This window comes from Scleropages formosus, chromosome 19 (assembly GCF_900964775.1).
Source record: "Scleropages formosus chromosome 19, fSclFor1.1, whole genome shotgun sequence".
NCBI classification, from domain to species: Eukaryota; Metazoa; Chordata; class Actinopteri; order Osteoglossiformes; family Osteoglossidae; genus Scleropages; species Scleropages formosus.
In genome coordinates this window covers 24,240,595-24,497,739 of record NC_041824.1, presented here as the reverse complement: position 1 = coordinate 24,497,739, position 257,145 = coordinate 24,240,595, and the positions used below count along the sequence as shown (strand labels likewise).

Here is a 257,145-nt window from a genome sequence, read left to right as displayed (position 1 = left end):
CATTCTTAAATGCTCCTCATATTGAAGCTTTTGACCCCTGATGGGTCTCATGTGACGTGATGTTCTGAGACGCACTCATGTTGGCCTTCGGTCAAAGTCCGATACGGTGCCGGTGATCCGTTCATTCCTTCACACTTCCTTCTCAGATGCGGACGAGGAGGGGAAGAGCACTCGGGCTGCGAGCCCATGGGAGTTGCGGCAGGGGGAGCTCTCCCGAACCGAGCAGTGCAGGTGGAGGCTCGAGCACCTGCTCGGGAGCGCGGACGCAGGGTTCGAGAGTGGCCTGCAGCACGGGACGGACAGCATACGCACCGAGGACTTTGCTTCCCGGTTCAGGGAGGAGATGGTGGCTCCTCTGAGCCACGCTGCAGGAAGTGAAGGGGATCCGGGGGCTGCAACTCCCGCTGAAGAAGAGCTGACGGAGCAGGAGGAAAGAGCCTATTCCATTTGTCCACCACTAGGGGGGGCAGCGTCACAGAGCACGTTTTCGGGTTTGTTCTACTGTGCCCTTAGTCACCCATCCGGACCAGAGCGTTTCCAGCAAGCTGAATTTGCCCAGGAATCACGCTCCAATACATCGGGGAGGGGCACGAGAGTAGCGCCACTTCCCAGAGAAGAGGGGGCGGAGCGCCCCGCAGGTCACGCGCGCCATCTCGTCACGGGCTCACGAGAGGATGTTGGAATACTGATGTGCCGCGACCAGGAGGTCCCACCAAAGCCAAGCACCTTGTCAGCGCTGGGTACAGAAAGGCCTGGGGTCACCAGTGGGGCCGTGAGTTCAGACACGGACGTGACCTTTGACCCCTCACACGCCCCTGGTCATCCGTCCAGTTCTCCTCCAAGCGAAGCAGAGTCCCATGTGAGCACCTCTCCTGGGGGAGCCAGTACAGGTAGGGGGGACCTCTTTCCTCTAGGGATTCACTGCCGCAGTTTGGCCCCCCGGTCTGCAGTGACGGGGCGCCCCCTCCAGGTGAGCTCTGCACACGTAGACGGCAGCTGTCACGTGAAAGAAACACCCAGGGGTACTTAGCACGTTGCCGATGGATTGCCCCCTGCGTACCGCTGCACATTGAGCACCTGTTCTTCCCCGAGGTTCTGCTGTTGGACCTCGCGACGGCTCTGGTCCGGATGTGGTGACCGTGTTCCGGTCCGGGGTGAGCGCCAGCGGAGCCCAGAACGACCGGAGCCGGTCTCAGCCGCAGTCCGGAGCAAGACACCTGGCAGGTGTGGCTCTACCCATTGCACTCGTGTTTATATGTCGAACAGCAGAAAGAGTGTAAATACAGAGCAGTTTTTCTTGACCAAACAGATGCTTCCTACAGTCGACTTTGTTGTTTGTGCCGCGTAACGCGGTACTGCAGGAGTTCCGCTGCGGAGCTTCGACTCAGTGAACATAGACAGCGACCTGGACTCCGTGCGCACTGCCTGGGTCCGGGAGCACATCCGCGAGAGTCTCAGACACAATGCAGGTGCGTGACATGGTCACGTGTTTGTGCTTCCGACATTTTTAACCCCGCATTTTACCACGCTCGCGTCCCCCTCCACAGCAGCCTGCTCAGCCAGGTGCCTGCAGGCCAGTGACCTGAACTCTGAGCACACCTGACTTTCTAGTGCCTTCACTACGTGGAAATGCTCAGCAGGTTTAGTGTAGTTACATCAGTACCGTGCAGAATTACCGCGGTGTGCAGAGAGGCGCATCCCTAGGATTAAATGCTAATATTGCTTTGTGTGATTCGCTGTTGGTCGTATTAAACCAGTAACCGACGTGTTATGTCAGTTGGACTTGATCGTAGGTGCAACATGCTAGCGTTGAGTAATCGTGGTAATATTAATAATTACCAATACTAATATTGATGTTATTTACTCTTTTTTGTACCCCGATGCCTGACGAGTTAGTACACCACTGACTGATACAATGGAAAGGATTGTATTTATATTCATAAATTCTAAAGCTGGACAGTCTGGAGGCTCCAGTGGTGTGTGCTGAGGAACGGGGGGGTCACATCAGGGGGCCACGGTGTGTTCATGTGTTCAGTGTTACCCGTGTCTCTGTTTCTCCCGCAGGAGGCGATCACGCTTCCAGTACCGCGGTTCCAAGTGGAAAGCAGTCCATCCGAAGGTCTCGCCACCGCAGGAAAGCTTCTCGCAGGTCGAACTGTCAGTCGCGGCGTCACCGTGTCGTAACGTCTCTCGCTCAGGTCTCGGTCAGCTCACGTTCAGATGTTCAGAGAGCATCAACGCATCGTCACTGTACATTGAGTGAATCATAATATCATAACATAATGACATCGTAAATATAGGAAAATTTTACTACAAACTGTCATTTTTATCATCGGAAGTAATCATTGCTATGTTACTGCTTTCCTGCTCCATGCGTCTTGTTGCCCTTTCATCCCCAGAATTCTTTCTTTCTCTTCATTATAATTTTCCCCGTTTCTCATTTTAGGGTCAAAGCTGTGCGTCCTGCGGACGAGGAAGACGGCGATCAAGTCGAGGAGGAGGACGCCCGGTCCGGTTGCCATTTCCCTTCGGACCGGGACTCGAGGGCATTTGGGCAGCGGAGCGTGAGTCCCCTGCGGAGAGCCGTCCCAACAGGGGCTGCTTAGTGCGCTTTTCAGCACGAGTCTGGGGTGTCTACACACACTTCTGGACCCTGTTCAGTTGACTGTTTGATCGACTGATCGGTCGGTTGGTTGATTGGCTGATTGATTAGTTTGGTTCCTTGTTAACAGCAGCAGGACTTTTCAAGGATCGTTGACTGCAGTTGATCTCTCCCACGTCCAGTAAAACACACCGCTGTCCAATTGCTCAAAGCAGCAGATAAGAGAGAAGTTCAGACCCTGAGGAATGACTTTGCGTCTCCTTGGCAGCTGAGGAATGGACGGCCAGAGGGGACAGGTGCGGATGGGCTGCGGAGGAAGCAGGAGGAGGCGGCGCTGTCTTGCTTTAGAAGGGTGAGTCGCTTGTGGTCCCTTGGTGGTCTGGATTTGCATGCTCCAGCGGGGGGCGCCCTCGCGCCTCTAGTAAAACAGATTGTCGCCTTGCGCCCCAGGACTGCAGGCAGGCGGAGGAGCGGTTAAGGCACAGGACGGCCCAGCTGTGCGAGATGGAGCTTTGCCTCGCTGCACTCCTGAAGCAGAAGACGGTACGGTGCTGCATACAGGTCTGTGGGACCTGCTCTTCTCCTGGCCGCCCACCGCTTCCTCCCTGTAGTCACAAACACCAGCAATCGGAGACAGCCAACAAGTCCGCCACGGTTTCGTGGCGCTGCTTTATACCATGATTTACCTTTTGCACTTAGATTAATGTCCAGGTTGCGAGCGGTGCCCTTCGTTGATGGAAATTCCCGAAACTGTCCTAGTATCGATCCTTTTGTACTGCGGCGCCACTATTTCAGCAGTTCAGGTGAAGCAGCTAACATACGTACCGTATACCGTGGTAAGGTTTCCGGTGCACTGTCTCCCAGCATGCCGTGCAGGAGTTCGAGTGTCTGCGGGCAGCAGGTGAGGGGGGGGACCTGGAGGCCGAGCGCAGAGGCTGCGCGGCTCAGGCGGACGGCGCCAGGTACCCGTGGGCTCGCGGCGGACACCGTCACACTCGCGGGTCACGGTGCGACTTGTTTCATGGCGGACGCACACGGCCGCTCGCGTGTCTGCAGGTCGCAGTTCCGTCCGCCGCGGTGCCAGGGAGACGCCTACATGCACGGGGCCACAGCGGCTCACGTGGAGAAGGTCGGCGAGAGCGGAGGAGCCGCAACGCCCGATCGCAGCTGTCGTGTGTCGCTCCTGGAGAGGGAGGAGCTCGAACGCCAGCTGTTCCGGGCCAAAGCGCAGCTGTTTGCCCAGCAGCGCTGGGCCCGACACCAGCTGGACTCCCTGCAGGAGGTGAGGGGCGCCTGTCGCCTGTCTTGTGTCAGTAGCACCGCGGTACGGTGTATTTACTGTAGTACGCTGCTCCGTGTTTCCGTTCCATCACAGGGACTGGAGGAGACACAGCAGGAGCTCGAGCGGCGCGCTGAAGCTGAGAGAGTCCTTAAGGAGAGGTGCACTGAGCTGGAGGAGCAGCTCAGGGAGGAGCAGGTACCCAGCGCTACAGTGGGTCCCGACTTGTGAACGCAACTGGGACCCAGAGCTGGTTCCTTAGGCGAAAAAGTTCGTAGGTTGGGTGGGGGATGGGGGGGTCGAGGCGGGCTCCTGATGAACCGTACGCGCTGCGACTCGCGTGACGAGCACCAGCAGACCAAGAGTGCACCTCCGCTTGGTCTCTGTGTGTGTGTTGGTGACGCCCCTGTTTACTGCGAGTTGCACACGTAAATGTAAATGTTAATGTCCACAACAACATATCCGTTGTAATTATTGTCGTGATTATTTAATTCCAAGAGCTGTAATAACAGTGAAATTTAATAATCAAGACAGTCAGAAGGCAGGAAAGAGAAGGAAGCAATAACTGGATAACATGAAGCTCAGGGGTTCAGACGCAAAAGGGCTCATGAGCGACGCCGAGGTGCCGGACTCTCCGTCCAAACGTTTAATTCTTTCCTTATTATTTTTGTAAACGCGACTTGTGAGCTGCTGTGTAACGATCCCACGTCACTCAGCGCTGTGTCCCGTGTCGCTAATGGTGAGCAAGTGTTCACATGCTCATCGTTACGTGACCGCGCAGCTCACAGCAGGGGGTGGAAGCTAGAAGAGCCCCGCAGACCCTCCCGCCACGCTCTATGGATTCAATGACTTGTTCAGCTGATCTCAAGTCCCTGTGATTCTGCAGCGCAGACATGAGGAGCTGAGGAAACTGAAGGTGACGCTGGAGCAGCAGGCCAAGGAGCTGCAGGCAGACACCCAGGAGATGGTATCTCCACCGTCGCTCTTCCTGACCCCAGCAGGATGGCGTGCCCTTCTTTATCCCCCCAAGAGCATGGCACTCGTGTCCTTTGCTGCCCCTAGGTGAACAAGGTCAAAAAGAAAGAGCAGAGGAGGTGGGAGGCAGAGGTGCAAGAGGCGCACAGGAAGCGTGTGATGCTGGAGGAGCAGAGCCGCCAGGCGGTGGAGGGGGCCAGAGAGGAGGCGCAGCGAGAGAGGACCGTTGCCCGGGGGCTCCGGGTCCGAGTGGTGGAGCTGCAGAACGTGAGTGTGTGCGTTCGCTGAAACAAGACCACGGTAAACAGTGGCACAGCGAGTAACACTGCTGTCTCATAGCGCCTGAGTGGTGTGAGAGAACATGGGTTCGATCCCCGCTTAGTCTGCGTGGGTTTCCCCTCTGGGTGCTCTGGTTTCCTCCCACAATCCAAAGACATGCTCCTCAGGTTTCCCCCCCTAATGTGTGAGTGACAGAGAGTGTGTGTGTGTGTTCCACTGATGTATGGATGAGTGACCCAGTGTAAGTCACCATGGTGAATAAGGTGTGGGCTGGTAACACTACGTAGAGTTCATTGGAAGTTGCTTTGGAGAAAAGTGTCTGCTAAGTGAGTAAATGTAAAAAGCAGTGAAGCCCAACATGCAGGAAAAATTATTTCATAAACTGAGCAGTGCTTCTTTCTGCCTATCCCTCAGCATGGAGGTACTGAGTTATTATCATAGTCCTTTACCATAATAAAATATGTCACCATTGACATTACTTTTAACTTGTTTAGCTGAATCTTCTTTTTCCAAAACTGCTTATAATGTTTAACTCCTTACACTCATTTACCCATTTTCATAGATGGGTGGTTTTTTTTTTTTTTTTTTTACTGGACCAATTGAGGGTAAGTATGTTGGTACTACAGCTAGAGGTGGGATTCGAACCTGTGACCTCTGAGTTCAAAGGCAGCACATGTAATCTGCACTACCTGCACCAGATGTGTTTTTTAAATTTGTATTATTGTGGAGGAAAGCTCAATGGACTCGTTTCTGCCTCTTTCTGGGTGGCTGTGTGTGTGTGCGCACGTGTGTACGTCAGTGTGTGCAGGGCCTGGAAAGGGAGCTCCTGCAGCGGCAACGTGAGCAGGACTCTGCGCTGTCTGCACTTCGCATGACTCTAAGCGAGGAGCATCAGGCTGAGCTTCAACAGCTACACCAACACACTGATCAGGTAGGGCAGAGATGGGAATAATCAATCATCAATAGTAAATCATGATATCATAACAGTACTAGTAACGACAAAAAAAGAGAAAAGTCCAGCACCAGTCTGGGACTTGATGCAATTAATGATCTTTATCAGAAGCTTGCTTTGCTGCCACCACTCTTGTGTGTGTGTGTCCAGGAGAGGCGGAAGGAGGTGTCCCAACTCCAAGGGGCCCTTGAGCAGGCTGAGGGCCGCATGCGCACCATGGAGGAGGCCACAGCGAGGGCTGAGCAGCAGCACAGAGAAATGGCCCTGGAGGTGGGGGCAGAGTGTCAGCATCTGCAGGAACTGCTGGAGGAGGGAGGAGACGTTGCAGGGGACACCGCTCACCTCCAGCTCAGGTATTGCAACCCATGGCCTGCTGCTGCTGCTGCCTTCCGTTTCCAGCTACAGGGCTGTGATCATGGACTGTGTGTGCGCGCGCACAGTAGTGCTGCTCTGACACAGCCTGCGATCAGTTCCACAGCGGCGCAGACATTGCGGGGGCTGGGAAGACGCCTCCATATCCTTGTCACCCATCTCCGGCAGGATCTGGACGCACAGAGACGCATCAACCAGAAGGTGACTGAGGACAAGGTAAGTCCCACATCAGCACTACCGCTGAATGTAAACTGTGCTGCTGCACTACTCGTGTGTGTTTTTGCCCAGGAGCAGGCGCTGTGCACTCAAAGAGAGCAGCTGACTGCACAGAAGGAGGCAGCTCTCGAGTCGCTGAAGGACCATCTCATTCAGGTACAGTACGACTGCCTCCCTGGAACCCAAGCACACCAGCCGCAGGGCCACTTCTGCCCTGTACGGACTTACGGCTAAATGATGCTTTACTATGATAAAACCAAGTGATGTTTTTACTGTAGAATTTCAGGCCTGTCGCCTTTCATTCTGCTGCTGTGGGAAGGGAAGAGGAGGTTGTTTCCATGGTAACGTCCGGTCCCTCCCACTGTGTCCCTGTCAAGGAGCACATTCAGGAGATTAGCAGCCTGCGGCGGACTCGCCTGGACGACAGCGCCGCTGAGGCGGGGGGGCTAGTGGCAACGCTGCGGCGACGGCTGCAGGACAAGGACATGGAGCTGCAGGAAGTCCAGAGGAACATGAGCCGTTGGAAAGAACAGACAGCGGCCCGACTGGCACGAAAAGTCGAGGAGGAGCTGACGGCCGAACTGGAGAGGTGCCGCTCGACTCACGCAGGGAGCAGCATACACCTCTCCTGTACTTTCTCTGTGCTGTACAGTACTAAGCTCACACCCACTACTATAGTAACTAAGGGAAGGATTTGATTTGGGAACACATTGCAGAAAAGTGTCACTTCAGTGTCCCCCATACACATTTATAGCTATTAATTCAGCTCCACACCGTTAAGCTACTTCCTATCACTTGCCCGTTTTTACTGGAATAGTTCAGTGCGAGGAGGTGCCACTCAGACCCAGGCTCTTTGACCGCGAGGCAGGAGCTCTAACTACGACAGCACCTGCTGCCCTTTCCACTGCAGTCTTTAATTCCATTCTTCCCAGTGCGACACGTGGTTTTAGCCAAATAAAGATACAAGTCGGTGCGAGAAGAGAAAGGGTGGCGCAAACACTCTGTGAACCATCTTCCTGTAGGGTGGCTGTAGGAAAGGGCCGCACAGGCTTGACAGCTCACAGGTAGCGTTGGAACCACCTTAGTGCGATCACTGGACACGATGCGACAGTTTCAGGAGAGGAGGCGGCTCTAGCAGAGCAGAGAACCTGGAGACAGTGATGGGAGAGGAGTGGAGTCCCACCACCCCGATCCAGAGAGCTCTGATAACACGTAGAAAGAGCTGCCGCATTTCACGAGTGTGAAAATGATGATCTGCAGGCAGGTTCGCACTCTTGTGGAGCTGTTCATGTTCCTGATCTCTTCAAAAACCTCAGAATACTGTTCATAGTCCTACTCCCAGCAAGGTTATAGAATATACTCATTTCATGTTATTTTCAAACCTTTAAAAAAATGATGTTGCTACATACATCTCAAATAAAGTGCATATTGATATGTATACATAGCGACACATGTACATTGTTTCACATTTAGTTTCTGCTTCCCATAGATGCAAAGCAGAATTGCTAAAGGAGAGGTAATGAGTCTCACCAATGGAATTCTTTTCTGTATTCTACTGTAGTGTACTTTACTGTAGTGCAGTATACTGTTCTACTATAGTGTACCCTACAGTAGTGTACTTTACTGTAGTGCAGTGTACTGTACTCTACTGTAGTGTACCCTACTGTAGTGCAATGTAGTGTACCCTATTGTAGTGCACCTTACTATAGTGTAGTGTACTGTTGATAGTGTGTGATGGTATAGAGGTTGTAGAATTTAACTTACTGCGGTTCACTCAGTCAAGTTCGTTTGCAGCTTAAACAATATAAAACCCACTGGCACCACAGTCGACCGGGTCCATGTCCCCGAGAGCATTCTGTGGCAGAGCTGTCAAACACGTTGTCTGCTGGGCTCTTGATGCTTCCGTTGGTTGTAGGAGAGCCCTGAGGACAAGTGCAGAGCACCAAAGGAAGTTGCCGCACTTGGCGAAGGAGGCGATGCGCTATGCGTCTTCCCCCTCCCTCGTCTCTGCAGAGCCTTGCTCTTCTTCCTCGACCCCCGACCTAGCAATGCTCAAGCTACTGCGCCACCTGCAGAGTCATATCAGGCAGCTGTGCAACCACAGCTGGGCACACACCTGCTGCAGCCCTGCACACCTGGGCCCTCACACACCTGTGCCCCGGCCCACCTGCTCCCGGACACACCTGGCCACAGCAGGGGACTTGGCAGGATCCTACCTGGAAACAGTGAGTTATCTGCTCATTCCTGCATGGCCTCCACTGCCACCGACTCAGAGCCATTGCTGCAGGTGCCTCGGTTATTTGGCAACACCTCTGTTATATATTCATGCGGTTCTGTTATACTTTGGACTTTGTCTCTTTGGAACTGCAACATCATGATGTTCTTTTGCCACAGCAGGCCCTCCATATAACCAAAGCACATTTTGTCTCAAACAGATGGCCTCGCGTCTGCAGAGAGTCCAGGTGAGCAGGGGGGATACCCCCCTGGACAGTTCACCGCTAACGTCACCTGCTACCCTTACTTTCGTTGCACAGCTGCCTTGTCAACCTCAGGGAAGGTAAAACACCAGCCCCGGTGTCTCTACTTGTGCTCAGCAAAATCACATGGATTTGTTATTTTCTTATTTCACACAATTACTGAAACACTGTAATCCTTACCTGACTGCAGCAGTTCTGAAACTGGACACATATCTTCAGTGGTCACTTTGCATGGACTGACACCTAGAGGAAAATCCTCAAGCTCAACTTCTCACCATTATTGTTCTATGAGTGTTAAAGAGGTGTGGAATAACACCTATTTGTAGTAATTCTCAGGATCATTACTATCTGTGCACCAAGAATAAACTTTGCTTTAAACTTTAGTAGACTACAGCCTATTGTTGGGGGGAAAAAAATAGGAAACACTACCAACAGCCCAACATTATTCAATGAGATTTCAGTAAATTACCAGTTAAAGCCAGGTTTAATTTAGCACTTTGTTTTCCTTATTAAATGTTGACACCCATTATGCCATTGAACTTTTATTAGAAAAAGTAACCAATGCACAAAATACAGACCTCAAAATGTCATCAGACAAACAAAACTGATGACCAACTTTCCACTCATCTCAGGTGCTGCAATATGCTTTTCAAACTTAGGACCACAACTCAAGAAGGAATTCACATTTACTTGTGAGGACAGAGCAATCTGATCCCCAGGAGCCACTTCCTCCCAGAACTCTTCAGTGATCTATTCTCTCAACTCTGAGAGGCACACATGTAGACTCGCAGATTCTGTACACGTGCAATTTAGGGACACACTGAAGTGATAAAATTGAAGTCAACAGGATTTGTTAAAACTTTTTTCTAACCCAGAAAACCAAACTCACCCACAGTCATCTTTTGGGTGCTGTACTGGAGTACTGGCTGAATTGAAACCTCTAAAATCTTGCCTGGGTCATTTCCCACAATGCTCTCCGCACCAGTCACATACAGGCGCACCATCAGGGACAGAATACAGTGGCATCCCAAGAGACAAAATGCCCAAACCAGCTTAAATGACGAGAACAAACTTGGCTTTAAGATGCTGCAGAACACCAACTGCAGATGCTGAATTTACTCAAAGGCAGTAAACTAGCTTTCATGCTGCAAAATACTTTTCAATCGTAGACTGAAGCTCTGAACTGGTTCACTTGCAAGCATATGCAAATTTACAAAAGTCATGTACATTTACAAAAGTTGGAGAATTAATGTGGATGTTACAAAGATTGCTCTGTGAAACAAAAACACACTGCACAGGGTTCAGGGAGCGGGGTCCCTTAGGAACTGGGACTGAAACCCTGATATTTCATTCTAATGCGATGCCCAGGTTTCAGCTCCACAATTCTAACGCCAGGTCTCTCGCGACAGGTAACCAGCATGGTTACCACCATGGCAACAGTCCATTTGGCCCAACACAGTGCACATAAAGGAGCCCCAGGTCAGTTGAGAACTCGGCTGGCACCGGTTCTCTGGTGCTGATGGCCTACAGCTCCATTTCCTCCTCAGCCTGGACCTGGGTGCCAGGGCTACAGTAGACTGCTGCAGGCGCCTCGCTCTCCGCACTTTTGCCAGCTACAGCGGGAGCAGAAGGTGGCTGCCGGCCGCCCATCTGCTTCCGTTGCCTCTGCAGGGAGTCCTTGAGCTTCCGTGGCAGCGCATCCTCTGGTGGCCGCCACAACACCAGCTCCATGCACGAGCGACTCCTGGGAGACATGAGACAAATTGTTGCAATGTATAAATACATATATAGTAACTAACAGTATATGTATAAAACTCAACTGTAGTAAAATTTCAATTTTCACCAAATTTCAAACTTGCAGATGAATGACAGTTTTTGGAGATTCAATACGTTAGCACTTAAATATGCATGAGGCATGAACTCACACTGACTGTGCCACAGCCTGGGGGAGGATGTCCCCAAGACCTTGTTGTAACCCCTCCCTCAAACTGTCTGAAAGCACCAGCACACGCCTATTCTGTGCGGGCTCCACATCCAGGTCCTCTTCCTCATCATCATCTTCTAGTGTTATCCTGCAGTCACCACAAACATTTATGCAACATTTAGGTTTATTATATATCCTTCCACAAACAGCTGATTACTTTTACGCTTTTGTATTTATAAGCTGGTCGAGTCCCTTATCCAAGGAAACACAAGCAGGGCCCCTGTCGGGAAACCAAACTACCATTTATTCCCAAGTCCAGTTCTTTAACCATGTTTCTGCAGCTGACATAATGAGCCAACAGCACAGTGATGAACAAGGATCTGAGTCACAGATGACATTAAAAATTCAAACGTTGAGCCTATCATCCAGCCCTCTAACCTCCTTGCTGCCTCACCTGTCTTCGATCTCCTGAAGCCGTCTCTGAGCTGCCTCCATCTCCAAGCAAGAGGCCACAGGTACTGGGCAAGGTGGGGAAGGGAATACTGGCTGGGGTATGGGGCTGACGGGCAGGGGGCTGGAGCTTGATTGTGTGGCTTGTAACGAGTCCATCCTGGGATCTCCCCATGGCATATAAAGCCCATCGCCCATCAACCTACTCCTCTTGGCCTCGCAACTTCTAGAATTAAAAGGATGGAAATGAGGGTAAGTGTAAATGAATGAGTGCAAAGGCTTCTCATATGCTGGGTGAACACTTTCCCCCAAAGTCTACATGAACAACAACTGCTTCAACCATGTGGATTATCTCTTGACAAACAGTGAATCCTTCCCATAAATCCTTTAAAATATTTCTGGTAAAAGAAGAGAACCTAAAAAGGACATTAAAGTTATTCTGCCGGTCCACTCACTCATCATCAAGTCGTCTCTTGCGTTTCCTTAAATATCTTCTCTCCCAACCCCTGAATGCTCAACAGAGAAAGAGGGGGAAGAAAAAGTGACAAAAATATCCACCAAGTATCTTGAGAACAGTGTTCAATGAAGGAATAAGGGCATTCCAAACATTTTACACTACTGCGATTTGAGATTTAACTACGATTGGGGTGTGTAAACAACACCCAAACCCCGAGATATCGACACTCACGGGTTCTGGACTGTTGCTTCAGCGAAGGGCCCCGAATCCGCAGCCCCCTTGGACATGCCCACATCCATGGTGTGGCTGAGCCCTGGGATGGGATACAGCGATGGCAGGAAGCCCAGTTCACTGCTTACTGGACCAGGCCTGTGCATCGCACCACCAAGCGTGGAGGGAGGGCAGCCGAGTTCCGGGAACAGCGTGCTGGGAGACGTCGGAAACTAGGAGTGGAATAGGTCACCATCCTATCAGTCCAAAAGACACCTTATAATTCTATTGACACATCTACATAAGTCCAGGGAGCACCGCTAACAACCAACTTCACTTGTACTTCTGAAGAAGATTATAGCCCAGTTTCTTTACTACGGTCTCATCTCATGTAGTCCTCAGGGAATTTGAGGACTAGTTACAACACACACCAGTTGTGTTAAACAAGAGTAAATGGACAGTTTGTGTTGTACAGTACACAATGCTGCTTTTTGTAAAGCTGAACATTCACATTGTGGAAAAGGCCAAACAGGAGTGACAGACTGAGTAGGGAAAACGACACCGACACCCAGTGGGTGAATTAAGACATTCCAGCAGTCAACAGGTAATTTCATTTAATTCCAGCTCCAAAATCCGAACGACACCTGAAACACTGCCTGATAAAATTCTGCTCACAAAGATAAGTTTTCGTGAATGGGCGACACAGTGAGTATAAAGTTAAAGGTGGTACACGACGAAGCACTGCGGATGGGGGAGGGAGTGATACACCACAGGAACACGGAGAAACACACACACACGAGGCGGTTCTCATCCGCCTCACACACGAACGTATGAATTAGTGAGCGGAGCGGCCGGACCCCGTGTCACCGACACACTTCTCGAAGCGCGAAAACTAAAAAGCGTTCACGTAAACGTCACTCAGGACGCTCGCGCTGCTCGCCGCAGCGATGCGGTCCAACGCCTGTGGGCGCGCGCACGTGCTGCAGCGAGGCCGCCAAAATAAAGACGGAGCCCGCGCGCTCTCAGAAGACGTGACAACAACCGACTGCAGTCGGAACATCTGAATCAACGGTCGCAAAACCTTCAGCGTTGCAGCGAACGCGGCATTTAGTAGCCAGTTGTTGGGTCGAAAATATCCGGCAGACGCCAGATGATCGTTTAACATCTTCTTGTTAGAGACAACGGAACAGCCCACATGCTAAGCTTTATTTCATTTGTTATTTTTATCCAGACGTTTGGTTTGCAGAACCTTGGGCTTGTTCGCCTTCAGGATTCATTACACGATAACTAAAATTAGACACACGTGACGTGCCATTCTTATAACTATATTATGCCAACTAACAACCACCAGTGTTGCTAACTTACAAGCTGACATAAAACTGCCATGCATACATATGATATTTGAACGCATGCTCGATAATTCTTGCCAGCCCAGAGTACGAAACGAAGGCTAAGTTAGGATCCACCCACACCTACAAACCAGAACGTTGAAAACCTACCAGTTTACTACAGCTGTAGTACAGCTACAGTTTCCCGTTTCCTCGTCTACAAAACTATTCAAGACAAGGCAGCAATTCTGTTCCCTCGTATCTGTTTGTTCAGTTAGTTAAACCCCCTCGGACACAGGCTCGAATACCCCTATACTATAGGCCCGAACGTAGGAACACCCATCACTTCTGGAAAAGTCATGCGCAAAGCTTTGTGGGAAATGTAGTCGTGTTATCGTTGTGTTCAATAGGTTCGTTTCGCAGTCACAGTGCTGCTGCGGTCAAACTTGGTTATGTGAAAATAAAGGGAGCTCCAAATTAGTAAGCAAAGAAAATAATCAAAACTCATTTTATGTTAAATGTTTTAATTGTATATGTTCATTCTTTTTTACAGTTAAAAGCTCTTCTTTTCTGTTATTTTAAACTGCTGCAATATTCTAAATTTGCTGGAATTCAGTCTTAATACACAGGTATATAGATTCTTCTCAGTCCCTAGGAATTGTTTAGTACTATTCTGTGGGATCAGCAGCATAGTTACCATTTAACTTTTGCCTCACCACCTTGCTATTCTGTCAGCACCTTTTTTTTATGTCAGGCTGTTCTTGAGGTCACCACCTCTTCATTCCTGACTATGTTCCATGTTTCCAAGATTTTGGGTTCAAGGTGTCATTAGGTTCTCCTAGGATGCACCACATTTTTTGCTCAGTGTTGCAGAGACACTGCAGTCATGTGAAAACCCATTTTCTCAATGTTTCAAGAACAATTCCAGTGAAAATATAGTTGGCGACTGACAGATTCTCTAAAGGGTGTAACGTTGCTGTTTGTTAAAGCTTTGCCATTGTCTGTCTTTGCTTCTTGTTTTTGGACATCTTTCTTCCTTCCTTCCTTTCTCAGTTTTCTACCTCATTGTGTCACATGTTCTAGTTGCCTGACAAAGAACAACAGAATGTACTTCTTAGGTAACTATCCTGAAATAACACTTAGGATGTTAATATATTTATAGGTTGAAGGTTTTTAATATGCTGAAATATACTAAATGTTTTTATTTTCATTTAAATTTTTTGTTGATTGTTTTTAATAACAGTACTATTTTTTAGTTGTCATTGATACTCATATTTCTCTTTATTTAAGGAGGATGATAGATTTCCTTCTGTCTGATGACATTTGATCTGAATAAGAACTTGTGGGTTCATACTTTTTTAGGACAATGACTTGGAAAATGCCAGTTGATCACTTCTGAGAAACATGGTTATTTGCTCTCCTTGATTTATGCTTGCAGTTACAGTTCCAGTGTTACTCTGCACTGTTATCATATTCTGTATGTCACTGTGACCCAGGGTTGCTGCTGTTGCAAAAAAAAAAAGAATCATTCCAGAGAGGATGTTATGCAATATATGGGTTTGGGTCACATTTCTTTTATGTTCCAGTGGTTTATTTTAAATGAAACAAGATAAAATGTATACATTATGGTAAATAATTAATTATGAAGTATAGACTTGCTTAACAGACACTGTATATTAAAAAAAAAAACTCATACAGTATACAACTTCACACTTCACTCATTTATACAGCCCAAAATGTACAGTAAAGCAATTCTGAGTACTTTCTCAGTCACCTACAGCAGTGGTCTCCCAGGTTTTTAAATCTGAAAATGACTTGTTGAAAATTGTTACTCAACAAATTCTTCACATGAGGTAAACGTTAACTGTTTAATGTAGAAAAGATTGCTGTTTTGTGTGGGAATGGGAGCTGAATGTCTCTGGCAGTGGGGGGGGGGCTGAGAGTTCCCAGAGTGGCTTACACCGACTCGCTCTGACCCACAAGAACCTTCCAGCATTTTTCTTTTTTTTTCTTTTCCTGTTTTCTCCAGCTGCTTCCAGTGCTGGATTGTGGTGGCTAGGGGGGTTGTGGGGGTCCAGGGCCTATTCTGGAAACAGGGTGCACTGCCGGTAGCCTACTCCCTGGATGAGGTGCCAGTCCATTGTCTGCTTACAGCCGTTACAAGCAATTTTCAGCTGAAATGTGTGTCTTTGGACTGTGGGAGGAAACCAGAGCATCTGGGAAAACCCATGAAAACACAGTAAAAAGTAAAAAAAAAACTTCTGTAACTATACCCTACACTCATAGTGTACAGACAGAAGGAGTGTCAGCGATACTTGATCATGCATTTGTTTCAAATCTTCTTCTGCTGAAAGCTGTGTGTTATTAACCCACCGACACAACGGACTACAGGCCAGCAGGGTAAACAGAAGCGCGACCACCCCCACGTTTACCCCATCTTTGCCGAGTCACGTGTTACGTGTCACGTGTCACGTGACTCGGCAAAGACGGAGTGAATAGCGCAGCGGACCGACACGGTAAGTTTTAAAGCGCTCGCTGGCAGAGAAAAGGCGAAGTGTCGTGATAGTATAAGGACTGTTAAACTGTGTGACACTGTAAAGGACTGTATAAACTGTGTGTGTTTAGGTAAGGAGAAGTGCGCGAAGCAGTCGGACAGTCGGTGCTGCGCTGCAGGAGGAGCAGGTAACGCTCGGCTCATTTATTATGCCGCTATATCAATCATGTCGAGAAAAACTGCAGCAGCGGGTGAAGCAAATAATGAGGATGTAGACTTTTTTTTTTTTTTGTGTGCGAAGTGCGGTTGGATGTGCTCGAGTGCCGAGTTCTAGACTCTCTTCTCCAGCAGGTTCTTTCGACATCATGGCCTGCTTGATCAAGAAGTTGATGATCTTCCTGCTCTTGTCTGGAGTTCTGTCCCTGGTCTCCAGCAAACCGTGTGGTAATTCCCGTCTACTTTCTCAACTCTTTCTGTTTATCTCCTTCCTCGGCTTTGAGTCCACATTACTTAGGAATCATCATGGAATGTACTTCAGTTTCTCTCCGTCGTGTTTTCAGTCCTTCTCTCATTGTGAAAGCATGACCAATTTTACATTTACATTTATTCATTTAGCAGACACTTCTCTCCAAAGCGACGTACATCTCAGAGAAAATACAGTTTGTCCATTAGGAGAAAGAGAGACATAGAGTTGCAGGCATGTGATTTTTTAGTAAAGTTTGTCTCTTTACACTTTTATGCACCGGAGATGTTCATCACACCAGTAGGTGGATAAAATTCAGGATAAATGAATCCTGATCACCTTTCTACAAAATTTTTTTGTAATAATAAGTTACGCAAACATACAGTACCGGAGTAGCGGCTGTGTAAAGGTTTATCTGGGCATTTACAGTTGCATGTATTCATTTAGCAAGATGCTTTTGTCCAAAGCAATGTACATTACAGCAAAAGTGCAATTTATGCATTACAATAAGAGAAAGAAACATAGCTGCAGACATGTGACTCAAGTAAACCTAGTTTGTCGCCTACCACTTGCTGCACCGAGGTTCATCATTCAAGTAGGTGCATAAAACACAGCATAGTCAGACAAATCCTGATACCCCCACCAATTTTTTTTTTCTTTAAATATTCTAAGATACACAAATAAGCAAGTACAATGCCGGAATAGTGGCTGAATAGGTTATATCGGGGATACTCATGAAATTACGATGCATGAACATTTACACCATACATGAGCTGGAGAGATCATGGGCAAAGTGAGTTCGGATAATGTGAGTTTTCAGACCCTTCTTGAATGTAGACAAGAGTTTCTGCAATTCAGAGTGAGAGGGGGAGGTCATTCCACCACAATACACTATACTTTGTGTATTTTTCACTCAAAACTACAGCTCTGGGTGTGGTAATGTACGGAGTCGAAACGAAACACTTCCCTTTCTTAAAGATGTTATGTAATGTAAAGTTTAGGAGAGAACATTTCCCATGATTTTTACTTATGTGACAGAGTGCTGAAGATGGTTTATGCATTTGGGGTTTCTCAGAGTTTGTAGGTATACAGTATAACATTTGTAAGGCTGTAACTGGGTCTAAATGAGGGTCTAACTTTGAGTTTAACTGCTGTACACAAGGCTCTGTTTTGAGCACTAAACACAAACAGCTTTAGCTTTATTCTGCACTATTGGACTTATGGGTTAAAATGGTTTCAGTCAACAGGCCCTTACTTGCACTTGAAAAAACATTTATAGTACAGTACATCCTACCCAAAGATAATGTGTGGCAGGTTTTCTGCCTGCTAAATTCGAGGCGTGTGCTCCTGTAAGACGCGCTGGACTCGATGAGCACCGTCGTCGCTGCCCTTTGCTCATCCTTCTCCTGACACAGTGCTTTTGTTTGCTCAACTTGCCGATCTCTCCTCCTGAATGTGCACACACAGTCGAGAGAGTAACTCGTAGTTGCAGGAACACTTTGCCCAAACAGGGACTTTCTAGAATGGAACACTGCACTGCATCTTGCAGGACAAATTTGATGTTTAATTCCTCTTTTTTTCCCCTCTTCTTTTAAGTTGTACTCTAAAACTTTTAGACTTTACTCTTTGCACTGAAATCATTCAAACCCTCTCTCGTTGGTCAGTCATTCATTTTATTTTACGCTCCTCAAATCTGGTACAGCCCAATCTTTCCGACTCTCATTCATGATGTGTCCCGGCCTGTATAAATTTCTTAGTTTGCCTCTTGTCTCTCTCGTGTACCATGATCTAATCCTATTCTCTGTCTGTGTGTAGATCCTTCTACACCTGAGCATGGGGCACTTACCCTCTCCTTCACAAAGAAGCTTCTTCTACACTCCCAGGAAGACCCCAACAAACTCCCCAATCCCAGCATCCACCTGGCTCTCCGCATGGCCCCCTACCATAACCAAGGCATTGAGAATGATTATTTGGGTCGCCTTAAAACACAGCTGCACAATGACCTTCAGAAGTAAGTCCAGTTTGTGAAATACTCCTGCATTTGCATCACACGTGGTTGGAAACGGACTGCTTTATTTATTGTTCTCAAAATGATTATGTATTCGTAATCTTTATATTGCAACAATACTTTTGTGGCTTTTGAGAGTGCATTTTGTCAAAGGTTGATGAGTTCAGAATGTGTGTGCAGCAAATTTTGCCAGAACCTGAGAGGATCACAGATCCACATTAAATGCTTGTGGATAGAGCATGTATGGGAAATCCTCTTCATATGACCTTTCTGTCACATTAATTAGTTTTATCAGAGTTGAGCTTCATTAATGGACTGTTTCTCAACCCATCCTGTGCACTTGTGCCCATTGGCATGGTCCCTTGACGGAGAGGTGCAGGGATTCTGTTTAAGATATTCTCTTGCTACTCCTTTGATTAAACACAAAATTAAGACTCATTTGTGTAATTTTCATTAAGTGAGTCTTAATCTTCCTGTTCTCTATAATGGTCCACTGACAATGGCTCCTCTTTACAGCTCTCTTTCCAAAGGGCGGCCTGTAACTGGCCTTGTGGCCCTCTATATCCTGGCCCTGAAGGCGTCCTGCTACGACATCAGCACTGTCACTTTCAATGAGGACCATCTGATCCACCACCTTAAGAAACAAATGGAGCAGGAGAAAGAGCACATAGCTGGTGATTGTCCTAGAGATCTTGGTCTTCCTCTCTGCTTCTGTTCTCTGCACCTGTTTGATCCCTCAATGTTTTTACATGGTGATCCTAATCGATGAGTTAAAAGTAATTGACAGTAACAAAGTGTGGGAACACATAAAGCACATGGAACTGGATATGTTTATCAATTCACTTAAATGTTCTCCTTCTGGGACTTCAATATTCTGTGTTTGCAGCCACAAAGCGACCGTTGACCAACTACTATCAGTACTCCCTTGGGATTCTAGCACAGTGTGTGAGCGGCGTGCGGGTCAGTCTGCATGTGAGGAACAAGCTGATCCATGCCATTGATCAAGGAGACCTAAAACATGGGAACATGGAGGAATCTGTAGGTGAGTCTAAAGGGTGCTTCTGCTGGTGTAATTTTTTTTTTTTTCTTTTTGGTCTCTTAGGCTCCATTCAAATACTGCTAGAACTGACACAATGACCTGGCCAAATCTTTTAATTCTGAGAGAGTCCCGAAGCAGCATAGAGATATGAACCTTTCAGAAGGTCGCAAGCCTGTGAGCAGAAGAACATGCATGTTAAACTTCTATATTACCTGAATGATCCACCTTAGCTGACTTATTCTCAATGGAGGAATAGCAGCTGTGATCATAAATGGGTAATATCCATACATTATTTGTACCTTAATATGTTATTTTTGGAAATCAGTATAGTAAGAATTCAGGTTTTTCCCTTTTAGGACATGACTACGTAGAGCTGGAGAAAGTGCCTAACTGCATTGTTTATCCAGTATTTTTGGTAGTATCTTAGAGCACAAGACTCTGAGTCATGGGTTTGACCCTGGTGTTGGGTGACTGTATTCAATGGGATGCTTTTATTTCCCTTTGTGTACAATAGGGTTGCTTTATTATTGCAGCCCAACTCTGCTTATTTCAGTTAGGGTATTTTGCTCAGTGCATGTGATGCTTGGAAGAAAACATGCTGATAGTTTAGCTTAGTGTTTGAATAAATATTCACTTGTGCCCCAAAGGATGATGTTTGAATCACATCCCCACCTCCTGCTGTAGTACCCTTTATCAAAACACTTGCTCCTCCCTTCTGCAAACAATCCATAACCTCCCACAAATTTTCCCTCCTTTCAAAGCCCTGGTGCAAAAAAATTGATTAGCAATTTGATTGACTTAGAGCTGAAATTTCTTTAAACCCCCTCTCAGTAAATTAATTATATTTTTTCAAGGGACACCTGCACCCTGGTCCACAAGTTTTCATGGGAGGGATGTCTGGAATTGATCAGTACAAGAGTTTAAAAAAAATTAAGCCCTGTTTAAATGAGTGATTCCATGAACAAAAAGATTGTGCGTGTACTGGACGACTAGTGTCCTGCCTCTCGGACATCTCTTATGGATGTATGATCACCACCTCCAACTCAACCTCTCCAAAATAGAGATTCTTTACCTCCCAGCTGGCCTGTCCTCCTGTCACGACCTGTCGATCAAACCGGACAACTCACTCATTTCGCCTAGCTCCTTCGCTAAGAGTCTGGGAGTAACGATTGATGCGAGTCTGTTATTCGCAGGATCCATCCCTACCTCGCTACTGACTCCGCCCAACTACTTGTCCAGGCCATGGTGACTTTCCGTCTGGACTACTGCAACTCTCTCCTGTGTGGCCTTCCTGCTAATGCCATCAAACCTCTGCAGCTTCTACAGAATGCTGCTGCACGAGTTGTTTGATTTGCCAAAGCGCTCCCATGTATCTCTTCTACTCATCTCTCTGCACTGGCTTCCTATAGCTGCCCGAATCAAATTCAAAACCCCGGTAACTGTGTACAAATACATCAATAGAACTGCTCCCGCCGGACTTGATCAACCGGTACACCCCAGCCAGGCCCCTTCGCTCGTCTACTTCTGCTCGCTTGGTGGTCCCGCACATGAAAGGCAAAGCTTGGAGGTTCTCTGTTCTGGGTCTGTTGTGGTGGAATGACCTTCCCCTGTCACTCAGAACTGCGGAAACTCTGTCTACTTTCAAGAAGGGTCATTTATGGTGTAACTGTTCACGCATCGTAATTCCATAAGCATCCCCAGATACAACCTTTATTCAGCCACTAATCTGGCATTGTATTTGCTTATTTGTATGTCTTATAATATTTTTTTAAAAAAAAAATGGTGGGAGGGTATTGGGATTTGTCTATCCTGTGTTTTATGAACCTCGGTGCAGCAAGCGGTAGGTAATGAATTAGATTTGCATGAGACTTTCATGTCTGCAGCTATGTCTCCTCTTAATGTAATGCATAAGTTGTACTTTTGCTGAGATGTAAATCGCTTTGGACAAAAGTGTCTGCTAAATGAATAAATGTAAATGTAATGTTTCAGAAACTCTGGACCTTAGGATCATTTAAACATGACAGTAGATTTGTAAGAAAAAAAGCTGATATAGTGTTAAAGGTATATTACTGTTATTTTGCTGTAATGAGTTTAAGACAAAACTGCCACATCTCTTTACAGTTTTACTTGTTTCAGTATTAGTCTGGGTGCTGTTTTGCTGAATATATTGTTACCAGATGTGGGGTGGGTGCAGCACGATCAGATTCAGCAATCAACAGGTTTGTCCATCAAAACAGGCTTTATTTTAAAGAAGCAAAAGAACCCAAGATGGTACCCAAGCCCCTTTCAGGGAGACGATGAACAAAAACCAAACCAGATCCCCCAAGCAGTCCCCTCATGGAGTCCTCATGCCAGCTGCTATAAAGCCCTACATGATTTCCTTCCATTGACATCAGCTGGTTGTCATTGTTCTACTAGGTCCTGGCAGGGAGGAGTGCTGCAGAGCTGTCCATCACAATAAATCTGCCCCCTGTCTTTGTAATGTCTCAGAAAATAACTTCCTAGTTTTGGGGTACTCTAAATAAGGAGGGCTGCTGTGGTGTAAGATTAATGATGATTCTATATCCCTCTTTCCATAGACACACTGGCCATGGCAGGAATGGCCCTGCAGTGTGTGAAAGAATCCAACATGGAACACGTTGATGCTCAACTGCAGCAGGCACTGACCACAGTCAAAGGCAAACTACTGGCCTCACAGAGACCTGATGGCCACATGGGCAATGAGTTTAGCACTGGCCTAGCAGTGCAGGTAGAGAAACCTTGAGTCTTTCTGAACCACAGCAGAATGTGGGGACTGGACAATGGAATAGGTTGCCTAAACCTCACTCTGCATGTTATGCGTCCAGTATCTACATATTATGTCTTTGTTTTTTTCCTGGTAAATTACGTATTGTGCGAAGTGATAACTGTAAAACTGAGATATGAGAATTTTTACTGTTGAGCAAAACAGTAAGTGCCAGTCAAGGGACATAAGTAGTGAAACTGAGTGAAGAATAAAGTGTGACTGGTATTATATTATTAACACTTGCATGATATAATACAAGGGTAAGTGGAAAAAGTATATGCAATAATGTACTTAATTTAAATGTCACTGAGGATACTTTTTGACTTGCCTTCATTTTATAGCTGTGGAGCTCCTGAGGTATAACTATGTAAATTATAATTGTACTTATTTATAATACGTCATTCCTGAGAGCCCTTGTTTGCCCATTTGTGCCTTTTTGCCATTTTCACTAATTTCCTGCTCCACTGTAGGCCCTCCTCGCGATGGGCAGTGAGGTGTCAGAGTGTTCGCAAGCCATGGAGGCCATGAGGACAAGTGCCAGAAATGGCATTTATCACAACCCCATGGCAATCTCACAAGTTCTGCCTGCTCTTCATCAAAGGTCTTACCTGCAGCTGAAAGCCCACCACTGTACCAATGAGGATGGTAAGGGCCTCCAGCATTGACACTTGATGTTAAGAAAGTATGCACCAATAAACAAAGTGTCTGTGTTCTTATAGTACATTTACACCTGCTTGGTGTCTTTCTCATAGACAGTGTGATTCTGGAGCCCAAGGAACCCACTGTGGAAGTCAGTGATGGAAAGGTTTCCCTGCAGGTGGAGGTGGAAGTGGTTAACCCAGAAGGCCACTCTTCACAGTACTTCTTGGATGTTCCGAAGGGCTCTTCTATACTTGAGGCTTTGGAACTCCTGCAGCAGATGAAAAGGAAATTTGTGTAAGTGACAAAGTCTGAAAGTCTGTTTCAGTCATGTGGTTGTGTGTGTAAAGAACAGCTGCATACATGTTTTTTGAAAGACATGAATGAAGAAAATCTTTCTTATGAAACATAAGAGATGAACACATGGTCTTTGGCCAGGTGAACAAATGTATTTTTGTTAGTGCTCAGCTGTATTGCCGTCACTCAATGGTATATTACCAACACACAGTTCAATAATAAGGACTTATAGGGTCCCTTGGACCTCATTTCAGTTCTGTTCTATTAGTTTGTTAGGAAATTCATGCAGGAAGCAAGGTGACTCTATGTAAATCATTCACAACACTTCATCTCTGGTTGCAGATTTGAAACGGAGCCCAGTTTGTGGGGATCCTTCCTAAGTGTGGTGAATGGGGTGCGGGCCAGACAGTCAGACCGCAGCTACTGGCACATTTCCTCAGATGGTACCTCTATCAATGAAGGTAAGAGCAGCAGTAAGAAAGCTCCACTTGCTCAAACACATGTCCTCATATACCCCATGAGCTCCATCAGCTCAGTGTATCATGAAGGACCAAGCTGGTGTTGAAGGTGTAATAAGTAAAACCTACTTACTAAAGTTCAAGTATAACAACCTGGAATTATGGCAGATGTTACTGATGTACTTTTTTTTCCCCCCCGCTTTCTTTTAGGTATCAGTGATTTTAAAATTCTGCATCCACAAAAGATCACCATCAAAAAGACCAGATATTAAAAAATTTGTATATTCAAGAGAAGAATCAGATTTTTGACTAAAGATGAATTGCACTCCAGTTCATACATATTTTTTTTACACTTTTTATAATTGATTTGTCTTTGTGAATAAAAAATATCAGTCATGACTGTCAGATATGAAGACAGAATTCGACAACTGTATCAAAGGGATGGCTCACCATATGAATTATTCAGTCACATTTTAAAATTGGTCTTATTGTATAACTAAACATACATTTTGGGTATCAGTTAATATTTTTGCTTGAGTGAATTTTAAAAATTCTTTCAGAAGTGTGTTCCGTCAATATTGGAGAAACATTAATCCCAAGTTTTATATAAGAAAGACTTTACTAACATGAACAATCAAGGTAATGCTCTACCAGCAATGAGAAATTGTAAGAAGATCAACACTTAAGTAGTTTGAATAAAGAAATCTTGTTGATATCTGGAATGGATTAATAAGGAATAGATTGTGTGTATTTATGCTTTGTCTCCCCCCCCCCCCCCCCTTGTGAATGCAAGAGTAAATATGGATCAGCAGATCCATATTTACTATATTACATTTTACCTGAAGAAACTGATGTTCTTGCACACTTGAAGCACAACACAAACTTTCACCCCTAGGAAGGTTGCTTGTTATGTTTACAAATTGCACACAATGTTGGGGTTTGAAAAGAAATTTCAGAGTCGTATTACCAAACCCCTGGCCACACCCCTCTGTCAAAGGTATGTAAACGGCCATTAACTTTCAGAAATGTGTGCTGTTTTCCACAAACCCGCAGCATTGCCTCCACTTCTTTCTTTGTAGAATGGGTCCTGGGGGGGGTTCAGCAACCTTGCTGGGCAGCAGGTACAAGCCTGCCAGTGGCCTTTAAGACCATGGGGAAAGTGCACCAAGCATCTGCTATAATGCGCAAGCAATCTAATACGTGAAATTTTTTTCGGGGCAAAATAACCCTGTTGGAACAGCAGGAATGGGAGCGGTGGAGGGGAGACAACCTGACTGCAGTAAACCACTCTGTACTACCACCCTCAAGGTGGGTGTGACACTCAGGCCATTAGCTTCTGGTGGCCAACTGTGTAACGATGTGATTAGTTTTACTTTGACTCACAGCACCTAACTTAAAATGATACTTGAATATACAGTATATGGTGCTATTTTAAAGTTACATAGTTTAAACTTGCGTAAAACCTGAATCTGCTGTGGAATGCTGATGAAAATGCAATTAAAAATAAATTGGCAAATATTTAGATCTTTGGAAATTTGTAACTTGGATGTCTTTTTAACACAGAATACCAGGGTGCTTTACTCCTTGACTGCTTTCAAGAGCAACATACTGAAGTCATCTCAATATTCTAAAGACAACATTTCTACCAGATGAAAACTATGCTTTTAATTGTTATGTGGGCTCATCACAATCTGCAGTCATTATTTATTTTCATTTTTGAGTTTTACAGGGGATGAAGTAAGGTGGCTCATAAAAAGAAAATACAACATCTAAGGTCATCCAGCCAGCCAGCCAGCCATATGCAAAGCCTACACTGCTTATTGGTCATAATGGGCTGGTACATGTAAAAATGGGACCATGTGAAGAGTTTATAAGGATGTAATGCTTTTATATATTTTTTACTAGAAACATATTGAGTAGCAGGTACTGGTTTTATTGTTTTATGATCTTGATTGTAACTGTATTGTTGGGCTGGTGTGGATTAATGTAAATAATTGGTATTTCTGTGTATAGTCCTGTGTTCCTTTTTGATTGGCTCTCACATTACTGTCACTGGGGAATTCTGGGGGGGTTCGAAGGGTGACCCCCTGACCATTGCGAGCAGTGGGGGGGCACTGGGGGGTCTCGTACTGTCTGTGGCATCTTTGCCAAGACTGCTTTTAAAAGACATGTTTGCGCTCAGTGAAGAGCACCTTTCCAGAACCCAGTCTCCTGTAGCTCCACGGGGGTTACGCTGCACAGTTTTAAACCGAGCATTCAGTGTTTCACAGCTTTTAACTCGTAATGGTTATATCTTCCGAAATCTACAGCACGAACCTGGAGGCCCCTGGACACAAATGCCAGGAGGAGGAAAATGATCGGATGCTGACTTGAGCAGTAAATTAGTAATACAATCTTTATGATTCGTTCTCAACAACACGGTAAGCACATTGAGTAGTTTAAACCATAAAATGTATCTTTAACTACACAAGGCCTTTCTAAAGGGACTGCAGAATTATGAGGCTCAGCGCTCCAGCGGTTAACGATGGACATGTTGCCTTTTCCCCGCACTCCTCCACCCCTCGATACTGTCCATGCTGCGGTGCCGCCTCACGGACGGGTGGACGGGTGGGCGGGACCTTCGCCGCTTCTTCGTCTTTTTCCGCCCAATCCAATTGAGTTATTAGGGCGACTGCGGTTTCACCCAATCGTCTCCGTCCAATCCGCGTCGCGCTGTGGGAGGGGCCAAGTAGGGACAAGTGTTGTTTTGCGTTTTTACGTCATCCGTCTAAAAGAATCGAATGTCAAGCAGGAACCGGGAGAGGGCCATGATGGAGAGGGAAAAATAGCTCTCGCGTCCAGGTTACGGCGGACATTCCAACCCAGAGCAGCCGAACACCCGCAGCTGCTGACGACAAAGTAGGAAACGTCGCAACAATGAATCGGCTCTCTGTCGTGTCTGTCTGAACGTCCGCCTCGTGGTCGCTCTCTAAGTTTCTGTATTTAGACTAGTGCGGAGAATCGCAGCCCGTTTCCGCTGTTGATAGAAAATCAGAAGTGAAACCGAAACGCAAACGGCTGTTGAAATATGTAGCGAACTGATACCCAGGCCAGGCGCTCTCTTGTGTGTGAGCCTGGTACCGGGTCCGGGATACAGTTCGGCTGCAGCAGAGTCGGACCGGCGATCGACCCGGCGGCTGTGTGTGCTCTTCCTCGCTCTGTTACTGTGCTCTTACTGTGTTCTACTGTGCTGACACGGGCCACAGCCCCGGCGGAGGGCAGGAGTCGAGTGTAAACCCGCCGCTGAGCTGTAACTGAACCCCCCGAAAGGAACGGAACCGAACCCGTGATCTCGTGTAGCTCGCGCAAGTTGATCGGTAAATTATTTATACAGCTGCCTGGGTTGCGTTACAAGTTTGTCAACTTTACGACGATGAGGTATTTTCACCTGGAATGGTGCTCCAGCTGCTGCTCCAGCTGCTGCCCCGGTCCCTGAGGGAGCTGTCACTGTCATTGTCACTGTGCGCTACCCTGGTGGAGGTCCCTTACCCTGAAGTGCTCCTGTAAGAGAGACTCGTCACCGAGGCCTGCGATGACTTTTGAGCGGAGGCCGGTCAGCCCATCGGTGCGGGAAGATGAGGCTATGCCGAGCACTGCGCATGGAACGGGGGCTGATGGCCGGTCATCTGATGGCTCACGTCCACGTTCTCCACTTGCCCCATTGTTGTACTTCTGACCGTCACTTTGCACTAACTGAGAAATCTCTCTTTCTATTTTGTGTGTTTAGACCATGGCGGAGGAAAGCACCCAGTTCTGTGGCAACTGGTAAGAGGGGATTGCGGGATCAATCATCTACTAGTATCTAGCAACTAGTTTGACCAGTTTGTTACGCGTGGACGTTAAATGACAGGCTTTCAGCATGAATGGCACTTAAACTATCGTTCTGATTGGAGAAATTAATCCTACGTGTTTGCGTTCAAGGATAGCTACAAATTCTGAAAACAATTTTACCCCCTCCCCCTTTTTTTAAATGAAATAAATTTAACAGACATCCCATCTTTGAAAAATTAATTTCAGGGAGGGGGGTGGTATGCCTAAAAAGGGACCAGGAGGAGACAACATGTGATGTCTGTGTGGTCCCCTGGAATTGTTGCGCCATCCACCGCACTAGAAGCAGCTCTACTTCTGCCAGTTTTATTTTCTGTGGGCCTCTGGACTGGGGCAGTCCTTTACTGGTATAAAATTGTGTGTGAGATTCCTCTCTTCCCTTCACAGCAAGCGAGACATTCCAGATGCCAACTTTACCACGCATGAGATACACTGCCGTCGCAACATTGCGCTGTGTGAGCTGTGCGAGGAACCTGTGCCCCGCGGATCTCTGCAACAGCACAAGGAGCAGGAGCACGCAGAGGTCAGAGGGCATGGGGGTGGGGCTTTGCTGGTAAAATCAGTAGGTATAATAGAGTAGGAGGCAATACTGCGGGCAGACCACTGCGGTGTGCCTTCCCATGTGTGTCGAGTACAACAGATAAATTTAAAATACACACACACACACACACACACACACACTTTCTGAACCGCTTGTCCCATATGGGGTCACGGGGAACCGGAGCCTAACCCGGCAACTCAGGGTGCAAGGCTGGAGGGGACACACCCAGGACGGGACGCCAGTCCATCGCAAGGCACCCCAAGTGGGACTTGAACCGCAGACCCACCGGAGAGCAGGACCCGGTCCAACCCACTGTGCCACCGCGCCCCCCTAAATTTAAAATAAATATCAGCATTTAAAAAAATTACAACCATAGAAGAACAGGGGTCGTGGTGGTCTGGAGCCTAATAGAAAAAGGAGCACAGCACACAAATGTTTTTAAGCCTGTGTTTACAGGTGTTCAAATAGCTGTGATCTTCTGAATTTGTTTCACATTTTTTCAGTGTTTAAAAGGTGTGGCAGAAATTTTTTATGTTTGGTGAAAACACTGGTGAAACTTTTGTGACCCAGGAATGCATTAATTTTTCCGATTTAGATGAGTGGTTATTACGAGTTTATCTGACAAGAAATTGCCTTATGATTAGATGTTCTGAAAGATATCTTTGCTTAAGTGAGAAAAGCCTGTATTCTTGGTGGAATTCTGGAAAGATTTATTTTTTATTCTCAATATTCTGCTTTCAGGTTCTGTGCAAATGTGGCTTAAAGATTGAGAAAAACCTGATGGAGACTCACCAGGTAATGATGCTGCACATTCGACTGTATACACTGCTACATGAACATTGGCACATGTACAGTGCCTTGCAAAATTATTCGAACCCAGTTCTTGTTTTACCACATTACACATGGTAATTTTCTGTGATATGTTATTTAAAAAGACCGAAACTCAATAGTCCGTGCTTTGAATACTTTTGCAGAGCTCTGTATCTGTGTGTCTATAATTTAATCTTTGTAAGTATGTGTGGATGGAGGCAGCAGGTAGTTCAGTTTTGTTTCCCTTCAAGACCATGCGGAGGGTCTGTATAAATGGATAAACTCCAAGTTCCTTCAGATGAAAGACAGCCAAGTAATGTGATGGTAGCGTGTAGTGTATATACGGTATTTATTACATACGAGCATCACATTTATTATGTTCTAACAAAATCAAGTGTCCTCTATGGGTCTGCAGCAGTCGGAGTGCAGCCAGCGCTTGGTGCCCTGCCAGTACTGTGAGCTGGAGCTGGTCTTCAGCCAGGCCAAGGACCATGAGGAGTACTGTGGAACACGCACAGAGCCCTGCCCTATCTGCAAATGCAATGTTATGCTGAGGGAGAGGGAGGTCCACCCAGCTCTTTGTGGAGTCTCGCCCCCACCCCAAGAGAAGAATAATGCCAGGCCCATGGGCAGCGCTAGAGGGCAAGTGGATCCGGTGGCATGGTTTGAAGCCTATTCGATCAGGAATCTGCTAAGACCCCAGCAGGTGGCTCAGGGCGGCAGCTCTTTGGATTCCAGGGCCTTGACCAGTCCGCTGGAGGGCAGGGTGCACAACAGCACCCGGGCTTTTGGTCAAGGGGGCAGGAGAAGTGCCCCCAGGAACACAGACGTCAGGAACACTGCCCCCAGGAACACAAGTGGCAGACACTGTAAGTCACGTAAGGCTGTGTTCCTCACAAGTGCACACACTTTTTTCTTTATGCTGTACCCTCTGTCAGCGACACACAGACACTTGTTCTGTTGCTAACGTTATTGTGCTTACGGATTACGTCGTCAGCAGTGGATCAAGACGCAGAGCTGTACCACAACAACAACAGCGTGAGAGGCCAGCCTTCTACCGAGGATCCTTCTAGCTTGGACTATCTGCTGGCTCTCAGTCTGCAGAACGATGGGGACCCAAGCGACCACCAACACTCCACTGTGCACGACCCCCTGGGCAACTTAGGAGAGCTGTGGCCTTCTGGATGGGACTCTGACCTTGAGAGAATCCCGCACGCCAGTCTTCTGCCTTCGCTGTTGTCTCAGCTCTCAAACCCAAATAACAACTACCGCAGTTCCACCTCAGGCAGCGATGCACCTCCTACCGGTACCCAGACAGGTACGATGTGCCCTCTTGCTACTTCGTGTGTTCTCCCTCGATTGTTTCAATCAAAAAATGAAATAACCTGATCACGAGAATTTAGGAGTCGCTGACCATTGTATTCTCAAAACTCTCCTCTGTAGACACCATGTTGCCGTGTGAGTTTTGTGAGGAGCTCTTTCCCATGGATGATCTCATTCTACACCAGGTGAGAACCTGTGTCCAGTTCAGGGTACAAAATAAGTATTTTTTTATTTTTGCAAAAAAGGCCATTTTGTATTGCTAGCACTCGTTGATTCTTTTTATTATGCTGCAGCTAAGTTACAATATTTCAGATGAAAACACTTAGATAAACTATAAATGTTTAGAAACTCAGCTGACTGACAATTAACTAGTTGATGGCAGACATAAGTGCGACTACTGTTGTAGTTTGTAAATTCATGTTATACTTATATCTTAAACACCATGTTTACTTTGTTGAGGGTAAGGAGGCTACATTTAGCAAGACCTTACCTGCTTCGCACCCACCTTTTACCGGTTTTTTTTAATTGAACTTTATGTCATACTTTATAATAAAATATTACCCAGCATGCATGCGAACATGCGAATGTACACGTCTGTCCCTGTGCTGCCTTACAGACTGGCTGCAGCCCTGCCTCTGCCATTGCGTCCTTCAGCAAACGAGCCCCCTCTCCGCCCTCCAAGGACGTGATTCCCCAGAGGCCCAGGCAGGCTGTGTACAGCCCACCTCGAACCCCGAGCCCTAATTTCTACCATCATCAGGTGTCCCCACAGTCCTGCCTATCCTCCAGTCCACCAGGGGGCAGTGTGATTATCCCCTGCGAGTTCTGTGGAGTTGCCCTAGAGGAAAGCGTCATATTTCACCATCAGGTATCTAATGGTGCTACTGGAGCTGTTTATGGTACAATACTTGCTCTCCCAGAATGTTTTTATACAACCTCTCTGCTCTGTGTGTAAGCTTGAGCTGTGTATGAATGGAAAATTTACAATAGTTCTAAATTCTTTTTTGTTTTTTTTGTTTAATTTTTAGGACAAGTGTAACCTCCGGCCCCATACCGCTTACTTTGATGATGAACACTCAAAGCAGCAGTGCTTGTCTACTGTGGAAGGTAACAGTGAAAGGGTTTCTCCAGAGCCACAAAGAAGAATGAGACATCAGGGTGAGACACATAACACCTAGATCTCTGTGTATAACCGTCCCAGTATATGTGGCTGAATATGTCCACTATGTACCCATGTGACTGCAGTGGACCCAGGAGAGGATGTCCTGGACCAGTTCAAGGGTGCACCGGTGGCGCGCGTGAGGACAGGCTTGAGTGCAGGCCCTCGGAAACTCCACTCCCAGCCGAACGCGGCCTCGCCCCAAAACGCGGCTGGTTCTACGTGCCAGGTGATAGTGGGGCCAAAGCGTGGGAGGGAGTCGGGTGGCAGTCGGGGCCGAGGCCCCAACACAACCGCGATGGCAGGGTAAGCACACAGCAGTCAGCAGGGGCTCCCTCGCCGCTCTGAGTTCACAAAAGTAGAGGTAGTTTGGTTTGCAATATTCATAAGGGGATTGTGTGTTGAGCTGAAAAGTTGACTAATACAGATTGATATAATCAATTCAGTCTTTGATTGTATCGCACAAAAGCCATGTGGTAGTCCTTAATATGTCAGATCTTCATCTCCATCCCTGCAGAGGAAGATCAGAAGGTCACAGAGACACAAAGAAATATGGAAATCCCAAGGTATATTTTTCTTGGCTTCCACACTTGCTGCTGCCTGTTTAATTATCACTTGTCTACAGGCATGCATTAAACACTTTTTTTTGTGTAAATTCAGGTTCATAAAGTGCAAAATCTGGAGAAAGAGGAAGAGTGACTGGGTGCAGACCACCTACGGAAACTCACTTGTCTGGCTTGGCTTCCAACCTGTCAGTGTGTGAGGTTTATCTGTCCTGTCTCCTTAGAGTTCACTACTGTTTTTATTTTCTCTTAAAACTTTTTTTTTTTCCTACGTGTGATTGTAATGGGCTAAATATATTCATTTACTATTGTCATTTTCCACTGGTACCAGCAATTTACAAAAAAGAGCTGCCAGTGAGAACTGCTTTCTTACACACTCAGTCCTCATTTAACGGGATCCCATAGAATAAAAACCACTACAGTGGCTTTTGAAAATATATCCTTAGCCTGCCTTATGAAGTTATAGTATTCTGGAAAAACCCTTATTAAGTTTATGAATTCTCATAATCCAAAGACATAATTACCGTTGCTTTCAATTCTAAACATTTTATGTGTTCCTGAGACCCAGAACTGATACATATTTATATTTGGACTTTTTAACATAAATGTAAAAATTAGTGTTTGTCATAATGCAGACTAGATTATAGCATAAGGCATCAAGAGAGTACAGTCAGGGAGGTAAAATGTAGGAGCCTCATTCACTCAGCAGAGCTCGAAACACAGGTGTGCTGCTCACTGTAATACTGGTACATGTGGTACTGTGTACCTTTGACAAAACCCCAACTAGCTAAAACTAAACATGCAACGTCAAACTCTTCTGCCATGAAAGTTCATGTACTAACTAGTGTACTCCCCACAAACCAAACAAACGTTTGGTTTCCGTAAACAAGGATTTATATACACGCATAGAAATTTTAAAGCCCTGCTCTTGCATAAAATGTATAAACAGATAAAAAACATTACACATTCTGACACCAAAAATGGGTAGGAGGTAGGAGTGTTCTGTATGCCTTAAATGATGTGTGTTACTCACCCAGGACAGAGAAGTTGTCACAGATGTTCAGGGGTTACGAGCCACAAGGAAGGAAAATATAATTTTAAATGTTAAAAATAATGTGTGTTACAAATATTATAAAATCTTTATCATTTTCATGCATAGAACTGTCTTTTATTTTGATATTTTTAATTTTAGGTGATGCATTTTTTGACCAGGAACCATTCTCTTATAGAAGTAGCATGACCCCCCCCCCCCTTATACAACAGGAGTTTGTCTGATAGTGATTTCACAGAATGGATGAACTGTTATATGAGGAATGAGTGTACTCTTCACACCAACATGTAAAATATTAAATAACTGATGGAAGATATCATTTGTACTTTTGATTATACACAACTGTTGGGAATTAAACATTTTAATATACAAGTCCTTGTTCTGTTTTACATTCTTAAATCTAGCCGGTAATTTGCTTTCAACTACATACAATTTTAAATGTATAGTTAGTTATTCCAATATATGTGAGAATGTTAAACTGGAAGCATATGGAGTGGAGAGTCTGAGAAGAGGTTATGCAGTTGTAGCTTCTAACAGAAATCTGAATTGTTTCATTAAAAAATTCAACTGCAGAGATGAGTTGAATGTGAAACTAAGCACTAAAGTACTTACGGTAAAATAAACCTTCAGGTCTCAGCATGGCTTGGCTCCTCACTACCACCATTGTGTTTTTGTCATTGCCATAATCTCCTTTGTATCTCTGCCGTCCTTTTCGCTGTGCCTGCTCTCCCCTGATTTACTTCGGTTCTCTTTATTTTTTCCAGGGTGCCCTTCTCACCAGAGTGACAGAGCGCTGTACAACATTGAATTTCTATTGAAATGATGAATTTCTAAAACACTAAGACAAATGTGGCTAACAGTAGACTGAGCCATCTGGCCAGGGAGGAGAGGAAACAAAAACGTCTCCGAACCACAGAGAACTGGAGGGGAAAAAACCTCTGAGGTCCAAGTACCAGTGGCTGCCCCCCTCTTCTGGGCATTATACTTTATTGTCATTGTATGCAATACAATGAAATTTTATGTGGCAGCCCTTGGAATAACAACAGCAGAAAGAACACTTGAAATAAATAAATAAGAATTGGACTGAAACTTGGGAGTCCTCAGTCCTTAGCAGCCTTTAGAGGGGTGGTGGATGTGGGGGAGTAATGGAAGCCGTAACTGGCTTTTGTGTTCGGTTTTCTTTGGTCGAGCAGGGAGCATGTGATGGAGGCCACAGCTCTGCGAAAGAAGCTGTTCCTCAGTCTGTTGGTGTCGGGATTTTATTGTCCTGAACTGTTTGTCAGACAGCAGCGGTTCTAACCGGGACTGACCGGGGTACGTGGTGTCCTTGATTCAGTTCAATTTAATTTAAATCAATTTATTTTTATAGTCTCTTGTCACGCAGTGACACAGAGTGCTTTAACACAGGCATAAGGCAAAATGCATTGATGATACTGCCAGTCTGCTTCCTCGGGCGGCTAGCATAGGTACTGTCCAAGTTGGGGAGCTCCTTCCCGACAATGTGCTGGGCCGCCTTCACCATGCAATCCAGATCATTTTGCTTGGCGACTACAGTTAGTCAGAATCCTCTCAATGGTGGCCCTGTAAATATTTAAGTTTCAAGTTTATTGTCATAGGTACAAGTACCATGTACAAGTATCATGAAATTCTTCTTGAATGCTTCTCCACAGTCTATGAACAAAAATAATAGATAATACTGCACAAAACAAAAGTAATGCTAATAACAATAAATAATGGTAACAATAAATAACAGTAGTTAGCCAGAGAACTCAGAACATGAGAATGCTTAAAGTGACAGCGTAATGTGCCAGTGTGCTTGGAAGGAGCAGCACAACTCTAGTTAAAAAAGGTGGTATGTTGGTGAATGTTGTATACTCTTACAGCAATGGGGTAAAAGCTGTTCCTGTACCTAGCAGTGCGGGTTCGAATAGACCTGAGCCGCTTTCCAGACGGCAAAAAAGAGAAAAGTGCCTGTGCGGGGTGACTATGATCTTTCATGATGCGCATCATCTTTCTGAGGCAGCGTTTGGTGTAGGTATCCTGGACTGCTGGTAGCTGTGTGCCGATGATTTCCTGAGCTGCTTTGACCACCCTCTGTAGGGCTTTCTTGTCCTGTATCCAGCAGCTGCCGCCTCAGGATGCAATACACCCTGTGAGGACGGACTCCACAGCACACCTGTAGAAAGTGGTGAGGGCTATAGTGGACATCCTGGCTTTCTTCAGACGCCTGAGGAAGTGGAGGCGTTGATGGGCCTTTTTGATGGTTGATGCTGTGTGCTCAGTCCATGTGAGTTTGGCAGTGAGGGTGATCCCTAGGAATTTGAAGCTGTTGACACACACAACGTCCCCTCCTATGTAGATGGGCGCATGAACCGTATCCTGTTTCCTGAAGTCAATCTCCAGCTCCTTAGTTTTACTGACATTGAGAGACAGGTTGTTGTCCTGGCACCACTCTGCCAGGAGCCTCACCTCCTCTCTGTAGTCCATCTCATCGTTGTTGGTGATCAGACCCACAATGGTGGTATCGTCAGCAAACTTTATGATGGTGCTGGAGCTGTGACTGGCCACACAGTCATGTGTGAACAAGGAGTACAGCACTGGGCTCAGGACGCTTCCCTGTGGAGTGCCAGTGTTGAGGATCAGTGGGAAGGAGGTATTTCTGCCAATCTGCAGGAATTTCTGTGGGAGCTGGGGCTGTTTCAGCTTCCTGAGGAAGAAGAGTCTCTGTTGGACCTTTTTGACCAGGTGTGAGGTGTTGCAGGGCCATGTCAGCTGCTTTGACACATAGACTCCAAGAAACTTTAGGCTTTCCATGCTTTCCACTGCTTCTCCATGCATGTGGAGGTGGAGGTGATCTACCTCCTTTGTTCTTCTGAAGTCCAGAACCATCTCCTTTGTCTTAGAGGTGTTAAGGACCAAGTTGTCCTTGCACCACTCAGTCAGATGTTCCACCTCAAGCCTGTAGGGCATCTCCTCGTTGTCTGAAATCAGCCCAACTATCATAGTGTCATCTGCAAATTTAATTATGAAGTTGGAGGTGTGGAGAGGGGTGCAGTCGTGGGTGAAGAGTGTGAAGATCATGAAGAAGACAAGACAAGAGAGGCTTTATTGTAATTTCAGCTATACAGGTGGCCCCCGATTTATGATGGGGTTACGTTCAGCGCAACCCATTGAACGCTGAAAATATTGTAAGTCGAAAATGCACCTAATACACACCTTTGTGTGGCACAGTGGGAGATGTGGATCGCTGCTGCTGCCAGGCATCGCGAAAGATTATCACACTCCATATCGCTTGCCTGGGAAAAAATCAAAATTCAAAATTCTAAGTACAGTTTCTACTGAATGTCTATAGCCAGCTTACCATCGTATAGTCGAAAAATTGTAAGTCGAACCATCGCAAATTGCTGGTACAGTACACAGGGAAACGAAACAACGTTCCTCTAGGACCATGGTGCTACACAAAACAATACAGTTGCCTACACAGACTACATAAAGTGCACATGTGCAACAATTGTGCAAACAGCAGTAGACATTATACACACACACACACACATTTTCAGAACCGCTTGTCCCATACGGGGTCACGGGGAACCGGAGCCAACCCGGTAACACAGGGCGTAAGGCCGGAGGGGGAGGGGACACACCCAGGACGGGACGCCAGTCCGTCGCAAGGCACCCCAAGCGGAACTCGAACCCCAGACCCACCGGAGAGCAGGACTGTGGTCCAACCCACTGCGCCACCGCACCCCCGTAGACATTATAATAATTACTAAACATTTCAACAATACAAAACATTCCAACAACTTACCAAAATGGGACATTAGACACAATAACGGACAGTTTAGCACCGACCAGTGCACAAGTTTCACTGTCAGTCCAGTCCCTGAATACTGAGGAGTCTATGGCTTAGGGGAAGAAACTGTTACACAGTCTGGGCATGAGGTCCAAATGCTTCGGTACCTTTTGCCAGATGGCAGGAGGGTGAAGAGTTTGTGTGAGGGGTGCATGGGGTCATCCACAATGCTGGTGGCTTTATGGATGCAGCATGTGGTGTAAATGTCCATGATGGAGGGAAGAGAGACCCCGATGATCTTCTCAGCTGTCCTCATAATCCACCGCAGGGTCTTGTGAGCTGACACGGTGCAATTTCCAAACCAGGCAGTAATGTAGCTGCACAGGATGCTCTCCATAGTCCCCTTGTAGAATGTGGTGAGGATGGGGTGTAGGAGAGAGGCTTTCCTCAATCTTTGCATAAAGTAGAGATGCTGCTGGGCTTTCTTGGCCATGGAGCTGGTGTTGAAGGGCCAGGTGAGGTTCTCTGCCAGGTGAACACCAAGGAATTTGGTGCTCTTGACGATCCCTATGGAGGAGCCATTGATGTTCAGCGGAGAGTGGTCTCCTGAAGTCAACAACTATCTCTTTTGTTTTGTCCACATTCAGGGACAGATTGTTGCCTCTGCACCAGTCCATTAGCCACTGCACCTCCTCTCTGTATGCTGACTTGTTGTTCTTGCTGATGAGACCCATCACGGTCATGTTGAACTTGATGATGTGATTCGAACTGTGCATTGCTGCACAGTCGTGAGTCAGCAGAGTAAACAGCAGTGAACTGAGCACACAGCCCTGGGGGGGCCCAGTACTCAGTGTGGTGGTGTTGGAGAGGCTGCTACTGATTCGGACTGACTGAGGTCTCCCAGTCAGGAACTCTAAGATCCAGTTGCAGATGGATGTTTCCAGGCCTAGCAGACTCAGCGTTCCAATCAGGTGCTGAAGAATGATTCTATTGAATGCTGAACTGAAGTCTATAAACAGCATTCAAACGTATGTCCTTTTTGTCCAGGTGGGTAATATGCCAGATGGAGGGTGGTGGTGATGGCGTCATCTGTTGTGCGCTTGGGACAATACGCTAATTGCAAGGGGTCCAGTGAGGGGGGGCAGCAGGGTCTTGATGTGCCTCGTGATGAGCCTCTCGAAGCATTACATGATGGTGGGTGAATGCGACGGGATGGTAGTCGTTGAGGCAGGACACTGAAGACTACTTCGGCAGTGGTACGATGGTAGTGGGCTTGAACAATGTCGCTGCTCAGGGAGATGTTGAAGATGTCAGTGAGAACATCTGCCAGCTGGTCCGCACATCCTCTGAGCAGTCTGCCAGGAATGTTGTCTGGTCCAGCAGCCTTCCGTGGGTTGATTCTGCGTAGAATTTTTGTCATACAAGCTATGGTAAGACACAGCACCTGGTCATTGGGAGGAGGAGTGGTCTTCCTCGCTGTCATGTCATTCTGCACCTCAAACTGAGCGTAGAAGTTGTTCAGCGCATCTGGAAGGGAGGCATCACTGTCATAGGCAGGTGATGTTGTCTTGTAGTTAGTGATGGCCTGGATGCCCTTCCACATGCGCCGCATGTCACCGCTGTTCTTATAGTGGCTGTAGATTCTCTGGGTGTGTCTGTGCTTTGCCCCTCTGTTGGCCCAAGACAGTTTGGCCATCATTGTTCTTAGGGCCACCTTGTCACCTGCTTTGAAGGCTCAGCATGCAGCCCTGTGGGGTTCCTGTGTTTAGGATGAGGGTGGAGGAGGTGTGGTTGCCAATTCTGACTTACTGTGATCAGTCTGTTAGGAATTCCATGACCCACGAACACAGAGAAGAACCTAGGCCCAGGTTGTCCAGTTTGCTGACCAGTTTGAGAGGGCTGACAGTGTTAATTGCTGAGCTGAAGTCCACAAATAGCAGCCTCACATAACTACAGTACTTGGTTCGTCTAAGTGTGTCAGAGTGATGTGGAGAGCTATTGTGATGGTATCCTCTGCGGCAAACTGGTGCTTATCCAGATCAAGTGGGATGGTGGTTCTGATGTGTGAAAGCACGAGTTTCTCAAAGCACTTCATGGAGGATTTAAGGCATGTTGGAACAGCAGCTTGCTATAATGAGAGGCTGAATAATGTAGTAAACACCTCTGTATGTTGGTCGGCACATGGTTTCAGTACCTCGCCTGGCACTCCATCTGGGCCTCAAAGTCTAGTCCAATAAAAATCCAATACTACTATCAAAACTATGCTATCAACAGTGGAGGTTGAGAAATTCGTTCTCCAGGCCTGAGGTCGCTGATCCTGTCAGTCACATCCCCATGTGCAGGAAAGAATCATTTTCACAGCGAGCTCCCAGTCTGTGGATTGAGCTTCCATTCATCTTTCTTTGCTGCCAGTCTTGAGACCTTCAGTATCCTTAAAAATCCAATTTTCTTCACTCACTGTCTCTTCTACTACTCTCAGTTGTTTGTTTTCAACTGAATTGAAATTAATGAATTTCCTTTGCTAAATTATTGTGTCAAGCCTTATGTTAATCTTTATTATTAGAGCTCCAATAGGGTATTTCATTCTGAATTGTCATCTTCTGTGTTGAGCTCCTTAGAATTATTTACCAATTTGTACAACAGGGTGATTTCACTGTAAGCCCCTTCATCAAGGATACTGCAGCAGGAGGTGGGAGGTGAACCTGGGTCCTTGGAGTGCAATGCAACAGCTGTAACCACTGTGCCACCTGCTGGCTGTGGTGACAAGGTTTTGTGACCTTGTGAGCACTTTCTCCTTTGTACAAAACCAACACTGTAAATCAGCTTACATTAAAGTGTTACCTGAAAATAATAATAATAATAAACAGTTGAACTCGGTCAGTAGTAATACCTACAGTACTTATGTTCAACACTTGTTGGCGCCGAAGTGTTTCGGAGAAGGTTTTCTTGAGGTGTACCATAATTACTGTAACTGTCATAGTAATGCTTGACTCAACATTATGAGATATTAGTGAGTAAAGAGGTTTAAACATCGTTATTCTGACAAGAAAATAAAATTGAAACATTGCCATTGCTACAAATTTGACGTTTTCTTGTTTTGCAGTGGAATTTCATTAATTGTTTCAAAAGATAACTAAGTATAAATATAAGTTCTGAAAACAGTGTTAAGGTGTTTAAAACGAGTTTTTTTATACCACAAACTTAAATAGTTAAAAAAAAAAAAAAAAAATCACCTGCTTTTGTCAGGTTCGAACGCCATTCTACCGCTTATCCCCGGTCGTTTGGTTTGACCAATCAGCGCTCGTATTTCCCTGAGAGGGTAGTGCCAGTTTGAAAATTCTGGCCTTCCATTGGCCCATTGGTTGGATTGGGGCGTGTGCTTCGGCCGGGGCTAATTGAGCGGGGAGATAGGATTCGAAGGTTACGCTTTGTCTCCGGCTGTGGGTTTAGCTGAAGCGCGAGCGGTACTCACAGTTTGTGACACTCAGTGTTGATGACCGTAGTGTCACCGGTAAAATTTAACGGTTCTTTTTTTTTATTTTATTTTATAAAATCCTCTAGTAAAAAAAATGGATACGCGACGCATCCATCAGATGCATGCTTAATGCGAAACGCAGGTGGAACGCAACGCGGGTATATTTTTTTGAAGAAGGACTAATTTTTCATAACATTGACTTGAGATACAATGAATGAAAACTTCATAACACTTTAATTTTTAAAACTGTGTTGTGAAATTTTTAGTGAATCTGTACGTGAAAATATGCTAAGGAGTATGAGAAGACTTTGCTGGCTTCATTTCAGTAGGTCGCTGTGTTGAATTCACCTGCGCTCGTCTCGCTCGCGCTGTTCTTGCGCGCGCGCCACGAAGTGCCGCGACGAGAGGGAAGCATCCTGGTCTCCAGAGGCCGGTCACTCGCCACACACTCCGGAGGAGTGCAAATACCGCACGTCCATTCACGTACTCGACTTGAGCGCAGGGCTAGTGTTCTGCCGCTCGGACCCGTTACCATCCATCATGTCTTCTGGAAAGTACACGGCTCTGGACGAACCGACCCTGCGTACCATGGTGAGCCGAAGGCGCGCGCGAGCACGTGCCGCCTGTGTGTGTGTGTGTTCGTGTTCGTGTTCGCAGGGGGAAGCAAGAGCTCCACATTTCTCTAAGTTTCAGCGAATGAGTTAGTTGTGGTGCTGGATCAGGTGGTTATTTGATCTTTTTCTTTAAAAAATTTTTTTAAACACGACTTTTTTTTCACATTTGTTTACTGAGCTCAAGCTTTAATCCAAAGAAACCACTTGCTGTTAAACTACTTGCACTGATTCTCATATATATAATATATGTGTGTGTGTGTGTGTGTGTGTGTGTGTGTGTGTGTGTATATATATATATATATATATATATATATATATATATATATATATATATATAAAAATTTATATATACATATACTATACATGTGTATAGAGCTGGGTCATTTTTACTATACCCATTACAAGTAAGCACTGACTTTCCTCATGGGTACTACAGCAGGAGGTGAGACTCGAGGTCCTGTGTGTGACCTCTTAGTCCAGAGACAGAACTCTAACCACTACGCCACCTGCTGTTCCAAATTTACATAATGAGCTTTAATAGGATTTACCTGTTTATATAGCAGGGTACGTTCCTGTACCAGTCCAAGGTAAGTGTCTCAATCGCTGGTGGGATTCGAACCAGCAACACCAAACAGGACACTGACTTTTCGCTTCTGATTGACACACACACTAGAGGGTGTGTTTGTGTTCCATGAAAAAACGTGACGGGATTGTGTCACACACATTAATGGGTCAGGAAGAGTTAATTTGCCTGCAGAGGGTTTCAGAGCAAACATTTGCATGAGAATCTCATACATTTTGTGTGTGTTAGTGTACAGACAAATGTACATAGAGCAACCCCTGTATAGCATGTTAAACTGGGAGCTTTTCTTTTAAAGCCAAAATCATGCAAATTGCTTTGCGGTTTTGTGTGATTTGAAAGGTCGACCAAAGCTGATATCTGTGGAATAATGCACTTAATGTGATTTATTGCTGGTGCTCTAATGTCCATCTCCGTAATGTGGACCACACACTTGTCGGATTCCTTCTGAAATTTTCCAAGCAGCTGTGGAGGGAGTTGAGAGTCAGGGTGCGTCTGTCCACGGAACTGGTGGCCAGACGGAGAGGATGCTGCACATTTGCTTCCTCTTCGGACCTTGAGTGGAGAGGGAGAAGGTGGGTTTGGCCTGGACTCGCCCGGCCGTAGTGTTTACTGTGGTAGCTGTGTTTGTAATCCAAGCCGGTGTGTTGCGTGCTGGAGGGAGTGTCTCGAGGGAGACCAGTGTGCTGGAATTCCATAGCTAAACATTTTACTGTTTATAGACCACAGGGCAACAGGAAATGGGAGCTGACTTTACAGTGATGGTCCTCACATTTCTCCTCTCCCCATTTGTTATATATTTAAATCTTGAACGAAAAACTAGTTAAAGGTATACATGCAAATCACAGGCATGTTTGAACATTCAGATCTTTTCGTTCTTTGAGAAAAATGGCACCCCAAGCCATGTCACATGATCGGTCTCTCGAGGCACCTGACATTGTAATTCCAAACTTGTTTTAGATGCTTGAGGAGTCAGGCAGTGCCTCGCAGTTTCCTGGCAGGATGTTTCTCAAGGTGCCTCTACACTTCTGTCTTCCAGTGTATGGGCTGTATGGTGCAGAGGGCAGCTCTCATGCCTCTTGCCAGCTGACTTGTGTGATCGAACATGGGTGAGAATCTTGGTCAGTCGGTGCGGAGTTTGCATGTTCTTCTCGTGTTTTTGTGGGTTTCCTACAGGTGCTTCAGTTTTCTCCCTCTGCCTAAAGATGCGTTTCAGGTGAACTGGTAACTCCGAATTGCCCACTGTGTGTGTGTGTGTGTGTGTGTGTGTGTGTGTGTGTGTGTGTGTGTGTGTGTGTTTGCTCTACTGTATAGATGGGTGAAAAACTACATAGTCAAGTGTAGTTCATCTTGTACTGTAAGTCACCTTGGATGAAGGGGTATACTAAATACCAATTAATGATGTGTCTCAGCTCCAGGATCTACTCGTGCACATTTATGCAATGTATGCTAATTATGTTTTGACTGTGTGCGTGAGTACATGTTTCTCTTGGCTCAGGCTCTTCCAACGCTCAAAATACCTGAGAACCAGAAGGAGCACATTGCGGTCTGCAGACTGAGAGACGTCACGCCCATGAATGGGGTTACTGTCACTCGTGCTCGACAGCTGCAGTCATCGGAGCTGTCAGATGAGGCGTATGCACTCGATCCTAATTACATTTCCGCGAGGTTGCGGAGGACAGCCGACGACGGCATCTGTCATGCGTAACGGTACCGCCTATGACGAGTGCATGAAGTGCGGCACTGAGTGGCTGCGCCTGTCTTTGCTCATGCGGGGGGGGAAGTGTGTCTCTTGTCAGCATCTGCAGGCAATTTCATCAGCATCACATACGCTGCACCTGACTTAGCAAAAGGACTTAAAGGCCTTATGGGAAGATTGGCAGTGTAATCGCTGTTAGTTCTTGTACCTGTCATTCAAAGCCTGGAAATAATGCTCAGACTGCAGGGAGATGCCTGTGTTTCTTCCATTGTCACTGCAGAGCTCATCGAGGACACCCTTACATCAGGGCCTCCTTTCTTCTTTCTTCTAATTGAAGAAAAAAGGGAATTCTGGCTCTCATTCTCCTGTGAGCTATGCCCAGGTGTGGTCAGAAGCCTGATTGGGGGGAGGGCATCCCTCTGAAAATAAGAATTACTTGAAGTTTGAGAAGAAAACTCTCTTGGTTGGGGAATGCCATCTGCTGGGCAGAGAGGACTGCAAAATGCAAATTGTTTGCTCATCTCCAAATGAGCACTTTTCACAGATTTTAATGTGTAATAATTTCCACCCCAGGCTCATTCCCAGCGGTGCCAGGATAGGCGCCGGACTGCCATGGCACTGACCAAGCAGTCAGGAAAAGTGAGCTAGTGAGTAATTTGCACCCAGCTGCCATTGGTGGTTGAATGGAGATTATAGACATGCCACCAAATATTGTATACAATCAGAATTTGACAGTAACAAACAGCTTACGTGGTAACTAGATTAGTTTGTGTGAGAGTGTGTGTGTGTTTGTTTGAGGGAGGCTACGATATTGGGCCTTTGTGAAACATTTCCATTTTGGAATATTTGTTTCCATACTTCCTAGTGTCAGCTCTCTGGGGTGGGAGAACACCCAGTTTTATGTCATTAGTTTGGTATCTGTGCTCATCTCTGCACAACGCCTTTTTGCCTGTTCCTAGTTGTCTTCTGTGGTGTAGCCGTACCTTGTTTTAATATGTGGTTGGTAATGTGACTTTGGTTCTTGAATGTAAAGGTACAGTAGGGTTATGAGACTGAACTGTGCCATTGTGTGTTTCATTGTGGTTTGTGTGTGTGTGTTTCACCCTCACAGAGTCACTGATTTTTTTTTATTATTATTTTTTTTTGTGTGTGCTTTGTCTTTGTTACTCAAGGAGTCAGAAAGACATGTAAATCATATCTGAAGAGATATGAAGAGACTTTTCTGTTTTCCTTTTGACATTCATTTCAACTTAAGGATATTGGCCCCAGAACTGTTTTTTCCCTAAATTGGAACAGCGAACAATATGGTTTTAGATGATATGGTGTGCGCAGAGATGATTATGAGTAGCTGTCTCTATGTACAATAATAGCTTGTAAATATGACCGTGTTTGCTGGAGCCTGGGAATGGATTTCTGTAAACTTTGCTTTTTTTGAAACTTTGGAAAAGCCTGTGAGAGGGTCATTTGTTGCTCTGGGAAAGTCTTGAGATTGAGGTTGGGGGGAGGGTTCGTTCATTAACTCTAATATACCACACTCACCACATGGTGAAACATTTACTCATGGTTCAGAGGCTGTTGCGTTGCTCCTTGCTAATAATCGTTTAGTCAGCATTCAGCAGGTTGTTGCCGATTTCTTTTCTGCCATCTGTTAGCCAAGAGCCCGTTTGCTCTGTGAAATACACTGTGTTGGTGGCAGCCTGGTGCAAACATGCTTTGGGATCCAACCAGTTTGTCTGATAGATTGTTCCCTGCAAACAAAAAGAGCGGGCCTGGTCTCTCCAGTGGTGCTCACCTAAAGCACTGTGCCACTTTAAGACAGCAGGTGGCGTAGTGGTTAGAGCTTCCACCCTTGCACTCCTTTGGAGAGCTCAGGTTTGAATTTCATTTCTAGCTGTAGTCCCCTTCATCAAGGTACTTACCCTGAACTGATACTGGAAAACTTAACCAGCTGTATGAATGGGTTAAATAATTGTAAGTGGCTATGGAGAAAAGTGTCAGCTAAATGAATAAATGGAAATGTCTCATCCAGTCACAGCCATCTGTGGCACTCTGTAATGATCAAGGCAGCTGCCGTCTACCTGTGGTTCCTGGGACTTTAAAGTGATCTCAGTTTCTCTTTGTCCCTGGTTCCACCAGACCTTTTTTCTACATCTGTTCAGATGGGTGGGAGGCACCTGTTTGTCCAGGCATGTGATGAGTATCTGCTGCCCTGTGCAGGTGATGTTTGATGCATGCTGGAGCACAGCTGGTTTCACAGCTGGTCGCTCCTTCCGACAGTGTTATTGTAGAAAATGGCTTGTTTTCCGCGGCCTTCAGGGCAAGATTACCTATCCGGCACAAGCACTCAAACGTACAGGGGCACCTTGGTTTTTCTCTGTGTGCGTGCGTGCATGCATGATGTGCGTTGGTTGTTTGCAGGCTTACAATCTTTTCAGTCTTTTCTTCTCGCCAACATTGCGGCAATGGCTTGGAATTATCCAGTGGCTTTTTGTGGGCCTTCTGACCCTTTACTTCTCAGTGGGACAATTTCACATGTTAAAAATAGAGTCCTTGTCCTGCCAAGGTTACGCTAAGTGACACGCGAGGCCCCAGGGTTAGCTCTGTTGACTGGCTGCTGTGTGTTGACAAGGGTGAAAGGCCACGTAGGAATTGGGTTTATTTTGAAGTCTTTGTACTCTGTTCTGTTTCCTTACTTATCATCCCCATGGATTTCACATTTAAATGTCAGGCCTGTCAGGAAAGAGAGAAAACAACTTGAACTGATTTTACACAGCTCTGGATTTATTTTTAGGGCCATGGGCACCGAAATTCCCTTTCTCATTTTAAAATTTCTACATTACTGTTAATGAAAAGCTGCTTCCCCACAGGTTTCTATAACTGCACATGAACACCAGAGTGCACATTTCTGCATGAGCAGTGTTCGGCCTGACCTGCTGCCCTGGATGAGCTTAGGGACTAACTTTTCCTTGGAGTTTTGCAGTTTAAATTTCAGGTTGGTGTTCAAGCTCCGCCTTTCCCAAAAGCCATCCTCGGCCCCCGTCTGGGTGCTTTAGATAGGTTTCGGTTGTGACGTAGTACAACCCATGCTGGCACATTCCAGGAGTGTGTTGTGAGCAAGCTGCAGCAGGCTGCTGTGCAGATACCTGAAAGGATCCAGAACTGGAGAGCACCTGACAAAAAGCAATCAAGGGCTTAAAGAAAGTATCATGATGCAGACAGCCATCTGGAAAATAGTATTATGATCCATTGGATACGGGCTGTGTCTGATGGGAGGATTTGCCCTACAGAGAATGTCTCTAAAGCACTGGTGCTCAGCTTCATTAAACATCATTCAGACTCTATGTCTAGTAATGTAAAAACTTTCTGTAGTCTTCATTATCATTCATTATAAGAGGAAAATGTAGTGCGTTCCTGAGATTCAATAGGCTAACCCATTTTTTCACTAAATATCTAAAATTCCTACATTATATTGTAAACATAGAGAAAATGTAACTCAAAACTATGTTCAGATTGCCAGAACTGATCTGGGGACCAGATTTAAAACCCACATATTCAGACTTACTTATACATTGGTGTGCGCCTTTTTTCTACGCCCTTTCCGTAATCTTCCAATTATTTTCTTTTTTAGTTTGCGTTATTCTCTTGTTCTTGCGCGGTACAGCAGATGCTGTGTATATGTGGGTTTGAGTCATTCTCAGCTTAAATTGTTTGTATGTTCTTCCCATTTTCACGTGGCTTTCTTTTGGGTTCTCCAGTTTATTCCCATAGTTGAAACATGTTTCAGGTGAATTAGTGGCTCTGAGTTGCCTGTAGCGTGTGTGTGAGTGAGTGAGTGAGAGTGACAGCTGGTAGTGTAGTGGTTACAGTTTCTGCCTTTGGACCTAAAGGTTGCAGGTTTGAATCTTACCTCCAGCTATTGTACCCTTGAGCAAGGTACTTACCCTAAATTGCTCCAGTACAATTATCTAGCTGTATAAATTGGTAAATAATTGAAAATAGGTTAAACATTGTAAGTTGCTTTGGAGAAAAGCATTAGCTAAATGAGTAAATGTGTCTGAGAGAGATTGTGATGGACTGGCACCCTGTCCTGCATGTAACCTCTCTAACAACTTCTATTTCTGGGCTAGATGCTGGACCACTGTAAGCCTGCACTGCACAAGAGATTGTAAATAACGGATGGGTTGTGTTATTTGGTTGTTGTAATTTTCAAATGCTTTTATTTATTGTAAATGTCTTTGCTTTAGAGTTTCAACTCTTTTTATAAAGTGCTTTGAGGAGCTGCTTTTGAGAACACTATTTAAAATATGGGTAACTACAGGTGGGTGCTGTTAAGTTGGATTCAGTAATAATGATCAGAAAACGTGCTTTAAAAGGCTTATTATTAAGAGAGGTGATAAAGATGTACAAGATTTCTGCGTAGTTTGCAAGCAGGCACATGACCGAGACAACTAAGAAGCACAGGAGAAGCCGCACCCCCCCTGGGATGGGGGGGGGGGGACTGTTTGCCTTGTAGTGCTTGATGCCACCAAGGTTTGTTTTCTGAATTTTAATTTCTGTTCTGTTGTGCTTCTGGTCCTCCAAAGCTCATAGCTCCTCATGCAGATTTTACTGTGCATGTTGTATTTGCTCGTAAATATGATTTCTTCTTAAAGGAACATTTGTTCTACGAGGGAACCCTGTGCGTAAATAGTGAAAACTGCCTTTACAGTAACACGCACAGCACATCTTATATGATTGTTATGCTGTTTGCCTTCTTGAGCTCCTCCCTCCAACTTGCAGAAAGAAATTGCTCTGATAAGTCACACATTTTAGTGCAAAGGTCAGTTCTCGACATCTTTACATGGGTGACCAGGGTAAGCAGAGACATTGCATCACTGAACGCGTGGCGTTCCAGAATTCCGTTCTGCTCTACATACCCCCTCATAAAAGGCCAGTCACATTTCAATATCTCATCATATCTCAACTTGACAGCAAATATTTTGTCATTTTCTTTGTGCTCTGAAATATTTGTATCAAGCTTTCAAGACTTTACATGTTTTTTTTGTTTTTTTGTTTTTTTTTCCTCCCTCCCACCCCAGAGAGGAATTCTGAGGTGTTAGCATTTAGCTCCAGCACTAGCAAAAGAATTTTGAGAAGTCATGCTTGGTTAAAACATTCCTGCATTCCACGATTAAGGGATAAAATGAGTAGTTCTCTCATTATTTGGTCCCGTACAAACAAATCAGATTTCCAGTGATCCAAACAAATAATCTTAAATGTAGCAGCTTTTCCACCAGCAGATGAAAATTGGGCAGGATATCTCAACTCAGTCCACATGCGAACTGCGTCTGAGTTCATTTCCAAAGTTGGAGATGTTTGTTTCACCTTGATGAATGTTACGGAATAATATGTTGGTTTGTGAAGGCGAGTCAAACCAGACACAGGATGTGGTTTGGAAGTGGCCAGTTTCAAAATGGGACAGGTCTCCGATTTCGGAATACAGTGTAAAACATGATCGAAAAAGGGAGTTTGTCGTTGCACAATTAAACACACTTATGTGTCTGACCTGAGTGTGTTGCACTAAACTTGTCAGTGGTGTTTTCCACAAGTGAGAGGGGCTTCATGTTCAGTGTTGGAAAAGAGCCAGAATACCCCTCTCGGCTCCCTTTAAATTTTGGGTGTGATGTGCTCCCCCTCTCCCTTGTACTGGTCTTTTCACCTTCCGTTGGACCTGTTCCTGGACATCTGCAGGGCTCATCTGGGCATGGTCTGTACTGCGTGGTTCTGCTGGACCGCCCTTGTGAAGTCTCATCTGGCTCTGTTCATTGGGGCTGAATACAGTGAGATAAGACTGAGCTCTGAGTTTGTGGAGGGCAGGAAATGAAAACACAAACAATAACTAAAAATGGCCATCCAGTAGGCAAAAAAAAGCAGTGCCGTAATTTATAAATACTACGTATCTATTTTTAATGTCTGCTTACGTTAGCAAGAAAATGTCTGAATAAATATGACCTATTTTGCAGAAATATTTGGCTGTAGTGTTTTGCTTTGAATTAGTCAAATATGGTCTCTCCAGAATAATTCACTCAGCTGAATACATTCCTGAAAATGTTGTGTAGAACAGTGCTCTCGAGTACAAGATTGACATGTATGTAAGAATGTATGTTTTGTGTCTGACCTGAGTGTGTTGCACTAAACTTGTCAGTGGTGTTTTCCACAAGTGAGAGGAATAGTAGTTCATATTAGTAGTTCAAAAGTAGTTCATATGTTCCCTCATAGTACCAGAGGCTTTGAAATGTTTCAAGCCTGATAATATTGTATGTCGATTATACAAGCAAGTGGAAAATATTCCAAGAAGGGATTGGTTAGTTGCTGGAAACCTTAATACAAATCTCACAGTTTACACACTGGCTACTGTTATTTCAGTTAAGACTGTTTAATAGAAACACAAGGTATCTGTGGGTGTGGTTGTTTTTCTTTTACCTCAAGGCTTCCACACATCTGGATTTTCCTTCTCTGTTTGCTTTTTTGTACAGTAAAGTCTCAGGTGCTGTGTGTAGCATGTCAAACAGTCTTTCCTTGGTGAGAAGGGCTACGTTCCACCACACAGTGAGTGTATCCACTTGTGCCAGGATAGCATTTAGGTAGTCCCATTGTTTACCATAAAGCTCCTAAAGAGCTCATATGACTGGAAAGGTTGAGCGTGTGTGTGTGTGTGTGTGTGTGTGTGTGTGTGTGTGTGTGTGTGTGGATTGGTTATATCGGGTTCTCTCGAGAACCAAATAAGCAGTAACATTAGAGTGTGTTTCAGCTTGTCTGGAATTAGTAGGAAAACACATTCTCCACCAGTTCCAAAAAGAAAATGCTCTTTGGTTTGGGCAGCAGATTTAGGCTGTGACCTCCAGAATAACCTCAAATATTGCCAGTTATGGCACAATAATACACTTGTTTTATCTGCTGTGGGGAAAATGTCACAACACATGCGTTGTCCCAGTAGGGGCATTTCGATAAGGTTTTATTCTCACTTGTCAACCTTTATTCTCATGAATCCTCCCTCTAAACAGGCCGTGTCAGTGTTGGGTTACAGGGTGTGTGTGTGTGTGTGTGTGTGTGTGTGTGTGTGTGTGTGTGTGTGTGTATATATCTTTTAATTATGAACAATATAATATTACTATTATGCTTGCTAGCTAGGTGTTCTTTTTGAAAAATAAATACCGTGCACATTGGTAAAACTGAAGTGAAGATATGTCAATATTGTGGACTTCAGTGTTTAAAGAAATGGAAGAACTATTTTCATATTGCCTTTATTAAAAGCAGCTTGAAATGTTACTGATTGTATATTGAACCTGAACCACTAATAATGAACTATATTTATAAGAGCATAGTAGTGTTAACCTCAGTTCCAGGTAAGTACCTTGGTCAAGCATACTTAAGCTGGAGTGAGATACAAAGTGGCTGATTGCAGTCGTAACCACTGTGCTACTTGGTGGTGCCAGGGAGGGGTCTAAATACGATGTAGAAAATGTAAGTAAGGTGTTGAACAGAAGCTGTGTCAAAGAGCGGAGAGGGATCTTAAACCCATCTTGTCTGATAAGGGCACACCAAGTAGTTTAATGGTAAAGGGCATAGACATGTAACCTGAAGGCTGTTGGTTTGAATCCCGGTTCCTGCTGTAGTATCATTGATGAAGGTGCTTATGCTGAATTGCTCCGTTTGAAAATACCTTGCTTTGGAAGTGGGTTAAATTCTGTGAGAATGTAGTTAATATTAAGGGAATGAGAGAGTGAGTGTGTCCTTGGCATGGTGTCTTCGTTAGATTATTGTTCACTTGTGTTCTTCCTCCCTCCTCAATGTTTATCTCCACTCTCATAGCATTAGTCCCTTTCTTCTCCACCCATCCTTCACTTGCACCATCTATTCCCTACACGCAGCTGGCCTCCTGTCCTGCACAGGCTCTGCTGAAAGCATCCTGTAGGAGGAACAAACACGAATACTTGAGCGAACTTGCGTAGCTCTGGGATGGGTTGAGACAGGAAGGGCAATTGCGTATACACTTCTACATGCCTCTCTCCAAGAATAAACAAATTATAACATTGTGTAATTTTCTGTTCCTACAGTGTGGCGTGTTTGACACCATATTCTCTTGACAAAGATTCTGTATCCCTTCATAAAGCTCAGAGCTAATAAGGAAAAACAGGCATTTTAAAGTATGTCACAGAATATCTATAATAGGAGTAGAGGTGTGGAGGTTGCGTGGGATATTGGAGGACTTGCAAAGAGGAGCATTTCCTCGTATTGTTTCAGCTGGCTTCTTACTCGATGTGTCAATGGTTTGTTTTCACTTTTATCTTCTCTGCTGCCATTTGATGTTTTGCCATGTGCGGCCGAGTAATTTTTCTGTTAATTTAATTACGTTCTGGATTGCTTTTATGAGAGCTCTTATTAGCAGTGTCCAGTTGGTGTCCAGTGTAGTGGCGAGAGCTTCTAGCTTTGGAGCCAAAGGTTACTGGTTCGAATCCCACCTCCAGCTGTAGTACTCTTGAGCAAGGTACTTACTTGAAATTGCTCCAGTAAATTTACCCCACTGTATAAATGGGTGAATTATAGTAATTAGCGTAACATAGTAAGTTGCTTTGGAGAAAAGTGTCAGCTAACTGAATAAACATAGACTATGTGGTGTTGTCAATGTTATGAAGAAAGGAAGACATTGATCCTTGAGGATATGAGTTTTTGTAGCTCTGGGTTGGTCATCTTGCAGAATGCAGAAATTTTCCTATGGCCTGTCAGTTCTTGTCAAAGGAAGCTTTTACTTTTCTAGGTTGTGATGATCTTTGTTCTTCAAGAACTTTAAAATAGCTGAATAAGACAAAGTATATTATTTGTGTCTGTGCCAATGTAATGTGAAATACAGTAGCTATTCCTGTATCAGAATACTTTTGTATCATGCAATTTTCAAGCTATTGCTCTTAGGAACAGTATCTGATTTCAAGCAAAAAAAAAGTATAAATTAGTGTGCGTTTTGCTGACTGCGTACAAAAGCACAGTAAGTCGGAAAACTATAATGATCATAAAATTAAAGATAATTAATGTGGATTGGACTTGGTTAATTTTAAGAATAGTAAAGAAATCATGTTCAGGAGGTAATGTTTCATTTCTGATCCAATGGTGTGTAAGACCGGTGTTAAGCCTGGGGCTGTGTTTCCCGATGACAGCGCTGGAATCAATGTCTGGGGCTGGAACTTCCTGTCATAGTATCATACTGTACTTGTTCTGAATTTGCTGTAGGCATAAAATTTTCTGAATGGTCACAGGTCATGACACCAGTTGACCGCTTGACTTCCTGCATTTGAAAGAAGCTATCAGGACTACCCCAGACACTGCTGTTTTAACTGCAAGTGGAGCAGCGTCATAAAGGAGATGAGCAGATCAGGGTCTGGAGGAAGAGGAGGAAGTTTGTGGGATGTGTATGTACACACACAAAGATTGCATCATGAATGTTATGTTCCAGCATGTCAAGAGCTGTTTCGCAAAAATGATCACATCGCATTCTAAATCATAAGGACATACCCATAACACAAGTCCCAGATGCCTTGAACAGTTTTTTCGGCTACAGATGAACTTTAACAAAGAACCCAGAGCCCACACATTAATTTTAGTTAAGTGCTGTGACAAACCATATATCTCAGCCCAGCTGCTTTTTGTTCCAGTAATATAAAGTGACAAAAATTACTTTAAGCTGTAAAACTTCACACACATACACACACAGTCTGAAACCGCTTGTCCCAAGCAGGGTCGCGGCGAGCCGGAGCCTAAACCAGCAACACACAGTGTGTGTAAAACTTCATGAACCTAAATTCACTCGTATCTGTCTTGCCTTGAAGCCGATCAGGTCTGACTTGACTGAGGAGCTGATAGAAAATGAAATAAATCTGATTGGCTGAGGGTAGGGGCTGCTGCGTGCTGATTGGCTGGATGGAGTCCCGGCAGTCTGGGCTCCTTCAGCCCAGGTGGCAGGACGCTAAGATGACCATGTTAACCAAATTAATCACTAACTACAGAGGGCAAGATGTTAGCTGAAAGGACCTTAACCAGTGCGGTTGTTAACCAGGGATCCACTGTACCAGGTTATGCTACAGTGCTCAAGCATATTTTATCACTTTGTATGAATCTTTAGCTCAGCTACATTAATTGAAATTCAGCTTGTCACACTGAACACATCACCCAATAAAAACGTTTGCCATAAACTTTTAGTCCGCTACTCTCTGGATTTTTCTGTTTTTTTTGAAAAAATGGTGTGTATGAAGAATTTATAATTCCGCCACATCTAATTTAACCTATTTACATATACATTTATTTATTTTTTTTGTTTTTTTTGGCCATGTCACTCAAAGGTGCTATTCATAGCCTTTTATTTATTAGCAGTATCTATCGGTTCTTCTCCTTTCAGTTGACCCAGTTTGCTTTTGGAATGAAATATTGTGGAATTGTGCCAAAGTGATTAAGTGTCATATAACAACAATGGCATTGCGATGACATGACTTCCTGTGTCTTCGTCTGTCTTTCTCTTATCGTTCCATACATTGTTTCCCACCCCACTTGCCTGTGTCCTGTACTTTCGCTCAGTGTCCCCCCTTCACCTTGTTCTTCGATTCAGACTTTCTCTCTGTTGACTGTATTTCTGTACTTGAACAGCTCACTGCTCCTCTCCTAATAAGGGCAAATGTGGTTTTCGGGCTGACGGATGACCTCTGAGTCATTTATGAGGTCCTTCTGGGAGCTTTGGAGCCACACCCCTTCCCTTGTTCCCACTGACGCTCGAGTTAGGCTGTCACCGTGGATTGTACCCCTCCCTGTTCCTGAAGCCAACTGTCCTTGCTCTCCTAATCAGTCCTCGTACCGCTGTCCGTTTATGTGTTTGACACATGCCAAATGTGGGATTCTTCTCCTTAGCAAATGTCATTCTTTTCCTTAACACCTAATACAAAATTGTTCTCCTCAGTGGTACATCACAGGAGTTTTTGGGGTGACAGGCAATCCTTCCAGTTTCCTTTGGGAGTGCTTGTTTCCCGGACAATTCAAAGATGTATTTCATCCAAACTTGAAAGTTTGAATTGCCTGTACTTTTTTGTGTGTGTGTGTGTGTGTGTGTGTGTGTTACAGTGCTCTGCTATGTAGATGGGTGAACGATTTTAGGGAGTTAAGTGTAAGACAGACACTGAATTCCCCCTGGGGATCAATAAAGTGTCTGTCTATTGTATATAGCAATGAGTCCCTCGAATAAAGATGTCACCTAAATACTACATAATAATCATTATATGTCACTTTGGAGAAAAGTGTTTGCTAAATGAATACATGCAAATTTAAATGTCAGCGCAGCTGTCAACTTGTTGTTGCCAAGAAGCTCAGAGCACTGACGTGCGGCTTCCTTGGTGTTTCTTTATTAAAGCGTAGATCGAGCCGCAGCAAGGCCTAGCAGTTGTTGGGCCTTGATTGGTAGGACATTCAGTGGGTTATTCCTGTTTGACACTTACAGCAGGCTGTCTTCTGGTGGAGCTTGCAGCTTATTGGTTTCCAGCACGGTTTGGTTTGCTAACAATCTACACTCTCCCATCTCTGTACACCTGGTAGTCCCTCTTATCAAAAGTCCATGGGTTCTTGATTTTGTCCTACGTGTGATGAAATGAGCTGCTACTTTCCCTCAGGACTGCGGACTCCTTTCCAGCATTCAAGATGTGTCTCAAAGTCCATCCGTTTCCCCTTGGGCTCCCAAAACCTTCATAAATCAGTTCTTCAACCACTCACTATTTCTTATCTACCTGTTTTTTTTTTTTCCACACTTGTATGGGCAGCTACTAGAATGTGTGTGGGTGTGTGCACTATGAAAACAACCATATGGAATAAACAAGGAGTGATTCAGTGATTGTGTGTGTGTGTGTGTGTGTGTGTGTGTGTGTGTGTGTGTGTGTGTGTATAAGCCCCTCTGATGTTGTTAGAATCACTTTTGTTTACTCTGAGTTGGGGAACATCATCAGATCAATAAATGTAAAGGTAGAGCAGCTGGGAAAAGCTATGAAAAAGCAAGAGATGGGTAACAGGGCAGTTTCTTTCAGGATCAGTAAAGTTTTCTCTATATGTCCATCCATCCATTCTGTAGGAAACCTGTCCTGGTGTTCAGTTCTTTTCTATGCTTTGAGGCTAAATCTGAAAGCACCTGCTACTTGTTGATCTCACAGAGCTTGCTGTGGTCATGGTGGGAGAGTGAGATCCTGAGCAAGTGAACTGCATCTCTTCTCAGTTTGGGAGTCAACAGGACCAAGCTCTTGCCTGAGGACTCAAGTGCTGTGAGGTGACTGAACCTGACGGCCTTCGATAACTTGCACTGTGGTTGTCGGAAACATACCAGGCTGTGCAGGATAAGCCCAGTTGGACCCACATGTCTCCATTTGGTAGCTATCAGACTACCGTCTGCCACAGAATTCAGAGATGTGAGTGAAGATGCAGTGCAGTCAAACAGTCTTGTTTCTTGCTTTTACTGTGCTTCTGGACTGAAATGCTGCACCACATCTTCTTGGAGTCATGGGCTTGGGCTCATTTCTCCAGGTTTGGTTTTCAGGGGAATGTGATGGGAAGGACGCTTGGGATGGGTTGACACTGAACTGTGGGCAGAGATTGCATGTCATTAAGTCGAAATATGGCTGTGAAAATGTTGGGTTAAAATTTTGGTTCTTCCCAGCTTTCACCATATTTTTTTACCATATAAAGTTTGAGCATAATTTATGAGTGTTTTTGATGACACAGCAGTCAGAAATATTTTTGGAACCAGAAAAACTGTTAGTTTGGCACACACGGTTCTAGGGAGCATGCTTCCTGTGGTGCCAATGTTATTTTATCTGTTGTATCAAGAGTGTGGCTGTAGAGAAAGATTTCACTTGTGTGATGTGACATATTAGTTGCCTGCTGCATGTTGCTCTTATGCTGCCCTGTGTAGGACTCCAAACTGATCAGGAAATTTTAGGGCCAGTGTTGATTTGAGGGCTGCAGCAACGTGAGAGAGGGGGTGGTTTCACGATCAACACCTTGGTCTCATTAGACATGTTTCACATTTTGATTTCCTTCCACTCAGTGAACATAGTTTTTCTGTTGGCTGATTTGGGGGGGGTGGATTGATAGAAAAGTGGGGGAGGCAGCAGTGTTCAGTGACGCTACTAGGTTCAAATTCCATGTTGTGTGGTTGTGTGCTTGAGCAAGGTCCTTACTCTGATTTGCTCCAGTAAAATTGCCCAGTTGTGTAAATGGATGAATAATTGTAGCCTCACACTGAGTTTTTTTTGGAAGAAAAAAATGGCTGAATGAATAATAATGGTGGTAGTAGTATGGAGTGTGCTATTTCAGGTGTGGTGTTACGCTTACCTTAATTGATGGTTGAGGTTGGTTGAGACTGTCAATGTGATAGGAAGTACATAGTTGCTTTTGAAAGGAAAACAAATGCCAGTTACATATTTATATATATAAATTGCAGTTTATTAATTCTAAAGAAAAGTAAGTGCACAAAGGCAGAGCAGTACACTGATAACACAGGGACACAAGACACTGGAATAACTGGAAGTAAATAAAATCACTCTTAGGAATGTGACTGCAGTAATCTACATATGCGTGTAAATGTGGGTAAAGTTGTTACTCTGGTTGTCTACAATATACATTTCATGGTGACTCTCATAGTAAGCATAGGCCTTAGCCAACGGCTCGAAAAAAAAGCCCCTCGGGAGCCAATGGTAGCGTGGGATTCTCATGCTGGTGGAACCTGTTCTTTGGACTGTGGGCTCAGATGGCCTCCTGCTCCATGCAGTTTTATTGCCCTGTTGCCCTAACAGTAGGTTCCTTGTTTTACCCCGGTGGCAGTTATGAACTGTTATTAGGCAGAGGGTGAATTATGTGTTTGTCCCTTGGTGCGACGCAGTGAGCCCATGTGCTGTGGCCCTTTCCGTGTCTTTTCGCCAGGCCCACTAACGGTTTTCGGCACCATTTATGTTGGCCGAACTCCAGGAAAAGGCGTCGTTTATTTACACTGTCATCCTTTATTGCCTTCCTGTGCCAGCTGTGGCCGTTGGCATCTTGCATTGCTGTTATTTAAATGTATTTCATTTTCCCGACATGCTCAGGTTGCATTCGATTGGCAGTCTCTTTTGAACCTGGTAACATCTCTCGATCCTGACCTTCTGAAAGGAGCTCCATGGTGAATCGGCCTGTTTGGTCCTCTTTGGAAACTCCTTGGTGATGAATGCTTGCTTTCAGCTAGGTTGGGTGTGGGTGCCCTGAAGTTGTTAGAGGGGCAATTAATTATTGGCTAATATTATTTTGTAATTAATAGTTCTTACGGATTGTCCCTCCTTTTGTTCTGCTCCTGGTTAAAGTGAAAAGGTGAATCCCTATGGTATTTGCCCAAGTGTAATCAGACTTGCTAATCAGTTACTACACTCTGGTAAGAGTATTATCTAGGCCTGTTTGTGTACCTGGGGGGTACATCTTCCCCTCTCTCTCATATATAAACAAGAGAGCTGCAGGCATTTGAATATCAGCTCAGGAGGCACATGACTGAATGCAGAAGTGATTCTAGTGTGTCAGTACGCTGCATTCAGTTTGTGGACATTCTCCAGGAACACATGTAGTGACACACTCAAAGTATCACACACCGAACAGTGAGCAGGTGTAGCGGTAGCAGCACTGCTGCCTCACAGAGCCTGTGCTGTTGTGGTGTAGGTTTGAATCCGGTTCAGACTGTGTGGAGTTTCCATGATCTCTCCATGTCTGCATGGGTTTCCTCCAGGTGCTCTGGTTTCCTCCCACAATCCAAAGACATGCAGCTGAGGTGAAGTGGGCACTCTGGGTGCTCCAGATTGCCACAATCCTGACCAGGAAACCAGGACACGTAAAATCGAGTGAGAGCAAGTGAATAGTGAGCCACAAGTATGTTGCATCGATCGTTAACAAGAATTCTGTTGTATCTTCCTTCTCAACAGCTACCCCATGTTGTCGGGGTTACCTTCGAATTTCCAGTCAGTTGTGATGTGCGCCAGTTTTACTGGACACAATGGCTGTGCTTCAACAGCCATGTGTCTGAATCTAAAGCACCTTGTGGTGAAATGCACTTTGTTTACTCGGAGTTGTACGCCACTTTGGAGGAAAGAGTCTTCTAAATAAATCAGTCAATGTAATTTAATCTGGTCACAAGGGTATAACAGATTGAGATTTGCACAAAATGACACTGATTCAGTTGGGAAAAGGAGGGCAGTGAGAAAGCTTAAGGCTGATGTAATTTATAATTTACTTGATGCATTAATCAGTACGGATAATCCTCTTGAGTAAAAGTGAATCGCACAAAATTACGTGCTCTTTTCAACAAGCTCGGGATTAACGGATAACGGACTCCAGCATTGCGACATTTTTGCTGAAGTATGCTTTTGACTCGCTTGCTAAGAATTGTGTGTATGCAAAGTGCACCCTGGTGCCATTTTCCTCCCACCCTTTGTGCTGGTTACTAACAACCTTTTTTGGGGTGGGGGAAGGAAAGATAAACTTGATCTTTGGTCGTCGGAAGAGGAAGTAACAAACTTTAAATTTCTTCACTGTCTTGTTTGCCGTGTGTGTGAAAATTTGGCCTTGGCTGGAAAATCTCGTCTTCGCGTTCACATTGAATTCTGAGTTGTGTGTCAGGTGAGTCTCGGTGGAGATCGTCACATTGGAGTGCCTCGATGTTAGACTCCCTTAAAGCCTAGTTGATGTCACTGCTGAACCATCAAGGGGTGCAGTGGTGAGAGCTGCCACCTTTCACTCAGAAGACCCAGGTTAATTCCACCTCCTGTTGTAGTATCCTTGATCAAGGTACTTACCCCAAATTGGTACAGTATGTGTTACCTTGATGTATATTGGTAAATCAGCATAAGAATCTTAACACTGTATATTGCTTTGCAGAAACATAGCAGCTGGATCAGTGAGTAATTAAATGCTAAACTCCTGCGTTGTGTTTCTCTCTACTGGCAAACCCAGTAGCTTTTTCAACAGTCAGCTCTCAACATCTGCTATTTTTTTCTCTCTCTCTTTTTCTCATCACTGCCTTCATGCCCTTGTCTGTCCCGTGCTGTCACGGTTGCACATATACCGAGTGTCGCCACCCAAACCGATCCTTTCCAGCCCAGTTCTACCGTCTTCCCCGTGCTCTGGCATGTCACTTGTGAGTCAGCCGGAATGTGTGTCCTGGATGCTGTTCTTGACCTGTTCCCCTGCTCCTCCACCATCCTGCCCCTTTTACACTCATGGCCAGTGCCTGTTGGCCTGTCCTCATGGAGCTGCTACTCATTTTCTGCTGTTCCCGAAGGAGTACATCCCCCCTCGCCCCAGTGCTCTCGCATCTGGGCACAAATTTTATAACTAAATGGCTTAATAAGCTTATTCATTTTCCTGACGCTTTTCTCTTAAAGCAACGTAGAATGTTAAGTTTACAATTATCTACTCATTTATACAGCTGGGTAATTTTTGCTGGAGCAGATTAGGGTTAGTACCTTGCTCAAGGTTACTACAGCCTGAAATGGGGATTGAACCTGTGACCTTTGGATCCAAAGGCAGCAGGTCTAACCACTGCGCTACCAGCTGGTCAATTTTATATCAGTTAAATAGGTTAATAAATTTACCTGTTTATACAGCTGGCTATTTAAACTGTATCACTTCAGGAAAAATAACTACGGCACTACAGTACCTGAGTACTACAGCGGGAGATGGGATTTGAACCCGAGTCCTCTGAGTGCAATATAGCAGCACTAACCACTATGCCACCTGCTGTTTTTTAAACTACAGTGAATATGTCTCGTAGCCTGGGAGTTCAAGTTGTTCACTGCAGCACAGTTAAGAGTCAAAAGGGATGTGGAAACAGGAGTGTGTTCTGTGTTACACCACCGGACCCTTCACAAACCCTGGGTGTACAAAAACACCATTGTGTTTGTGCATGTGTGCTGAATGTTGTAAGTGGCTTTTGAGAAAAGCTGGGGTTGAGTGAAAAAAGTGATGTATATCCTACTCATGCAGTGTGAAGTTGAACACACACTGCACTTTGCCAACTGCCTGCCTCAATCTAAAGCTCTCTGTGTGGGTAAATACACTTCTGTTCACTATTAAAATGGTTTTTCATTGGTGTTAAGAGTTTTCTAAATTATAACCCATTGCTCTATCTGAAAATGTTTGTGTTTCCTAACGTGTGATTCTTATACTGCTATGTCTCTCTCTTGCTCTCAGCTGGAGGGAACGATGAATCTGGACGAGCGACGGCTCATCAGGTCGGCTATCCGGGAGCTGCGGCAGCGGGAGATCGAGGAGATGCAGGCGGCGCTGGCCAGCAAGCGCTTCAGGGCCACTTCGCTGCACCTGCTTGAAGATAAGGAGAATCGGCGCAGGTCAGCAACACACACACACACACACAGCTGATAAGGATAACATCTGGGTGGAGTAGCAGTATTTCCATTCCTGTGTCCTGATGTATAAGGGCTGCCTGTAAGTGTTTTTGTGCTGCTGCCACCACGCGCTGTTGCCAACTCTTTTCTTCCATTTTCAACACACAGAAAAAGTGACAATGGCTCTCCGTCTGTGCGTTGCTCTTGCCAGCACCCCTTCCTTCTTGCAGCTGTCTGAAATGCACCTGACAACAATGGGCCTGCCTCTCTGAGAAAGAGCCTTGGTCTTTATTTCACTTATCAGTCTTATGTTCTTATTGCCTCCAATAGAAATAATTTTGCTGTTGCTGCCATCCAGGCTGAGCCTCGTGGGAGTCGCTAGCATAACATGCTCTGAGCCATCCTGCTCCACTCTTTAATTCCCCTCTTGATGGACAGCCTGTTGCTGCTAATGCTACAGTTCTGCTGTGGGGAGATCACGCAGTCCTCTGCTGTGTGTGTGTGTGTGTGTGTGTGTGTGTGTGTGTGTGTGTGTGTGTGAGGTCTCCCTCTAATGGTTAACATTCTCCAAAGGTTCACAGGGCAGTGTGATGTAACACTGTATACACACACTTTTCTATTAGTCATCCCACACAATCCAGCTTCCGGTTGGAATGTGAAATTTCCCCTCAGTTTTGATGCCGCATCACTGGGTCGGGTGGCCCAGGGTTCAGTCATGGAAAAGAGGGCCGGCGTAGGAGGAGTTGGGGAAGGATGTGTTGGATACGTGCTTTCTGGAGAAAAATATGTACTTTTTTGGAGAAAATGATGGAAAAAAAAATGTTGGTCTGCCAGGGAGTGCAGCGCTCCCCTTCACGTGCCCTAAAGGGGTCACATTTTCCACCACGGCTTTTGGAATTCTTTTCTCAGAAGCTACTGTTTTTTCCCAGCCAAGAAAAACTGTCTGGCATCTTGGGTTTCTCAACCAACACCCCCCCCTTCATGCTCTCGCTCTCTCTGTCTCTCTCACGCACGTCTGCCTGTCACACACATGGTGGCGTGTTGAGGCTGAAGAAACAGCTCTATAAACCCTGAACTCCACCTGAGAGTTGTGCCTGGGTGTGATGCTCCAACTCCATTGATCCTGTACACCAACCTCTACATATACCCTGGGTCCTCATGTCATAAATGTTCCAGTTACAAACTTGTGAAGACATTCTTCCTTTTCTTTATTTTTAATTGCATTTTCTTCATCTATGTGTGTTTTAAAGTAAAATTGTTTGTGACCGAGCAAAGATGACCTGGTCCCCAACAAATCAGTTTTGGAGAACAATTTTATTATTATTCTAGCCTTGCTCCCTGTGTTGCCAGGATAGGCTCCAGTCTGCTGTGACCCCTCTTGGGACAAGTGGCTTCAGCTGGTGTGCGTGCGTGCGTGCGTGCGTGCGTGCGCGTGCTGTTTTCATTAAAATTATTATTTTCAGTCTTTTTAAATTATTTTAGGTGAAAGTTAATAATGGTAATGTTGTCATCAGTCTTAAAACATGTTTTATTTATTGTAGCTGTGTCCAACAGTTCTGCAGAAACCCCTTGGTAAATAACATGAGGTATAACTCCATTACTACACTTTTGGCTTTATTATCGATACAATCTATAAGTGTCCATATGCTGACAAATTTTGCACATATCGAGCAAAAACATTTTCAGTTGCAGTTGTGCTTTTAAGTTGAGCACCCATTGTGTATAGAAAAATGTTTATTGGTCCTTATTCTACAGCAGAATACCCACAACAAAGCAGGTAGAAGACATGGGAATAAATCTCACATTGTGACAAGTGTCTAGATACAATAAGTGGGGTAAGCGATGCTTCTGTGCAATCGATTACACAGAAGTGAAAGCGGAGAACCACTCGCCCTAAAGGGAATACACTTACAGCTGTGTGTGTGTGTGTGTGTGTGTGTGTGTGTGTGTGTGTGTGTTCGTTCCCATGTGGGCAGGTCTGATTCCAGCGACTCTCTGGACTTGCTGTCTGGGAAGCTGCAGGCCATCCAGGACATTGAGGAGCTTACTGGACTGGTGAGAACCATAAGCACTGGTCTCACATAAACACACTTATGTCACAGTTACAGTTTGACATGCAAGGTGTCAATGTCAGTTAGACTACGTAAGTGCTGATAATCATCAGACACACAAAATTAAGGATCACAAGCACTATTCATCTACCAGATCTCTTGCGTAATATTGGCTCATAACACAGTACATAACAGCCCTGACTTGTTTGTACCCCAGTTTGACCTTCAGCCAAGGCATGAAAGGTACATACTGGTGCCGAGTTTCAGCGAGACATGCATGTGTGTCCAGTACCCTTTGTGGGCCTGATAGGATACACATACCACACATTTTTCCCCAGCACACATCCAGTGACTGCCACAGATTGTTTATCGTTGTGCAGCCTTTTGTTACACATTACAGTGCAACATGTAATAAGCACCAGTGCGTGCATTCCTACAGCATTCTGTCACACTGCTTGACTTTGTCTAAACTGCAGCTGTGTGTGTGTCTGTCATGCCTTGAGTCACATTGCATATTCTCCTTTCAGTCTCACCTTCTCTGCTTGATGGTATGTCTGAGTGTGTGTTCTCCAATTATTGTTATACTACATCTTTTCTCCCAAGTGATTTACATTGTCTAGCTGCTTACAATTATTTGCCCATTTCTGCAGGGTAATTTTTACTGTACTAGTTCATAGTGAGTACGTTGTGTTCTTGATCAGTAGTACTACTGCAGGAGGTGGGTCACAAACTTGGGTCATTTGAGTGCAAGGCAGTGGCTCTAACTGCTGCAACCCCTTTCTTCCTCTGTGGTCCTATGTGTGATGCTGCTGACCTGCTTGTCGTCTTTGTTTGATGTCACACTGTGTGTGTGTGTGTGTGTGTGTCCCTCCAGCTGAGAGGTACCAGTGAGTACGAGGAGAGGAAGCTGATTCGAGCTGCAATTCGCCAGCTACGGGACAAGGAACTGCAGAGTGAGTCTGTCACACCAACAAAGAAAGGGCTACTCGACCAAATCCATCTCCCACAAGGAATACCACTGTTTTACTTCCCATATATGCTTTGATGGGCTGGATTTTTCTGAAATAAAATGTGGAGGAGCTGTACACACTCATGGGCAGCATGGTGGCAAACTTGGTGGGGCTCACAGCGCCTGTGTTGTGCTTTTGGATGTAGCTTCGATCTCTGCTCAGTCTCTCTGCACGTTCTCCCCATGTTTATGTCTGCTTCCTCTGAGTGCTCTGATTTCCCCCCACAGTCCAAAGACATGTTTCAGACAGACTTGGGATTCTGAACTGTCAGTACTGCTTGAATTTTAGTGTTTTGAGGAAGTGTGTGCGTGTTTGTGCGCGTGTGATTGCCATGCAATAGATTGGCTTCCAGTTCAGGGTGTACCCTGCCTAGCCTCAAGCCTTATTCTTCTGGGACAGGCTCTGGACCACCAGGACCCTGCTTTAGGGTCAGCACTTGTAGACTGTGAGTGTGTTTTGGACATGGTCATTTGACAAAACAAATAATGACTTTTCAGCCCTCGTGTGATGAAGGAACTGTCGGCACCTCGATGCACCTGTCAGTGTCCTTACTCTGCGGTGACTAACAGTAAGGAACCTACAGGGCAAGCCTGCGTGAGCATGTTGAAGCCATCACAGGACTGTCTCAGTCACTCCCTGTCTGTGTGGCTCGTCTCTGTTGTGTGACCAACAGTTAGTCAGCTGTTTTTTTTTTTTTTTTTTTTTTGGTGAAATAATCTTATACTTGGGGTCCTCAAGTTACATAAACAATTGGGACTGATAAAAGCGCAGTAACACAGACATTCCTCTACTTATTACCAGGTTAGTTGTAGTGAAAAATACTCTAAGGTTTCCTTCCTCCCTTATCAATAAGTGCGTGTTCAGTGCTGGGCTGCTGTGGTTTGCTGTGTCCCGGAAATGGCGCTTGACACGGCACATGTGTGAGGATGCTCCAGGAAGGTGTCAGTTTGTTCAGATGGAGGGAATGCATTACCACTGAGGGAGTGTGTTCAATGGAATTCTTTTACTTTCGCTCTCTGCCTGTTTGTGTCTGCTTTCCTCCGTCCTGCTGACTCATGGGCTAGGAGCTCGTAAATACCATGACTCGTCTGGGGCTTCTGTGCTATGAGAGGGAGGTTAGTCATCCTCCTTCCGTGTCGGGTGTCCTGATGATTGCAGCTGTGACGTTGACATCAGTACAAATGCGCGCACACACAGAGGCACTTATTAATCCCATGACTCTGTGTGTCTCCCCTCCAGGTGCGGTAGAGAAAGCGAGAGCCCTCAGCAGGAGGGACCGGACCAGCGAGCGCCATAGCAGCCTGACCTCTGTGGTGAGCACAGGGTGGGGGGGTGACAGTACCAACAGGACCCTTTAGGTGGCACGCACACTGAGACTGTTGATACCAGCAAGAAGACACATTAATCCCTGGGTTGGGCCCAGCTGCAGTAACCTGCATATATAAATCCATATTTCGCAGGACCATAAAAACACTGTAAACTGTTAAGCAATTACATGCCACCTGGTTTTAGATACTATTCAGGTGAACAAGATTGTATGTAAGAGTGGAAAAACAAAGTTTTGGATATTCATATGGATGGTTAGGATAAAGTGCAATCAGTCTCTTTAGACCTCTGGAGATACAGGTGTGAACACTAACAAAATTATTAATTTTTGGTCAAACAAAAGAAGAAAATAAAGAGCACCTAGTAAATATCAGCTGCTGATGCTGTTAGCCCGAGAGAAATTTCCATTCAGCCTATTTTCCGGGGGGGGGGGCTACAAAAACGTGCAACTCGGTGCGGCTGCTGCTCCCTCGCCTTCTTGGGAACACATTAGATGGTTTATGGGCCACGCGGCATCGCCAGCCGCACACGTAAGCCTTGGAGGACACTCCACCACTGCAAGGGGAGAATACTTGGCATTGGGTCTGGGCCACAGCCAGGTCAGCCCTGGAAAAGACACACAGACACATATCTGGCGCAGATATGGAAGTTTGTTTAGCTGGAGCCCACGGGTGAGATTCAAACGTACCCTGTTCTGGCGGGTGCGGTCATCCAATGCAAGGCGCTGCACCTCCAGTGCACGGACTCCTCGCTTCTCTCTAGTGTTGAGAAGCGGAATAGCAACAAAGCCACGCAGAGCTTCGGCTTCACGACCGAGCATTTGCGTGAGTTCAAAGCAAGCCAGAATAAAAGTGTGTGATCCATATCTCAAAGTGTATGCATGTGACACAGATAATGTGATTGTTTTTTTTTGTCTGTGGCCCCTGCAGTGAAGACTCTTACTGCGCTTTACACAAAGAAAGGCGTAATCTAATGGCAGGTTGTTCTTTTTCACTTGGAGCTTGACTGAGGAATGCTGCCTGATAAGAGTGTTTGTCTCAAGCCTTGAGAAAATCACAGTCCTTGTGATGCTGTCCAGCTTTTTAATTGCCTTTAAATTTAAAGTTCATTTGCCTAGGTCTGCAGGGGGGCCTCACAGCTCAGACAATCTGTGTACGTGTCTGCGTGTGTGTGTGCGCGCGCACTAGTCAGATGGGTCACGTGAGCATTTCCTGTGAGCCAGCATCTGCGTGTCCAGGGGCCAAACACAACTGATGAAAGGGAGTGTTGATCACCCGCTTTTAATAAACAGAGTAAACAAAGCGGCCTGCAGCAGACAGCCGGTGGCGGCACATCCGCAGCCCAACAATGCAGCCGTGTGTGTTTGCGGAGCAAGGACAGACTGGCCTATCTGCAGCATGTCCTCCCAGATGAGCTTGTCCCCAGGTAGGGGAATGGGGAAGGGTGTGGGGCTTACTTGTGTGTGTGTCTGGGAGCTGTCTAGTGGGATAGGGTGGTGGCAGCTGAGCAGCAGAGACAAGGACCTTTGAGCAACTGCTGAATTTTGACCAGTGCCAAGAACAACAGGGGAAGACGCCGCTGGGCTCTATTAAAAGAGATGCAAGGGTTTTTTTCTGGGCTTCATGCGGTGCTGCATAGCCACCTGGGGTTTGAGGTGAGGAGCTGCACAGGGTCCGAGTCGGTTTGTCCGTCCAGAGACCATCTTTTTCATCCACCTCCTGGCCTTTGTGCTGAGTTGTGCTTAACACTTTTTTTTTTTTGTCTCTTCTTTCATATGTTACATATAAATATACGTATGCTATGTGTACATTACTGTAGATGTTATTGTTCATTCAGGCTTATTAATGGTGGTCATAAGGAAACTTTCTCTCTCAGCAACATTTTTATACATAATAGGCAGCTTCTTACATACTCAGTTTGAAGCTGTAATTTTTAGTATGGCTGATCTGGAAAATACTCCCATAGTCCTATTTTGGAAACAAAAATTACATTTTTCTCCTTTCTTTTCAGTGGAACTGGAGAATACATGTATGTTGCTTTTTCTTTGTTAAACTTCACACACAGACAGCGCTGTGAACCACTCAGTAGGTGGAGCGACTGGTAGCCGTCTCAGGAAAAAGTGTGTGCGGTAAAAGTTAATAAGTTAGCCAGAAGCATGTGGTGGAGCGAGGGAGGAAGGGAGACAGACGTGGGAGGGGAGGGGAGGGGAGGGGAGGGTTGGGGGAGTGGCTTGCCTGTCTGTGTGAGGGACAGAGTAAGAAAGGGAAAGCACCGGCAGTGTGAAACGTGCCGGCAGCGCCGGGCAACAGCTGAATTGGAATGGACATGCCAGCTGTGTGAGGCTACGAGGTAAGATCCGCTGTGTCACGATGCCTCCCATGTTCACCAAGTGGAGACGCTCCTCTGGGATTAGTGTCTCTCCGTAAAGTTTTGTGGCAGCAGAAAAAGGGTCTGGGAGTCAGGTAAGTGGATGGGCGCTGGGTAAGAATGGACCAGGATCTCAGTTGTTCCGGTTGTGATGATCATGAGTGCTGCAACAGTAAAACAGCGGTAGGGAAGCATGACTGTGGACCAGGTGACTTTAGATGTGTGGTTGGTGAGGGCTTGGTGAGTCTGTGGGTGACGTGTGGTATTGCCTCTCTCACATTCCCTGCGCTGGACTGTGGAATGTCTCCATTGTCAGTGTGTTCCTGATCTGGAAGTGATATGACGGCCACGGTTCTTCACCTCCTTGGAGCTGCAGAAGTGCAGCATTGCGAAACAACACGCGGCAGCTGCTGCCGCTGCTTTTGGCGTTGCCTGAAATGTGTCCTTTTTTGAGAAAGTCATTCACTTGTTTTATTTTGAAATGGTGGCACATTTCATTCTTTTCATAGATGCTGTGGTTCGATGCCTCCCTTGTTTGCTCTGCTTTTGAAATCTTCTCACTTCTCACAAAACCTCAGTGTCGGATTTTTGGGGTTTTGAAACGGAGCTGCTGAAAGGCTCCAAAGGAGCTACGCCTAGCTGTGGTCTGGGCCGAGGACACTGGCCATTTTGTGTTTAGTGAAGCCCTTGGTCTGCTGAGAGAGATGGGGGTAGGACTCGGTGTTGGACAGTAAAAGTGTGGGATGTCTGCTGGGGGTCCAGTGAGGCTCACTGGGTGCAACAATGGGCCATTTCCAGGGCCACAAGATGTCCCCACCCTGCTGTCCTCCCAGTCAGAGGATGGGAGGCAGATCTGTTAAAAACTTCTCCCGCCAAGGGCACCACTGGTCCTGGCACCGGTACTGGGGCTTTGGAACGGCGCGATGCTCTCAAACCCGGTGTTTTGTACAAACGAGCACTCGCAGTGAGGCTCCACCACTTGGCAGGAGCTCATTGAAAATGACTGCTGCGAGGTGGTTGCTGTCAGGTGATGACTCATGATGCGTGGCAAACACCCCGGGGTTCTCCACGACAGTCTGCACCTGTTTGCCGTGTCTGCTGCAGGCGAGGAGCGTGACAAAGGCTTCTGATCGGTCATGGTGGATGGTGATTGCTTCAGTGTCTAATCCCTCACTGTGGGTGTGAAGCACCCATTGAGCAACTCGCACCTCCCTGTCTCTCAGGTGTGTGAACTGCGGCACCCAGTCCAACCAGCACCTTTGATCACAACTTAATTGAAACGGTGCTCCGCATTTTCTGCAAACTTGTCTGTGCCCCAAATTTTGAGTTAACATGTTGGCAAAGTGCTGAGCTGCCCTGGGTGGGATAAAGTAATTCTCCCTATTTGTCAGTCAGGGAAGGAAGAACAAGCTTCCAATCTAGAATTGGGCTTTGTCAGCAAAATCTGTTAGGGATTCACACCTTTAAGTAGCATAAACATGATCTGTCCTTTGAAATGGGCTTGTTGGTTTGGAAGTCATGGAAGTTTGGAGATAAATGATGTTGCAGTGTGTAAGAGCAAAAGCTTTGCTGGGGAAGGAAATGATGCAAGCTGCTTGAAGGTGATGGTTGACCAGCAGCACCTGAAGAAACACAGCAGGCATACAGGACCAGGTTTTCCTTGGGTTCCCTCTCCTGCCCTTTTCAGGCCTGCGTTTCCACGGTCCACCCCCTTACTGAAAGACCATATGGCATGTAGATATAGTGACTGTGGATGGAGGTGGTTGTTCTGCGCTCAGTCAGCAGGAGTACGAAGGAAACGTAGTGTCACAATATGCCAGGTTGAGATCCTAGATGAAAGACAGGGGGAGGGGGTGTATCAAGTGTGAGGCTCTCTTTGTTTCTTTCACACCCAGGGACTGGTTCCTGTTGGGGTGGAAGCCTGATAGGAGCTCCCCAGGAACAGGAAGGTAGTCCTCAACCATTTCTCACCTGTTTTGTTCACTTTCTATCTTGTAATTCTTGTATTTCTGCAGCTTCGGTGTCCCCTGCTGGGATCTGGACTGTAGTAACAAGTCCAGCGCTGTTTACTGCTGGTGGTGTAAGCGTTGACTCTGTGGCAGTGATGTGAACTGTCATCTCCATCTCCTTTGGGTTCTAGTGCTGTTTCGTTCTGGTGCCTCACAGATTCACTCTCAGCTCAGGCACTGGCTTGTGGTTTGCAGAGTTTGCATGTTCTCATGTTCTTGGTCCAAAGGCATGCATGCAAGAAGATCATGGTGAACCATTTTGTACCCTCCTTTACCAGAGTGGGTACAAAGTGGTGGAAGGGTGGAATACAAAACTCACCCGTCCCTTCTGGCCTCCCCACTGACCAGGAACACAAGGCCCCATGGGACAGAGAGCAGCGACTGGAATTTGGAGCCACTGAGTTGTCGCGGTGGCCAGGGTGCTGCAGTATACTTGGCACGGTGTTTGTGTCTGTGTTCAAATGAGCCTGATGGCTGTCAACATGAAGCTTTCTGGCTCTTGCTGTTTCAGGACCCTGACGCAGAGAGCTTGGGGGAGCGCGAGCAAATTCGATCTCAGATCCGGGAACTGCGCAGCCAGCAGTCACAGAGCAGAGAGCTCCATCAAACAGGTGAGTTGCTCTTCACATTCGTCACCGTCTTTGGAAAGTGGCAGGAGACTTTTGCTGGTAATGCTGAACTTTGTGCGTCAGAGTTAGGACACATCCCGCAGAACCTGGAAAGTCATGGAAAATAAACATGGCAAAGCCCAGCACTGAAATATCCTTGAAAACAAATAGTTTTATTTGAAAACAAATAAAATCGAAAAACGTCCTTTTAAAGTCTTATATTTTGAATTTCTATGAACCTTTTATTCTCTAAAACACAACCTCTGAAAGTAATTAGACTTTTTTTTTTTTTTTTTTTTTTAATATTTCACGTGACCTCGTGCATTTATTTCACATGATCCCACATTGTGTTCTGTGCTGGAACATGTAAATTGCATTACTGACTAAGTCTGTGTGCGGCATCATTCAAATCTAGCGAGCACTAAATAGTGGTTAGTCTAATAGTCCGATGGATTAAATCTATTAAATGTAAAACGGTAAATCAAAAAGCAGTGTGTTTATAAATATGAATACAATGGATTCTGGATATTTTGACTAACCCTTGTATGTCAGGCACAGTCAGTTTGAATTGCCTAGCAATCAGATGACGACTGCAAATATTGGCTTCAGCAGGACACAGTGGAAAAGCGTATGATGGGATGTCATTACTGCATGAAGAAGTCTGACGTGACAGATATGAGTGAGTCTGCGTTGTTTCACACGGCTTTTCAAGGTAAACGTGGTGAACTGAAGAAGAGCAAGGAAGCCAGTAGTTCAGTTAAGTCCTTCCTCAGACTGCTTACAGGGTCACCACAGCTGAGAGCCAGAGCAGCGAGCCGTTGAGGTGCCGGGGCCAGATGCGGCTGTATGACCTCCCAAGTGGAGAGGGGACCTTTCATTTATGTAGGACCTGGGAGTCACACAAATAGCAGCTCCCCACAGTGCACTACTCCCAGCCATGTGTGTGAAACTGTGGCAAAACTCTTCCCTTTTACTGCGTGTGTTGTATTTAGCTTGGCCCAGAACATCTCCATGCTTAGTGGGACACCTGAATACACACTGTACCTCGAGCTCCACCCCGTCCACCTCCATTTCCTGTACCCATACACAAATAGAAGCCCGCTTGGCATAGCCATGTAGGTCGTGAGGAGGTGAGGCGTGGTTGGAGGTGCTACAGTCACTCTTAACCCCCCTTACCTTATTTGCACTCTCTAATAAAGGAGTCGTGCTTAAATTTGCGTGTTCTTTGGTGAATTTTGATTCTTGGTTGCTTGGCTTGGCATCACACACCTCCGGAAGAAAGTCCGAAATAACCCCTGGCTGAGGCCTTCAGGAGTGGTGAGATCACTGTGTATTTGGCTACTGAGGTCCCAGTTTGTGTGTGTGTGTGTTTGTGTGTGGGTCTCGAAAGCAGGGGGGGAAATGTGGGGAAAAAAAAAACAAATGTACATGCAAAGCATTACGAGGCCTGCTACAGTCCCATCAGCCATCGTCAAACATTTCGGATTTGATTTTCAAAGTCGGGCCATAGTCACTGTGACAATGGACTTTTGTCCATTCCTCACCTTGGGGATGTAGTCTGGTGCCGCGTCGCAACATTTTTACTTCAAAGGAGACCCCATGCTTCAAACACAGTGTCCTGCCCCAAATTAGGCCTGGGAAGCAGGGAACGCTTTCAGCCTGACCCAAAATACATGAGTGCCTTGCCTGCCCTCCTTTGCCCAGCAATTAAGGCTTTTCAGCAGCAGGGGCTGTGAAGGGACACGGAGTGGCAGGAAAGCGCCATTTGCTGGGACAGCAGGACATGCAGCCGCAGGAAGTCGGTTACCGGGACGAGATTGGGGCGCCTCTGGAAGGGCTGGTTCAGGAGAGCTGAATTTGGAATGACAGAGACAGAAGGAAAGCAGGCAGAAGATGAAGATCAAATAGGGCTCTGGGGTGGTGGGTTTGCGGGACCCATCTCGCCAGCAAACCACAGCTGAGGTGGGGAATGCTGGGATTTGGGAAGTGACCCGTTTGACGTCGGTCAGAGGGAATGTGCCATGTCGGTGGGATTCCTCAGGGAGTTTAAAGTCAAATGCAAACAACAAGCCACATTTTCGCTCTCTTATTTGTAGCAAAGGCCCAAGGAGTAGGGAGGGTGGGACCGAGGGGAATCACGCACAGTGTATTTATGTGGACACGGGCCGTCATTCCAACTATTGTTTTCTTTGCAGCCTTTTATTACTGAGGGTTCCTTGCGACCGCGAGCTGCACACACACCACACACACCACAGCTGTGCCGGTTTGTGTCGGCCCGAGTCCCGGTTGCCAAGTGGCCGATCGGCTGGGGCTGAGCACAGGGGCGAGCGGCCACGTTCTCTCGGCCGGATCGGTCCCCGCCGTTCAGGGGCCCCGTGCCTTTGCAGCTGATTATATGGTTTCACACGGCTGGAATGCTGCAGCACCGCACAATTGCATTCCGCCCTGACATCCGCCGCTATAGGCGCTTTGAAAAAAGCGCTCAGGAAGATGGAAGAGTAGCACCCGTGTTTTCACGCTGGGCCTGCGTGGGTGTGTGAGGTCTTGTTGGACAGTCTGTGAAGTAGTCCCACTCAGACGCCTGCTCTTTCCTTGGTGCGCCTCTAGTGTGGGGAGCGTGGGGCTCCTGTGTGGTGCGTGCGTGCGTGCATGTGGCTTCTTAGGAGGGGGAGGAAGTGGGGTTTATTGTTTGGAGTGCAGTTTCCTGTGGGAAGAGGCAGGAATGGATGAGGTGGCCTTCAGCTGAGTCGCCATGGCTGTCCCACCCCTTCGTTTCCTGTGCATGCTTGCTTCTTCCTCTCCTAGAAAAGCTCACTGTGTCTTGCATGTGGCCCCAGAGTGGCTGGATTGCAGTGAAGTAATTGCAATTACCTTCCAGTCAAAGGACCCACGTTTACCACCTCCCTCCTGCTGCAGTATCCTTGAGCAAGGTACTGGTCCTGAGTTGCTGCAGTAAAAATTACCCAGCTGTATAAATGGGTAAATCATTGTAACTTGGTGTCCAAACCTAACACTTTTCAGCACAGACAGAAAAGTGTGGTAAACAACTGGAAATCAGGGGACAACAGCACATCAGTCTAATGGTACAGCAGAAACCAGGCAGGTTTTTCTAAGTTACCATAGTGTATACATATTCTTGCAGTTTAAAAGCTTCTGTTTCCTTCAGCTTTTGCAGAAGAGGGTGTGTTTTGATCAAGCATTTATTTGGCACATATATTGTAGCAAAGTTTCCCTTCTAGATCAAGGATTTGAAGGTGGTTTTCGTGACTGTTGCTCTGCTGTGAGAAAGTTACTGTGTTTTATGTGCTGGTTTATGGCCAAGTTACATCCCAGTGGGCTCAACAGTTGTGACCTGGTACTAAAAGTGGTCTCCCTCTTCCAAAGGTTCCACAGGAAGTTCCACCACAGGCATGACGCTGGTTCTGGACACCTTAGGGAAGGAGGAGTCCTCGGGCTCCATGGGGACTCATGACTGCTTGGGCTCCGGCACCACCGACTCTGATAGAGCAGTAACCCAGCACCAGAGAGAGACCTTGGGTGATTCAGACCCTAGCCTGGGGTCTGCTCTCTCCAGGCCTGGTCTAGACTCTGAGGCATCGGAGAATAGTTTTGGGTTCAGCACTAGAGCTACCCTTGGTTTTGAGGCTCCTGGATGCAGCGTAAGCGCTGTCTCAAGGGCCTGTCTAGACTTGGGAGTATCTGAGCACAGTGTAAACTCTGCCACCAGGGCCCGCCTGGATTCGGGGGCATCAGAGAGCAGTGCAGGCTCACAATCCTGCCTGCTGTATACATTAGACTGTGGGACATGTGACACAGACCCTTTGCCACAACTACAGCAGCCACTGGACTCCGGTGAGCCTGAAGGGGGTTCGGATTTGCGCACCTCGGCCCTCAGCCAGGAAATGCCCTCACTGCAGCTGGCACCTGTGGAAGAGCCAGCAGTCACGGAGAGCAGCTCCTCCTCCAGCTCTGACTCTGAGTCAGAGAATCATAGTCATGTGTCAAGTGGGCCTGCTGCGGGGCCCAGCGATGACAGCTCAACCACTGACACGGACCGCGAGCAGCCAGATGGGGCGGTCTTCTCCAGGAAGGTGCCGGGCGCCCACAATGGCCTGCTTAATGGCAGTCTGAAGGCGAGGAACAACGGACAGGACCAGGTACCTCGCAGGGGCTACTGTTTCTATAATTCTGTCTCTCAGTGGTTTTTTCAAACTTTATTTTATGAAACTCTCTGGATCACAGCAACACAGACGGAAACAGTACACTGAGAAACTGCAAATACATCCACAGACACAAAACAAGGGCAAGATGCCAAAGAGTTGCAGTATTTCACAGGTATGGTCATGCAGCAGTAAAAACAAAAAAATTACAGAAGGATGTCCGGACATTCCAGATCTCCTTAGAATTGTCATGCGCATCAAATGTTAACTTTTCTACTAGAGGAAAGTAGAAATCCTTTGTCTGCAGATTTACGGCGGGAGTTTAAAGTGTGGTCCATAACACAAAATACATTTCCTTGTGAGCCAACGTTCGTAACTTCCTCTGCGGTGGTTTGAAACTCAGTCCTCTGAATCTCTTCAAAATGAATAGTAGCGCAAAAACTGTTCATGCAAAAAGGTACCAGTAATATGCTAATATGAGAAACATACAGTTGTTTAAACATTTTAAATGTAAACACAGCAGGAACCTGCTCCTTTCAGTCTCACTATGGAGATCGAAATGAAGTCCATTTGCACACATCTTGCATTCTATACTGTTAACATCAGAGGGCGATGTTGTGCTGTGATGTAAACTCTCTCCCCCCAGCCCCTTCCCACACATACACACACACACACACACACACACACACACACACACACACTCACTCACACTCACACTCACTCACTTTCACAGCATTGTTTGTCACTGCTCTGTGGGAAAAAAAGAGCAATCAGAGGCCTGTCATCTAGAAGCCCTGTTTGACCGGTTACCCAGCTACACAAATAAACTGTCTGCATCAGCAGCAGTAGCAATGAGGTTCTCGTGATCTTCAGCTTGTTGGCTCCAGATTAGTGTCAGCATCTTCAGGCCCCCACGCTTTTTTTTTTTTTTTTTTTTTTTTTTTTTCCCCCCTCCTTTCTTTCTTTTTTAAAACACAGCATTGCCTTCTAGAGGTCTGGCTTGCATCAGCAAGGAGCACAGTGTGGAGCTACTGAAACAATGTAAAGGATAGGTTCTCGCTCCCTCCCTTCTCCCCTGTATATATACACACACACACACACACACACACACACATATATATATATTAGTGATATGGATACGCTGTAGTTGTATGTACAAGACATCACTGGGTTGAGTCACAGTTTGAGGGTACCTGCATACCCAGCTCTGTTTATCAAGAGAGCTCTTTACAGGCCCTTGTGGACATTTCTTCAGCCAGTGATGTGTTTACATTATGTGCCGCCAACCACATGGCCCCATAATCCCTAGCAGGCAGGAAAGACACTCTGAGCAGAGAAGCCGCTGTTGACATAAGCAGGACCGCTTGTTTTGAACAGCTGCTGTACTGGTAGCACACCCCTGCGAAGAGCTATGTACTGTCGGTGTACCTGAGCGCCCTTGCAGCCTGAACCTGCTTGGTGACCGTAGTGTGGTTGCAGGAACCACCTCCACACCGCACTGGGTTTTCCATGCTGCAGTCCCATAACAATGTGGGATCAAATCCCTTTTCAGTTTTCCAAGGCTGATAATTAATTACTATTTTCAACTGGGTGGCTGGAAACACAGAATTAGTTCCCTTTTGTATCACTAGGGAAGCAGCTGGTGTGATGCTTAGAGCTACTGCCTTGCACTAGAAGGATCCAGGTTTGACTCTTGCCTTTAAGCAAGGTACTATCGCTGCGGTAAAAACCACCCCTATGTATAAATGGGTCAATTATTGTGACCATCTTAATACTGTAAGTCATTTTTCAGAAATGTGTCAACTGAATGAATATGCTGTATATGACTAAATATTTGGGTGTTTCAGATTCCCACAAGTCACTCTGCTGTTGTACTCTTGAGTGGATCAGTTGCTTCTACAAGTGACCGCTATGTAAACCAGTGACGATTAGTTGCTTTGGACAGAAGCCCTGGCTAAGATGCAACATTTTAAAAAATTAATTTTCTTTCAGAAAATTTGGAGCAAAGACACACCTCTTCGCAAGAACAAGGACCCAGGTGAGCTGAAATGCACACAGATGGAAGCAAACACTGGTGAACACACTCATGTGAAGGTCATGTGGAGTTGTGCTGGAGCTTTGGTGCCAAAATCAGCCTGTGTGACCACAAGAGATTCCCTCAGCTTTCATGATTCTTAATCCCAGCATTGCTGCTTGTTATCAGAGTGTCCTGCCCCATCCCCAGGACCGCTTGCATGCTCCCCATTATGCCTTAGGCTAACATGACCGTATAGGGACAGGAGCAGTGAATCACATCCCCATGTGGCGCCTTCCTTGGGATGTTGGAGCCGGGACGTCCCGGCCAGGGGTCGCAGCCCTCCCTACACAGCATGTGCTCCTGTCTTCCTTCTCCGTGCCGCCTCACCGGCCCGGCCCTGCTCATGGCTCCGTCTGGTGTAAACACAGGCTGGTTGCCTAGCGACACTTCTGCATTTTTTGCCTGAATAAGGTAGAAAGGTCTGGTTGCACCTTCCTCCTGCATGTTTTGTAATTCCTCTCTCTCCTTTCATCTCCTGCTGTTCCATTGCCTGTCTTCCAGCCACTGTTAAAAGCAGCTGCTTGTAAATCTTTGTTCTCTAAACCTGGCTTAGTTAAACAGATGACATCATACCATTTTTTTGCAAAAGTTTTGTAGCTCAGCCCATTACAAAACTAATGCATAACATGAAGTGGTGTGGCATGATGGTGCAGTGGGGAGTGACTCTCAGTGCCTGGACAATGTGATCAGATATAAGTTCAGTTCCCACTCAGTCTGTGTGGAGTTCTTCTAGTGGTTGCATGGGTTTTCTCTGGGTGCTCTGGTTTCCTCCCATAGTCCAAACCCTAGTTTCAGATGTACTGAGAGATCTAAATTCCCAAGTGTGATTTCCCCCCCCCCCCCCCCCCCCCCCCTGTGAGTGACTTGTGTGTGTGGCTACCCTCCAGTCACACACTGGGATTCTATCCAGGGTGTACCCAGTCCCACACCCTCTGTAGTCCACCACAACGCTGAGTCAGTGAATGATGTCTGAAGAACCTTTTGTGTCCTTTTTCCATTCTGCAGTATTGTTCTCTGACAGCTGTAGTGCACTAAAACACTATAATAATGACAAAACAGTGAGCCAAAATGATTAATCATAGCACATTGTGATGTTTTAGATGCTGGAGGTGGTGCTGCTGGTACTCAGGGGTTGTGGTGTTGGCTGTAGGGCAGCTGGTTGCTCATGTAGAATGATTTTATATATTCAGCTTAGAAATATAACGAACTGCTGCTTTTCCACCACTGTACCAATGTTCTGGATCTTCTAAAGTGACTGACTGCTCTGATCATGTCTCCTTACCCCTGAGCTCTCGAGGAGTCTTTGGGTTCTCATACAGTATTGTATGAGTACAGGTATGTAGAGAAGCTTGGTTGTATATTGGATGGAGGATCTAAGTGCTGTTGGAATCAAGTCAAGGGGCTGGGAGTCGTGGTCAAGAAGTTGTTTTAAAAAAAAAAAAAAAACTGAAAACACTTTTTTTTTTCTTTACACATTTTTGAACTGCAGTGGCATGGAGATGTAAAGCATGTATTGTATTATAAGGGTAGTAGATCTAAAGTCCCCACCAAGATGGGAAAACAAGAATCAAAGTGTGTGTATGTGTGTGTGCATGTGTCCTCACACTACTTGGAACTTTTCTTTCTTGCAGCAGTTGATAAGAAGGATCCAGTTGTGTCCTCCTTCAGCCGGGCCAGCTCCATTCGGGATCGGATGCGCAAGTTTACAGAGCCCGCCCCGAGCATGGCGGCTCCAACGAGGGCCTCCCTAAAGAACGGGGTCCTCCTAAGCACCCGCGGCCAGTCACCCGTGTCCAAGGTCACCCAAAGGTTCGAGGAGACTGCTCTGAGCAAACCGCAGCAGGACAGGGGACCTGAAGCAGGTGCACCCCAGCAGAAGGAAAGGGAGCATTTTGTGTCCTGCAGGACCTCTTCAGCCACCTCCTCCTCCTCTTTGTCAGAGAGTGCCGGGGTCCCGCTTCAGCGCAGGATGGGTGTGAAGAAAGGACCATCCTCAAGGCCCCTGGTTGCCTTCCCCCAGCATCCCACTAGCAGCCAATCACAGAGCCCTGGGGGTGGGACTTTGGAAGAGCCTGAAAGGCAGAGGCCCGCCCTGGCCACCCCAGATGAGAACGGGAGCGTATTGGCCAGCGAAGCAGTTGGTGACAGTGTATCTCAGAGCAAGGGAGAGGGAGATCCTGACATGAAGACTTTCCTCACCATCGAGATCAAGGATGGGCGCAACACCCCCGCAGACAGCATGGCTCCCCGCATCACCTCGAGTGCTGCAGCTAACCGGGCAGGTAGGTGTAGAGCCCTGGATCCAGCCTCCATCATCATCCCTGCATTGTATTGACAGGTAGAAGAGACTGAACTGCAAATTGGTGAGGTGTAAAACTATCAGCTATGGGGTGAAGTTTGCTCTCAGTAAAAGCATCTGTGATCCAACTCAATAGATGGACAGATAGATGGATAGACACACTTTATTAACCCGAAAAGGAAAATGCTTGAGGCTACAGCAGCAGACATACAGTGCCATGGTGACGGATAACACTGGAGTAAACATCTATGTACACAAATGGATAAGTAGCAAATAAAGCAGTGCAGGCAGCTCAGTACCACTGGGACCAAAAGAAGGCACTACCTCCAAAATTATTGTTATAGTAGTTATTAGTTTTCATAATTGATGCTTTGAAGTGACATCATTTAGCGGAAGCGTTCTGCTCTGTACTGAGTGTGAGGGGTTTTCCTGGTATACAGTGTGTTTTTATGGAACTGACTGTGGCCTTGAACAGGTATTATTTGGCAGGAGTCATTAAAGTCAATCATTTTTCAAGTTTGTCCAGGATGCGTAGGCCAGGTGCTTTCCACAAAGCAAATGGTGGTGGTGTTTGAACCCATCACACCTTTGTGTGGAGCCTCCAGTATGCCAGGTCTGTGGCCAAGGAGGTCGAGTCTCATGGCTTTGCTCATTGGCTAGCAGCGCTATGACAGTAAACCTGGATTGCTCCAAAGCAGTGTACTTTCTAGGTGACCCTGTTCAACCATGAGCTATATACATTTGTTCATTTAGATGATACTTCCTTCCAAAGCCACTTATTTTATTCAGCCATTTGTAGAGCAGAATAATTTTTACTGGAGAAATTCAGAGTAAATCAAGGGTGTTACAGCAGGAGGTGGCATTCAAACATGCATCCTTTGTGTATAAGGCAGCACCTTTAACTGGTTCCCACCTGCTGGCCACCTGCTTTGACACCACAGCAGTGACACAGAAAGACTGCCACCAACTCGACTGCAAATAAACCGTAGATCCCAGTAAAATCACGTTGCAGTTCCTCTCAAGACTTGGTGCCTGCACAGCCCTGTTGTACACAGAGACCACGTAAATATTTGTACCATGGCGCTGAGCCGCCAGCATGTAAATCGCTGTCGCTGTAAACAGAGATGTGTGGGATGGAGACACTCTGTGAGGGGCTTCTCAGGAGGTCTGCTGCATGGCAAAGTGAACAGGCTGATATGGGTAGAGGAGATGGAGACACGACAATGGAGGAAAGTGAGTCTCCAAGTGTGAGAACACTTCATTTTGCTCACACTACCGCTTGACACATACTGCCTTGCTCCTGTACAAGCACTTGTGTATTCCCTGTGTGTGCTGCTGGGACTGGGCCGAATAACCCTGAATGAATGCCTCCCAAACCATGTTCTGCCAAGGAATGAAAGATGCTGTGTTACTCCAACATGTGATGGTTGTGGTTTTCCTCCCACCAAATCATCTGGAGTAACAAGCTCTGTGGGACCTGCTGAACCGTGATGGCAAGGTTCATTTGAAGCTAATTTTCAAGGCTGATTGATAGACAATGATGTTAGTGTTTCGTCTCAGTGCGCGTACACTCTTCGATTGTGTGTGAAAACAGAACAATTTGAGTATTTGTGCTTATTTCTTTCTGCCTCAACATTTATGAATTATGGATGAGGCCAAACCGAATAACACAAGTGAAAAGCATTCTTTTCGTGTGAGCAAGTGTTTGCGAGACAGTGTCCCTGTGTGTGCGTGCATGTGTACTGGAGCAAAGGAGCCAAAACGTTTAGTTTCAGTGGTGTTGCTCTAAGTGATATTAAATGTGATCTCACAGTTTATCCCTGTGAGTTTATCCCTTGCTGTTGATGTCATTATTGGCAAGACCTGCTATTGTAACACATGGAAGATAATGTGCAGAACTCATTTTACTACAAATCATCTGTTTATGTCATTTAAGTGATAAGTCATCGTAAAAAAGCTTGTATTTGTATTATTTTAAATCATAGTGTGATTCAACTGTTAACTCTATATAAACTTAATGCTTCTCTCTTCTTTTCTGTGCCACCCTTCCAGAGCTCACCCTTGGCTTGAGACCAACCCCCTTCAAGATCTCCTCATCTGGTGTGTCGTCCAGTATGGCCTTCAAGGTACCCCATAACACACAGATACCATCTGCAAAGAGTTGATGATGATGATCATGATGATGATCAGACTGTGGCATGCTCATGTGCTGTGTTAGGAGAAGAACCTGGCTGGCTTCAGTGATGGGTGAACTTGTCTTTTTATTTTTCTTCTCCGTTGTCCGGAAGTAAAGCCAGAATAAATATAACAATAACGACAAAATAAAGCCAACAACTCAGCTAAATGAAACTGAGAAAGATGACAGGAATGTAACCAAAATAACACAGGACAAACTGAGTATTTCCACTACAAACTGTCAGATCAGAACCCTCCTATCCATCTTGGTCCAGACTTCATTTCAGAACCGCTTGTCCCATACGGGGTAACGGGGAACCGGAGCCTACCCGGTAACACAGGGCGTAAGGCTGGAGGGGGAGGGGACACACCCAGGACGGGATGCCAGTCCGTCACAAGGCACCCCAAGCAGGACTCGAACCCCAGACCCACCGGAGAGCAGGACTGCTGTCCAACCCACTGCGCCACCGCACCCCTGGTCCAGACTTGAATTATGTAAATAACTGACAGCTCCTGGGACTCGTTACTCCATTACTACGGTGCTCCCAGGTGCTGCCGCCAGTCCTGTGGTGGGTCATGGCCTGACTTTAGCCTGCCACTCAGGTGTGATGGATTAGGGGACAGGTATGTCTGATACTTCAACAGTATAAGCAGGTGGGCACTGTGGAGCCTGATGTGTGAACACCTTTCCGAAATGTTCTCAGGGCCACTCAAGGGCAGCACTCTGAATATGATAGACCAGAACACCTTGTGTGTCTCAGTAGAATGATGGCAGAGCAGAGAGATGTTTCCCACAGATGTGGGAGGTGCGTCAAGGACAGTACGGGACAGTGCTGTGTTTCTGCCAGGTTTCAGAGCCACAGTGTGTGTGTGTGTGTGTGTGTGTGTGTGTGTGTGTGTGTGTGTGTGTGTGTGTGTCCATGATCGAGAACAGGCAGTGGAGGGGTGTTTATCAAACAGAGTGGACAGCTGGCCCAGTCTATCCTTACAGGGTAGTAAAGGAAGAGATGGGGCAGGACCCCATCCTACCCCACCATGCTCCAGAGAACAAACCATGACATGGAGGTGTTATTCCCCTTGATGCCGTTTAATGGCAACAACAGGCTTGGAAGGTTTCACGGTAAGCGTGGCAGGTTGATGTGTTCTGGCCAGCACAACCCCCTCCCCCATCTTTTTTCCACCCCGTCTTCTGTCTTTGCTGGAGAATATCCATGTGGGGCTTTGTTGCTGCCAATAAGAGAAACAGACAGACCGAAAGGTCTCCCTCTGTGTTCAACTCGTGACCTGGACCTGTGGCATAGTGCAGGGCAACCGCTGGTGGTCTTACTGACGGCTACAAACTCCCCCCCCCCCCCCCCCCCATCTCTGATCTGCAGCTTTTTCTTTCATTTTGTTCATGTAGCAGTTGCTTGTCTTCACAGCGACCGTGCAACTCAGCATAAAAAAACATAACTCCTTGTTGTAAAATGCAGATACAGGCACATGATTTTCAAAGCACAGTCCAGTTTGTCCAGTACCACTGTTTTAGCTGGTACACATTACTTAAGTAGCTGCATATGGAATTGATAGGAAATAGATGTGATTGTGACTGATGGTTACACAAAGTTATGGATGTGTTAGATCAGGAGAAAAGTGGGTCTCAAAGCAATGGGTTTTGAGGCATTTGTTGAATGTGGGACAGGCCTCAGCAGTTCTGAAGGAGATGGGCAGATCATTCTTAAACATCTGAGATAAAACAGAGGACCTCTGGACTTCCAGTTCTGCACCCCTTGTAAGTAGGACCTCCAATCAGACGGAAGTGAAGGTTACCAGTGCTTTTTTTGTGCAAGGACTGATCTGGCCCAAAAAGTTTGAGTTGTGGTATTTTTTTTTCCCTCTTTCAAGTACAGATTTTCCTGTACTTGTATGTCTGTTGTGTTTGCTACTGTGACAGGTGGTTGTGTTGTGTGGACAAAGTTTCAGGAAACTTAATGAGGATGATCCTTTACTTGAGTAAGATGGCTAGTGGGATTAGAAACTGCGGACATGGCAGCCCCCTCATTGCAGGGGCTCTTAGCATCCTGATTGTGTTGGACTACCCCGGGGCTCAAAGAACACAGGAAACTCTGTGTTTGCATTTGTTCCTCTGCCTCCATGTGGGACTTCTGTAATCTCATTAAGGGATCACATCTTCCTGCTTAAGGAAGTGATTTTACCCTGAAGTGCCAGTGCGTTTGGGATCGTGTGTGAGCGGCTGAGAGAGAGAGAGCAGGGATCCTTGAGAGGCGAGAGCGGCACGCTCACATGGCAAGGGAATGCCAGTGAATGACTGAGTGAAGCCATGCTGGAACACGGAACTGAGGTTTGTTGGCACTCGTGTGCGTGTGTGTGCATCTGTGTGCGGCTGGGTAGGTGGGTGCACTTTTCGTCGTCATGTTGGCAGCTACAGGTCACTCAGATTTGCAGCACGTCTTTATAATGTACACTAGCTGTTTCTCAGCTCTCATTCCTTCAGGCAGCAGCGTTTACATACTGTGTCCTCAGTAAATATTACTCTTGCAGTTTCGCTACAAACATAGTATTCAGGTACCAAAAGTAACAAGATTTTTTTTTTTTGACTCACTCACTATCGTTAACCATTTGTCCAAGTCAGGGTGGCTGCAGTCCAGAACCTATCCCAGAAGCACAGCGTGCAAGGCTAGTTAGGGTACTCACTGGATGGGACACCAGTTCATTGCGGTAAACTGATGTATTTCTTACCTAGAAACACACCACAAATTTTTCCGTTAAATGAGCTCAAGTTTTGTGTGTCGGCTGATGCTTGCTGCACAACAGCTACGCACAGTAGGTGTCATAGCTGAGAGTGGCATCTGAATCTGTCCAGGCACCACCTGAGTGGGTCATGATACTACGGTGAGGTGTCAAAATCCTGTCCCTGAGGGCGGGGGTCACAGTGGTTCACTGGGTGTCTGGCTGAGACTGTGACTTCATACCAACATTTGAATGACCAGCAGAGTTGAGGTTTTCAGAAGTGCAGTGAGAAGGACATCGTAGCGAAGCACTAGGTCAGTTCAGCAGTTTGTTTGAATGTTTTTGGCATCCGTGGCATTTAAGGTTGTTGGCTTTACTACCAGGTGTGACCCTTTTTATCGGGGTTACTCTGTTTCTACCATCTTTTTGGCTGCGCAGAGCAACTGTAATGCTGATCGCTGATCTACATGTACAGAAGACTGGAGCAGTGCCACTGCTCCACAATGGGAAATACGACTTGAGGGGAAAGGTTAAAATTGACATGTACAACCATAACTGCCATATTTCCACATTGTAATAGCCTCAGCACATTTTTTTTTGTATGGTTGATTGCCCACAGGACAGAACATTTTGCATTTAGTTGTCCCATCAAGTGAACCAATCAGAGAAAGGAAGTGTACTTTGAAAAATTCTCCATCAGAAGTTGGCCAAAGTAGTGAGGTATTGGGACTTCTTTGCTTTATTTTTGACGAATTTCTAGCAAGAAAGCGTTTTCAAAATGAAAATCAAGCTGACGCAGTTAGTGATGGCTTCTCTTGGTCAACAGTGAAAGCCATGTGTTTGGGTAGCGTGAGTGCACACCTACAGGACCTCCACAGAGGGCACTGAGTGCCCTGTGGATATAAAACACACACTGAGGCAATAGCAGTCGACATGTGCCCTGTTTCAAAGCCTCTGTTCGTTGTGGGGCTACTGAGGGCCACTGGCAAAGGTCTTGTCCACACGGACAAGTGCTGTGTGTGTGTGTGTGTGTGTGTGTGTGTGTGTGTGTGTGTGTGTGTGTGTGTGTCGTACCTGACGCAGGGCCGCGTGCACCGATACCGAATATCGGTTTCTGTAAGGAAGGACTATACTGCAGATTCCCGAGGGCCAGCCAGCAATCAGGGTTCTGTCTGCCTATGCTTGAGGCCCCAGGTGCTCGGGTCATTAGGGAAGCGTTAAAATAGCTCCGCTAAAGGGATTGCACTGACGCCTGTTTCATGGGGAGTTAACGTCAAACTCGACAAGGCTGTCTGCCCCCAGATTAGGCTGCGGCTCTGGCTTATTATTTGACTCTGCTGCAGGCCACCATACACATTGTAGAAGGGTTCATGCTGTGGTGCACATATTGGTCTCTTAGCATTGTACCTATCTGTGAGTCTGAATCTCTTCGAGATGCCCAGCCTCAACCAATTTCAATGACAGTTTGTCCTGAGTGGGGTCACAGTGAGCCAGAGCCCATCCTGGAAACATTGGATGCAAGGCTGAAGGGGTGGGGGAGGTACACTCTGGATGGGATGCCAGTCCATCGCAGGGTCACAAGTGTGTACCCGGTGACACAGCTGGGTTGTATTACTGGTGCAATCTGTAGGGCAAGTACCTTGCTAAAGGGTACAACACTCAGAGACGGGGATTGAACCTGCAACCTTTGCAGCCAAGGGCAGCCGCTCCAACCACTACACCATCAGCTGTCCCCCATGCCCAGCCCCATTATTATTAGTTACTTAAAAAAAAATTTCTTTTGGCAACCTACAGCCTTAAGCTTCTTACACTGATTTACCCATTTACACAGCAGGGTAATTTTTACTGGAGTATTTCAGGGTAAGTATCTTAATCAAGGGCACTACAGCAGGAGACAACAGCTCTAACCACTGTGCCACCTGCTGTCAACGTTGTTCACTTTCTTCGGTTTCTCCCTCTGTGCTTGTCGAGGTTAGTGATCATTTGATAAACTGATGTTACCTTACATTCCATGGGACCGTGAGCCCCTTTCTCTTTTGTACATCCATACTTTTTCCTGCTTTACTGGTCAGGATACTCATGGCCTTCCCAGCATGCCTTGGATTGTCAAACTCGGGTGTACCGTGCGCCGTGCCGATGGAACGGGAACCAGATTGCCAAGCCTGACCTGCAAAGGTCATACGGAGGATGATTAGCTCCAGTTTTGGGGATTAAGGAGGTTTAGTGGAAGTTGGCATGAGACCCCACCATGTTTGGCTCTATAGCTGTGAATAATAATAAAAGTGCATGGAGTTTATGGGTGTGTTCCTCTCAGCTGCTGTCCCAAGGGTGTATGATTTGTGTGTGATTTGTGACCCAGCAGCTGGCAGGCTCTGAGCAAGCAGCGCCACACCCCTCTGTCGACAGGCTTAGTTATTAATTCATTCAATCGACACTTTTCTCCAAAGTGCCTTAAAATGTTAAGCTACTTACACTGATTTACACATTTACAGAGCTGGGCATTTTTTACTGTATCAATTCAGGGCTTTTACCTTGATCAGTAGTACTACAGCAGGTGGTGGGATTCAAACCAGGGTCCTTTGAGTGCAGGGTGGTAGATGTAACACAATGCATTTCAAACTCTACACTAAACAGCATCTGTGTGAAAGATGAGCCTCTTATTCGTGTTTCTTCTCCAGGCCTCTCAGAGCAGCCGTCCTGCAGCGCTGCTCTAAATAACTTGTGGGAAGCTGTCAAAGCTTATCACAGCCTTGTTCTCAGCAGGAGACCTCGTCACACACAGTACTGCCACACAAACAGCAACACACACACACTCACTCACTCACTCATGACATTTAACACCTCTGTGACCAGACCCCTGCGTTCTGTGGGCCACGTAGCCCTGACCTCTGTTGCATCGCCATGTCGGCTGTTCCAGGAAATCCCTTTGGTTCGTTTCGAAATACCTCGAAATATCGGACAGCAGCCCGAGGTGCCCAGACCTCATCGCACGCTGTCTGCTTCACATGGTAACACCTGAAGTGGTAAAAACTGCTTAAAATTCCCTAGTACCGTATTGCTGAATGGACAGCCCTGAAGTACTGCACTCATCCCTCAAATACCACTGTTCTGTACAACAAAACATTGCTAGGATGGCTTATGATAAGATTTACCGTTTGTCTTGCGGCAACCTTACTGTTAGCAGTCATTTTGCTTCCATAATCAGCAGTTTGTTCTGTTCAACATCTCAAATGAGATGTCAGATGTTTCGGGACAGATAGTCTCAGACCCTAGAGGTTTTTCTCTTTAGTGAAGTCAGTGTTTTTATTTTCTGTCTAAATCTAGTGTGTGTGAACCTCTACATTTCCATGCAAATGAGGAGTTCTGTTGTATGGAAAGGCTAAATTCAGTCGTTAATTGAAGGTCATTCAACGTAAAACATAAGTGACTTGCACAGCGCCTCTAAACACACACTGTGTCCTGTAAAGTGAAAGATGTGGACAGTGATCTTGTGAAATTAATTTCTTTACATCATACTGATCCATGAGCCAAATAATCATGGTGCCTTGAAATGTAGTAAAGAAAATGCAAAGCGCAGTAGGGAGGGCTGCAAAGGCAGAGAAAGGTAAAGTAGAAAAAGGAAAAATACAACAGGATGGAGGCAATTTCATCTCCTCCCATCAGGAACTGGCCAGAGAAGGTGACTTCCTGGAACAAATTAACCCCCTCTCGGAGGGGACAGGTGTGTTTTTGTATTTAAACACAGAAGGCAAACTTACTCTCGGTTACTGGGAGCTTAAGGGCCTGTTCTCCTGTATTTTCCAGTGTAGGGTGGGGCAAAGGAGACACACACAAGCTGCAAAAGTGAGAAGTGACACTGGTAGCACTTACGTTGAATTGCTGCGTTGTCACAGAAGGCACCAGAGACAGGTGTCCTCATTTCCACACACTTCCAGGGAGTTTGGTGCCGCTCCCAAATTCCCTCCTGTCCCACAATGCACTGGGACCCTGGCACAGTGCCGGTTGCCGTGACCTGGGGTGGCAGGCACAAGCAGATGTTGTTTGGCATCAATAGTTGTCTTTTGACAAGAACAATGGTGGTGGAGGAGGGCCACCCCACGCTCACATTCCACAAAGGACAGGGGCTCTAAATATAAGGCAGGGATCCAGTCCAGTTTAGCCCCCTGCTGCTACCCTCTGGACCGGCTCACTGAAGGGGGCTCGCCGATAGGTGTGTTTGTGGGCAGCTCCTCGGGGGTCCTGATGGCTCCAGAAACGGGTTCTGGCATGCAGTGATTGGTCAGGCAGGTCTCAGATGTGCAGAGCCACAGATATGTGAAGCTATAAAGAACAGGAGCTGTTTTTGGAGCCCTCCAAACTGCACTGGAGGGGCAACTGAGTATCAGCTGTGTGTCTTTGTGGAGAGGCAGTCATGCCGAGCGTGGATCTAGACTTCCTGTCTACCTGCGGGGCCCTTACAGTGCCGGGCGGCCCCGATAGCTTCTGTGCCGAGTCCGGCCTGGAGGCTGTGATCGGGGACCTGTTGGTGCAGGAGGAAGCAGAGGAGGCAGCAGTGGCAGCAGTAGGGGCGGATGATGCCGTACATGCCATGGAGCTGACCCTGCGCAGCGCTGTGGGGGAGATGCATGCCGACCTGAAGGCCTTCAAGAAACATGTGGAGGCACGCGTGGAGGGGGTGGCGGGATGCATGGCTCCCCTGGAGGACACTGTGCGCAGCCTACAAGAGGACAATCTGTGGCTGCGTGCTCAGGTTGAGAAGTTGGCGCGGCAGGTGGATGCTCTCTGCCGGAACCTTGGGCTCCCTGAGCTGCCTTCCCCAACCTGTGCGTCATCCGCTGAGATCCAGCACCCTGCTCCCAAGCCCCACCCCCCAGCCTTCGCCACCCGGCGCTCTGCTTCTGCTCCGTCGCTGGCAGCCTTCTTGCGCAGCAGCAGTGTGGTATGTCACCCTCTAGCACCCATTAGCCTGGCCCTCGCTGGACCCCATTCTCTGAGTTGCTGTGCTACTCCAACTCCCCATTCCTGCCTGTGCTGACACTCCCTCATCTGGCAGGGAACTTGATTCCTCAGTTTTCCTAACCATCATGACCATCATGGTTTTTCTCTGATTTTTAGCTGAGTAAAAGAACCCGGAATCTGATTTACATTATTTTAATTGAAATTTTTCTTTAAGTTCACTGGATAGTCTTCGCTCAAATCCATCAGCCACCACCTTTCGGACTTGAAGGACCCGGGTTCAAATCCCACTCCTTGCTGTAGTACCCATGATCAAGGTACTTGAATTGACGCAGTAAAAATGACTATGCTGTAAAAATGGTTAAATAATTATAAACAGGTTAGTTTGGAGAAAAGCATCAGATAAACATGTTTTATGTTCTCCAGGACTGTTGGTGACATTTTTGTAATTGTGCATTAGCTATATAAAAAACACTGCACTCCTTTTGACAAAGTACTTTGTAGCCTTTCACCCCATCTTCTGGGTATTGAGTAAAGTGAAGCTCTTCTCCTGACCATTCTCTTCAGTTTTTGAACCCCTGCCACACGACAACCCCCCTGCTGAGTGTTTGTTCAGACAAGGTGTTTCAATCCCTTAATCCCTGTCAGTGGAAGTGCTCTGATGATGCTGAGTGCTTGTGGCATCTGCTCAGGGAAGCTTGTCACGACACCACAGACTCCCGGGAAAGGGCAAAGCTTCTGAACCTGTTCCAGATCTGACCCCCATGATCTCCCAGATGGACAAGCCCACTAACTCCCTAAGGCCCCCCCACTGACTGATGAACATGAATGTTTCACTGGAGGGACGTAGAAGGTCACACGGGGAATTTTGCTCTCATTGTGATCTCATTGTACGGGTTTTGTTTTATTGGGCTGGTATGAAAATGCCTCCCCCCGTCTCTTCTTGAGCCTCATTAGCTTTGCTGAAACCTCCTGCATAGTTAGTTACTCAGTTGGCTGATGCTTTTCTCCAAAACTGCTTGCAATGGTTTGTCCATTTGTACAGCAGGGTCAGTTTTACTGCAAATAATTCACGGTAAGTACTTTACTCAAGGGTACTGCTGTAGGAAGTGGGATTTGAACCTGGATTCTTTGAGAGGGAGAGGAAAGTAACAGCTCTAAGCACTATGCCACCTGCTGCCCCTTATGAGTACAGGTGTGACAAGCAAGTCCCAGTGTAATTATGCGTGTGCTTAATTGAATAACAAGATTGCATGTTTTCTCTAATGGCTCAGAACAGGATTTGGGCCAGATTAGGGAAAGATTAGGTCTGACATTTCTAGAAACTGAAGACAGACTAATCATTCCACTCATGTCCAGTCTACAGATGGGAATGAAAAGTTAGTCCTTTTTTTAAGGTGAAAATGTGGTACATTCTGGCTCCTTTTTTTTAGCCACACATTTTGGTGCTGTTGGGGGCACAAAACAGAAGCATCTTTTACCAGCAGCTCCATTTGTGCATTTAACACAGACTACATCAGGGATCTAACTGGCCTGCTGTTCTTCTCCTTACCTCCCATCAGTGTCATTAGTCACCACTGATGGTCATTTGTGTTCATCTTTTTCTTCATATATATATATATAGTAAAGCACCATCCCCTTTCAAACAGCATGTCAGCTGTGTTCATTCAGAACAGTGTTGCAGTGGTTAGTGCTGGTGCCTCACAGCACCTGGACTGTGCAGTCAGGCAACTCTTTATTCCCCCCACACTTGTACTACACCAGGTGGTGGGATTTGAACCTGGTCCTTCGACTCCAAAGATGGACCACTGTGTTATGCTTTTGCATCTTGTATACGTTGCACTGGATCCAGGGTCCTGACCGGCTGCCATTAGGATGACCACGTGTTCAGTGAACCCGGTCAACCTTGGAGATCTTGGAGAGACACATCCTCTCTCACACACATTTCAGAAGCAACTAGATGTCTTTCTGTCTATGTTCAGGACTCAAAACTCAACGTTTCACACCCCCGTGAATGCAAACATGTGCGTGCCCATCCTGGTTCAGGCCTTTGCCTCTGAGTACTAGTGCAGCAGCTCTATGCTGTAGCATTCCAGTGTGGTCGAGGAGCCGTCACTGAATCCCAGGGGCAGTACCACACTAGGCCTGGGAACTGGCCTGTAACATTGATCCCACTGGGATGGGAAAGGTCTCCAGCTCTGTACTAATTCAGTCCACAGACTTGGTGTGAATGCTGGCATTTCCAGAGTTCAGCTGGCAGACTTGAGACATATATGTTTGTTACAAACTTATCTCTGGACATAAGTTTCAAGTTTACTGTCATACTGTAGGTACAAGTAATTCTTCTTGAATGTAGTGCTCGTACAATGAAAATGGTTCCAAAATGGATATTCACCCGGCATCTCCTGACATCCTCCCATGCCGTTCACTGCAGCAAACTGTTCCAAACTGATCTGTCAGCCTCCAGCGCTGTAAACTTTGCACAGCGGCATGTCTGATAGTGTTGTTCCCATGTTTGGCTGTTTTTATGAATAAAGAGTGATCTGAAGAGTGACCTCCATACCTTCCTTTTTATATCATTTTCCAACAGAAAGATATTTTTATATTTTGGATTTGAAAGCTGTGGAGGGCACGGTGGTGCAGTGGGCTTGGCTGGGTCCTGCTTTCTGGTGGGTCTGGGGTTTGAGTCCCGTTTGGGGAGCCTTGCACTGGGCTGGCGTCTCGTCTTGGGTGTGTCCCCTCCCCCTCCAACCTTGCACCCTGTGTTGCCAGGTTAGGCTCCGGTTTGCCACGACCCTGCTGGGGATGAGCACTTTTCAGACAGTGGATTTGAAACCTTAGTCAACAATACATTTATATTTACTCACTTAGCTGATGCTTTTCTCTAAGTGACTTACAGTGTTAAGCTACTTACACTGATTTACCCATTTATACAACTGGGTAATGTTTACTGTTTTAAGGTACGTTCTTTGCTCTAGGGTCCTATAGCCAGAGGAGGGATTCAAACTTGTGTCCTTTGAATCCAAAAAGTGGAAAATCTGTCCACCGGGCCACTTGCACACTGCAACAACAATAGCTACAGCACAGTGACTGCAGGGTTATGAACCTACAACCTTCCACTTACAGCTTCAGTTTCTCAGCGTCTCCCCTGTGAATTGTTTTTGCTAGGGCAATTCAGGGTGAATGCCTTGCTCTAGGTCACAAGTCCAAGTTCAAAACAGCATCTGCTGTCAGTGTCATGTGCAAACACCAGACTCATACTCACAGGTATCTCTCTCACGCACGCACGCACGTACGCACAGAGGTCTCCACTTTTGAGGGTGAAGCACAGGTTGGATAGCTGCCACCCTGTTGTTGTCTTAAGATGTCCCTGGACCTGATAGCCTCATGACTCTCGAAATGTCAACGGGGTCCCATGTCCTTTCCGTAAACACAGCTGTATTGTCTTGCGTGCCAAACCCCTTTGTCCAACCCACTCAGTGACTGAAGCCATGCTTTCTTGCCACATGGGGAGCCATGATATGCCACATGAGCCTTCTGCTAGGCTGCGCTGGCCCTTTGGATGACTGGATCCCGATGACGGCAATGTTGATTTTGTATCCTAGTTGGTTCTGGTGACAATGGATCATCACTTCAGTAACATTTTCGCTGCATTTCATCGATTTCCTTTTGGTGGGACTCCACTTATAATTCATCATCCCTCCTCATGATCCCTTTTGTGTCTTTTCAGGTGGACGGTGAGCCGACAGTTGCCACGGAGCCAGCATTTGTGACTGCGCCATCGGCGCGAGCTGCCAGTGAGGCGCCCACCGTGTCCAATGGGTCTTCAGAGGTGAAGACTGAGGAGCGCACAGGGAAGCTCACAGCTGAGCAGCTGGCTGCCATTGAGGACGAGGAGGTCCTGGATAGGATGGTATGGTTGTTACTCCTCTGGATGTTCAGCAGGGACAGTAAACCAAAGTGTTCCTCCACATTTCATATCTTATGAGAAAGTGCTTTTTATTTAATTTTTCTTATTTTTAACATTTCATTTAGACCCTGATTTTACCGTTACATTTATGACACTTTTCTCCAAAATGACTTAATAATGTTCAGTTTCTGATAGTGATTTACAGATTTATACAGCTCATTCATTTTTACTGGAGCAGTTTTTTAGGGTTGGTACCTTGATCAAGGGAATCACAGCAGAAATGGAATTCAAACCTGTTCCTTTGAATCAAAAGGCAGCAGCTCTAACCACCACACCACCTGATAATGAAATGTATTGCTAAAATGAAAGATGGACAACTTGCACAGATGGATGAATAAACAACAATAATGACTTTATTGCTGTGCAGCCACTTTGTGTTCAGCTGCACAGCGGCGACCCTCACTTTTCTGTAGTACAGACTCAGTGCTTTTTCATGCCTCTGTTGTCTTACTGTAGCTTGTTTGTGTTGGGGGAGTGTGTGCCCAATGCTCAAATTTTGTTGCATCTTCCCCATGGTCTCCCGACAGCTAGATGAGTCTAAGGATTTTGACGAGAGGAAGATGATCCGTGCGGCCATGAGGGAGCTGCGCAAGAGGAAGCGAGGTGAGGCAGGTTGGACGCCAGGAGAGAGCACTTTTCGCTGATTCCTTTTGTTTCTCAGTCTCGTTTTTCTTATAAGAGGTTACTTTGTCTCTTCCTGGCTTTTATTGCTCATCATTTATTTCTCGTCACTCTTTTAACTGCACCTGTTTTATTCGATGGTGCCCCCTGTTGTGATGCTGCTCTCCGTCATTCTCCAGTTGTATCACTTCCTCCTTTTCTCTCTCTTCTCTGCTCTCAGAGGCCCTGTTGGGCTTCACTCAAGAGGAAATAGGTATGGCGCATTTGTGTGTGTGTGTGTGTGTGTGTGTGAGTCCGTCTGTCCCTTCGCCTTACTGTCAGTTGTGCTCACTACTTCCAAATTTACTGTTAGATGCCGGTCTTACAGATGTATGTGCCTCATGTGGCAGCCATATGGGCAGGAAAAAGGCAGAGGACAGCAGGTTTTCCCAGCAGAATGAGGATTATGGCTGCTTTAAGTCACAACAGAAAAAGCCACAAACAACTCCTACTAAAAACCGACCAAAGAAATTGGTCCTCACAAAACTACCGATCTTTCTGCTCTCCTTGCTGACCCCATGTCTCTCAGACCAGCTGCTGATTATTTATTTGGGCTGGGAGTGGAGAGCCTGTCCATCATGGTCTGCCCTGCCTGTGAAGCACCAGCCACCAGCTCACATGTGGTCCACATTTTGTTATGGTCCGCTTAGGTTTCTGGGTTGGTGATCAACCAGAGTGAACAAGGGTGAATTTGCAGTTTTTGAACACACTGGTTTTATCTCACGTGTGTGTGTGTGTGTGTGTGTGTGTGTGTGTGTTGCTTTTGTGTGGTCTGCAAAGTTGTTTTTGCAGAGCAGTGGTCAGTGGGTTCTGACCGTGTTGTCTGTTTCAAAAAGAAGGAATATGCTTGTGTCAGCTGAGGTACTTCCTCTGTCCCCACATTGGTGTGGAATGTGACGTATTTGTGTGCATGCGTTGGGACCTGGCATGGTGTGTTGCATACTGCTTGTTTAGTTGGATGTGATCAGAAAGGTGTGACCAGAGTTTGACTACAGATCAATGGGTGGACGTGGAGTTGACAATCAGTCCCATTTTCTGCTGACGGCACACTGGGATGTTGTGGTGTTAATACATAGGTTACTAGCCTCCTATCGATGTAAAACCATTGGATTTCTCTCCCCCCCCCCACCACAGACCAGCGGGAGCGAGAGAGGGAGTCCCGCCTTCAGGACCTGCGGCAGCAGCGAGAGGAGAGGTTCCAGAAGGGCCGGCCAGGAGGGGGCGCTGGTGAGGTGGTGGTGAAAAAGGTGGAGAAGTCGGCCGATGGGTCCACCCTGAGCCAGGTCACCAAGACTGACCGCTTTGCCCAGTCCAGTAAGAACTGTCCTATTCTGCTTACTTAGAGCCATTTTATTTATTTGCGGGATTTAAAAGATTGGCATCTGAAAAAGTTTGGGTGCCCTGTCTGTCAGTATTAACAACACCCACTTCAGCAGAAATCACAACCTCCAACAATTTTGTGTTGCCAGCTAACAGTCATTCTCTTCTTACCTTTGGAATTTTTTTCCCCCACTTTTCCTTCCTTCCTTCTAGTGCAGAAATATTCTTAGACCATGTTGCATACACTGCAGGTTTGAGATCTACCCATAGATTATCAGTAATATTAAAGTGTAGGGACTGTGAAGGCTGTTCCAAAACTTTAAGCCTTCATTTCTTGAAGTAGTTCGTGGTTGATTTTGAGGTATGTTTTGGGTCCTTGTCTTATACTATCCAGCATCTTTTCAGCTTAGGATTCTTCACTGACTGTGGAACATTAGCTCCAAGGATTTCTTGATATTAGACGAATCCAGCCTTTGTTCCACTCACACACTATTTCCTGTGCCACTAGCTGCCACACCACCCCAAAGCAAGTGGTGTGTTGAACACTTGAGATGTTGATTTTTGTGATGAGATCACAGGGAAGGTTTCATTCTGATGACTCTTCCATGCTTGAGAATTGTCTTCACCTTACTTGTGTTCAGTCCTAACAAGTGAATTGAGCTCTGAGAGGTTTCGGAATTAACACTACTGTATCAGTTGGAAGGGTGTCCAGACTTTTGCATATGCCACATTTTATGTTTTATTTTATCCAATCTGTGAAATTTAGTAAAGAAATTATGTACAAACATGAGTAACAAAGATTGTCATATTTGTATATTCCCTGCAGGGGTTGTGTGAACTTTTTTACACTTATAAAGAAAACATGTCACTTGACCAGGGATGCCCCAACTTTCACACACAACTGTATAATTCATCAGCACATGACTGGGCCTTGCGTGACCAGATACTGGAATGACTTGACAGTCCAGTGCATCACAGTATTATTTTTTGTAATACATGGAGCACAAATAGTCTTAAAACAAAACATTATTTCAGTATGTGAAGTGTTTTATGCATGAGAGTTTAAAAATGCTAATAACATAACTATTTTATTATAATACAGATTTGGTGAGGAAATATTGTAAACACTGTGCCATCTTCCAACGGTGGGCCATGATCATTAGTAATTTTTCTCTTGACTGGTTGGTTAACTTGTGGAATTATTAAATTTTTAAAATTTAAATTAAAAGGGATAATTTAAATATTTATAGTGATTTTTCAAGTACAGAGAAAGACCGCTATAATGTCACAACGATTAAAAATATTCACATGTATGGTGCACTGACACAACCAGTCAGTCCCATGATGAGTAATGTCATGCAGGAAGAACAGTCATGATAATATTGACTTGTCACTCATTTTCTAACAACTTGAGATCAGAATCATTGCAGTCAGGACTTTGAACACATGTTGATGGTATCCAGTGAGTTGCAGCAGCGCTGTGTTCGCATGGCCAGGTCTGATGACGGCACATACGAGGCTATACTGTGCACAGTAAGGAGCTCCATCCTCGGTATCCTGCACCCCATTGCCAGTCCTACTTCCTGTATTCCTGTGCTCCTCTAGGTGATGGCAGCCGGTCGTCCCGCAGCACCATCCTGGAGACGAGTTATGTGCAAAAGTTTGACAGTGAGTCCTAACGCATATCTTACCTGTTCAGTTGGTCAGAATTGGCAAAACTTTACAAACTAGTTTGTTAGCAGCTTTTGAGTTTTTTTGAAAATTCAAGCATTTACAGTTTTATTTTTAATTGTTTCATATGTTGTTCTTTAAAATTGTCTACTAATGAGAGCAAAAGCAAAGGGGTTGAGCAGAAGTGTTAGTGTTTTATTTATTACAACATTGTGAGAGGATTTTATAGAACTTAAACAGTGGACAAGTGTAGGGACATCTGTTTGACACTTTTACTGATGGTGACTTAATGATAAATGTGACTTTGTACATACAAACAAAAGAGATGTTGGCTCCTCATCTTCAACTGGCTAAACAGAAATAACAAATAACTATAACCTTGCATTAGGTGTGTGTCCACATTTGCAATCTTTGGTATATTGTTCGTGTCTCTGTGTTGCTGTGACATAGTGCTGTTCTGTTAATCAATCAATCAATAATTAACAAATAAACTTGGGTATCAGGAACAGAAATAGTGAAAAACAAAATACCTTTTATATGATGCTGTCTTTCTCGCTCTCTCTACGTTTCCGTGTCAGAGGGGACAGTTCAGACCAAGTCCTACAGTTACACTTCCTCTTCTTCCAGCTCCACCACAAAGAAGGTGGGCAGGTAAGAAGTCAGTGGGGCTATGTTTTGGTGGATTGTGGGGAGTAATGGGTGACCCTGTCACCAAACTGCCATGTTTACCCTGTGTTCATTGCTCTCTCCCTCACTTTGCGCAGTGTGTTCGACCGCGAAGACGACTCTGCCCACAGCAGCCAGGCGGCTCTGGAGCGGCGGCAGGCCGAGAAGCGCAAGGAGCTGATGAGGGCACAGACGCTGCCAAAGACTTCAGCTATGCAGTCGCGCCGCGCCATGATCGAGAAGCTGGAGAAAGAGAGTGGCGGGTAGGCCTAGGGGGAGCTCTGGTGTGGGGCACACTCAGTACTGACTGCATTGCTAACAGTTTTTGCTCACTTACCTGAATGCAGTCAGGGGCAGAAGTCTCTAAGTGTATATTTGTCATTTTTGGTCAATATTTTAATCATTTTAGTTGGTGTTTTAGTCATTTTAGCTGCAGTGTGTATATGTGTATCTTAATGTGTTGTACAAAACTCTTTCCCGTGATATTTCAGGCCAGCCAACCCCGCTGTGGCACGGGTGAACAAGGTGCAGCGCTCCACCAGCTTTGGAGTTCCCAATGCCAACTCCATCAAACAGATGCTGCTGGACTGGTGCCGGGCAAAGACTCGGTCCTATGAGGTGAGTGCAGGTTGAGCAGCATCTCTGTCACCATGTGATAGGTGAGCAGTGCCACACCCACTCGGGGGGAGCAAAGGTAGCTGAGTGATTAGAGCCATTGCCTAGTAATTGAATGACCCAGGTTTGAATCCCACCTCCTGCTGTAGTGGCCTTGATCTCAAGGTACTTATCCTAAATTAATACAACTTTTAAGAATGATCCAGTTGTAAAATCTTAGTAAACCAAAAGCTGTTTTGGACAAATGTGTCAACTAAGTGAATAAATAGCAGTGTCTTTTGTTATTGCTGTACCAAAACATTTGACAGACTTTGGGCACATTCCTGATTCACTCAGTTATAGTGGCCTTGTGTAATACTTCAGCAAAAAATGTGTAATACATACTGTGGGTATGAGTAAAATGTGGTATGTCTCTTCATCTGGTTCATTCTTTGACTCCATCTCCCTGTAGAATGTGGACATCCAGAATTTCTCCTCCAGCTGGAGTGATGGGATGGCCTTCTGTGCCCTGGTACATAACTTCTTTCCAGAAGCCTTTGACTACTCTGCTCTCAGCCCCAGCAACCGCAGACAGAACTTTGAGATGGCCTTCAAAACCGCAGAGTGAGTACTGGGGTCTGTACGGGTGTCGGCAGTTATCAGTTCATTCATGTTGAACGGGTACTCTACCTAAGTGGTATAGTAACATAGAATAAAACTGTCTGGCACACTCATTTACACTGACACACACATACACACACTTAGTTCTTAAATGCAAAACTTCTTCTCTAGTACTTTTTGAATCCTGATAATCAAGTGTTGCTTAAATCGTGGAAGGAATACATACATCTACAATCCACCTGCTTCAGCCTGTCAGCATGTGTCATTTGCAGTAACCAGTCAGTATTGATACATGATAGAAAGAGCCCATGTCCTGCTTGCTGTCTATGGAGAAGGTCTGAAGATTGAAGGCCTCTGATGATACAACAAATACAACAACTATACTTGCTACCAGAGTCAAGTGTCAGAAGAAGCAAAGGAATGTTGCCCTGTCCTTTCTTTTCTCTGAGTCCCAAATCTGCATAGGTTTCTCCTTGTGGACCCATTATTTCCTCAGTCTCACTGAAGATATTTTGGTGACAATGTGGAAGTTCTGCCAGTCTTGACTGTGTCTGTTCAACAGTGCTGGGAGCTTTTCTGTTTACAGGTTTTCTATAAAACTCCAAGCTACTATCAACCATGGAAGATTTTGTTTTGACCATTTAAGTTCTCACCATAATGAGACAATAGTGGCCAGGGTATAAAGAACAAAACTAGGGCATCCTCTTTCTGTAACCGAGGGGAAACCAAATGATGTAGGTCAAGAAACAGTCTTAATGGGGTTTTAGAAGGTGTGTAGTGTGTCTCTGTTGATCAGACCTGTAGGGCAGGACTACATGGTTGTTCAGTGACTTCAGTTAAATCTGTTCAGTTTGGCAGTAATTAAACTGGATAGGTTTTAAGAACTGGAGGTAACAATTGAGGGGTTCCTCTTGTTGTCCTGTTTCAGAAGTACCTTTTACCTGTATGGAGGTAAGAAAGACATCTGATTCCAGGAAAAGTCTCTTTTGAAGTAATCAGGTCCTGAGAGAGGCTGAAATTGAATCTGCTCCAACAAGACCTAGTCCTGGACTTGCTCAGTCTGTGAACCAGTAAGATAAGTTCCGCCTGAAGAAGGAGCAGCCCCCTTATCCAAGTACCTCTGTCAGTACCTCAGACTGCAGCCAGCACCCCTTCTCTAGCTCCCACTTTAGCCCAAGCTTCTTCTTCTCCAGAGAGGCTCTCCTTGTGTCCATACCTTCAGCCAAAGTACTTGGCCTTCGTTCTGAACAGCTGTTCCTTCCTGTTTGACTGAAAAGTCACTGAAGGGAGCTGTACTCCTCTTCATCCTTTTGCATCTTTCTTTCTCTTCCCCTCACCAGTGTGTGGGGTCCTCCTCCTGTCTTTGGCCTTTGAGCTCTGCACTTTGACCCACCATGAGAGCTGTTACGTGCACCTGCTCTTCAGTGAATGCAATGAGGATGATGACCTTGATGACACCAATCACCTGCATGCACCCACTTCCATGTCTTTGTAAAGCTGTCTTCTGTGAATCAGGCAGCTGAGAGAGCTCTAGTAACTCCACAGAAGATAGACTGGTAGGTAGATAGATGCATAGGCAGCTAGGGTAATATGTTGGTGATAGGTATGTAATAGATGTTATGACAGGCTGATACATAGGTTAATACATTGGTTGATAATTTGATAGGTTAAAATACGGTGGGTTGGTTGATAGATCAGGCTAAATTAGTTGATACTTTATGGAGCTCTCATGACATGTAGGACTACAAAGGCAGCTCAGAGCAAAGCACCTTCAGATTTGAATATACTTGCAATACTTGACTGACTGTTTCATAATCCAGCATCCACCAAGAGTATTCATGTATCTTGCTAAGACTCAGTAGAAGAACAGGATGAGGTCCTTCAGTGTGTTTTTAACAATCAGTCTGTCCACTGTTGCTACTTTTGTTTATAATTTTCTATATGCATCAATTTTATGTAAATTTTATGCAAACCAGCAGCAGGATTTCTTTTTCTTGTTTCTGCTCACCCCCACCTCACACTGTATTTTCTCTGAGCACCCCCACATGCTGGCCTCAGTGCACAGAACATTAGAATCACTCACATATACACACACTCATACCCACACTCTGCCTGTATCCCCTCATGGCTTTGTTCAGCAGTTCAGTGTGTGTTTGCCTACCTGGTGACTTGTGGTGCCATTTTTGTCACCATGCACCTCTGTTTTGTGTGGGACAAAACAAAGCGAAGGTGCGTTGTCTTGTGTCGAAGTCTTATGTCTCAATGCACCCTTGAAAGAAACAAAACAGAACAAAACGAAAATGGACGCAGTGTGTTCCATTTGACATTTTGTTGTGCCTCTGTGTGTATGTTTGCGTGCACTTAGCTGTGGCTCGTTCATGACGCATGTCAGCTCATGGATGAGTCTGTGAATGCAGAGAATGTAATGTTTTTGTTTATTTTTTGTGTTCTCTCCCCCTCCATCACTCCTGTTCTTCACGTTTGGCTGCTCACTGCCACCCCCTCCCCCTCCTTGACCTCCTCCATTTATGCCTGCTCCTCCATACGGCTCGGTGTCCTTCCCATTTCTCCTCGACCTTCTCCCTCTCCTTCTTTTTTTTTTTTTTTGCTCTTCCGTGACTGTATTTATACTCTTCTTTTTTCGGTTCTTCTGCACTTTCTGTCTCCTCCCTTTCTCCTCCCTTTCTCCGTGGCCCCTGGGTGGGAGCAGGAATCTGGCAGACTGCCCCCAGCTGCTGGACGTGGAGGACATGGTGCGTCTGCGTGAGCCGGATTGGAAGTGCGTGTATACGTACCTCCAGGAGTTCTACAGGGCCCTGGCGCAGAAAGGCCTGGTCAAAACCAAAAACTCCTAAGGGTGCTGCCCTTTGCCAAATGGTGAGAGTGGGGGAGGTGGGTGGCTCATCGAGGGGGTTGCCTGGGTGTGCGTGGGTGGGAGCACTGGGGTAAAACTGAGTGAAATTAAACATGACATTCATCTTGTAACATGTTCAGAAGGCTACACAGCAGTTTTACTACTTACTGAGTGTTTTAGTGTCCTGCAGCCAAAGTGCCATTGTCCTTAACTCTGTTTATCCATTTCATTGTTTGATAAATACAACATCAAGATGAATGTGTGTGGGACACCTTTTTCAACAGCAGAAATAATTGTGGTATGTAAATAATTGCTAGAAGGAATACTTTTTTAAATCTGCTTAGCAACAAAACAAAACTGGGTCGCAACAATGTAGGGACAGTGTGAAGATAGCGAGAAAATGCAATTACACAACAGAGGTACTTCTAAGTCAAAGGGTTCTAATAATTACCAGGTGTGGCTCTAAAGCTCTGTGTAAGAATATCCAAAAATGTGACCTAACTTTCCAGAGTTCATTCACGTTATCCCACAGATCGAGCATTAGCTTTTATTTTGACTACTGAGTCAACCACCTCTTTACCAGGGTAGCTTATAGTGTGGACCTTGGAAATAAATGAAGATTTGTATTCAAGATGAGGTAGAGTCCACATTCATTCACCTATCATATTCCCAGAATAAAAGTATCAAAGTACTGGATTTCATATTTGAAACATAGCTAAGAAGTTTGCAGAAATACCCCGTTGAGATATACTGGAGTAAGGTAGATTCTGCGGATGACCTTGGAATACAAAGGATATTCCTATTAATGAAAGTGGCAGTACATGTACTGTTAAAGCCTCAAGCTTTTCTAGTAAGTGGCATTAGAGCAGAAGGTAGCCTTGTGATTAAGGAACTGGCGAGGTGACCAAAACCTTAACATTGAATTTGTGCTGCTAAGCCCATGACTTAACCTGAATTTCTAAAGTTGAAATAACCGTTGATGTAAATAGCTAAAAATAGCAGGGTGCCCTCTCACCTGGGATTTTAACAAGGGTGTGTTATGTAACCAGGGAGAACAGATGTTAGATGCTGAGAATGTGAATATGGGGCCTGCTGTTGTCCCTGGATCTAGACACCCAAAAAAGGGCTTACAGAGGCTTTGGCACCAGGCCAAGGAGCCAGGAACGCCTTAAAAAGGAGTTGTTCTGTCCTGTTTGAGCTTCGTGGGGAAAAATCCTCTGTTGCCTGCCAGCTTCCTGTTGAAACAGGATGCACTGCAGCTTGTATTGATCTCAATTGTCTCCGTTTGTTTGCTTTGAAATATTATCAAGGCTTTTTGTGTTTGTGTTCTGGAAGAACAGCTGGACGGGTAGATAGCAGTATTCCAGGGAGATTACAAAGAGATTTATTTTCTAAACTTAAGTGAGTAACCTTCAAAGCAAAAATGCACCATTTAGCATTTTACTTGCAGAGGGCATGGACAGGTGAGTCTCCCTACAGCAGTTTGCTGCCATCATAACCGGAATCACACCTGTTTCCTTTGTTTTTCCTCGGGCTTCCTGCCTCTTGCCAAGTTGGCATATCCATTAAAACTGCAGACATAGTAGCGCTTTGGCTACCACCAGGCGCCTTGCTAGAGAGCAAAATGGTGGCTGTTTTTCCACTCATGTAAAGCCTGACCCCTAGAGGCCATTTAAAACATTGCTTCCATCACAGGTGATGAAGGTGGAGCCAGTGGTGGTGGTCCTGATGATGGTGCAGATGAGTTTTGAAGAATGTGGGAAACTGTTTAGTTTGTCCCTTCAGTGAATATTAATTTGAGTCTGTATTCTTGACCCATTTGTTCAAAAAACAGTCAGAAAATCTTGAGGCTAGTAATTGGTGCCCAAAAGCCCCTTACGGAGTATACCTGTGGGTTTTTTCTATATACTTACACTGTCCTGTATTTGTCCCCCTGCTCTTCCCTTCAGGGCCTTTGCTAACTGCATGCCCCTTCTGGAGGTTGAAGATATGATGATAATGGGCAAGAAGCCAGACCCCAAGTGCGTCTTTACCTACGTGCAGTCACTGGTCAATCATCTGCGCAGGTACGAGATGACCTGCCGACCCTTCTCAGACCTCTGACCTTCCCTCTGCGTCCTCTGCCTCTTCCGGACTGGGATAGAAGCAAACTTCTCCACTGCCCTTACTCCCCCACCGCTGACACACCAAGACTGATAGCTGCCTGTTCCCCCCTGGACCATATAATGCTGCCTGACTCCATCTGACTCTGTTCAAAGCAGGCAAGCCCAAGAGTGTGTGTCTCCATGTTTGTCTTTCATTTCCTTTGACAATAGAATGGTGGTCAACAAGGTTTGTTCTACAGACTTATTTCTGGATTCCATCCCTAGGTCTGGTCCACATAGTCCTGTTGTACACCTTTTTTGGATTGACACTATTGCAGATGTACCCAGTGGTAGGAGAGGCTTCTCTCTCACTCTCACATACACAGCATGCTATCCATGTAGCTGACTGACATAGAACACGACGCACCGTCCATTGCATTAACTTCACAATTAAAAATTAAAATAAAAAAAAAAAAAAAAACTTACACCCACATTATATGAAATAATAGCTGTGTTGTGTATCAGGTCTCTGGGGAGATTATGTGGCCACAGGAATATTTGTGCAAAATAATACTCCAGATGGCGTATGTAGGAAAGTTTAAAATTTAAAAAAAATATTTAATTCTTTATTTTCATTGGCCCCATTTTTTGAAGAAACGGGGCACTTTTTATTATAAAATACTTTTTAAGATGCTGTTGGATTAAAGTTTGAACATGATGATCTGATAGTTTGTATATGGCTTAAGTCTACACCCTGGTACTGTTTCTCTCATAACTTATCAAATTTGCATGCTTTTTAAAATGCACCTTTACTTGAATTTTTTGTAAGTTATTACTACTATTTTTATTCAAGTCATGCATAAGCACTGGTATGGAGAGATTTTACCCATATTTTCATCATGATGTGTAATTTTTTTGACACCAGTAGATACTGGCTTTAACCTGAGCTCACCAGAGGATGACGACTGAACATGACCAGTTCTTGTCTTCCAGCAGCTGAGACCACAGAATTGCAGACACTGCTGTTCTTGGGTGCAGATCCATGTTAAATTTTGTTTTTTGTTTCTGTTCTCTCCATTTCCAGATGAATCAAATAATACTTGTAACACCTTGATGTTCTGTTGTTTTTAATTATTGTTGTACATTTTGACAATATTGTGTATATTTTTTTTTTTCTTTTCTTTTATGGTTTCTCAAATGGCACTAGTTGTGAATGCGAATGCTGTTCAAATGCAATTTGAATTGTAGCGTCCAGGGTTTTAGTATTTTGAACCGAGATGAATGGATGGTAATTATCCCCAGGTCTTAAGAACTTCTACGTGTTACATGCCCTCACACCTACTGGTTTAGCTCCCAAAGCCCAGATACTGGGCTGTTTCCTTCAGTCCTGGCTTCCCATTTTTGCCCAGACCCCTCACCCCCACCATTCCAGCCAGAGTGGCCCCTATTGGCAGGTCCCATAAATCCATCCCTTCTCTGCCGTCAGCTTCCCATACATGCGGCTGCCTGTTCCTACTCGGTTTGCCTGGTCTTGCTTGGGTTGTCCTCTGTATGTTTTGTTTTTGCTAGTGTGTATTTTTTTTTTTTTTTTTTAAAAAAAAGAAAAAAAATCAGTTCAGACCAATAGCTATTGCCTGATTGTTTTAGGGTATTATTTTAAATTGTATCAGTTTTTGTTCACTTACGTGAGTCAAAAGTTTCTTTACGTTCTCACTACAGCCCCAGCTTCACAGGAGATTGGGATTCATTGTAGCGTTTAAGGTCAGTATGGAGAATAGAGATTTATATTAATAAAAAAAAAATCTCTCAGGGAACAATTATTTTATAGATATGCATTATTTATTTTTGACTGCCGACCCATCCTAGCTGAACATTACCTGTAACTTTATTGGTATCTGGAATCAGATCAAATTTTTCTTGCTTGAGTGAAAGATACATCAGTGTTAAGTTTTGGATAAAATTGGCTTTAACATAATTACTTTTGAAATACTTTCCGTTTTGGATTGGATGCTGCTGTTGCGCAGCAAACAAAGGACCCACCTTGTGGATAAGGCTGTAGAGGGGTAAAGAAAGGCATATTCCATGTTTTCTGCTCTGATTTTCCTTGGCACCTCTATCAGTCTTTTTTGTATGTGGCATTTAAAGTGAAATAATAACAGAGGAGTGTTGCCAATTATGGCCTAAGAGGACAGCTCAGGAAGAATTCCCTGGGCCTCTTCACAGCTGTGAATCATTTCCAGATAGGGGTGCAGTCAGTCGGTCTGTACCTGAGGATGTGGCAGCCAAAGGGCTTCTGTCAACTAGTGTGACCTGTACATACCAGCTTCAACACATTTCTACAATATAAAGACAGTCACCACATTTATGTGACTTAACAATTAAAGTTATTTTAAGAAAAAAAGCTGATGCTTGGATCTTGGTTACATGGTTCTTCAGTGCAGTTAAATTTTTTTGTAATCCCTCAGCCTTATTGGACTAACAACAACTCTGAGTACGGTCTGAAATATTTAAGCCAATGTGTGAAATGCTTGTGCAAGACGCATACAAAAAATCTGTGGTAGGTAGGTGATTTTATTTGAGAGACTTTCTCTGCGTGTATCACTCAGGTGAATCTGGCCCCACCTACCAAAACATGCATTATCGGTCCCTGGCCAATCAGTTGATTTGCAGCTCAGGGCGTCATTTGGTTACTTGGCAGGTAGAGGGCAGCAGAAGCACAAGAGCAACAAATGCAGAGAGACCATTTTTCAGATAATTAATTAAATTTGAACACGAAATAAAACAGGAGGGTTGCTGGCTTGCAGACCTCTCATTATGGCTCTGAGTTAGAGGTCTGTGTGCTCCGACTCCAGTGTGTCAGAAGTGGGTGGTGTCTCTGGAGTTGGACTGGGAGAAGACTGGGTCTGGGGCTCCCGCTTTTCTTCCCAGGGGCTGTCTTTAGCTGGCGAGAACTGGAACTCCTCAGGAACTGGGTCGTCCTGGTTGGCCTTCTTGTAGAAACCAAGCGACTTCAGCAGCTCGTTGATCTCAGCGCGACTCATGTCTGACAGGGGGATGCGCTTTGAAGAGGGGAACACAAAGATGAGGCACCCAATTCTAACCTGACTACATTACCCACCCTTTCATTATGAATTTCATAAATTGTATCTGCATCTTCTCAAGGAGTATTTCCTACTTTGCACAAAGTAAAAATACAGCTATTGGTGTTCACTGGAAATACAGGAAGGTTAGACTGTAAATCATGACTTAAATGAGTAAACAAAGAGGTGGAGTGGTATCTTTTCTTCACACCATGCTAGATAGTTAAGTTCAGTAGCGCTGGTGAACTGAAACGGAACGAGTCTGTACTCACATCCAGCTCTTCGTAGTAGTGACTGAGGAGGACGAGTTCGGGGTCAGCCCCTGGAATGTGCTTCATCACCAGGTTGTGGCTAGGTGACAGGTCAAAGAAAATTGTGTAAAACCCCTCTTTACCACGCAGGTCAATCTGTGGCTGAACAAAGTCAGGATCTTCCACATCAGTTCTATAGTTTTACTATGTTAAACCTCTGTAGGGCTCCTCATTGCTCTTAAGTTCACATGGCCCATGTTGATTGTTTAGATATGAGAAGATACACAAACATACTGTCCTAAACCGCTTGTCCCATGTGGTGTCGCGGCAAACTGAAGCAACACAGGGTGCAAAGCTGGAGGGGGAGGTGGGACACTCAGGACAGGAGGCCAGTCCCCCGCAAGGCACCCCAAGCAGGACTCAAACTACAGACCCAGCAGAGAGCAGGACCTGACCAAACCCACTGCGCTACTTCGTGCCCCCCCCCCCCCCCCCCTTATGAGAAGATACAGTGCCTGATAATATAGATCTCTTCTTTTATCTAATCTACACCCTGTGTTCCCAGCTCCCCCCCCCACTCAGAGTGGACAAGCAGGAAGTGGTTAAGAACACAGTAAACAATAAACCTGAATCAGTTAGTCAGTTTAGCAAACAAACTGAGTCAGTTTAAGTTGCTCTAGAAGCTTTTCTGTAGGAGGTATAAGAATTTGCCCTGAATCTGTCCAATAAAATATCATGCTGTATAAATAAGAAAAACTATAGGTTACTTTCCTTTAAAGTATCGTGTAAGTAGGGTGTGTGGTCAAATGTCAGGTACACAGTTTTTCTAAATAGAAATTTAATTTTTAACAAATCTGGGAAACTGGATTAAGCTGTGACGACCATGAGCATGTTCTCCAGGCACACGCTCAGAATGTTGACTGCTCCGTGTTCATGCACCTGGTCCTGTAGCCTGCAGAGAAACGTGCTTCACGTGGAGGAGCTTCACCTGTCACCCTGTTGTCACTTTGGAATTGAATTTCCAAGCATGAAGCTACTGGGACAGCAGATGGTGCACTGGCTGGAGCTGCTGCCTTTCCATTCAGAAGACCTTCATTTGTTCATTCAAAACAAAACTTTCACTAATGTCCCTTAATGTGGATATTATTGTACTGCCTGGGAAGTCCAAAGTAATTAATTTTATACACATGTCGGTAATTTAATGGAGTAATTCAGAATAAGTATTTGTGTAGGAACAGCAGGAGGATCTCAAACTGGCAAGCCAGGTCCTTAACTACTATGTTATTTGCTGCCTTTGCTGGAGCTCTGAATGACCTCTCGTTCTGTATGAGCTACCTTCGTTTTTTACGGGCTCCTTCCAACACGTTGCCAGCCTACAAAAAATGAGGTGACGACATACATGTGCATTGCGGAAGGAACTACTAGGGCCTCGTTACGGCGCACTCTGTCTATTGTATGCACCGTGGCGCTAACAGGAAGGATACTACAGAGGGATGTCTTGGGTCACAAAGGCCTTGACCTGTATGACAAGGAAAGGGTCAGATTAATACCCACAATGCATTTCAAAGTTGTAACCTCATTTAAATGGCAACGTGAAAAAATACAGCAGTACCTAAAGTGTTCTGTCTGGGGAAAAAATAGGTATTTCTGTCTATGCAATGTGTTTTATGGCCACAGGATTAACATATTGAGAAGTGCAGTTACTTATGTAGGCAGAAGTACAAAATATTCACAAAAAATATATCAGTTTTATAGCACAAAAAAATTTCATGCAAAACATAAAAAAGGACAGCAGTGTATTACCTCCCTCAGCCGGTTGAGCTGTCACCCCCCGCAGCTCTAAAGCACAAAGGAAAAAGAGCTTTGTAACAGGGGATAACTGATGTTATAATAAATATATGAATAAATAGGGCGCATCGTCATTTCTGCCACCTAAGGCACCTTTCTCCACTCTGATGCTCATGAGAGAGCAGAAGTCAGACTCCAGGGAACATTCCAGATCTCTTGCAGGAAACATGCCTGGCTCAACAGCCCTGAATATTCAAAAGCATTTACATCATTTACTAAATATTTGCCTGTTCAGACACATTTGGAAGACACACACATTTTCTGAACCCCTTGCCCCATATGGGGTTGCAGGGAACCGGAGCCTACCCAGCAACACAGGGCGTAAGGCCGGAGGGGGAGGGGACACACCCAGGACAGGACACCGGTCCATCACAAGGCACCCCAAGCAGGACTCGAACCCCAGACCCACTGGAGAGCAGGACCCGGTCCAACCCACTGCACCACTGCACCCCCCTATTTGGGAGACAATCTTTGGCAATGAAAAGACCTTCATGACTATTTTGCTACACTGAAATGCTACGTGTTAATGACACAAACAGCTGGAAGTGCAGTTTACCATCTGTATATTTATTATCCAAATAAAATGTTGCTACATGTGATGTGAGTGGGAAAGTGGTTGTGCTCCTCACACATCCTGAACATGCATTTCCCTTACAGATTATTTCCATATGGAAATGGAATTGCACTGGGATGTGGTTTGTGTTGGTGAAATCCTGCTGAGGATTCCAGGGTGGCATGGTGGCACAGTGAGTAGTGCTGCTGTCTTGCAGTGCCTGGGTGGTGTGAGAGAATGTGGGTTTGATCCCCACTCAGTCTGTGTGGAGTTTGCATGTTCTCCCCATGTCTGTATGGGTTTCCTCTGGGTGCTCTGGTTTCCTCCCACAGTCCAAAGACAGGTTCCTCATAGTGTGTGTGTTCCACTGATGTATGTATGGATGAGTGACCCACTGTAAGTAGTGTATCTAGCAGTGTAAATCACTGCAGTAAATAAGGTGTGGGGGCTCATAACACTACAACTCATTGGTAGTCACTTTGGAGGAAAGCATCTGCTGAATAAATAAATGTAAAAGCCAGCAACTGGAGGACAGGAAATACTGTGGTTTCTTTACCCCTGTCTCTGGACCACTTTCCTTGTGTCCCCAGTGTGGACAATCACAGCCCCCTCTGGGGTGTAAGTCATCACCTTGTCTCTGACTCCACTTTCACTCTCCTGTGCATGTGTCTCACATGTCTGTCACTGTGTGGTGAGACATCAGGAAACAAGCATTTCATAATAGTTCTAAACTCCTAAGAGTTCCTTGCTGCCAGGGACCTGTTTTCAGGATGTAAATATTAAAAACAAACAAAGGCAAGACCGTTCCTTCATGCAAATAATGTTAGTTCTGTGTGATGACAGAAAGGCCAGTTTTGGGCCCTAATCATTTCTATAATGATCAGCAGTTAGTTACCAACCCAAATTAATTAACTATAATTAACACTATCCATGTTTTTTCCTATCTATATGAGGTTATTGATGCAATAACCTGAACAAGTCAGATCTTTGTTTGCAAAGATACGTCTTGCACTTGAAGATCTTGTCTTCACAGCTGTTCTTTGAAGGGTAATTTCTTGTTGGATTTCTTGACCGTTTGTCCTTCCATTATTGATTATTGATACAAGATATCTAGGAGTCCTGTTTATTCTCCATCAAGAATGAAATTATTTATTTTACCAGCTGTCAGTTGTCTTGCTCTTCTTCACATTAAGGTGCAGACCCACTTTGGGGTGATATTCTTTGATGGTGATTTTTCAGATCATATTCGCTTTCAGCCAGTAACGTGGTTCTGTCAGCGTGGTGAAGCTTGTTGAGTCTGACACCAATTTTCCCACCTGTTTCCTTCATGTAGTCCTGCCTCTCCGATGGTTTTGTTCTCAACAGGTGTAGGGGAAGTACGCTCATGGACAAGACTGGTAGACAGAGGGATAGGTGGACCCAGTGGCGGGAACTTTTAATGAAGAACACCAAAAAGGCAAAGCAGAATTGTAGTCGTGGGGCAGGCAAGGGTCAGTCGAGGGGCGAACGTTGCTCCAGGGACAAAACAGCAGCCAAGGTTTCATTCAATTCTCATTCCAGGTATGGCTTTAGTCTCCACTGAGTGATCTTGAGTCCAGTCTCGCTGGTGTGTGCGATCAGAGTGAAATTAATGAATAAGAAGACAGCACATTTATTTCTTTACAAGATGCTTTTCTCCAAAGTACTTGCATTTTTGCTGAGATGTACATCGCTTTGGAGAAAAGCATCTGCTAAATGAATAAAGGTAAATTAACTCTATGTAGTGTTCTGAGCCCACACACCTTATTCACCAAGGTGACTTACACTGGGTCACTCATCCATACATTAGTGGAACACACTCTCTTTGTCACTCACACGCTATGGGTGAACCTGAACGGCACGTCTTTGGAGTGTGGAAGGAAACCGGAGCACCCGGAGGAAACCCACGCAGACACGGGGAGAATATGCAAACTCCACACAGACTGGGGATCGGAAGAATCGAACCCACATCCTCTCGCACCACCCAGTGCTACTCGCTGTGTGTGTGTCCCTGGCCCGGTGGCACAGGGAGGAGAGCTGCTGTCTGTTAACTGATCCCCGTGGGGGAAACTCGGGCTGCCACCTCCACCCAGATGCTGTACAAACACATATGGACTAAAAGGACTTATTTCCGTGATCGTGTTCAATCTGTCCCACCCAGCAGGGCACCGCAAGGCGGTAACGCCAATTCCTCGCAGCTCCGACTCTCTGCCACCGATCCTCCGCTATTATTTTTCTTATTTACGTGCCGCTTCGACACTTATCGGACCCCTACACGGATGATCGCACTCGTTTCGGTCCCAGCTTTTGACATGATGTAAAAAAGAGCGCGTTAACTTAATCATCATCATCATCGTCGTCGTCGTCGTCATCATCACCACATCCCGCTAACGGGGAGTGTCACGAGCCATCTGAGCTCCAGTGACATGAGGGTCCGGACCTTCGGTTCCGGGATGTCCTACCTCCACCTTGGCTTTGGCCAGAGCCTCCAGCTTCTTGGGGTCAAGCTCGTAGCCCGAGACCGAGTGCAAGACTCCGCACAGCAGCAGCAGGAGCCACATGGTCGCTCCCGGGTCCGCGTGAACGTCCGCCGTGCGACTCCGATCGCGCGCCACGAACACCGGCGTCTCTTCGGGTCCAGCAGGACGGACACGAGGATGCAGAACCGCGGCCGGGACTCGGGGATGATGGTGCCGATGAGCCGCTTTGTGTCACGTCCGGGATGGCTGCCACGTCAAACAGCCCCAGCCCTCACATTGTGGTGCGGGGAGGAGAGTGAAATATGAGCAGGTTCGAGAGCGCGCGCAAACAGCGTCGAGCGATGATCAGGAGCCGCACGAGGCGGGGTGTCTGTTACACTGCTCTAACATCAGTAACATTCATTCAAATGTCGCCTTTGTTTGTCCCAGGCGACCTAAAGTATAGGATAAACAACTTTACCATGATTTTCCCATTCATACTAGAGCAAGGTTTTCGGGTAGATGCCTTGATCAGGGGTACTGCAGCAGGGCGGGGGATTCGAACCTAAAACCTTCACATTGCAACCGATCAGTTGTAACCAGGACACTACTTGTTACCGCGCAGTCAATACACACTTTTAAAAAACAATAAAACACCCATAGGCAAGGCCATTGAAAAGCAAGACATAATATTAATACATTAATACATGCACACATGGAAATGTGCATACGGAAATATTTATAAAGCTCAACTTTTTTGTGCTGTACACGTGAAAAAACAAACGGTAATTTGTTGCCACGTAGTAGAACTAAAGGGTTTAATTTCAAAAGTAATAAGTTGTAAGAAATTCACCTTGAATGTAATCTTTGTCCTTTTTTCAGAGTGAGTTATTCTGATTTTGTTTAGTCATTTCTAAACCATAATTATGGTAAATCGATGACTAGAGCAGTGCTGTAGGTCTGTGTGCAGAATGAAAAAATGATGTCCAATCCACCTATAACCCCTGTTACACTGGGTGGTCTGTCGGTGCCAGTGTGGTGGGATGAACACTGAAGAGTGTCAGAAAAATCTCTTTCACACCCAGCTCTCTCCTGTTCTCCTGTCTGCTCCAGAAACATTCAGTACATTATGATTATGCCTTTAAAAAAATCCTGCTTTTCAGTTCTATATTCAGCTAACTGTGTAATGTATGCTGGCAAAAAGGATGGTACTGGACTAAGTTAGTGCACCTTGCGTGTCTGCAACTGACTTTCTGTGGGTGTAATACACTTTTATTTACCACGAGTTGTACGTCGTTTCGGAGAAAACCGTCTGTTGAATGAATAAATATAGGAATAACTAATAATTACATTTACTCATTCATTAGCAGACGCTATTCTCCAAAGCGACATACATCATAGAAAATACACACACACACACACACACACACATTTTCAGAACCGCTTGTCCCATACGGGGTCACGGAGCCTAACCCGGCAACACAGGGCGCAAGGCTGGAGGGGGAGGGGACACACCCAGGACGGGACGCCAGTCCATCGCAAGGCACCCCAAGCGGGACTCGAACCCCCGACCCACCGGAGAGCAGGACTGTGGTCCAACCCACTGCGCCACCGCGCTACCGCACCCCCCCTCACACACACACACATTTTCTGAAAATACAATTTGTGCAATTATTAACCTTTATGCAGCTTCCTTACTTATTTATTCATTTATTTATGCATGTATGCATGCATACATGTATGTATGTAGGTATGGGACAAGCAATTGAAGATTATCTGTAGGATGATTTTCAAATTTATACAAGTGGGTTTTTCCACCGTATCGACTTAGGGTAAATACGGTATCGTTCGCTGCTCGAAGGCGCTGCTCCCCTAGCGGTAGGAGCCGGTAGTGCACTGTCAGTACTGTTTGCAGTGGAGTCTCGGTACTGACATGGGGGTAGTGGAGAGGGGGGAGGTTGCGGAGTTTGAATGTTTCGTCCGTGTTTTCACCCGTTGCGCCCCCCCCCCCCCCCCCGACCCCCCACAGGTGCACGGAAGAAAGCACGGGAAAATTCATTTCTTGCCTCGGGGACTATGCAAGTGCTCATGGTTCGTCCCGGACTCAAAATGGCACTTCCATCTACACATAGTCAGTGTAGGATTTTACACGAGCAGGTGCGCCGTAGTAAAGCGGACTGTGTGATACGAAGTAAAGAGCAGTATGAGAAGTGTTGAGTAAGAACCTGCTCTCTGTGTTTCCCCAAATCGTGAGAGACCACTGCTTTTTGCTCTTACATAACAAACCCCCCGCAGCAACGAAAAAGTGGAGTATTTATAGCACGGCGGACATGTCTGAAGCGCAGGTCCGCGCCTTTCCAGCGCCTTGACAGCTCCGGGGTTCTTTATTTCTCGAGAACAGCACACGCAGCGCAGACCGAAAGCCTGTCACAGCTTTATGTGACTGACGTGAAAAGGGCGGCCGAATCGTACTTGATGATCTCGTGTGCGCTCACGCGCTAGGACCGGTTTCCCGCAGTAATTGTCATAAACTGTAACAGAAGCTATTTATCCGCGCATTTCAAACGAACACCTGTATTTCTATCTGAGCACAAAGCGGGGGTGAGCTCAGGATTTTTGCCGTTTCAACGACACTGTAGCGGCGTTCCAGTTCCTGCCTCTCGCACCTCCTCGTCATTGAATAACCTTCGTTGGCGTCGACGCGCGCGCTTACGGCTCCGCGAGGGGAGGGACGACCGGAGCGCGCGGCGCCCGGCGCGCTCCATCAAAGACCGCCCTCTGCCGTGGGAGCTGCAGATCCGTAGCCAGACCGGGTCACGGACGGGGAAACGGAGGAAACGAGAGTGTCGCCGAGGATCGATCCCTGTACGTCGGCTGTGTTCGTTCATCACTCACTGTGACTGTCCCTGCTGCGGTAGAGGAGCGCATGCATGGTGAGGGTCGCACGGGCACGAAGACGGCGGGTGCAGTGACGAAGTATGATGTTGTGACGATGTGATGTCATCGACGGTCCTGTCGATGCCACGCGTGTGCGGCCGGTGCGCGGAGCTGTGTCGCGCGGTCCTTCCTACCTGCAGCCCACCTGTGTGCCGCTGAACGGCAGCGGGCCCGTTCGCCTTGCTCGCGCGCGACCGCGCACGTTACCTGGGCGGCGCAGAGAGGAACGGGCTCATCATCGAGCGCAGCTGGACATCCTCGTCTGTGGTGGCATCTGGAGCCCGAACCAGGGCTGGGTTCGTCTCGTCCACTGGAGCCAGGGGAGCAAAAAGGTAACAAAGTGATCGCATCATTATTATAATATTATTACTACTTTGTCGGTAAGAAGAAAAGGTGATTTCAGTCGCCCGCTTGCGCTTCGTACTGGAATGTTCATATTATCGGCGCGCAAATCATCGTGATGTCGTTTACTTTCATCGTGACGCGTTTTGTTTTGCAGCACGTTTGATGTAACTCCGCGTTACAGTATCGATACTATCGTTCACTGTACTTGTATTTGTACTCTTATTCTGCGTTATTCCGCACACTGTTACACAACTCCACTTTACTGACATCCTCCTACTTCAATAAGTGTGGAATTGTCGTTTTCTTCCACGCTGACTGTGCTGCGGTTCCGCTTCTGATCCTCCGACTGTTTGCAGGAATCGGAATGATGAAGAGGGTTTTATGCCGGTGTTCACTTTATAATAATTGTTTCATAACTAACTCCTTTTGCAGAGAGAAGAATGACAAGAGCTGGGGCGGACAGTTAAGGGTTAACGGGCTGTCCGGGGTTCGGCTTTACAGTGAAATGTACGGTGTTCTTCTGTACGGACAGTGAGCTGTGTTTGGGACACCTCCACCTCCAGACCGGGAGAGGTTTCACTGATTATTAATTTTCATAACGCATGTTTCCATACCTGGGAGATGATTTTGTCCAAACATGGACCCAACAGTAGCAGCTGCTGACCTGTGGTAAAGGAAGTACCTTTTTCACCCATTTCTATATTAACATTATTAACAGTATCATTTTTTATTATTATCTATTATATTATCAACAATAACAATAGGGGCAGCTGGTAGCGAAGGAGTTTGAACTGCTTCATTTGGACCCGGAGGTAGCAGGTTCGAATCCCACCTACAGTTTAGGTACTTACCCTAAATTGCTCATGTAAAATTAGTAAATAGTTGTAACTTAACGTTCTAAGTTACTTTAGAGAAAAGTGTCAGCTAACTGAACAAATATAATAAAGTATAAATCTGTGCCCGTGCTGGTAGAATGATTGTTGGTTTTCAGCACAAAAAAGGGACATAGATTTAACCCATATTAAGGTAAAACATAAATATGTAAGAAGAATGAAAAATGCAAACATCACATTAGTGAAAATGAATAAAATGAGAATATATTTTCAGACCATATTTTTAGAATATTTTAATGGAAAATTCCTGGGGCAGAAAAGACACAATGCTACAAACCCTTCTTAAATCATATTACGTGATGCTCTGCAGATGACTTAACATTATTAAATGCGCCATCTGTGTTTACGTGAAATCTAAGTGTAATGTATAAATGTGTTTATTCACCAGTGTCACTAATGGTAGTGATGACTCCATATGCTTATGAACAAGTGTCAGTGTTCACTTTTGGAGATGAGCGATGTGGCATTTCTTGCCTCATTGGCTGACTGAACAAATAACAACAACTCACTTTAACATCTACAGTTGGTAGAAAGAAATTCGCCACACTTGTTTGCTTCAAATGTGTGGAAAATTCCACAAAAAATGTCTCTATCAGTATATTGGCAGCAGGTGGCACATTGGCTAGGCAGTCGCACTGAATTCTTAAGGTCGCTGCTTGGAATCCCCATCCTGCTGTGGTATCCTTGATCGAGAATACCGTGCTGCATGAATGGGTAAATCGCTGTAAAGCTGCTTTGGATGAATGTGTCGTCTGAGTGAAGAATAAGAATAATTGTGACTGTCGGCACCAGAATTTCAGAAACATGGTGAGAGTGGAGAGGTTTGAAGATGGAACCACAAAAACTACCCTGTATTATGGCGTCCTTGATGGCCAAGTGGAGTTGGCCACCTTTTAATTGTTCTGCTGTCGGGGGAATTGATGCAGAACTGCTGAATGAGCTCAGAATTCACTGCAAACCACTCAAGATCTTTATTTTGAGCTTCTTACCCATTTAACCACATCTCTCCCTCGTGCATGAGGTACTTCAGCCTATTATGCGTGAAGTAACCTGACTAGAGCTCAAGTTCAGCTGTTTTTTCTTTTTCTCTGCTTACAGCAAACAGGCATGTTTGACTTTATGTTAAGATCTTTGTTTTATATTGATATTTCTGTTCTCTGATTATTGCCTACACAGGATGTTTTGCGCGACTCTGGTTTCATCAGTCCACCCCCCCACTCTGCTGATTGCTCAATTTTCTGTAAAACGTTGCTATAGAGCAGTCTCGCGTATATGACTGCACTAGGCATAATGAAATTACACTGGAATGTTTGTGACTGATGTCTTTGCCTTTATCACAACTCTGCAGCTGTGCAAAAGTCAGGTGCAGAGAGACATGGTACAGAGCAAGTGTACAGAAGGTCACGCTCACGACTGTCGGTCCATTTTTGGCGATTGGTTAGTGACGCTTCCTGTTTCTCAAGTTTCATGGCACTGCTGTGTTGTATTGGCGTGCATACGGATCGGTCATGCTGGCAGGAGCTTCCTCCAGAGCCCTGACTGCTCTGAGGTGGGTGCTGGATGGTGGTGCTAGGAGGGGGTCATCCGATCCCACGTGACTCGTGCTCTTTACAGTGTCTCACTGAACCGCTTGTCCCACACGGGGTCGCGGGGAGCCAGAGCCTAACCTGGCAACACAGGGCATAAGGGACACACCCAGGACGGGACGCCAGTCCGTCGCAAGGCACCTCAAGCGGGACTTGAACCCTAGACCCACCGGAGAGCAGGACCCGGTCCAACCCACTGTGCCCCCATTGACATTGTAACGTGTTTTGGAAATCAAGTCCGATGAAATAAAGTCTGCCGCTCATGCATTTATACAGCATGGACCCTCAACAGTTTCCTAACACAACACAATGGCTGAAACTGCTTCTCCCGAGCAGGGTCGTGGGGAGCCGGAGCCTAAGCCGGCAACTCAGGGCATAAGGTTGGAGGGGGAGGGGACGCACCCAGGACGGGACGCCAGTCCATCGCAAAGCACCCCAAGTGGGACTCGAACCTTAGACCCACCAGAGAGCAGGATCTGGCCAAACCCGCTGTGCCACCGTGCCCTCTTTCACTTGCCTAAAGAATGCAGAAATTTCAGCATGCAACTGATATTAAAGTGATAAATGTCATGTTTTGTAAACATTGTCATTGTCACCTCGTGGATTTCTCACATCTGCTGTGCAACAAGGTGCTGGAGGTGTAGCAGTGGATTTATTTGATCGTGTACCATGAACTTGTTTGGCCTCATTCGGCATGTCCAGGTTGGGTCTGACCAACACACATCAGAGGAATGTGAAGAACGGCTCCCAGACGGACACGTGCGAGTAACGATCAGTGCTGGAACGGCTCTCGCAGGGACGAGTGCGGCGATGATTCAGCTCGGCAGATTTACTGACACTCGAAATAATGGCACAGGGAACGGCGAGAGCCACGAAATTCAAGGATGTAGAAACGATGTGCTTAGCAAGTCTTTGTATCACTGCACGGTCTGAAACAAAACCACGGTTCATGGGAAAGAGACAGGTGGTCCCAGAGGGGAGAGGATGTCATGAAAAATCGGTTTTACACAAGGCCGATACAGCTGGTCCCCAACTTCCGACATATATGACTAAAGACGACCTGGACTTAACTACAGTCATTTCATTAACCTTTTTATATGATTTTTGACGTCTGGTCATAATGTCTAACAACGGCTGTTCCATCTAATGCACAGTAACAGCAGTTAGTGTACAGTAAGTGCCAGCTGGCACCCTATCTGTCATTGCTTGGGTCTCAGTCGCTGTTTGGGTGTCTAGTAGCGATAGCATTTTGTTTACAACACTCTTCGTTTGAGTTTCCCTTCACATTACTCTTTATTTGGAATGTTGAGCAAGGGACAAAATGAGCACTCTGCTGGTGCTGAAAAGAAAAAAGCAAAAGATGTGGAAACGAAAGAGAATAATTGTGCAGCGTGAAAAGTGAATTGTAGTACTGCACTGTTTGGTTTTATGAGTATTAGTACTCTATATCAGCGTTACTGTAACATAAGTAATGTGTGAAATTAGTGGAAAAACTATAACAAAGTCCTTTTATGCAACAAAGCATTCATGCATGTTAATTGTTTGTAATGTGTATCCTTTGGTTTGTATAATACAGTATCGGGGGATTTGCAGCTCGTGATGCAGTCGACTTGGAATGGGACCCGTCATAAGTAGAGTTCTGGAATATAAGCAATACCTTCAGGGCTCCCCATAACGGAGTCCTGTGCACCTAAAAATCACCACAGTACTGTACTCCTTTTTTCATACAGTAGGGTTATTTATTAATCAGCACACTTGTATTTTCCATTTGCTTTTATTATTACTTTTATTATTTTCTTATAGCAGACTGTTATTATTTCATTTCTCGCACTTTCCTCTAGGGTGACATAAAACGTTAAGCTCCTTACAATGATTTTCCCATTTATACAGCTGGGTAATTTGTACTGAAGCAAATCAGGGTGAGTACCTTGCTCAAGGATACTACAGCAGTGGCAGCGGTGAAACGTTTGTTGTCGTGCTGCAGCGTCAACGTGTGTGCAGAGTCAAACACTCACTCCCTCACTCTGCTTGTCCTCGTCAGGGTCATGGCCGTCCGGAGCCTATCCTGGAATCACTGGGCACAAGCCTGGGACTTCTGTGAACGCAGAAAGGTTCAGCTGCTAGAGAAGCTGATGCAAACACGATCAGTGACTCAGCTGTAAGGATGATGACCATCAAGGGTCGTGTGTCAAACAGCTGCCATTGCTGCCTTTCCGCACAGTCAAGCTGTCATCCAGAATGGCAGCAGTAAAGCACCTAAAGGTGTGGACTTGTTTCGGCAACAATGAAGAGTCAGAACACAGAGACACGCTGTCTTGACAAAGTTTGTGTTTTTAGTTTAAAGTGCTTTTGGCTTTAATAATGAGAGAAATTTGCGTAGGTCCGAGGGACTTTGATTTTTACTGGTTCTTAACTGGAGAGTATACCGGCATCAGCGGACCAGACACCAAACCTTCTGTGTAAAAAAAAAAAATTCATGTGCTATGATGGAAGGAAACTGAACACATCTGGTATCTCAGGAGCATTCCTTAAAATTTAAAACACAGTTTTACTATTTAAATTTATTGCACTTTAATTGGGGGGTGCAGTGGCGCAGTGGGTTGGACCACAGTCCTGCTGTCCGGTGGGTCTGCCTGCCAGGGTGAGATGGAGAGCAGCTATAGGCCTGTTGCCTAGCAACAAGAGCTTAGAGTGGTGCCAAAGGGTCATATGAAGTGGAAAGGTTTGTACGGAGTTCTTGAGAGGTCACGCCATGTGTCAGGGATGGTGAACCAGGGCAGGTTACCATGGTATACCTGAAAAAGGCCCCGTCACACATCCAAGCCAGGAAGAGAAGGTGAAACGGACTGTGTCTGTAGCAGAGAACGGAGGATTTGTGTTGAGATTATTGTTTTTTTATATTGTTTCTGTAAATGAAGTTTTCCCTGAACAGCCTGACATTTGGTGAGGCCTTTAGTTGCACCCGCTTGATATTTCTCAGTTGGATGATCACAGCATCACAGAAGAAGAAATTTTATCTTTTAATTGAGTTGCTGGAAAGGTCACTGCCTGGCAGTACTTCTTCAGATATTTGTGTTTTCTACACATGAGCTCAGTTCCAGAACGTTCTGAAATGTGTTCGATGTGACTTTTTTTTTTTTTTGCCATCCACCTTTCAGTGAGCTCAGTGGGATTTGGTTTGTACAGGTTGCAGAGTCTTTCCCCTCAGCCAAGTGTGTATGAACTGAACAAGCAGTGGGTCACAATTTAAAGGCTTCCTGGGTAAAGCCTGGGCTCAGCCTGTTTCAGGAAACTTTTGTACGTTTCTGAGTGCGGCCAACAGCAGAACGACATGGAGGGGAAACTGGTCTGATGAGAGGGCAGTGGCAGAAACAGGAAGTTTGTGGTTGGGCTGATGCACTCATCTTGGAGGTTGAGGGAGCTTTGGGTTTCTCCAAAGACCTGAGTTGGTGCACAGAGGTGTACCCTCTCACCTGCGCAGAAGGTGCTCTTGCACTTCCAGCAGAAGTGCTTCCCAGCCTCGGAGAATTCTTACATGTACATTCATTGATATAGCAGACACTTTCCCCCAAAAAGAAGAACAACTCACTAAAAAAAAGTGAATTGCACGATCAGATGGAGAGATACAGGTGCAGACACGTGATTCTCAAAGTACAGGTTGCCCGATGCCACCGTTTAAACCAGCATAAACATGGGTGGCTGTATACAGAATTGGTAGAGAATACGATTCTTTTAAGTAGAACAAATTAACGTATAGCATTCATTGAAATATGAATGTAATTCTGACAGATGATGTCAGGCAAATTTATGGAGTAGATGGGAGATCCAGAGAGAAGTGAGTCCGAAAGAGATGCGCTTCGAAACACTTCTTGAGTGTTGAGAGGGATTCAGCAGCTCTGAGTGACAGAGGGAGGTCATTCCACCAAACTGAGAACCTTCATGCTTTTGATTTTGGACCCATTGCACATGCGACCACCAAGCAGCCAGAGATGCAAGAGCGCCTAGTGTAGTATATCGAACATCATAATTTGTCTTGGGCAAAGGCCTCCGCTCGATACCAATTAAAAACAGTAATAATTACTCACCAGTGTCACTGAAATCCTTTGTCATGTGTGAAGGAACAAACGAACTTTCTCTGCTTGCAACCTTCTAGGGATATGTCAGCGCCTGTTCCGCATGCCGACGGGTTTACCTTGTTTACCATGAACACAGACGACTACTTCTATGTACTTCATGGCTGAATTAATCAAGAGCCTTGACATTTCCACTAATCTATTTCTGCATAATGTATGAGGCAGGTCTGTACTATTCCTTCATCCTGAATTTAATCTACATTAATTGATGTAAAATTTAATGCTGTTCTCTACAAAAGATCCATTTCAGTCTTGCACAACGTTGAGCATCGTGTATTTCCTGTAGTCAAACATACCATTAGGTGACTGTTTACTGCAATATTTTGTGTTACTACACTGAACTCATTAGTTGACTCTGTTTACTGCAGTATTTTCTCAGTTACTACATTAGACGACTCTGTTTACTGTACTGAATCAACTTGCCGTGACAATATATGCTTTCTCTTGTCCCTCGGCTCTCTGATGCTGGATGTATTTAATTTTTCTTCAATGTGTACTCATTGTTTGTCTCTTTCTGCCATCACCCATCCTGCCCCCACTCAGACCCCCATCCCACAGTTTCTTCACTCACCGGGGTTACTTGTCAAAGATCTCTCCTTGTAGACCTCTGTGGCTGCGCCTCCTGGTTGCCCCCGGGATGCCGGCACACAGATGTCACTGACAGGAGTGTTTGGGGTGCTGGGGAAGGCATCAGCTGGTGGCACAAGTGGGTGGGTGGGGGGAGAGGACTGGAGTGTCACCTCAAAGGCATGGGGACAGGCACCGCAGATAGAGACATGCTTGTTTTGCAGCCTTCCACTTGCACACAGTTGGATGTGCAGCCCATTTATGCCCTTTCAGTTCCTCTGGTCCTAATTGTCAAGCATGCCATGTGACTCTTGCAGTAATTACCACATGTGTACAGCCCTGGCATCACTGCGCTGCTGATAATTAGAGCCCTTCTTGCTCATCCCTCCATCCATGAGGCCAAGCCCCACTCTGCCATGTCTGAGCTCCCTCTTCAGGGAGACCTAACACCTTCTCTTCTCAGTGCAGAAGTGTCCCAGTGACCTTGCTATGACATTTATTTGCTTAGCTGATGCTTTTCTCCAAAGCAACTTACAATGGATACTATGTAGTGTTACCAGCCCACACACCTTAGTCACCATGGTGACTTACACTGCTAGATACATTACTTACACTGGCTCACTGATCCATACATCAGTGAAACACACTCTCTCTGTCACTCACACACTACAGGTGAACCTGAACAGCATGTCTTTGGACTGTGGGAGGAAACCCACACAGACACAGGGAGAACATGCAAACTCCACACAGACTGAGTGGGGAGTGAACCCACATTCTCTCACAGCACCCAGGCACTGTGAGACAGCAGCACTACTCGCTGTGCGACGATGCCACCACTATGAACAGCATGCACTTTGTTTCTCACAAAAAAGAGCATTTTAATCATATGAAGACATCCTCTGCGACTGTCAGTTCCCTTTAAAGGGCAACTTCCCATGTATCCAAAATGTGCCCTTCTGTGTTACACACACATTCTGACCTCTCGTGTCAAACTGCCTGGAGAGAAACTCATTTCAAAAACCCTTTCTCTGTGAACCTTTAAATGTTAAAGAATTTCCAGTTGACATGGTGGTTCTAGAACTTGTCTACTGTGCAAGATATCTTAAAATACTTTCCCATGGTGCTTCTGTTTGCTAAAAATAACACACAATCTAAAGCACTTGTATGTACTGCAGTTATCTGGACTATATATACAGCCAAAGAAGAAGTATTACTAAATAACACTGTAATAATATTACCGAATATTGGGCTAAATGGGGAGCACTAATATGACTAAATGGGTGGCACAGCAAGCAGTGCTGCTGTCTCACAGGGCCTGGGTGGTACGAGAGGATGTTGGTTCAGTCCCCCCTCAGTCTGTGTGGAGTTTTCATGTTTTCCTTGTGTCTGCGTGGGTATGGATGAGTGATCCAGTGTAAGTGGTGTATCTAGCAGTGTAAGTCACCTTGGTGAATAAGGTGTGTGGGCTCGTAACACTACACAGTATCTGTCGGAAGTCACTTTGGAGAAAAGTGTCTGCTAAATAAATAAATGTAAATAAGTCAATTAATGGAACTGCCTACAATTACAGAAGGATGAAAAGCCAGTTTTGCATAATTAGAAAAACTGCATTTACCATTTAATTTTTAACACAAATTATTATTTTGTTTTTCATTTTTTATTAAATGATTACTACCTTGCTAAATTTATGTATAGTACCTTTTCTGTAACCTGGTCAGCTTCACATCTGCACAGACATGTCATCTCATCCCCCCTTCTCATGTGCATTGGTTCAGAACCTCACGCATTTTTGTGGAGCTTGAGAAGATCAGACGCACATTGCAAGGTTCCTCTGTGGTATTTTTTCAGTAGTTGGTAATATCTCTCCTTATACATTGAAAACACATCTTTACCTAAACCTGGAGATGCTGCAATGTAAGTTTTCTACTAGTATAACCTGGAATTTGGTTCTACCTTGGAATGTTTTTGTTCGGTTTGTCTTTCTTTATGTACTGTGTGTGTGTATATAATATATATATATATATATATATATATATATATGTATACTTCTTTTTCCCCACTCGCCCCCCCTTTTTTGCGGGCAGTCTTACTCCTTCAAGCTCGGGTCCTCTACCAGAGGCCTGGGAGCTTGAGGGTTCTGCGCAGTATCTTAGCTGTTCCTAGGACCGCGCTCTTCTGGACAGAGATCTCGGATGTTGTTCCCGGGATCTGCTGGAGCCACTCTCCCAGCTTAGGGGTCACAGCCCCAAGTGTTCCGATTACCACGGGGACCACTGTCGCCTTCACCTTCCACATCTTTTCTAGCTCCTCTCTCAGTCCTTGGTATTTCTCTTGCCATCGCTTGGGATGGCGACATCTATCCCTACGGCTTTCTTCCTCTGTTTGTCCACAACTACTATGTCCGGTTGGTTAGCCATTACCAGTTTGTCAGTCTGGATCTGGAAGTCCCACAGGATCTTAGCTTGGTCATTCTCGACCACCCTTGGGACTTCCAGCCCATACTCGGCACTAAGTATCTCATCAGTCGGGGCCATCTTCCTGATGTAGTCAAGGATCTTTGTTGTTTCATCCTGGATAGTGGCTCTGACACTCACTAGTCCTCGGCCTCCTTCTTTCCGCTTAGTGTACAGCCTCAGGGTGCTGGATTTGGGGTGAAACCCTCCATGCATTGTCAGGAGCTTCCTTGTCTTGATGTCAGTGGCTTCTGTCTCCTCTTTTGGCCAGCTTATTATGCCAGCGGGGTATCTGATGACCGGCAGGGCGTAGGTGTTGATAGCCCAGACCTTGTTCTTCCCATTCAGCTGACTTCTCAGGACTTGCCTTACTCTCTGCAGGTATTTGGCGGTTGCTGCTTTCCTTGCGGCCTCTTCATGATTCCATGCAGCTGCGGGATTCCAAGGTACTTGTAGCTGTCCTCAACATCTGCTATGTTGCAATCCCCTCAGTTCTGACTACCTTCCCTTTCTTTGTTACCATCCGGCTACACTTATCCAGTCCGAATGACATTCCGATGTCATTGCTGTAGATCCTGGTGGTATGGCTCAGGGAATCGATGTCTCGTTCACTCTTGGCATACAGCTTGATGTCATCCATGTAGAGGAGGTGACTGATGTTTACTCCATTCCGTAGTCGGTATCCGTAGCCAGTCTTGGTGATGATCTGGCTAAGGGGGTTCAGGCCTATGCAGAGCAGCAGTGGGGACAATGCATCTCCTTGGTAGATGCCGCACTTGATGGTGACTTGCGCAATTTGCTTGGAGTTGGCCTCTAGGGTTGTTTTCCACTGCCCCATTGACTTCCTGATGAAGGCTCTTAGTGTCCTGTTGATCTTGTATAGTTCTAATCATTCCAGGATCCATGAGTGAGGCATTGAGTCATAGGCTTTCTTGTAGTCAATCCAGGTGGTGCACAGGTTGGTGTGTCTGGTCTTGCAGTCTCAAGTGACTGTAGCTACCAGTAGCTGGTGTTTTGCTCCTCTGGTGTTTCTACCGCTATGATACCTGAGAGCAGCTTCCATGTTGTGCAGAGGCAGGTTATCAGGCGATAGTTAGATGGGACTGCTCCTTTCCTATTGCTCAGTCTCCAACCTTGGTGGGTTCACTCTCATGTTATTGCCTTCTTGCTGCCTTGATCTTGGCCATGGAGGATACTGCTTCTTATGCTTGGTATTCATCTTGTATCCAAGCATTTAGCAGACGCTTTTCTCCAAAGGCGACGTAAATCTCAGCAAAAATACAAATTTGTGCATTTCATTAAGAGAAAGAGACATAGTTGCAGACATGTGACTCTTAAGCAAACCTAGTTTGTTGCTTTACACTTGATGCACCACTGTTCATCAATCGAGTAGGTGCATAAAACACAGGACAGATGACTCTTGATCACCTTACACTGAAATATTTAGTTTTCGCAAGTATTCAAACCCCCATTAATACTTGGTAGAGCCCCTTCTCTGCAAAAACATCTTTGAGTCTTTTTTGGGTAAAGATGTCCTTTGTATATTGTGTGATTAATTTGCTCCATGTTGTTCAGGTTGCTTGGATGACCCTTGTAAACTACAATTCTAAAAAATTGTCACAGATTCTCACTGGGACTGAGGTCAGGACCTCTGTACAACAGTCACCTTTTTGTTTCTGGGTCACTCCAATGTTGCTTTGGCTTTTTGCTTAGGATCACTGTCCTGCTGAAAGGTGAGCAAGTTCCTAAGGTTTTTTCCTTTTTTTAACCAGACTGAAGCAAGTTCTCTTATAATATTTTCCTGTTGTTTGCTCCTTCCTTGCTTCATGTGATTTTAAGAAGATCCCGATTCTCTGGTAACGAAAAGCAGCCCTCAGCATGATGCTGCCACCACCATACTTCACTGCATTTTGTTTTCATGCAGCATGTGCAGTTTTAGGTCTGTGCCACACAGTGCTTTTGGCTTAAAATTCCTGAGACACTTCCCTTATTCTTCTCACAGGATGATGCTTGGAGTCCAGTTTCAGGAGCTCACTAGTAAGCTTTACTGACATGAGCACAGAACTGAGTGAGTGAGAAGTAGGAGAGAAAATGGCAAAATACAGAGATAGGCAGTAGAGATGCTCTAATTCTGGTCTTTGGTCCTTCTCTCCTCTTCAGTCAGCCCTTTTCACTGTAAACAGATGGCATATTCTTTAAGTCAGGCATGGTTTTGGCACAAAACACGTGAAATTCTATTACAGCCATCCTCATTTGCACTGCAGGCTAGTTTAAAAAGTGCAAAATACACTTCTGCTACTTGTGTCTTCTGTACATACCTTTCTTTTCCTATATTTGTGCTCCATATGGGTAAGAAAAAACCTGAGGAGATGCGCTAAGCTAGCTGAAGCTAACAGTCCTGTTGCCTGTGTTTTGCTGTGTTCTCTCAGGGACATGGACCCGGTGCAGAAATCCCACCGAGATGCTGATCAAACTGAACAGCACCGTACTGGATCAGGCTCTGTGCCCCCAGGAACGGACTCCCCAGCAACTGCCCCGGTACCCAAAGCCCCAGCTAGGGCCCGCCGCCTGGAGCGTGCCCCTGTAGTGCAAGCCTCCTCTCTCTCTTTGGAGCCTAAGCCTGAAGAAACAGTGGAGTCAGAGCAAGATGTGACCGCAGCACCGTCCAGCACCAGCCAGCCCAGACCGTTGCCGCCGGATGGCCAACCAGCACCTGCCAAACATTCTGGGGTGGTCGAGTCTGCACTCAAGGTCCCGGGGACAGGTGGCAATGTGGGCCCTCCTCACCACCTGTCTGGAGCTCGCAGCCCCATCTCAGTGAGAGCTGCCTCGGTGCCGCAGCCACCGCCCTCTAGGCATGTTGAGACCCACCTCAGTGCCCAACCACAAAGGGCACTCTCTGTCGCTGGCACTGCAGACACCCAGCCTCAGGTGGTGGAGGACTTCAGGTGAGGAGCCCCTCATTGTCCATGTCTAGCACTCTTGATGACTGAGAACAAGGACCGCTTGCTGATGTGTGCAGTAAAGCAGCGCCGTTTGGATAGGGGCCAGAAAGCTATCACTGCAGCCCTTCCTCGGACAGTCTCTGAGACGTAAGGCAGTGTCACCATTAGCACTAGAAGTCAATGGTTCTATGTAGTGAAATGAGTATGACCATTATTAAAGAAGGAAAGAAGTATTTGATACTTTAAGGAAATTTTTGAAGGACCTTTTAATGATAGTTTGCTCCTTTTAAACTTGTCATTATATGGGGTACCAGGTGGCACAGTGATTAACACTTCCAGCTTCCACTTGAACAATCCAGCTTTGAATCGCACCTCCTGCTATAGTACCCTTGAGCAAGGTACTAACCCTCAATTGTCCCCGTAGAAATTGCTGTGCTGTATAAAGCAATAAGTAGCTTTATGTTGCTCAAGACAGAAGCACCAGCTCAGTCAATAAATATGCATATGTTGTATCTTGAAGATGATCAGAAAAGCATTTTGTTAATGTTAGACTATTAACCCAGTTGAACGTGTGATACTTTTTCATCTGCTGTATTCATTTTTATCTGTCACATATTCTTATTGGCACAATATGAAAGGTTGTTATTGACTGTCTAATCTGGTAATCAGTGTTGCTGTAGGTGGAACTCCATTTAACAGTCTCCCCTTCCCTGATAGGGTGCACATAATCACATGGAACGTGGGGTCTGCAGTGCCACCGGATGATATTACTTCCCTTTTGGGCCTGAATGTGAGCGATGGGAATACTGACATGTACATCGTTGGGTGAGTGTTGCATTTCTTTTGGGTTTCTTGCGCAGCTCTAACTGTTACGAATCCCAAAGGTCTTTCGCTGCTCTTGAATGACCTTTGTTATTATATCAAGGGAAAAAGTCAACAGAATCAATGACTGCCATTGTAGTCTTGCTTTCTGCTGTAAGTCTCTCTGCAGAGAAGTGAGCTCTTGAGTGTCTCATCCGGTACAAAAAGTGGCACACGCCTGCGTTCTGACCCGTGTCCTTAGCCGAATATGTCTGTCTCTGCAAATCTTAACTAGCACTAGTCTTTCAGGAGCGGGAGGGCATGCGTCAAGTCTAGTCTGGAGCCGTGGCGCTCATCCAGACACGGTAACTGCCTCACATCGTGTTGCTCAGTGTGACAAATAGCCACAGGGAGACAGAGAAGAATGATGGAGAACACGCACACTCCGCTCTCAGTGCATCTTGGGATGTACGGGGAGGCATCGCAGACTGCGTAAGCATAATTAAAAGTGATCTGGAAAAACAAGACACTGTTCCTTTGTAGCGATGAAGCCTTGAAGTGGCACAAGCATGAGCTGGATTTTCATGATTACGAAGCGATAAGGAGACTCAATTTGCCGAATATCTGCGAAGGCTGGAGAAGGTTGCTCTAATAATCTATTTTGGTTCCATGGAAAGATTTATATCTCATGTTGTACTGTTGTGCCACATCCTCCCTGCACCCGTTCCTAGGTTTTCATTTCACATCTGCCCATCTGCCCATCTCCTCCCCCCCTCCTCACTCTCTCCTTTATCTCTTTGCTCTCTCTCCACTTTCCTCTCCTGCTTTCCTCCCTTGGGCCTCCGTCATAATTGTCTGCTTTCATACTCTTTTCTCATTGCTACAGTTTCATACCTCTTTCCCTCATTTCCTTTTTCTGCACCCCATGCTATCCCACCACATCTGCCCCGGTCCATGTAATTACCCTCAGGTCTCACAGTCATCATCTTCAGGGTCCCTGTACTAATCCTCGGCCTCTTTCCTCTCTCCCTCCTACTTTCAGGCTGCAGGAAGTGAACTCCATGATCAACAAGCGTTTGAAGGATGCCTTCTTCACAGACCAGTGGAGCGAGGTTTTCATGGATACACTCAGTCCCTTTGGATATGTGTTGGTCAGTGAGTCTCAGGACCCTGATGCTGCTGCTGCTCTCCGGCCCTGGAGAGCATAGTAAAGAGCGTGTTATTTGGCACAGCCGCCCACTGGTGGACATAGATCAGGATAGGCTGTACCTATTCTATTCGAATGGAGTATCATAGCTCAGATGGAGTATCGCTGTTGAAAAATGATGGTTATGTATTGTTGACAGAATCCTAATTCTGCACTCTGTTCTATAGAAAAACACTTATTGGTAACAGCATAAGGAAAGACACTCTTGATAGCATAGCACCCATAGGACACCGGAAGACATTGGCAGTAGGATAAGTGTGTTCTGTGCTCATCGTCTATATATGAATTATAAAACTGCTACGCTGGTAAGCACAGAATAAAATGCGTGTAAATAACCCCTTTGAATGCTCAGCCTCAGTCTGAGGGTCTATTCTGCCCAAGCTGTGTTAGTGCAGCTGTTTTTCTTTCCAATGCACATCACCTTAAAAAGAGGGTGATAAAAATAGAGGCAACGGAAAATGTTTAGTTATTCGTGTGCCGCTTCTAGGCTTGATTGCACTCGGGCGTTGAGGAGACTGCTGACCTAAGGATGATGGCTTATTGACAGCGAGTGTGAGCGCACCCCCTAGCATGCTGTGGCTAATGTGCAGTGTGCTGGCACAGCTGCTTCAAGGTTGTAGGAACAATGTGAGAATGTTCTTGTTAAATGGGGATGAGAAGGAGACTGTACGCCCATTTCTTGGTTTACGAATCTAATTCATTCCTGGATATCATTTATTAGGCAAAAATTTGTAAAAGGAAATTAAGAATAGCATTATTTCTTATGGGAGAATTCTAACATGATCCAAACAAGGCCAACTGTGTACACTCAAAAATCACCCAAACACCAAAACACAGTAAAAATATTATTCCTGCTATTGTTAACCTATTATTGTGAGACAAAAAGACAGTGAACGTCCATTTCGCTCATGCTACGAGGGAAGGGCCCTGTGTGAGATCTAGTCTCCACCCCGTTGGCCGCTCACCAAACGTTACTTTCCACTGTGGGACTGTAACCTGGCTTCCAGCCTGGAGGCAAAGCGCACACAAGCAGGGGACTGGCCGGGATTGATCGGCCCCCCAGAAAGTCGATAGACGTTCTCTCTGCGTCCCCCCCCAGGCACTGGACTGCTTTCCCTCTGTGATCACTAGTGCTTGTGTTTCAATCTCGTGTGCCTGCTCCTTCTTCCCAGCCAGCCTTACTTCCTCCCCCCTTCACTGGACTATTAAGATTCACATTGGCCCCTTCAGAGAATGTCAGCAAACCCCTACAAATGAAACCGTCGAATTCAGCTCTAGTCAACAAACAAAATGCTGCAGCTACATTCCTCGGAACCTGTCCGGCCCATCAGGTTCAAGACAAAGCAGTTCCATTTAGGTCTCTTGATGGACTTCAACAGAGAGCTCAACATACCCCCATATGCTGGTATCCAAATATAATTCCTTATTAAAAATCTCACTGTGAGGCGAATGCCCAAATATCAACAAATCCATTCTCATTATTTCTTATGGGACAAATTGTAGCGCGTTCCCCGCTCGAGACAGATTCACTCAAAAACGACTCATGTCATAAGGAATATAGGTGTGTTGTGGTGCAGCCAGATGATGTTGTCATACACCACGTGGATGAGTCGTCTTTAGACGCTATGAACAACAGGACTCAAAAAAAAAAGTTAATGGGGTGATTGTCGTAAATCTGGCCTGTTGTAAATCACATATGTCGGAAGTGGAGGATCAGCTGTATTTGTTCTAAAGCAGCTCAAGCCAATCCAGTAATACACCACTTAGTGACAGCAATGGGCCAAAGAGCCCCTTGGTGAAGTACGTTTCCAGCATCGCAGGCACATGTTGGCCAGTAGATGGGCCTTAGCCCTCACTTGGCTGCCCCTGTAGAATCGCAAGTAATTGCATAGCCAGGAGGGCAGCTAAAATCTCACACGGACAAGCACACACTGGGGACACACGCACGTACAAATGATGTGTGTCTCCCTCCCACCCCTCGCCAAACAACCACTTCTATCAAAAAGCAGGTCCTTGAAGTCCTGGACAACTTCCCTCCTTGCGAAACGTGGTTCAGTAGTGCCCTCCATGGCGCTCTGAGTCAGAACAAGTGTTTTTCCTCCCTGCCGTCCAGTTTATGCTTCAGTACAAGGAATTACGCAACCAAGTAATTCTAATAGCAGCCTCCAATGAGAGTAGGCTCTCTAGCGCTGTGCGGCGAGGCCCATCGCTTCCCATCCAGCAACACGGCACAAGAGGGGAGCAGCAGACTTGCAGAGCAATGGTCTGGGAGGGTGAGTCTGGGCGCTTCATGACCGGAGAGAAGAGCTCCTCCAGCTCCTGTACAAAGTACCCATGTGGCCTTCAAAACAGATTACGTCACTTGATCTGTGTGTGTGTTGCCCGTTCTCAGTTCACATTTGTTTCTCCTGCTGGGGTGACGTCATACATGCTCTTTGCCTACATATATTTAGGCTCAGATAGACTAAAGTTGGGGCAGTTAGAGCTCCTGCTTTCCACCCAGGTTCGAATATCACCTCCTTGTCTACTGCCACTCATTAAGGTACTTATACTGAACTGACACAGTAAAACTTACACAGCTGTATAATTGTGTCACTCAGCAGAAAAGAGTGAGCTAGATAAATAAATGTGAAATATAAAATAAATGTAGATTTAAACAGGTTCTGTTTGAATTGGAATCCCTTTGTGTTTTCCAGTAGAATGGCTAGTCCTTTATGGCACCTCACCCGAGACGCACAGAGAGGTTACTCCTTTGCATTTCTCACCGGCATCAGCTTTCGTTCTTTCATTGCACTTTTGGAAAAGTCGGATCAAATTCAAATAAAGAGGAAAATGAAAGGGTGATAAATGATATTTGAATATGGTTTGAATGACTCCATTCACAGGGAAACAATGAACCTGTGCTGCCGGAGCTTTGCTATTATGCCGTTGGAAAAGAGCTGCACCCACCATATGCTGATGTCCCTTAAAGTAAAATGCAAATCCAAGTGCAGAGTGAAATGAACAGTGAGAGTGTAGTGACCATCACTGCAAAGAGAACAGCTGACTTGTTTAACATCATCAAAAACATGCATAGTAACTCTACAAATTGCTTATGGTAACATACATAGCATAAGTGTATGGTGTAAGCGGGGCGACGTGGTGACTCGGCAAGTAGTCCTGCCACTTCACAGTGCCTGGTTGGTCCAAAAGAACGTGGTTTTCATCCCCACTCTGTGTACGGTGTTTGCATGTTCTCCATGTGTCTGTGTGTGTTTCCTCCGGGTGCTCTCGTTTCCTCCCACAGTCCAAAGACATGCGGTTCAGGTGAATTGGTGGCATTAAAGTCAAAGTCAACTTTATTGTCATTCCCACGGTATGCTTAGAACAAACATAGGAGTGAAATGGCGTTTTCTCCTGGACCGCGGTGTGGCATGGAGGACAACGTACTGTTACTACTACAACAATTTACAGTAACCAACTACCAAATTGAAAACATCGTGGGATAAAGTCCGGGGGTGTGTTCAGTTTTAATAAATAGAAACGCAAACAGATTTAAAGTGGTAGTGCAAAAAAGTGAGGTTTTTTTGTGTAATTATTGTGGAAATGAGGGGTAGTGTGACCTAATGTAGGTCGATATGGAACGTACTAGAGAAATACAGCAGCTATACTTGGGGTGGTCAGTGACATGAGAAGACAATCTCTGCAGACTGTCTTAAAGTGGCTGGTGTCATTCTGGATGGGGGGGGTGTGGATGCAGAGGTCAGAGTTCAGAAGTCAGGTATGTTAAGGGTGGTAGAGGGAGTTCAGGATCCTTACAGCTTGCAGGAGAAAGCTGTTGCACGGTCTGGTGGAGTCGGCTCGTATGCTCCTGTATCTTTTCCCAGATGGCAGGAGGCTGAAGAGGCTGTGGGAGGGGTGTGTGGGGTCACCCACAATTTTGGAGGCTTTGCGGCCACAGCGGGCATGATAGATGTCCTCTAGGGAGGAGGTGGGGTACCAATGATCTTCCCAGCTGTAGTCACTGTATGTGGTTCTGCGGTCAGAGACATCCCGTACCATGCGGTGACACAGCTGGTCAGGATGCTGTCAGTAGTACCCCTGTAGAAGGTGCGCATGATGTGTGGTGGCACTCTCGTCCTCCTCAGCCTCGGCAGGAAGTATAGGAGCTGCTGGGCTTTCTTGGCCAGTGAAGCAGTGTTGGTGGTCCAGGAGAGGTCATCGGTGATGTGCACCCCCAGGAATTTCTTGCTGCTCGCTCTCTCTATGGCAGAACTGTCGATGGTCAGTGGGGATGATGTGTACAAGCTCTCCTGAAGTCAATGACAATTTCCTTCGTTTTTCCCGCATAGGGATTGGAGATAGGCATAGGAGATTGTTGTTCCTGCACCACACAGCCAGTTGGTTGACCTCCTCTCTGTATGATGTTTCATCATGGTTGCTGATGGAACCCACCACAGTTGTGTCATCAGCAAGCTTAATGATATGGTTGGAGCTGGATCTTGCGGTACAATCATGAGTCAGTAGGGTGAAGAGCAGGGGGCTCAGTGTGGTGGTGCTTGAAGTTCTGCTGCCAATCTGAACTGACTGAGGTCTCCCGGTGAGGAAGTCCAAGATCCAGTTACAGAGGGAGGTGTTCAAGACCAGCCGGTGCAGTTTGCCCGCTTGTTGCTTAGGGATAAGGGTATTGAATGCTGAGCGAAGTCAATGAGCAGCATTCTGACATAGATTAATTAAATTGCCCATATTACACATCACACAAATACATACTCTACACATCTGCACTAATTGATCCCATGAACTGGTGCACCATTCCTCATCGTACCTGATCACAGAATTTAGGAAGACAACACATGCGCTGTGAATGCTGTTAGCAGCACTTGGACTGAAGGCAGTCCTTCACTTCCTGTTTACATTTTGTCTGAGTGCATTTTGCTGCCAACTAATGGCAGCCGATGGAAACGCAGGTCATTATTGCCCTTAGATTTTTTTAACAGAACACTACACACACACACACACACACACACACACATTGTCTGAAACTGCTTGTCCCAAGTGGGGTCGCAGCAAGCCAGAGCCTAACCTGGCAACACAGGACGCAAGGCTGGAGGGGGAGGGGACACACCCAGCATGGGGCACCAGTCCATCACAAGGCACCCCAAGCAGTACTCAAACCGCAGACCCACTACAGAGTGGGACCTGGCCAAACCCGCTGCACCACCACACCCCCCTTAACAGAACAGTAAGGAAAATGAAATTACAAAATAAAGAGGGGAATGTTTGTTTCTGTGAACACTCGTAACTACTAATGTTTGTAACACAGGTACCAGTTTAATATTGTGCAGTTCCTTAAACTCTGTCCCTGTTCTTTGTACACAACCACACTTTCCCTCATACACCACTTTCTTTCTTTTTACATTTACATTTATTTATTTAGCAGACGCTTTTCTCCAAAGTGACTTCCAATGAACTCTATGTAGTGTTACCAGCCCACACACCTTATTCACCGTGGTGACTTACACTTCTAGATACATTACTTACACTGGGTCACTCATCCATACATCAGTGGAACACACTCTCTCTGTCCGTCACTCACACACGCACTGGCCTATTTATGTGTACACAGGTGGTTTCATGTATTACTGACATTACACAAAATTTTTGTCTTGTTTTCCTCCCCTTTTCTGTGTATAAAACCTGCTATTAGATGATCAGTCCCCCCCCCCTTCAGCCTTGCGCCCTGTGTTGCCGGGTTAGGCTCCAGCTTGCCATGACCCCGCGTGGGACAAGCGGTTGTAGACATTGTGTGTGTATATAAGATGATCAAAGATCTTTCTTGATTTCTTACTGTCTTACCGTCCTGCAGGTGACATCTGAGCGAATGCAGGGGATCCTGCTGCTGGTGTTTGCCAAGTATTACCACCTGCCCTTCCTGCGCGGAGTTCAAACTGAGACCACCCGCACTGGCCTGGGGGGCTACTGGGTGAGTGAAACAATGACACGTGCTCGGGGTTCGGGGGTGAGGCCCGTGTGTTTCGGTACCTCAGTATTTCCTCCAGAAAAGGTATGGCATAAATGCATCCATTACTTTTGTGTGCATGGTAATATCTCTCAGCAGTTATACAGCATGTACAGCAATATGCTGTATTAGGTTATTTTTAATGCACTGGCCTATTTATGAGGACCTTGACATCTATTCTAGGAGTCTGTGGAGTAGAATTGCATATGCGCCAGATAACCACACTCATTTGTTACTATTCAGTTCAGCCTGTTTCCCGTCTCACCTGCATTTGTCACCCTCCCCAACCCCGGCCCTTTCTCAGGGGAACAAGGGAGGCGTGAGTGCCCGCATGACCATATTCGGCCACTCGGTCTGCTTCCTGAACTGCCACCTGCCTGCGCACATGGAGAATTCGGAACAGCGCATGGACGACTTTGAGAGCATCCTGCAGCAGCAGCAGTTCCAGGGCCAGACCGCCACCAACGTGTTGCACCATGAGTGAGACCCTTTTCCCCCTCCCTCTCGTATATAAATTCTCCTGAAATATTTTTCTGTGCCTGCTATTCCTTTTCCCAAAGTGGCATTTATTCCATGCGGTATACTGTATTAGACCTGACAGGGAGCCTTTTGCCTTGTTCCTCTCGTGCAGCGTGGTATTCTGGTTTGGGGATCTGAATTTCCGCATCGAGGACTACGACATTCCATTTGTGAAGAATGCTATCGACAACAACAAGTTCCCTCAGCTATGGGAGAAGGACCAGGTGAGGGACAAGATTTCTGTACTTTTCTAAGAAAGAAGACTGTCGCTGCTGTCACTGCTGCTGATGTTGACTTCGAGGAGTAGTAGAAAGCCTTTGAATAAGGGGCACCCAGCGCTGTCGCATTTACACCACTTGTCTTTGGTTTTACATTCACTGGCGGGAATGATGATACTTGTTTTCCTACATAGCTGAACATGGCTAAGGAGAGCGAGCAGCTGTTGGAAGGGTTCCTAGAAGGACCTCTCAAATTCCCTCCAACCTACAAATTTGACGTGGGCACCAACACATACGACACCAGGTGCGAACTCCGTTACACTTTGCGGGAGCCCGCTTGTTCTCACTAGAACACATAAGGGTTCAGTATCAGGGCTTACGATACACACGTTTCTGATTCAAGTCCTGGTGGGGTGTACTGTTAAACCCTCCCCAAAAGTACTGCTCTGCGGTTGTTAAAAATACCAGTAAAAATTCTATCCGGATCTACGAATGGGGCAGAATAAAAACTGTCATTGCATTAACACAACTATACAAGCAGTGAAGCATTAAAAAGATTAACTGAGCCACGCGGACAGTTCCGTGTGCGGTTTGTCGTTGTGCATCAGTTATTATTCGTGATGCATAGAAACATGTAATTAATATATACATGTGCTTCCTCCCTCCCAGCGGTAAGAAGCGAAAGCCTGCCTGGACAGACCGCATCCTTTGGCGTCTGCGCCCGGCATCCCAGATCCCCCCCATGAAGAGAGGCCTGGCGTCAGGCCTCACCAGTGGCACCAGGGTGGCGCAGCACTTCTACCGCAGCCACATGGAGTACACCATCAGTGACCACAAGCCTGTGTCCTCCATCTTCACCTTGCAGGTGGATGTCAGCCCTGCGGTCCCTGGCCCTTCATTAGCCACCATTACATTAACTCTTAACCGTTAAAAGCCTGAACTGGTGGATTATCAAAAACCATACTCGGATAAAAGCATTATTACGTTAAAAATATTACTCAGGTAAGCTTATAAAAGTTTCCTTGAGTAGAAGCAGAAAAGTATCAGGTCGAAAAAAGTGACATTTTACTTTAAATTCGAATTAGGCTTCTAATGTGCTGAACCACTGATGTTTTAACACAGAGAAAAACTATCTGTGTATCTTTTCAATGAAATAAATTACATTTATATGTACATTTATTTATTCAGCAGACACTTTTCTCCAAAGGGACTTCCAGTTAACTCTATGTAGTGTTATGAGCCCACACACCTCATTCACCGTGGTGACTTACATTGCTAGATACAGTACTTGCACTGGGTCACTCATCCATACATCAGTGGAACACACTCTCTCTGTGACACTCACTATGCTGTGCCAGAAAAAAAATTGATTTTGTTAGTTAGACTGCCCATTTCTACAGATGTATAATTTTTACTGAAGCAATTACTCAAGGGTGTTAACAGCTGGAGTGGAGATATAAATATATAAATTCCTGTGCTTTGATTGCAAAGGCAGAGCTCAAACCAGTACTCGACCCACTGACACAAACATTAGAACATTATCATAGTGAACATTTGTCATAAGACCGCACCACACTGGTTGCACCGTTTTCTCTGCAGAGGGAAATAGATAATTCCCCAAAATTCAGCAAAATGAAGTTAGCCAAAAATACAACATCTGTGCTCTGCCATTGCTGATCGTCACACACTCTAGTTCACGCAGCACATGTATTTATCATATAAATCGGCTTGTCACTTAACATAATGAACTGATATTTTCCAGTTTTCCAATAAAAGTTTGGATGTTCGCTTGCTGCTCTGCAAGTAACAGTTATAAGCAAACTGAAATACTTCAGCAGCACTCCAAAAATATGTCAGTCATACTTTATTTCAATAAAATGAGCCCTTGTTTTAAGCTGAATGAATTTTTTTTGTTCCTATTGAAGATTTAACTTTCTCTTCACTGTTAACATAGTCCATACGTTTAAATTAATAAAACAGGCGCAGCTCACTAAATAACTGAATTAAAAAACACTTAAGAACTGTGTGGTATGTTTTAATATATTTTTTTATATAACACTTTTGTGTTTAATAAAATTCGACCTCACAATGTGAAAAAACTTACTCTTGTGAAACATATTTAAGTTTTTTCTCTGAGTTCCTTCCCACTGCAGTATAGCTGTACAAGATTGAATTGAATTGAATTGAATTGAATTGAATTGAATTCGATTGGATTGGATTGAAATTGATTTGAATTGAATTGAATACTTTGTCATTGTAATGTTGTGCAAAACAACAAAATTATAATGGTATTCCCTGAGTTCTTCAGACAGCAACATAAAACAACAATATAAAACGCAACCACTTAAGTATAAAAATAGAAAATTAAACAATTTAAGCAAAATAATAGAGTAAAACAGTTTGATGGATGAACGATGACAAATGAAATCAGCATTAAGTGTGCACCATAAGTGTTAGTATTTCGGGATACATTGTGCCCAGTTGGATTAAATCGACTTGGTAACTGAGAACCCCTCCTCTGTACAGTTCCCCTACAAGGTGGACGTCCCCTGGGTGACGCTCATGGTGGAGGACGAGTGGACCAGCGTTTCCGACGCTACAGCCCGCTTCAAGGTGGTTCCAAACTTCTCCCGTAGTTCGTGGGATTGGATCGGCCTGTACAAGGTATCAGGGTGCTAGTTGTGTAGCCCTGCACAGTGGTGTTTCGACTCAATATTTAAGTATGAGTGACATCGCCTGTTGAGCGGAGCTGCTGTTGTTCCGTTGGAGAACATGATTTACAAGAGAATTTAACCCCAAAAAATTAATTTGTGTTCCTGATCACAGGATTCCCCACGTTTGCGGTACATGAGCCTTGTAGAAACACTGACCCGTTGGCGGTCAAACAACGTCGCATCATTTCGGATGCTGCGCTTGATGTCTCCATTGATGTCTCGGTTGTTCACGTACCGGATCTTGTGCGTGTAACACAGAGCTGTCGGCTCACTGGACCCCGAAACACTAGGGCACAAACTGTGCTCCTGAGATGCCCCTAGAGCCCTAATGCTGTTTCGCGTAAGAGTCGTTGGGGTTTTCTCCAGTCGTTGCTGTTTCTTTCTCCAGGTTGGATTCAAATACCATAAGGACTACGTAGCATATGTTTGGGCCAAGCAGGAAGAATCCGAATTTCTGACACAGGAGTACCAGGTAGAGAAAAACCTAAGGCAAACATGAAATCCACATGTACCTCGTACACTGTACCCACACATAAATGTACCTGTCTTGAACTGCAAATGTGTATGTGTGGTAAAACAAGTTGTCGCTTTCATTTTCTATCATCTCTTGTTCCCTCCTCCTTTCTTCGCAGGTGACCTTTGCAGAAGAGGATTTGCCCAAGGGTTCAGGAGACTACATCTTGGGTTACTATAGCAACAACATGAGCACCATTGTGGGCGTGACTGAGCCCTTCCAGGTCATGACCTTGTTCCTTGTTCTTCTCGAGCTTCTTGTTTTTACCATCTGCAGGCTTGTTGTCGTATAGCTTAGCTCTGAATAAATGAAACTTGACTGAGCTCATGCTTTGGCCATTGTTTCTAAATGCATAGATTGGAAAGATATTTCCAAAAAAGGGTGAAAGAAGGATATACAAAGCCATTAACAAAAATATGTTTTTGTCTTTTTTGGCTTGTTCATGTACCCTGATGTTAAATGGCAAACTGAAGTGAGAATTTAATTGAATTGCTTAAATATTTCCCTCTAAATAATTAACGGTGGAAAGTGATCACTTGGTTACTGGATGCTCATTTCTAGAGTTTCAGAAGGAAGCCAAATTAGGAGCAAACTGGCACGGAGCTGCACATTCCGAAATGTTACCGCCTTAAAGCCTACACCAGCACTTCATAAGAGCCCAGCCAAACCTCAGTGATCAATAATTCATCTGGCATGAAAAGCCACATACGGCGGTACCATGGCTGCGAAGCGCGGTGTCATAAAGCAGTTCCAATTGGTTGAATTGCAGCTGTTTGTCCATAACACCCACACACACACTTTCTCGCCTACAGATCCAGCTCCCCAGCTCCAGTCCGGCCGTCAGCCCCTCGGACAGCTCTGACTTCAGCTCCGAGGACGACAGCACTATGGGCCTTCTGCACCCCAAGTCCCGCAGCCCCAGCCCCGGGTGCGCCAAAGGGAAGCAGCGCAGCAGGCGTAGCCGCAGCCGCAGCCCCGCCCTGCCCCGGCTGCAGGGCCTAAACCTTGCTCGGCGCAGCCCCTCCCCCCATACCCTGGCTTCTGCCAAAAAGGAGCGTCTGGTCTGTGAGTCTGATGGCTCCCCCGACCTCCTCTCTCCCTCCTCTAACCCGAGCGGCACCTCGAGCCCAGGCCACGCAGGGGTTAGTGCACCGGAGGCCCTGATCGCCTCCCTCAGCGGGGAGCAGGCTAAGGCTTCCAAAGAGGCTGCCGACCCTGCTGACGTGCAGTTGTGATGTTCTTTGCGCTTGTGCACTGAACACAGTTGAGCTCCGACGCCACTTTCACAAGAACCGTACGCCTCGTGTCATGCGAAGCATCTGCACGAATTGCAGCCTCGTTGCGTACAGCCCCATTCCTGGTTACTGCACCTCTGCTGACATGTTCCCCATCCTTTATTTACTTTCCTGTCACATGGCATTTTATTAGCGTTTCTTCCTCATCACCTGGAGCCGCTCGTTTGAATAAAAGACATTCAGTACACGCCGGAGAGACGCGCAGAGCCCTCAGCCAAATTCAGCCGTTCTCAGGTTTTTCCGATCAGAACGAGACCGACGGATTGTTCATACAAGGTAGCTAACCCACGTCATTTGTGCAGGGATCAGTCTCGTGGCACACATTTTCAGAGCAGGTCTTGGGCGTTTTCGTCTACATGCTTTTCAAGGCCAGGACATTTAGCTAACAACATTTCTGCTGTTGTAGATGTGCAAGTAGTAGGTCCATAGATTGGTTAGTTGGTCTGGTACCATGTAGGTCATCTACTTTAGACATGATACTTTTTAAGCTGAATAGGAAAAATGCTGCAATGCAGTTGCAAAATGCAGTTTGCCGCGGGCACAGTGTTTCCTGTCGGATGTAATACTTCCTTTTATAAATGGACACTGGTTTTGGCTCCTTGGTAAAACTATGAATCATTTGGCGTTCAGGTGGAGAACATTTGTAATCGGGACCAAATTTCTTGGGCTGACTTCCAGGGATACAGCACCCCCCGACAAGGTTGATCCTCATTGCACTTGGAAAAGCCATGCTGAGAATAAACGGTGGCTTTGTCTTAATTAACTTAATCAACATGGCTGTATAAGTGGAAACAACTAATCTCTAAAACTGTTCCTGTCCCATCATGTCCACCCAGTGCCTTCCTCCTAGTGGCTCCTTGTAATTCCAGTGGGTCCCAGTATTGGTCAGTGATGGTGTGGTTCATAACCTGTGGAAACCCCATCCCCCCAGATGCCATGTCCCTTCAGACTGTGGTTTCAAGCTGTTAGTGTAGAACCAGGACACGCTGTCCGGATATGTGTCCCCAGCATGTTAGAGAAAACCTTAACTCTGTGTGTATGTGTGTGTTTTCCTGTGGCTGTGTACGACTTGGTACTGTGTTTTGTGCCGTGCTGTTGCGGACGCTCATTTGTGAAAAATTAAAGATTCTAAGGATTAGAGTTTTAAAAAAAGGTACACATCATTGTTTAAATAGAGAGGAGACTAAAATGTTATGAGAATGGAACTACAGAGGGTGTAACTGCTATAGAAAGAGACAAGCTGGAATTTTTTGCATTTCTTGTTTTTACACCCTATACGCTGTATACATTTGTACCTCTTGTTACAAACATTTGAGTTACAAATTTTCCAAGATACAAACATTTCCTGTTTATTTTTTCATTTTTGTTTGTATTTTCTTCCCTGTTTTGTTTTGTAAAATATCTCAGTTGCAGAGTGAAAATACTTAGATAAGACTGAAAATAGAGGGCACAGCGTCTCAGATGTCTGGAGGTACGATTTCAGTCAGTTTATTTTGTAATTTTATAATTGATGTGTCCGAGACTTTTACAGAAACTACCCGGCGAATACATAAAGTTACCTGTCATTATGTTTTTGATTGGAAGCTGTAAATGAGCAGATACTGACCAACATGTTCGTGAAATGCATCGATGGCTTCCTTGTGGTCACTTTTGTGGAAGTTTACCCTGAGACGCATTGTGTCCTTATAAGGGGAAACACTTCAATTTATTCTCCGTTACAGTGCAAATCACCCTACTTTGATTCCTTCTCCTGAGCCACCTGGCTCAAATGTATCAACATGAGGTTGAGCAGCTCATATGTTTTTTTTTTTTTTTAATATTAAATTTTATTTAAATCACAAAGACTCCAGATCCCAGTATTCGTAAGATGAGGTACAGGTATAATGTATTTCTTATATTCAATACGTTATAATCTATGTATCATTATATCACATAATTTATACACATATATTTTATGAGGATGAAATTATAACTAAATAATTAAAATATGTAATATATCTGATATATTTAAATTACGTAACTGTACGTATAAATATGAAGTGCAGGACTGGTAAATAGACCCGTATGAGTTTGTACAGCTAGTCCTACATATTCTTTATTTATTATGGAATGGCAGGGGCTAACTGGAAGATGTGCTGTTAGAAATGTGATCTGTCAGTACGAGGCCTCTGGGGAAAGGATGTCAGCTGGGGGCCTTGGTCTCAGACATTATGCTGCGCCGACTCATGTCCGTGCTCACTGGCAACGTCTAAAAACCAGGTGTCGCCTTCTTCTCCTGCTCTTCTGCCCCTTTGCTCTCTTTTTCCCGAAATGGCCTTCAACGTACAGCATGCAGGATTCCAAGCGAGAAGAACCCATAGCCGTTTCCACGCGTGCCAGTGACTGTGACGTGGCTCATATGCACAGCAAGAAGGATACCGAATGAAATATGTTGTAGTTTTGTAATTTAGTAATGATGTATTTGTGTATACTTTGAAGTTATTGTAGATAACTATATTGTATATGATGGATCTATTTAAATGTCAAATATTGCTAGCGATTTAGGAGACAATCAATGCCAAAAATTTGACTGTATGTTCAGTTAATGTATTTATTTTAATATATGTTAATGTTGAAAAAAATCTGCTGGCCAGTATGATGACTTTACCTTCAGATCTAAAGGGCAAACGGTAAAATATATTGGAATTCATGCACATTTTTCATTTGATGTAATTTGTGATATTTTGCGGTTGTTCATGATTTTGTACACATTGACACAGATGCCGAATTATGGAGAACGGGAAGAACAGACTCGTGCTTCTTGCCGTTTAGAATTCATTTTAAAAACATGTACGTAATGTTATTTCCAGTGTGCTGTATTGACTCCTTGCCAGGCTGACACTCCCCCTCTATGACACCCTCAGGGTCACTTTTAAACTGAGCATCCTGGCAACATCAGCGCAAATGCTGTAAGGACTTTATTAGCTGTTTGTGGACTTGTAGGGTCTCGTGGTGACATGCGGACATGGTGCTGTACTGTGTGAAGTTCCAGCTGGGTGCAGTGGGGGGGACATTTGACCCCCTCCTACGGTCCCAGTTCCTTTGTCACCTCCCATTGGTCATGTAATAAAACGCCTCTTTGAGCTTTGTGCTGGTTTCCTCTGTCTCCCCTTTGGGTTTTGATTATAATAATAGTATTAATGTTAACCATTAAGTGAGCTGTGCAACGGGGGGGCGGTGGCACAGTGGGTTTGACCGGGTCCTGCTCTCCGGTGGGTCTGGGGTTCAAGTATCGCTTGGGGTGCGTTGCGATGGACTGGTGTCCCATCCTGGGTGTATCCCCTCCACCTCCAGCCTTGCACCCTGTGTTGCCGGGTTAGGCTCCAACTCCCCGCACCCCTGCATGGGCCAAGCGGTTTCAGACTCCGTGTGTGTGTGAGTGTGTGTGAGAGAGAGCGGTGCAATTTCTCACTGCCCGAAGTCAGTGTTTTATTTATATTCATGAAACATTAACATTGTCATAGAAAATAGGAGGCAAATCCATTTTGACATTATTTACAGGGCCTTTTAAATGATTTACACTGTCCAGTGTACTGCCTAAAAAACTATCCATAATGTATTCAACGGACAGCTCCCTGATCTACGCAATGTTTTCTGCACTTCAAACACAGAACAACTGCAAACTTTTATTTTTTTTAAATTCCGTTTTATTCAGATAAGGAAGCTTCAGTAAACCAATATCGGCAGAATGCTTGGTGATAAGGGGTGCGGTGGCGCAGTGGGTTGGACTGCAGTCCTGCTCTCCGGTGGGTCTGGGGTTCGAGTCCCGCTTGGGGTGCCTTGCGACGGACTGGCGTCCCGTCCTGGGTGTGTCCCCTCCCCCTCCGGCCTTACGCCCTGTGTTGCCGGGTAGGCTCCGGTTCCCCGTGACCCCGTGAGGGACAAGCGGTTCTGGAAGTGTGCGTGCGTGCGTGCGTGCGTGCGTGCTTGGTGATAAAAGTTCCAACTTTAAAAAAAAGTTGGGAGGACAAAAAAAAGTATGAGTGTAAAGAGAACATCATAATAAACACACACACACACATTGTCTGAACCGCTTGTCCCATACGGGGTCACGGGGAGCCGGAGCCTAACCTGGCAACACAGGGCATAAGGCTGGAGGGGGAGGGGACACACCCAGGACGGGACGCCAGTCCGTCGCAAGGCACCCCAAGGGGGACTCGAACCCCAGACCCACCGGAGAGTAGGACTGCGGCCCAACCCACTGTGCCACAGCACCCCCTCTTATACTAAACAATGAAGTACAAAAATATTAAGTGGGTGTGGGGAGATAGATTAGTCCTGAAGCCACTCCTCTCTTAGTGTTCTACTTCTTATGTCTTTGCTTACATGCTTTACAGATTTTCACTCACCATCTCATCTACAGGGTGTAATGTAATCGCTCCATTTGAACAACAGCATTCCATGCATAACAAGAGGACGATTTAAGTGCAAAACTTGTCAGGAGCTCACCAGCCAAGAGAAATATGTCCATCGGCATTTTCCCTTTGTGTTTCCTAAAGCCTACGAGAGTATTTCCCAGACAGATAACCTGAGACTTGTCATAGATATCATTCTCAAATATTGTTCCTTACTTGTATGTACTTTCTGCAGAATGGCACAAGGACAGGCCCGTCCTAAATAAGGGCAAATAGTTTTGTTTGTGTCACATGATCTCCAGTTTACTCCACTTGCTTGGAGTCTTTTGTGTAAAGGATAGATCACATAATTTTTTCAACAAAGCCCCCTCCTTTTAGAGACGTTTTGAATTTGCAATAGAGCAGTTGGCCGCCAGGGGGCAGCGTCCGCTCTCATTTTCCATCTTGTCCTTTAAACCAGCTGTTAAAACAAAGGAGGAGGTTCTTTCATGACAACACACACGGAGTCTGAAACCGCTTGCCCCAAGTGGGGTTGCGGGGAGCCGGCAACACAGGGCATAAGGCTGGAGGGGGAGGGGACACACCCAGGACGGGACGCCAGTCCATCACAAGGTACCCCAAGCGGGACTCAAACTCCAGACCCACTGGAGAGCAGGACCCGGTCAAACTCACTGCACCACCGCACCCCCAAACAGATATGTTTGACATTCATCTATCTGGAGATCATTCAGAATTACAAGACCACTAAACAAGGAAGAGGAACTAGACAATGGGGGTGAAAAAGAAGCCATTGTAACATTTTTTTGGAAAGGAAAAGTATGTTTGAGGGAGCTTCTAGGTGCACGCCCATGCAAAATAAAAACAAGAAATACTGGCGTAGATCAGAAAATAATCCAAAGCAGTAAAAACTTATTGATACAATGTTTGAAATGTGACTGATAATTACCAATTTTTTTGCTATTTTTTCCCAGTTTTAGTTTAAGTACGAACTTTCCATGTGATGTTGCCATCAATAAGCACATCAAGAAATTTAACCGATGACACTCTAGTCAAGGTGAATATGGTCTTTAGATAAGTAGACATGCACTTCAAATTCATTAATGTGCTTATTTCTCAGTTGAAAATGTGTGAAAACTCTTTATGGTGTTGAGGGACAGCCTGTTGGCTTTAAACCATGTGTCTGTGTATTCCAGCTCACTGTACTATCATTTAATCTTTCATAGTTTGAATCAGAAAGATTGGTATTGGTGTCATCTGCAAACCTTAAAACAATTTTGGACGTACTGTATAAATGATTGACATGAGGAAAACCAAGGGGACAAGGACTGAACTTCAGGGTACACCACAAAAAGGATTCAGAATATTTTGAATTTAAGAATACTGTATGCAAAGTGCCCTGTGATGGACTGGCATCTCATGCAGGATGTCCCCCACATCACCTCCCCTCAGGACCACCTTTGCTTTGGACAAGTGTTTATTGGTAATGAATGATTGTATGGGAATGAATCTGCTGCAGAGAAAAGTACTGCAACAAAAACAAAACATACCAATTAGATCCTTCAGCCAGGTATTATAATAATCCATTATTATTGTCATGTTGAATAATACATTTTGAAATATATGTACATTCTAAAAGGGGGGCGCAGTGGGTTGGACCGGGTCCTGCTCTCCAGTGGGTCTGGGGTTCGAGTCCCGCTTGGGGTGCCTTGCGACGGACTGGCGTCCTGTCCTGGGTGTGTCCCCTCCCCCTCTGGCCTTGCGCCCTGTGTTACCGGGTAGGCTCCGGTTCCCCGTGACCCCGTATGGGACAAGCGGTTCTGAAAATGTGTGTGTACATTCTAACACTGGGTCACTAAGACCTCTTTGCTCAGTATTTCAACTTCACAAACTCTATTAGTTAACAACACTCAATCAGTCACCGTGGGGCCTTTCAAGTTCTTATTTTTAAGCAAGTATTTCTTCAGCTGTTGCAGTTGTTCTTTAGCTAAGCATTAATGCAGCGTGTGCCCCATATCAACCCACCCGACTGGCACGAATCAGACTCCACTGGTTTGTTCAACTTCCTGAACTCAATATCTAATTTATTAAAATAAACTGGGAGCGTCAACAGGCAACCATTGTCATTTCAAAGTGAAGGTACTTGTAATATAGCAACAATGTGCCCCCACCCATTGCAAAAAAATATCTACACCACTTTCAACAAGTCAGAAGAGACAGCAGCTGACTGTGTGTTTATGTGTGAAAGAACATGACAGAGGGCAGTTTAAATGAACAAACTCTTAAACAAGTGGAAATTCATTCATGACATGCCCAGAGTGGCCAAGGGGATCTATGAAAAGAGTATTTGGCATAAAAGAGGAGGCCCTGCAAAGCAATGGCCTGATTGCACAGCGAGTTGGGAAACAGTAACGGATGCCACAGGGACAGGTCCAATGGACCAGTTTAACGCTCATGCTGTACGCACAGGTACAGTGGTGTCCACTGCAGTAGGAACAGAACTTTCTACCCTTCTATGGTCACTGAAACTATCACGGCTCTCCACACATGAAAAACTTCACGAACGATGGAATACATCAGTATTTGTACAAAAATGTGAAGAAGCATAGGGCAAGAGAAAGGATGCGATCCAGACAGGGCGCCAGTCTATGACTGGAACACGAAAGAACAAGCAAAAACTTTGCTCCACATTTTTGATACGGCTGTGGAATGCTATATGTATTCTTGTTTGCATTGTTTTCTGTGTTAGTCATTTGTTTTAAAAAAACAATGCAAACACCGTGCCACCCCCACCGCATTCTGACAAAATTTTTTTTTCCTGTATTTGAAATTTCGATTGTGCTGCACTCTTTTCATTTTAACAGTGGGATCTATTTATGCATCAAATTTTTAAATTCAGATCGAGATTCATAATTATTATATGCTATATTAAATAACACAATTTGATTTAAATGTTGATGTCCACCTTCCTCTTCAGCATCACCACCTCATCAGAGGACATAGTTAACTGGTGTTCAGTGACCATCAGCGGACCGGTGCTGTTAGATTACATATGCAGCACACACACATATTCTCACAAGTGGCAGTTAGTCAAAGCTGTTGGAGCTGTTGCAATAGAGCCGTGGAATTCAGGTTTTGCAATCCTCAGAAGGACTAGAGGTGGGGGTGAGAATCTCAAGAGTAACCGCTGCATGGTCCCTCAAAGAGGCACATGTCATATTGCTTGAAACAGCTTCTGTGGAACATCATATGTGGAGTAGTTGTAGTAATATGCAGTTAAAAAGGTAGTTTTGAGTGTGCTAAAGTACACTTGTATCATTTATACATCGTATAACATCGTGTGTGTGTGTATATATATATAAAAAACCCTCCTGCTGACCTGTAACTCTGGGCTGGTCTGAGGAACTCTGATTGAGCCAAAGCATGAATCAGTAACCATCTGCTAGTGTAATGCTTGTACATCCCCTGGAAAAAGTGCACCTTGTACTTGTTCCAGATTCCACGTCAAACCGCTGCGCTGTCCTTTGTCCACCACAGGTGATCCAGCCTCACCAGAACAAATCCAAGATCACCTAGTTCAGCTGTGTCTTATTCCATGTGCCTCGTGCAGGAGCACAAGCTGTATGAGTCTTTTGATAGAAACATAGACCTCAGGTTGGAAATTGTATGATTCTAAAGGATCAAACGTACAACACAGTGACAAAGCAGTCACAAAGCATCAAAGTAGTGGCCAAAAAAGGGAGTGGAATAAACAAAAGTCTCACACGTAACATTGGGACTAGTGTGAAATTGTACATTCATCCATCCATCGTCAATAACCGGTTGTCCCGAGTGGGGGTCGCAGCGAACCGGAGCCTTACCCCGCAACACAGGGCACAGGGCCAAAGGGGGAGGGGACACACCCAGGACGGGATGCCAGTCTGTCACAAGGCACCCCAAGCAAGATTCGAAACCCAAACTCAGCACACAGCAGGCACCGGGTGAACCCCCCACACCCCCCAAAATTGTACGTACGAAAGAGAATGAGTAAGGACAGCTCAGAAGTGCTTGGACAATAAGAGGTCAGTACCACCATCGCAGTACCACTCTGAGGACTCAGGGTAATAGAGTGGCTGCAGGTGTTAATGACCTCAAGCGGCTCCTTGGAACAGCATAACTGGACCAGTGTGTGGCAGAGGGCGAAACTCGTTGTCCATGACAGAGAAGTTTGTTCAGTCCTCTGTACCACTTCCTCTGGAAGGGAAAACAAAAACTTGCCTCAACTAAAGTCCTTAGTCAGTTAAGGCATCTTCTACATCTTTGTATTAAATCAATGCAGTTCATAAACCTCAGTTTGTACAGGAGTTCTCTGTCATGAACTTAAAGTTTAATTTGTCAAATGAAGGTGGACTTAATCCCAGACATCCCCACTCACTTCGAAGTGGGACTAGATCACGATTAATGGAGTATTACATTTCGAACCAATGAAACACGTCATCGGCTTTAAAATCTCCGACCAAATCCAAATACCTAATGCCTAACTCCGTTCTTCATCACACTTAAGGTTTTACGCTGTACACCTGCTTGACCTACACTCTGGTGTGCGATCCAGGCTGGGGTAATTATTTTTTTCCTCAAACAATTTTCATGAAATTCACAGCTTTGTAAGCAGTTATTCATAAATTCATCAAGGACAAAAGCAGTGCAAATGAACCTGCGATGAAACAAGCACTAGATCAGTACCCACCTTCCCAGCATCACACACTGCTGACACAAGGGATGGTACAGACAGTGGTATGACTGTGCATTTGGAGCAAGTCCCATGTTTGGCTTCTGTCAACAGGGCTGTGTGCGTGGAGACTGCCAAGTCACCATTCCCTGATGCAACACCAGGCAGGTGTTGGGAGGATGGAATCAGTGGTTTCCATTGTTCCTGGACCAAAAACAAAGTGCTGTGTCACCACCCAGGGAGGTGCGCTTGGCAGGGTGGTCTGACGGGGGATGGCATTAGTTGAGTTTTGGAAATAAGGGTGGTGTGCTTTGCTTGACTGATTGTTCCTGATTAATTCAATTCAGTGATGTCGATGTCATGGTGACACTGCAAAATTTTTAGTCTTTGCCCAAGTGTTCTGTACAAATGCTGGGATAACATGCTTAATGTACAATGCTTTTAACTTTGGAGGCAATACCATGGCAAGATACAAAAAACAGACTGTACCAATTTAAATAAACCTGTGCCCCATCAATCAATTATCAGATCTTCTGCCACTGGCGTAAAAAGCTCTGGTCAATAACATGTGCTCACGGCAAGTACCAGATCCAGATAATATACACAAGAGCCAGATGTTAAATTAGATACTGCAATGTTCCACACTGAATCTCTCTCACACACACACACACACACACACACACACACAGAGTTTGAAACCGCTTATCCCGAGCAGGGTTGCGGCGACCTGGAGCCTACCTGGCAACACAGGGCACAAGGCCGAAGGGGGAGGGGACACACCCCGGACGGGATGCCAGTCCGCCGCAAGGCACCCCAGAGAGACGTAAACAAAGAACTAGGTTCAAACATATTGAGAAACCTGCTTTTCTCTGGAAAAAACAGAGCATTAATGAACGTGGTGGGGGAGATCAGCTAATCTGCATTGGGATAGGATAGCTGGGTGGTGGGACAGGGCAAAGCCAGCAGAGGTCAGGGGGTAGTGAGAGCTGGTCCTGTTTGCCTTCCTATGAGTAGGGCCACAAAAACTTATGGGGGCACTTTCCACAAACACTTCTTGAAAGGCACCTCACAACGGTAATCTCAAGCACAACTGTAAGCTTCATTGTTCAAATTAAAGATGGTTCACTGCGAGTCCTTCGGTACAGGACTTTGGTTATAAAGGCCCCTGGTGTATAAAGTGCAGATTAAAGAAAAGATCTGAATTTTCACAGTCAAATTTAGACTAAAAATACAGACATGTATGCAATGAATAAAAAAAAAAAAAAAAAAAAAATCATAGCTCATGCTGTATGCAGGCCACTGGACTCTGCCCACCCTTCACATAAGATCATTAAGGCCTTACTGTACATACCCCTAACCCCCACCAGCAGGCTGTAATCCCTACTCTGACTGAGTAGCTTTAAAGGGACAGTGAATCACACAGTTTATGGGGGGAGCACGGGATGTCAGATTCATCCTGAAAGCTGGTTGGCTTAGTGCCACCATTTGTTTCTACTGCTTCTTCTTCCTCTAGTCCCGTTCGTCCTTCATCTCCCTCTGACATCAGATACTCATCTTTTGGAGTTTATTGTATTTAAAAACGTAACATGGTAACAAGGTAAAAGGTATGTTTCAAAAGTAATTTTGATTTATCATATGCCTCTTTGGAATGTTAAAATTCTAATTGCAGCTTGCTGTGTACTTACATAAAGCAATGATACAAAATGTATCATCACAAATAACTTTTCCAGTTTACACTAACACTGTGGTGGATTTCTGATCATGCCCTGGAATCACCCGTACAATATAATACCTTCAATGTCCTTCTATGGCTGAGCTCAGCGCCATTATTAATTCCATCACCAGAACAGCTTCTTGCCTTCAGGCTTTTAAATCCTATAGTTCTCCTTAGTACCAAAAAAAATGGACACCGTAACTGTTTTGTGGTTCCTCCTCTGTCGCTCAATATTAGGGCCCTGCAATGATGTAATATTTGCTCATTTTCTTGATGTTTTTTGTTTGGAAAGGGCAACCTAACATTCCGTGCAATTGTTGCCAGTGAAATGGTGGGGGGGATCAGTCAGCCCGCTCCCCTCAAATCAGTGCAGACAACATCATGTGCTGGTACAAAGGTCAAACAGTGAAAAACATGATTTACTTTTCTTTAAGTTTACTGACTCCTGTGAGCATAATAACAATAAGATGTCTGTTAACTTCAGACAAGATTTTGCACTTTAATACGTACCGGAACGAGTCTAATAGAGTCTGAGATACTAGATGCTTTTATGTGCATATTATACACATTAAGCTTTGTCTCTAATTTACATGCTTGCCAGAAGCATCTGTGAAAATTCAGGGAAGATAATCTATCTAAAATAAGGAAAAACTGCACCTTACTAAAACCAAAAGAACTTTAAAGCAAACATTTGACTTGAAATGATACGCTACCTGCCAAATAATTCGAAATAAGGACAGATAAGCGATGGAAAATAGTGACAAAGTCTGTACAGCTTTCCTCTTGGCTAACCAAATTTCTGCTTTTACCCTTCCTCTGAGGCGTGATCACTGCAGTCAGCTTCTGTAACATAATAAAAACAGCGACTTTGAATATGATGCACCTTTTCAAGGCGTATCTCTAATAAAGCTCAGTAACAGCACAGATAAGCAGTATGGAAAAAGGGTTCAGAGGTCAGAGAAGGATTTTATTTCCAAAGCACGAAAGTGTGGGGTCAAGAGACAGGAAACTAAAGCCTTACTAATCCATACAAAGTAAATAAGAAAAAAGATGATCTTAGAGCTCAAAGAAGGTCATTTGAGTGTGCCAACAGTCAAGCAGTGATTAATCAGTCTTGTTGGATGTACTTTGCTCATATAAAGAAAAAAACAGGACATTGTTCCCAGCTGAGATGTCACTGGGCTACCTGACATGAACACTCAGTCACTCACTGCTGTTATGACCCTTACACTCATTTTACACCATTACTATCCAGTATGTGCTTCAATCAATGTGAGAGAACAGTAAAAACGCAGTGAAAACGGTCGTTGACGTGTTTTTAATTCTGAGCTCAGTAACATCTGATAAAGTCAAATTGTACATTAATTGCACCGTCATCATGAATCCGTTAATTCACGAAACTACAGGTCTAAGAGAGATTTACTTTTTGCAAGGTACTTTAAGACTACTGTTTGCGAAAAACAAGGGCGCCATCAGAACAGGCGTCGTGGACAATACTGAGATGTGACACTTTATGCCGACACTTCCGTCAGTCCGAAAAGGCACGGACCACGAGGCTGACGCAAAATGTACAGTACAGTAGCCTACTTATATTATTGTGGCACGTTTCGGTATTATTCCGTTTTCTACAACTTTACTCTTACTTCCGTGAAAAGTCTGCAGTAGAATAGTAACATTTTTTAAAAATAATTACCGTTAAACCTGGACGTCACCAAAAACGACAGTGGAAAGCACGGAGACACTGACTATTAATAATAACACAGAATATGTATTTTAGCATATACAACTAAACCATTATAACGTTTAAACTTTAAACTGCTTTGTTTTTTTTTTTTTTGCTTATTACAATTCAATTACATATTAAATTTATTATGTTGAAATAGCGTTCAGTTTTTTGGATGACTAGCTAGCTGGTAGAGATGATTAACTGCATTTGACATTGCTGAAAGAATGCGGTTTAATGTTCTAACTGGTTGCAAACCTCCAGAAATTAAACTATTCTGACATTTTGTATTAACGCCTTCCGAACGGCTCCTGGACAGCAGCACTGTGACTGTAAGGCCACAATTGAACGCAGCGAAGCCGAAAAAAAAAATGACACCCAGCCGCGCTCTCCCGCCTCTGTCTACACCCCTAACTGCTAATATGGTTCGGTCCGTCGCTGAGGCGAGCGCGAGACAAAAGGCGAGTCCGCTGACGTCACGCTCTCCCGCCACTATTCCCATAAATAGCGGCGCGTCGGGACTCGCGGTGTTTCCAGACGGCGTACAGTAATAAGGTGGTGTGTCCAGACCAGATACAAAAATTCTTCCACAATAGGGGGAAAAAAATTAACGAAGTAAGACCAGTTAAATCCGTTTAAGAGTATCGGAAAAAGCTTCAACTGAGAATTTTAATTTAAATATGATGAACGGCCAGATTAACGGGTTCCACAACTCCCTCATCGAGGAGGACTCCTTTCTTTTCACCTCGGAGTCTGTTGGAGAAGGACACCCCGGTAAGCTAACACAAAAACATTATATAACATGTTCTTAACTATCCGCTAAGCGCCGGTTTGACTGACGGGCTGGGGGGCTAACAACCGGCGCGGCACCGCGCTTTACACACGCACAAGGACCAAGGTCACGCAATGGCTGCCGGTTTGCCCGTAAAAATGTTACTAGAAAGTAAAATATTATGTAAGCACAGCTGACTTCTAGATGGACAGTAAAAATAGCCGAAGAAAACGTGACAAAGGCGGTGTTTTTGGCCTAGTTTTCATACTAGTATTGTGTAAACGCCCTCATACCACGCGCTCCGGCGTACTAACGCCGCATTGACTTTTTTTAAAATATGAACTTATCAGGTCGTCTGACGCATAATTACGTTACATAGAATTAGATGGCACTTGCAGACATTTTGTCCGCCCATTCCGGTGTTCATCGAACAATGTGGTCTTAATTTAATCGGGCAACTTTTTTTTTTCCCTCTGCCTGGCAACCTTGAAGATGGACGCTCTGCGCAGAGCGTGCGCTGAGCACGAGGAGGTCTGGAAATTCACTGTACGTTCGCACCGGCTCGAGAGCGCAACTGCGCAGCTTACCCCCAAGCCGCTCGGCGGCGACGGCCGTCACCAGGACGTCTGTTACACCTTCGAGTGTAACGCGAAACCACGTTTATTTAAAGACGCCAGGGTAGAAATGGAGGGAGGCGCGCGGCCCGCAGCGCTGTTCTCCGACATGGCGGAACGCGCCTCTGCTGCTCATCAGTGTGCGGCGGAGTACACGCGGTTTTTGCTGTCCGTTTTTAAATAAAAGGGAGAACACACTTGTAGTGTGAACTGCCGCGTTCCACACTTTTACAAACGCCGCAGCAGCGTGCCAAAGACATTGGTGACATTTTGAGCCTTTCCTGCAGCAAGACATAATGGGGCGCTCGCTCTGCCACGTGATGTCAGAAGCATTTCTTGCATCATCCGCTCGGGTAATGCGGCAGCTGGCTCCTCTTCCTCTTATAGCAAGGGGGCGGGGCCTGGGAAGACACGTGAGCACCGACTGAAACCAAGCAGTCGGTGTTCATACCTGTCCTGTGAAACGCAGCACTGCTACAGATGGGTTCATTTTCATAAGTTGCTTTTTCAACAGCTTTACATTTACTTGAGGGGAAAACTAGAAATGGTTGTGGTACACAATGGGAGTTTTACACATTGATGCTTCACTACATTCCCTAGCTAAACTTGAAATTCCATATGATTGGAATAGCTGTATTCCATGTTCTAGTTGTGGTCCCTTGAGGACTGCATAAGGAATTCAGTGAAACTCCTAAAACTTGTAGGTATTGAGACCTGCCAATGTGCATTCTGTCTAGTGTGCTTTTGCATTTTACAGATAAAATCTGTGACCAAATTAGTGATGCTGTGCTTGATGCTCATCTGAAACAGGACCCTGATGCTAAAGTTGCCTGTGGTAAGTTTTGTGCCTTTGATTGTCCATGTGTCACTTGTCATTTTAAATAAGTGCAGTGTTAATACGCTTGTTCAGAGAAGTGTGGTATTCCGTCACATGGGTTACATTTTTCCTTTGGGCTCTCTGGTGCTCCAGAAACTGTTGCCAAGACTGGGATGATCCTGCTGGCAGGAGAAGTGACATCTCGAGCATCTGTGGACTACCAGAAGGTGGTTCGTGAGACAATCAAACATATTGGTTATGATGACTCTTCCAAAGGTATAGACCATCCTTCCTACTGTTATCCCCTCTATTTATTTCCTTTAAATTGTGATGGATGTCGGGCTTGTTCTGTGACATTAACTCATTGCAAAACTGTCTTGTCCTGTTTTCAGGCTTTGATTACAAAACCTGCAATGTGCTGGTAGCTCTGGAGCAGCAGTCACCTGATATTGCCCAGGGTGTGCACCTGGACCGCAGTGAGGAGGATGTGGGTGCAGGGGACCAGGTGTGTTTTGAGGGTGCAAAGGCTCAGGAGCTGTATGCTTGAGAGGAATGTAGTGTTTTATCAAGTTTGTTACACAGAAAATTCTGACTTGCCCTTGTACCTTTTTTATAGGGTCTGATGTTTGGATATGCCACTGATGAGACCGAGGAGTGCATGCCCCTTACAATTGTCCTTGCACATAAGCTCAATGCCAAGATGGCTGAACTGCGCCGGAATGGGACCCTGCCATGGTTGAGGCCTGACTCTAAGACACAGGTAGAATTCTTATTTGAAATGTTTTGTGCCTTTTGGAAGCACTAAACATGTACCAGCATACTTAGTCACAAAGGCTTGTAACCAAATCAGTAGTCTTTAATCTATCGTCTTACTGTTAAGTAATGTTTTCAGTGCTCCAAGATCTTGGTAGCAGGAGAAACTTGTTTCTCAAATCTTAATTATGTTGCAAAACCTAGAATAGATTATATCTGTAGAAAGGACTTAGCAGCACTGGGTTTAATTGCATTAAACTCTTTGAATGAATTTGCCCTTTGCTCAGCCTAAGCTTTTTGATCCCCCCCGGTGTTCATTTGATAAGATTGAAATCAGCCTTTAGTATTTTGTAATGGAACAACCTGTATGTTCTGGGTTTAATATCATAACGGAGTGTGCTTGTCTCTTGTTCCTCCTAGGTGACTGTGCAGTACAGGCAAGACCGTGGTGCTGTGCTGCCTGTACGTGTGCACACTATTGTCATCTCTGTACAGCATGATGAGGATGTCTGCCTGGATGAGATGCGGGATGCATTGAAGGACAAAGTCATTAAAGCTGTGGTACCCAGTGTCTATTTGGATGATGACACCATCTATCATCTGCAGCCCAGTGGTCGCTTTGTCATTGGGGGCCCCCAGGTAAGCAGGAGAGAGTAGCCCTACATGTTTGGTTCTGTGGTTACCTGTGTTTAGTTAATATGGGGGCTTGGCAGTCCAGTGATCTCAAATGTTTTGGGATCTTGAGGGGGAAGTACTTAATCTGCCAAACAAGTGGTTAAACTAGTCTGCTTCTCAACAGAAGTTGACCGATGTAAATTTGAATACTTTCCATAAAGACAGCTTAATTTTCTTCAGGGTGATGCTGGCCTAACAGGCCGCAAGATCATTGTGGACACTTATGGGGGCTGGGGAGCCCATGGAGGTGGGGCCTTCTCTGGCAAGGACTACACCAAGGTGGACCGATCTGCTGCCTATGCTGCTCGCTGGGTTGCAAAGTCACTTGTAAAAGCAGGCCTGTGCAAACGTGTTTTAGTCCAGGTGAGTAGACGAGTGCCTGTTGACAAACTTCACATGACTATTGTCTTGCCGAATGAGTTCTTATATCAAATTTTGGTATTAGGTGTCCTATGCTATTGGAGTGTCCCACCCTCTGTCCATTTCCATCTTCCACTATGGGACATCTCAAAAGAGTGAGAAGGAGCTGCTGGAGATTGTGAAAAAGAACTTTGACCTCCGACCTGGTGTCATTGTCAGGTAAAGTATTCTTCCAGAAAGGCTGCAGTTTTGTTATGCCCAGCCAATAAGTACAATCTTCAAAACCACTTGCTTGGTCTGAGCTGCCCTGAGATCCTTCAGTCTAAAACATTGTAGTGATCTAAACTGCGTAAAAGAGAACTGGAAAGGGGCTAGCTGCTTGTTGCTGTTTCTTTGCTTTTGCTTCCGCAATACTGCTCAATGGGCTGGACCCTGAGTGACATCCAAATTGGTAGCGTTGCACCAAGTGGCAGTCAAGATTTTGAGCCAAGAGTCAGGTTAAATGTTCAGCCAGTTAATATTTTAATGTTCAGTACTTTGGTGTTCAGGATAGCCCTGTGTGGCTGTGCTTCAGTGATTAGTGCTATTGCAGAGTTTAGCAGGATTAGTACCCCCACCTCACTATACCACATGGGATTTCTCACTGTCCAGGAATGAGTGGCATGGTAAGTTCTGTCCCTTTTGTTGATCCTTGAAAGATTATTCCTGTCAAGACATTCTCCACACACAAAACTTGCCGCTTTAACAACTGTTAAATACTTCTTGGTGTATTGCTGAGACCAGACACTGTTTAGGATGTCAGCTCTGGGGGTTTGACTGGTGATAGCTGCTAAATTAATCAATTGTGTATTCCAGGGATCTGGAGCTGAAGAAGCCCATTTATCAGAGGACCGCTGCATACGGCCACTTTGGTCGTGATTCCTTTCCTTGGGAGGTGCCCAAAAAGCTGAAATACTAAACATGTCAAGCTTTTTTCCCCCCAGGCCTGTTGGTGTATACTACAGAGAAGCCTGCAAGGTCTTGGTGGGGGAAGGCCATCGTGAAAACACACACACACTCGCACGCAGTGCAACCGCTAATGGCAAAATAACCCCTCACCCAGATCCCAGAATCCTCTCATTCTTCCTGATCCTTAACTCCTTTCTTGAGCAGTTGGATTTTTTTTTTGGCTTTGTTCTTGGCCAGTGTGCTTTTGCTTGAGCAGGTTTGTCTAAAGCAAGTGTGGGACCATGGAGAGTTTTCCTGAACACCGTGGGGTTGTGGCTCCCATGTAGGTATCATGGTCCAAGGGCTTATTCCCTCCCTCCATGAAACTCTCAAGCTTCATGCAGACACCCTATCATCATAATGCCAACTCAACTTGATATCTTCTCTTGTGGTACGGTCTTATATGGCTTGAAAACTGCACAAATAATCGTACTGGCCTGGTGAAACTGACACATGCTACAGGAGGTGTAGTGCAGAAACTGTATTTACCCCCAATACAATCTAGAATGTGCACCAGCAAGTTGATTCAAGTCTACATGGCTAGATTCCACACCAGAATTGGAGTGCTGTACATGTTCTGTAGTGTAGTTGCTGGCCACCCCACTTACTTCACCTTATTCCTTACTCTTCTGTCCAACTGGAGGATGTAACGTTGGCACAATTGGATACAAAGGGTTTTGTTTTCTCAATTGCTATGCATCGCAGGCTGAAAGCACTAGCCAAACACTGTTTTTCTGGGGTAGGTGACTACAGTCCATGCAGACTGGCCGTTTTCTGACGTACTACAGAAAAGTCAGAAGCTGCTATGACCCGGCTCCATTTGCATTAGGTCTGTAAGTGCTACGTGTTTTCTGTAAGGAATTGACATGCCACTCAAATTCTTTCAGAATGCTTTTTTCCTTTTTAAATCAATTTTAATATGGTTAATGACAAAGGCACTCCTCCCACCTCTTGTGGTATTGAAGACAGGTGTAGCTACAGAGAAACCTCCTTCAATTACCCTGAGGAAGGGCAGTCTTAACCTCCACTGAAGCTCTTTATACTTGAACCTGAAAATGGAAACAGATCTTATTTATTGTGCTCTGAAACTTGGTGTGGATACAGAGAAGCTACAGTTTCAGAAGGCAGCTTTTAGTAAACATGTTTTTATATTTTTCCCTTTTATTCAAGTTGTATCTCACAAGTTCTGTTTCCAGTGTTCCCTTGTGGCCCAAAGTGTCCTACAGAAAAGCTTTGGGATGCACCCACATGGGCCTGCTGCAACGAATGACGTGAGCTTGATGAAATTGCTCTGAACATGCACCCATTTGCGCAAGCTCACCTGCAATGAGGTGCGACATCTGGCTGGTGTTGTACAGAGAAGCCAGCTGTGTTTACAGGCCCTCTTTCTGGTTGGTGCTTGCTTTATTTTTGCTGTTTGGAGGTTGGCCTGTCTGCTGGTAGCTCTAAGTGTAAAAGTGCCTTTTGTTTTCTTCCTCCAACCCCTACGCACCATTCACTCCTCTCCTTCTGGCCAAACTTCAAAAACTGAAGAAAGGTAATGTGCGTCTGTCCCTCCATAGGTCCAAAATCACCAGACTCTTGAGTACTGACCCTCCATGTGAAAGTTCTAAATAAAGTGCTTAATCATTCCAGAAGTTTTCTCTTGAAGTTCCATGTATTTTTGGTGTGTGTGTGTGTGTGTGTGTGTGTGTGTGTGTGTGTGTGTGTGTGTGTGTGTGTGTGTGTGTGTGTGTGTGCCCTCTTTTTTTTTTTTTTTTTTTCCCCCCCCCCTTGCACCTGCGATTAAGTGGGGACCCCCCCCTTGCTGACCTCTTTGACCTAGGAAGCCAACACATGGGCTGCTTTACCTGTTGAGATGTTTTGTAGCACCATGAGAAGATGGAAATTTTTCAATCTTTGTGCTTTTTGGGGTGTAAATAATTTTGATAGGTGCTGAATTCCAGATGGTAGTGCTAAACCTCATGGTCTTTTCTGAAGTCAAGAAAGACAATATCTAGTAATGAAAGTAGCCAGTGTTTTACTGACAAACATATCCAAAGTTGAACAATCTGGCTTGTAGGTTTGACTAGCAAAGAAGGTTGCTCAAGTCTTTTCCTTGAGGGACAGCTTGGAGTTTTAAGGAGATGCAGAGCAGGGTCTGGGGGGGGTGGGTGTTAGTGTTTAAGATGGAATCCACAACCTCCACCCAAAAAGCATATCCTGCTGGTAGTGTCACATGTAGGCAGTATGAGAAGGACATAGACCCATTACCTGTTTGACCATGAGTGTCAGGTCAGCTCCATAACAGACTTATGCATAAATGGCTGGGTGATTATAATGAAGTGGGGCTCCGGAAACATCCCAAACTGTTTTCTAGCCTACCTCTATTCCCCTGTGCCTTAGCATGTCCTGTTCTTTTTGACCAGTAGTGCTAACAGATGTATGGTATAAATTTAGCATACCTAATTAGACTTGGGGGAGCATAACTATAGGGTGAGCTTCTAGATTTGTGGCCTATACAATATAGTGTTCTAGGTGCCAACCTGAGTCTAAAGGAATAAAAGGTTTAGCAGCTGTGCCTTAGCATGGTAATTCTTCAATACTAAGTACAGTAGTGTTACCATTTGTTTTCCAGAACCTCTTACCTGTCACTTATATTACAGCCTTAAATGTTTGTAGCAAATGTCTCATTACTGGACATAACTTATTGCACTTTTTTTAACGGATAAGCTTGCGAGCACAATCTTCTAGTGGGAGTTATACTGTTTGAGATTTTGAATCAAACTGGTGCTTGAAGGCATGCAACAAAAAGGCCAATAAAATCTGGTATTTGGGCAGGCCAAATCGCCTTTAATTTTGCTGTATTCTGTAATGTCTTATAGAATTCCATGGGAAAGCCGTCGACTGCATAGTATCCTGGACTTTCTCAGATCTAAGTTGTGCATTTAGAAAAGAATGGTCTTCTGACACTGGGCAATGATAGACCTTCTAAATATAATTCAGTACAAATATTTTTTTTTTTTTTTTTTGTAGGAGGCTTTGGAAATGGTGAGCCCGCAGAGTGTAGCGTTAGCTCCATCTGTAACAGCTGAAAGCTATTTTGAAAATACAGGTACATATATATCTTCTTGAATAACCCTGCCAAATAGTTAATTATCCGAAAGAGTGTGTATTCAATCTCCATTGTTTAGTGTTAGGAGACATCGCTCCTTCAACTTCTAAATGTATTGTACCATGGTCTGAGAGAACTGTTGGGTGAGTCTGGAAAGATCTAACTATGAATAAGGGTATCGGTGGTGGTGATGATGATGATGATGATGATGATGATATAGTCCAGTCCAAAGTAAGATTTAAGGGGGTTAGAATAAAATGTCTAATCCTTGATGTCAAGTCAAGCTTTATTGTCATTCCACTACATGTGTGGACATACAGTGGGACGAAATGTCGTGTCTCGCAGGACCACGGTGCTGTGTAAAATAAGCATAAATATAAACATGCAACACTAGACCTAAGGACAGCGTTTAGACCTACATAACTAATTTACTAAGTCGATAATCTGAAATTAGTGCAAATATACATATACTATAAACAGTTAACTATACAAGTACTTACATAATAACTGTGCAGTAGAGGTACTTAAGAAGGAATAGTGCAATATGATTTGTAGTGCATTCACAGGGTGCCACATGTCAGGGTGCAATTCTCTCCAGATATCAGTCAGGCCTGGACTAGAACCCATCTTCTAGTCAGGACAAAGATGGTCTATGTAGAGTACTATCTCATGTAGCCTACAAGGCAAAACACACTCTAGTTGAGGTGCCAGCCTAATACTGTTTGAGGAAACCAGAGGTGCAACTGAACTTGATTTGAACCTATAACCCAGGTCCTATGTGGTACCAGCACTACCTTCTGCTCCAGCACTCCACATACCTCTAGCTCTATTCTAGTTCACTGATACATGTACATTTAGTCATTTGGCAAATGCTTTTTTCCAAAGAGCCATAGATCTGAGAACTATACAAAAAGTGCATAACACGAGCAGGAGAGATTAGGGTAGAGATGCATGATTCTAGTGTACAGTCAATCTGTCACATACCATGGTATGAACTAGTGTATATTACATGAGTACCTGCATGTACTTTTTTTAAACTGTTAACATAGTACATGTTTATGAGCGCACAGGAGAGCAGTGGAAAAGTGAATCTGGAAGAAGTGAGTTTTGAGACCCTTCTTGAATATAGAGAGAGATTCAGCAGTTCTGAGTGGGAGAGGGAGCTCATTTCACCACGTTTAAAGAGTAGTTATAGGTAAAAAGCTACCTTTTCTCTGGTGATCTAGCATACATATGGCTCTTTAACAATTAATTATGTATCCAAAACGAGGGCATAACGTGACCTCTAGACTGAACTGAGTGAACAAGCAGCACCACTGTATCCAAGGTGTCACTGTTTTTGTTTCACACTCTACTGACTGTAACTACAACATGACTGATAACACCTGCATTGTCATGGCACCAGGTAAGGAAGGCTGGTGTTAGGCACATATTCTTAGTTTACTACAGCGATACTACTGATTTCAATACAATTTGGCTTGAATGGTGAGCTACGTGCAGAACTATGAGACCATAAAACACAACTACAGCGATTGCTGGGGGTCACCAGCAGCACTGCAAAGCAATAAAGAAGCCAGTGACGTCTAGAACGAGGTGAACTCGTGATCAGAGCACGTCTTCAGAGGACAACTGCTGCTCGTACCTCAGCAACTGAGAGTTGAAGGAACCGATCAAAACAAGACAAGCCAGTTGTCGACGTTGACATGTAACAACATGCACAGGAAGTACCCCAGCAGCAGCTGCCAGGTGGAGAAGAGGATTCAGATGCAACAGCAGGTCACCCTCACAGGGACAGTAACACAACAAGGCCTTGGGGGGGAAGAGAACTTATCACAAGCAGACAAGACTATTTTGCAGGAAGATTGATGTAACCTGTTAGCCCAAGTGCTCAACAAGGTGCCCTCCTCATCCAAATCCCTTCCCCATTGGGAAGACAGCAGGAGGGAAGGGGTTGAGAGGGAGAATGTGAGAAGGTCATGCCAGCAGTGACAGCAAGAGGAATAGCAACAGCATTTGTGGCTGGTATAAAAAGGGAACCACTCGAAGGAACCCCATACAAGGTCGGCCCCTCATGAAACCGACCCGCCTACTGTCCAGTACAGAGGAAGTGTGTCAGACAGACATCTCCAGTGTTGTAATGACAGAAGGCCAAGAACTGCTGCCATATTAAGTGCCTTACCAGTGACTATCCATGAAATGTTGTGTAATTTTCTCTGGGACAGGTTATTTTATGACTGTAACAACTCCATAGTGATTAGGTGAAACCAAAAGCTATTGAAAAAATGTGCTCCACCCTTTTAACAGCCAAAAGAAAACAAAAATGAACCTTCACCTCTACGTTGCCTCACCGGTTGGTGGGAGAAGACGAGGTTTTTCTGTCTTTCAGAAAACAGGTTTCCACGAGGTTTTACACATGTTCTTCCCTCCTTCCCAAGCAGGCAGATAAATGGAGGGAAAATCACGCTCTAAGCACTTTGTGGGGAACTATAAACCAAAGATAAGTGTGTGTCATATATGGCCAGGAGATATGCGATACAGAGGAACAGATGTCAAAGTCTCATGAGTTCCAATCCTGACTTTGCAGTATGGCAGAATAACATATGTACACCGGTATGAAAAGACTTCACGCCTCCCTCCAAAATGACCCGATGCCCTCATCTTCATAAAACACTGCCTACTGTACAGCCTACGTCACATCAACAAAAAGAGCAGCGGACTGCGGTGCTGCCGAGGGGGTTCACACACACACACACACACACACGCTCACACTCACACTCACACTGGCTGAAACGGCTTGTCCTAAGCGGGGTCACGGAAAACTGGACCCTAACCCGGCAACACAGGGCGCAAGGCTGGAGGGGGGGGGGACACACCCAGGAGGGGGGTTCAAATAGATAAACCAAAATCGACAACATTTTTCAGACACGGAGCCTGCAGTCTCACATACACCAATCAGCCAAAACATTAAAACTGCATGCCTGATATTGTGTAGGATCCTCTCGTGCCACCAAAACAGCTCTGACCCGTCGAGGCCTGGACTCCACAAGACCTCTGAAGGTTTCCTGTGGTATCTGGCACCAAGATGTTAGCAGCAGATCCTTTAAGTCCTATAAGTTGCGAGGTGGGGCCTCCATGGATTGGACTTGTTTTTCCAGCACATATGTAGATGCTCGACCGGATTGAGACCTGGGAATCTGGAGATCAAGTGAACACCGTGAACTCTTTGTCATGTTCTTCAAACTATTTCTGATCAATTTTTGCAGTGTGACAGGGCCACTGCCATCAGGGAATACTGTTGCCATGAAGGAGTGTACGTGGTCTGCAACAGTCTTTAGGCAGGTGGAATGTGTCAAAATAACATCCACATGAAAGCCAGGACCCAAGGTTTCTCAGCAGAACATTGGCCAGAGCATCACACTGCCTCTGCCGGCTTGCCTTCTTCCCATAGTACATCCTGCTGCCATCTCTTCCCCAGGTAAACGATGCACACACACCTGGCCGTCCACATGATCTAAAAGAAAACGTGATTCATCAGATCAGGGCACCTTCTTCCATTGTTCCATGGTCCAGTTCTGACACTCATGTGCCCATTATAGGCACTTTTGGCGGTGGACAGGGGTCAGCATGGGCACCCTGACCGGTCTGCATCTACGCAGCCCCATACGCAGCAAGCTGCGATGCACTGTGTGTTCTGACACCTTTCTATCATGGCCAGCATTGTTTTCAGCAATTTATGCTACAGTAGCTCTTCTGAGGGATCGGACCACACAGACTAGCCTTCGCTCCCCACGCACATCAGGGAGCCTTGGACGCCCATGACCCTGTCGCCGGTCCACCGTTTGTCCTTCGTTGGACCACTTTTGGTAGGTACTAACCACTGCATACCGGGAACACCCCGCAAGACCTGCCGTTTTGGAGATGCGGTGAACCAGTCGTCTAGCCATAATAATTTTCCCCTTGTCAAAGTTGCTCAGATCCTTACGCTTGCCCATTTTTCCTGCTTCCAACACATCAAATTCGAGAACTGACTATTCACTTGCTGCCTAATATATCCCACCCCTTGACAAGTGCCATTGTAATGAAATAATCCATGTTATTCACTTCACCTCTCAGTGGTTTTAATGTTATGGCTGATTGGTGTATATTAACAATAACATAATACATAAGCCTATATAATCTCCACATTATTCATGTGGCAAGGATTTATCTAACTTTTTCCAAGCGGCTCTTGAGTAGATTCTGTTGAGCTCACGACATCTACGTACTTCTCTGTTAGGAAACTTATCCTTCCCTATTACCGAATTCTATTTTTTTGGATACGGCCAAGCGTACAGTGAAAAATGCTGCCAAGTCTGTTGGAGAGGTGTGAGGGAAATTCCAAGTCTCATTGGACAGCAGATGTTCACACCCCACCCCACTTCCTCAGTCGTAACGCTCACGTGTCAAAGGGAGTGGGGGGGGGTGCGGAGGCGTCAAGTAGGCAGGCCAAGGGGTAGGGGTGTGTTCCGTCCCGCCAATGGATAGAGGGCACCCTGCCTCCTTACAATATGTCTTACATAACATGGGTGTCTTGGCAGGGCAAGTGGGTGTGGGAAGATGTTGGGAGAAGCAACTCATTGATCCCCTTCGCCTTTATTATGACAAATACGCAGCTCTTCCTTCAGCACTTTTCTCAAAAAGATAAAGGAGCGCAAGAGACGGGCGGAGCATTGCCTTTGTACCTGCGGGCAGCATACGTTCGCAACCGTTTCCGTAACGTCACGTTAAATGAGATATAAACATTCAATTACTTTTGGCCATGGTATCAGCGAAGCAAATATTTACCTACTGGGCGACTACAGAGTTTTTTTGTTCCATTTATTTTCCTCCTATCAGCAAAGTCTTCAAGAACCATCTGGCAATGGAGACATGAGGCCAGGTGGCAAACAGAGCAACCAGAGTCAATATCCTACTGACACGTGCCAAAACAGGAAGGCATGCGCCCATCCAAACAGTGTCTAAGAGGTGGAAAAAAATGAAAATAAAGAAGCTGCTGCTCCCTGGGCTCAGTATGCCCAGGCGTAGCTAAAGAAAGCCATACTGGACATACAGTACGTAGATATATGTGATATCACAACTTTCAAAAGTGTTACACTTGTTACCTTCCATCAGTCTTCAGTGAGCTCATAGTACTCAGATGACAGGACATCTGATGTGTCCTTTTTAACGGGCATGTAAGATGGCAAAAAGGCAGCAGAACTTATTGACGATGGCCAACAGAATGGAAATGATGTCCAAGGCTAAGGAAATGCTAAGACAAAGTATTTAAGCATAGATCATTTTTAAGAATTTGGGGGGGGTCAACCATTTATAGAGCAGAGTAGAAACACCTGGAAATCCTGCATGTCGGGCTCAAAACGAGTGTCGCCACCTGGTGGAGAAAGCTCACCATGTCATTGAAGGGTTTCCGCCATTTCCTTCATGTGAGCACCCCACCCTTCTACCCCCCGAAACCAGGAGCCACGCAGCAGCTCGTTACCGTACACCCATCCCTCACCTAAAGGGGTTCATTCGATCAGTGAAACAGTCATCAATACCTGCCTCTCTGGTGCAGGGTCGTGGTCACCCTGGGTCCACCCTGCAAGCACAGGGTGCGAGACACTCTACACTGTAGAGACAGGCTGATGATTTGGCTCATGAATGTTTTTGACATAAAAAATTGAAGTTATGGTGCTGCCACTTTAGAGCATCCAGGCTGTGCAGAGGAAGGTTCGATTCCACCTCATCGTATGTGGAGGTTACACTACTAAACCGTAATATACCTCAATATTCAGTTCTGTATCAAAAGGCAAATGTACAAAGTGAAATGCAGGTGGTAAAATCAGACACCGTTAGTGCTCAGTAGACCCAACACGTGTATAAGCATTCAAGACCCTCATTTAGGACAAAATAAAATTCTTTAATATCTGCACAACAGCATAAAAAATTGCTCATGCTCAACATGGTACAACCACAAGTGTCTAGATGTTAAAAGCAGTGATCCAGACCTTTAAATATTACTTCATCAGTAACACTTGTTAACCTGGTTGCATTTATGTATCATTTACATGTATCTGAGCAACTAAATCATAATACAAAAATTTTTAAAAGGAAGGCATACATATTACAAAAACAGTACATTTTAAAACTGAGCCACCACTGAAGCAGTCATTGGGTATGTGATCCTTACTGCTGTGGATCACACACTCAGCAATGTGTCTATTACTTTCCATCTACACACAGATTTGTGTGTATTTACTACACTGCCAGTTTTTGTGCTGATACAGAAGTACTCAGTGTGCAGAATGTAAGAAAATTAAGTTAAAAACCAGCTTGAGTCTTCAAGTGCCCCCTCAGTATGCCCCATCTTTAGTACATGGTTCAACAGCTAATTTCTATTCCTGATGCCTTTAAAAGCTTTTAAAATGAACATACATTCACATTTGGGAAAACATTGACTATTGCTTTTGTATTACTAGTTTTAAGAAAAGAATAACAGAAAAATTTATACCAAGTGCATTTGCATGCTTCACCTTGTTATACTAAGTAGTAGAAAATTGTAGGCATTACAAAAATGAAAATGAGGAAAAAAGGAAAAGAGGAGAGAGGGGGAAAAGAAATAAATCAGTCCATGGGATATGTCTAAGCAACCAAATTATGACATCAGAATCCAGTACATGAAACTGTCTCAGCGTAAAGACAACTGCAATGATGACTGATGCTGAGCAGTGCGGTGTGGTCTGGATGGGAGGTAAGGCTCAAAGCAGGCCGAGCAACATGTCCTTAAAAACGTTCAGCTGGATGTACTGCCACGTCAGGCTGTCTTTAGAGCCATACCCTCTCGAAGAGCAGTGTCTTACAGAACCCTACTGAACGTGGACATTCTGTCACGTCCCCTTCCCAGCTACGATGGCTTGGAAACAAAGGCCTGCCAGCCAAACAGAAAAACTGGGAGTGGGGGACTCCAGATGTTCCTGCTGTGCCATTTGAGCCTATGGCTTTAGAGAGGAGAGACTACAGGAGCTGCACAGTGAGGTGTGTTCTCCAGGTAACCACAACGTACAAGTGCGTGCGCGCACACACCACCAACGGCCTTGGCCTTCGCACCACAGCCGACTGCTCCAAGTCCACTGGGCCCAGTCAGAGTGGGAAGAGGTTCCTTGTCATCTCCTTACGGTATTCTAGCTTCTCCTAGCCTTCCCTCTTTGCCTTCCTTATTGCGCTTGCCCCAGTTTCATCTCTCTTTCCTTGGCGTGAGCTCAGCGCTTGTCGCGTCTCTTGTCTATTTCCTCCTGGACCCGAGCTTGCAGCACTGCTCTCATGGCCGAGTCCAGAACGTTATCCTCAGCCACCTTCTCTACCACCCTCTCCGGTTTGTCCTCCTGGGGGATGGGCAGAAGTATGCAGGAACAAGACATGGAACATGCTCAGTGCACAGGCACACCTACAGCCCAGGGCAATTGCAAGGACTCACCCAGCGGTGAGAGACGCTAACCTGTCCGGTCCCCCTTGTAAGACAGGGTCTCCCCACCTGAAGTTCAGTCAGTCATACTGTGCAGAGAGTACCTTGTGAACGATGAAAGAGGTGAGGCGTCCGCAGTCAGCCTGGTAGTCCAGCCAGAATAACTCTGTGCCCGAGGTCTCCAGCTCTGTGCTCGACCCACTCTCGTTCCACTCCTCAGCATCCACCCCTGCAGTTGGCTCAGCGCCATCTGAGTGCAGACACACGCAACTCTTTACTGTACATTTCCCATGAGTACTTTATTTTGTGTAATTTAACATTTATGCCGCTGAGACAGAGAGGCAGGAGAGCAGCTGTTGCACTGCTTTAACAACAAAAACATGCAGTGAATGGTGGTTCAAGCCTGCAGCTGATTTTGGACCGGGCATGAGGTACTCAACGTGCACAGTAAATATCCGTATTTTTCAAAATAGTCTGTAAGCGACGGCGTGAGCACAGCTCTGACTGAAATAGCTTTGCATTCCTCCTTACAAATATACCTGTTGTGTTCATACTTATAGTTTATTTATAAAAGTTAGAATTAAGAGGGAGCAGGTGGTGTAGAGCCTTGCACTGAAAAGACCCAGGTTCAAATCTCACTCCCACTGTAGTACCTTTGATCAAAGTACTAATGCTGAATTGCTAATTTATACAGCAGTGTAATTTTTACTGAAGCAAATCACTGTAAGTAGCTTAATGGTATATATTAATAAATAGTAATAACAGTACTGAATCTTATTTGAGCTGTAATTTATAATTAACTGAATCCAGGGTTCTGATTGGTTGAGACTCTCACTGTGATTTACAGGAAGCTGGAGGTGTATACAGAAGTTGGTTTACTTAGGGAAGTGTGACAGTGTTAAAAAACTGCAGGAATATCTGTGTCCATCCAGTGTCTGTAAGAAAAGAGAGGAGTCCAACCACCTGCATTCAAACTCTAGTGGTAAACTAACAGTAACTTTTCTCACAGTAATACAGATTTAGTCAGAAAATAGCCAGACTAACACCTGAGAGGAACTCAATGTCTGATATAGGTGCTGATGTTGATGCTGCACAGAATAAAACAGCTGCTGCTTGAAGTAAAAAGCTCATGTAACACCATCACCTACACTTCATCTTCCTTCATCATCAACCCTTATTTGCTACAAGGTAGCATGAAATGCAGTGGTTAAACATGATAGAAAAGTATGTTTGTCCAGCTTCCAAGAAAGGGCCTGGTACTAAACTGATTTAATACTAATAACAAGAACATTATAAAAATTCACACTACGTGTGCGCAGCGACAGCAGCGGGGTGTCTTACTGCGCCGCCGGGGGTGATACACCTCGATGTCGGGCCGACGCGGGCGCCTGGGGACGGCTGTGTGCCGACGCCTCTGACGTTCCTTTGCCTGCTTCACCTCTTTGTCGTAGTCATCCCTGGAAAAGAAAAACACCCATTTTACATCATTTTATGGGTAAAAACACTGTAATCTTATAGGCAATGAAACTATTTGGGGCATGAACCTATAGTTGGAAGGCTGTCACGTTCCAACCCCATTCCTTGCTACTGTAGCATCCTTTTAAAAGGCTCTTATTCTCACCTGATGCTCAGGTAATACCCCAGGTGTATAAACTGGTAAATCACTGTAAATCACTTGGATAGAACGTGTCAGCTAAGCAACAATATACTAGTAATAAAAAATCTGTTAGTGCAAGACTCTGATTGAATAATAATATTCAGTTGGAGTATGTGTCTATGACCACTGATGTTGGTGCCAATTCTATTTGTGAGGGAACGTTTAAACAGGTAAGTTTTAACTGTTTTCCCTCCATTCCATTAGCTACAGTTTACACCCCCAAAACTTGGTGGAGCCGTTATGTACTGCGCATGCGTAGTCAGGCTCGAGGCCAGTGCGCGTGCAGCTGCAGCACGCGGGGTCGGTTAGCGTTCAATGCTGCACAAACTGCTACTAAAATGTATCTAAAATGGACTCCGAGTCCGGATTTCACCGACCGACCTGGCGATCTGATTCCTGCGAATATGATGTAAGAATCCATGGTTCATGTCGAGACGTCCACCGGGTTTGTACTTCATTTGCTGCTCCTCGTCTTCACGTAAAACCTCCATCTTGTTACGTTACAAGCGTTTTTTTTGTAAGTTTTTTGTTGTTTTTTTTTTTTTTTTTTTAAAAAAAAAAAAAAATCTACACACACTTCCCGGTTACAAGCCCACCTTCCCATCCAGCCGCATCGTTTGCCAAGCCACAAGAAGTAGGTTGCTGGTCGACTGATATCACACACGGAGTGATGTTTGCCGCCGTAAAAGCCATTTGTCGCTACTTGGTGATTCTAATGTACTGCCCCTACTGCTAGTTTGGCGAGTTGCACTGAGTTGTTATGGTTTTTACTGTTTGGAGGACCGGTTTTTGACGCTTCGGTTTTGGAGGGAAAAATAAAAGTACACAAACCTTCAAAAGAATAACATAACTCGACGTAAAATGGGAAAGGAAAAATGTGATAACTACGTTTTAAAAACGTTGTTTTATCTGAACTGCATTTAGGAAATTAATCAGGGGTGGCGCATGAACTGAAATTTCAGTAATCATACCTATCAGCTGGTCCTCCAATAGCTCTTTTGATTACTCCCGCTTTTAATGAAATGTAGAGTCTAAAGACTTTGTCTGGTTTGCTCCGTTTGAAAGCTGTTTCTCTTTTGGTTGTATTTAGCATTAGTTTCAATGCTTCTGTGTTTTTTACAGGCACGGACCAGCCCTACAGCGCGCGCATTGTAACTCTCCCTTGTTCTGCTCTACGGCACCTATCCAGGGCCGGTGCGAAACCCCGGGCTCCCTTCTGGTCGGCCGCAGCGAATGTCGTCGGACTGATCCCCAAAACCGGGAGTTTCTGAACGCGTGCAATTTTAAAAAATCCCGTCAATTATATCAACGATTTTTGGTTTTAAAAATCAAGTTTAATATTTGCAGTTATTTATAAACGGTGGTAGACAGTATATAAGGCTATGGTGTCAGTGAAACGCGAGAGAAGCATCGAGCTGGATGACGAAGATGAGGGTGAGCGTCACAAACCGAGCAGCAATTTCCAGTTGTCTAGAAAACAACTATCAATAAAGTCGTCATTTATACACTTTCACCAATTCTGTTTCAGTTAAGTGCATTACAAAGGAGTCTCTCTTCCTGTGTAAATTTAATCTGGGCGGTTATCATGTCGCCGTACGCTGTCGTGCTCCAGAACGTTCTAAGTCCCCTTGTTCACAGTGCCCGCGAAGACGAGCCGCGGCGAGGACACGGAGGACCGCAGGAGCCGCCACTGCCCGTACCTGGACACCATTAACAGGTGGGGGTGGGGGGGATTCTTGAAGTCGTCTGCGGCTCCCCGACTTACGAAGAGAAAGAGCGACTCCATTTGTTCGTTACTCGAAAAGTTTGTAAGTCGAATGTGACACGGAGCTGTACGGGTCACCACTCTAATGTCAACCAGCAGAAACTGAATGAGAATAACACGTCCCTATCTCTCTCTGCTTTTACATTTGTTTATTTAGCAGATGCTTTTCTCCAAAGTGACTTCCAGTGAACTCTATGTAGTGTTATGAGCCCACACACCTTAGTCACCAAGGTGACTTACACTGCTAGATACACTACTTACACTAGGTCACTCATCCATACATTAGTGGAACACACACTATGAGGGAACCTGAACAGCATGTCCTTGGACTGTGGGAGGAAACCAAAGCACCCGGAGGAAACCCACACAGACACGGGGGAATATGCAAACTCCACATAGACTGAGCAGGGATGGAATCTGCATCTTCCCGCACCACCCAGGCCCTGTGAGACAGCAGCACTGCTTGCTGTGCCACCATGCTGGCCAAGCTTTTAAAATACGCTTGTGTTTACATTAAGTTGTTTGGAGTAAAGCGTCTGTTGAATGAGTAAATGTACCCGTGAGCGATTTGGACAGCTCTGTGTGATGGAATTAGTTATTAATGTGGATGCAATTTAGTTTTTTTTTTTTTTTTTTTTTTTTTTTTTTTGGGTAACATTTCATTTAGAGTTGAAAGGTGTCCCTGTATTCTCTAGAGAAACAGGGTCCATCTGCATTGATTACCCAATTGGGCAAAGTTTGCTGGAGACTGTCCTTATGTAGCTGCACTAGTACTGGTAGTTTTGCGCTGTTTCTTTCATGGATTGAAACTGTGTGTCTTGTCCTGGTGGAAAAATAGTGTACTAGACTCTAGTAGCTCTTAAGCAAAATGTATTAATAAATTAGCTCCAGAGACTGAAAAATCCACACACAGATTTATAAAGTTAGAAACTACAGAAGTCCCATCTTTTCCAAACCTCTTTGCAGAAGCGTGCTGGATTTTGACTTTGAGAAGTTGTGTTCCGTCTCTCTTTCACACATCAACGTCTACGCCTGCCTCATCTGTGGCAAGTACTTTCAAGGTATGCCAGACTTCTCTTAAACGTGTTTTTAACCTTTGTTTTTATCCTCCTCCTCATGCAGATTGGAGAGTATTGGGGAAAGATGCAGGTGTAATATTGTTCTGTTTTGCTGATACCCTGTTCTGTGTTTAAGCTGTCTAAAATTTTTTCCTTGTCTTGCGCATTGCACAAAATCAGGGATTCTTGGGGGGATCATAGACTTCTTGAGGATCTTTAATCCACAAAGCACACACTTTAACTGAGTAAAGTGAAAAATAAAATTAAGATATTAACAAACTGTACTTGCAACATTTATTCTCTGTGAAGGTAATCAAGTTCTTCTGAAACAAATACACTGCATTATTCTTTTTTTTCTTTTTTTATGAACAGCTTTTAGGAGAGGGTCCTTAGCTTTCATCACATTCTAAAAGGGGTCCATAGACTAGAATAGGAACTGCTGTAGATGTCAGTTTCCTACTCTTCTATTGTCTATCTGTTCTATTCTGTCTGTTCATTAGCAGGTGGTTCCTCTAACAGTGCTGAAAACAATGCTTTTTTTTTTTGTAAATACTTTCTACATATCACTGTGCAATTTTTTTGTCTCACTGTTGTATGCTGCTTGTTTTAATGAGTCTACTTGTAGAGAAATTGGAGAATACCAGTGTTGATTGTGTTTTATTCCATTTCATCAGGCAGAGGACTGAAATCTCATGCCTACACCCACAGCGTGCAGTTCGCTCATCATGTCTTCCTTAACTTGCACACCCTCAAGTTTTATTGTCTTCCTGACAACTACGAGATCATCGACTCTTCCCTGGAGGACATCACGGTGAGGGCACAGACCTGTTCATATATGACCATCTGGATGGCATGGTTGTTAGTGTGTACTTGACCACTTTTATCACCACACCGTTTTCTGTGGAACGCTGTTCTTATGTAGTGTATGCCTTCTCTGTTTGCAGTATGTACTAAAGCCAACCTTCACCACGCAGCACATAGCCAGCTTGGATAAGCAGGGCAAGCTGTACCGTGCCTACGATGGCACCACCTATCTACCAGGCATTGTGGGTCTCAACAACATCAAGGCCAATGACTACGCCAATGTGGTGCTGCAGGTAAACTGGCCTATGGGGCGTGCTAATGTGGGACGGCAGCTTTGGTACATTTCGGAGAGAAGAGCATAGCAAAGGGGTTAAGGACAGCTTTAAGTTTCAGGTGTGGCTGTGCCTTTCTGTTGATTTGCTGCTGAACAAAAATATTTTTGAAAGGGTTTTTTATTTTTCTATGGTTTTCTTAATTTTTTTTTTTTTTTGGGTGCAGTTTGAAGAGCTGTGTTTAGTATTTTTTTTTGCTGAGATTGAATTCAACGTAATCGGAACAAATTGGATCAACTGGAATGGTGTAAATTTTTGGACGTACCACATTTTGTTATTCTTTGCAGAAATCTGTCATGTTGTGGTGCTATATTTTCACTTAGTAAAATCAACAAAACATGTAATTTGGGTGCCCTAGGTTTTGCAAATGACTGTAGGCTTTAAAACTGTAATAGTGGTAGAAATGTCACCCATGCCCCTCCACCCCCTTCATTCCCTTCGTTCTTTCGCTCTGCAGGCCCTGTCCAATGTCCCCCCGCTGCGCAACTACTTCCTGCAGGAAGATAATTACAAGGACATCCGCCGGCCTCCCGGGGACATCATGTTTCTGCTTGTGCAGCGCTTTGGGGAACTCATGCGCAAACTGTGGAACCCACGTAACTTTAAGGCACATGTGTCACCCCACGAGATGCTACAGGCTGTGGTGTTGTGTAGCAAGAAGAAATTCCAGATCACGAAGCAAGGTGAGGCCGAAGCTTAAAGCCTGCATAAGTGATGATCCGTTCTACCGACAAAGGGATGGGCTGTTTTAATTCTGTCACACTTCTGATTTCTGGTTTGAATGTCCACTTGTAGCCAACACTGCGGTCTACAGCCTGTAGTGTTGTAGTTCTTGAGCAGAGTATATTAGGTTATAAATTGCTCTGTGTCACTCTGAACCTGAAAAGTGGAAGTAAGAGAACTTTAAAGATACAGCAAAAATATGTAGAGCAGTTATGGGGCAATAAATAAATAAATGTCCATGTAAGTAAATAAATAAATAAATAAATGTCCAAATTTGTCTTAGTTGTAACAAATGACTGGGTTTGTTGCAACCCATGTACTCTGTGTTATGGATGATCCTTGTATATAAGCTTGTGTGATGTTCTTTGTGTCTTTTAGGGGACGCGGTAGATTTCCTCTCCTGGTTTCTGAATGCACTGCATGGGGCTCTTGGTGGCACCAGGAAGAAGTCTTGTGAGTGAATCCGGGTCCATAGGGAGTGGAGGATTCTCTGTACTAGCATCTTTGGTGAACAAGTGTTTTCTTGCTGTCATGACCCGTTCCTTCTTCCCTTTTTGTTATCTTCGCCCACATGGAATCTTCTCTCTGCCATGTGATTGGTCCCATTCTGTTACCATGGCAGCATGCATCACCAAGGTGTTCCAGGGTTCAATGCGGATCTTCTCTAAGAAGCTTCCCCACCCAGACTTGGTGAGTAACATTAGACAGTGGTATGAGTTGTGGAAAATGTCAAACTTTGCAGTAATGTAAAAGGGCTCTAAGGGTTACATTGTCAAGACAGCTCTGTCAGTGGAGGCTGTGTTTATAAAATCCATGGTGTTGTACAGAAATGGTTTGTAATATTTTCAGCCTCCTGTAAGATGCAGAGACACCTACATAAGAGTGATGTAATGTGCAGCCACTAGGAGAGGTTGGAAGCACATTAAAGTGATGTGTGGATGTGTACAGGTGGGATACACCACCGTCTTATGTGAGAAGGTTTATCATTTGGCTTTGATGTTGATGGGAGATGCAGTGTCAGGCACCACTCCAGTGTCTCCCATAAATACTCGACCCAAGAGTCGGTGACTGACGTGGGCATGGTAACGTGGTTTACATTGTTGTCATGCTCTTTAAACCGTTCATTGAGCATTTGTGTCCTGTGGATGGCAGCATTGTCATCCTTGTTGAAATTCTGCACCATAGAATGAACATAATCATCCAGAATTTATGTTTATTGAATTGCCCTCTAAGAGAATCATTTGACCTAAAACATGCCAGGAAAATGTATTGCGCACAAAAACAGCCATCAGAATTCATGATGATTGGAAATGGGAAGCGTTGTAGATGTTTCTCCTTGTCTCCTGAGCCCCTTGATAAAAGCACTTATGCTGACAGTACAGCCATGGAGCGATGCTACGATATATATTAGGTGTTTATTTGCAAAAAAAAAACTTTTTTTAATTAATCGTATGTGGAAGCTGCACTGCCTATGCAGAGGCCTATTTTATTGATGGGTCGCACAGGTTTGGTCTTAGATGGGAGCATGAATAAATACATATTTATGAGCACAGTCACTAAAGTGAGCATTAGTGAATATGGTCCAAAAATGTCTCAGCTGTTGAAGTGCCATTGACTGCATACGGTGTTTACAAAAAAAAGTCAATGACTGTGCCTTTGGAAAGAAAAGTTGATACTTTGCTCAGAGCCTAGGTCTTGGGGTTCAAGTGGAACACTGCAGTTTTTTGGGACCCAGGTACTGATCCAGCTCATCCAGCCTCTCCACCTACGTGGCTTTGATAGAGGTTTTTTTGGTAGAGTGGTCCCTGTTGTAGATGTCAGTATTTCTATTGGCATAATTTGTTCTGAACAAAAACTCACTGGTGCAACTTCTGAGTAAACTATTGTCCAATCGGAAAGTGTTTCCCTCAGTAACTTTTTTTTTTTTTTTTTTTTTTTTTTTTTTTTCCTCCCCCTTCAGCCAGCTGAGGAAAAAGAGGCCCTTCTCCAGAAAGAGGAGTACCAGGAGAAGATGGATGAGTCTCCTTTCCTTTATCTGACACTGGACCTCCCGACTGCTCCACTCTACAAGGATGAGAAGGAACAGCTGATCATTCCCCAGGTTCCCCTCTTTAACATCCTGGGGAAGTTCAATGGCAGCACAGAGAAGGTACCTCATCCTATTTTGCTCCAGAAGCTGGAGAAGACCTCCTCTGTATGGGGCTTTTCAGTTCATATTGACAACAGCCAAACACTTACAGGCTGTGGATACTCTTCATTCTAATGTTTCCTGTCGCAAAAGAGGTACCAGGTACACTTATGAGCCTGCTTGTGTTCGAATACAGTGTTCGTTATTGACGCTCCATGGGTGGCACCCCTCTCCTGCACCAGCTCAGGCTCCTTCCCTGGTAGAGATCCGATATTCCATGTTACCAGAGCCAGTCTGGGTCTGTGCTGCTTATACCTGCCATTTTGCTGGCATTGCACCTGGGCCTCGCTCTTTACCTTGCAGATGGGGTGCCCACAAGATAGCTCCACGTTGCCATTGTAGGTTGGGTCCAACCATGTTATGTGGGTCACCTGGCTATCGGGTGCTCCCCAGTGAACAACACCCCTAGGTCTGGCTCCAGGGACAGGTCTCGGTAATGCTAGTCTGGGGAGGGAAGGCTCACTTTTCATATGTCCACTCATGGGGTCCTTTGTGGATCATTCTTTGTCTAAACCCTCCCCCCAGACCTATTTGCCAAGGGAAACCCTACAAGGAGCAGCAGGCTCCAGACAGTGTAGCTCTTGGGCATCACTGGGACACACAAGCCCCACCACCGCACCAAGGTGATATTGATCTATCAGTGAGGAGAAAAATGAAGAGATCTGGATCAATTAAAGAGGATGACGAAAAGCAGAGTACTTTCGAAGTTCTTCAGGAAACAACTTATTATTCAATTAGTAATATTTATAGTGTGTGTCACATGCATGTTTAGTTTGTAATAATTTCCTCACTTATTGCATTATGGCAGGGTTTCACTGTATATGAAATGTCTTTTTTTTGCTCATTGTTAATAGGAGATGCCTCGTAATAGTCCACTTCAGCACCTGGCCAGTACTGTATTATGTTGAACCTCTTGTTTATTGCCAGGTACTTCACTATCGTGTCTTAGTGTAACAGCTTGGGTAGCTGTTAACAATTTTTTCTTTTTTGTTTCATTTCCCTTAAACGAGGATACGGAGCACTGAGTATTGATGCGATTCCTATTTTACTACTGAATCTTTACCCATGTTGCCCCTTCCTTCATTCCTACCCCACAGGAGTATAAGACTTACAAAGAGAATTTCCTCAAGAGGTTCCAGCTGACCAAGCTGCCCCCTTATCTCATATTCTGCATCAAGAGGTTCACCAAGAACAATTTCTTTGTAGAAAAGAACCCCACAATTGTCAACTTCCCCATCACGTGAGTAATTTCATCATTGCACAATTCATTTAAAAAAGACACCCTGTAGCACAACTGAGGATTTCTCAGTTTTAACCTATTTCTATTGTCTCATTAGTTCAACAGTGGAAATCAAGTTCGTTTATTGTCATAGGTACAAGTATCATGAAATTCTTCCTGAATGCTTCTCCACACACTATGGACAAGGACAGACAATAGAAATACTGCACAAACAAAACAGTAGTGCAACAGCAATAAAAAAATGGTATCAGTAATAATAATAATACCAGTTGACAGCCAGAGAACTCAGAACGAGAGAATGGGAAGAATTAGAATGCAACTTTGTAGCTTAAAAATGCATTACCTATTAATGGCTGGAACATTATTTTAGAAAAATCATTTCTGTGGCTCTGCATGTGGTTTTGTATAAAAATGTTTTCCTGTGCGACTGAGAGGATTCTTTCATTCACCAAAGACAGCCTCTCATCCACTTTTTTTGGTTTCCTTGTGTCTCAGGAATGTGGACCTGCGTGAGTATCTGACCGAAGAGGCCCAGGCAACAGTGAAGAAGACCACATATGATCTGGTGGCAAATGTGGTGCATGATGGGAAGCCCTCGGAAGGGTCATACAGGATTCACGTTCTGCACCATGTAAGAGTTTAAATACTAAACAGTAATGTACAATATGTATCATGTTTACTCATGCAGGTCGTCTCTGAATACAATTAAAAGCTTTGAAAATTGACGTTTTGTCCCTCTCTGTGTATGTCCATCTGTGTATGTACCTGTGACAGGGAACAGGAAAGTGGTACGAGTTGCAGGACCTGCAGGTGACTGACATTTTGCCCCAGATGATCACACTGTCAGAAGCCTACATACAGGTATGCCCACCAGCTTCTGCTTGACCTCTGAAACCCTCCAGGGTAAACAGTACCGTTTCTTTAGGAATTTGAATAAGGCTGTGCCAGCATTATGCTAAGTGCAAATTGGCTTATCAGAAAGTCCTTCAGATTTTAAATTAGATGCACATTGGTTTTGCTAATCTTTTTACTCTCTTCAGCAGTTGCACAGTCACTCAAACTGTACTGTGTTTTACTATAAATTTTTCAGTGGCAAAATTAATGCTAAATTTATTGGTTGAGAAAGGATGCATGGACCAGAGATTTCAGAGTTATATAGGAATGTAATTATTTTGCCATACAGATCTGGAAGAGGAGAGAAGCCGACGATGACACAAACAACCACACGGGTGCGTGAAAGATGCGAGTCCTGTTGTAAATGTTGAGATCTCTTCACACCATCGCGTGATATCATCCTGCCCTACTCGAGGAAGCCTTTCACTTTGCCTCTCTGTAGAGTCTTGTGGAAACAACGCCAAGAACATTTGACCCAGTGTTCATTTTCACAACTGAGAACAGGAAATGGAGATTTCCACTGCAGTGGATCTTCAGGATTTTACCTGATCTAGATTCTTAAGTCATGTTTTCAGTTTAAGTGGGTGTCCTTTTTCTGGAGAGAAATATAGAACAATTCTGGAAACATCCCTTTTACCACCATTGTTTTAGCTGACAATGATTAAATACTTGAGACATCAAATGAGAATTCCTGTGGTTTTACTGGTTGGGTTTGGTTTAATGAGAATGCCTTAATTACATTTTTCTCAAAGTTTTGACATTTAACTAGAACTTTTGAGTATTAATAGGATTGTTATAAAATTTGCTGTAGGGATACACTTTTAGACTTAGTATATTTGACATTTAATTTACTTCAACTTCAGAAACACAAAAATACTCTAAACACTGAACGTCTCAGATTAGCCCAACATTAGAATACATGTATATACAATCTTGCAGAGACAAGATGAGCAGCAGATTTGCTGTTAGATGCAGAATGCCTTCAGAAGAAAATCCCTGATGGTGTAAAAACCTGGTACAAAGTGACTGATCTGCTGGATATGAATTACGGGGATGGCTAACAAGTCCCTGCATGCTGTGTTTTGTTGAACACAGGATTTTTTTTTTTTTGCTTTGTCAGAGTTGAGTTTGAGATCCCTGGTCTTAGTGTGTTTAGAAAACAAGGAACATTTCAGGATTGAGCACTCAGCTAGTTGGCTACTAGTTAAGTGTAGAATTTTGAATCAAGTATACAGTTGAATCTTTAATATTTTCTTGAGAAAAAGAAATTGTATTTCAAGAAGGCATTCAAACAAAATTGTAAATGTATATATTCTATATAACATTTTGAAACGGCTTCAATCACAAGTGCAAAATTAATTTCGCTCAGTAGTAAAAATGCAGTAACTACAGTAATGTAAACAACAAAATGAAGATGTGCCTCACATATGTCAATCAATTGTAAGGCTAAGTCACTAACAGTAATTACACACATGTGTACAGTCATAGTGACAGGGATTCATGATTCCTTCTCAGCAACAATAATGCCAATAAAGTTAATAGCGGTTCTTAAACCATCTGCCTTTGAACATGCATTTAGCTAAATATGATTATTAGTACAGTGTCACAATGCAACCTACTGCCCAAGGGGACAGAACAGTGAAGCGGGTTAGTGTAAAACATGCAGTGCAAGATGCGACCTCACTGGGAAGTGTAGCATCCAAGCACTGCTGCTCTCTTCCTGGGTTTACTTCCACACATATTTTTGACAGAATTCCACACTCTGGAGAGAAAAATCAGATTAAAAAAAAACAGTTTGATTTTAAGATGTTGGATTGACATGCAGCCAGACTTCATATAAGCCCACCTATACAAATATAAGATTTGAGGAGTAGAAAAAGTTTGGGAAAATGCTTGTAGGGTTTTTTTTTCCTTTCCCAAAAGGATTGTTTGGTAGTGAAAATACTGGCTGCATGTACTCACCTTACATTCTTGTGCAGTCTTCTCATCTTTGCACCTGTAGTTGTTTCCCCAGGTGCAGTGGTCCTTTCCCAGGAGCTCAACCTCTTTCACAGTAACACAGAGGTCTGCTTTCTGTGGGGAGAAGCAACCTGCTGAGGACGTGTTCCAACACATACACACACACGCGCATACACCCACTGGTATTTTCACAGTTCAGCAGCTCTCTGGGTTAGGGTCAGCAGTGTGCATGCTGGGCTGGAGATCAGGATGGTGCTTGGTCTCCCTGGCTGCAGCTAGTGGCCACTGAATCTGTAATGTTTAGTGGAAATCTTGGGGTCTAAACTAAGACTTTACATTGGGAAATACTGTAAGTTCCACTTCATAACTTCAAAATATATGAATGCATGGACTTAGAATTATGGCTGCAGTAGGAGCAGCCAAATGGGAGACAGTGGTAAAAGTAGTGTTAGTGCAATGTGGACAGCCTGTTTACCATACCCCACAGCTATCCAGCGTGCTTCCTTGTTTGCCCAGAACTTTCTGCAGCGTTGGTCCATGCCGTTGGATGAACACCTTGCACTGAAAGCCACAGACAGAGACAAGTGTCAGACCACATCTATTTACTGCAAAGACCTAACAGTCTCATCTTCCTTCATTTTACTCCTAGGAAAGCCTACAAAGCAACAAGGCACATCTAGGGGTTTTAGGTAAAAAACAAAAAAATTTTAGAACTACACATTCATTTTGGACTCAGACTGGAAAGGAAATAGAGTAGGACTGAAATTATAAGTGAGCTAAAACAATATGCTGTACTCCAATCCAAAAAAAGTACAGGTGCTTGTTGATTTCCGATAGCAGTCCCATCAGTCTTAACATATTATTTTTGAGTTTTTCATTTAAAAACTTTGCGTTTCTTTAAAAAGCGAGTGTTCTGGTGGTGTTGAAAAGAAAAAGCAAAACAGGCTTAGAAATGAAAGTCATAATAGTGCAGCATGAAAATATACTGTTCTGGATTTATATTCTATATTAGTATTAACATAAATGTGTGAAATTAAAAAATATCATTTAAAAGGAGTAAAAAAAAAAAAAACCCAATTATACAACTTTGCATTTGTGCATGCTGTCTGTTGATATATATTTATGGTTTTGGGGGTTTCAACTTGGGATGAAATCATCCCCTTTGAAAGCAAGGTCCACCTGTACCTGGCAGATCAGCGTGTGCTATGCAGGGACAGATGGCAGTGCTGGGGAGCTAGAACACACCTTAGGGATGGCGTGTGGATACTGCTGGCAGAAGGAGCTGAGGAAGGCCGAGGTTTGGGACTCGGTGGAGTTGGTGCCCAGCTGTGCTCGGGTCAGGGCTGCCAGTGTCCGGCAGGAGTCGCAGTCTGAGGGAAAGGTCTCCTCTGTGGGTGGGGAAGAGGAACGAGGCAGTGAGAGAGACCCAACGATGGGATGGGGAGGAAAGAAGCGACATGGTGGGATGAGGGTACAATGTCCCAATGGACGTAAAGCCCTGGCCCAGCTCATCGCTCACCGATGACAGGCCTCTCCTCGAACAGGCACAGGTGGAGCAGGGTACAGATGGTATGAGGGGCAGCAGACGACAGCAGGAACTCAATCACCTCCTTGCCATACTTGTCCACAAAATTCTCACACTGCTCTTTGTAGTTTTCAGGTAGGAGCCCACACACCTCCTCCAGAGCCTTTATTATGGCATCCTGCCAAGGTCAAAGAACATAAGATAACATGAATTCAAAAACAAAACCCAATTTTCTAATTATGAGATTAAAATCATCCTAGAAAATATTCCTAATCCTTTGTAACCCAAGTGTCACATCATATTAAACTAGTTTATTTTACCAGTCGGAATGTTACCTCAGTCCGGTTTTTAGGCAACATTTCTTCCAGTTTTTTGATGATGAAAACACAGAAGGTACACTGGGGGCTGATCTCTACCTGGGAAACACAGGCAAGCAACCAAACACTTATTGTCTGCGCATTTTCATGGCTCTGCTGTAAGACTAACGGTAAACTGTGGGTTCAATGGTGTCTCTGTGTGCCGTTTCCCACCTCTGGATTCGTGCCTTGTGGGGGGGCCTCCCTGGGGACACCAGCATCAGTAATTTCATTGGTCAGCAGCTCCTGCTCCCAGTCCCCTGCCTGGGTGGCACACAGACCTAGAACTGCACAGACCTGGCCAGGCGTCTGTAGACAATGGGACAGAAAGGTGGCAGTCATATGGCACAACAATTTGGGATTCCGGGATTCAGGAATCTGAAGACCAAATACTTGGATCGATCATAAAGGGTTCTGAACAAGAGGAGAAGAAAAGACCAGAGGCTCTGAACCCATGGGAAGTGGACCCTTACAGCAGACTGAGTCAGAATGTGGATGACCAGGGGCAGGTTCTTCTCCACCTTCTCCAGACAAGGGCTTCTGGCTTCCTCTCCAGACTGGACCTGACACAGGGCTGTGAGGGAGGTCTTCAGGAGCTCCTGATGGAGAGAAAACAGAGAAGAACATAAGCTCACAAAAGCTCATTTCTGTTGCTCAGCTGCGGTTGCATCCTTTTCCAAATCCTCAAATGCAGATTTAGCCAAACACAAGTGTGTGTGCTGATAGGGTGAAATTTCCCTTTTGTCCACCTAACGCCGCAGCTCAAAATATACCTGACAGCGGTGAAAAACCTATAATCCGAACACAACGAGATATAGCGCTGCACACGCAGAGTCACGAGTAAGAGGTGATGTGTATCAAGAAATGTTCTGTAGGCCTACAGCTGCTGTGAGCGCTGAGAAGAGGATGTGATCCTCGGTGGTGATGCGCTGATGGTTCATCGCTTGGCTTTGACTGAAAAAGGAGAAGTGGATTGTTGCAGCACCTGAGCTCTGACTGTTTATTGTACCAGCACATTATTTCAGTTTTTCTTTTGTTTTCTATTGTGCCACTGGCCTCAGAGTCAGATGTTGTGGGATTTCAAGTCTTCCTTATAAATTAATTGCCTGCTATTTTCTTCCCCTCAACGGATACCCAGTGTTTCGCGGCCTTAATTCCTTCCCTACACAAAATACAGATTTAATAAAATAATTTTGCAGTTATTATTTTATTCCATTATAAGCCACTTACAGAACCCAAGGCAACAATTACATTTATGATTTGTTTACATATTTTTCCCCACTTATTTTAATGCCTTAATGACAAATTTTTTTATGCTACATTATTGTATTACACTATTGACAGTCAAATCATGAATTAAACATTCACACAGTGTTGTTAAACATAGTAATGGTAGATTTAAGCAGTATTCCACAAGTACACACACACACACACACACACACACACACACACACACACACACACACACATCGTCTGAACCGCCTGTCCCATTTGGGGTGGCAGGGAGCCAGAGCCTAACCTGACAACATAGGGTGTAAGGCTGGAGGGGGAGGGGACACACCCAGGACGGGACGCCAGTCCGTCACAAGGCGCCCCAAGCAGGACTTGAACCCCGAACCCACCAGAGAGCAGGACCTGTTCCAACCCACCGTGCCCCCCCATTCCACAAATACATAAAATATGTGAACAAACCTGTTCTTTCCCTACACTGGAATATATACTACATCACTGTGCTAGATTTACCGTGTTGTTTGCAGCGCTACATCACCCTGAACTTGGACAAAGGTGTCACCTAAATTAAGAATAGTGATACTTAGAGCAGTAAGTCTACTACTAGGTGGGCTACTCTGAGCCATGTAAACTTTTCAGACAGCGATTTAAAAGCCTTATTAGTTTTTGAAGCATTCCACACAAACTGGAGTCAAACTCCTTTCTCTTCCTTCACTGCTGTGCTTCTCAGACCCTGTTTTTTCAGAGCTTCCACCCCACACATGCTGGTCATAGGGCTCCTTAGCCACCCAGCAGGGCTGCTCACCTGTGCATCCCGTTTGGACATCATGCTCATGAAGAGCTCCGTTATCTGGGTGCAGTCATCACAGCTGCTCTGGCTCTGTGGGGGTGTAAGAGTCCACCACACAGGGATGATTACCGTCACCTCTGCAGACATCTGCCATTCACTGAACCAACACCTGAAAGGGCGCAAAGCTACAGACCACTAGAGTGGAGCTCTTTCACAAGGTGGCGACTCAGACAATGCAATCATATTTTAAAACTCACAATTTTCTCTAAGAAATGTGAGACTGACCAGTGTTTTGGTCTCCACGATTCATCATTTCATTAGTAATATTACAGAGCCCTTTCGCTTTTGCAGAAAATAAATATGAATTGCATTAACAGAATTATTGTAATCCCAAACTGTGACTCAAAGTCATTTGCAAAAAGTGCCTGGGTGCCAGTATTTTTGGCCACTGTTGTATGCACAGGAATCAGATTAAATCAGATTATTTGTATGTACAGGTTAAATTCTCTTGTCAAGGTTACAACAGACAACAAAGGCAGAATTTAAAAACTGCTCTGAAACGAGTTTCACAGCACGATATTTACTGTGACTCTCCCATGAGAAGCTGCAGGTGTCAAATTTAAACATGTAGACTTTGAGCGTGAATTGGTTTCCACAGATGGAGCTGAGGACAAGAAATAAAGACCAAAAAGCAGAAATGAAACGCACAAAACAAAGTTCGTTGCCCTGAATTAGTTCTGCTGTCCCAGTAACGTGAGAAACGTTACATCAGACTGTACTTTTGAAGCACATTTTAATTTTAATTGATTTTTTTGGAACGATGTTCCACAAAGACTAAGAGAAGGGAACCCTGGGCACAAAAGCCATGTGGTGAAGGACAGGCCTCAGAGCTGGAAGGTAAAACCCCACTCAACAGCTGCTGTCCCTGTGAGAAAGGCTTTTGCACAGAACTGATTCCTTGAGTAATGAAATTGTACAGTTACAACAGATTTATTTCTGAAAAACCTTCTTCATACACAATGTCAGAGGTGGCACTGGGGCAAGGAGCCAGAGAGACATGAGCTGATGACCGCTCATCTGTCTACGTCTCACGTTTCTCATGCATAGAATTACTGGCTGTGTGTTAGAAATTGCGTGTCAGCTCAGCTTTAAGCCCTTTTTTAACTACAGAGCCATTTTCATTCTGCAGCTTCCCCGGGTCACGGTGTCATCGAGACGCCCCGACACCGAAGATCGACGCATGCATTGCCTCGGCGGGGCTCTAACGTGGCACTGGGGCACTGTACTCACAGCAGGCACTGTTTCAGCCTCGAACAGATCTGCGGAAGACACACGGAAAACGTCATGTCGCATGGTACAGACACAGTGTGACATAAAGTATTTTGGAACACACAGAGGGATCGAACCCACATCCTCTCGTGCCACCCAGGTGCTGTGAAACAGCAGCGCTACTCGCTGTGTCACCGTGCTGCCCAAAGAAAGTCCAAAAGAAAGAAAGAACACCCAAGGAAAATGTCCAACATCTCCAAAGTCTGAAATGAGGGTAGAAGAGGGTAAAAAGGCCCTCTCACACACTCCAGTTGATTGCACCCTATTACATCCCTCTGGGTTTCTGCTCTGATTATAAAATGTTGTAAAAAGTTTAATTCTTGGTGTAAGATCTGCTTTTACCTAATGCCAGCTTCTTAAATCATCTAGTTTACTAAGAACGTCAATTACCCTGGTTATATGATTGAAACCCTGCAACGGGACAGCATCCTGTCCACGCACCGCGGGGGGCAGATTTGCACCCTGCCACTTCAACACCCAGTCATAAAACTGCTGGAAAACTGCTATCTTTACAGCGCCTGGGTGGTGCAAGAGGACATAGGTTCGATCCCTACTCAGTCTATCAGTCCAAAGACATGCTCTTCAGGTTCCCCCGTAGTGTGTGAGTGACAGAGAGAGAGAGAGTGTGTGTGTTCTACTGATGTATGGATGAGTGACCCAGTGTAAGCAGTGTATCCAGCAGTATAAGTCACCTTGGTGAATAAGGTGTGTGGGCTCATAACACTAGAGTTCCTTGGAAGTCGCTTTGGAAAAGCATCTGATAAATAAATAAAGGTAAGGTAGATAAGAAAGAATTGGGCAGAAAGCTAAGCTGAACGATTGAAAGAAAATACGAAGACAATGAATGTGAGGAAGTGATTCGCTGTAACATCGACACGGTGAAAGAAAATACAAGTTTCGCAGCAAAAACCCTGTTTACTATGCAGTCACGCGCTGCTTAACGACTGACTGCATATACGACGGTGGTCCTATAGATTATACTGGATCTGAAAAATTCGGATCGTCTAGTGACGTCATAGCGCAACGTCACCACAGCTACGACGTCGCTAGTTGATAAGATTTTTTTTGTACGTGTTCGTGGTGCAGCTGTAAACAAACCCACTCGTATACAACTATGTACAGTAATACTTAATAAACACCTATGTTACTGGTTTATGTATTTGCTACTGTATTTTATCGTTATTTTACAGTCAGTGTACTCTAAAAGTTTACTGTGTAGTATGCTGTGTTACGCCGGAAGCAACGTCATAAATCTCGTGTTTCTTGACTGCATCGAGGCTATACCATGATCTAGGTGTGTATAAGTACACTATGACCGAGGCTATACCTAGGTGTGTACAAGTACACTCCGTGGTGTTCGCACAACGACGAAATCGCTTAACGACGCATTCTCAGAACGTATCCCCGGCGTCGTTAAGCGACGCATGTTTGTAATTTTATAGTGACGTCATGCAGTGTAAGAGTAGCGCCTTACCTCCAGAAACAGAAAGTTATTTACATAATTTAATTATGCCGAGATTTTTTAGCATTTAGTCCCCAGCCATTAATTTAATTTTCCCTCTTCGCACAGTGTCTGTAAATAATACTTTGACATGGGCGAAAAAAGAAAAGAGAATCACTGCATCGGTTTTCGGGTGTGTCTCTCAGCGAAGTGCTGACGAATAGGATGATGATGATCACAATGACGCACCTGCCTGGTGATGACCGCCGTGGTTCCACACCCAACACAACCTCCTTGTCATAAACAACCTTCGAAAAATGTGCAAGGGAAATTCTTTTCACAAATAAAAAAACTGCCACTGCGTGTGTTTCATTTGGGGAGAAGTGTATGAGTAGTCTGCTTATTTTGCTAAATCACCCCTGACAACATGATGTTGACTCAGTCAGTCTGCATCGCAGGTGGCGAACAACGAAAGACGGACACAAGGTTGGTCTTACCTGTGCGCTGAAATGCGACGAATATCAGGAATAAAATATTTACAGCGATCATGCTCACGCCAGAAGGTTACAGATTATATTTATATATGTGTGTGTATAGTGAGAACAACAGGCGACTGAACGAAAAATTCGATCCGATCGGAGCTAGAAACTGCTGCTGTGTTTTGACAGCCAGTGCTCTCACTTCCGGAAGCGCTGCTCCAATGATGGCCAATCATGAAGCGATAACTGGACTCGGATTGGGCGGGGAATCTTATCCACCAATAGGACGCAGCGCAAGCCTGAGGGGGCGGGGTCGCTGTAGTTCACCAATAATTTGACTAGAAACTTCAGAGGGCGGAGCAAGCAGCGCTTCTGTAGGGGAGGCGGGGCAGAGCCTCAGTTTTTTTATTATTAAAAAAAACACACGCACACATTTTCTGAACCGCTTAACCCATATGGGGTCGCGGGGAACCGGAGCCTACCCGGCAACACAGGGCGTAAGGCCGGAGGGGGAGGGGACACACCCAGGGCGGGACGCCAGTCCGTCGCAAGGCACCCCAAGCGGGACTCGAACCTCAGACCCACTTAAATAAAACATCTAATACAAATACAAAACAAAAGGGAAAGAAAGAAACATAAAAAATGCCTGGGGAACACAGCTTGAAAACACAAAGTCTGAAATAAATACACAATTAAATGTCTTTCGGGCTTCACAGTTACTGGAGGTCAAGACGATAGTTATATTATACTGAATGGTATCTCCATGAAACATAAGTTTTTTCTTTTTCAGTGCCATTTTTGTTTTAAGTGAAATTTTTTTATTACCCTTGCAAGTTTTTCTGAAGTGGCTTTTCACATTTAGAGTGAAGAAACTACGTTGGCAGTCGAGGCCTCCTGGCACAATGGTTCTGAACCAGAGCTCCACAGTCCTGGTGGATTCCAACCCTTGTACAATGTCCAGACACTCAGAGAGATTTTGTCATACGAAAATCATTAATGACCATTCCGTTTTAACTTCCGTTTTGTCAGGAGTGATTGCACGTTACCGTTTCATGACTGTAAAAGAAATGACAAAACTGAATAGCAAATATAGCAGTATTTGCTCTTCCATGAGTAACTCCTCTACACACATTGTCTGAACTACTTGGCCCTTACAGGGTCACGGGGAGCCAGAGCCTAATCCAGCAACACAGGGTGTAGGGGACACACCCAGGATGGGACGCCAGTCCATCACAAGGCACCCCAAGCAGGACACAAACCCCAGGCCCACCGGAGAGCAGGACGAGATCCAACGCACTGCGCCACCACACCCTTCCATAATTCCTCTAGGTAAGAGTTATTTAAACATTTTGAAGTAGGGCCTGATGTTAAATGTGACTTCGAACTGATCTGAAATTTAATTCTGTTTAGGAACATTTCTCATGTAGCAGCTGTTTGTGTAACTGTTACAATTATGATATTTAATGCTGTGTAATGCTTGTAATTATAACAGTCGCCAGCCTTGTAAAGTGGTATACTGAAGTTGAAAGTTGTTTTGAAGTTTAAAACCAAAAACAACAACAGAAAGTGTAAAGAAACACATTTCTTTACAGATGCACATTTCTCCCCAGATTCAGCCTTTATTCAGCCGCTACTCTGGAATTGTATGTGATTGTTTGTGTATCTTATAATATTAAATTAAAAAAAAAAAAAAACTTTGATAGGAGGGTACCAGGATTTGCCTTTCCTGTGTTTTATGCACCTGCTTGAATGACAAACATCGGTGCAGCAAGCAGAAGGTAATGAGTTAGGTTTGCATGAGAGTCACATGTCTGCAGCAATGTCTCCTTCTCTTTATATAATGCATAAATTGTACTTTTGCTGAGATGTACGTCACTTTGGACAAAAGCGTCTGCTAAATGAATAAATGTAAATGTGAATTTCTACTGTAACAGTATATGATCCCAAAAACAGATGTTCTGTACAACATTTCATTTGAACAATTCTACTGCATATTAATACAATGTAGAAATTACGCAAATGGTGGTTCATTCTAAATGGGCAAATATTAGTGGCATTTCTGAAATTTAGATTACTTGATATTTACTGGAATGATATAAATTTAAAACAAATGAAATGAGTAGAGTAGTTTGAGGTGGTTTGGGCATCTGATAAGGATGCCCCCTGGGCGCCTCTCTTCGGAGGTATACCAGGCACAGCCAACTTAGACGAGGCCCCGAGGTCAGCCCAGGACCCGCTGGAGGGATTATATCTCACAGTTGGCTTGGGAATGGCTGGCGATCCCCCGGGCTGAGCTGAAGGAAGTTGGGGGAGACAGGGGTGGCTCGGCCTCTCTGCTCTCCCTATTGCCACCGTGACCCCACTAGGACAAGTGGGATAGAAAATGGATGGATGGAAATGAATGGAAATGAGTAGATCAGTATAATAAAAAATTGGTAATTTTATTGTATGGTTTTTCAGATCGTCTTGCAAACATGGCAAACATAAACAATGACTTCACATGTGTGTCCTTGCTTGTATGAAACACCTCTAACCGGAACACTACACTGCATTAACAAGCAGTTTAACTGATGCTTTTATTGAAAGAGGTTTTTAACTTTTTACCCAGTTATACAGCAGGATATTTATATTGTAGTAGTCCAGGGAAAACACATTACTCAGACACTACAACAGTTGCAGGAGTGGGATTCAAACTGACACCTTTAGGTTGCGAGTCATTGCCCAACTGCCGCTATACTACCGACTGTCCCGTAATAAGAAAACAGTGACAAAGTAACGCTGTGAACAGGAAAGAAAAGAGAAAGGCCATATATGAGTTCACATGCACAAAATCCGCAAAATCCAAAGAAAGGCAAAACCCTGTAGGGTTTGGCACATTCTCTGAACTTACTTCACCCAGTCAGTATAGCAACTTTTATTGCTATCTAGACAGCAATGTGTCCCTAAAATTATCAGTGTTGCAAATATTGACTTGGATACAAGTTTTATCGAGGGGAAATAGTGTCCTGTTTGAAATTGAGGAAGTTCACTGAAAACAAGAAGCTGATCTCCTGTTTGCCATTTATAGGAATATTACAAAATATGTGTTGAAATAATGTTGCAGAACAATGTCAGAGGCAAGACTGGCTGTGTGTGTGCCCATCGAGATGGGTTGTTGGGGATTTGCAGGGCGCTCATTGTGCAAAACCCCAACGCTGCTGGCCATCAAAGGGGAGCCGAAGAGGAAGGCCATCAGATCAGCTACCGAAGCCACAGAGAGAGAAACGCTAGGTGGCTCTGGATTAAGAGAGCATATCCGTGGTCAGTTGCTGCTGGGACGCAGGTCGGGGCTTGATTAACCCCGGCCGGGTAGACTGGGCGAGGGTGTCAGCTGAAAAACCCAAAAGACCCCATGATCCCAGGTCTCATCACCGATGATGTGTCCCAGCACATCCGCAGGATGGATCTTATAACATAACTCACATGGCGGCGTGACACTGTGTATCGATAGAGTAAATATCTGTTACCTTCAAATGGTACAAAAGATGCTGAATCAGCAAAGACTCCTGAACATATTTGTCGTACTTGAAATCAGGGCGATGGCAGTCCGAGAGCCTATCCTGGAGACACAGAGCACATGCTGGACAGGATGCCACTCTATCACAGGGCAGCCACACACACACACACACACACACACACACACACACACACACACACACACACAGAAAGTCTGTGGAAAGAAACTAGAGGAATCCCACGCAAACATGGGGAGGACATACAAACTGCACAGAGACAGAGTCGGATTTGAACCCATGTCCAAGTAGCTCAGGAGCTGTAAAACAGCAGCACCACCCTGCTAACCCTTGTTTAGGGTAGTTATCATCAAATACTGAAACTGCAGCAGGAGGGAAAAAAAGGACAAATTTCAAAACTTTTTTTTGTTAATCGAATAGAGGAAGTGGATATTTTTGTCTTATCTAGGTATTTCTTAACATTCGTTTGAAAGAGGAACAAAATGCTCCTAACGTTCTTCAGTTAGAAAAGTTAAAATTTGACCTGCATGATAATTTAAATGAATTCTTGAGCTGGTTGCCTTTCTGGAACTTCTTAGAGGTGCCTGATCACCACAGCTAAATACTGCAACTTTTTCCCCTTGCGTTGTGTTACCTGCCTGTGCGTACTGCGCTTACATTATCTCTGTGACTTTTTGCTTCTGACTGTTGTTAATTCAATAGGAAAAAATGCTGCAAATAAATATTCTTCACTGCACTAAATAGGAGCTGATTTCACTATGAAAGAGCATGGGGAAACATGAAAATTCAGATTTTTAAATGAAATGATGAGATATATTAAATGTATAAATGAAACGAGACTTTAAAATTTATATTATATATATTGTAGACGGGGAGGGGGGGAGCAGTGGTGTGGTGGCGTGGTGGCGTGGTGGTGCAGTGGGTTGGACTCGGTCCTGCTCTCCGGTGGGTCTGGGGTTCAAGTCCTGCTTGGGGTGCCTTGTGATGGACTGCCATCCTGTCCTGGGTGTGTCCCCTCCCCCTCCAGTCTTATCCCCTGAGTTGCTGGGTTAGGCTCCAGTTCCCTGTGACCCCATAGGGGATGAGTGGTTCAGAAAATGTGTGCGTGTGTATATTGTATATATGCATATGCATGAGGAGGGGGGGTGCAGTGGGTTAGACCAGGTCCTGCTCTCCAGTGGGTCTGGGGTTTGAGTCCCACTTCAGGTGACTTGTGATGGACTGGTGTCCTGTCCTGGGTGTGTCCACTCCCCCTCCTGAGTTGCCAGGTTAGGCTCTGTGACCCTATATGGAGCAAGTGGTTCAGAAAGTGTGTGTGTATATATATATATATGCACATTTGTCATATACTGTATGTGTGGGAAGGGGGGGTGTGGTGGTGCAGTGGGTTGGACTGGGTCCTGCTCTCCAGTGAGTCTGGGGTTTGAGTCCTGCTTGGGGTGTCTTGTGATGGACTGGCGTCCTGTCCTGGGTGTGTCCCCTCCCCCTCCGGCCTTACGCCCTGTGTGGCCGGGTAGGCTCCGGTTCCCTGCGACCCTGTATGGGACAAGTGGTTCTGAAAATGTGTGTGTGTGTGTGTGTGCGTGTGTGTGTATGTGTATGTGTGGGGGTGCAGCACATTAGGCTTTTTCTTGCTCTCTGGTGGGTGTGGGGTTCAAGTCCTGCTTGGGGTGCCTTGTGATGGGCTGGTATCCTGTCTGGGGTGTGTCCTCTCCCCCTCCAGCCTTACACTCCGTGCTCCCGGGCTAGCCCTCGGCTTGCTGCGACCCCCCTCAGGACAAGCGGCTTCAGACAGTGTGTGTGTATTTGACATAAGTGCATGTTTTAAAATTAAATGAAAGACAGAAGCCAATCTAAAAATCAGCAATAGAGAGCATCTCACATCTTAAGTGGCAGTGATATGACTACCTTCTCCCACTTCCTTCTGACATAAGGCAAAATAAACTGTTTTAGTTGAAAACATTAAAGCACTTAATTTAAAATAACCACTTGCTATGTGGGTTGAAGTTTGTTCTAATTGCATGGAATACATTTTTGTTATGAGCTTTGCAGAAGTATGGGGGCGCGGTGGGTTGGACTGGGTCCTGCTCTTCCGTGGGTCTGGGGTTCAAGTCCTGCTTGGGGTGCCTTGTGATGGACTGGTGTCCCATCCTGGGTGTGTTCCCTCCCCCTCTAGCCTTTTTCCCTGTGTTGCCGGGTTAGGCTCTGGCTCCTTGCGACTCCATATGGGACAAGCGGTTCAGACAATGTGTGCGTGTGCGTGTACCAGTCTGGGAAGTACAAAACTTTCAGTTTTGTCAAAGTTTGTGATCGAAACACTACTGATCCCTGCTGGTTCCAAACTTGGAGCCTGGCAACCTTCAATATGCATTGACTACATTAAAATGATTACGTGTTTAAAATTATTGAAAATAAAAAAATATCCTCTCCACTCCCTCCCATTCAATGCTGTCAATTCACTCCTAAACATGTGACAGATTTGTCAGGCTTAGGCCACTATCTTCATTTTGCACACAATCAATAGAACCCTACTAAAATAGATCTCTTGATGTATTTAAGGACAAGGACCTCGAAAATCTTGTATATATCTAAAATAAATAAAAACATTTTGTAAGAGTTTTCATTTTAACATTAATTTCAAGCTGCTTTGCAAATGGTAATGGTGCTTTTTTTAACCTCTATGGGGAAATTCACTGTAGCTGTAACACAGTTTGAACCACGTTTCTAGGAAGAAACCCACATGAACACGGGGGAACATGCAAATGCCACGCAAACTGATCAGGGACTAAACATGTTCTTTCACACGGTCCCGTTGCACGTATAAGTGTGTCTACATGGTGACTGGAAATGTTAAGCTACCAACAACTTTTTACCCATATATACGCCTAAGCATTTTCTTCTCCTGGAACTATCTAGCTAACTTAACCTTGTCTAGGGGCACAACAGCACGGGGTCAGATTTGAACCTCTGACCTTCAGAGCAGAAGGAAGGCGCTCCAACGACTATGGTAGAAAGTCCTACACAAAAGTAACATTAAAACTAATTTAGAATGAGTGAAAATAAAAAGACATCCTGCCTTCCACGGCCTCACAAACAAGCACATCTAAAGATGAGTGAAGTTGTAATGATGATCTGGAGTAGTGCTCCTGTTCCTTCAAGGCTCACAACTCCTCCAGATAAAGAGCTATCTGGTGTCTCACTGCGCACATTTCACGACTTGTCTCATGAACATCCAAGGAGTGAAGTCGTTCAGAAGATAAAGAGTGACAATTTATTGATGAAGTTTATTTTTTCGCCCTTGTTTGTATGGGTGCTTTAGGAAAATGAAAATTCTTCTACAGTGTGGCGTACAAGTCTTACAAAAGAGGGCAGGGCTTCATACAGTATAAAAGGTCGGGAGGATAATCAGACAGAAACTGCGACAATAAGATCTACACTGAAAGATTTCAGGGTTTCAGGTAAAAATTAATAACTTTGTTGTTTATCTGCTCTTGGGAATAGCAATCCCATTATATTTAACTGGTACATCAATAATAAGAATAAGAATAAGAATAATGTTATGACCGGAGGACTTTTTTTTAAACCTTCTGCACATTTTCTTTTTCAGTTAAAATATGCTGAACCTTTTAAAAGTTTAGCTAAATTTTCTACTGAGTGTAAGGGTATATCTAAAAGGTTATTATCTTGTTTTAGGTTTTCCATCTCTTCTGATAAGAAGGTACAAATTTTTCCTTGGTGCAAAAGCTTGATAGAAACTTGATAAATTTTGGTTTTTACATGGGGTCTGGGGATTGAGTCCCGCTTGGGGTGCCTTGCGATGGACTGGCGTCCTGTCCTGGGTGTGTCCCCTCCCCCTCCAGCCGCACACCCTGTGTTGCCTGGTCAGGTTCTGGTTTGACATGACCCTACTCAGGACAAGCAGTTTCAGACAGTGTGTGTGTCTGTGTGTGTGTGTGTGTGTGTGTGTGTGTGTGTGATGTCCTCTTTGCTATTTACTATAGAAAGCTTTCCTTGGTAACACTAACATCTCTGATGAACATATTCATCATTGCCATCCAAGTGTGGATCAATCCAAAACAGCTGAACTAAAGAGCAGAGCACAGGGGTCCACCTCTCAAAAGAATATTTACAAGTAAAAAATATACAATAGCTTTGCTTACTCACTCACTTCCTATCATTAATCACTTGTCTAAGTCAGGGTTGCTGTGGTCTGGAGCCTATCCCAGAAACACAGGTTAGAGGCAGTACATCCTGGATTAGAAGCCCGTCCATCGCAGATATCAGCATTATTATGCCTGCACTATGGTACAAAATCAGTCAACTCCTTTTAATGTGAGGGTGTCCTGATCACAGTGTTTAGTCAAATGTAAGTTAATATGACTTATTTCAAGTGTGCAAAATCACAGAGGTCATGGTGGGAAGCTGGCAATAACACTTGTGTACTAGAGAAAACTAAAGAAAGCACATGAGATATTATTTGTCATTAAATTGTTCTTTAATTTAGGAAATATGCCTATATCAATCATTGAAATGTAGTGATTCACATATTACACACACACATTTTCAGAACCGCTTGTCCCATACAGGGTCACGGGGAACCGGAGCCTAACCCGGCAACTCAGGGCGTAAGGCTGGAGGGGGAGGGGACACACCCAGGACGGGACGCCAGTCCACCGCAAGGCACCCCAAGCAGGACTCGAACCCCAGACCCACCGGAGAGCAGGACTGTGGCCCAACCCACTGCGCCACCGCACCCCGATTCACATATTACTGTGCTGCAAATTTAAATCACCTTTTAATGCTTTGTGGGGTAATTTAAATGTACAACGGAGATGACAACGGAAAATAATTTTTTTTCCACTTTATTTGTATGCATTTCTGTGTCGCTACGTTTGAACTGAAGAAGAGCACAGGCCGAAGTACATAAAGACAACATCTGGGCTTTCTTTTTTTATTCCACTATTAAGAACCTAAGGGGGCGTGGTGGTGCGGTGGTGCGGTGGTGCAGTGGCGCAGTGGGTTGGACTGGGTCCTGTTCTCTGGTGGGTCTGGGGTTCGAGTCCTGCTTGGGGTGCCTTGTGACGGACTGGCGTCCCGTCCTGGGTGTGTCCTCTCCCCTTCTGGCCTTATGCCCTGTGTTACCAGGTAGACTCTGGTTCCCCGCAACCTCATATGGGACAAGCGGTTCTGAAAATGTGTGTGTGTGTAATAAGAACCTAGAATCAGTCTTTACATGTCCTGAAGGCATCTTTTGTGCAGAGCACGTTGGCTTTAGGTAATGCAGGCTGTCCCATCTCCATCAGGAATGAAGGCTGTTGTGGCAGTCATGGCCGCGTGGCTGTTCCTGGCCACCTCGAGACAGTCTGCTGCAGGTAAGTGAGGATCCAGGGGTCCCCTGCAGTCCTGCCCGGTGCAGCCAACCGCTTTAAAGTGCTTGAAATGCTTCAAAACCAGTCCTGTTGATCACAAAAACCTCCTTTGAGATTGCACCACATGTGGTCTGCAGAGCCTCCATTTCTCAACATGCTAAACTGTCCTTGTGTCCACAGTCAGGGCTCCACATGTTTCCAGCAGGCAGGGTATTCTGCCAGGGTGTAACAGCACAGGTACATTGTGCTATTTAGTTAAGGACACATTTTTATCCAACACTATTTACATGCAGTAGTTCGCAGTTTTTCAGTAAACATTAATTAATTAATTAATTAATTTAGCCAACACTTTCCTCCAAAGTGATTTACCGTGTTACGCTGCCTGCAACAGTTTACCCACGTATAAAGCTGGGTAATTATTCTTTACTGGAGCATTTAAGAGTATTACCTTGCTCGAGGGTACTATAGCAGGAGGTGGAATGAATGCGCAACCTCTAAGTCCAGAGGAAGCATCTCGAAGCACTATGCTACCTGCTGTCCTCTCAAGACAATTCAGACTAGATATTTTGGTTCGAATGCCTTGTTCGGGAGGAGCCACAGCAGAACCCTTCTGGGTTCTTGGGCACTGGTGGACAAAAGTTCTGCAGAGAAACAGCAACTTCCGCTACCCGAGTGTGTGTTTCCACAGGGGAGAGCCTTGGCAGGCCATTCATACTGAGCTCCGTGGAGGAGGCTAAGAGGATTGTAGACGAGGCCTACAAGTACTCCAGGGAGAGGTACGTGAGGGAACAGCCTCACCGTCGGTATCTGAAACTCTAGGAGGAACACGAATGGTGCATGAGAAGTTGCTACAGACTGGGTTGGCAAACTGTTAGTTTTGCAAACCTAACCCTGCGTTGGTGTCTTTGGGTCCGTTGAAGGGTGTTTTTGAAAAAGTGTAAAGGAAAAGTGATATGTGACCCCCGTTTTGGCACTGGCCGGGGCGAGTGACCGTGGAGAGTGTGTTGCCTCTCGCACACAGGACCCTAGCACAGGTGAACAGCAACACGGCCAGCCACTCGGATATCCTGCGCCTGCTGAAGCAGCCGTCCCGGGACGCACGCTCGGCCGTGCGCTCTGCCGAGTACACAGAGACCACCCTGAGGCTTATAAAAGAGAAGACCCACCACGCCTACAAGTCCTCCATCAATGCTACGGGTCAGACATACACAGACTGTACACACGTACATGTGTCTGTTGGAAAGGACAAAGGCAGATGCTCACACTGACTGACCCAAACACATGCACACATACAGGCACACACACACCCCAGTTTTCTTATCATTTCGGGTATTTCTCATAGGCTGGTGGACAGCAAACAAAAAACTTGTAGTACTTTCTATTTAAAAGGCATTTTGTTCTTAAAGGATGTTTCCACAAGGTTTATTTTACACACTCTCGCACATATCGGACACACACGCTCTTCACACCCAGCTCAGTTCGACTTTAGAATGCACTGTATTTTTTGTTGCTTGTCCACCATTTTTGTCACAATAACCACACGTGGCTCAGTAAGAGAAGAGGAGAATACAATATCCATTTAAATGTAGAATGGTGGTAGAAAGCAGTTTGAATGCTGGAAAAGCAGACAAAGGGATGCTGGGATGCTGCTCAGATGACTGTGAGCCTGACTCCTGTCCCACTGTCCACCTGCCCCAGACATGCTTAGTCCTGAGGACATGGACACCATTGCCAGGCTCACAGGCTGCAAAGCCAGGATACTGCCCCCCTCTTGCCGCACCATCATAATGCTGAGCCAGTACCACACCGCCACTGGGATCTGCAACAACCTGTGAGACAGTGTGACACTCCCGCAGCCACCTGCATTAAATTGCAACACAGGTCCCATGGTGAACTCAGCTTTCCCTGTCATGGGCTTCCTTGCACGAGCTCAAATTAACTATGACTATTTTCTTTCCCAATGACTCCATCCACCCTCCACCCCTGCTAGGAAAAATCCTCGTCTGGGTGCATCCAACATGCCCTTCGTCCGCTGGCTCCCTGCACAGTACGAGGACGGCATCTCACAGCCCCTGGGTTGGGACACCAAGAAACAACACAACGGGTTCCTTCTCCCCTTGGTATTACTATTAAATGCACATTGACCGAAACCACTTGCCCCAAGTAGGGTCGCGGCGAACCAAAGCCTAACCCGGCAACACAGAGCGCAAGGTTGGAGGGGGAGGGGACACACCCGGGACGGGACACCAGTCCGTCACAAGTCACCCCTGGCGGGACTTGAATCCCAGGCCCACCAGACAGCAGGACCCGGCCAAGCATGCTGCATCACCACACCCCCATATTGCTATTACTCTTTTTTAAAACATCTATGCTTATGATGGTCAATATCTCATTATCCAAAGCCACGTAACATGTGACAGTATATGTCTCTCTGAATAAAGATCAAGCTTATACACCATCTGAATTTTCATAGGCCATGTGCATAGCCAACCTTTTATTATATATTTCTTTTTGCATTATATTATACAGTATTGTATTATAATTATATTTGTATCATGCCTCTGATCCTGTGTTCAGCACTTTTGCGTCACTGTGTAATTACACTGTGGGGTGTAATTATAAGCTACAGAATTTATATCTTCTTCACCTACCCAGGAATGAATTAAAAAGTGACACCCCATTGATAGGAATGAAGTATGGTGGTTTCTTGCAATGTCCACCCTTTCCCTGCCTGATTCCTCTTCTTAAGGTCAGGGAGGTTTCCAATCGAATCCTGCGTACAGCCAACAAGGATGTGGAAAATGACATCCAGTACTCCCACCTGGTGACGATGTTTGGCCAGTGGATAGACCATGACCTGACCTTCACCCCATCTTCACCATCAATCCGCTCTTTCAGCAATGGCATCAACTGTGCGCAAAGTTGTGAACGTACGAACCCCTGCTTCCCGATGAAGGTAAGCCTCATTCCTGTCACCCCCTGTACCATATCCTGAAATGGGCCCATCAGAAACATGTGACTTTTTCTTGCATCAAATGGAAACCAAGAGAAGATCAACAAATGTTTTGTGTGTTAAGGCAGCAAGTAGTATAAGGATTATGGATACTGACTTTTTAGCTAAAGGTAGTGGTGGTATTAGTGCATTTAATTGTAGCATAGCATAGCATAGCATAGTGTTTCATCTGAATTGCTACTGTAAAAATTCCCATTTACATATGTAGGTCAAATACTGTAAGCTGCTTTGGTCAAATCCATTAACTACTTAGTTAATTAATGAGATGTTCTGTACTAGAGGGTGTGGAAGGGTTACTTTCTTTTAGGGCACATTGTGGAAACCCTTGACATATGGCCAGTAACTCTAGAACTTTCATTGACTTTGTGGCACTGCATTACTAGGCATTCTGCCTTGCCAAATTACACTCTAGAATGTGTTGAACAATGTTACATCTGTAAGACAGTGAGCCCTGGGAGTTTTACATGGACAACCAAATGGGAGAAATATTGTCCTCTGAGAAAAACTGGGGCTGTCTGATGATTTATCCTTGAAATACACACACACACACACACATTTGCAGAACCGCTTGTCCCATACGGGGTCACGGGGAACCGGAGCCTACCCGGGAACACAGGGGCGTAAGGCCAGAGGGGGAGGGAACACACCCAGGACGGGACGCCAGTCCGTCGCAAGGCACCCCAAGCGGGACTTGAACCCCAGACCCACCGGACAGCAGGACTGTGGTCCAACCCACTGCGCCACCGCACCCCCTATCCTTGAAATAATAATCCCTATAACGAAATGAGAATAAACACAAACTGCAGTCTTCCAGTCACTCACTCAGGAGTCCTAGGCTGTACCGTGTGTGAGAGCCCTCGCCAAACTCAGTTAATACGTTCCATGAAATCAGTACTGCAAATTTGTACCGCACTCCTGCTGTAGTACCCTTGAGCTAGGTAATGACCCTGAATTGCTCCAGATACAATTACCCTGCTGTGTACATGGGTAATTCACTGTAAGTAGCTCATCAATGCAATCCATTCTGGAGACAAGCATCGGTTAAATGAATTAAAAATAATAGTATTGATATTTCAGTTGCTGTTCTACATTGAATTAATAAAGAGCTGTTTTTCTGGGACTGTCAGTGATAGGACCTTGTTTCCCATGTTGCCTTGTACTAAGCATAATTAAGTTTCTCTACATAGTTAAGTAAATTTATTGCTATTTAATTTTCTTAAAAGTGCCCATGAGTGTTCATTCCATATTTACTTTGCTGTTGTGTGGACTGACTACACGGAAATGATAACTGGGGAGAAGAGTTGCATTGTCTGGAATCACCCAGTGGGGTTATATAGACATTCATACTAATTTATTTAGCTGATGCTTTTCTCCAAAGCCACTTATAAGGTTAAGATTACAATTATTTGCCCATTTATACAGCTGGGTAATTTTACTGGAGCAATTTAGAGTAAGTGTCTTACTCAAAGGTACTACAGCTAGAGGCAGGGGTTGAACCTACAACCTTTGGATCCACAATCAGTCCCTACACGCAGATGAGTTGTGTGTTGTATTTTTATTAGGAGCTAAAGTGACTGTGTGACAGATAAAAATGACCTTGTACTGAATTAGAAGACTGTGGTAGGAAAAAAGACAAGCTGTTGTAGTGGCTTTTTCATGATATGGAATCCTGTTACTATGTAATTATGTCACACCCAGTTGATTGATGCTACCCCTCATTCTGTTCACCTAGATCCCCCCAAATGACCCCCGTTTCAAGGACAAGCCTCAAGTAAAGTGCTTGCCTACCCCCCGCTCAGCACCTAGCTGTGGGACAGGAGAGGGGGGCTACATGTTTGGAGCGGTCAATGTGCGGCAGCAAATGAACACACTGACAGCCTTCCTGGATGTAGGTCAGGTCTACGGCTCGGAGGATGCGCTGTCGCGAAACCTGCGTGACCTCACGAATGATGGCGGGCTGCTACGGGTCAACCATCGTTTCTTTGACAATGGCAGGGAACTGCTGCCCTTTGTCAATATGACTTTCAACTTTTGCGCCACACGTCAGAAGATAACGGGCAACAAGAGCCTGAAGGAGGTGCCCTGCTCTTTAGCAGGTATCAGGGGGTTCCAGATATCTGCGTGGAGCGATTTGGGACTAAATCCATGATTAAGCTCTCTAAAGGGCCAAATGTAACATTGGTTTAGGGAATCATTACACAAGCAAGAGACAAACAGGCCCGGATCATCATCTGCTCTGTTCTGATTTGTCTCCTTTACGTGTCTCTCTTTGCATAGCTCATCCACTCATGACTGGACCACTTACTGGAATGACCTTTGCATCACAACGAAATTATTTTTAAAAAACCACGCTTATGAGACACTGAAATAACTGGTGACTGGACCACCCTTCCTCCATTTGTCTGGTCATGAGAGGATGAATTGTGTGATATGTTAGATACTGATTATGGATAATTATAATGCAAAAAATTATGATATATCATGTCAGGTCTGGTCCTTGTTTTCATTCCCAACTGGAGTCCTGGATAAGTGTGACATTTGAGGACGCATCTTTTGGCTGTGCCCAGGTGATCTTCGTGTGGATGAGAACACCGGGCTGACTTCTTTACACACGCTGATGTTGCGTGAGCACAACCGGCTGGCACGTGTCCTGCACCAGCTCAACCCGCACTGGGAGAGCGAGAGGCTCTACCAGGAGGCTCGCAAAATCATGGTCGCATACCACCAGGTGAGGATTCCTTGAGCAGGTTCCACAGTTCCTATCATTTTCTGGCAGCTGTTTGGGATGCAATATCACCTGATCTGCTCAATACTAAACTCTCCCCTTTTTTAGCCCTGAAAAGAAACTAGTTGTTTGCATTGTCACCATACAAATCAGCCAGTCTGATCTGTCCTTCACATGGATACTGTTTAAGCTGTGCGTCCTGTAGTACCAAAAACACACCTGTGATATTCTGGTAAAGTTTTATGCAGCTACTTGTGTGATCTGCAGCTATGTCTCTTTCTCCTAATGTAATGCACATATTATATTTTCTATGAGATGTATGTCGCTTTGAAGTAAAGTGTCTGCTAAATGAATACATGTAAATGAAACACACACCCACATTGTTTCTTTACATGTCAACGATCATGTGCATCACTATGAAGAGGATAATTCACAATTTAAGGTCTATGCATACATATCTCCACTAGTGTTCCCATGTTAGAGCTTCAGCAAGTCACAGCAGTTATTGCTTATTTACACGTACGGGGCGGTTTGTCTCACACTTGTCTATTGGACATACCTGTTCCTGCCCTTACTGTGCCCCCACTCCCCCAGGTGATCACCTTCCGTAACTACCTGAAACTCATTGTTGGACCTAAGCACATGCATAAGCATCTCGGAAAGTACCCCGGCTACAATAAGAATGTGGACCCCAGCATCTCCAATGTGTTCGCCACAGCGGCCTACCGCTTTGCTCACTTGACCGTCCAGCCGATCATTTTCCGACTAGATGACAATTACAACGAGCATCCAAGTTTTCGCTCTGTGATGCTGCACAACACCTTCTTTGCTCCCTGGAGGATCATCTTCGAAGGTCTGTCTCTGTCTTACTGCACTGCTCCCATTGTATTCATTTTTCTTCTCCTCTTCCTTCATCTTCATCATCACATTTTTAACTGTTCATTTTTAAAAGTTATTTCTTCAGAAGACTAGCACAGATTACATAGTTATTGCAACACTGTTTCCTTGTTGCTTAAACGCAGCTCTTGAAGCTTTATCTGTTTTCTGAAATATTTCATAAAAAGCCCGGTGCCATGAAAATGATTTGAATGCAAAAACTGATACATGTTACCCAATACATTCAGTTCTTGAAATGATGCTTCCAACGTGCAAACACTGAATACAAACCACACAACAAAAGAACATTGGTTTTTAAGGACAGTAGCAGTGTGGGCATCCTCCTGGCAGGTGGCGTGGACCCCGTGATGCGGGGCCTGATTGGTCGGCCGGCCAAGCTCAACAGCCAAAAGCACATGATGCATGATGAACTTCGCGAGCGGCTCTTTGAGTTCTCCAACAGTATAGCGCTCGACCTGGCATCTCTCAACATGCAGCGTGGGCGGGACCATGCCCTCCCCGGTGAGAAAGTGCCACTTGTACAGCCCAATATCTCACATGGACAAGAGAGGGAGAATCTGCTATAGCCATGCGGCACATTCGCTAATGACCTAAACACTCCACACTCTTTACTACCACTCCTTGCTCTTTAATTTCAGCCTTACCTGCATCGTCTTTCACCGTCAGTTCCACACATCACTGCAGTCGCTGCTTGTATCTCAACAAAGCCTCTCACCCTTACACTTTGCTTATTTATACATATTCTGTCTTATTTTCTTTGCATATCCACAGTACCTCTAAGAAAGTATTCACTCCCTTGCACTTTTTCGCGTTTTATTGTTTTGTAACATCGAGTCACTGTGCATTTAATTTGTCTTTTTGACACTGATCAACAGAAAAATGCTCCTGCATTTCCACAAATGAGTGTGGAATGAATTACAAATAGGAAACAGAATGAGTGTAAAGTATTCACCCCATTCACTCCTTCAGAGCCGTAGGTATTTAATAGAAAGGAACCTGTGGAATGACTTTTTGCAAGGTGTATAGCAGCAGTTCCCTCCTACAGCTTCATTATTGCTTCACCGTGACCATTATCCTTCCTCCAGCCAACCCCCTCCTGAGGGACACATCTCCTAATCTGTCTGTCCACCTGCCCAACCCGACCTCTTGCAGGCTACAACGCGTGGCGGAAGTTCTGTGGCCTGTCCCAGCCAAAGACACTGGAAGAGCTGGCTGTTGTTATGCAGAACAAAACCTTGGCTAAGGAGCTCATGAAAATGTACGGCACCCCAGACAACATCGACGTGTGGCTGGGCGGCGTGGCAGAGCCCTTTGTCAAGGGGGGTCGCGTCGGGCCTCTTTTTGCCTGCCTCATCGCCACGCAGTTTCAGAAGATCCGACAAGGGGACCGGTGAGTGCGGAGGGGAGAGGCTCAGACCACGATCACTGTCAGGGGTGCGGGTAAGAGCTGCGTTAAGACACTGAGCAGTTAATGCAATCCAGTCTTGCCTGGCAGGTTCTGGAAAAATCCTGAATACATGACTTAATAACAGGAAAAAGACACTATACATCCCTTCTGCCTTCTGCAACTATTCTTCATGTGCACTGGGAACTCGTCTTGTCTGAAAGTGTACACTGGGCACTGAACGGCCTTTAAATGCGCTCTCTCCCAGATTGTGGTGGGAGAACAACGGTGTGTTCAGCCCCGCCCAGAGGGCCTCCCTGGCCTGCGTGTCGATGGCACGCATCATCTGTGACAACACTGGAATCACAAGGGTCCCAAAAAATCCCTTCCTGCTCAACCCTAAACAACTAGACCTTGTGAGATGCAAAACCATCCCTACCTTGAACCTGAAGCCCTGGCTTGAGAGACGTGAGTGCTCCTTGGAACAGAGCTCACGCACTTTCTCCCACACGCAAACACGTTACCATGCTATATCCTGAGAGCACGCAGAGCCGTGTGCCAGCTTACACGGACACCTCTGCTACTGTTTTCCTTTCCGTTTTTTCTCTCTTTCCCCTTAAATAAAAAGTCGTTACATTCATGTGCCAGTTTCTAAAATAACTTGCTATATCTTTTCCTTTTAGCAGCAGGGAATCGCAACGTTCCAACTGAAAATGCAAACTCAAAGGGAATAGAAGGTGGGAGCACATTTCCGTCATATTTCTCTCTGTTTAATGTGTCTATGTGAATGTGAGCTGAAAAAAGTTGAGGGGTCTAGGTGTCAGCAATGAGCTGCATCTCTGTCTGCGTGAGGAATGTGGAGGGGGAGAATGGGTAAAGGGGCAAACCGCTGGAACCTCATCTCTAGCCCCCTCCTGTCTCCTGTCCACAGAGCCTGTGGAGATCCCACCCCCTACCATGAATGACACCCAATACTCTGCTTTCTCCATGCGGCTGGGTAATAATCCCCCCAAACCTGGCCAGGTGATCATCTTCGGGGAGGCGACAGATGAAGGGCAGGGCCACTACAGCACGGAGACGGGGATGTTCACCTGCATGGTGTCAGGCATGTACCAGTTCCACTTCCACTGCATCCTGCCTCGAGATGCTGGCAGCATTCACCTGATGCGGAACGGGGAGCTGGTGGTCCCATCATTCCTGAGGAAGCAGGAGGGTTTTGTCACAGCCTCTGGCGGTGCGGTGCTTCTGCTGAAGAAGGAGGACAGGGTGTGGTTACAGGGCAGCCATGGTGCTAAAGTGCTGAGCGCAGACAGCACCTTCACTGGCTACCTGCTGTTTGTCATGTAATGAGACCACACACACACACACACACAGCCTTGCCAACGGGGTGTCAAATGCTGTTTCTGGAAAGCTGTATCCATGCAGGTTCTGTACCCAACTTACCCATTCAGTTTAGGGCTATCATTTTAATAGCAGATTTTTTAAAAATTGACTAATCACATCTGAAGGTATGCATGTAGAATTATTTGTAAAGGTTTACGTATCTTTAAATCGTTTTTGATGAAAGTCGGTCGGGCTACCTGACTTCTGGTAATGATTGTACTGCATTCAGGTTAAGGTACTGTTAAAATGTTAAAATTACTCTAGGGAGATTTTTAAAAAAATGCATTTACTAAGATGTTTTAAATAAGTTTGAGTATTTTTTAATATTGAGATTTTAAACAAGCTATTTTGAATGTTTTATGTAAGTTTGATAACGAGAATTTGGCAATCTTTACAGGATCTTCAATTTGTTATCCAGAACTTTTTAAAACCTTGAACTTCCAAGTGTCCAAGTCACCTTGACCAGTTTCTCTAGTTACAACTGATTTCACCTGCATCACATCTGAATGTGGTTTAGTTTATTCGGTAGTAAGTAGGAAAATAGCATAACTGTATTTTCTCTATGATCATGATACTTGGCTTTGTCTGGCAGTGATTTAACATTCCTGTTTTTCCTTGTATGTGTGTTGCATGAGTACATCAATAAAGAGCAAATATTCGGTAAATAGTACGAGGACTGAAATGACAAAGGCCTGTATCTTTGTTGTTAGCCACATACAGAAATTACTGAAGAAATGAGATGGAGAGGTGGTGTTTGTGGTAGAGCTTGCAGCGTCTGGTATGTTTTGTCCAGGGTTTTACCTTCACTCTACACAAACTACAGTAGAACTTTAGTTCACAATGACACTGAAATTCTGAACAGTCAGTTCCTGGCAGTCCCACTTATTTGACTGGCAGGGGGCATCATGACTCTTATTAATACATATCTAGATTTTAAACATTAAAAAACACTAACTGTCCTGATTCTTAACAATACAGAATATACATATATATAAAAATTCATCTTAGGCAGTAAAATATATAAATCTATTTCATCAGGAAACAAAACATACAGCTACAAATGGTAGTAATGTACCAAAAATACATTCATACATTAATTTCATTTTGCGTTATAATGGCATAAATGGTAATAATTACCTTAAATCCTTAAGAAGGGTTTAATACAGGTGAGTTTAGAGGGACTGGACTGTGTGGTGTTTAAGGTCGTTGTCTTCTAATCTGAAGGTTCCCAGTTTGAGTCCTGCTTGTACTGTCAAGATGTAGTTAAGGTTCTTTGAACCGATGTAGTAAGTGTAACATGCTGTATAAATAACTCACTTGTTACAAAGTTCATTATTTCACATATAAGTCGCCTTAGTCAAAGACATCGATCATCTGTACCGCTTCCTTGGGAAGGGAAGACAGCTCAACTAGCCTCAACTAAAGTCCTTGGTCAGTTAAGGCATCTTCTACATCACTGTATTAATTCAACACGGACGACATGGTGGCGCAGCGCCTGGATGGTGCGAGAGGACATGGCTTCGATCTCCGCTTATTCTGGAGTTTGCGTGTTTTCTCTGTGTCTGTTTGGGTTTCCTCCGGGTGCTCTGGTTTCCTCCCACAGTCCAAAGACATACTGTTCAGGTTCCTCCATAGTGTGTGAGTGACAGAGTGTGTGTGTTCCACTGATGTATGGATGAGTGACCCATAAGTTACCTTGGTGAATAAGGTGTGTGGGCTGGTAACACTACATAGAATTCATTGGAAGTCACTTTGGAGAAAAACATCTGATAAAGGAATAAATATATAAACATCAGCAAATAAATACTAAGATGAATGACACAGACAATACCAGAATGGCTGCTGGGACAAATACACACACAGCTGGTATTCACACTTATCTGATGCTTTTGAACAAAGCCACTTACAATATTAAGCTTCCTACAATTTTTTAATAATTTATACAGCGAGGTATTTTTACTGTAGTAAGCTCTTGATCAAAGATAGTAGAGCAATAGGTGAGATATGATACTGGAATCAGTAGACGAGCTGCACTAAAAACTATTGCATTGGCCGGGAATCGAACCCGGGCCTCCCGCGTGGCAGGCGAGAATTCTACCACTGAACCACCAATGCGACACAACTAACTCACATCTTTTGCGCATGCGTCTCTCAGTCGGCGACTACAGCGTGAGCGGTGGGACCGTCGGTCACGTGGTCTTAGAGCCCGTGATGTGTCCCGTTTGTACTTTTGAAACTTTTGTCTCCGCTGCTCACTTTGTTTAAAACTTTGGGCTCTTTCTGCTCGTGATGCAGCCGAAAACAATCATTACAACTTTGAACACGTGGAGAAAAAGAAAAAGGATGTGATGGTTGTGCTAGAAATTATTTTACCCCCCTGTTGTGCAATAATTAACCGGCGTTTGTGTGTGGGAAAAATCCCTGGCGTTTTCATTTAGACAATTAGCTGCACGGCCCCCTCCGGGTCTGGGTTGAAATCCTGGTCGAGTGTGTATAAGACGGACCTTCTCGCGTTCGCGATCCACACAGTAGTAGTGATTTAACTGTCACAGTTTCGAAAAAGGCTGCAGTATCTTCTTCTTAAACCATTCCCTGTGTGTTGAATAACAGCTGTATTAGTGCCGAAGCACTTCTGATCGTTTTCTACACTCAGCCCTGGAAAGATGAGAATAAGGACCTCGCACGCAAGAGCTCCGAGAAACACCACTGCTCGTGTCAACAGACAGAGGTTCTCGGACAATGACAACGAGGTGACAAACACAGATCTTCCCGTGAAGTGACAGTATGAACAATGGGTGAGGCAAAACTCCACATATAATTTCAAATTATCGTCTTCAGGAATGAAAATTATGATGAGCTGATTTTTCATTTGTTGTGTTGTTGATCTGTGTTCTGCAGTGTAACTCGCACGGCGGCCCTAGACGCACGACACTTATTTTTAATATTCGCATGTGCATTTTTGCATGAAAATGTTTTGAATGAAATGTCTCAGATCTCCTAAACTTTTAATTCCACCGCGTAATATTTAGCGCACGAGGCGTTCATTAAATTTCAAGTGAGCGTCATCATGGGAACACAGGAAAGCAGCAACACAGCTCCTCAACCACAAGGCGGCGCTAGAACTCAGCTGCGCAATGCTGCTGTCTGTACTCTCTTCACGTAGTTTTGGATGGGAAGCTCCAGTGGGTACCGATGAAGGGGCGTTGATTCCGTTCCTTGATCAATCTGTGTCGAATTTTCAGTGTTCACATGCTTTCACTCCGAGTGCTCCGGTTTCCTCCTACAGTCCAAAGATTTTTTTTTTTTTCCCCAAACTTTATTTAATAAAGTTATCAATAATACACACAACCAAAACAATACATTAAAAATCCACAATCAAACAGACCCAACACCATTTTCCTACAGTTGGTCAAACAAAATTACTAAACAACCATTACATAAAATACATTGTGAAGACAAAGTCTTACCCATAACAATCCCCTTTCTGGCTTCAAAAACTATAACTGACCCATGTCTTCCCCACACCAACATACCCGCAAAAGGACTGTCCCCCAATAGCAGCTCAACCAAAGTCATCATATCATAATACATGCTTCCTTCAAAACACATAAAATACTTCTAAATTACAGTATAAAAGTTGATCATACCCCTAAAAACAGACAAATAAACACAGTCCTCCTACAGTCCAAAGATACGTGATTCAGGTGGACTGGTGACTGTAGAGAGAGAATGTGCGTGTTTGCCTGTGGCTAACCTGACATGAACTGCTGTCCCATCCAGGGTGTAAATAAATAAATGTAAATGTAATGTAATAAATGTAGCCCTTTTAACGCTACTGCCCTAAGCTTGAGAGATAGGGTCCGGATCACCGCGACCCCGTCTTAGGAAACGCACTTAGTTCTGCTGTAAGAATACAAACTCGCCAAGTACAGGTCAGGCAATAACTTCCGTGACGCAAACTTTTGCGAGTGAAATTTTGGAGAAAGGAGATACTCTTCCAAAATGTCCAACTCTTGCTATGCGGGTATCCCTCCATGTGCTAAAGCCTTTCTAAACCAGTCCTTTCTGCGCTGATCATGGGGGTAAACGAGTGTCCGATAAGAACCACGTGCTCGCGGCAGTCGGGACAGAGTTCATAGTAACCCTTTCACGATCAGTTGGGGACGTTCTGAAAAAAAGAAGCAAATGTGACAAGCTGAATATCCAGGCCTTACTTCCATGTGCTTTATCATTTATTTGCAAAGAAAAATGATTTGCAAACAGTTTTTGGTAGGTGACGGTTAATGTGTAGCCCTATGATGTGTCTAAAGTACATTTTCACACTGAAACGTGTATTTCTTCGTGGTTTGATGTAATGTTTAATAGGAACATACACCTGTTGCGTTATATTAAGAATATAACTTAAGAATCACATGCCTGCAGCTATGTCTCTTTCTCTTAATGTAATGCACAAATCTGTATTTTTGCTGAGATGTACGTCGCTTTGGAGAAAAGCGTCTGCTAAATTAATAAATGTAAATGTAAATGAAAGAACTGACAGTGTGTGTGTGTGTGTGTGTGTGAGAGAGAGAGAGAAAGATACTATACTTTTACACTTCTCCATAGGCGTTCCTTATTTCTTTTGGTGAATATGCTGTCCACAGAAGTGAGAATTTATTGTAACCATGTAGGCTAAATCCTGCATATGAAATAAATTATTTATAGACTGAAAACAACTGCTTTTAACAATGCTGTTAATTAATACCCTGTAAAACACAGCACAACTAAATTACTGGAGTCCAGAGAATACTTTTTTAGTATGAAGTTGGAGCTGTGCATTGATTATCCTGGATTTTTTATTTCCGACAATGTCATTCAAATGATTCATTGCGTCGACACTTTTCTGGAGTCACCCTTACGGTATTTTACAGTGCTGGATCACATAAGCTTATTTTACAGTGGATTTAATCTTTTAATCAGAGGGTGTAAGGTTTAGTTAAAAAAAATCCCCACACCCACAAAGTTTTCTTACCGTCTCCTGCGAAAGTGACTATTTTTCGTTGACGACTCCGTATCCATGGTAACAAGAAACAAGCGCCTATTGTGACGACGCGGGTAGAGAACGAAACAGGGTGTTACAGTATTTGAGAGCTTACACGTGAGGTGTCGCTCGGTGCGATACGTTCATTTCAGTCTCTCACCTCCTCATCATGTGCTCATTTTATATTCCTAACCATTTACTAAGTTAAGCCACACTGTCTCTCATTTTTTCGCCTGGTATTATATTGTTATACTGTACTTACCTGGTATATTACACTCTTTCCAAGGAGCCCCACTGTTCCGCTCCGTCTGAGGACACGGAGGACACGAACACCCAGGAAAAGAGGAAAGGAAGAGTTACTCGAGACGCGCTGGGCCCTCATTGTCATTGTGCAGTCGCGCGCCCTCGTTCGCTAAGTAAACAAATAAATGAGATTAATAAAGCGGTCGATGGGGTCGCCGTGGTCTGTGTGAAGGGCCCCCGGACCAGCTGCTGCTCCTGGTCCTTTCTCCGCTCTGACCCCCCGTGACCCGCGCGCACCCGCCGCTGCAGAGCGGCGTCCGCACTCCCGAGGGGTTGAGGGAATGCGTGTGGAAGGTTAGTGGCACAGGATGCGCCATTGTTCGGGTTAGCAGTCGCTGATCCCCGGCACACACCCCTCCATTAACACAGGACCACCAGCGTCTGGGGCTAAATTGATTAGAAATCTGTTTCTGCCTCGTTTGAAGTCCAGCTGAATTCATTATGTTGTCTGACTTACAGCTCGGGAATAAAAATACATGTGGAGCAAGAAGGCCTGATGAGCGAGCATGCAGCAGCCCTTGGAACCAATAAATACACTGGAATTCCTGCTTAGATGTGGCTAAAATCCCTCTGTTAAAAACTCCAGACACTGTAAGTGTGAAGCAGTGATTTTCATCTGAGATGCAGACACTGAAGTTTAACCTCAAAGATTTGGTCTGGACAACCTTTCCAGCTCCTTCATGCTTAGGTCAAGTTTTTATTTAAGACATAATGATTTAAACAACTGTCATTTCAAAGTACATTTCCTCACTGGTTTTTAAATACCACAGAGTCTGGTGAAGAACGCAAAGTTACAATGTAGGCATTAATATTAAATATGCCAAATGCAGGACAAATAAATCTGATTATAAGAGAACAGTAACCAGATTCTGATCCAGCCTAATGTGCGCAGGAATTAAATGGAACCAAAATTTGCTGTGAAGGCATCGAAAGATCTCGATTTATCACTGTTTTCCCACACATTGCTGTGTGGGGGAAGTAAAATACGGAGCTTAATCTTCAATGTATTTTTTCAAGTTGTGATTTTTGTTTTTTAAACACCGCTTCGTTTCCACCTCAGCAATAATTGTTAGAATTACTTTTTGAATGAATACTTTCAATGGTACATTAGAGGGGAAAAAACAGAACAGGTGGTGTCTGTTTAGTGAGTCCATCTCCAGTGGTCCCCACACTTGGCCTCTTCCAAGGGGTTCGGGTCACAGACTCATCCACAAAAGCAGGTGTTGCATTAATGCCTTCTGTCGATTAGCATCAAGTTCTCAACAAGCATGTCTTTGCTCCTCTGCTCCTTACACTCCCACCTTCCACGTTGCCCGATGCTATGAAAGTTCAGCTCTTCACTTGTAACACTTTGACTAAAGCTAAATAATTATGGACAAAACCGAGATGTATTGAGAGCAAAATCCATCTTGTAAAGAGTCAGAGCACAATTTTGCTGTCAGCAGTGTGTTTCACTCTGATGAAGGTGAAGCAGGGAAGGGATTCGTGTACTTTTACTGTGGTTTCACTGGGGGGGGGGGGTCTCCTCTCTCTCCAACATCTGTAGCCATTTAACGATTTCGGGGTGAAGCAGACATGCCAGTCAAACCGCTCCGAGGGGTGGGGGTGGGGGGTGGAGTGGGGTTGTTGCAGAGCAGAGAGCAGAAGGAGGGTGGGCTGCGGGGCGGAGGGAGATGAGTGGCAGGGATTCCGCGAGACCGTCCCCCCGTAATTGGGGGAACAGCTGAGTGCGTCGCGCGCCGGCAGATGGTCGGTGGAGGGCGGGGGTCCGAGGGGGGTTGGGGTTGGAGTTGGGGGGGCAGATTTGCATTCATTGTTCCGGAGCCCCAAGTCGTTCCGGAGACAATAACCTCAGTCAAGAACAAAATGAGAGAGACAGAGAAAAGAAAAAAAAAAAAAAAAAACTTTCCTCTCCAAGAAAGGTGGGGGGTAATAAATGGACCCAAAAAAGAAACAAAATATTAGGAATAAATCAAATGCAAAGCAGTTGTACTGTTTTTGTTAACTGTGTTGCGATTAAGTTTTGAAACTCGTGCACATCAATTCACCCACATGCATGTATCTTCTCCTCAGCGCAGATCATGATTATTCCATGTCTGTTCGCGTGCTGTTGGCATATCGACCAACTGTACATTATTTCTAGTCTTTATTTGGAAAGTTGCAAGTTAGCCACAGTCCGGAGTCCCGATTACAAAATTCAGTACATTTTCAGGTTGTTATTGTTGTTGTTATTATTTAGCAGTCGACCAAGATGTACCCATTTGTACAGCAGAGTATTCTTGCTGTAACCGGTAACTTGATCATTTATACAGACCTGCTGTTCCGTTCTACAATATCAGTCGTCATGTGAGAAATGAAATTGCATGCGCGCATCCAGTGAAAGAAACACATGTCCGTAGTGTTTGAGACGTGCAGAAACATATTTAGATTGATCATATGAGTCCCAAAGCAGCTGTTAAAGTCTTCATCCTGTAATATTTTATGTAAATGTCCTCTTTCCTTGCACAGATTGCGGTATTATTTTTCAATAAGGGTTGTTGTAGCAGTCGCGCGTCCTGCATTTCTACCATATCGCGTGTTGTGTTAAGTGACAGTGGATATTAATTACCTGCATGAGATCATGTTGATCAGTGTGGAAGTGATCAGCTGCAAAGAGGTAAATCCACAATTCCAGCCATTGCTTCATAGCAGCTCCAGCCGGACACCACTAATATCCCACGTGATCTCACTTATGTCAAAGCTTTTAATTGTGACAAGTCATGACACATGTGGATATTTGGAGGGTATATCATGTATGCCTGACCTGCAAAAGATGTAAATATGCTGAGAATATGACATTCTGTTACTGCTATTAGACATGGGGGTGTGAGTGTGGAACCCCGCGCTTCATTTGTAGAGTTAAATCGGGCAAGTCTGAACGTTGACGTCATTTACCATTATTTACAAACGCTTCTATCGGTAACACCCACATCTTTCTACATAAAGTAAATCCGTTAAGAACCATGTTATCATTCGTACTCATTTTCTACTTTCATCATGGCTATTCATTTGACGTTCTGCAGCTGTAAACATTTAAATATGTTTTATCTACACTTTTAATCGAGCTCCTACAGCAGATATTTGTACATCTTTCCTTTTTACTAATATTAGCAAATTTTCCCTTAAGCTTTTCTTCAGTGTCAGGACTCCTTTTATAATAACATTTGATTTGGTAGAACTCAATTTACTGTCCCTGTAAATTATTTACCGTCCCATGTTTATTGCGCTAATTATGGACGATAAACAGACATGATTTATTTGATTGAATTTTAATGTAGTATTTCCCGTGTTGTTTTACAGAATTTTCAGAATAACGTTTTTATTGAGTTCTAACAGGAAGGATGACAATTTCTTTTCAGAAATCTAACGATTCTGTAACAGCAACTGATCTTAGAATAAGCGTCGTATTATTTGAAAGAAATGATTTACATAAACAATAATCAAAGGACACTTCATGCTAGGGTTGCACAGATATGTTTACAAATGTTTTTGACCAAATCCCCATGTTCATACCTGAGCTCCGAGCGCCCGCTCTACTTATTGAAACTTTGTGTGCGGAAAACAGTGATTGGCTACAGCTGTACACTAAACCGTCCCAAAGTCCCGCCCACTTTGACAGCTGCGCCAATGGAGACGGGCATGCAGATAACCATGACCAAATATGGCTACGGATCCCTCCTCTCCGTCGCACCCTGGCTCGGGGAACTCATTCACGCTCCAGGATCTTAGAGCATCACGAGCAGTTGGTCCACGCGTGGATGTGACGGGGGATCCGTCTGTCAGACCCTTTGATTTAAGATCAGAAGATACAATCGTTAATTGACGGAGAATCGCTGCTAAGCTGGAGTGTATAGGTGTGCTTTGGAGGAACTGGCTGCACGGCGGGGTTTGATCGTGAAATGCACGAGGTGTGACAACTGGTACCTATGAGTTCGCGTACGTTTTTGGAGGAACAGGTGACCCTCGTTTACCGTGGAACTCGCGCTGGAAGCATTGCTGACTTTGTTCTGAACAATGGTCAAAGCCCGAAGAGATAGACATCCTCAATCCACCCTCTCACTTCCAGGAAACTTTTGAAGAAGAAAGGAAGGAAGGAAGGAAGAAATTGTAACATCTGACATCTGTGACGTTTCCGTAATCTCAATAACTTCCCTTCGCTCTCACCGAGACACTAAATCTGCTCCAAGTTTTCCACCTATTTCTTGTTTCTCAAAGTTTGCCAAAGGAAGACAGTGGGGAGTTTTACGCTTTTTGTTTTTACTTGTAAGTGTCCGGGATTCGAGCAGCTCAGCTGAGCGCAGAAGTTGTGGCAATAAGGAGAAAGCTGTGGGGGCGGAGATGGATGCGGTCCGGTCCTGGGTGCGAAACGTCGGTGTCGTGGACGCCAATGTGGCGGCTCAGAGGTAAAGGGGCGCTCATGTGCTCCGCTGGTGTACCTGAACCTGTGCTTCTTCGGAAGAGTGTGTTCGCTCCGTCTGGAGGCGTCGTGCTGTGCACGTGCCGGGAACGATACCTGGCGTCCGGTACAGTAACAGTGTGTGTTATTTGTTTGGCTCTGACGGAGAAATAACTCAGAGCCGGAGTTATTGCTCTGGTTGCCGTTTCCAGAACCGTGTTGTACCGTACCATCCCTTCCACGGGTTCATCAAATCAAACATACTTAATTTTCTCTGTGTAATACGTTTCACTAGTGGACAACAAACCCGAGATCAGTCTTGTATTTCCGTGTCTTTTAAAAAGCGACGCAATACCTGAGCAGCAGTTTACCTTTCTAAATTGTTTAATTGGGAATGAAAGCATAGAAATGTGAAATATCTCAAAGTCTAAATGACATATCCCGAAAAGTGATTTTTTTTTTTTCCTTCGCGAATTAGGAAAACAAAATCGAATAATGTCAGCAATCATAATTACACGTAATGTTACAATAAATGCTTCATAATATAATGCTTCAATGAACGCTTCATAAATAAGTAATGGAAACTTCATGAGGTATGTTAATAAATGTTCGTCTTATTTTCAGTGTGTATTTCTGTTTAGATTCCTTAGTCAGTTCATGACAGTGAGTGTAAAGGGGCATTACATTAACGGGGCGCCCTTTTCGAGCTGTTCGGGGAGCTGAAATAATCAACAGGTCGGTGGTGTTTGTCCCCCCCCTCCCACCGTAAAGCGCTCACTGTGTGGAAACAAACGGGAGCAGGAAGCGGGTCGCGCGCGCTTTGTGTGCATGGAGCGCGAGGCGAGCGCGGGGCGAGCGCGGGCTCATCCCACAGTCGGCCGCGCGAGGCTTTCAGTCTGTCACGAGCCGAAGAGAAAGCGCACAGTGTGTCATTATAACGCGCTTACACCACAAGGTAAATAGAGTATACCGGTAATGTAGCGTCCGCTTCGGTAAAATACTAACATAACTCAATAACAACAACAACAAGAATAATATATTCAATGTCTCTTTCTTCTTCAGTGAAATTGACTTTTGTTTGCTGAGTTGTACGTCGCTTTGGCTAAAATGAATAAATCTAATGTAAATATTATAAATACAGTAGCTAGTATATCATGTTTTTAAAAGTGTCAGAGAACTTATGAGATCTTTCGCTATTCTGGCTCAAAGCTCCTACGTCTGTCAATTTTCTGTGTAAAATGACACATCTTTACTAAAGCAAATTATACTGTTTAGCATGACATGCTATATATAATTTATACACATATAATATATAATGCTATAATAATATTATATTTTGTTTTATTATATTTTGTAGATTATGATTATCTTCAGTAAAATGCCATTTCTCAGAAAGTCACCCGAGAAAGTCTTAAAATAATAAGCTCAGGATTATCATATCTGGTACATTATTACAAATCAGGCCATGCAAGTATATTTAGCCCCGCAAAAATGAGAACCACTTCATAATGCACGATTCCACGGGTGACAGCAAGCGTAGCTTTTGGTGCTGATCTGAGCTGAACTTAAGCATTATTTCATCCTTTAAGTTAAAATTCGTTTTATTCCAAGTGTCGGGAAGAGTTGGGGAACGAACAGACAGAGCTCTTCTTGCAGGCTGAAAAAAAGACAGAAAAAATTAGTCATAAATCCGAGTTTCTCCTGCGAAAAAGGCCAACAAATGTGATATAAAAGTTATCCGCACACTTGATTTTCCAAATATCCTGTCTTGTGTACATGTGCGCAGGAAGGACGCAGTTTGTAACCAGGTGTTTCTCCCCGAGACTTTCCCACATCCAGCCTGTTTCTGACACGACAATAATCGCCCCGTATATTTACTCTGGTGTGTTTATTTTTGCATAGGGTAATAAATCCATATCTTGTACTGTTTATGATGAGATGGGAAACACTGAAATGACACGTCTCCCCACAGGGAATTTAACACTTTAAGCACAACCTGAGATAAAGCGGCGGTATCAAACGCGTGGCGCAGATTTATTGTGTTTAGTCAAGTGGAAAGACTTAACCGTCATTACGAAACCGTACAGTTTGGATGGTGACAGAGGCTCAAGTGCAGATAAATCAAAGTCTACAGTCAAGTTCTGATCATGCGTGTATTTAGAAAACGAACACATTTTTTACACGCATATGTCTAAACTGTGCAGTATGCGTGTACGTGTGCGTGTACGTGTGTGTCTGCGCGCGTACCTGTACCGACATCTGTTTGCGAGCCTCGGTGCCTGGATTTAGAGCGGAAGGTGGTCTCCTGGCCAACCTTCACCTGTCACGAAATTTTTACACTGAAGAATTTTTCCAATATTGCAAGTACATAAAACACAGTTTTTCATGAATAGAGAGACAGAGACAGACAGACGGACGGACCGATGCGATGTACACGATATTATGCTACAAATAACCGCTAAACGCGGCGGTCTACTATTAAGCTCTTCAATAATCCTGTAATAAATACAACATAAAACGTACCAGTGTTGATCGTCGTTCCATTTTCGAAAAACTGTCTTGTGCAGAAATTACATTTGTTTTAACACATCTTTCTGTTAAATGCGACGAGATATCAAGATGCTGCGAAAACGGGTAGGAAGCGCAAACATTTCGTAAGTGCGCTTGAAAAACAGACTGAGGATAAAGATGAAATATTCGAACTGGAACTGGTCTGTGTGTGTGTGTATGTGTGTGTGCGTGCGCGCGCGTATATATATATATATATATATATATATATATATATATATATATACATTTTTTGACTTACCATACTTTGCAAGATGTACCAGTTGGCGAACTGTAAAAAAATAGCAAAAAAGGCTTTGCGTGGTACACTAATTAATTCCAAATTTGATTTTCGTTTATAAAATTGCAGGGCAAATACACAGAGAGATCGTTGAACTCTATCAACATTTAACGTTAATCTGAATATCAACTGTACGAAAAGTAAAAGATATATTATACTGTAATAAGTAATATTATTAGTAGTAGTATTAAGTAATATTCCTCATTCCGATTATTTTTGTTAGTCTGTTTATGCATTAAATAATTTCCAGAAAAGTTTTCTTATAAGTAACCTGATAGTCTTCTATAGAATGTATATGTATATTAATGCTATTTCATTTTAATTAAGATGAAAATTAGAAATGCATGTTTAGATAAAAGGCAATGTTCATTATGCTTTTTTGTCACATTCTAAAAAGAACAAATATTCAAAGAGAATATAAACAGAAAGCCTTGGCAGTGTGCGAAAATTCGTTGAAACTGCCAAATACAGCGGCTCAATAACATATTCTGATAAGTTTTCAGTTCTTTATGACAGACTGGTATATAAGTGCAGGTTTGGACAAAATGTTGGAAAAAGAACAGGAGGCAATGCTGTGTTTAAGGCTTTTCTCATATCACCTAAAGGTTATTACTTCAGTTCCCATTCTTGCTATAGTACATGAAGGTCCTTGCCCTAAATGTATATGATAAGAATACCCTGCTGTAAATAAGTAAAACATTGTTAAATTGATTATCTAACATTGTGGGACTTGGACAAGTTGCATGTACATAAAGGTTAAAAAGTCACTCGTCAGAAATCTGTCTAAGTTCTCTGCTTTTTGCTCTCTCACTGTTCTATGGCCACATGTGCACTTTACTTGCAATGTGAATAAAAACCAAAATTTAGGCTTAACAGATACCTTATTAATGGGTTTTAATGCTGCATAGAATTTGTGCTTTGCAAAAGACAGGAAAAAAAGGGATAAAAGTGGTTCATGTTTGGGACTATATTGACAACTCATATTGACAACTGTCCCTCACCCTGACCTCAGGTGTGTTACTTCCTTCCCCAGTGGTGTGGCTCTGTCCAGGGCACACTTTGAGAAGCAGCCACCCTCGAACCTACGCAAGTCCAACTTCTTCCACTTTGTGTTGGCGCTCTACGACCGACACGGGCAGCCGGTGGAGGTGGAGAGGACTGCCTTCATCGACTTTGTGGAGCACGAGAAGGTGTGTCTTTGGCTGATGTCTTTGCAGAAGGTGTTGGTCCCAAACTAAACTTCACTTAACATTAGAAGACATAGTCCTTTTCAGATGTAAACCTGATGAGAATATCTTTTTTCCCCTGGGCTGAGACGAGAAGATTTATAAAGAGAGTTGACAGTGAATATTAAAGTCCCAATTCACTACTTGAACATGGCCCAACACAGTGGGTGCAACAGGACGAAACTGGCGAACGCAGTCAGAGAAAGTTTGCTCAGTTTCTGCATGTTCTGAGAGTGGTTGTTTTCTCTATTATTTGTCACATTTTTTTTCAGTGCTCATTACCTAACTTAAACTGTGCAGAACTGGATATTTAAGAGAAACAAAGTAGCTGTTCTATATGGTCCAACAGCAGGACCCATCCTGGCTACGTCTGGGTAAAAAGATCCTCTCTGCGTGAGTTTCCATGGCATCTTCCAACCCATACTCTCAGATAGTTCTTTCCAGATCCTCGCCCCTGTTGCCAGTTCTTTGAGTTCTGGGCCACAGGAGCTCCTCTGAGGCCAGTTAGCGAGGGAGAGAAAGCAAGAGGAAGACAGTAGTGGACAAGAGGCCTTGGGGACAATGGGATGGAAACCATCTCTCCGTCAAGGTTGACTGCTGCTCACCCTCTTCAAGCTCTGTTCTGGTTTTATAAGAGACAGGCCTGTAGTGGTTCAGAATGACACCACATGTGATAGCGCGCGCGCGCGCACACACACACACACACACACACACACACACACGTACGTCTGTGTCCAGAAGACTCATTCTTTAACATGCCAGCAAGTTACTTAAATGGACCAATTACTGGAATGATTCTTTAATTTTCACTAATTGCTAAACCAACTAATCCAGACAGGATCTTGAGGACCGAGAGCCAGTCCTGGGAGGCACAGGGCGTGAGGCACACAACCATCCATGGGCAGTGTACTGTATATTTAACTCAAAGGAAATGAACATGACCATGAGGAGAATATGCATACTCCACGCAGACACACCACTAGCGACAGATACACACACCACTAGTGACCTTCAGCTATCCTCGAAGCCACCATGTAGCCTTGGCTGGAACCACACATTTGTGAGCCATGTTTCCCATCAAACAACTTTGTAAGGAAGTCTTGAAATGATTCCAGCTTCCTTACTAACTTACCTTACAGCTCAGTAAATTCAATCGTACATGCTCGTGACCCCTTCCCACTACGGCCTCCACAAAGCCAAGAGTGGCATGTTCCTGGCTAGTGGTGTCAGGACACTGGTGGTGCCACACCGTAGCTTACCACAGTACTGAGCTTCCTTGTTTCTGCACTTTTCAAAGGAGCAGACTGGAGAGAAGACGAACAATGGGACACATTACAAGCTGCAGCTCCTTTACAGCAACGGTGAGTTTTATGTATTCTTAGTCCACTTCCACACAAGATCATATGTCCTTTTTTTTCAGGTTCTGCAGCTTCAGGTTCTCATCCTTCCAAACAAAGTTGCCCAACATTGTTTTTCAGAAGGAATCAGTTATGTTCAGTAGGAAAACTGTCATTACCCATCTCTCAGACCTGAGGACTTCTTTTTGGTTCCATTGTTGAAGGTCATACCACTAAGGGTTAGCTGAGCATGTGTTGGGTTCCCTAACTAGCTGGGAACGCAATATGAGGAGGGATGTTGAAGGACCCAGAAGGAAGAAACACTCACCTTCTTGGTTCTGTAAAAAGATTTTTGTTCAAGTGCAAAGTTTTCCTGCTGTCCTACTGTGTCTCCAGACCTGTAGTCTTTGAACGCAGATCTAACCCTGAACAATTGCTGTAAGCTTTGCGGGCCTAATAAAGGGAAATGAGTTACACGCTACCCCCTATAGTGTAGCAACATGAGATGTGCATGTGACGAGGGTTTCAGATCCCAGGAGCCCCACTCCCCCCCACATCCCCCAATCCCCTGCCTCACCCAAGGGAGACGAGATAAAAGATGTGCTCCAGATTGCTTCCCCCATCTCTGCTCTGCCTCCACCACTACCTCCAGCCCCCCACACGAGTCCCCCTGTATCAAACACCATTCCAGCCCATAGAGGAAAATCTGAAGGCTTCAAGTGTGTGTGTGTTCCAAAACATCCAGCAGCGCTATGTTGTAGATGAAGGAGAAGGGTATGCGTCATTCTAACCATTGTATTGGTTCCTTCATGGATATAATTAGATTGAAGTAAATGGTTGAATTCATCTGTAATGGAGGGTTGAATTCTGTCAAGTCAGTAAGCTTTGTTGATCTTTGAGAAGCATTTTTTGTGTGGTAGTATACAGGTATCCTACCGTTGTTGAGACTCCTTTCGTACCCACTCCTTTTCTCCGCTTCTCTCATTTATGACTGGTGCTGAAGCTCTTTTCCGGGTCAAACACGCTGATCCGCTTGCCATCCGAGCAGAGATCATTGAGAGAGTGAGGATAGGAATGGAAAGATTCAAAGTGCTGTTGATGTTGGTTCGTGTGAAAAGATTCACTAAATGAAGATTGTGGTTAAACAAATCAAACTTTAACAAAGGTTCGAGTTTAATTTTGAATGATTCACTAGGATGCCATTACACACACACACAGTCTGAAACCGCTTGTCCCTTGCGGGGTCGCGGGGAGCCAGAGCCTAACCCGGCAACACAGGGCATAAGGCTGGAGGGGGAGGGGACACACCCAGGACAGGACGCCAGTCTGTTGCAAGGCGCCCCAAGCAGGACTTGAACCCCAGACCCACCGGATTGCAGGACCCGGTCAAGCTCACTGCCCCTCCGTGCCCCCCCAGGATGCCACTCATGAACTCAAAATTTAAGACAGCATCGTGTTCGATGTCGGGTATTGATGGTATTGGTAATGCTTGGTTGTTCAAGAACAGCGCACAGGCTGTGTCCCCTCGCCCTCCAGCCTTGCGCCCTGTGTTGCTGGGTTAGGCTCTGGTTTGCCACAATCCCTCAGGACAAACGGCTTCAGACGGTGTGTGTGTGTGTGTGTGTGTGTGTGTGTGTGTGTGTGTGTGTGTGGGGGGGGGGGGGCCTACCTGGAAAATAAAACCTTAACATGCAAAAAGTTTTTGTTACACACTTCCATGAGCTTCCACAAAGACAGGAAAACAAGCTTGTTTGTGTGTGTCACCAGGGGTCCGGACAGAACAGGACCTGTATGCACGACTCATCGACTCTGTCACCAAACAGGTAAGGGCTCTCTTCAGTCCTGCACCCTGCATGTACACCACTGTGGTGTAGATCGTGAAATGGCAGGACTTCTACACTGTAACAGAAACGCACCTTCTTTCTGTTTTTTCTCAGCCTATTTCCTACGAAGGACAGAACAAGAACCCCGAGATGTGCAGAGTGCTGCTCACACATGAGGTGATGTGCAGGTGAGGCCCTGCGTGCGTAAACAAAGACAAACATAAGTCATATTCATTTTTGAAAATGGGAAGAGTAGGTAAGGGTGTGATGGAGATGCAGTGGAGTTTAGGCTTTAGTAAGTGGGCTGAAAAGCCTCTGCAGGAACACTTCTTCTCTCAGCCCACTGAATGAGTGTTTGCACTCTTTTAATTCCACAGTTAGCTGTGGTTGGAAATATAAGACCACCAAAACTGAGAGACAAATCCGAAAGAAGATGTATAATGCAACAGCCTAAACACACACACACACACACACTGTCTGAACCGCTCATCCCACTGGGGGTTGCGGGGAGCCAGAGCCTAACTCAGCAACACAGGGCATAAGGCTGGAGGGGAAGGGGACACACCCAGGATGGGATGCCAGTCTATTGCAAGGCACCCCAAGCAGGACTCAAACCCCAGACCTACTGGAGAGCAGGACCCGGTCCAACCAAGTGCGCCACTGTGCCCCCCACTGCTTAAACACCTAAAACAAAATTCTGACAACCTCACTGATCCAGTTTTGGGTCACTGCCCAGCACAACACTCTAAACATGAGCAGGTTATCCACGCAGTGTATTGATCCTTTTTACTCTCCTCACACAAGTGAGTTATGTTTACTTTGTTCCTTCTACTTGTAATTTACTACCTGTTATGTAATTTCTGGAGAAATTGCACTTTTCAAAGTGGTTTTTGGCAGCAATACATTTTACTTTTACTTGAGCACGTTTATAAAGGAGAATGCACTTTTACTCTGGTAAATTTCTGTCACTCTCTTCTTGTTACCATTGAATTTTTCTTATTTCGTGTTTTAACTCCCTTCTTGAAACCAATGAATCCACTTGTATCTAAACCTACTGACTGTCATCTGACTTCTGTGGATTTCATTAGCCGCTCACATTTTACTTTTACTATTAATCACTGGCAATCACATATTTAAAAAAATGTGGGAAAACCTCGAAAGCAGAATCAACCAGTGCCTGTTGTGTGGTGGGTTTGGGGTTCGAGCTCGGGGTGCCTTGTGATGGACTGGTGTCCCATCCTGGGTGTGTCCCCTTCTCCTTCGACCTTGTGCCCTTTGTTGCCAGGTAAGGCTCCGGCTTGCCGGGACCCCGCTTGGGACAAGCGGTTGTTGATGATGGTTGGATGGATGGATAGGAAAACCTGCTTTTAAATATAGTTAAAAAGTTTGATTTTTTTTTTTCCTCATATTGTGAGTTAATTTTTTAAGACTTAAACAGGTTGTAATTATTTCTGAACTGGAGTCATTGGGGGAGACACATTAATTTTTGATGCATGGAGTATGCTTGAAGGCTTGAAAATAACTGTAAAAAATGATACTTCTGCAAATGTTTCTCAAATAACCAGACAAATGGAACATGAGACATTTTATACTGTATATTATACAGTAGACCAAATATGCATGAACAGAACACCCTAAGAAAACATTGATATCATTAAAAATATAAAGCCATTTGTTATTCACCAAAAAAAAAAAATTATCAACCAAGTCCTTATGTGTCCAAATTGTGTGTGTTTGCGGAAATGCATATTGAACCACACCACCAAACAAGGTGGGGATCAGTCAAGTACGGGACAAAACAAGTGGTTCCCGATTTACGATGGGGTTTTGTTCTGTTGAAACCCGTCGTAAGTCAAAAATATTGTAAGTCAAAAATGCATTTAATACACCTAATACATATCTCTGCGTGACAGACTGGCAGAAAGTATCGCTCCGCATATCACTTGCCCGGGAAATAATCAAAATTCAAAATTCGAAGTACAGTGTCTAGTGAATGTCTATTGCCAGCTCACCGTTGTAAAGTCGAAAAAATCGCAAGTCAAACCATTGTAAATTGGGGACCACCTGTACACCTCAGGTACACTGGAAATGTAGGCAGTCCCCGAGTTACTAATGTCCGACTTACATACAACCCGTACTTACGAACCACCCCCTTACTGACTGGAAGTAGTTTTTTTTTGTCACCCTTAAGTAACAATGAAATGATAACTTCATAATTAAGCCTATTATATTAAAAATTCGAGTTACTGTATAAACAATGGTTGGTGATAAAAAAACGGGCGCTACTTTGTGAAGCGTATCGAAACATTGCGCGTCTACAGCAGTTTGTCGGCTCGTGGGCGGGATGCGTGAGCCCGAGGTAGGACAGACTTTCTTCTTTTCCCGTTAACAGTGTCTCGTGTGTGTTAGCTTTAATTTTTTTGTTTTCACCCTACTCATGACACCAAAGTATAAATGTGATGTAAGTGATGGTGATGCATCCAAGAGCAACAAAACGAACACAACTGAAAGTAAAGAGTAAATAATAATGCAAAAGGTGAAATGCCAACGAACAATGGAAAAACGAACATTAAACTTTCTTTAATGTTTTGCACACTGGGGAGTGCGGTGGCGCAGTGGGTTGGACCACAGTCCTACTCTCTGGTGGGTCTGGGGTTCGAGTCCTGCTGGGGGTGCCTTGCGATGGACTGGTGTCCCGTCCTGGGTGTGTCCCCTCCCCCTCCGGCCCTACACCCTGTGTTACCGGGTAGGCTCTGGTTCCCCGCGACCCTGTATGGGACGAGTGGTTCTGAAAGTGTGTGTGTGTGTGTGTGTGTGTGTGTGTGTGTGTGTACAAAACACACACATACAGTCTCCCTCTCTCTCTCTCTCTCTGAGAGAGCACTTGGCTACAAAAAAAACTTCTTCTTCCCAGTTGCTCAATCTCACTCCTCATTGCCTTCTTGAACCTACAGTACTGTGCAAAAGTCTTAGGCACTTAGATGTTTCACAAAAATATTTGTTTTAGATGGTTATTTAATGTCTTCTCTATTAGAGTCAATGGGAAAGAGCATATTTTAGATTTCCAAGCATTCCTTTTGCAAAAAGTTACATTATTACATTAAGGGTTTTGTATGTCTTGAAAGAAAGAAAGAAAAGTACACTGTACAAAAGTACACTAAAGAAAGAAAGTACACTGTCTGAAACTGCTTGTCCCAAGTGGGGTCATGGCCAAGTGGAGCCTAACCCAGCAACCCAAGGCTGGAGGGGGAGGGGACACACCCAGGATGGGACACCAGTCCATTGCAAGGGACCCCAAGCAGGACTTTGAACCCCAGACCCACCAGAAAGCAGGACCCTGCTAAGCCTGCTGCACCACTGCTCAGGACAAGTGGTTGTTGATGATGGATGGTTACTAAGCTTTGTGGGAAGTTTTTTATTATTTTTTTATTATTTTTGGAAACATTCTCACTTTACAGCTTTTTTCCCCAACCAAGTGCCTAAAACTTTTGCACAGAACTGTACCTCGCTCTGCTCTTCAACTCCTGTCCCATCATTCCCCAGTCCTGTTTCACATCTCTCTGATAACAACTGCCCACCTTGTCCCTTGACCATGATTTCAGATCCTTGCCTCTGTTCAGTTTGCTGATCAACCAACTATTCACCTGTCCCCGACCACGAAAACACATCTAGTCATTTGATTCTGAATAAATGATCCTGCACTTGTGTCCAACCTCCCGTGTCCTCTGTTCATCATGACAGTAATAACATTTATTACCATCTCTTTCTATGTCTCTCTCTATTATAAAAACTGTCTGAAAATGTGTGTGTGTGTGTAGTTACATTTATTATTATAATTATTATTACATAATTATATTGCATTATTATTACTGTGGGGGTGCGGTGGCGTAGTGGGTTGGACCACAGTCCTGCTCTCCGGTGGGTCTGGGGTTCGAGTCCTGCTTGGGGTGCCTTGTGACGGACTGGTGTCCCGTCCTGGGTGTGTCCCCTCCCCCTCTGGCCTTCCGCCCTGTGTGTTACTGGGTAGGCTCCGGTTCCCTGCGACCCCGTATAGGACAAGCGGTTTGGAAAATGTGTGTGTATTATTACTGTGTTGTTATAGTAAAGATGTTTTAGTGTATCCGAAATGTTCCTTTAATGTTTTTTATGCATAGAAAGGTACACGATATACGATATAGTAAGACATACATTTGACAAACTGACGTTAGATGCCCACCATATGCATACCTTAAAGAGAGACTGAGGACACGGAACTCGTTCGTAATTCGGGGACTGCCTGTAAAACAATGGACACAGGACGCTATTTCCTCATGTGTTCAGTTTCTCCACTTGCAGCCTTGCAGTCGGGCCTTGGGTCAAGGGAATCCAGACCTTAATTGTTTTGCTGGGGGGGAGGTGGATATAGCCCCACTGGTCACTCCGTGAGATTTTTTTGGGAAACTTTTTGGAGGATTTGTGAAGGAGACCATCTAGAGACGGTTTTGGCTTTTTTCACTTCTTTATGTCCAAATGCAGTTCATAGCTTTTGGGATCCAGCTTCTTTAGACGGGGATCGCAAGGTGCTTGTTTCACTTTCGTATTTTACAACTGAGCTCAAATCAAACGGTGCTCCGGAAACCAAAATCAAAAATGAAAAGGAGGAAGTTAAATGGAAAATTAAAAGTAAAGATAAAAAACACAGCGTACTGAATGATGGGACCCCACTGTAAGCGTTAAGGAGGAAAAAAATGTGCTCTGAGTGTGTCTGTGACAGCCACTGCGTCACAGAGCCTGCGTCAGGGGCGGGGGGTGACCTGAGCTTTAGGGAGAGGGTTGGAGATGGGAGGGATTTGCCATTGTGTAGCCAGCAGATGCCCAAATGTGACTTACAGCTGGCTAATAACAGACCCAGAGAGGCAGAGGGCAAGCCTCACAGCTGGGTACTGAGTCTGTTAGACAGCAGGGGCCGGCAAGGGGCAGGGCCACACCGGGACACGAGAGAGCTGAACGGAGGTGTAGGGGTGGCAGATGGCTCGGGGTTGGGGTACTTTTGTTATGCGGCAGCGAGGAAGGGGGAGGGCCGGGAGGGGTTTCCATACACAAGACTCCAAAACTCTAGCTGACGGAGTTGACGTACCGAGGGGGTGTGTGTGCTGGGGAGGCGGAGGGTGCAGGGTATGCTGGGGATGCATATGTGCGTATGTGTGTGATGGAGTTAGAAGGGGGGGTTTGCTTTTCATGTCGAGAGCAGAAAGGAGAAGGAGAGGGTGGGGTGGGGTTTGATTTCAAGATCAGCTAGACAGATTGCCAAGCTGCCCTTTTTGCTTTTGAATGTGTCCCCCTGTTGTCGTCCTCTGTTGTACTTTCCTTTCTCTCCTCCTTTATTTCTGCTTTGCTCTGTTTTTATTAGTTTTGTTCTGCCGTGCTTTTGTGCTTGCGGGTTGGCTTCTGTGTAGCGCTCTCGGTAGGAATGGGTCTGGGGAGACGCCCTCGCAGGGTCTGTTGTGCTCCAATAAGGGTGACCCAGTGTTTTTCCCCTTCGTTTCTTCACAGCCGCTGCTGCGAGAAGAAGAGCTGCGGCAACCGAAACGAGACCCCCTCAGACCCGGTCATCATCGACAGGTGAGGCCGGTTCCTGAATGCACGCGGACGTTTGAGTCCCGGCCGGTCGCAGGTACAACACGGAGCCCTGCAGCGGCTCTGCTCCGTGTCACTCTCAACATCCAGCACTCCGGTGTGTACTTATCCTGTTTACTGGTCCTGAGTCATTCCTGAAAATGATCAGATCAAACTGTCCAGAATTATTACAATTCATCCTGACCCCATTCCAAAGTTCACTGCTAAATCATCCTAAATGATGCCTAACATAAGGAAAAACTTATTGTAAAAAAAATGAAACAGACAGAATAACAGTTAATAAAATTATATATCAAATACATCTGAAAAATAATCATGTCGTAAAGTAAACTTATTGGCAGAGAAGTGGGAGGTGGAAAGATTGATGGAGCGGGTGACATTTTCAGCTCTTGATTTTATTTGTGCTCACAAAGACTACATAGTTTGCACTCTGGTTTTCGACAAACCCGCCACAAATGAAATATCTTTCCGTCCTTCAACACGTTCCACAGGCTTTAACACTTCAAACTGTTTCTCACAACTATGAGCCACTTGTGCACACTTTGTCTCTTTCTTCTCCTTAGCCACCACTTTCTTTAACTGTTTTTTTTCTTAAGAACAATTTTTTTTTCGAAAATACAGCACGATAATAAATAAATGAATAATTAGACAAAGAAATGATAATGGTACAAAAATGATACAAACAGGAACAGGTGGAAATATAAACCAGACGGTGAAGCGCCAGACCGCTACTGAGGGTGTGGGTACCATGTTCCCACAATGCTTTGCACCTCACCGTGTCTCTCACACAGCTGCTTGCTGCAGCTTCCCAGTGTGGTTTCAGTTTGTCTCACTGCTGTGAATGTCGCTGTCCTGGACTGGATGCTGGAGACTAAATGATGAAAATCTGGACTGATTAATGATAAGATCTATTAATAATAGTGGACCAGATGTTTGAAAAGCCAGATAACAGGGGAAGAGTGTATTCCTTCCTGCAAAGGTTGGCATGTGCATTACAGCGTTACAAGAATCCAACTTTCCCACCCTGACTCTGGTTGACATGGAATGGGAAAAACTTTGCTTAGGTCCATAACGTGCTAGGTCTGCACCATCCATTTGAGATCCCACAAATCAATCGTCACATTTATTGGCTGTAAAGAAAGGACTGGGGCCCTGGAAGGAGAGGGAGCAGCAGGGGAGGAGCCTGGGGAGTTAGGGGTAGAGACCTGGAGGGCCGGATACCTGGAGTTCCCCGGCTTGTTTGCGTTACCATGACTCCGTGCTCCCTGGCTCCTTTCACACAGCGTTAGGGAATTACGAGACGTAAGCGTGCATTTCAAAGCACGCCAGCTCTGGCTGCTGCAGTTTCCTTCTCAAGCACTTGTAATATATCTGTTTCTATTTACGACACCCATGGTCGTCTTTCAGTGTCCTGCTTGTGCAATTGGAAATTGCGGTATTTCTAAATTCCCATTTCCTTTACTCATTTTTGCTTGTTTGTCCACGGTTATGTATTGGACCTTGTTTATTGCTGTACCGGCTTTCGTCCGTCCCCTTGCTGTTTAATGTTTCAGTTACTGCATCTGGGAGAAGGTGACGGAACATTTTGACCTCTTTCACATTTCGTATCAAAAAATACTCTTTGGCTTTGTGAAATAGGGAAGAAGAAATACTGAAAAAGCCCCCAAATAAAGCACTTCTTACTTGGTTCTGGATTTGTTCTAAACATGCATGTAGACGTGTTGTGAAAGTAAACGTTGAGCAAGATCCCCCTTAACTCTTCCTTGGAGAAACACATTTGTCAACAACTTTGCATGGCATTAAATATGGTTGCTGAAGATGGGTCTCACCTGAGATTACCTGAACGTTGGTGATGATGTTGCCATGACAGTGGTTTTCCTCTCTCCCTGCAATGCTCTCTGTCTTGGTCTCCCTCTCCCCCCAGTGGACAGTCTCCCCCGACTGCCCCCCCACCCTCTCTCGCTCCTTCTCGCTCACTTTTTTTTACCCGTCTCCCACTCTTCTGTTCAAGCTGGCTGCCTGTTGACAGTGTGTCTCAGAGGATCGCTGAAGATAGTTTTCTTATAATGGAAAAAGAAGTGGGCTGTTGTCTTTTGACTTTCCCAGAATTCCTCAGCACAGCTGTTTTTCTCATTTTGCGAATTGCTTTCCCAACGACCACCCCTTCTATCCCTCTTTCTTGCCATAAAAAAACACACATTTATAAGTTACTCTGGGGAGTGTGTAACATGAAGGATCTGTTTCACTGTTTGGTGTTGGCAGACTAATAGCTCTGTGTTTTGTGTGCGGTGAGGATTGAATCGGATCCTTGATGTGTCCTCTAATTGCAGATCGCAACCCTTGTGCTGGTAGTGTTGTTTCCCACCTATGAGAGCAGACACTTAACTCCAGGGGGACCCCGTTTGTGGGTAATTTGTTATTAGTGGGTGGCTGCGGCTCCGTCTGCACTCAGTGCACATTTTCATTCTTCATGAGCACTCTGTGAAATGTGAACCAGTTGCTATACTTGATGCTGGAGAGTTTAGTAAATCTGTGGTGAAACTGGATTATCTAATGCAGTGTGTGTGTGTGTGTGTGCGTGTGCGTGTGCGTGTGTGTGTGTGTCTGTTACATTGCTCTGGTCTGTGGAGATGTGTGAATGACTAGGGGGTTCAGTGTACTGTGTCTAACACTGTAAGCCACCTTGGATGAAGGTGCCAGCTGAATACTAGTTGACGGTCACTGTACGTCGCTTTTGGAGGAAAGTGTCTCTTAAATGAATAAATATTAAAGAGGAATGTGTGACTAGTTGCTCTTTGTGTCTTGTGGGTGTATACAGCATTGGTATGTTGTGACTATGCCTTAGAACACACTTCCATCCAAAGGGGTGTGTTCATGTCATTGCCAGACTGCTGCGTCAGTGTGTGTGTGTGGGTCTGTGTGTGTGCATGACCCCCATCCTAACCTTTCCTCGGGTTGCAGCTTGGTGCCTACATTATTAATGTGTCTGCAGCAGAGAGAGGAGTGCTGTTTGGTCCACTGTTCTCAGCCCAACACCTGTTCTCCAATTAACATGCGTAGGACCCGAGGCCACTCCGCACCTCCCCAAGCCCCGCCCCTCTGCTCTGTGGCTGCCACATGTGCCCAGCACCCGTCCTGCTCTCCCTCAGTCTGCCCCTCCTTCAAATCCCCATTAGTTTCTTCATTGTCCTCTGTCTTTCTTGCTTTCTGCCCCTGCTCACCACGTCATCAGCATATTGGCATGAGCATCCACAGTCCCTCTTTCCTCTTTCCTCTTTATCCTTCCTTTCCTTGCGAGCCCTCCCCTCCCCTCTGCAAAAGCCCATATTTTCTCCAGTGCACCCATTTCTGTCTCAATTTACAATAATTAGCTGGTGTCATTAGAGCTCCTCACAATGTCATGGGATTTAGAAATCCCAAAACCTCCTTTCTCCCACCTTCTAATCGTCCTAACATATTATCAGGGCCATGGCCTGCTTGCTCTTGTGCCTTCCCCTGCTGCTGCCCCTGCCCTAATCCCAATTACAGCGAGCCAAACAGAGGGAGACGGCTCATGGGGCAAGGTGAGAAGGCGAGTGGAGGGGGGCTGCCATCGAGGGCTCATTATGGGGCCTGAGTGCTAGCGGGGCAGTGACAGCGCTGCCACTGGCCCATTTAGGGGCAATCGCTGAGAAAATGGCGTGACTGGCATGTCGTCCTTGCTACCAGTCACTGCCACTTACATCCCTCTTGACTTTTGACATTATCTCACAAGAGCGATGGGAAGCCGTTGTGCTATAGCCCCTCTTGCTTAATGGCTCTACATTCAGGACATTTCATCTTGGTGCCCAAAGTGTCTTTCCATTCATTGAACATGTATGAAAAACCCTGAGCAAAATTATTTGTTTTTTCTTGACTGAAACTTTCAGCTTGGCTTATTGTCATCCATTATTTACCTTAATTCATGCAGCTGACACTTCTTGTCAAAGGAAAAATGTGTAATGTTAAGCTACTGGCAACGGTTTACCATTTTTACCATATCAGTTTACTGTAATTACCTTGGTCAAGAATACTGCAGAGAAGCTGGGATTCAAACCTGGACTCTTGAAGCAGCAGCGCTAACCCAGCTTGGGATCAAAGAGCAGCACTAAGATTGTTTGAGTCCTACCTATCTGACAGATCCTATCACGTGGTCTGATGGAGCTCTCGTTCTTCTCCTCTGCCTCTCTCAACCGGTGTCCCGCAGGGCTCGGTAATGGGTCCTCTTCTCTTCTTGATCTACACCTGCCCCCTTGGCCTGGTCATAGCCTCCCATGGATTCAAATACCACTGCTATGCTGATGATACCCAGCTCTTCCTCTCCTTTCCACCCGGAGCACCAGACATTTCCGCACGCATTGCCTGCCTGTCAGACATCTCTGCTTGGATGTCTGATCATCACCTCCAACTCAACCTCTCCAAAACAGAGATTCTTCACCTCCCAGCTGGTCTGTCGTCCTGTCACAAGCTATCAATCAAACTGGACAACTCACTCATTTTGCCTACCTCCTCGGCTAAGAGTCTAGGAGTGACGATTGACTCGAGTCTATCTTTCTCTCAGCCACAACCCAGACCTGCAGATACATCCTCCATAATATCCGCAGGATCCGTCCTTACCTCACAACTGACTCTGCCCAACTACTTGTCCAGGACATGGTGACATCCCGTCTGGACTACTGCAGCTCTCTCCTGTGTGGCCTTCCCGCTGCTGCATCAAACCTCTGCAACTGATACAGAACGCTGCTGCACGACTTGTGTTTGACTTGCCAAAGCGTTCCCATGTATCTCTGCTACTCGTTTCTCTGCACTGACTTTCTATAGCTGCCTGGATCAATTTCAAAACCCTGGTTGTTGCCTACAAATGCTTCAATAGAACTGCTCATAGCTATTTACAAGACTTGGTGGAATGACCTTCCCCTCTCACTCAGAACTGTAGAAACTCTGTCTACATTCAAGAAGGGTCTGAAAACTCACCTTTTCCGAACTCACTTCCCCCATGATCTCTGAAGCTCATGTACAGTGTAAATGTTCATGTACCGTAACTTTATGATCATGCCCAGATAAGCCTTTACGCAGCCGCTACTCCTGTATTGTATGTAAATGTTTGTGTACTCTTTAAAAAAAAAATGTAGGAAGGTGATCAGGATTAGTCTATCCTAAGTTTTGTGCACCTACTCGTGCAATGAACATCGGTGCATAAAGCGGAAAGAAACAAACTAAGTTTAGTTAAGAATCACGTCTGCAACTATGTCTCTCTTTTTTCTAACGTAATGCACAAATTGTATTTTCTCTGAGATGTATGTCACTTTGGAGAAAAGCATCTGCTAAATGAATAAATGTAAATGTAACCCCACGCGAACACCCTGTTGGAGTATCTTTAATCCATCAGGTTTTCATCCACTTCTTACATCAAAACAACAAAAATATGAGTTAATATAACGTTGGCATGGGCATTCAGAGGATGTCAGCTTTCCCCAAATCTGCAGTTACTCTCATTGCACAAAAGTACCGGTAGCTGTGGCTGGTGCAGGTATGGATGTGCTGCATAAGTAGGAAATAAGAAAAGAAAAATGTTTAATGTTGTGGTTGCAGCTGGGTCTGAGTGCCAATTACCTTTCCTGGATCAATATATAGACAGACGAAAAGCAAAGAAGAATCTATGGGATGAAACAAAAAAGGGGGGATGCAATCAATAACACGCGCTATCTCACTAATTGATCGCGTTTTTGCGGGGGGTCTTTTTCTAACAAGCTGAACAACAGGAGAATAATCGAAGGGAATTCTCCAATCTCGTCAATATTCCTTTCCCACCCCCCAAGATGACTGACGGCTCTTCCTTGACGGAACACCAGGGAACGAACAAATACGATCTGTGCACCGGAGAATTTCTTCCAGCAGCTACTTCTTTTTTGGACTGTCTCCAGCAGCGGTGGCAGCGGCATGTTTACTGCAGCGGTTGAACCCTTCATGGGATGAGCGCTATTCACACTGTTGTGTGTACAATTAATGGTCTGCGGCTGCTGGCGTTTTACTGGCTGCGAAGCAGAGTCTCTTTCTTTTCATGTCATCTTGTGGACACCATTGATGGCCACCACTGCTTTCAGACTGGCAACTTGTTTGTGAGGGATAAGCGGCGTTGCTTTGGGTTGGAGCAGCCGTTACACAGTCACTGTTTCAAGCTCTACTCCAGTGTCTTGTACAATGTCATGATGTCATTTTACGTTTCCAGAACAGATCACATGGGTAAAGTAGTAATGATCAGTAAAGCTGAAGCTCAGGTTTACTGACTGTTAAAATTTTTTCTTGGCGGTCTTTGGTTCCGCTTTCGCTGCACTTCCCACCCTATGTAGAGAACTACGGTATTTGCCTTAGTCTCCTTAGCTGCATGCTGCTGTGTGTAGTGTGTGGCTCCATCTGCCTCACCATTTGTATGTGTTTGCCCATCATGACCTCTTTGTCTCTCATTGAAATGTTTGGCTGTTTATGACCCATAACTGACTGGTGTATTCCTGCGCTAGACAACTGCTGGAGATAGGGGGCTTTCAGGGATCCCCTATGGGGTCAGTTCACATAGCTGTGATCCATCACTATGCCGACACACCCCTGCTCTTGGAGGAGGAGAACACGGGTACGCCACCACTTTCTTGGAGGGCCCAGGGAGCACACTGGGAGGATCTGTGCGGGCGAAGTGAAAAAATTATTGCAAAAATATAAAGGGCTGTGCTGTTTTTTTTTTTTTTTTTTAATGGTGTCATGTTGAAATTCCTCACGCCTCCCAGGAGCACACACAGCAAAGGCTGAGGATTTAGTAACCATGTAATATGATCTCCTTCATTAGTTTGTTTGTGGTAGGGAAAGGCTGAGCTTTCTCAACTTGCTGAACACAGCGTCTCATCATCGGCATCAATAGGACGTCATCACGGAGAAGTTTTGGAAGATTACTCCTAAGATGCGTTTAAATACACTGTTACCCATTTCAGCCACAAAGCCTGCAGTTTTGACCCATAAGAAACTAAAGAATAGACATGACTCCCATCTAAGCAAGGCCACACGAGTTCTCCACCATCACAACTGAACCCTTAGCAGATCCTTGACAGTCCCTCTAGACACCCTGCTGCTGATACCCTCCTGTTCAGAGACTCTTGCTGGGGAATATGTGAACTGATGGAGAGGCCAAGGTGTGGGCAGCTGGAGATTGGGGCTGGGAGAGCCTCCCCAGAGAAACTGCAGGCGGAGAGCGGGAGACAGAGAGACGTCAGGGAAGTGGGACAGGAGGCATGAGGCACAGTGCTTTAGGAGCAGAGCAGAAAGATGAAGATCTGAAAGATGCACATCAGAAAGATGAAGACCTCCAGGAAACTACTTTTGGAGCCTGCATCAGTTTCATGCTGAATTTTTATGTGAGACAAGCGCACACTAAAAAAGAAGATAGGGAAGGTAATGCCAGTGTGATGAAGCTGCGCAAAAATGGGGATTTTAATGTTTAGACAAGTAACACTAACCGCAACGCTCTGCCCAGATTACAAGAATGTAAGGGGTGTATGAGCACTGCCGGAAATGGCCAAGTGGATCAAAATCCCAATGAAGGTATAAAAATTGGTAAAACATCACACAGGATGTGTGTAATAAAAAGAAATATTAGGGCTGGTAAAACACGTTTAACACATGTCATTGGTTAACTTAGGAAGTGCAAAGTTTGGACAACAGGAGTTGTGTGTCGTTCACCTCCAGCAGAGAACATAATTTCTGACATACTGACATAATTTTTGCTGGAGTCCTGTGGTACGTAAGAGGAACAAGAAGAGCAAACCACTTCTGTTATTCAGAGGCCAAAATGTGGCATCATATATGGACACACAGACACACACAGCCCTGTCCTTTTACAATGGACAGTGCTGAGTAAAACAAAAAGGTGTCGGAAACACTGCGCAGGAAATTAGAAGAGACTGCAAGAGGGCTAATGTGCGGGAAACAGAGATTTTTAAAGAGACGGGGAGGGGGGTGCGCTGAGGGGGGGCTGTTGTTCTGCTTTACACTACTGTTCCCCGAGTACCGCCTGCTTCCAGAGCCAGTGGGGGCGCTGTAGCGCGACGAGCAGCAGTGCTCTTCCGCCCGTTTGTGGCCAACAGGTCTCTCCATTGGCAGCGAGGAGCTGAGATTAAGTACAAAGGGGCTGTTGGGGCAGCGGGGGGGGGCAACACAGTTTACGTTAATGAGACGCTATGAAGGACCGTGTGTGGATGTGGCCAACCATGCTGGGACACATTGTGCTACTTTAGTGAGAGAAACCCCTGGTAGAAAGCCAACAAAGAGCGTCTCTAAAATGTACGAGGGTGCTCCAAAGGCTGTAGAGAAGATCTTACAAGTGCAGCAGTGCGAACACGTTCCAGCAGTGCGCCGGAGTGACCGTTTGCCTGTGCAGTCAACTGATTGCTCTTGTTTTTACTGTAGACACAGTGGAGTTGACATTTTAGTGTTATTTTACTGGTGCAAAGAGGCACGTCGGTGTGAGCAGCAGGGCTGGGAAGAACAGCAAGAACTAGATGTCCGGTAGAGAACATGGTGTATTGACATGGTGGCTGAACGGGTAGCGCTGGTGCTTCACAGCACAGGGGCTGTGAATTCAGACGTGGGTTCAAGAAAGGCTCAGTCTGTGTAGAGTTTGAATGCTGTCCCTGTGTTTGTGTGGGTCTCCTCCAGGTCCTCTACTTCCCTCCCACAGTCAGGCGACATGTGTTTCAGGGCAGTTGGTGACTCTAAATTGCCTGTTGTGTGTTTGTGTGTGTGTGTGTGTGTGTGTGTGTGTGTGTGTTGCACTCCTCTGGTGTATAGATGGGTGAATGACAGTAGACTGTGTAGAGTAGTGTATTGAGCACTGTAAGTCATTTTGGGCAGGAGTAATGGAGGTGTGTCAGAGTGTGTATATGAACCAGTTCTTCAGAGACACTGACAGCCGTGAGCAGAGTGATAAGATCCATGTCCCCCCCCCCCCCCCCACCCACTGGGCCAATGTGAAGTAGAACTCAGTGTGACTGGAAAACTCGTTTAATTGTTTGTTGAGTCATACAGAAAGCAGCTGATGTCACTGCGCTGACAGTGGGCTCTTTCTGCCGGTCTGCCTCCCTTTGTGAGCAGAGGGTACCGATCACATGTGGAACTTGCCTTAATTGGGCTCTTACGCGCCTGTTTACTTTAGGGTCATGGTGGGGGTGTGTGGCTGTTGTTTTTACTGTTTATAGGAGGGTTGTCCAGGTGGGGGTGGGGCCGGTAAGTCCGTCAGAAAGGTTTTAAATCCCCTGCTGACTTAACGATGCTGACCTGTCCCCGATGCCGGACCGCTTGTTTGTTTGTTTATCCGAAGGTCAGAAGTCTGGAAGGAATGTGCTGCACAGAATGTGTATTTCCTGTTTCGATCCCCCAAAAGGGCAAGTAGACAACAAAGATGAGTGAGTAACAAGGGTCACGTTGAGCAATTCGAAATGAAAGGAATCAAAAAGCTCCTTTGCAACGTTCACATCCTTACCTGGTTTGGGTTCCTCCACCGAGAACTTCTCCAACTAGGAAGCCGTGTAGGCCGAGACCCAAACTGTAGGGATGGTGGGATGTTACCCAGGTGTTTGGATAACAAAAGTCAGCTTGCCCACGTTCTTCTGTGCACACGTGTGTGCGTGTGTGTTTCCCGCTGTGCGGCCGTGTGTGCGGGAATGCTAATGCTACTGATGAATCCGTCAGGGTGAAGGGCGGGGGGGCGGTGTGGCTGTTGACAGCCTCCCAGCAGGCCTGCTGAGCACCCAGCAGCCCCCCTACTGGCACCCCCACCTCCCAACCGGCACCTCTCTGCGCCTCTGGACATTTGCTGTGGATTAGCTACGGACAGTAAATTGCTGCACTTTGGAAAAGTGAGCGATTCCATAAACGTCTCTTCACACATCCCCCTCCACTCGAGCCCCTCCCGGGCAGCCCCCTTACTCTCTTTTTTCCTGTCTTCCATCTATCTTTCGGCTCGTTTCTACCCCCCCCGGACATTTTTGCAGTCGCTCTTGTTCTTCCCCAACTCTAAAGATGCTCCTCCGTGTCCTTTGTCCCCCGTTGGTCGGTTGGTAACTGACTCCCTGACCGTTACCTTTGCATTCACTCATAGAGCGGACGATTTTCTCCAGAGCGACACACAACCCAGAGTATGCAAAAGTGTATTTCTCGATAGAAAAGGACTTGTACATGCAAGTGTGATATTTTTGAAGCACGGGGAGTGTGTCCAATACGAACAATTTCTCCGGCACATGTTACGCAAGTAGCTGCATACAGAATTGATAGGAAGCGCAGAGGTGATGGGGACAGATGGTGTGATGCCAGTTTACAGAGCTGGTAGGAGATCAGGAAAGAAGTGGGTCTGAAAGAGATGGGCTTTGGAACCCTTCTTTGATGTTGAAAGGGATTCAGCAGCTCTGAGGAAGAGAGGGAGCTTATTGCACGGAGTCGAAACCTGGAACCTACGTACTTTCTGTCTGGGACCCTTAGCGAGTTCTTCCCTTCCCACGAAGCAAGTCTCTTCCACCTCTGTCCATGCATAACGCTGCTGAAGTACTCCTCACTAGGCTCCTGTCCCTCACCATCTCTCCGGCAGTTGGTGACTCCCTCCTTGACATCTTTTGTTTTGTCTCTTCCTCCATATTTCATAGCTTCCCTTTAGACATCCCCCCCAGTCTCCCCCAGTGTAGCCTGCCTGGAAACAGATGTTGTTTGTCAGATCCTATCATTACTGGCTAATTAAGAAGACGTCTCTCCTCGTTCTGTTATTGCTCGCCTTTCTATTGATTCCCGCGAACGAACATGCCGTTCCCAGTCTTTGTTCTTCTGGTGGGGGGGTTACGAACAGATTTCGTCCTTCAGAAGACAGAGAGTCCGTCTGAAGCCTGTTATGCAGTTTTAAGAACAGGATGAGTGACACTTCTGAGAGGTCAGGGTGAACGGAGGCCAGCGTGCGTGCCTTTGCGTGTGCGTGCGTGCGTGTGTGCATGCTCGCTTTTACATGCTGAGGACAGATGCTACAGGTGCTGCGCTTCAGCGCTCAAAGCAGCGAGCAGCGTTGCCCGAGCATAGCCATGTGGTAGCATTACTGATTTACTGCACTTGTGCTGTAGCAGTGCGGTGCGCTTGACCATGTCTCACCTTCCTGCTACTTCGCCGAGGGCATTTTTTCACATGATTCTACACTGGGGTTCAAACCCCTGTTTGCTCCCCTACCATCTGGTAGACAGTACCACAGCATACAGTCCAACAGCACCAGGCAGAAAATTTCTTTCCTCCAAATATTGCCTTCTCATAAACAGTTATCCTTTGCATTCATCTTACACGTTACACTCAAATCACATCACACTGATATTTATACTACAAACATTTCTGGAAATTTACATTCTATCATTTGCTGTAAATACTTCACAGGTACCTTTGCATTTCCTTTCAGTTTAATGCGCTGCTACTCATCTGTTACTGTTAATATCACCCGTGATAACAATTTTGTACTATCTATCAGTCCTATATGCAGCTACCCATGTGCTGTATGCTGCTCTAAATGGTTACATCACACACACTGAACATCTGCATCTATTTCTCTGTCCATTGGTGAAATGCACTTTTCTTCCAGAGTTGTAAGGCGCCTTCAGTGAAAGCATCTGCTATATAAATAAATATAAACGTAGCGCTTATCCATTAACTACTGTGTCTACACATTATCCCTTGGAATTCACACAATATATTATAACTAACGCAATATAAAATGTTTTGCCACTGCTACCTCATAGATCAGTGGCTGGTCTTCTCGTATTTGTACTTACAATCATGCCTTTTTTTATTATTATCTATTGGTAATATGTATGTGTATTTGCACTTATAAGGTGAACCGTGTTGGCTGTGTGTTGTGGCACCATGCTGACTCACGTCACGTCTGAACCTGTGAATTGTACACCAACCTGTGTGCAGGGAAATGGCGATAAACACAGAGATAAATAAATGCCTTGGAGAGGGCTACATTTTTGGAAACTCTCCTGTCGAAACCCTGCATAGGTTTTTAGGAGAGAGGCACCAGAGTGTTATGATGTGTTCTCCCCCCTTTGTTCCACTGTTCTTCGTGGTACCAAGCCGAGGCTGCTGGTACTACAGCATTACCAGACATCGTAAATCACAACTGTTCATTAAATGTTTAGGTTTGACACAATTAAGATCTCTGGGGCAAGAGCGCATCCAATCTGCCTGTCAGACATTAAAGACTCCCCGCTGTTTTTTTCTACGGTCTGGGTACGATAAAGGAACGTTCGGGCTGTGCAGCTATCTCACTGGCTACCGCTCATTCCTACCTCAGTCTGTCAGTTTTCCAGAAGATGACGTGTAGCTGCATCCGTCCTTCCGTGTGGGAGATCATATATGAACGAGAGCATCAGAAGTGACAGGAGAGGTGACGGCACATCATAAGGGCCGTGGGATGGGATTAGGGCAGGGATGATGCTCAGGGTACGGAGCACCTTCTCTACTTCCAGGTAACAGAAAGCAAGCAGAACGAGGTAACTTCACAGCACTGTGATGGTTCAGTATCTTGTGCTGGTCTCACAGCCCCTGAGCTGCTTCTTTGGATGCTGGTTTGAATCCCCTGCAGAGTGTTGTGTTGATTGCACGTTCTCTGCATGCTTGCAACCCAAAGATGCATGCAAACAAAGGAAAACCTGCACCCTACCTCACCGCGATAACCACGTTGCTCAAATTTGACACCATGACAGTAACTCCTACTTTACAGAAGGAACCAGGATTCTAAATGGCTCCCAATGGCTTTTGTGCGCTAACCACATTAAAAACTAAGGGCAGTGCATTCACGAAGGAGATGCCAAGTCTAGAAGGTGAGTCTGTTGCCTTGTAAAGGTGATAACTCTATGAGGCTTGTGTTGTTTTTCTTGCCATTTTGGACAGATAAGGGGGCAGGGGACCGGGTACGGGGTGTGCAGCTAGTGTGAAAGGTCCCACCGTGGTATGTGACGGAAGGGATATCAGTTTGTGGCGGGGGCTCTGCGCCCCATTAGCAGGGTCAAAGGTTGGCTGCCCCAAGGGTTGACCCTGCTGACCAGTCTGACTTCGAGTCTGCTAAGGGACCTTGGGGACGAGGGGTATTTATTACCGCTCCATCACCTCTTTCTGCCCACAGCCCCCATCGTCTCCTAGCTCCCCCCAAAGGAAAACAAGCACCCCCCACCACAGCTCCAGTTCCTGCACCAGTCTGCAGCTCTAACTGCCCTGGGCTCCTCTTCCTGCTGCCTCCTATGTAGGTATTGTTCGTGGCAGTCGGAGAGTTTTAAGTTTGCTCTGGAGACTTGGAAACTGGGACAGCAGAGCTGGAGATGATCGATCACGTGATCAGCAGTTCTCAGCATTAACTTGATGCATCATCACAGCCCCTCACTCCCCATCTCCCTGCCTGCATTGTTCTCTGGAGCTGCATGGTGCTCCTGATATGTCAAAGCACTGAAACCTGGCTGACCTTTGACCTTACATGTGCATCTGTGTGTATGTGAGTTGGTGGGTACCATGCATGCGAGCGTGAGTTACTGGCGTTCGCAACGTGTCAGAGGAACACATGAAGGTCCTCGACATGTCAGTATGTTTTAATGCCGCACATCTGGTTTCCTAATTTTCCACTCCCCCAAACCACCCCCCCCCCCCACCCCCCATCGGCCTGCTCATGTCAGGACACTGTTTTGTTTTTCTAGGGTGGTGGGGTCTCTGATGAGTGATGGCCCGGACCACGGGACTTTAGCCTTCTCCCTCTCCCTTCCTATTCACCTCCCCATTTCCCTTCTACTCCTGCAACCTCTCACCCGTCTTTTATTCCCACACTCACTCTCCTTTTTCCCATCTCCCTCTTAGGCGCATCTGTGTACCCACCTCGCTTGCAGTGACTTCATTCATCTTGCCCTCCTATCCTGTCCTGTCATCTTCTCTGCATCCGCTCCGGTGTCTCACTGCCTCTCTGCCTGTGGTCCAAATGGAGACCATTGGTGTTCCCTGCAGGTGCTCCGTCACTCAGCCTCCTCCATCATCGGCCATCCTCCCTCCCACAGTGCCCTGCCTTGCTCCAGTGCGCTGAGCCCTTTGGAGATCAACGATACATCACGGGGTCTCTGCCGGGCCTATAGTCTCACTGTAGTCACCTCCCTATTTACTATCCATGCTCACATCATGCTACCAATGAAACATGAAATGCAAACCTAAATGCTATCAAGGAAGTATGAAATGCAAACAGCCTTTGGTGTTCTTCGTGTTGAGCCGATGGCCTCGTAAACACAGGGCTGGGAAATTTGGCTCTACAATTCAGAAATGGATTTATTTTTCATCCATCATCGACAACCGCTTGTCCCGAGCAGGGTTGCGGCGAGCCGGAGCCTTACCCGGCAACACAGGGCACAAGGCCAAAGGGGGAGGTGACACACCCAGGGTGGGACACCAGTCTGTCGCAAGGCACCCCAAGTAGGGCTCAAGCCCCAGACCGACCACAGAGCAGGCACTGGCTGAACTCGCCATGCCATCTCGACCCCCTGGAATTCTTCCTTTTCTTCTTCTTCGTCTTATTATTATTATTGTTATTATTATTATTATTATTATTATTATTTATTTATTTATTTATTTATTTTTTTAGTTGGCATACTGCTTTGTTCAATGTGGCTTACAATGTAAGGACTGTACAAGCCAGAAGCACTCTCAAGACTACTTAGTTTTTCTACAAGGCCTTGTCAAAAAGAATCGTCAATAATGTGTATTCATCTGAATGAAGATTATTGCGGTTTGTTTACTCACCCTCATGTTTATATTTATGTTTATTTGTTTTTTAATTTATATTTTTCATTAAGGCTGTGAGATAAGAATCATATGATAACAATGCAGGGTGAGATATTGTGCCGCAGCTCTACCACAAGATCAGCCTAGGACTTAACGCATTGCTGGGATTAAACAAAAGAAAAATTAAAAAAACAAAAGAGAGTAAAAGAAAAACAGCTCAAAATAATAAAAAAAGCACTCGAGATATGAAAAAGAAAGTCATGTTAGGCATACTGTGAGATACTATGGGAAAGATCATGAACAAGACAGAGGAGCAAGTTTTAAAAACTTTGTCATCTGCTGAATGACCCTGTGGCACCCTGCTCTGTCCCGCAGGAGAGCTTTGCAGGCCTGGCCAACATGTGGCCATGTAGGGATGGGAACCGGAACTGGGCCGAGATCACAATGGACAGCAAGGAGCTGAAGCTGTCAACATGAACCGATTCACAGGATGCAATGTGAGAGGGCAGCCTAAGTGAGCCTGAGAGATTGACAGAATCCTTAATCGCACAATGACCGGGCCATCACGGCGATACAAGGGTTCCAGAGCGCTTGGTATAAGTTACCCTAAAAAGCAGGTAAAGTCATGCTAAAACTCTGGACATCCAAAAAATAAGCAGAACATTTTCTTTCTAATTCTCCTTCCAGAATTGTGTTCTGGACCGTTTGTCCCTAAAGTACAATTGCCAGCTGATAATGAAATCTTTGGATCGCATTTGGCCAAGAAGCGAAAGCGTGTTAAACTGCGACGCTGCCCTACCGACAGATGTGATTAATTTATCGAACAAGAGCTAATTCCCCTGCTTTTGACATCGTTCGCTGGACTTCAGCTGAGCCAGTTGTCACATTCCTGAATGGGCCTCGTTCTGTAAGCTGCTGTTGCGCCTTGGGAACAGTGGCAGATGGAGACAATGAGATTTGCTCGGGTTTTTGAGAGGAAAATGGGAAGCAGACTCCCCATGGAGGTGCTTGGGGGAAACTGATCCACAGGTTTTGGGCTCTGCCATGCCCTTTGTTTTTGTTTTCCCAATATGTAATGTATGGAATGAGGTGGGGGCACTGGGGTCTACTCCGAAGTGCACTGGGCTCAGCAAAACCTGCTCCCGATCTGGGGTCAGTTAGTACGCCCATCCATTCATCAGTGCTGTTATGTCTGTTTCCCAGCCAATGGTGCTGGACCCAGATGGCTGGCACTGGGAACAGAGCTCAGCACAACCCCCAGAGCACGGCCACTGGCGAGAAAGTCTCCCAACCAAAACACAACAATGGATTTGCAGTGTGCATGAAGAAAAATCTAAAAATATTTACAGATACAATTTCCTGAACAAGCTATGTATTTGTAAGTAATCTGTGTAACTGAGTCAATCTTTGAAGTGGGACCACATTCTGGACATGGAGGAGTTCCACATCAAACACACATCAGAAGTATCACATGTGCTGGTAGTATTGCAGTGGGGATTGTATGAATAAATGAAAATGTATATGAAACTTTAAAAAAGAACACACACACACACACACACACACGAGTGGCAGGAAAAAAGGGTCTCCGACTTCTTATTAATTATGCAAGATTAGTCTAATTATAATTCAGCAAATGAATGTGTGGCAGAAGGTGTAGGGAAACAGGGCTGGGAGATTTGCATGTTAAGTGGGCAAGGGGAGCGGCTAATGCATGCTAATGTATGCGCCATCGTCTTGCTTTAATTTCAGCATTTGCAGCTGTGTACGTCCGAACTGAGTGAGGGGTTGAGAAGTTGACTTGGGGGGTAGACTGGCTGGGGGTAGAGTAGAGGGTCTACAGCATCAGCATGAAGGAAGGTGAGAGAACTGGGGAGCCACATTTCAAGTGGTAGACACAAAGCCCAGAAAAGTTTGTGTGCCACACAGGCTTTATTTACCATAGTTGTACAGCAATCATACATTTCTGTTGGTCACATGACCTTTGTCTCAGCAGCGTGGCCTGAACACCAGTGAAAACATGCAGGGCTGGCGCTGGGGTTGTTGATGCCCCTAGGCAAACACAAGTTGGGCACCCCTTACTCTTCTATCTCTAAATTAATGAAGGTACATAAACATGTATATGAAAAAAATTATTTTAGATATGGATACAAACAGATTACAAAGAAGGGAAGATAAAATTACAATTTTTTTATAAAATAAGATGTTCTTGTGTGATTCTTGATGATAGCAGGTATGTAACCATTATGTAGCACAAATGAACACTTCAGTGAGTGAAAATGGACTGGAAACTGAAGTTTTTGTCAAGACCGAAGTTTGCCGAAGGAACAAGTGAATATACTTTATTTACCGCACAGACTGCATAGCTCATTTCATAGAAAATGTCACCTACAAAGCTGCAGCATTCCGAAGACACGGGGCGGCGATGGGCCACACCATATTCACGTAACGCATAAGGTGGCAGATCTTCCATTTTCTAATGAAATTGTTAACTGTCAAGCAAAGTTTTTATCTGTTTCTAAGAACACAATTTATTTTTCAATTTTTTTAAAAGCCAAATTTCGGCACATCTAAGTCATTGCCCAATTCCACGTCATTATAAAACCAGCCCTGAGAACCACACATGGTCCAAGGCTCAGCATCCGATGTGGACCAGGCTAGCAACCTGGAAGGAGGACAAAACTGTACTTAAAAGCTGTGACAGAAGGCGGCAGGAACACGGGAGACTAGAGAGTGCAGCCACGCAACGCCCACCACTTCAAGAACAACCCGGAACCGCATGTTCGTACAAGCTGGCCTCCAGCTCGAAGGCCTTTCACACACATCCACCCTGAGCTCAGCCTTCGGGCTCATGAGCTTCGAGCTCCCAGTGCTGACAGATGAATTATAACCGCCCTCCGCCAAGAACAATATTGATTGTCCTCACTTAAATAGCTCAAATCAAGAAATATTGGACAGTGTTCTGGAAGTGGCGCTGCCCCAAGCCAGGCTCTGTTCGCCGGGGAGCCGCAGGGAACGAGGCTGCGCACTGACTCCAGGGCCTTCAGCCGCTGTTAATATGAAGTCCATCCGCAAACAAGGCTCTCCATTAAGATGACTTATATTTGCTGCGCACACAAGGTGCAAGGGGTGGTCAGCAAGAAATTTTTTCGAAGGCACGCTGCTTCTCAGACATTTTTCGTCTTGTTTTCCCAAATACTTTTGCCCGTGTTATTCCTTGTAATGGCAGCAGACTAATCTTCCAAATTTCCTTTGCCAGGAGACACAGGTCACACTGATCTCATTTCGTTGCCATTTTTAGATCTTTCTTTCAGCAGCACAGCGTATGGTCGTGACTTTCATCATCTGGTGCCTTTGCTTCTCTACCTGGCATCTTTTCTGTGTTCATCGAGTCCCTGTGGCCTCCTCATTAGCCTCCTCCCCACCACGCTCCTGTCTGTGTTGGAATGCAGTCCTCGGCGGCTCTCTGTCTCTCTCTCTCATGCTCAGCGTGGGGACTTTGGGACTGCAGCAGGGCTGCGTTGCCATGGCAGTGTACCGTGCTGCCGGACTGCGTACACCTGGGATTTGAAGTCTCTCTTTCTCTGTCTCTCTTGGTCTTGCGTTCCCTCACTCATTGTGCCTCTTTGCCCAACAGAAGCAGCTGTGGCTGATCACGACTGTCCGCTCTAGAGACCACAGTGTGTGCTCTCTCCCTCTCTCTCACACACACACACACGCACACACACACAGAGTAAATTATGTTTCCCTGTACATGAGCCATAATTCACTTTTCCTTCCTCTCTCACACATACATACAAACACACACACACACACACACACACACACACACACACGCACACATCCTATCATGTTCCCTCACCCGGCAACTAGATGACAAGCCTAAATGGTGCAGGCCCATGTTTTGGTCTCTCTCATTGGTCTTTCCTTTCTCTGGCTGCTTATCCCTGGGGCTTCCTTCCTCGCTGTTCCCATTTGGGGGACTCAAACACGGCACGGTGGGGTGTCCCGGTCCCCAGAGTCGCTCCATGCATCAGAGCCGCTCGCTGAAAAAGTGTGGCAGCAGCTTCGGCCAAGTGTGATGAATCGCCGGCGAGTTAAAGCAACGCAGCGCTGCAGCGTTGACGAAGCCGCAACGGCGCTAAACGTTCCGCCTTCCGGCTAAAACAAAGAGCGCTCTGATTTGGTTACATTCAACTGCGTTTGTTATCTGTCATCTTTGCCAAAGGGTGGCATTGTAAGATGTGTCTTTCTTTCTCCCCACTTCTAGGTTTTTCTTAAAGTTCTTCCTCAAGTGCAACCAGAATTGTCTGAAAACGGCGGGGAACCCTCGGGACATGAGGCGGTTTCAGGTGCGGAGAAAGAAAGCAGCACGAGCACCGTGTCTGTGTTCGGGTGCATGTGAACGCACCACTTTGTGTTCTTCCGCACGCACTTTGCTGTGTATAACCACTGTGTTTGCCACCCCTAGGCAAGAATCAGTCCTCACCTTTTAGACTTCTTTCACTAAATTAATAAAGGTACACATACAGTGCATATGTATGCGACAAAAAGATATTTTTCTTTTAGGTACAGATCATGAAGGGAAAATAAAATTCATAAAGAAAAAATGTATGTAATTATTAACGAGAACATGCATATGAACATTATATATACGCAGAACACAAATTTATACTTTAACGACTGAAAAAAGACTGAAAAGTAAAGTAAAGACTGAAGCTGGTATCAGATGAACAGCTGAACACAGATATGAAACTATTTACTGGGTAAAGCAATAGTTTGTTTCACAGAAAAAGAATCGCCTAGAAAGCTGCAACATTTCCAAGATACGGCATCAAGTCATGATGTTTACGTAAAGCAGTGGATGTTACATTTTCTAGTAAAACTAGTCCTTGATCATCAAGCAAATTGTTTTGTTAATTTTTTTCAAGATTACTGTTTATTTTTTGCTTTTACCAGCAAAATTTTCAACCCCCAGATTGTGGTGCCCCAAAGCTACCGCCCACATTCACCTAACTCTAAAACTGGCCCCGTGTATAATAACCTTTATCACACTCAACGTATCAGGCCATGTTTTGAACATGAAATATGAAGACAAGAAAATGTCGGATCTGATGAAGAAAGAGAGGAAGGTTGCAGTGTGCAGGAAATAGATGGAGGTGTTTCAGGAAGTTGTCAAAAACTGAGCGATTGGCTCCAGATGGGGGAGGTCAGGCGCCGTGACCCAGGAAGTGGTCACCAGGGACGCTGCTGCCTCACTTCCTCTGCTGTCTTTCAGCACCGGAGCCCCCCGTCTGACATCCTCCCCGCTCGCCCCCCTCACCTCCACCCTCCTCTACCCTCCTCTGTTTGTGTTAACTCCTTCACTCTGACACATTTCCAAAAAATTACAGCCTTGCCAAGTCCCTCACCTCCTGGCTGAAAGGCTGTCTAACCAGAACAGAAGCTCTCACCCATGACCGCACTGCATCCCTCTTCATAGCCCCCAGTGCCATTCCGTCCACCCTCCCGCAGACCCTCACTGAGAGCAGCGTAACAACAATCGTTAACCCTGTTTTAATGGCATTTGGACCCGGTCGACAAGCCCAAGGTGCCACATGTAGGAGTTACCACTTTTGTCACCAAATGTGCTCATTCCCAGTCACCTTGTATGGTAAGAGACTATAGTTAGTCTGGGTGTAAACACACACACACGCCCACAAACAGATGAGAACATAGTAGCACAGGAACATGTGCAGTTATAGCGTGGTTAACATCATATTTTAGTTTTTTAATTAATTCCTTGTGTTATGTTACAAATATACTAAAATAACTATATATTGCATTTTCCCAACTGTTTGACCAAAACGATGCCAGTTATAGGACTTTATACAGCAGAACACGTCCACCAGTTGTGCGGTTACCAGCAGCATTCTGGTCTCTAACCCTGATGTTGGCTGAGTGATGACCGAATAGGACTTGCAGAAGAACACACACATATAGTGTGCTAAAAATCACATTAGCACCCCAATATATCACTGTTATTTGGGTTTCTTTTGAACAGTACAAGTTGAAGATTCAGTCCATATGTTTGGTGTCAGTGAGGATGTGTGGATGTGTGTGATGGCTGTGATGCTGTGGGCTGCTGGACAACCGCTGTGAGACAGTAGGAAGACAGCGGAGGGATTCAGAAGACAGACTGCACTCGATAGTCAAGGAGCGAAACAGGCAGCAAGAGCAAAGGGAGGTGGGGGACCTGAGAATGGGAATCTGTGTGGGAGGTAGAGATGGCATGAGCCAAAGGTGGAAAAAAGGGAAAAGTGAGAAGAAGTTAAGGATTTATGGGATCTAAAATCAAATTATGACCACTATATATCACTGACAATATGACCGACAATAAAAGAAATTCACTGCTTCAGTGTGTTCGGTATGAAACTCGGTAGTCTAAGGGAACGCTTACCTACATTACGTGTCTGAAACACGTAGAATGGAGTATGTTGCTTACATTAATATTTACATTTATCTATTTAGCTTCTCTCCAAAGCGACTTACAGTCTTAACTTAGTTATTTTGACTATTCCATTTTTACTGAAGCAGTTTACGGTAGATAAGGTAAATGCCTTGATCATCCAGCAGGAAATGGGTGCTTCTACAGTATTTGTGGTTTCTACAACACTTTGACAATGTCACATGGAACAAATTTTCAAATTAGTTCAAACAAATTTGATCCCAAGTTCTACATGCTTCAGGTGAGATGTGGAACAATGGTCCTTCAGCTTTGTAGCTGACATGTGCTCACAATATGAAAGTTCATGGTTTATGTCTCTGTTGCTTTTAGGTGGTCCTGTCCAGTACGGTTAGTGTGGATGGTCATGTCTTGGCTGTGTCGGACAACATGTTCGTCCACAATAACTCCAAACATGGACGTCGCGCACGCAGGATTGAGCCTGGAGAAAGCGTGGAGAACAGCATGGAATATGGTATGATGGACTAGTGGACTGTCACCAAGAACCCGCTACAAGAGGCAGGAATGGGGCCTGGGCCAAAGACCTTCACAAGCCAAGGAGCTTTTAATGGGCTTAAAGGCCACACAGCTGCCGCTGTAGCATTAAAATGCCTCATATTGATTGAGTCAGCAGGTAGCTTCATGGTTAAGGAGCTAGAGTTATGACTAAATGTGTACAGGTTCAAGTTGGAAGAAGGCCTGAAATAGGGTATCCTTGGAAGACATGTTAAGAAATTGTGCGTAAACTTCTATAAGTAATATTTCCTGATCTGAGTTACTCGTGTTAATTTGTTGTTTAGGTCACACATTCAGCTAAAATAACTTAAATAAATCCATATATACAGCTTGAATAAATTCAAGGTATGTTCAAGAGTATTAGAACAATAGCGAGAAATGGGGCTTGAATCAGGAATCTTCGAGTTATATTTCCATGGCCTTAACCGCTTCATTACTCCCCGTCCAAAAATGAACTACTGTTTCTAATGTAATGAGGAGAGCTGCCCAAGGAGTGCCTCAGCGCTGCATTGCCTACATGAAATGCAGAGTTTAAACCCATGTGCAGAATGAGCAACAATGGGACAGCTGGTCACAGGTGTGAAAAAACCTTGACATTGTTGTTCACATTTATTCATTTTAGTTTTAAATGAATAAGTGTAAACAATGGTGTTGATCACGAGGCCCGGCGTTGTCCATTGGGGTCCACTGACTCTGAATTCAGGGGCAACCACATGTTCTAGGCACTGGTTGTTAATCTCTTGTCTCTTGCTCTGCCCCCCCCCCAGCCACCCCCTGCATAAAAGCCATCAGCCCCAGTGAGGGCTGGACCACAGGGGGCGCCATGGTCATCATCATTGGGGAGAACTTTTTTGACGGGCTGCAGGTGGTCTTCGGAAGCATGCTGGTATGGAGTGAGGTGAGAACAAGGTTGTGGCTACCAGGAGACTGCAGTGGGCCATTAAATATGAGAAGAACAAGGGTCAGGGTTCTGATTTTCCCAAGCAAATGAATACAGCCAATGTAAAGAAGCAGAGATTAAGGATCAAAGGGCTGCAGAGAAACAGCAACCCAACGCTTGCCTGGAGAGCTTTCAGTGAGAAATTAAAACTCTTTACAACAAGGAGTAACTAATTTACCATTATACTGCAGCCCATTCCAGGGTTCAGTTGTCCCCCATTTGTAAAAGGGAGTGAGCGATTACGCTTCCTGCGGTGTACTCACCCCAGCTGCCTGACCTCTTTGTATGACTCAGCATTTCTGAGGCTCATGGGTAGCATGGAAGAAACTTCTGGCAGATATGAGAGGAAGGATCTTGGAGGAACCTTGCTGTTGCGCCCTTAGAAAAGGTGTTAAACGTGACTCCCTCTGCTGCAATATCACTGTGGCTTTCTCCTCTCAGCTCATCACACCCCACGCCATCCGCGTCCAGACCCCGCCGCGCCACATCCCAGGGGTGGTGGAGGTCACGCTCTCCTACAAGTCCAAGCAGTTCTGCAAGGGGGCACCTGGACGTTTCATCTACACAGGTGAGGCACACCAGCTCTGGACACCTCAGCAGGTTTCAGTGTACTTTTTTCCCCTGTCCATACCCACAATGTACTGCTCTTCTTTGAAATATTGGGCTCTTTCACATAGGACAGAGATATTGTATCCTGTGGTCTATATCCTGCCCTGGGTAGCGTTCTTGTTCTCGGACACTGCCCTGTGTGTGACTGTGTGTGTTTCTGTATTCAGCCCTGAATGAACCCACCATTGACTATGGCTTTCAGCGTTTGCAGAAGGTCATACCCAGACACCCCGGGGACCCTGAAAAACTGGCCAAGGTGAGGGACATGCACAAAACACAATGCGTATATCATTTTCATTTTATTTTGACACTTTGTCCAAGGTGATTGCAGTGTTTATGCAATAATGCGATAACACAAATAACATTACATTGAAACATACGGTATGTCTTTAAACATAGCATTACCTTCATACACACAGGACACATGCTCATGAGTACAAGGGAAGTTGTTCTTTTCCCTAAAAATTCTTTGTCACACTCATCCTGTGCAGGAGATGCTCCTGAAGAGAGCAGCAGACCTGGTTGAGGCCCTCTATGGAAATCCTCACAGTAACCAGGTAACGCTCCCAGTGCCCATGTGTGTACAGGGTTTGAAAGCGTTTGACTGTGACATCATTGCGTTGAGCAAAATTCATAATCTGTTTGGCAAATATTCAGTTGTCCATTTTTTACTATAGAGATTGCAGCTGAAATAGTGAATGTAGCTTGTGTGAGACAGTTTATGCAGTTATGGTGACATCCCACCGATTGCAGGACATGCTTCTGAAGCGTGCTGCAGACATTGCGGAGGCCCTCTACAGTGTGCCACGCCCCCACAGCCAGCTGCAGGCTCTGCCCAGCTCCCCGGCCCACGGCAGCGTGATGGGCCTGGGCTCCTACCCTTCCCAGCTGGGAGTCAGCATCGGTGAGCCAGGCCAGACTGCAGCTCAAGGTAAGGAAGTGCTGAAACTTGAAAGCACAACCCCCATTCAGCCTAGAGGCTCTCACACATGACCTCTGACATTCATTAAGAGCTCAGATGCATCTCATCCCAGGCAAAGATTAGAACCTCAGTTTTGGTGGTTCAGTGGTAGCAGGTTAGAGTGTTAATGTAAAGAGAAGGTTGAACATCTCTTTGGGTGGTGTGTCGGCTCAGAGGGTAGCACTGGTCCCTCCTAGAACCTGTGATATTCATTGTGATGTGGGTTCGAATGTGGCTCAGTCTGTGTGTTCAAGTTTCCAAACGTTTGTCTGTTTCCAGTGTGCTGGTGACTTTAAATCACTCTTTGTGTGTGTGTTACGTGTGTGTTACATTAGACAGCTGGATAAATGTGTGTATGACTATGGAGTTTAGTGCAGTGTATCTAACACTGTAGGTCACCTTGGAGAAAGCAGTTACCTAAATACCCGGTAGTGAACATTTTAAATTGTTTTGGAGAAAATAATGAATGAATAAATAAATATAGATAATAACAGATCAATAATAAACACAATACAATAGATAGATAATTAATAAGTAAAAAAACAATAAAATAATACATTCAATAATGAATAAATGCAATTTAAATGAATGTTGAACAGGGGTTTTATTTGATTTCAGCCATCACTCATTTTACAGGCCATAAGCTGTCTGGCCTGGTGCGTCAGGTGCTGATTGGCAGATGTCCATAAAACAGCAGTCCTTAAGCCTGGAACTGCCGATATGTTCTGTGGTTTGACCATGCTGTACTCTGCTCTCTCTTTTCTTCCCATGTTCTTTCCCTGCAGGCTACATTCGTAACTCCAGCAGCCTGTCCCCGCGAGGCTACCCGTCTGCCTCTACCCCCCAGCAGTCCAGCTATGGGAGCAGTGGAGGCATGAGTGGCGGGTATGGGGCTGTGCCTATGGCTAGCCTGGGAGTACCGGGTTCCCCGGGCTTCAGCAGCGCCTCTCCCACAGGCTCACCCTATGGAAGTAAGCATGGCCACTCCCCACAAAACCCCCTCTTTCAGCAATCCCCTCCTCCTTCCTGACCCTGAGTCCCTGATCTCTACTTTTATTCTAATTCTGTCTGCCTTTTTATTTCTTCTTACCTTTCTGCCTCTCCTTTGCAGTCACTCATACTGCACTGAGTAATTAAGAGGTGGTTAATTGAAGGTTTTGAAGGCCCTTGACCTGAAGTGCATTGTTCAAACGCATGCTTGAAATACATAATACAATAAGTCAACAGTAAGTTAATTTCAAGAGCTTCACAATACCAGCTCTTGAAACGAACATTGATCCAGTTGATGATCACAACTCATGAACCAGATACTGTGCAAGGAACCATGACAGTAAATAGTAAAGCACTGGCAGACTGGTTTCTCCAGTGTTGCTCATTCTACCATGAGTGGGTTTGGTAGGTACTGGTGCTGTGACAGCTGTGGATGAGTCAGGCTGAGTGAGTAACCAGACATCCCTCTCCTGCAGTCATGCCCTCCAGCCCCACCATCCCTGGGTCCAGTTCCTCCTCCTCATTGCTCCCCTTCTCCTCGTTCCCATCCTCCGCCAAGCAGAAGAGCGCCTTCGCTCCAGTACTCCGGCCCCAGGGCTCGCCCTCCCCTGCCTGCACCGCCTCTGGGGGCAACGGCTTCCGAGGTACCCCTCAATCGATCCACTAAACCTCTCTTCTTCAGAACCCAAATACACACTCAGTACACTCAACATAATACTTTATTGGGCAAGTACACTTGTAGATACAAAGAACTAAACTTGGTAGATGCTCAATCAGTCTCATTTAACATAAAAAAACAGACATTATGGGCATTGAACAATATTAATGTACTAAGCATAAAGAAACAAAGTTAAAAAATAATACAATAGTGTACAATTGTTGGCAGGGATATGTGTAAGCATGTCTAAGTTGTATGACAATAGAAGTGAAAATAGCAGCTGGACTAAATACAAATAGCCGTAACAGGTGGCACTTTAATAAATACAGTGCTGTGAAAAAGCATTTGCTGTCTTTCCAGTTTTCTCTGCTTTTGCAGCTTTTTGATATTAAATTTAATTAGATGTTATTGTCATCTGTTGTGTATGTATGGAGCGTGAGAGAGAGAAAAAAATTATACCAGAATTGTTTATGTAATTTCCTTGCTGTATAAGATAATGAAATGTGCAGTCATAGAAATAGTATCTAGCATTTCTTAAGTTCTGAACCTTAGCTGAACCATGGTCAGAGCCATAGTCATCAAAAGGAGAAAGATTAGAACAGTGGTGACGCCACCTAGTGTGCTGTAAATTCACTAGTGACTTAAAAAGAACCTCAAAACAACATCCAGGGAACTGCAGGCCTCTCTTGCCTCCACCCAAGACACTGTTTATTACTCCACAAAAGAAAGACACTGTGCAAAAATGGGATACATGGAGAGTGGCAAGGTGGAAACCAGTTTGCCAGAAGACACCTAGATACCTATCAAGACCTCTGAAAGAATGTTCTGTGGACTGATGATTCAAAAGTAGATCATTTGGATGACATGGACCCCATTGTATCTGGTGAAAACGAAAAATGGTACGCAGCTGGAACCTTGTACAAACAGTTCACGTATGGTGGTGGCAGTGTGATGTTCTGGGGATGTTTTGTTGCCACAGAACCTGGTTGCCTTGTTATCACTAAAGGAACCATGAATTCCTCTTTGTATCAAAAAATTCATCAGTCCATCCATCTGTTGGCTCACACAGTAAGACAATGATTGCAAACATACAATTAAATCAACATCTGAAAAACAGTTATGGAATAGCCTCATCAAAGTCCTAGCCTGAATTTGATGAAATGTCCATGCTCAGAATTGCCCATGTCCAAAAAATACACAAATGTTGCTGAGCTAAAGCATGGAGGAGTGGGCCAGAATTCCTCCACAACAGTATGAGACCCTGGTCAACAGTTAGAAGAATCATTTAACTGCAGTCATTACAGTTAAAGGTGGATTAACCAGTTCCTGAGTGTGAACTGGAAAATATTCTTTCACACCTATGATTTTACATTTCATTAGCAAAGAAATTACAAAAAACAGGTATGGGTGACACTGTGTCCCTCAGAAGTTTGTAAGAGACTCTGCTTGAGAGAAAAAGTTTTTTTTGCCTTGTTGTCTGAGTCCTCACTCCTACCATGCTGCCTGTAGCATTTCTAAAAAAAGTAACCATGCATTCAGTGATTCCCATGTTGGCTACTTTTGTGGGCTGACTTTATTGCTGCTGATGACACCCACACGTGATTCTTCCACACTTTGATAAGTGGAACTTTTGTCTCCTTATTCAGCAATGACCGGCCTGGTCATCCCCCCCATGTAGTGGAGCGCCAGAACCCCCTGCCTTAGCCTGACCAAAGTGCTCTCCGATGGAACACATTTCCACAGCCCTCTCCAGACCCATCTCGCCAATGGAGTTTCCCTCTGACCCTCCCATCTCCTGTTCCTCAGCGCCTGCCATCTGTGAGTGACGAGGGGATAAATCGGCCTCGTTCCTTGGCCGAGCCGGAGGGCCTGGGGGAGCAGCTCTGTGGAGGCAGTTCACAGAGGGATCGTTTGTGGCCGACCACAAGCTTGGAGTACTTGTTCCTGTGGATGATAGACAAATGCCGCTTTCCAAAGCACACTCCGATCGCCATTCACCTGACCCTTAGCCACACCCACAACGTGACAGACACATGGTTTCCAATGCGAATGGCAGTAGGCATCCTGGGTCCTATCCTCTCCTCTCACACCTGATTCCCAGTGCACTCGATCGCGTCTCAGACTTCTTCCAGCAGCCACAGTTTGGGTCACCAAGGGGACCAGCGTCGCCTCATCCACAACCGGGCGCTGTGCCCGCAGACACCTTAAATGCCCTTTTCGAGAAGCAGGGTGCTATTCTCCTGAACAGATGCCGCTGGTGCTGTGAGG

The 257,145-nt window shown here is 45.2% G+C and overlaps 13 protein-coding genes and 1 non-coding gene across 28 annotated transcripts; 9 read left to right on the top strand and 5 right to left on the bottom strand.

Annotated features, from left to right (window-relative positions):
• The first annotated feature begins 4,455 nt into the window (after positions 1-4,455).
• Positions 4,456-9,501, top strand: LOC108932519 (centrosomal protein of 164 kDa). Its single transcript, XM_018748971.2, has 10 exons — positions 4,456-4,503; positions 4,768-4,848; positions 4,944-5,123; positions 5,935-6,066; positions 6,238-6,440; positions 6,558-6,675; positions 6,748-6,831; positions 7,053-7,264; positions 8,591-8,900; positions 9,111-9,501. The coding sequence occupies exons 1-10, from the start codon at positions 4,456-4,458 to the stop codon at positions 9,234-9,236; spliced, it is 1,494 nt and encodes a 497-aa protein (XP_018604487.2). The 3' UTR covers positions 9,237-9,501.
• Positions 9,502-9,681: 180 nt separating this feature from the next.
• ccdc117 (coiled-coil domain containing 117) lies at positions 9,682-13,872 on the bottom strand. Its single transcript, XM_029246332.1, has 6 exons — positions 13,693-13,872; positions 12,215-12,426; positions 11,982-12,032; positions 11,531-11,752; positions 11,078-11,224; positions 9,682-10,896 (listed from the first exon to the last, which is right to left on the bottom strand). The coding sequence occupies exons 2-6, from the start codon at positions 12,358-12,360 to the stop codon at positions 10,677-10,679; spliced, it is 786 nt and encodes a 261-aa protein (XP_029102165.1). The 5' UTR covers positions 12,361-12,426; positions 13,693-13,872; the 3' UTR covers positions 9,682-10,676.
• Positions 13,873-15,983: 2,111 nt separating this feature from the next.
• tcn2 (transcobalamin II) lies at positions 15,984-25,054 on the top strand. 5 transcript variants are annotated; one of them, XM_018748962.1, is made up of 11 exons: positions 16,013-16,037; positions 16,147-16,203; positions 16,367-16,459; positions 18,294-18,489; positions 19,003-19,160; positions 19,373-19,528; positions 22,105-22,274; positions 22,781-22,955; positions 23,063-23,246; positions 23,589-23,707; positions 23,915-25,054. In XM_018748962.1, the coding sequence occupies exons 3-11, from the start codon at positions 16,381-16,383 to the stop codon at positions 23,974-23,976; spliced, it is 1,299 nt and encodes a 432-aa protein (XP_018604478.1). In that variant the 5' UTR covers positions 16,013-16,037; positions 16,147-16,203; positions 16,367-16,380; the 3' UTR covers positions 23,977-25,054. The 5 variants fall into 5 exon arrangements, with proteins under 5 accessions (XP_018604474.1, XP_018604475.1, XP_018604478.1 ...); XM_018748961.1 differs by having other exon boundaries at positions 16,364-16,459; XM_018748960.1 differs by having other exon boundaries at positions 16,018-16,037; positions 16,147-16,266.
• Positions 25,055-26,471: 1,417 nt separating this feature from the next.
• trafd1 (TRAF-type zinc finger domain containing 1) lies at positions 26,472-34,068 on the top strand. 2 transcript variants are annotated; one of them, XM_029246120.1, is made up of 12 exons: positions 26,472-26,602; positions 27,471-27,508; positions 27,959-28,094; positions 28,854-28,907; positions 29,338-29,791; positions 29,923-30,240; positions 30,366-30,430; positions 30,862-31,113; positions 31,274-31,403; positions 31,491-31,710; positions 31,922-31,970; positions 32,065-34,068. In XM_029246120.1, exons 2-12 carry the CDS (start codon positions 27,474-27,476, stop codon positions 32,101-32,103), a joined length of 1,752 nt encoding a protein of 583 aa, XP_029101953.1. In that variant the 5' UTR covers positions 26,472-26,602; positions 27,471-27,473; the 3' UTR covers positions 32,104-34,068. The 2 variants fall into 2 exon arrangements, with proteins under 2 accessions (XP_029101953.1, XP_018604486.2); XM_018748970.2 differs by having other exon boundaries at positions 29,920-30,240.
• Positions 34,069-40,254: 6,186 nt separating this feature from the next.
• On the top strand, positions 40,255-104,393 carry smtnb (smoothelin b). 4 transcript variants are annotated; one of them, XM_018749020.2, is made up of 20 exons: positions 40,255-40,877; positions 60,442-60,599; positions 62,573-62,651; positions 63,522-63,600; positions 64,897-64,970; positions 69,871-69,970; positions 73,352-74,124; positions 76,120-76,165; positions 77,839-78,486; positions 80,556-80,629; positions 92,095-92,277; positions 92,862-92,937; positions 94,129-94,308; positions 95,920-95,982; positions 96,564-96,636; positions 96,750-96,914; positions 97,143-97,269; positions 97,718-97,869; positions 100,577-100,743; positions 102,670-104,393. In XM_018749020.2, the coding sequence occupies exons 1-19, from the start codon at positions 40,827-40,829 to the stop codon at positions 100,719-100,721; spliced, it is 3,246 nt and encodes a 1,081-aa protein (XP_018604536.2). In that variant the 5' UTR covers positions 40,255-40,826; the 3' UTR covers positions 100,722-100,743; positions 102,670-104,393. The 4 variants fall into 4 exon arrangements, with proteins under 4 accessions (XP_018604536.2, XP_018604535.2, XP_018604537.2 ...); XM_018749019.2 differs by having other exon boundaries at positions 77,836-78,486; XM_018749021.2 differs by lacking the exon at positions 40,255-40,877 and adding an exon at positions 51,429-51,488 and having other exon boundaries at positions 77,836-78,486.
• A 395-nt stretch (positions 104,394-104,788) lies between these two features.
• On the bottom strand, positions 104,789-113,795 carry selenom (selenoprotein M). The gene is made up of 6 exons (XM_029246286.1): positions 113,727-113,795; positions 111,017-111,304; positions 107,939-107,974; positions 107,620-107,654; positions 106,157-106,235; positions 104,789-105,863 (listed from the first exon to the last, which is right to left on the bottom strand). Exons 2-6 carry the CDS (start codon positions 111,113-111,115, stop codon positions 105,630-105,632), a joined length of 483 nt encoding a protein of 160 aa, XP_029102119.1. The 5' UTR covers positions 111,116-111,304; positions 113,727-113,795; the 3' UTR covers positions 104,789-105,629.
• A 418-nt stretch (positions 113,796-114,213) lies between these two features.
• Positions 114,214-141,989, top strand: inpp5jb (inositol polyphosphate-5-phosphatase Jb). Of its 2 annotated transcripts, XM_018749023.2 has the most exons (13): positions 114,214-114,282; positions 126,357-126,875; positions 127,590-127,697; positions 128,716-128,824; positions 134,726-134,842; positions 135,183-135,358; positions 135,510-135,621; positions 135,810-135,919; positions 136,285-136,480; positions 138,142-138,279; positions 138,718-138,801; positions 138,962-139,066; positions 139,656-141,989. In XM_018749023.2, the coding sequence occupies exons 2-13, from the start codon at positions 126,361-126,363 to the stop codon at positions 140,076-140,078; spliced, it is 2,193 nt and encodes a 730-aa protein (XP_018604539.2). In that variant the 5' UTR covers positions 114,214-114,282; positions 126,357-126,360; the 3' UTR covers positions 140,079-141,989. The 2 variants fall into 2 exon arrangements, with proteins under 2 accessions (XP_018604539.2, XP_018604540.2); XM_018749024.2 differs by lacking the exons at positions 114,214-114,282; positions 126,357-126,875; positions 127,590-127,697 and adding an exon at positions 128,111-128,165.
• An 11,200-nt stretch (positions 141,990-153,189) lies between these two features.
• On the top strand, positions 153,190-159,076 carry mat2ab (methionine adenosyltransferase 2Ab). Its single transcript, XM_018749148.2, has 9 exons — positions 153,190-153,448; positions 154,818-154,895; positions 155,031-155,153; positions 155,270-155,382; positions 155,494-155,637; positions 156,051-156,269; positions 156,486-156,668; positions 156,751-156,884; positions 157,521-159,076. The coding sequence occupies exons 1-9, from the start codon at positions 153,355-153,357 to the stop codon at positions 157,621-157,623; spliced, it is 1,191 nt and encodes a 396-aa protein (XP_018604664.1). The 5' UTR covers positions 153,190-153,354; the 3' UTR covers positions 157,624-159,076.
• A 7,708-nt stretch (positions 159,077-166,784) lies between these two features.
• Positions 166,785-170,424, bottom strand: c19h2orf68 (chromosome 19 C2orf68 homolog). The gene is made up of 4 exons (XM_018749094.2): positions 170,265-170,424; positions 169,568-169,683; positions 168,331-168,476; positions 166,785-168,146 (listed from the first exon to the last, which is right to left on the bottom strand). Exons 1-4 carry the CDS (start codon positions 170,372-170,374, stop codon positions 168,024-168,026), a joined length of 495 nt encoding a protein of 164 aa, XP_018604610.1. The 5' UTR covers positions 170,375-170,424; the 3' UTR covers positions 166,785-168,023.
• usp39 (ubiquitin specific peptidase 39) lies at positions 170,153-179,581 on the top strand. 3 transcript variants are annotated; one of them, XM_018749092.2, is made up of 14 exons: positions 170,153-170,292; positions 171,006-171,317; positions 171,522-171,600; positions 172,615-172,709; positions 173,381-173,517; positions 173,651-173,803; positions 174,300-174,525; positions 174,944-175,018; positions 175,188-175,255; positions 176,526-176,714; positions 177,851-177,993; positions 178,489-178,624; positions 178,768-178,854; positions 179,177-179,581. In XM_018749092.2, exons 2-14 carry the CDS (start codon positions 171,266-171,268, stop codon positions 179,228-179,230), a joined length of 1,494 nt encoding a protein of 497 aa, XP_018604608.1. In that variant the 5' UTR covers positions 170,153-170,292; positions 171,006-171,265; the 3' UTR covers positions 179,231-179,581. The 3 variants fall into 3 exon arrangements, with proteins under 3 accessions (XP_018604608.1, XP_018604607.1, XP_018604606.1); XM_018749091.2 differs by having other exon boundaries at positions 170,153-170,328; XM_018749090.2 differs by lacking the exon at positions 170,153-170,292 and adding an exon at positions 170,427-170,517.
• Positions 179,582-180,200: 619 nt separating this feature from the next.
• On the bottom strand, positions 180,201-188,203 carry sftpbb (surfactant protein Bb). The gene is made up of 11 exons (XM_018749093.2): positions 188,015-188,203; positions 186,038-186,066; positions 184,763-184,837; positions 183,201-183,326; positions 182,902-183,036; positions 182,707-182,787; positions 182,366-182,549; positions 182,092-182,234; positions 181,327-181,407; positions 180,850-180,960; positions 180,201-180,649 (listed from the first exon to the last, which is right to left on the bottom strand). The coding sequence occupies exons 1-11, from the start codon at positions 188,064-188,066 to the stop codon at positions 180,614-180,616; spliced, it is 1,053 nt and encodes a 350-aa protein (XP_018604609.1). The 5' UTR covers positions 188,067-188,203; the 3' UTR covers positions 180,201-180,613.
• Positions 188,204-194,932: 6,729 nt separating this feature from the next.
• LOC108932527 (myeloperoxidase-like) lies at positions 194,933-206,541 on the top strand. Of its 3 annotated transcripts, XM_018748981.2 has the most exons (16): positions 194,933-194,966; positions 195,202-195,226; positions 196,812-196,880; positions 197,566-197,653; positions 197,899-198,074; positions 198,576-198,708; positions 198,868-198,997; positions 199,627-199,833; positions 201,623-201,986; positions 202,458-202,618; positions 203,210-203,468; positions 203,843-204,013; positions 204,665-204,902; positions 205,165-205,364; positions 205,580-205,633; positions 205,828-206,541. In XM_018748981.2, the coding sequence occupies exons 3-16, from the start codon at positions 196,814-196,816 to the stop codon at positions 206,241-206,243; spliced, it is 2,664 nt and encodes an 887-aa protein (XP_018604497.2). In that variant the 5' UTR covers positions 194,933-194,966; positions 195,202-195,226; positions 196,812-196,813; the 3' UTR covers positions 206,244-206,541. The 3 variants fall into 3 exon arrangements, with proteins under 3 accessions (XP_018604497.2, XP_018604498.2, XP_018604496.2); XM_018748982.2 differs by lacking the exon at positions 195,202-195,226 and having other exon boundaries at positions 194,937-194,966; positions 205,583-205,633; XM_018748980.2 differs by lacking the exon at positions 195,202-195,226 and having other exon boundaries at positions 194,937-194,966.
• Positions 206,542-208,323: 1,782 nt separating this feature from the next.
• trnag-gcc (transfer RNA glycine (anticodon GCC)) lies at positions 208,324-208,394 on the bottom strand. Its single transcript has one exon. It is a non-coding gene; the product is annotated as a tRNA-Gly (tRNA).
• Positions 208,395-215,910: 7,516 nt separating this feature from the next.
• Positions 215,911-256,653, top strand: ebf2 (EBF transcription factor 2). Of its 2 annotated transcripts, none has more exons than XM_018748986.2 (16): positions 215,911-216,044; positions 219,919-220,075; positions 221,415-221,472; positions 223,216-223,271; positions 223,386-223,459; positions 228,804-228,872; positions 247,990-248,071; positions 250,537-250,678; positions 251,487-251,617; positions 252,101-252,227; positions 252,436-252,524; positions 252,760-252,825; positions 253,022-253,199; positions 254,015-254,200; positions 254,696-254,863; positions 256,524-256,653. In XM_018748986.2, exons 1-16 carry the CDS (start codon positions 215,980-215,982, stop codon positions 256,553-256,555), a joined length of 1,680 nt encoding a protein of 559 aa, XP_018604502.1. In that variant the 5' UTR covers positions 215,911-215,979; the 3' UTR covers positions 256,556-256,653. The 2 variants fall into 2 exon arrangements, with proteins under 2 accessions (XP_018604502.1, XP_018604501.1); XM_018748985.2 differs by having other exon boundaries at positions 221,409-221,472.
• Positions 256,654-257,145: the final 492 nt, after the last annotated feature.

Bases quoted from the DNA above. Each gene is read 5' to 3' on its own strand.
- ccdc117 (XM_029246332.1), bottom strand. From the start codon at position 12,360: ATGCACAGGCCTGGTCCAGTAAGCAGTGAACTGGGCTTCCTGCCATCG. The intron at 11,225-11,530 runs GTGAGGCAGCAA...TGGTGACTGCAG, and splicing joins CTTCAGGAGATCGAAGACAG to GATAACACTAGAAGATGATG. The intron at 10,897-11,077 runs GTGAGTTCATGC...CATGTCTCCCAG, and splicing joins CAGGCTGTGGCACAGTCAGT to GAGTCGCTCGTGCATGGAGC.
- trafd1 (XM_018748970.2), top strand. From the start codon at position 27,474: ATGGCGGAGGAAAGCACCCAGTTCTGTGGCAACTG. The intron at 27,509-27,958 runs GTAAGAGGGGAT...TTCCCTTCACAG, and splicing joins ACCCAGTTCTGTGGCAACTG to CAAGCGAGACATTCCAGATG. The intron at 29,792-29,919 runs GTAAGTCACGTA...TTACGTCGTCAG, and splicing joins GAACACAAGTGGCAGACACT to CAGTGGATCAAGACGCAGAG.
- tcn2 (XM_018748960.1), top strand. From the start codon at position 16,242: ATGTCGAGAAAAACTGCAGCAGCGG. The intron at 16,267-16,366 runs GTGAAGCAAATA...CTTCTCCAGCAG, and splicing joins GAGAAAAACTGCAGCAGCGG to GTTCTTTCGACATCATGGCC. The intron at 22,956-23,062 runs GTAAGGGCCTCC...TCTTTCTCATAG, and splicing joins CCACTGTACCAATGAGGATG to ACAGTGTGATTCTGGAGCCC.
- usp39 (XM_018749092.2), top strand. From the start codon at position 171,266: ATGGTGTCAGTGAAACGCGAGAGAAGCATCGAGCTGGATGACGAAGAT. The intron at 173,518-173,650 runs GTGAGGGCACAG...CTCTGTTTGCAG, and splicing joins CTTCCCTGGAGGACATCACG to TATGTACTAAAGCCAACCTT. The intron at 175,019-175,187 runs GTGAGTGAATCC...TTACCATGGCAG, and splicing joins TGGCACCAGGAAGAAGTCTT to CATGCATCACCAAGGTGTTC.
- c19h2orf68 (XM_018749094.2), bottom strand. From the start codon at position 170,374: ATGGAGGTTTTACGTGAAGACGAGGAGCAGCAAATGAAGTACAAACCC. The intron at 169,684-170,264 runs GTCGGTCGGTGA...TTTCTTTTCCAG, and splicing joins CGCAGGAATCAGATCGCCAG to GGATGACTACGACAAAGAGG. The intron at 168,147-168,330 runs GTACTCTCTGCA...CCCATCCCCCAG, and splicing joins CCTCTTTCATCGTTCACAAG to GAGGACAAACCGGAGAGGGT.
- ebf2 (XM_018748985.2), top strand. From the start codon at position 215,980: ATGGATGCGGTCCGGTCCTGGGTGCGAAACGTCGGTGTCGTGGACGCC. The intron at 220,076-221,408 runs GTGTGTCTTTGG...CACTTTTCAAAG, and splicing joins ACTTTGTGGAGCACGAGAAG to GAGCAGACTGGAGAGAAGAC. The intron at 228,873-247,989 runs GTGAGGCCGGTT...CCCCACTTCTAG, and splicing joins GACCCGGTCATCATCGACAG to GTTTTTCTTAAAGTTCTTCC.
- sftpbb (XM_018749093.2), bottom strand. From the start codon at position 188,066: ATGATCGCTGTAAATATTTTATTCCTGATATTCGTCGCATTTCAGCGC. The intron at 182,235-182,365 runs GTGAGCGATGAG...CCCCACCCACAG, and splicing joins CGAGGAGAGGCCTGTCATCG to AGGAGACCTTTCCCTCAGAC. The intron at 181,408-182,091 runs GTGTGTTCTAGC...TGTGGCTTTCAG, and splicing joins ATCCACACGCCATCCCTAAG to TGCAAGGTGTTCATCCAACG.
- mat2ab (XM_018749148.2), top strand. From the start codon at position 153,355: ATGATGAACGGCCAGATTAACGGGTTCCACAACTCCCTCATCGAGGAG. The intron at 153,449-154,817 runs GTAAGCTAACAC...TGCATTTTACAG, and splicing joins TGTTGGAGAAGGACACCCCG to ATAAAATCTGTGACCAAATT. The intron at 156,885-157,520 runs GTAAAGTATTCT...TGTGTATTCCAG, and splicing joins CGACCTGGTGTCATTGTCAG to GGATCTGGAGCTGAAGAAGC.
- inpp5jb (XM_018749023.2), top strand. From the start codon at position 126,361: ATGGACCCGGTGCAGAAATCCCACCGAGATGCTGATCAAACTGAACAG. The intron at 127,698-128,715 runs GTGAGTGTTGCA...TCCTACTTTCAG, and splicing joins ACTGACATGTACATCGTTGG to GCTGCAGGAAGTGAACTCCA. The intron at 138,280-138,717 runs GTATCAGGGTGC...TTCTTTCTCCAG, and splicing joins ATTGGATCGGCCTGTACAAG to GTTGGATTCAAATACCATAA.
- LOC108932527 (XM_018748981.2), top strand. From the start codon at position 196,814: ATGAAGGCTGTTGTGGCAGTCATGGCCGCGTGGCTGTTCCTGGCCACC. The intron at 203,469-203,842 runs GTCTGTCTCTGT...TCCTCCTGGCAG, and splicing joins CTGGAGGATCATCTTCGAAG to GTGGCGTGGACCCCGTGATG. The intron at 204,903-205,164 runs GTGAGTGCGGAG...GCTCTCTCCCAG, and splicing joins AAGATCCGACAAGGGGACCG to ATTGTGGTGGGAGAACAACG.
- smtnb (XM_018749019.2), top strand. From the start codon at position 40,827: ATGTCTTCTGGAAAGTACACGGCTCTGGACGAACCGACCCTGCGTACC. The intron at 60,600-62,572 runs GTCAGCAACACA...CCATGTGGGCAG, and splicing joins GATAAGGAGAATCGGCGCAG to GTCTGATTCCAGCGACTCTC. The intron at 97,270-97,717 runs GTGAGTGCAGGT...ATCTCCCTGTAG, and splicing joins CAAAGACTCGGTCCTATGAG to AATGTGGACATCCAGAATTT.
- LOC108932519 (XM_018748971.2), top strand. From the start codon at position 4,456: ATGAAGCTCAGGGGTTCAGACGCAAAAGGGCTCATGAGCGACGCCGAG. The intron at 6,067-6,237 runs GTAGGGCAGAGA...GTGTGTGTCCAG, and splicing joins TACACCAACACACTGATCAG to GAGAGGCGGAAGGAGGTGTC. The intron at 8,901-9,110 runs GTGAGTTATCTG...TGTCTCAAACAG, and splicing joins CAGGATCCTACCTGGAAACA to ATGGCCTCGCGTCTGCAGAG.